This window comes from Gopherus flavomarginatus, chromosome 8, assembly GCF_025201925.1.
Source record: "Gopherus flavomarginatus isolate rGopFla2 chromosome 8, rGopFla2.mat.asm, whole genome shotgun sequence".
NCBI lineage: Eukaryota > Metazoa > Chordata > Testudines > Testudinidae > Gopherus > Gopherus flavomarginatus.
In genome coordinates this window covers 76,782,101-77,070,458 of record NC_066624.1, presented here as the reverse complement: position 1 = coordinate 77,070,458, position 288,358 = coordinate 76,782,101, and the positions used below count along the sequence as shown (strand labels likewise).

The 288,358-nt window shown below is 41.9% G+C and overlaps 3 protein-coding genes across 15 annotated transcripts; all 3 read right to left on the bottom strand.

Moving 5' to 3' along the window:
- Positions 1 to 25,559: 25,559 nt before the first annotated feature.
- On the bottom strand, positions 25,560 to 28,717 carry KCNE4 (potassium voltage-gated channel subfamily E regulatory subunit 4). The gene is made up of 2 exons (XM_050964177.1): positions 28,656 to 28,717; positions 25,560 to 28,196 (listed from the first exon to the last, which is right to left on the bottom strand). Exon 2 carries the CDS (start codon positions 28,168 to 28,170, stop codon positions 27,673 to 27,675), a length of 498 nt encoding a protein of 165 aa, XP_050820134.1. The 5' UTR covers positions 28,171 to 28,196; positions 28,656 to 28,717; the 3' UTR covers positions 25,560 to 27,672.
- Positions 28,718 to 91,535: 62,818 nt separating this feature from the next.
- Positions 91,536 to 205,157, bottom strand: ACSL3 (acyl-CoA synthetase long chain family member 3). Of its 10 annotated transcripts, none has more exons than XM_050964032.1 (17): positions 205,062 to 205,121; positions 189,610 to 189,727; positions 171,326 to 171,430; positions 162,958 to 163,383; positions 149,051 to 149,228; positions 140,410 to 140,519; positions 130,808 to 130,946; positions 124,870 to 125,020; positions 123,578 to 123,701; positions 123,199 to 123,270; positions 122,043 to 122,182; positions 118,319 to 118,491; positions 107,592 to 107,666; positions 105,955 to 106,146; positions 103,322 to 103,436; positions 98,428 to 98,585; positions 91,536 to 95,864 (listed from the first exon to the last, which is right to left on the bottom strand). In XM_050964032.1, exons 4-17 carry the CDS (start codon positions 163,306 to 163,308, stop codon positions 95,704 to 95,706), a joined length of 2,139 nt encoding a protein of 712 aa, XP_050819989.1. In that variant the 5' UTR covers positions 163,309 to 163,383; positions 171,326 to 171,430; positions 189,610 to 189,727; positions 205,062 to 205,121; the 3' UTR covers positions 91,536 to 95,703. The 10 variants fall into 10 exon arrangements, 8 of the variants coding, with proteins under 8 accessions (XP_050819989.1, XP_050819990.1, XP_050819988.1 ...); XM_050964033.1 differs by having other exon boundaries at positions 205,009 to 205,075; XM_050964031.1 differs by lacking the exon at positions 205,062 to 205,121 and adding an exon at positions 204,896 to 205,046.
- Positions 205,158 to 222,570: 17,413 nt separating this feature from the next.
- MOGAT1 (monoacylglycerol O-acyltransferase 1) lies at positions 222,571 to 287,609 on the bottom strand. Of its 4 annotated transcripts, none has more exons than XR_007775783.1 (7): positions 287,328 to 287,609; positions 273,729 to 273,907; positions 273,057 to 273,261; positions 268,072 to 268,246; positions 264,931 to 265,130; positions 261,751 to 262,131; positions 222,571 to 223,041 (listed from the first exon to the last, which is right to left on the bottom strand). XR_007775783.1 is itself a non-coding variant. In XM_050964114.1 (7 exons), exons 1-6 carry the CDS (start codon positions 287,419 to 287,421, stop codon positions 261,783 to 261,785), a joined length of 882 nt encoding a protein of 293 aa, XP_050820071.1. In that variant the 5' UTR covers positions 287,422 to 287,609; the 3' UTR covers positions 222,571 to 223,041; positions 261,751 to 261,782. The 4 variants fall into 4 exon arrangements, 3 of the variants coding, with proteins under 3 accessions (XP_050820071.1, XP_050820068.1, XP_050820069.1); XM_050964114.1 differs by having other exon boundaries at positions 261,751 to 261,811; XM_050964111.1 differs by lacking the exon at positions 222,571 to 223,041 and having other exon boundaries at positions 260,695 to 262,131.
- Positions 287,610 to 288,358: the final 749 nt, after the last annotated feature.

Here is a 288,358-nt window from a genome sequence, read left to right as displayed (position 1 = left end):
AGCCATTACAACAGTGGTGGGCAACCTGCGGCCCATCAAGGTAATCTGCTGGCAGGCTGCCAGATTGTTCAATTACATTTGCACGGCCACCTGCAGCTCCCAGTGGCTGCGGTTCGCCATTCCCAGCCAATGGAAGCTGCGGGAAGTGGTAGCCAGGCCTGTGCCGCTTCCTGCAGCTCCCATTGGCTCGGAACGGCAAACCACGGCTGCTAGGATTTGCGGGCAGCCATGCAAATGTAAATAAATGGTCTGGCGGCCTGCCAACTGATTACCTTGACAGGTCGTGAGCCGAAGGTTGCCCACCACTGCATTACAGCCGTGGAAGCAGAAGTAATAAATTGCTAGAAGCTTCTAGAATCTGGGATTTTAACCTCTATTTCCAGATGAGATCTGACTACAAATTGACATATCACCTAGCAACATTCTAGGCTCTCTCCCTTCTTTTATTCTCAACTGCTTTCTTGATTTTTTTCCCTTTGTGTGCTGGTTTATAGCTATAGTAAAAGTTAACATCCACTATTGCAGAAGTTTACAATACAATGGAATTACAGCTTTGAACACACCCTGGACATCCCTCTTACAGGATAGTTCAGAATCACCCACAAAGTTCCACAGTTTGAGGGCAGTGCCAGGGTCTCTGGGATGTCTGCACAGAAGGCGTTGCTGCCTGCATGCTGGAGGGCAGCCCGTGTGTGGATGCATGCTGTGCAACGACCATCTTTTCAGTAGTGCTCAACTCCTCCCTTTGTGACATTTATGGTCACATTTTTAGACAGTGAATGTTCAAAATTACAAGCTCTTTTGAAAGTCTGGAAAGTTATTCTGGTATCTACAGGAGAACAAAAGCTCTCTTTATATATATATTTATATATAAAAATCTAGCCCTAATTGTGATGCTAAGCACATCTGAAAGTTCTAGTCATAGCAGCAATTTTTTTTCTTCAATGGAAAGGTATCTGGGACCATGTTTGCATATCTGGGTGCTTTGCAAATCCAGAGAATTTATGGTAATCCTTGCTCTTCATTTTTTAAATTTTTATTTAAGTCACTTCAATGATTTGTTATTTCAGAAGACAATGAAATTGTCTCGATTAAATATTCTTCATAATTTAAATTTTTAGGACTGGATAGCATTCCTCTTGGTGAAGACTATACCTCACAAGGAATCTTGGTTCCAGAGTGTTTAAAATTTCTTGTCAAAGGGGCACAAAAAAATTGAGACAAGAGTGAGGAGTTGCCAAAAGGATGGTTTAAGCTTATTTGCTGTATCAATTCATCTTTCCAAACCACCATGAAAAGTTCAAAAAAGTAAAAACACAAGTTTAAATAAAGCTCCTGTTAAAACTGAACCTCTAACAGAATTATCAATAGTATGACTCCCACATCACCTGAACATAGTTTATCTGTAGCCTAATCCTTTGACCTGAAGGAGCCTTGGGTATTCTATATAGAAATTGAATATTCCATACCATGTGTCAAACAATACTTTTTGACTAATGACTGAGATAGCTGCATTAATGTACCTAATAGAATGTTTTCCAGATACAATCAGGTGCTGTCCATGGGGAGGTTTGGGTGCATGTCCCATATTGACTACTCTCTTTCCATATCATAACAGTATGTGTTTCTGAGGAGGAGAAGATTAAGATAAGAATGGTCATTTGTGGCTTACATAGGAACAGTGTAGCTGGTCTCACCCATTTATAATTTTCTTATAACCCATATCATACCCAGTCTCTTATCAAAATTAATCTCATTAAAGTCGCCTTCTTGATTTAGTTTACTAGCTTGTTACTCTTCCAAGCTTCTCTTGAGTGAGTGGGAAAATCTAGCATGCTTTTTTTTAATACATCTGTAAGTTACATTTTGTGTTATTAGTGGGGAATATTTGTTATCTAAAGCCAGCATGCAAGTGTAGTCAGTGTATTTTCCAGACTACTGCTCTAGAAACTAGAATTAGGAAGGTGGTGTGATAGGAATTAAAATTCTATAACTTAATTAACTATCTTCTCCCATTGAGTTTGAGAGTTTCCTCTAGTAAAAGTTACTGTAATTATTCCCTTTCCTTTGTTTATAAAAGGAGGAATCCTTGACCTGCAAGTAGAGCGGATGTGTGACCTAGGATTAAGTCAGCAACTGAAAGGAATATCACATTTATAATGCAAAGCCAGTTTATTATGTACTTTCCCTTCATTAGCAAAGCTTATCCTGTTTCACAGCTGTTAAAATTCAATGGACGGGTATTAATCTGTTTTCAGCCAACATTCATATCCAATATCATACACCTCATGAGCTTAGGGTGACCAGACAGCAAATGTGACAAATTGGGACGGGGATGGAGGGTAATAGGAGCATATATAAGAAAAAGACCTGAAAATCAGGACTGTCCCTATACAGTCGTGACATCTGGTCACCCTACATGAGCTGATACTAGAGCCCAGGGCCTCCTATTGCAGGAAGAACACAAACTCCTGCTATTTGAGCTAAAGATATTTGGAGACTATAGATATATACCTAAAGTTACTGTGTAATACAGCCTGATCTGATGAATTTTGTGCCATTTTAATATCTGCTTAACTGGTCCAGTTTGTTTTTATGCAAGATAAAAGTCTGTTGCTGCATACAATAGAAACAAAATGGTTCTAGTTTAGCCACATAAAGATAACTTCCAGCATGTTAACTACGGGGAGTTGGGTTGTTTGTTTAAATTGAACTCTACTTTTTGTTGGCTCCAATTCAATTTCCCATTTTCTCTGGCGCAGGCTTTTGTCTAAATCTTAGGCCTCCCAAGCATACAGACTCAATGTTTTAATGGGAGACCTCAAAAGGAAACCACAGCATGATGCAAAAAGGAAGCAGTTCACAGACATTTCTCACACCTACCCCCCGCCAGCCTCCATTATAGGAGGTGGAACTAACAGCTATGCCTCCTAACAGGCCACAGCAGCTGCTACCTCTTCTCAACTCAGGTCATTGTCTTCCTTTTGCAGCCAATGAAGAAGCTGGTCATCATCCTTTCATTATCCACAGCAGAACACCTTCAACAGGTGAGACTGAAGAAGCCCCATATCAGAATCTCTTGTATCTCAGTAGTTAGAGCACTCAGCAAAGGATACTCCTCTGCTCAAATCCCCCACCACCCTCACCCAGCAGAGAGGGGGGGGCTTGAACGAGAGTATCTCACACCCTATCTGAGTTCTCTAACACTAGCTTAAAAGTTTGAAGTTGGGCACCACCAACTTTTGAATGGGATCCAGCTAGTAGGCAGCTGCTGAGCACACCTACCAGAAAGAGCCTCACATGCAAGTCAGGTGGGCAAAAGCCAATCTTCCCCAGTTCCTGGATTGATCTGGGGCTTAGGTGGGAGATAGGCACTGGACACCTAAAGCGTGGCAGCAGACATGCCCCAAAGACAGAAACATAGATGACGAGGGAACTTTTACCCTGAAAACTTGGGCTCCTGCACTCACTTGGTGCCTAAGGTGTTCAACAGGAGTTCTGTAGATCACAGTGGAGCCGAAATGGGGACTTAAATGCCTAAGTGGATTTGTGGATCTTGGTCATAAACCCAACACTTTCCTTCCAACAAGTTCTGGGGACCTCTCCCCCACCACACACACACTTTCCCTTCCACCCAGGAGTCTTGGTCTCAATTCATAAGCATACTCTGTACTTTCGTGAGCATGGGCTCAGGTGTGAGAGCCCTGACTCTTTAATCAAGATTTGAGTTTGGGATTCAATGTGAATATTCTACCTGGGACTAGTGATAAACTTGACATTCTGGCTAAATTCCAGGTTGGGTATCTGACCCCCTCCAGTCCCCTCCTCCCCCTCTCTCACCATGGGATGTGGTATTTCTTCATCTCCAGTTCTGAACTGTCAGCAGTGTTACTATTAAACAGCTGCCATGTCCCACCCTATGGACAACTGCTAGAATAATCCCTGTGTACATAGAATTATGCAAAACTCTTTGGGCATTCTTGGGGATTAAAGATTCTAGAGTTTTAAGGTGCTAGGTTATTAGCTAACTGGCCCCCTGTTATTGAGGAAGAGTTAAAAATCTTGTAGATGCAGTAACTAAAGAGCATTTGAAAACAAAAACTACATATAGGTTATACTAGATATTTCTGGCATAACTGAGTGAGACAAATGTTCTGATGGCCAAAAAAATAAATATGCCCTTTAATCTACATGAAAATGAGCAAAACTGTGTATCCTATGATGAGCTTTTCACCTTTTCCTGAAATTGTCCAAGAGCCAGAGCCCAACAGCTGCACTTTTTCTGGGAACTTTTTCTACACTGCTCCATCCCATATACCTTGGCTCTCAGCTGCCTTAAACAAAAACAAAAAACACAGAAGAAAACAAAAAGAAAGTCACATCCGTCAGAACTCTCAAGAGTGCTCCAATAAAGGATGGGGTCCATTCATGTAACAGGTCAACCTCCAAACCAGAGATTAAATTTATGAAACCAGGCTCTAATTGAAAATAAATGTCAGCCCAAACTGCCTCTGAACAGGAAAGGCAGGGGATAGACGTGAAGGTCAGATGATTGAATCTGTTTTATGAGCTGCATTTTTGCGAACAGAAAAAGCTCGTATAAGGTCCCCATTTCTCCAAGCTTTTGGGGTGATCTGATCAATGACATCCAAAAAGTTCTAAAGAATGATAATCATTCTGTGGTTACACTATTATGGGCCAACTAAGAACTAGACACAGCTTATCTGGCACCCTGCCTCCCTCCAACTCGCACCTGCTCCCACTTGTTTATCTGAGCAGTCTGTCTGGCTGTTAAGCATTATCACAAAATAAGTGCTAAAACCTAAATCAAGTGTTCCACTATCAGCCTCTATTCATGGGCACTCACATGCACTTCAATAGCCTACCATTCCAAAGACAAACGTAAGGGTATGGCCAGTATTGTTCAAGACCAGTACTGCTAGTCATGGTTACTTTTCAAACTGGGAGGAAACTATCCCTGCAAGTAACGTAAGAAATGATCTGGATTATCTTCAGGGATGACATTCTTCTGAAGTAAAAGTCACAAAATGTCTGACAGAGTTGCCCTTTTCATAAGTCACTGAAGTATTAAAACTGCGTTTCACCCTTGAGACTAGAGGAAGAGATCATATCATCTGCAGACAATGCAAGACAGAAGGGCACCTAATCAGAGCTTCATAAATAGCATTAAGGTAAAGTTGAAAATAATCTCAGTCAGTGGAAGAATCTTACTTTTGATTAACACTGCTCTTAAAAAAAAAACAACAAAAAACAAAACCCACCCTTCTAAGCTTCCTAATTCTATCCTTCATGAATAGCCTAGAGGGACATTAACAAGCTGCTGTACAACGGTATCAAACATTTAAAAGAAGCTGAAAGGTATTTGTTCAAAGTATTAGCCTGAACAGAAAAACTGCTTTTTCAGATATTAGAGGAAGTGATTTATTTAAAGTCACTGACTTGCCTAAGGTAAGATCCTCCTTTGACAAGCCCAGTGCATCTCCCTTTGGACTTCTAAACTACGAAACAAGCATTATCAGTAAAATAGGACTTGACAAGCTTAACAACTGCAACATAATTGGAACTTGGGACACATAATTAAGCAATAAGGTCCAACATGCCAAGCTTCGCTGGGGAATAATAATATACTTCAAGTAGTATTAAAAGGTATGAGGCTGACAGCTGATGCCCTTTAACCACTTAATTCCCTAGAAGGCCACAGTTTATATTATCTTTAATGAAATGGGACAGACTTATTATAAAAGAAATAGTCACAGCCATTATTATGTTGTGCCTTATTGACATGCTTGTGACAGTGAAATCCCTTCAGAAGCCTTCATTTGAATTTTAATTCTAGTTCATTTTTTGTTGCAGAGTCTGTTTAAACTCTCATGGGAGTCAATAGAAAAATCACCCTCTGACTTCAATGACACTGGATCAGGGCCCAAATCAGTATTATATATAAGGCTAATTAGATATATATAAAACCAGTATTTTCAGGGTGAAAGTTGGTAGACGTGGTCTCAGTCTGAAATTCTGATTTGGTCAGATTTTGTTTCTAGGAAAACGCTGTTGGAATTTAGTAGGCTCTTTAGTGCCCAACTAAAAAGCTAACTCCATTTTAGAAATTTAAAAGCCAAACACTTATTTCCCCCACTTCTCCTTTTGTATTGTTTTATGTACATCCCCAAGAACTAGGGAAGAACTATTCCCATTTTATAGATGGAAACTGAGCCACAGGTTACATCAAATGACTTATCCAAGGTCACACTGAGCTTGTGACTGAACTGGGAGTTGAATTGAGGTTTCCTGAAACTCACTCCATTGCCTTATGCACCAGCCCATTTCCAAATTAGCTATGCAATAATTGCATGAATTGCAATACTCATCAATCTCACTGCCCATTTTATCAGCCTGCCTCCTCAAGAGCCAGAAAGAATATTCCAGTTGTCACTCCAATATAGGAACAAATCTGCATTCCAGTAGGACTCCTGCACAAACATTGGAATATTCTCATGAGAGAGAGTACTCTAGACCTCTAAGGGAAACCACTGGAAATTCCATATGCAGAGGTCTTACAAAATTAGGGGCAAATTGTTTTAATATGTCACACAAGAAGTTTTCAGCTGAAAGTGAGAGTCATTCACTGATAATCCACAGAAACACTTTCTTGCTCTTTCCACTGTACCTTAAATTAGTGGTGGGGAAAAATCATTACAGCTTTTACATTTATTTTGCTGAGTGTCCAAACCAGAACACGCCATCCTTGTAGTCCAGAACAGGATAGCTACTGACAACACTGAATGTGATATTGAGGTATAATGAATCTGCAGTAACATTTGCAGCCTTTAATTATGTATTAAGCAATTCACAGCCTTCATGTGGTGGCAGTAACTTTCTATTTTTACATCTTTCTGATGTGCGTACCTGTTTATAGAGCCTTTGGAGTTTGTGGTGTCTAGTTTGGTGTAATTAACAGCCAACCACCCATGATGGCAGTGCGCATAGGCAGACTAAACAGTTGCTTAAGGCGCTGAGCAGCTTGAGGGGGTCCAGATTTAGCATTACCCCTAAAATATCATTCATCTTATTTAATATGGAATTTTTTGAACAAGTGTATGAATATGTGTTATGTTGGTATGCTTTTGTTTGTGGGAAGAATGCAATTAATATTTTTAGAGTGTGAATGAGGGGTAAGAGGGGCCGCAAATCTTCCTACTTAGTGACCTCAATGGGCTAGCACTGCCTCTGCCAACATCTGAAACCCACCCACTCTAATGCTGCACTAGGAGCTTTCCAACAAACTTTATTCATCCACTTCCATTCAGAATGTAACATGAACAATAGTTCATGTACCCCAGGGTAGCAGCATCAAGGCAAAACACTGCACTACAGGAATTTGTAGGGACACTATAGTAAAATAGCCAAATTCTGCCATCAAATTTATCAATATTATTTAGCACCTAGGAGCCCCAATGTGCTGGGTGCTGCACAAGTGTATCCCCTATGCTTCCACATTGGCTTTAGCCAAGTTGCATGGATGTAAGTGAGGGCAGTACTGGCTCCATGAGCCTGACCCCTGTTGCTGAGCATCCATAAGGCCAAAGGAAGCGTTCAGTATCCTTTAAGAACAGACCCAATAAGTGTAATCTTAGGATAAATACATTTTAAAAGCCTTGCTTCATCCTGGAGCCAAGTTGCCCTTTTCAGCTAGCCTGAGGCTGCAGGGGGCACCAGATATCTGCTCCTAAACAGGACCTTGGTGGGGGTGTGACATTCCCCTCTGATGTTATCCGGACCGGTGATGTGCTAGGTCACTCCAATTCTTGACTCTGGGAGCCAGCCTTACCCGGCTCTGCTGTGAGAACCCCCACTCCTGGGCTGTTCACACAGTGTCTGGGGGTGACTCACTCGAGAGTCCAACAGAGTCTTTGTTGTTAAAATCATAGAATTGGAGGTCAGGAGGTCATCTAGTCCAATCCCCTGCTCAAAGCAGCACCAACACCAACTAAATCATCCCAGCCAGGGCTTTGTCAAGCCAGGCCTTAAAAACCTCTGAGGATAGAGATTCCACCACCTTCCTAGGTAACCCATTCCAGTGCTTCACCACCCTCCTAGTGAAATAATGTTTCCTAATATCCAACCTAGACCTCCCCCACTGCAACTTGAGACTATTGCTTCTTGTTCTGTCATCTGCCACCACTGAGAATTGCCTAGCTCCATTCTCTTTGGAACCCCCCGTCAGGTAGTTGAAGGCTGCTATCAAATCCCCCCCTCACTCTTCTCCTGCAGACTAAATAACCCCAGTTCCCTCAGTCTCTTGTCATAAGTCATGTGCCCAGACCCCTAATCATTTTCATTGCCCTCTGCTGGACTTTCTCCAATTTGTCCACATCCTTTCTGTAGTGGGGGGCCAAAAACTGATGCAATACTCCAGGTGCGGCCTCACCAGTGCCGAATAGAGGGGAATAATCACTTCCCTTGATCTGCTGGCAATGCTCCTACTAATACAGGCCAATATGCTGTTGGCCTTCTTGACAACAAGAGCACACTGCTGACTCATATCCAGCTTCTTGTCCACTGTAATCCCCACATCCTTTTCTGCAGAATTGCTGCTTAGCCAGTTCCCAGCCTGTAGCAGTGCATGGGATTTTTCCTTCCTAAGTGCAGGACTCTGCACTTGTCCTTGTTGAACCTCAGATTTCCTTTGGCCCTGTCAAGGTATTTTTCCCACTTTGAACTTTAGCATCCAAAAGTGGGGACCTGCATGGACCCTTCTAAGCTTAATTCCTAGCTTAGATCTGATAGCGCTGCCACCAGCCAAAATATAGTGTTTGACACATTTTCTGTTCCCCCAAAACCTTCCCTGGAGAACCCAAGACCCAAACCCCTTGGGTCTTAAAACAAGCAGAAATAAACCATCCCCCCTCCTTTCCCCCTCCCAGACTTTCCCCTCTCTGGGTACCCTGAGAGGCTACACTGATCCAAACTCCTTGGATCTTAAAACAGAGAGGAATTGACCTTCCCTCCCCCTCCTTTCCTCCCACCAATCCCTGGTGAGTTCAGACCCAATCCCCTTGGGTCTTAGACAAGGGGAAAAATCAATCAGGTTCTTAAAAAGAAAAGCTTTTAATTAAAGAAAGAAAAAGTAAAAATTATCTCTGTAAAATCAGGATGGAAAATGTTTACAGGGTATTCAGCTCACATAGACTAGAGGGACTTCCCCCCCCCAGCCTGAGATTCAAGTTACAGCAAACAGAGGTAAAAATCCTTCCAGCAAAATACACATTCACAAGTTAAGAAAACAAACATAAGACTAATCCGCCTTTTCTAGCTAGTACTTACTATTATGAACATGAGAGACTGTTTCAGAAAGATTGGAGAAACCTGGGGTGCACGTCTGGTCCCTCTTAGCCCCAAGAGCGAACAACGAACAAAACAAATAACACAAACAAAGACTTCCCTCCACCAAGATTTGAAAGTATCTTGTCCCCCCATTGGTCCTCTGGTCAGGTGTCAGCCAGGTTCACTGAGCTTCTTAACCCTCTACAGGTAAAAGAGACATTAACCCTTAACTATCTGTTTATAACAGGTCCAGTCCTCCAGTTTGTCTAGGTCACTCTTCTGGACCCTGTCTCTACCCTCCAGCGTATCTACCTTGTTGCCTAGGCCCGTGTCCTTTGTTCCTGTGAGGCTGGGCTTGTCCCATACATGCCCTGATGAAGTGTGAATGGCCCCTCTGCATCTGGAGAGTTTTTGCCTGGGCTTGCTTTGAGCCATGAGGATACATTTTCAGCCTCATAACTACATACATGAAATTATAACCTATAACATTACTGTAACAATTACTATAGCATTGCTATACCACCAATGCTCAGTACATCATGAGCCTTCTGAAAACACCTGACAAACTTTGCATTAGATACCATACAATCATTTTACAAGGATGAACACGGGGGTGCTGGGTGTTCCCCCAAGGTACAGAGCATCACAGGGGAGCTACCTCCATTATCCTACTATTCTGGGTGCAGACATGAAGAGCCAGAAAGTGTAGTATTCCAGCTTTTTCTTTTCTCTACATATGTTGTCATCTCTCAAACATTTCCTGGAAGTAAAGTTCCTACACATAAGCATACTATAATATATGTATAATACAGTCATTCTCTGGGGAAGCCATCGATCCTACATACCTACAGTATGGTCTTTCTGTTGAAAAACCAACATGAGGCCAGCCTTAGACCCTAAAGGACCCAGTGCCTTTTGTAAGTTTGATTCAGTCTTTTAGTGATGTTCCTGAACTTCACTAGTCTGAAGTAAGTCTACTGGGACACAACTTCCTGGCTCACTATGCAGACTACTGCAAGTTCTTCCTCCCTCGAGTCATTCAGTTACTCAATATGACTAACACTTGCTGATGCCAAAGGAAATGAGGTACATATTAAACATGAAATACTTCCATGTAATACCCCAAAGTTCTAAACTGTTTTATGCTAATTTAAAGTACAACATAACTATAGTATGATGAGTAGAACAAGAGTAAAAGATTAGATTTCTGGAGAGCCCTAAATGGATGAGGAACCCAAGACTCAGCAATACAGGCAAATAGAGCCTTAGCATTACTCTGGCTTCTCAGCATGTTTCGTAAAGGTTTGTTTCACACAGCTCTGCTTGCCTGCCCCATCACTTTGCTAGTCAACTAGTATTGTTCAGATTTATCTGTTGCATAAAGCAGGACAGAAAGCTGAGTTCCTCCATTTTCTTATAGAAGCTGAATCTACAAGTGGACCCAAGATAAAAATCTTGATTCCCAATTTCAAACTGCTCTGCACTGGTCCTAGGTTTTGGTGCTGGCCATTATGAAGATAAAAATCAGCTGTCAAATTCAGATCTAGGTCCAAAATCTGAACTCATTGTCCCACCTGAAGTTGGAGATACTAGATCAGGAGCTTTGGTTTAGGCTTTTTTCTAACTGCCACACATTCTACAAATGCCAAACTTGTTTTAAAACATTTAAGTACATAAATCAAACACTTTCCACAGGAGACATCAATATTTCCTGCTCCAAAACACCACACCGTTTCCTTACAGTAAGTGGCTAATGTTACTGCAGGGTGATTGACAAGTTTGTTGCTTCTGAATATGAGTTGGTATATTAGCCCTGTACACCACAAATAAGTACTGTAATGCAGTGATTCTCAACCAGAGTACACATATTCCTGGGGGTACGCAGAGGTCTTCCAAGGAGTACATCAACTCATCTAGATATTTGCCCAGTTTTACAACAGGTACATAAAAAGTGCTATCGAAGTCAGTACAAACTAAAATTCATACAGACAATGACTTGATTATACTGCTCTATGTACTTACTTTTCAACGTATAGTATAATATCTAGATTCCAATTGATTTGTTTTATAATGATATGGTAAAAATGAGAAAGTAGGCAATTTTTCAGTAACAGTGTGCTGTGACACTTTTGTATTTTTAGGTCTGATTTTGTAAGCAAGTTGTTTTTAAGTGAGGTGTAACTTGGGGGTATGCAAGACAAATCAGACTCCTGAAAGGGGTGCAGTAGGCTGGAAAGGTTGAGAGCCACTGCTGCGTATGTGTGCACACCCATCCTTCCCTGTCCCTTTCTTGGATGGGATCAGAACTGCTCAACTGTGTGTCAGACTCTATAGTGTCATGAGTTTAAGAGCAGCAAAGAGTCCTGTGGCATCAGCTGCATCCGACGAAGTGGGTATTCACCCACGAAAGCTCATGCTCCAATACGTCTGTTAGTCTATAAGGTGCCACAGGACTCCTTGCTCTTTTTACAGATCCAGACTAACACGACTAGCCCTCTGATACATGAGTTTAAGAGAGATTCCTCCTTAGCTTAGGGGGTAAGTACCTGTGTTTTTTAGATCAGGAATATTTTGCTAGTTGCTCTGAAGATCTGAGTAGCCATGGTGTGCAACAGTGACATCTGTGAAGTTTCTAGGTAGTGATGGCTCTATTGAAATGACATTGAGCAAAAGAGAGCAAACAGGGAATATATTTTCAAGGATCTTTGGGGGCAGGATGCAGCCCCTCCAACATGGAAGCACATAGCCATTAATGTTAGAAATATAAATGAGAATATTTGGCAAGAAAAATTGGGTTAAGGAGGGTATGATGGGAGCTGTGAAACATATATCAACCCATCTGTCACCCTGCCAGATAAGATGCCAGCTCTTCCCGAGGTTTTAGGCCTCACCCAAGCACTGACAAATTCATTGCGGGAAACCAGTCTGTTCCATCTGTGTGTTAGTATGGGTGAGATGAATATTGAACCTATAACAATGAGTTTATGACATGCTTGTAAATTGCTACATTCATTTCTCATTTATAATTTCCTGTATCACCTGCTATAAGGTAAGTTTTTGCTTTGTAATAGTAAGAAAAAAAGAATGTTTGCTTTGAAACGGTGAACCCAGTCTGAAGGGATTGTCTCCTGCCCATCAAGAAGGTTTATCAAAACTAAATGGGCCACCACAATACAAATACTTTGTTAGTTGTCCCCTTGCACCCGCAAGGAGGCTACCTGCAAAAGGGCTGGTCCCAACAGCTTGAATTCTGGAAGAAGGAAATAAATATAGCTGACAAGAAATTCTCATCTCTTTTGCTGTTTGGACCCTCACAGGGCTGGAGCTACAAAACTGAAGCCGAGATCCCCAGGGTGAGCCTGGCTTAGCCCTAAAAAGACATTCAGAGCTGGCAGATTTCTACATCTGTCACCTTTTAAAACCAAAAACTAACTCATTTGTGTATATGTAGACTTGCATGCTTTAATCTTGATATAACTCCTTTGTTTTCGTAGTTAATAAATCCTTAGATAGTTTACTATAGGATTGGCTGTAAGTGCTGGCTTTGGCATGAGATCAAAGATTCAAATTGACATGAGGAAAGTGACTGGTCCTTTGGGACTCAAAATAACCTGAATAGTTTGTGATCTTTGATGGATAGCAACCATCTATCAGTAAGTCCAGCTTGCCTGAGTGGCAAATTAGACTAGAATGCCCACAGGGACTGAGACACTCCATGGTAAGACTGTTACTGCTTCAGGAGTTCATATTTGTTACTGGGTCAGTGAAATCCAATTATAGACCATATCACCAATTTGGGGTCTCTGCTCTGCTTCCTCACAGCCTACCCAGAGTTTGACACCCACGATCATGAACCTCTCTGAATAGCACGACACCATCTTTGTGAATCTGCACTATCTGGAGTATAAATGAAATGAGCCCCACTCTGATTTCAGATAGATTTTGCTAAGCAAACTATTCACAAACAGTTACAAAGAACTGCAGTGGAGGGCAGATTTTGGGGAAGGAGGATGGAACTCCAGTTCAGACTTTTGTGCAAGTGTAATGTCTCATCATTTGACCAGCTGAGTGAGGAGTCCCACTCTAATATGCAAATAGTGCCTACGCATAGAGTTGGTGAGAAACCAGAATTTCTGTTCTGTGGGAATTTCTCACATTTGTTTTTGATCTGCACTGGAACACGATGAAGTTTCCCAGAGAATAAAAAAGTTGATTTGTGACCATCCAAAACATTCAAACAATGAAATGTTTCATTTCGATGATGAAAAAACAATGTAATGTTAACTAATTAATATATTAGAGTCAAAATACAATTAATGGAAATAAAGGCAAAATTAAATGACTTTACCCCATTGAAATGGTGTTCAGCATTGTTTAAACTTGTTTGTTTCATTTCTGGGATTCCTTGTGTCTACCCTGCCTCTTCCAATCAAAAGTCTTGTTGAAATTAGCATGTTCTTGGTACATCTTTTTATTTTGACAGAGCTGTAGTTTTGGACTGAAAACTGTTGACTGAAAATTTTTTGGCCAGCTCCACCTATATGGAAGATAAGCTCTGCTACTCCACCTAGTGGAAAGAGCTCAGAGCAACCCAGCTCTTGTAATGAAGAAGCGACGGGACAAGGTTCTAGGTCCTGTGTATTTGGATGACTCCATTAACTTTTAATTCTATTTTATATAAAAACACCACTGAAATGTATCTGCTTCCAGGGAGGAAATAGCAACCAACTGGCAAACAGCACATTGCACAGAAGTGTGAGGAAAGGAATATTTTGCAGAGGACATCAGGACAGTCATTGAGATGGGGATCCTTAATGTATATTCAGGACTCTTTAAAAAAAATAAAAACAAACAAACACTTAAATCAAGGGATCTGATTCCTAAACAAGCTAAGTGTGAAACAGCTGAGCACTTGATTTTCAGCTGACTTTAATTAAATATACTAATCCAGCAGTTGCATAGGCAAATTGTTATCTAAGGCCATTTGCACATGCAGTTATAAGGTTTAAGCAGTCAGGGACAGCAACTGTATATTGTATGCTTACCTTGATTAAAAATCATGCCCATGGCATCTATGAAATAATGGTTTCCATACAGAAGTACCAGGGATGCCTTTTGCTTAGTTTTTGTGGAGACGGTCAGGAGCACCAATGAAAAGACCCTTGAAAATCTGATGGGTTCTAAAAAACGACATCTGTCTACTCACATAACAATCTTTCTCCAAGCTCCCCTGAAGGCTTTGCAGCCCTGCACAGCCATTAACATGAGCTAGTGCCTAAATGGAACAATTAGCCCCTCTCTTAGGATGATCAGTTACAGTCACATGCCCCGACCCCCAGATTTGCTGTGCTGAGCATGCTCAGTAACATCTGTCGAAGCCACTGCCCTCACTCTGCTGTCACTCCCCACCCCGCATCAGCAGCTATGGGTCATCTTTGGGTTATTCTCAGGATTTCTGAAGCAGCAATCTCTAGAGAGAAGCATGAGGAAGTCCGTAGGAATGAGTTGCCTATGGCCCTGCACAGACGGAGCAGATGTGTAGAAATGAATCATTTTCCAGAGAATCATGATCAAATTGGATCACGAGGGATATCTGATTCCAAAAGAAATGTCTCTGATTGCCACTAGTGTGTTCCCAATGATGTTTGAGGAACATACAGAGCTAGTATGGAAATCAAAAGCCAGCTAGTATGCAAGAGCATACTTTAATCTAAATTACATCATATGGAATCCAATTTATTTCCAATGTAAATAATGAATGACTCCTGCCACCCCACATTACGCATGTTCCACAAGCTTTGGCTTTAATGGGAAAGAGATAAGGCTCCACATTCAGGGAATGCATGCAGCTCAGTATTCAAACTTTAAAACTGAGGGGCCACATGCTGTTTCCAAAACACTTTTTTGCATGCTTCCTTTATGGGTCTCCTGATGACAACCTAAATCCTGACTGTTCTTCAGCAAGCCATTAATCTCCCAGATAGCAACTTCCTTGAATTCCATGTAGCAATAAAGAATAAGAGTACTTTCAGAGTCTAATGTGAAAAGAGGCCAGAGGAGAGGGGCGCAGAGAGGGGGCCTTAATTTTTAAGAGATGTCCTCCTGGCATCTAACTCCCTAGGCCCTAGTGCTGTCTGCATAGTCATCCTATTTAAGGTCTGATCCTGTTCTCACTGAAGTCTATTGGGGCCATTGATTTCAGGGGGGAATGAGATCAGCCCCTATAAAGTCAGGCTTAGTAGAGAAGAAAGGGTAGATTATCTGAAGCATCCAGTTTCCACTGAGCTCAGCAGCAAAGAGGGAAAGAGCAGCAAACATTTTAAGAACGGAATCTAGAGTTCACGGAAGAACTAAGTCAACAGCCTTGGAAACTGAAGCTCAGCCTCCACAGAACAAACAACACAGGCAGTGGATGAGAACTCTTCCCCGCTGATGGGATTCGTCACTTATCCGATGAGACCACATTTAGGCATGAGAGTCACTCGCCCCCTTCTGTCCTGGACCTCTCCGCTGAGGCTATGTCTTCACTACCCACCGTATCGATATATCGATACATCGATATATCGATCTCCGAACGCGCTTATATCGATTCCAGAACTCCACCAACCCCAACGGAGTTGCAGAGTCGACATGGGGAGCCACGGACATCGACCCCGCGCCGTGAGGACAGTGAGTAATTCGATCTTAGATACTTCAATTTCAGCTACGTTATTCACATAGCTGAAATTGCGTATCTGAGATCGATGTTCCCCCATAGTGTAGACCAGCCCTGAGCCTGCAAACAAGGGCATCTGCTGTGCTGCAGACACTACCTGTCTAACAAAGGCTGCGCTTAGATCACTGACCCTGTCACATAAATCACCAAAGAACTCTAGATGGTAACTACTACTAGCCTGGTTTTGCAGATGAACTGGTGGCCTGTAGTGGAATTACAATTCAGAATCTCACATTGTGACAGTAAGTTTACCAAGCCCCTGAGCCATCCAGCCTCTTATAAAATTGATGTTAGCCGTATATCAGCGTGATCTTTACCCAATAGGTATGTAAGCACCTTCATAACTATTCAAAAGAGGGAATAGCAGTAAGTAATTGAAATGCCAAAGGAATGGGAGGCATTTATGTTCACAGCAGATTGAAATGTCCTAAAACTATACTCTCCATATTGGTAAAGAGATAAGGAGAGGCCTGACACTGAATTCCTAGCCCTACCGCTCAGGAGAAGTTAGACACCTCAAGAACACACAAAAGGAGAGACATTCCCTCACTGTACCTTTACTAGTTGAAATTAGTTAAGTTCTCAATAGAAATACCTGAGGGAAAATCAAGAATATATGGAGGGGAAGCCTCCAGCAGTTTCACCTATGCTCTACCCCTACACACACCCATCTCACAAGCATTCCTTATAATGGGACACTTGTAATCCCAAAGTTCCACATCAATGTAATGCCCTGGGTAGGGGTTACTCCCCAGCTTGGGCACTCCCGCCTGGCCAGGCATGATACAACAGCCTCTTTGACTTTGGTGTTCCTTATCCACAGTCCTGCCAAGCCTGCGGTAGTTTTCCCCTTTTCACGATTCATCCCTCTGGCCAGGTTGCTTATAGTCCCAACACATTTTGGGATAATAAAAAGAGTCTCACAAAATAGAAGCTTAGTGACCTTATCTGAGGCCTACAACCTCATCCTGGATTCAAAAGCTCTTCTCCTCCCATGTCCTCACACCAAGTGCACTTTTACATCTTCTTCCTTGAGAAACAGTAGGTGAACACACACACTCTCTCTACTCTGGGTTCAAGCCCAGGGGTACTGTATTAAGCAGCTAAGTTCTGCTTCTTCAAACACACTGCTGTTTCCCCAAACCACTTCCTACCTTCATCTGCAACCAGATACTTCCACAGATCAACTCCTTCCGGTGCTTTCTCTCAGGAAGTTCTAGCTCCTTGGGCCACTTCTTATCAGTCTGTGGCTGATAGAGATGTAAGGGACTGTTGTCCTCTTCCTAAAACACAGTGAGGGGTGGGTTTTTTTGTTTTTTTGGTTGTTTTTTTTTTTTGGTGGGCTAACTCCCAGTGCCAAAAGAAAGGGGAAGAGTTGATGGGAAATCAGGACCCTGAGACTGACAATCCCCAGGAACAATGGGGAGAAGCCAATGCTCCAGATTGCCTGTTTGACAATCTATGAGCTGGAATTGCCAGGGTCAGACACAGTGGGGCTGAGCTAAGGAGAAAGCAGGGGCCCAAGCTGAGCTGGGGAACTGCTGTGCCAGATCCAGAGGGGCCAGAAAAGCAGCCCAGGGAGCAGATCCTGTTCTGGGAGCAGAGCTGCAGCCACAGAGCCAGAGACACAACCAGAGCCAGAGCCAGAGAGAGCAGACCCTGTGCTGGGAGAGGTCTGCAGCACAGAGCCAGAGGGGCCAGAGAAGCAGCCCAAGGGCTGGAGGCAGAGCAGCAGCAGCAGCAGTGCTGAGGCAGAATGGAGCCGGGGCTAGAACAGGAGCTAGGACTGGAGCTGGAGAAGTCTGGAGCCGGGTACAGTGAGCAACTGGCGCCAGCCAAAGGGGGACCCTGGGCAAAGGGCCCAATACAGAAAGACACCCCCAGCCAAGGGTCCTTGCAACTCAGACTGGGAGGGGGATCTTAACTCGATGGGGGGCTGACATTGGGAAGAAGGATCCCACCACCCAAAGCCCAGAAGTGTGTGGCCACCACCAGAGCAAGTGTCCAACCTACAGCATCCCTGCAGCACAGCCAGGGCCTGAGAAGGAGGCCTGGGACTTACAAGGAACAAACTGTGAACTGCCCTCACATTCCAGAGACACTGTTTGTAACGTTCCCTGCCACAGAGCAGCGTGATATGTTTTCCTTTAACCTTTCCCATTTTTCCTTATTCTTTTTAAAATTAATTGCTGATTAAATAAATTGTATTTGCTTTAAATTGTATGTAATGATCAGTGGGTCAGGGAAGCGTCCAGTGCAGAGAGAGTACCCCAGTGTGGGGACATCCTAGCCCCTGTCCTAGGTGATCACAGCAAGGTTAGGGGTTGAGCCCCCCAGGAATCCTGGACCCAGCCTTGTTGGTGTTACAAGGACTCTGCCAGACAGGAGAGTGAAAAGAGAGTCCTCAAGGGCAGGGAGGCCTCTGGGTAAAGGAAGTGGGAGCAAGGACTCAGATCCTTCTGCTAGCCCATTTCACCAGGGTAGTGCAGAAGCCAGGAAAGTTTCCCCGCAATAGCAGGCCCATTCCCCTGCTCACACAGAGGCTTTTAAGGTTCCCTGGCAGCACACAGCTCCTCACAGGCTATGTCCTCAACAGATACCCAGAAGGCTTTTTCCTAAATGCCTTTCCCTAGCAGCTCCTCTTCTTAGGAGCACCTCAATTTAGTAGCATCTGAGCTCTGGTAGCTTTCTGTCAAGTCCAGGTGCTCGTTAGCTGCTAACCAGCCACAGAGGCAGTTAAATACATCTAAGTGGGCCAAGAAGGAGTCAATCTCCTTCAAGAAGCCTGTCATGAATAGGCTGGGCCCTAACTGCCCTTAAAGAGGCCAGCCACCCTATGATCTGTCCCTTCACTTTTATTGTTAAAAATGATTTACATGAGAAATACAGAACCATGCAGATGAGGCTATAAAAAGACTCTTTTGCAATAATGGAAGGAATTCCTCAGCATTTTCAGTTTCCTCCGTTAATAATTTGTGTCCCTCTTATTTTGGGTCTTTGTCAAACACCGTGTCCCACCTTTGGGCCTTCACAAGACCAGGGGTATGGGTGCATACACACAATCAAAAGAGTAAGACAAAGAATAGGGTAGGTCAGAGTACAAATCAGGCCGTTATCCATCTAAGTGCCACGTATGTGTAACCCACACACGTTCTGGCTGTGGTGTTCTGTCCCATCTGGTGGCACCAAGACCACTTAAAGACAGAGAAAATGAGTCTGCTCTGCAGCCTTAGCTAACAGCCAGTTGGCTTTTAGTTCATGGTAGAGGCTCATGCACTAAGCTCTGGAGGCCCCAGGTGCGATCCTGACCGGGGAGTGTCGGTGTTATATATACACCTACAATTCATTGGCAAATGCAAAAATTTGAGCACAAGCAATATGCCCACAAACCAGGAAGCTGGGCCAAGGCCTAAAGCATCACTATTACTTGCTAATACAGTACAGTGGCCCTCAATGACAGTTAACTGCCACCAACCAAGTTTTCCTCTTGTAAAGACTCACAGCAAATACAGAGCCCACCTCTTCAACCTGAGTTACATTCATTCCACCCACAACTTGCTAAATCCAGGTAACATTTCATAGAGAGACTCAATCCTCAGTAATTCTACTGGGCTAAGAACAGTTAATAATAAAATGTGGAACAAGTGCCTCAGAGCAATATTGTTGCTGTTTCTTCAGTGGAAAAACATTATTAATGTTCCTTAAGAAAATAGCGCTTCAGTGACTATAACTTATGTGCCATGATTATATATCACCCACGTGTCACACTGGAGCTGCAGAGAAAACGTTACTCCTGCTGATCAAACCTAACAGCTGCATGACAGATTTCTTGGTATTGCTCAATTTAGAATCCTATGTATGTAGCAATGGCTCAGACAGTAACATATAGGAAGACAAAGCAGGGCGATTCACAAACCTTGCACAGGAACATCATGTAATGGTGTATGTGTAGAATCACATGGGGAGCATTGCAGCAAGCAGGGATGCTCACTCACCTTCCCCTACCGTTGCTGCCAAAGACTTCTTTGCTGATTGTTACAGGAGCAGCAAAGTTCTAACCCTGCTAATAGGCTGGATTGTAATTTATCAGCATCATTAGACTATAGCTGCCGCTGTGATAGAAAAATGGCAAAGGGTCACTTTATAGTGTTATGTATCTATATGGAAAATGCCTACAATGATGCCCTGTTAAGGTCTTAAGAGAAAGACTATAATAATCAGTGCAGCCAGCACCTCTACCATAACAAGTATTACAGGCCATTTTGGGGGGCTGTGTGGCTAATATTCTAGAATAATATTTGTCTAAATATTTATAGGGCTTCATTCACCATAGTATCTGAGCACCTCCAATGGATTTAAAAATAGAATAATAACAACAGTTGCTTTCTGATTTGTCCTTCCCAGACTGGAGGAAGCCTGGCTTGATAGGTTTACAGTTTTGTGTGTTGAGTGAGCGTGGTGTGTAGGCAAGGGATAGAGCACCTCTTTGTGGGAAAGCAATGTGAAGCAATGAGATTTGCATTTAGTTCTGAGAAGAGTGAACTCTGTGGTCATTCTGACATCGTGCAGGAGTCAATTCAAGAGCTTCTTGTGAAAGTTCTGTCTCCCACACTCACACCTCTTTCTATTGATTGGCACTTTCATTGTTTCAGTGGAATATCGCTGCCATGGGAAGGGAAGATTCTAGGACCAGTCCCATGGGAGATTTTGAATGTCACAACCCATCTTAAACAGAGCCCTGTGATCAATGGTGAGCTGAAGTGATGTGTTCATGTGCAGTAGTGTTGTTAAGCAGTTGAGTTTGAACCAGTTGGAGGTTTTTCAGAATGTGTGATTTCTTTCCTAGACATAGGGAGTGTCACTCTATTTATCTTAGGTAATCCTCTGGCAGAATTACTGTATTATCTGAGCACCTCACACTCTTAAATGTTTTTATTCTCATAACACCTCTCTGAAATAGTGAAGTGCCATTACCCTATTCTACACATGGGGAAGGGAAGCATGGAGGGTAAGTGACTTTCCCAAGGTCCCACAGGAAGCCTGTAGCAGAGCATAGAATTGAACCTGGGTCTGCTAAATTCTAGTCCCTGCTCTTTCCCACGTCCTCCAGCAGAGGCCCCACATCTCTGTTGGCTGGGGAGTCCCTCCTCTCTCTTACAGCATATGAGCTGATGTCACCAGGAGTCAAGTTCTCAGCGGACCCCCCTGTACTCCATTACAGAGGAACAGACTCCCCGTGCACCAGGTTGAAACACTTTTTGGCCTGGTAGCTCTTCGGTCCAGATAAATGAGCATTTCTGTGGCACTGCAACCCCATGTGCCAAGTTGCAGCACCACTCATTAAAATTTGACCCAGCTGCCCCTCAATGGCATTGCAACTGCATAGCTGAGGCAATACTCCAGCCTGCTCTGGTAGCAGCTATACTGATTTAGTGAGGGACCACTGCTTAAAAGTGGTCACATCATGTCCCCTTCCCCCTCCAATATGGCAGCCTATGTAGGGTGACCGGATGTCCAAATTTTATAGGGACAGTCCCGATTTTGGGGTCTTTTTCTTATACAGGATCCTATTACCCCCCACCTCCTGTCTCAATTTTTCACACTTGCTGTCTAGTCACCCTAAGCCTATGGGTCTTTGAGCAAATACAAAAAACTTTGGGAGGTATTTGCAAACCTTAGACCACCCTAATTGGCTAAAACACCAAGGGTACGTCTAGACTACCCGCCATATCGGCGGGTAGCGATCGATTTCTTGGAGATCGATATATCGCGTCTCATCTAGAAGCGATATATCGATCCCCGAATGTGCTCCCGGCGATACCGGTACTCCAGCAATGCGAAGGGCGGTAGCGGAGTCGACAAGGGGAGCCGTGGACTTTGATCCCGCGCCGTGAGGATGAGAGGTAAATCGATCTAAGAGACTTTGAGTTCTGCTACGCTATTCACATAGCTGAAGTTGCATATCTTAGATCGATCCCTCGCCCTCCGCCCCCCCCGTAGTGTAGACCAGCCCCAAGAAAAAGGGTGAGTTTGCTCAGTGCTTAATTTGTAATGAAAGAGGTGCTGGGGCTCAAGCAATTTTTTTACTGTGATAACTGACATGGCAAGTCCAGAAGTGCTGGGGCTCAGCCCCGGCACAAATTAAGCACTGATCTGGCTATTATTTCTGGCCCAAGTGTATGTGAAGATGGAAAAAAATAGCAAAAATAATTTATCAAATGTGTCCATAGGTAAAATACACTCCGTGATTAAACAACCAATGGTTTGGTCAGCTCTAGTCATTCTTCTGGCTCTCCAGTCCAAGAATTTGCATTTCTTACTCGGCATAATGTGGATCCAGACTAAAAACACTGCTTCTCTGAGAAAGAAAAGAGCTTTCAGATGAAACCACAGCATCTAAATAGTTTAGCCAATACATGTCTGAGCAAGAAATAACGTAGGGCCACTGTATGGCCCAGCTGTGCTATCGTTTTATTCCATGATACTGGGCAAATTGCTGAGATGTCCTGTGCCTCATTTTGCCGAGCTATGATAACACTGACTTACCTCAGAGCAGCGCTTCCTTCATATTTATAAATGCTCTGAGATTCTTGGGTGAAATATTCTATATAAAGACAAAGTATTATTGTACTTTATCTTGACTGAAAGCATCAGTGAGGATGCCTCTGTTACACTCTTAAGAGAACTATATATTTGAGGCCTGTGTATCAAATATTCAGGAATAATGTATTTATGCAGGCACTTATGTGGTTGCCATCATGGTCGCATCTGAGCACTATGTGTTTAACAATAGAAATAACATTCAGAGTCTCTCCTAATCTCTGTTTCCATCCTTCCCAGCCTGTAGCAGAATGGACTTGATTAATTTATAGCTTTATCCTCATATCCCCCCTGGCAATTGGAAGCAGGAAGCTTCCGCAGAGCTGGACTCCTGATGTGCAGGGAGCATATGGGGCCTGTGCAGATTGCAAACATCCTGTGTCCCAGTGCAGTAGACCTACAGCAGCACTGCTCCAGGCAGGGTTCTCTATGTTGGCAGAGACACCGGCAGGATTTCCTCCTTAATTATTACCTAGATTGTATCTGTTGCAGATGAGAGAATTACCTATATGGGGTGAGTATAGCCAATTCTTTGGCCTTAGGTCCCAACATCTGTCAAGGAGCATTACAAATCCACATGCTGAACTTGCTACTGTATTTTATTCAACAGGTGATCCCTGAGCTAGTTTATGAATAAAAACCACACATTGTTCCCTATAGCTAATCCAGCAAATAGATGACATACAGTGCTGCCATGAAATGTGTGCCTAATTAATATGTTCATTTCAGAGAGGAGCATGCAAATAACTGGTGTGTTGGGCTAGAACCTTCTACATTTGGTCAGATTATAAGCCATTTATCATTATCTTCCAGCTCAGGCATATTAGCCATGAATCTGACCTAATTCGCTTGTGGAAAATATCCACACCATTGAGGAGTATAACTAAATCAGTATTTTTTCCTCTAGCTGCCTGTGGACTTTAAAAACTAACTAAACTGAGAAAATATTCTCTCTTTAGTTCACAGTTTGTAAAGAGCTTCCTTTATTTTGAACCAATAATGAATGGTAGCCTTAAGGTCACCAAGCAGTCTGTGAAACATCTTTTCTTTCTGTGTCATTGCCAATTAACTTTTTAAGCTAGATGCTTGTTTGTTAGCTTTTTCCTCGGCAAATCTAAGTATTAATTTAAACAAAGACCAAAAGCAAAGGAAGTAGATACATGTAAAACTATAGAGTATATTTTCCCCCTAGTTCTGCACAGTACCAGGATAGGCTAGATGTCTATCAGGTCTTTGTCAAGGCGGTCATATTATCCTTCACACTTATTAGCTGGCTTCAGTATAAGCAGATCCCAGATATCTTTATATCTCATTTTCATTTTTCAATGTATTGTACTGCAATTTAAGCCCAGAAACAATCTAAACTTTTGTTGCCAAAGTTGAGCTGTATTTTTTTTTCCTTTCTTTTTTCTTTCTTTCTTATCTCCAGGGCTGTCAGAAGTCATTCATCAGGTTCACTGATGTGGCCACAGAATAGTGAGAACCAGACACTGCAATATGGTTCAGTATGGAAGCTGGAACTTTATTTAACTCGTACCTAACAGGGGAAACCTCGCCAAACTCCCCAGTTCCAGTGCAACTTTCAGCAGATACCAATGGCCCCGATGCACTATTAGCCTGAGGGTAAGTGTGATGGCCAGTTCTGATCTATTCCCTCAAGCCTGCCAAAGGACCCTGACTTGACTCCAGAGTCCTGACCAGCTTCCCTCCTCCAAGCTGGAGGAGAAATGAGATGAGGAGAGCCACAAGCTGCACGGGACAGATGCAAATGCCCTCACTATGCCATGTGAATGTGCAACACCAATGCCCAGGCAACCCACTGGTTTACCAGGACCTCAGTCAGATCCTTCCTAACCCCCCACCATCACAGTGGAGGCTGCCAAAGTTGTGACAATTTTAATGTAAACCTCCCAAACCAGACCTACATGATGTTGAGTGGAAGGGGAAAAAACCCACACTGCAGTTTGCTGCTTTTTGCCAAATGATAAAAATCCCTTCCAGCCCCCCAAACTGTCGATGAACCAAGCCCCCCTCACAGTGTCCCCTGAGCCCCAGCAAATAGATGAAGGATGGGGCTGAAACAGGGAAGCCCACAATATCTATGCCACTGAGGTGGAAGACTGTATGAACACTTCCTCTCTGTTCACTAATACCACACAGGAGCCCAGCACCTCCCCCGACGGCAGTAGCTGTGAATGGGACAGGTCCAGAGGCTCAGCCCATATGCAACCTGTGATGCTTCCCTCCCCCTGTGTCAGACACCACAAGGAAGGTACAGAGGGGAAAAAGAGAAGAAGCAGTCCCCAGAGGCTGAAGGTGAAGGGACGGAGCTATGAAGGGAGTGTTTCCACTGCTTCCAGCCCCACCATAGCTAATGGAGTGAGCAATTTCATAACATGCTTAGCTCATAGTAGTTTACTGGCTGCATTTACAGTATAGAAACCTGTAACTCTGCCTTTACCAGCAGGCATCACAGTGAAAACACAGTCATTTCTAGGGGTTTTGTAAGATAAACATGTGTGGTGCTATCTCAAAGGGCCAAACTGTGCCAACCTTCTTCACCTGGAGTAGTACCTTACTCTACGAGTAGCCCATCTGGTTTCAGTGGAGCTACTTAGAGAGTAAGGTCCTGTTGAAGGTGAGTGACACAATCAGGTCCTAAATCATTAGTGAAGTTATCTTAATTTGAAGTGAACATTCCAACTACAGTACAAATTATTGCTGAAAAATATGGAATAGCTGTTGGTGTTTAATATTCCTGTTTAAAATAGCAAGCAAATCTCGGTCATTAAAATCAAAAAGTAATTTAGTCTGAACGGTAAGATATAGTAGAAAAGCATTTAAAACCAAAATTGCATATTAGTTTGGAGATATTTGATACAGTAATAATAATAAATAATACAAATTTCCATTTAGATGTGTAGTATCTGTGGATCTGAAAGCTCTTTGCAAAAGGTAGGTACAGAATTCCTATCCCATTTTGTGTGGGGGGTGGGTGCTTCAGAGGTGCAGACAGAATGAGTTGTTCAAGACAATATCAGAGTCAGAAAAAGAACCTAGAATGCCTGATTCCCAGTTCTGTGTTCAGTCCACTATCTCCTTCCACACACGGAGATATCGGAACTCAGTTAAACAAGAAGCTAAGGAAAGGACCCATTACTGGACATCTGTTTGGAGTAGTGAACAAACATTATTCCCAGGAAAGGTGTTTCTTTATTTAAATAAAAATTAGTGCCAGTAAAAACAATAAACTATAAATATATAAGACAATTATATACAACTCAGTATATACACCATTTTTACAGCTACAAATACATTTATACTAAAATAAAAGGATGGAGGAGAAAGCAATGGAAAATGTGACAACTCACGTCAGTCTCAGTTGGAAAGTTTCAGGATTCAAGTGATTCCAGGCAAAGTGCCAAACTTAATTTGGCTTCTTACAAACTTAAACAGCCCCCTTTGGAGTAAATCTATCAAAAGCTTTATATGGTCTGATCTAAAGCTCACTGAAGTCAATGGAAAGAAAATCACTGACTTCAAGAGGTTTTGGATCAGGCCCCTAGTGACCAATAGAGCTTTTTCCAACCACAAATATCCCCTGCTGTGTAAGAAGGCAGAAGTTATATGTCTGTATAGCCTCTCCCATTATATTAACCCTTCAAAGTGAAAACAGAGCTCCCACTGCTAAACAGCAGGAGTATAGAGGGCTTTTGCCTCAGTTAATTTCTGCTGTTGTGTTCATGTTTTTCAAACTGTCTCTCAAGCTCTAATGCCAATGGATAAATCACAGAGCTATTTTAACTCAGGAAGTATGTAGGGACATTTTATAAGCATATTCCTGTGCAGTGCTTTAAGATTTCAGTTCTTTGCTGTTCTGCGTAAGAACTAAACTATGCATAATGTTATAATAAAATTTCATGCATGATTGAAGTAATCATACTTTGATACAATATTAACCTTTGCTTATTTAGAAAAAATGAAATAATTTAGTAGCTAATGCATTTGTAAAACCACACTGCCATTTGCTGAGGAAAAGTGTTACAACAGTGGTTTAAAAAAATTACTGATCACAATATAGAAATGCATGTGCCACATGCAAGCCAATAGTGAAAGAAAAAGGAACAGACAAAAAATGCAACCTGATGTTTATCTACATTGGTTTCAGTGGAAGGGTCAAATTCTCTGATGGTGTAAATGGGCACAACTTCCTAGACTTCAATGGAGAATTTCGCCCTGAATGCTTAGGGTAAAATCCTGGTCCCCTTGAAGTCAAATGGGAGTATAGCCATTGACTTCAGTTCGGCCAAGGTTTCACCCTTAATAGATAAAATTCTGCTCTGAGTTATACCCATGAAAGACCATTTATTTCAATTCAGTGCAACAGAGCAGAGCTAGCATTTCTAGCTCTTACAGTTTGTAGCAAAGATCTTTTAATGTGTTTTGCACTGAAAGATCTCTGACTTTTGCAATCAAATTTATATTGCTAAATGCACATTTCTAATTGGTCATGTGAAGTGTCAGGCATCTTCAAGTAAAACTGCAGTGATCTGTGGCTTGCCAGAAGGAAACACAGTAAAAATACTTCTAGTAGATCACATATCTCTGAGAATGGACATTAACAACGATGATTCAAAACTAGTCACTTACACTTGGATAACTACTCTCAACATTTCCCAGACATTTGCAGAATTTTGAAATATGCAGAGGATATATCAGTAATAGTTACCTACTGAGAAAAATATTCTCCATATTCTTAGCACTTACAGTAAAAAAACAGCAGTCAATTTTCTAATTAGTTTAAAAAAAACTAATTTTTAAGTTTCACTTTGATGTTTGTGTATTTGATTCCTCATCTTGCCGGCTTTCAAGAACATATTAGGCTCTGGAGCACAGCTACCTGTTGAGAGTTCATTAAGCAGGAAAGTAAAACTGCAAGATCTTAACATTAGTTCCACTCACTCTTTTGCTAGCTGGTGGGGCTGCTTTTCAAAGGCCCGCAAGGGCAAGGGCTAGGAATTTTGGTGGATGTTTTCTGAAGACCCTTCACTGCTCTCATTGAGAAGGGCTTCTGATGCTTCCCCCAGCTCAGCATCCAGCACTTCCTCTTGAATGGTGAAGTGAATATCAGGTGAGGAAGACTCCGAACTCACACTGCTTCCCTCCATGGAGCAGACAGCACATGACAAAGATGGTACCATACTCTCTTGCAGCACATTTAGCATCATGGGGATCTGGACGGACCTCAGTCCTGACACGGTTGGCCGAGGTTTCATGGCTTCTCCCCAACACCTTTCTTCATCTTTGTAGAGCAGAAGCAAATTGGATTTCTTTTCTTTCCTCTTGGATTTCATGTAGCCCAGCATTATTCCCATTAAGAAGATCCCATAGAAAGACATGACAATCAGAATGTAAAAGTACTCATTGCCGCTGCTGTTGTTCTTCTCCGGAGTCTGAGGTTCAGCAGTCAACATGGTTTGGGTCATGTTTGTATGATCCATCTTCAACATCAAAACACTTTTGCCAGAATTTAAGCCTAGAAGAGAACATGTGTGTTAGTATCAAAACTCCAGATCAGATATTTGAAAACAAGCCCCTATAGACATTCATGAATTGAAAACCCAGGCTGTTCTTTGTCACTCACAGTGTGATCTTTTAAAAGCTGGGAGAACCGAACAGACTGCAGTTTGCATAGTCTACAGTGTTTGGGCAATAACTAATCTTTTAATCTAATGAAATATCATTCAAATACAGAGAGTATTATACAGAGAGTACACAATATTAAATTATAATAAATACAACTTTAAAATATAACAAAACCCAAGTATGAACATTTAGTATTATGAGTAAAAGTGGAAAATACTCTACCAGTCACATTTATGTAACTGAAACTGGCAATTTTGCTGGTTGCCAGTGTTTTAATAGCAAAAACAAAGCTAGAAGTGTTATTGCATTGAATGGTGTGGGAGAAAGAAAAGGGACGTGAGCCACTTACGTGACTATGCAAATAATTCCTTACTTCACAAAGCTCAAGAGATCCTTCCTCTGCCAAATGCTGGGTATTCTGAAAACTTTGCTCTGCTGCATTCAGAATATATAGTCTCTCAAGAAATGTGTCATCACGTGTCCTGGAGCCCAAGTTTATAATAGTTTTGGGTTGGAGTCAACAGATGAACTCGAAGGTTTGCAGTTCAACCCACTGAACTCTTGACAGCTGTGAAAAGAAAAAGGATTGGGAATTCAGAGTTACTTTTTCTTAACCAGCACAGCACCAGATCTTTCAGGTTGCAAATCTGTTCCCTCTCCACCCAAAATACTAAATTTGAACACCGAAAGCTGTTTACGTAACAAAAACTCCACTAATTATAAACTCCCCTTTGTCATAAAATACAGAAAAATACATTCATGGTTTTATAGTACACTGTGGATAAGGTCTGCTGCAGCCAGGTGCAATGTTACTGCTTTCCCTGAAGTCTGTTGGGGGCCAGATTCTCTGGTGCCCTGAACCTAGTATAGTTATTTAAACCCTGACAAATGGAGAGCAAAATGCTTCCACATTGGAATGGTGGTGGCATCCATCTACTTTGCTCTAACTTTGCACAAAGAGCAGGGAAATGAAGAATCAGGACTTAGATCCTGAATGAACCTTTCTCGGTAAAACACTCTTGTGTATAAATGGTAGTTTTCAGTAGGATCAGTAAGCTAATAATACTTAGTATTACAGCGTCATGTTCACTCTGAAGCAGAGATTTAGTGATAGGCCCTCTGCACTATTGAAACCGATGGCTAGGCTGCCATTATAGATTGCTTCTGTTGCTCTGCATGAAAATCAGGGTGCATCAAGGTCTCTGTGCCAGTCCCTGATAGCCCAGCATGGAGGACAGCACAGGGAGCAGACTAGTGAGTGAGTCCACAGAACCTACAATTGTACTGATCAATTGAACCTAACTACTATCTCCTATAAGTGGCACAAGGGGCCTGTGACTATTATGCCACCAGAGGCTTCAGTACATGCTGCAGGAGGCAGGAGGCCCTTGCTGCATCTTGGACTTTCACCTCTGCATGGCCCCCACTCCCACACAAAGCTTGATTAGCCAGGCCCCGTGCATATTATGTGAATGTCTCCTATAGTGGATCACTTCAAGGATGTTTATGTAACAGGATGCTTCCGTTCCAGACAATATTTTACCACGGTTGTGGAATTTCCCCATTGAAGGTTCTGAACTTTTGCACAGTAAATTGTGGCTTCCTTCAACAGGCTCCAAATGCTTTACAGCATCATGTCCTCTCAGCATCCCTATGCTATATTGGTTTATATTATTATACCCATTTTATAAGTGGATAAGCCAAAGTACAGAGAAGGAAAGTGATTTTTAAAGAAATTCTTAAGTCCAAGCGACACAGAACACAAGCCCTATCCATTTTCTACTTTGATGTGTTTCCTTTTTCTATAAGGCCCATAGATAGAAAGACTAAACGAGCAGGAAGGATTCCCTTCCCTGTCCCTTGAAACTGAGGATCTGCTCTCTAGGATGTTGATTTTATTCTCTCCTCACACATTCCCATATGATAGCTCAGGAGATGTTGATGTTGGACTAATGTCTATTGGAATTTCTTGTGACAAAATCTGTCTGCAGCACCCTCTTGCCAAGTCTGCATTTTTTCTCCCTGTTCCCTACAGATTACTGAGCAGAAAGCACTAACATAAGAGTGGGCTTAAATGCCTATCATAGAATATCAGGGTTGGAAGGGACCTCAGGAAGTCATCTAGTCCAACCCCCTGCTCAAAGCAGGACCAACCCCATGTCACTGCAGGACTCCCATTTGTCTGGTTACCTTTGAGAATTTTCTTTGATATTCCTGTCAGCTTCATATCACAGCCACCTCCCTCCCAGCCAAGAAGGCTAGATGATATCCTGCCCCAATAAGCCTCCCACCTGGCTGTGGGAATTTAGAATTCAACACATTAAAGCCCGTGGGTTATATTTTTTCCCTCAGATAAGCATGCAAGACTTCCATGGACTTGGACAGAAGACACAAAGATGCAACCAAGGTTAACATTTGGCCCAGTGCAATGCATCCTAGCAGGGTAAAATCTCCTCCCCATGCCCAAGTGGGCTTTGTGCAGGGAACCAACTGGTAGTTGGGGGTAGAGGGGCACAGAGACAGGGAGAAGGGCAGCTCTTCAGATCCTCTGCAGTCACTGTTCCAGCTCCTGAACTGAAACAGGGACATGTGAGAACCCCCAGTGCAGAGAACTGTATCTACCTACATACTTTTAGCCTCTTATTCCACCTAAACTATCATGGTCCCATACTGTCCAGTCCCTGATCTTCCCCCATCACACACTAGCAGACATGGCATGGAGTCATATGCAGAAGGTAGAACTCCCTTTTGCACCTGCTCCGTAGCCTCTCATTCCCCATGTGGTGAAATGGTATGTAAAATAATACCGAATTAAATTGCTGCAGCCAGTCAGAGCACAAGAAAGCTGTGCAGGTACCACAGCCCAAACAGTTATGTAATTCCTTGAATTTTGACTGAGAGGGGAATGGATGCGCATAATGAGTGAATGGGTATTTCTCAAAAAACATTGTAACCATGGTTACTAAGACTGGCTGCTGCCCACAGAATTCCCCCATCTGTTACACTATGTGGCCCCACATTAAATACACTTGAATTTCAAAAGAACCATTTTTGCTAGAAGAGGAGACACTAACCCCTTTTGAAACGGTAAAGAGGAGGGGTAGAGGGACACTGAGGTGAGGCTGGGTAACAGGGTGACATGCTAGAGATGACATCAGATGTTAGATGGCCAAGTTGCTTCTGGGCTTGTGGATGAGAGTTCTGAGGACAATAGTCAACTACAGCAGTAGATTTTATAGCAAAAAAAATTATAGATTTTATAGAGTGCAGGGGTAAGAGGATGGAGAACACCTTCCAGTTGAGTGATGGCAAGTTTAGGGTGCTTTCCTCAGTCTTTACACAGTAATAATTTAATCCTTGTCTTTGTGTTATCAGCTCAGAAACAGGAAATACCTCCAAGTTATTTGTTGAATATAGAATCCAAAATTGCACCAACATCAGTGGGAGTTGGGTCTGAGTATGGGGCTTGTCCTAAAGAGGTATTACATCATACTGTTTAATTAGCAACTGTCACTAGAGCTGGCTGAACACTTTCTGCCTGAATTTATCTTTCCCATCAAATCAGCAGTGTACACCACACTGACCAGTGGGAAATGAGGGTGCTCAGTATACAGCGTCATGTCAGATTTGATTTGGAAAAAAACTGGAATGGATCATTTTCATAAGGTTGACAGGGGACATTTAGTTTGTGTTTCAAAATGACTTCATTTCAATATTTTTATTCCATAAAATTTAAATCAGAATGAAACTTTTTGATAAATCAAAAACATTTTTTCCAGAATTTCATTTTGAGGGAAATTTCAATTTTTTTTTGTTCCATTTCAAAACAGAAAAAAATTGCAAAAATTACAGAATTTCCTGTGGAAACAACAGCTCTGGTTTCTGCACAGCTTTAGTTATTATCCATCTTCACTCATCTTTGTCATGAGGAGAATCTTACTCCCAGCATGAGCTATAAAAATTAGTTTATGAACAGTCCGCTGTTGCCCCTCCTATTTCCATCCCCCGGAGGTTTCCAGGGCTACCAAAGGAGAAGAGAGGAATGGCCAGCCAATCAAGAAAAATTATAACATTGAAAAGGTCACCTCTCCTCTCCTGGATTGCCTTTAGTAGCTAGTCCGGAAAAGGCACTCACATCTTAATGAGTCTTTTGTGACAAAAGTAACATGAATGGAAGCAGGGCTGGCTCCAGGCACCAGCGAAGAAAGGGACAGTAGTCCATCAGTTGTTGGGGCAGCACGCTCAGGTCTGCAGCGGCACTTCAGCAGTGGGTCCTTCACTCCTTCTTCCTCTTCAACAGCACTTCAGCAGCCACTTAATCGGGTTTTCCTTTTTCTTTCTTCGCCGCTTGGGGCAGTAAAAAAGCTGGAGCCGGCCCTGAATGGAAGTGGCATATCTTTAAGAATAACAACAAGACTTTGTTCTTCTTTAAACACCCTTCATCCAGGGACTCAAATATTCATTAAGGCTCACAGCATCCCCATGGGTAGGTATCTATCTGATGACAAAGACGGCAAGGCCCAGGGGATGATAGAACATGAACCCACACTCAAAATAAAGGTTAGGAGAGAGGAGAAAGGGAAATGGCACAGACAGAATCCATTATCAGTACAACGTGAGCTGCAGCAAGCAGTTTCCCCCAGAGAGCCAGACAAGTTGCTGCAGGCTGAAGTGGAAAATACAGGCTTAACCCTTTGGGGACCACTGTGTTCCCAGTGCTGAATTTGTGTGTCGGTTTCTATCTAGTAAGTCAGAAAGACTGCTGTTACATAATTACCCGGGCTTGATTACATGAGCTGCTGAAGCACCCTCAACTCCCATTAGTCCATATGGCATATTTACAAAGTTCTCTAATGGTTTTCTTCTCTGAAGCAATCATTTTAAAATTGATATGAAAGAAAGGGAAGAGAGTCGGGGGAGTATTGTGAGAAGTGGAACTTTAATGGGGATGGCAGGTCAGATATCTACAGCTGAAAGAGGAAATGGGAGACCTTTCATTCTTCAAATATTTACTAAATTGTGGCTCAGAACATTTGGATACTACAACTGAGAAGGGAGAGTAAAGGATAATTAGTATCTTGGGTTTACATATATGATTTCATTTAAGCTAAAATTGGTGATCGTGAGGTATCTGAAACCTGAAAGAAGCAAGCAAAAAGAGCATTGATGTCTGACTGATTGTTCCTTTTAAAAAAGACCTGCCACATTAACATGTGTGCTGACATTTGGGCCCATCATGAAAGCATAAGCCTGTCTAAAGGTATGATCCAGATCACTGAAGTCAATTTCCATTCACTTCAATGGGCTTTGAATCCGATCCAAAGCAAATGTCAGAGCAGAAGTGATGGATATTATAATAATAGCTGCCAAACTCTCAAAGTTGCCATTAGGACATGATGCAATAAAGCATTCAGGAATCCTTTCCTGAAAAGACACTGACTGCTGCATAAAAGTGCAAAACCATTATTAACCTGCCACATATAACATCAGAGCACCTCTCACATTGCTCTGTGTTTCGATGTAACTTTCCCTCTCTCTCTCATCATACCATATAAATGTATAACTTTTTCCTTACATGCACACCTTCCCCGCCTCCTTTTCTGGAGCAAAATAATCACCTGCTCCTACAGCAAAATTCACAATGCTGCACACATACCCATTGGCAAGAAGTGACTTCCTTTCCAGTTAATAGCTGCTAAAGGCAAACATTACAAGCCCAGTGTTTATAGCACCAATGGATAAAAAGCAGCATTAATACTGATCTGACGAAACAACTGAAATGTTCATATAATATACAGTGAACTCTCCGTTCTCTAAGTCAAAATATATTTTTAAAAATCAGGAGAGTCTTCCAGTGTTCTGTCTTAAAAAAAACGAAAAATAACTACATTAAGAATGTCTCTATATTATAGTATGCACAGTATGCGAGGCACTTGACAAATATATATAAAAGACACGACTGCTGCCCTGAATACCTTCCAATCTATGTACAGAATATTCAGACCTAAAGATAGGAAGGGAGGCAACACAGTCCAGTTTGACAGAGGAGTAGAGTATGACATATGTCCTGTGTTTCCACATTGGGTTTGTTTTTTGGTTTGTTACTTAATTAAAATAAAATTACAGTTAATTTTCAAAATGGTGTTTAGAACTACCTGCCACTGTTCCAGAATCACCATGGGGTGAATGGAACTCTAGTTTCTTTGGCTTTGTCTTTACAAGGAAAATTAGGATTTATCATTCTTAACTGGTGGTAGCTAATATGAAGTCAGTACAATTTTTACCACTGTGTCCTCTAATACCGCTCAGGGTAGTTCTAGTCAACCTGGTGGTTAAAAAAGCAGTGGCTTTCTACACATGGTAGGGTACTTGTGAAAAGTTGTCCAAATGAGTCTGGTGTAGACATGGCCATGTTAATGATATTATATTAACTTCCCAGCAGGAAGCAGAGACTTTTGAGGTAGATTAGGTTCCTGAACTTAGGTGTTTGACTTAACAGCAGTATTTTAGAAAGAAAGAAAGAAATGAAAAAATCTGGGTTTTTTTCTGGAAAAAATGTGATTTAAAAAAAAAAATCAATGGCTCTACTATATATATATGTGTGTGTGCAATAGAAAGTGCTACAGATACCATTGTAGGTTTGACTATGCTTATAAATGTTGATTTAATAGCATAGCACCTACTGTTTATTGTTATTTTTCTGCACATAAAGAATTTAAGATGGCTGCTATCCTCCTTTAGTTCTAGAGATGGACTTTTTCTGTCTCAAATTCATGCAGAAAAACAAAATATAAGTTTCTGATCTTTTAGTAACAGGAATCTAGTACAAATATTTACTTCCATCAGTATAAAGAAGTCTTATGATGGGACATGCACGTGTCCTGTGAAGCTTTCCTGATTCTAACATTCTCAGAATCAGCATCGTAATGTGACACTGGGGAAGGCTTCTTTCTCAACAGGTCGTGGATAAAGAGATTGAGTTTTCAGGAATCCCCTTAAGCATAAAAGATGCTTATCCAAATAAATGACTGAAACAAAGGCCTTGTCTACATTAATGAGGTAAATCAATCTAAATTACGTAAATTATGTAACTTATTTCGACGTAGCTTAGATCACTTGAAGTGATGTAGACACCACACTATGATGATGGAAGATGGTCTCCCATTGATATAGCTTCTGCCTCTCATTGAGGTGTAGTATTGAAGTTGATGGGAGAGCGCTCTCCTATCAACTTATCGCGTCTTCACCAGACCCATTAAATCGACGTCACTGCATCAATCGCAATAGCGCCAATTTAGCCTATAGAGAAGAAGACAAGCCCTCAGGCTGAGTTTAGCTTACAACTCGACTTTGTCGTCTTCAAACAAAACAACTTTCTGTTAGCTCATTTCTTGTTCTGCAGTCATCATTCATTTACAAATCTGATTGCACTTATCGCTTCTGCTTTTCACTTCTGCTAGCTCAGTGGAAGCCAAGCATGGTTATTTGGTGTTTTTTTTAGAAATAACATTTATAACAAAGACAGAAGAAAAGTGGATTGATGCACTTTATAAGGCTATATTACACACAAGCCATGAAATGATATGTTAAGGACTGGGGATCCAGTGGCTTTAGAACTGCCTTTTATTGATAAAGGTAGAAGGGAATTCTCGTGGCCTATAATACTTCAAAAAAGATTTTAAAAAATAGACAGGAAATTAATCACTGGGGAAATCAAATACCCTGAAGTCAAAGAGACAGCTGTTGCTTAGTTTTAACTAAAGCCAGCCAACTCAGTTACTGTTTCTTGTAACATGAAAACTGTAAAGAAGCTAATGTTTTAGACCAGGGTTTCTCAAACAGGGGTTGCCGCTTGTGTAGGGAAAGCCCCTGGTGGGCCAGGCCAGTTTGTTTACCTGCCCCATCCGCAGGTCCAGCTGATTGCGGCTCCCACTGGCTGCGGCTCGCCACTCCAGGACAAGGGGGCTGCTGGAAGCGGCCCAGGCCGAGGGATGTACTGGCTGCTGCTTCCAGCAGTTCCCATTGGCCACAATTGGCTGGATCTGTGGACGGGGCAGGTAAACAAACCGGCCCGGCCTGCCAGGGGCTTTCCCTACACAAGCGGCGACCTCTGTTTGAGAAACCCTGTTTTATATCAATTAGTGCCAGGGCAGCCCGGGGGGGGGGGGGCAAGTGGAGCAATTTGCCCCAGGCCCTGGGCCCCATAGGGGCTGCCATGAGAGTTTTTTGGGGCCCCTGGAGCAGGGTTCTTCACTCGCTCTGGGGGCCCCGGAAAACTCTAGCGGGGCCTAGGCCCCCGGAGCTTCTTCCACTCAGGGTCTTCAGTGGCAATTCAGCAGCGGGGGGTCCTTCCGCTCTGGGACCTGCCACCGAAGTGCCCCAAAGACCCACAGCGGGGCGTCCTTCCGCCCCGGGACCCGCTACCAAAGTGCCGGGTCTTTGGCAGCAATTCAGCAGTGGGGAGCCCCCTCTGCCGAAGACCCCAGGCTCCCTGAATCCTCTGGGCGGCCCTGATTAGTGCAGTGCTGACTTACTCCTATTGAATTAAATGGGAATTTAGGGTGTGTAAAGAATACAGCATAAGGCCCACTGTATGTTTTCTTCATAGAACGAAGAAGCATTCTGCCTAGTTATCTGCCTTTCTGGAATCTAAAATACCTAACAACATATAGGAAATATTTGCTGTTACTAACACTGATTAATAATAATAATAATAATATTGGTGGAAGCAATATTGGACAGGTTGGACAAAGTTAAAATTAACCACTCTAATAAGGGCATCGTGGTGCCTTCACCAAGGTTGAACCAGCATAATCTCTTTCCAGGACACCAGCAAGCAACTGTGCCTAGCTAACAGCTCAACAGGAACATCATCCTGACCTTCTTCTCCCCCCCACTGAACCAAGCCGTGAGAGGAATCTTCAGTCCGCTCTCCCAGAAAATGGTGCTCAGTAAGGGACGGATAGGATAAATTGTGCTTTCTCAGTTCCACCCACAAAATCCCACTGGTTCATTGAGGGAGCATAGCCATACATGAACAAGCTGCATTATCTTTTCTTTTTTTCAATCCTGGATAAAATGGTTTACAAAGTAAAAAGCTATTCAAATTGTTTCACAGCTATCTCAGCGTAGCATCCCAGGTCGCTATGACCTTAATAGCGTAACATATGTCATTTTCACACGGATAACAGATGTTGAACTATATCTTCAACATACAAAGCGCTCGGGCTTTCCTTCAACATCAGGCGGACACATCACATGCATTTGTAACATCTCCTCCAAGATTTTTTTCTTGAGATAGTCACACTATTGCAGCTGCTGCAAGGAAAATGCCATACTTCATTAATGTTTGAACTACACTCTGATAGCCTCTATCTTTGAATGATTATAAATGCAGACCAGCATTCTGCAGTCCTTTTTGTATTGTGTTCCCTTTAAAGCCCAGATGTTAAAATGGTGGCATTTATTATTCTCCAGTTTTGTAGCTCAGGTGATTGAGTCTAAGGACTGTATTAATTTTTGGCATAAAAATATCCTCAGAATTGCTCTTTGTACCATTATCCCGAAAGTCTGCATTAACACCAATAGCAGGAGAACTGAAGACCACAGAAAGGAGGATGTGGGTGAGTAAATTCAGGTGTGTAGGAGAGAGGGCATATATAAGTGTATGAATTAGGCCCATTTGCAAGGTGACATAGTCTTTTTTATTTTAATTCTGCATGCCAATGAAAAGGGACTTAAATAGTAAATTCCTGATTCCAAGGCTGAAATTTTGGCCCCATTGAACTTAATGGGAGTTTTGCCATGGGCCCAGGATTTCCCATCAGGTCCATGGACAGCAAGAGGAGTTTAGTAACTAGAATGCACAGTGGGTCCTAAAAATGGGCTCTGATCAACTCATGAGTTTGACCTCACAAAGCTCTAATGAAACAGTCCAATGAGTCCATTCACTTCTAGTCAATGTGGCTGTGACACAGGGCAGCTGCTCTTTATGGGGAATTAGGGCCCAATCTGGCTGTGACTGCCTTATGAAGGCCCCACCTGGGGGTAATTTACTGCCCCAAGTGGCTCATTAATAAACAAACACCTGGACCTAAAAAGCTTCACCAAGTTCAGTTAGAGGTATCTCTGAAGAGAGACAGGAGATTTCTGAGGGAGGGAGTTCCTAAGAGAAACCTGAGCCAGAGAGCTATGCAAGAAGCCTAGAAGGTAAGCTCCCTAAGGAACCTACTAGGACAGGGAACCTGTAAGAAGAGAAAATAAGAGTCTCCTAGATAGGGGGCTGCAGCCAGCAGACATCCAAGAGGGCTTGGTCTCAGCCAGGAGTCCACCAGACGTTGGCCAGAAGCCTGGCCTGGCAAGGGTCACCCACTGTCCATGGAGAAGAGTTGCAGTGGATGGCCTTCCAGAGAAACGATATTATTCCAGTAGGGGCAAGAGGCCTGTAGACGGGTTCTGCCGGGGCTCGACCCTCCCTGAGGGGGAGGGGAGCCACACCGGCCTCACTGTCATCCCTGCAATTACAGTCAACTCTGGCCCTTTCGGCAGGTCAGAGCAGTGGCAAAGTCAAAAGGGGCCCAGCCCTCGGTTCGGGCGGGGCACCAAACACAGTTACAAGCAGCTCTGGCCCTTTGGAGCAAGGCAGAGCAGTGGCAAAGTCAAAAGGGGCCCAGCCCTTGGTTCGGGCGGGGCACCAAACACAGTTACAGTTAGCTGTGGCCCTTTGGAGCAGGGCAGAGCTCTTGGCACTAGGCTGGGAAGAGGAGGAGTCTGCTACCCGGGTGCGGGTGGCAGGGGGAACGCAGGCCCACCCACTCCTCTGCGTTCCAGCCCGGGGCCCTGGTAGCAGCCGTCACCGCTACCAGTGGTCAGTGGGGATCCTGACCGAAACACACTGACATCGGCAAGGTTAGCTCTGCAGCCTGACTGGAGTCTGGCTCCCCCAGGCTACTTCCTAGCTCCCCCTCTACTCCTACCTGGTGCGGGGCCTCTGTTCCGGGGACGTCCAGGACCATCGGTTCCTCCCAATCCGGGCTGGGCAGCAGGTCCAGTAAGGTTTCAGGGAATGCGGGCCAAGCCTGGTCTGGGGGCTCCTCGGGGCCGTAGTAGGGGCGAGGCAGCTCGGGCAGCTCCTGGTTTCGGCCTCTGGCTCGGGCAGCCTCCCAGTTACGGGCATCAGCGGACACATCTGCTCCTGCCAGTGGCAGACCTGCAACTGAAGTCTGGGGCCCGGCTTTTATTCTTCCGGGTCGCCCCCTGACCCTCTGAGGGGCGGGACTTCCACTCAGCGGCCCCGCCCCCGTGGATGACTGACGGGGCTCGACCTTCCCTGAGGGGGAGAGGAGCCACACTGCCTCGCTACAAGGCCTAACACCAGAGGCAGAGACTGGTACCAAAAGAACCCTGGAGGAAGAGCCTGGGTAGTGGTGAACACTGGACTCAGGCAGAGGACACGGACTGAGAATGACCAAATTGCCCCACTGGGATGTAAGTTATATGTTCTGTGTTGACTGTTTGAACTTATTGATACCCTCTGCGAGGGGGGAAAAAATCTAGTAAAGGCTCATCCACAACACTATAATCGCATGCTGGATCAGCCTGGAATCGTGACAGGTTGCAAGAGTGTAAATGAACAGAGATTTTGTCACTACATGCAAAATACAGGTCAGAAGACACCACCACCCCCAGTGACAGACAGACTCTTTTACCCAGACCCTGAATCACCACAACCCCAGACAGTCTCCATTGTAGAAGTCCATTGGAGTTCCAGGATCAAGTTAAGTCTACTGACCTCCATCAGAACTGCTGAGCAGGGGTGGCAGGGCAAACATTTCTTTCCAGTAAGGTGGGTGAGTTTCTCCCTCTGAAAAGCTGATAACCGGTAGCAGAATTTCAAAATAAAGGCCTTGACTACTCTAGAAAATTGTAATAGCAAAGTGCAACTGACACAACTATTTCGACAGCGAGTTCAAGCTTGTTTGCTTCCCCTGGCACACTATAGTTTGCACAGAGTTAATTTGTATGGGCAAAAGCACGTTGCATGGTGGGTAGGCATCCCACTGTCCTCCGCACTATCTTCAAACCCTCCATTATGGAAAACTGTCACCCAGTATTGTATCCCCTCTTCCCCCAAAAATGTGAGTTATGCTGATTACATTAAAAAAATGTAGACCAGATCTATGCAAGTAGGTGAATAGAAAATTAACTAAGATTTGTAAAAATTAATATTTCATAATGCTGTAAGAGAAAGTAAAACCCAGTCTGAAAGATAATACAAAATCTGAATCTCTGCTAGCAGCAGGAAGGTTTCTCTGAGTGACACATAGCCTTCCCAGGTTCCTATTTCTCAGGCACAGATATTCACACTGAAGCATTTGGTGAGAAATAATCACTCCTTGTATATTTTAATAATAATATTGTTAACCCAATGGAATCATTATTTTCCCCATTTTAGTCTTAAATTGTATCTGTTAGCTAAAGACATGCAATTAGCCACCCAATGTAAACAAGGCACAGCTGATATACAGAAATGTGTGTGGTCTTTTTTGCTTTACATGCTAGAAGTGAGTTCTTATTTCACAACCAGCAAAAAGAATTCAATGAAAGGAAGTGATGCAAGAACAGAGGATTCTGCAGTTTCGCAAGAGTCTCTTGAAGTGAAACACATCTGGGGAAGGATATTTTTATTCGACTGGAAATATTAGAGAATAATATCCCCAGAGATATGTGTTAGAGGTGAACAAAGATACATGTTAGAGGTGAACAAAGACTAGTAACATACTCAATTCATATTCACTTGTATTATAAAGAGAATTTTGATATGTCCCCAATGTTCATGAATATTCCTGTGTCCCATTTCATGAATATTTGAATGCTCAAGCTTCAAATCAACTGCTAGTGAATAGAAAACATTAAATGCAGGGTTTCTCAAACAGGGGTCACCACTTGTGTAGGGAAAGCCCCTGGCGGGCCAGGCCAGTTTGTTTACCTGCCCCGTCTGCAGGTCCGGCCGCGAATCACCATTCCAGGCCAATGGGGGCTGCTGGAAGCGGCGCAGGCCGAGGAACATACTGGCCACCACTTCCAGCAGCGAACCGTGGCCACTGGGAGCCACGATCGGCCAGACCTGCAGACGGGGCAGGTAAACAAACTGGCCTGTTCCACATGGGGCGACCCCTGTTTGAGAAACCCTGATTAAATATAAGTGTTAATACTTTCTGACAAAATTTTGAACTGTATATTTAACTGTAAAATCAACAGTTCAGGTGTTCATTACTTACATAAATCATCCAATCAGGGAACAAACAATACTAATGTTATGTAATTGTCCAACACAGCATGACAAACTCTTTGCTAGCATGCTACTGATCAGGAATCAATTTGCCGATTTCTTCAGCAGCCATTCTAAAGAAAGTGCCATGCTTGAAAGTATTCTATCTGTTTTCAGACAGTTGATGAACAGAAGAAAAGGTCACATTTGGATATTTCTTATTAATTGCAAGTTATTCATTCAGCTCCCATACATACTACTCACGCTTGCAGGGATGAAAACCACAAGAAAGTACACTCACGTAATAAATGAATTTACTCGCCATTCCTTTCAAGCTACCCACTCTTTTCATTCTGTCCAAATTACTCATCCATGTCCTTCTCTTCTAATGTCTTTTTGATAATTAACCTCACATTACCCAAAATGCTGCTGCTAGAACCATGTCTCACCTGTCACATTAATCATTTCACCCTCCCTCTGAGTCATTTCAGTAGCTCTCTGTTGGGCTATCATGTTAATAGATTTTAAGGGCACAAGAGACCATTAGCATCATCTTGTCTGACCTCCTACACAATAGCAGGCCATAGAACCTACCTTATCCACTGATACTTGTACTAAGCCCACAACTTCTCGTTAAAAAAACAAAACAAAACAAATCTCATGGCTGTGCTTTCAAGACTTTACATCATGCAGTCCTAGCTTCCATCTCTGACCTTGTCACCTTCTATGTGCCCATTACCCCCCTCAGTATCTTAATACCTTGCCCATCTCCCCCTCTCAGAAATATCTCTGGGTTTTCTTCCATGTTACCTCTTATGTTTGGAATGCCCATCACAGACGCGGTTTCTAAAGTGCCTTCTTTACCCCCTTCAAGTTTTGTCTAAAAAAAATAACCACCTTCTTGCCTATGAAAAGGACAGGGCTAAATTATTTTTTAAAAAAATAGAGGTCACGATGTATATATCTCATTGAGCAACCACATGATCTTATTCCTTGTCCTTCTCTTCCCTTGCACCTTTCTCACATTTCTGGTTCTGACCCTCATTCATTGTGTCATATCAAATCAAGGTAATGTGTTTTTCTGGGCAGGGACCATGTCTTTGTTTGGTGAGATAGTTACCATATTTCTGGGCACTCAGTAATATGGTATCATGCACTTGTGACTGTCTCCCACACCCTCCATCCCTAAGCCATTTAGTTGTGATTCTTTCTAAGACTGCAAACAGCTGACTTTTAAAAGAGAAAGCTGCCCAAAAAATACGTCCTCCTTTCCCCAAAATATGGAATTTCCCTACCACTTTTCCCTGAGAGTTATTAACCTAATAGATTTTAGCTTTTTACCCTCGGCACTTTTGGCACTTGAGCTGGTGAAATAAAACATTCCAAGAATGTTTAACAGGAATAGAGTGCTCTTGTTTTTAACTCTCCACAGACTCCCAAATGGCTGAGTTATTCTTTATCAGACTTTTCACAAACTTTCACTCTCAAACAGAGACCAAGGCATCTATTTTAAAAGGTTCTCATTGCAGGTAAATCTGTGCATCCTCACAGCATACCATTGACAGGTACATCTTCCAGGACCAGATCCTCAGGCTGGAAAATTTCCACCCAAAATAATCACCATTTGAGAAAATTGTGACCATCTGAAAACAGGAGCTTAGAATGGAAACTTGTACACAAACCTAATTACTATTTAACAGTCATTATTGCTCTAGACATAATAATCTTAGCTTTAGCATTTTCTACATGTGTGTGCAAGAAAGAGTGGTTCACTTTGATTAAAAAGTCTTTACAATTAAACCTTAGGAAGCCACTGAACAGAACAATATGCCTAAAATTAAATTGACCACACAGGATTTTTCTCCAACCCAAGAACCAACAAGTTAGAACTAGGCAAATTCCCATCAGTGTTTTGAGTAAGCATTGATATAAAGTAGTCTTTTAAATATGAAAATTAATTAAAAAGCAGAAATTATGCAGGCAGCCACTGCAAAATTGGACAACAGACTATCAGCTGTTTATTTATCAGAATATCAGCTGTTTATTTATCAGAATAAAAATAAAATACAGCACAACTTATCAGGTGTGAAGTTATTCAACAACAGAACACATCTGAAGTTACTTAGGATATACGGTATATTTTGAATAATAGCTGCCAGAAATACTGTGATAAACAAATCTTTTGTTATAGAACCTATAGAATTCTGGCTAAAAAGAACTTTGCTAAATCAAGAACCAGATTTTCTCCTATATCCACTCCTCCTTATAGGAGGTAATTTGTATTAAGTAGAAGAAAGGCCCACCCATTCCAGAGGGAATCCATTACTATATGGCTCAATCAATTTCTTTGTTCCCAAGTGCTCAGGTGTGAAGTCTCATGGTGCCTCTAACTAATTTCTCCCCGTTGGCCTGAGCATCTATGTGGGCCTCTGAAAGAATCTGGTCAGAGAGGTGGCTCAGCAGGGGAGGGTGCCTAGGGGATGGAGCAGCCCCATGCCCCCTGGGGGTAGGACCCTGGGTGGGGAGGGGCGGGGGGCAGATGAAGAGGGTGCTAAGCACCTGCCTGGGGGACTGCTGTGGAGCTTGCAGGTTCGGGGCATGAACAGGCTGGAACTCACTTCCCACCTTCCACTCCAGAGCTTAGCTGAGGGGTGGAGAGGCTACTCTGTGTCAGCGCTGTGCGGGGCTTTGGTACATTCAGTGCTTGGCTCCTCCTGGCCAGCACCCTGGGCTGGAGGGTCTTGGGCTCTCCTGAAATGCCAGCCCAGCCAGAGGCAATGAGAGAAGGAAGGAGCCTGCTGGCCAGGCTGTTGGTGAGCCGAGTGCTCCAACCAGGGGCTGGTTCTCCACACCAGGCTGGAAGTGTGACGCGCTCCTGCTGGGTGGAATATGGAGGAGCAGTGGGGCTGGGAGGAAAGTGGGGTCTGAAGGGACAAAGCTGGAAGAGGACAGCAAGAGGGGGAGCACGTAAATGGCTGATGGCTGGGCAGCAGAGGTGACACATAACCGACTGGCACCTGCCGGAAACGAGATGGAGGGTGGGATCCTGCTGGTTGAGAGCTGCCATGTAGCAGAGGCGGCACTGACCGACCAACAGGAGGAGCAGCTGGCCCTGGGCACTGCGGCTTTGCCCCACCACCAAAAGACAGTTACCTTTTCCATAACTGGTGTTCTTCGAGATGTGTTGCTCATATCTATTCCACAACAGGTGTGCATGCTCGCCACATGCACTGGTGCTGGAAGTTTTTCCCCTAGCAGAAACCATAGGGGAGCACCCCAGTGACCCCGAGTGGCATCTCTATGGCACAGTATAAGAGGCACTGTGCTCTCCCACCACCCTCAGTTCCTTCTTGCCAGACAACTCCAACAGAGAGGAAGGAGTGCAAGATGTGGAATAGACATGAGCAACACATCTCGAAGAACAGCAATTATGGAAAAGATAACTGTCTTTTCTTCTTCGAGTGATTGCTCATGTGCATTCCACAATAGATGATTCCAACCTATATCTTTTGGAGGTGGGTAGGAGTTCACAAACTCTGGGGACAAAGCACAGCCCTGCCAAACCTGGCATCTTCCCTGGTCCGGGAGACGATTGCATAATGTGAGGTGAATGTGTGAACTGAAGACCACGTGGCAGCCCTACAAATGTCCTGAATGGGGACATGGGCTAAAAATGCAGCTGACAAGACTTGTGCCCTAGTTGAGTGTGCCCTCACAATTGATGGCGGAGGGATTCCTGCCAGGTCATAACAGGTACGGGTGCACAAGCTGATCCAGTTGGGCGATCCAGTGGAGATTGACCGACCCCCTCATGTGTTCAGCCAAAGTGATGAACAGCTGCGAAGACTTTCTGAATGGCTTAGTCCACTCCAAGTAAAAGGCCAGAGCCCATTTCACATCCAGCGTGTGGAGGGAGTGCTCCTCACTGGACACATGGGTCTTGGGGCAGAGGACTGGCAGGAAAGTGTCCTGACCCATGTGGTAGGCGGAGACCACCTTTGGGAGGAATGAATGATGTGGGCGCAGCTGGACCTTATCCTTATGGAACACCATGTGTGGGGGCTCAGAAGTCAAGGCCCTGAGTTCCAAGACCCACCTTGCCGACACGAGAGGTGCGACCAGAAGCATGTAGCTAGCAGCTCAAAGGGAGAACCCTTCAACTGGACCAGCACCTAGTTCAGATCCTACTGCAGGACTGGGGGCCTACCGTACAAGAAGAGATGATCCAATCCCTTAAGGAATCGGCCAGTCATAGTATGGGAGAATACCGTGTGCCCCTGCACCAGCGAGTGGCAGGCCAATAAGGCCGCCAAGTGCACCTTGATGGATGAGGGCACCAGGCCTTGCGCTCTAAGGTGAAGGAGATTGTCTAAAATGAGCTGGATTGGGAAAATGCCCCGCTCAGCCGCCTATCAGGAAAACCGAGACCACTTAGCCAAATAAGTACGATGCACGGAGGGTCGCTTACTTTCCAAGAGGATGCACTGAAACCTTCCAAGCATGTCCTTTCCTCAGCCTAACCACTGAACAGCCATGCCGTGTGGTGGAGTGCCTCTAGCTTGGCGTGGAGGAGGCAGCCATTTTCCTGGGAGAGCAGGTCTAGGTGGAATGGAAACGGCCACGGCAGAGCAACTGCCAGGCTTGTGAGGGTCCCGTACCAATGTTGCCTGGGCCATGCTGGGGCAATCAGGAGGACCCAGGCCCTGTCTGTCCTTATGTTTTCCAGGACCTTGCCAATCAGCAGGATCGTGGGGAAGGCATAGAGAAGCTGGCCTGACCAGGATAGGAGGAAGGCATCGGAGATGGCACCCATTCCCAGCCCTCTCCTTCCGGAGCAGAACTGGGGACACCAGCTGTTCTGCTGAGTTGTGAACAGGTCCACCTGGGAAGTTCCCCACTCTTGGAAAAGTCTATGCACCACCTCTGGGTGTAGAGACCACTCGTGTTGAGAGGAGAAGTCTCAGTTCAGGCAATCCACCCATGAGTTTCGGGCACCCAGTAGGTGGTAGGCCTGTAGGCAAATGTTGTGGGCTATACAGAAGTCCCACAGCCTGGCAGAGGGCAAAGGAGTGGGCCCCACCTTGTCTGTTGATGTAAAACATCAAGGCCGTGTTTTCCGTGAGAACCCTGATGACTCTGCCCTCCAGGTGCGAGCGGAAGACCACGCACGCCAGCCAGACCGCCCTTGACGTTTATATACAGGGCAAGGTCCAGCGCAGACCTCAGACTTTGGGTCTGAACGTCCCCCACATGAGCTCCTCACCCCAGGCCAATTCGTCAGACATCTGCTCCACCGACGGGAGCATGCCCCTGAACGGGACCCCGCGGAGAATGTTCCCCAAGGATGACCACCATTGTAAGGAGGTGATCACTGGCTCGGGCACAGTGAGGACTTTTTCCATCTTGTCTCTGGCCTGGGAGAACACCGAGGCCAACCAGAGCTGTAGAGACCTCATCCTGACTCTGGCATGGCGAACCACATATGTTCATGCTGACATGTGACCCCAGAGCTGGAGACATGCTCTGGCTGTCATCCTAGGAAACTTTGCGACTGTATCGATGAGCACTTTCAGGGTCTCGAATCTGTCCAGTCGAAGTGAGGCCCTGTCCGATGTTGCATCCAGGACTGCCTCGTTAGTCCCAGTACAGCACATAGAGTTTAATGTGGACTTTCTGTCATTCACTAACAGGCCCAGGATTGCCTGTGTGAACAGGAGGAGCACCATGAGATCCCCAACCTGCGACTGGGAGCTTTCCTGGACCAACTAGTCATCCAGATAGGGGAAGATCTGGACCCCACGACATCTGAGGTAGGCCGCCACCATAGACATGCACTTTGTAAATACCCTGGGAGCAGTGGACAGGCCAAATGGGAGGACCGTAAATTGGTAGTTCTCCTGCCCAACCATGAAATGGAGGAAAAGTCTGTGCCCTTTGAATATATGAATGTGGAAGTACGCGTCCTGCAGATTGAGGGCGGCGTACCAGTCCCCGGGATCCAGGGAGGGGATGATGGAGTCCAGATAGACAATGTGGAACTTGAGCTTTGCCATGTACTGGTTCAGGCCTCGCAGGTCCAGGATGGGCTTGAGCCCCCCTTTGGCCTTCGGGATAAGGAAACAGTGGGAGTAGAAACCTTTGTGTCTGAACTCTGTTGGCACCATTTCCACTGCTCCTAGGCCAAGGAGCCATCCCACCTCCTGCTTGAGCAGGGCCTTGTGAGGGGGTCCCTCAGGAAGGATGGAGGCGGAGGGAGGTTGGGTGGAGTAGAGGTAAACTGGAGGGTGTAGCCCCGGGAGACAGGGTTGAGGATCCATCGGTCTGAGGTCAGCTGCAACCACTCCAGGAGAAAAGCACACAACCAGTTGGAGAAGGGAAGCTTTACTGTGGGTGGATCCCTGGTGTGAACTGGTAGATCGCCCCTGGGCATCCCGTCAAAGCTGACGTTTCCTCGCATGTTTACCCTTGGAGGACCCAGGCTGGGGGGCAGACCAGGACTGCCTCTGTGGGCATTTCTTATAGTCCCATGACTTTTTATAAGGGGGCTCGTATTTACAGTGAGTGGCCTGGGTGGGAGCCTGCTGCAGCTTAAACTTAGGTCTAGCCAGAGCCAGAACATAGAGGCCAAGAGTCTTAAGTGTAGTGCGAGAATCTTTCAGACCGTGCAACTTCATGTCCGTCTGTTCAACAAACAGGGCCTTGCCATCAAATGGGAGGTCCTGCAAGGAGTTCTGCACCTCGCTGGACAGCCCAGACAGCAGGAGCCACGATGCCCTCCTCATGGACACCACGGAGGCCATGGACCATGTAGCTGTCTCTGCAGCATCCGATGCTGCCTGCCATGTTGCCCTGGCAGCTGCTGTACCCTCCTCCACCAGAGCTTTGAACTCCTTCCTATCATACTCCTGGAGGGAGTCCTCGAATTTGGGTAGAGAGCCCCATAAATTGAACTCATACTGACCCAGGAGAGCCTGATGGTTTGCCACCCTTAATTGGAAACTCAAGGATGAATAAACCATTCTCCCAAATAAATCCAGCCTCCTTGAGTCTTTATTTTTCGGAGTATGGGATGGTTTGCCCTGCCGCTCCCTGTGGTTGATGGACTCAACCACCAGGGATTTGGGGGCAGGGGAATATACAGGTATTCATGCCCCTTGGCAGAAACAAAGTACTTCTGTTCAGTTCTCTTAGAGATGGGGGGCAAGGAAGATGGGGTTTGCCACAAGGCGTTCAAAATGTTTGCCACCCCTTTATGGCATGGGAGAGCCACCCTACTCAGTGCTGAGGTGGACAGGACATTGAAGAGGGAGTCCGAGTGTTTCTCCACCTCCTCAGCCTGAAGGTTGAGGCTCGATGCCACTCTTTTCAATAGTTCCTGGAGAGCTTTAGAGTCCTCCTGCGGGTCAGAGGGAGGAGGGGCCATTATCACCTCATCAGGGGAGGGTGAGGATGCAGGCATGGTACTCTGCGTACCTACCACTACCAGGGGTCCCACCACTTGGTCACCCTCTGGGCACTGAACCAAAGATGCACATCCCACCGACTCCTTCCTAGGAGGCTGGGAAAGAGAGGCTGATGGCCGTTCCGAGGCTCCTGCCAGTGAGCAAGCCCCCACTGGGAGCTGCATCAGAGACCAAGAGCCCATTGATACCACGGTGCCATCCTAGGAGCCTGGTGTCACTACACCTGCTGTGGCACCGGCAGAGCAGGCTGCTCAGCCTCATTGGCCTGTCCCATCAATCTACAGCTATGAAGGGAGGCCTGGCTGGCCGGAGACCTGTCACTGTCCCTGGACCGGGGGGAGCAGCAGCGGTGGGACCGGTGCCAACCACGAGACCGTGATCCCGACGTGGAGAAACAGTACTGCTTGTAGCAGCTGCTTTGCAATTGGCTCAAGTGGGCGGATCTGCGATGGCGAGGTGCTGGCGATCAATGCCCAGGACGGCAGGAGTGGTACTGTGGCGGGGACCTGGAGCGACACAATGAACGGTAATGGCGTCAACCTTCGTATCACAACTGGCTATGGTAACCCCTCGGAGACGAGGACCTCCGGTGCATCTGTCTCGGTCTCGACAGGGCCCACTCCTCTAGGTGGAACAGTGCCTGGAGCCCCTGTTGGTCGGAACCCAGCCAGACAACCTGGCAGGGATCGACGGTGCCCAGTGTGAACTACGAATGGGGCAGTCACTGAGCGGTGAATGGCATTGTGAACATTCCCTTGACCATGAACAGTACCGAGCAGGGGGTGACTGCTGAGATCCCAGCAGTGGTTTGCCTGTGGACCAGGGAGCCAACGTCCACTGATGTCAATGGTAAAATGTCCCTTGAGTTGAGCAAGGATCAGGCCTTTAGTCAGCTAGCTACTCATTTTTCTTCTGTGTCACTAATGTGTGCACACAGTGGAGGATATATGTTGGCTCTGCAATGCAGGAAAAAAATAAAGTAAAGTAAGCAGATGAGACACTGAATTTACCCAGGAAGCAGATCTTTTGATTAAGAGGGTGCCATTTTACTTAGTCTTTTTTTTTAAATGTAGAACTGCATCCACAGAGTTATAAACATGGGTAAGTTATACTGGTATAACATGGAAATGTATACTGATATCATTACACCAGTATAGCCACCCTCCCCACTCCCCCAGCAACCCGTATAGACACTCTTATTCCAATATACCAGTGGCTTTTTTGGTGTAGCTTAAACTTCATTACCAAGTGACATAAAGCTAACTGAAAAAAGGCTTTTATAGTGGAATAAGGCTACATCTACACTACTAGCTAGGGGTGTGATTCCTAGGTTGCCTTGGAGTTTCCATATGGAGAGTTATAATACCAGTATAACTATACTAATATAACTGTATTGGTATAACTGTGTTGGTCAAACTTCCCTGTGTAAATAAGCCCTCAGGTCCATTTCTCTTCCCAAGCCCAAACAGATTTAAAGATTTCACACAATAGAAAGGTGTTGTAGGTGCAGTTTCAAAGTTGAAAAGATCACACTGCACTTCCCTGGCATCCCAACAGAAATCTGACAGCAAGCAACCTAAAAAAGAAATGCAATCTAGGTAACAGTCACAATAGTGATTCATCCTTTTAGATTTGCCCATGAATGGTTTCTTTGGTTCATCAAATGTAGGAAAATAATTTACCTGAAGGTGTACTGAGGACAGTATCCTGCCATCATGCACCCTTAGCAATATGTCCAATTTCTCTTAATACTGTGCAGATAACCTAAGGTCAAATCTTGCTCAACTTATGCACAAGAACAGTCCACTAAAATCTTCTGAGTAAGGCAAGCAGAGTTTGGTCACTAATTGTCTTTTCATCTGCCCCTTCCCTGCATTTAAGAAGCAAAAGATTTTAAAACCATCACTCTCTTTGAAGAGTTTAGATGCAGACTGTACCATAGTCCTTATAAAACAGTAATAATTGTATTGGACTAAGCTGTCATATCCCTAACAATGGCCAGTTTGGACCTTGCTAATTGCCTGTTGTCATAGTTACCTGCAATGCATGGAAACAAATGCTGCTATGTAAAATAAATTTGTCAGGGAACAGAGGACATCTGGATGTTACTGCATAAAGATATCACATTCAGGGTGCTGGATGACATTCTAATTAATAAAGAAATCAGTTGCAATCCCTCTCATCCAGCTAATGCATGGCTATGAAAGAATTGCCATGAAATTAAGATTAAAGATGTGTTTTGCATGGGCTGTGCCAAAAAAAAAAAAAAAGACAGAGGTTCTTCTTAAGTAAATATGAATTACAGAGAATAATTCTTTCAAAATATATAAAAAAGAAGTTTATGTAGGATTTATATATAAATAACATATAGTAATTTCCTGCTTTGAATTAGTGTAAACGAAAAGAGAATCAGGCCCCATGTGTCTAGGATACACAGTACTGCTTTCCCAAAGAGGAAGACGAGAAGCTTCACAGAAGGAAGTTACAATGCAAGGGGAGCCACATTGATGAAGCAGTGAAATTGTCTTGAAATTCCCAGTGCTTTCGGCAAATGTCAGATGATGCAGTGGGAAACGAGATGCTGTGGTCAGCAGACTAATGCTCAGTCATCTATTCCTGAAATCAACAATGTGCCTGAGTCTGTATTGGCAGAAAAGCATATGGCCATTGAAATTAGTGGGATTTTTGTCTGCCTATGGATTAGAACTGAAGTAATTCACAAATACGCCTAATAAACCCCAGAATTGCCAACTCTTGTGATTTAATTGGGAGCCATATGATATTGGGGAGCTGATCTTTGGCTGATGTAAATTGACATAGAGCTCTGACAATCTACACCAGCAAAGCCTCATCCCCTTGTTATTTTGTTTTCTTTTCCTTGAAGTCCCAGCTGCTGGCATCCGGTTATGCCATGAGAACCTCAGCTTTCATTTAAAACAAAAACCACTTCGTTTCTAGCCCTCATGAGTGTGGGGAAAATTTGAAAACATGACCCCAAAGTGCTCCAACATGAGATGTCAAATAAAAAGACCCCCCAACAATATTCATTTTTAAATCTCAACTTTTAGAGCCCTGACTCACAATTTCTGAATGTTTGCGGTTGGCAATAACGCCAAACAATCCCGCTTGGGCTTCCTTTCCTCCTCCCGAGTATTCAGTAAGCTTTATTTTTCATTTGAATCCCTCCTTATTCCCTGAACAGAGCCTTTACATTTGTCAGCCACATTTCCCTTGTGTTTCAGGAAATGACCAAAGCTTTAGGCAAGGGCAGAGGAATCAGTCATTCTAGGAAAAGTTGGGAGCAGAGGCTTTTCTTTAGCTGACTGGGAAAAGTTTACCAGAGCTGTGGCCAACACGAATGACGGCATGGCCTGAAGTACAGTGCAGCTGGCTGTGCTGTGACACAAAGCAGCATGTGATGTACACTGAACAGACCAGAGAAAGTTGGAAATTCCAGCCCGATACTACTGCATTACTTTGCCTGACTGGAACTGTCAAACTTTTATGTTTTCTCTATTTTTCATAAAGGGTGCACTGAAAGTGTTTGTTCTGCTGCTGCTTACCCATCTGTTAACCCTCTTAGGTAGAGATCAGCAGCACTGATCTGAAAGTCTGAGCCAAGAACAAGGGCCATTAGCATTCAGATAATTTACACTTATATAGAACTTCTATTCAAAGGCCCTTGAGGTGCTCCATGAACATTAATGAATTAGCCCCTACACCCATATGATGCAAGTATTATTAATACTTTTCTATACAGTATTGTTTTTTGGCCAATATAAAGACACTGAACACATTTTAAAGTAACTAAAACAGGATTGGGATGGAAATATTTACAAGTATTACTGTAAGGACTCTGCGTCAGTTCCTCATCACAGGAGGTAGCTTGGGAACAAACATGAGAAAATAAATGAAAAAAAAGCTTAAACAACTCTTGGAGCATTTAAGGCAATGCTCAAATTGAACTCTGTAACTGAAGGGTGAGGCTGTCTGTCCCCCCTCTGAAGTAAGGATGCATTAAGGTTAGACATCTGGATCATTTTTATTAAGAATTTGACCTAGTTTTTTTATCTGGAAGATTCTTCCTCTCTTGTGTCCAAAAGGAAAAAGAAGGAGGTGAGAACTATTGTTCATATCATCAGAACATACAGCTTCTTTGCTCTTAGTCTGAGCTGGTTCAACAATACAAAAACCCGAGAATTTACAAATAGAACCACATCTGTTGCTCATGAATGTTTGTATGACTGTTGTTTGATTCTTGAAAATGGTCACAAGGCACAGACACTTAGCACAGCTGGTTATTCCTCTTACAATTCTAGTCAGAAATGTGTTAATCTTCTGTTTTAAAAGAAAGCCTTGTACAAGAAGCAAAAACACTATAACTCAATTGAGAGGGCAAATCAAACCCTGTGGATGGCAAATGGCAAATTGTGGTAGATATGTTGACAGTGAATCACATGCAAACAACTTATTGGCTAAAATTTGTTCATATCAGTCAGCAAACATTTGTGAAAGCCAAATTCACCTCTAGTAATTAGGATCAGTTACCATATAATCCATGAAAAGAAGATTAAAAACACAAACAATTTGACTAGCTCTCTTTTCAATAGAGCATGTGGTTTGGATGGCAAGCATATGTGAAATACTAACAGTGTCTCAATACCTATCATCAAAAATTTACTGGCTCAGACACAAAAATTTACCCATCAACCCTGATAATCAAATGAGGGGGAGAAGAGGGGAAAAGAGTGCCCAAATGTCATTTCCACTAAGGGTGCTTCATATTTTTCTGTTAGGCCCCTTCACATTGTGAGGTGGCCACAACATAAATGAGAATCAAGTCTTCAGTTTGTGCTCACCTGGCTAAAAAAAAGTTACCCCAAGCAAGTGGAATTTAGCAAGAACATATGAACAGGTTCATTTAGACTGAGCCTGACCCTCTGCCTTCTTACTCCAGGTTTACAGCCAGAGGTAACACGTAACTGTTGATAGATGGAGGGCACCTGACCACCCCATGCAGCACCTATTGGTGCAGGAACCTTCCAGCCCCCTCTCCCTGTGTTAGGGCAGCCAATCCTGCTGGTTCCTGGGAGGCTGGGCCCGCACATGCGGGAAGCACATGCCACCAGGCCAGCCCCTGCCCTGGAACTCACAGGAACAAAGTTTCTCCCCATGGCCTCCATGCCCTTGCCGACACCTAAGTGGAGGTAGGGGTGCAGGCAATGCCCCTAACGAGCGCTAAGCACCAGGGCCAATGGGAGGGGGAAGCTGGTATAAATTACCAGGGCCTGGTGGTCCAGAAAGGGGCCCAGAGCCTGGCTTCCCCAGCTTTTTGGCTCTGTTTAGCCAGTCCACCCTTCCTGGGGGGCCCGAAAAAAAATTTTCACCAGGGCCCAAACCCACTGTTGGCAGCCCTGCTAAGCACAGGGAACCTGCTCCTGGCACCTCCCCGACTGACTCCCTGCCCCGCACCTGTCCAGGGCTGCAGCTGCGCTCTCCCCGCCCCGCCAGGGTTCCCTGCTATGCGGGCTGTTGCTGCCTCCCCAGTCATTCTCTCACAGGCAGCCCTGCGCTGCACAGAGACAGAGACCTGGAGCAACCACCCTCACCTAGCAGGAGAATTGGCTCCATCCCCCTCCCCCGAGAGACAGCTCGTGCTTGCCAATAGTGTGGGGGGTTCAGAGTGAGGGCACTCAGCTTCAGCAGTGTTATTGAGCATGCTCAGTACAAGCCAAGCAGCAAAACTGGGGGGACATGTGACCCCAAATTCCCCCCCATGCATCACCTCTGCCACACACCCCCGCTCCCAACCCAGGCCTGGATGCTGGGGAGAGGGGCCGAGCGAGCTGGAAATGTATCTGGATGGGAGTGGTGCAGTGTGAGGACAGAGTCCCCCTGTCCCCCGGCAAGCTAAGAAAACAAGCCCAGGAGCAGCCCACAGGGCTGTGGTGAAGGGCCTGGAGCTGGCAGGGGAGCAGCAATGGACACATCAGGCTCACGTGGCATGTCACACAGAGCCCAGCCATGGGTTCTTTGTGGGGCCCCAGGGTCAGTTCACTGTGAGCCCTGCAAGGGCAGCTTGGTGCTCGCAGAACTCTTGGGGGGAGAGTGCAGGACCTCCCAAGCATTGCTTCTGTTTACAGCAGTGTAACTCTATACACTTCAACACATTTACTCTGGGATTTCTAGTGTCTCCTATGCAAAAACAGAAAAAGAATCAGAAAAAGATTGTGCGTACAATCTCCTTTTTCTCCTCATATGTTCTGTTTGCATCAAGTGCAATTATTCAATATAGATGTTAAAAAATAGAAAAAATATATTTAAAAATAATTAGGTGACATCTCTGCGTGTAGTAGCCTTTACTGCTTAAGTCTCTGTAACTCTTATAACCCGAAATCCTCCAGGAGCTGGTCTCCCTTTTTTAGCATTCAGTTAATTGTAACAAATTCAGTTCTCAAGAATGATATTTTTATTGGGGGGGGGGTAAAGAGGGGTGTGTTAAATATACAGAGTGAACAAGCAATTTGCTAGACTTCCAGTGCCCTTAACCTTTCCATTCACCATCATGATTATTGTCATTCATCCTTGGAGTCCTATATATTTCCTGTGTGGAGGCACCAGCAGTTAAGAATGACAGCATCATACTAATTTATACGGCCCAGCTAGCTGCTTACTGAATATTTAGTGTAGCAGACAAAAGTGTTTAACAACTTTTGCACAAAAAAGGCTATACAGCCATATTTAAAAAACACACACTCTATTCTATGCTGAAGTGTTCTTAGAGGTCCTCTGGGCATGATTTACTAAAACCATGGGATTTCTAAAAGCCTTATTTAATGGACTACTTGAATTCATGACAATATTTGGTGTATAGACTTTTAAAACAAAGATGAATACAAAGCTTTCCTATAAATATGTACCCTATGGTTTAGGATCCAAAATTGTGTGTTTGTGCATGTGTGTATACATGCAGAGACACTAATGAATAAGCAGTTAATTATAAAAAATACCTGCCCCCTAATGGCACCACAGTGCATAGACCTATAGACTCTCCAAAAGAACAAAGAAGAGAGCCTAAATGTGTCTGGAACAGACATGAAATGGACTTTTTCAATTCATAAGAATTTCTAAAAAATTTCATTTTTTTTTTTGGAACTGCCACTAAACTGAAAACACAGATTAGTTGCCCAGCTGAAATGAGCATAACTTTTTGCATGGGCTTTCTGATATGAATACTTGTGATTATGATTTTTAAATTTGATTTCCACAAATATTCAGCAATATCCATATACAATTCACTGTTTTGGCAAACATTCCTGCCAGTAAACTTGTTCACTACCATATTTATGGAAAACCAACACAAAAAAAGGTTCAGACACAACAAAGCAAACTTGTTGAAAAATTCAGTGACATGTTCATGAATAAAATTTCCAGTGATCACCCAGCTCAATTACCCCAATTCAGCCAGATGACGCTTACAAATAGTAAATTTCAGAAACAAAAATAATTATCCATCCACCAGCTAAGAGAAACTTCAAACTTTTCTCTAGTGAAGGAACCAGCAAAGAGGATGATCCAGTGGTTAGGAAAGTAGCCAGGGAGCTGGGTTCAAATCACTGTCTTCATTACAGACTTCCACCATGTCACTTTGGTGATATCACTTAAGGCTTGGCTTCAATGGAGCTATGCTAATTTGCACCAGCTGAGGATCTGCCCCATCTGTAACAGTAGGGATACTAGTACTTCCTTACTTTCTCAGGGGTGTTATGAGGATAAATACATTAAAGATTGTGAGATGTTTAGTAATTATGGTGGTGATGGGGATGGGGGGACATAGAAGCACTTAGGATAGATGATAAAGCTGCTGCAGTAAATGATGAAAATCAGAAGGGGAAAAATCTCATGGCTTTGTGATCTAGTTCTGAACATGACTGTTTGGATGTGCATGTGCAACTAGCCAGAGACCAGTTTAGTACAAATAGAAGGTGAAAGCAGGACAGGCTGTGTATACAAACACTATAGATTGCTGGTGTTCTTGAAGGTAAAACAAATCAGAACAGGTTAGAGATAAATATTTAGCCATGACGCATGGAAGTGGGTTGAATCAAGTAACCAAATTCCAGACATCACAATGAATTACTCCTTGGAGACTGTAAGCCCATGTTGGGTTGTTGATTTTTACTGGACACACTGTGGTATGTACTCAACCAACTGAGACTAAAATCAAGACCAAAACAAAAAAGAGGAAGGAGCATGACCCCTTCAAATAACATTTTAAGTGTGTCTAAAATACATGCACACAGAGGGCTAAATTCAGGGTATTTGCGACTGAAGTCCCAAGTGATCATCCTTAAAAATGCTTCTGATAAGAAAAAAATAATAGGAGATCTTTAAACTAAACAGAAATGAGGAGTACCTACTCATATCTGCCTCCTAGGACTGGAAATTTACTATGGAAAATAATCTCCCTTAAAAAAAATGCTCAAGCTACAGGGCACAAAGATGCTCAGATTGTGACCTAAGCTTTTCAAACAACTTCCATTTGAAATGGTCACATGCACCACTACGGGAAATCAATAGAGGTGATATGCTTCTAAACCAACAAGGCTTGAGATCATTACCCTGGGAAATATAAATCAAGTTAATCATTTTAACCTCAGAAAGATTTAGTTATTGATTTTCTTTCCTCTAATAAAACATTGTTTACTTCCCTGGGGAATTAACTTTACGATAGTCTTCATGATGCTAATTTTCTGATCTTCCTGACATCAAATATTTACTGGGAATGTTATTTACTCAGGCAGCTGGTATTTATTATTGTGAAGGAGCTGGCCGGTTACAGCTCAGAATTACAACCATCTCAAGGTTCCAGAAGTGACGTTTTGTGTCGTCATGGAAAACTCATTTGTGAGGCTTGTTAGGACAATGTGTGTATCTAACCTACAAAATTAGGTTGACTTAATAGAAGTCGATTTTTTAGAAATGGATTTGATACATTCATACATTTGATACAGTCAATTGTGTGTGACCCACTAAGCGCATTAAGTCGAGGGAGTGCATCCACAGTACCAAGGCTAGTGTCGACTTTTGGAGCGTTGCACTGTGGTAGCTATCCCACAGTTCCTTCAGTCTCCGCTGCTCATTGAAATTCTGGGTTGAGCTCCCAAAGCCCGATGGGGCAAAAACATTGTCAAGGGTGGTTCTGGATACATGTTGTCAGGCCCCCCACCCCCCAGTGAGAACAACAGCTGAGAATTGTTTCGCACCTTTTTTCCACGTAGACACCATACCATGGCAAGCATGGAGCTCGCTCAGAACGCCACGGCAGTTATGAGCACTGTAAACACCACTCGCAATATCCCACAGCATATGCAGCACCAGAACCTGCAAAACCAGGCGAGGAGGCTACGGCAGCGTGATGATGAAAGTGATGAAGACATGGACGCAGACTTCTCTCAAAGCATGGCCCCTGGCAATTTGGACATCATGGTGGTAATGGGGGAGGTTCACGCCCTGGAACGCCAATTCTGGGCCTGGGAAACAAGCAGAGACTGGTGGGACCGCATAGTATTGCAGGTCTGGGATGATTCCCAGTGGCTGCGAAATTTTCGCATGCGTAAGGGCACTTTCATAGAACTTTGTGACTTGCTTTCCCCTGTCCTGAATACCAAGATGAGAGCATCCTTCACAGTTCACAAGCGAGTGACGATAGACCTCTGGAAGCTTGCCATATGCCAGACAGCTACCGGTCAGCCAGGAATCAATTTGGAGTGGGCAAATCTACTGTGGGGGCTGCTGTGATCCAAGTAGCCAACATGATCACTGAGCTGCTGCTATCAAGGATAGTGACTTCAGGAAATGTGCAGGTCATAGTGGATGGCTTTGATGCAATGGGATTCCCTAACTATGGTGGGGCGATAGACGGAATGCATATTCCTATCTTTGGACTGGAGCACCAAGGCAGCCAGTACATAAACCGAAAGGGGTACTTTTCAATGGTGCTGCAAGCTCTAGTGGATCACAAGGGACGTTTCACCAACATCAACGTGGGATGGCCGGGAAAGGTACATGACGCTTATATCTTTAGGAATTCTGGTCTGTGTGAATGGCTGCAGCAAGGGACTTACTTTCCAGACCAGAAAATAACCGTTAGGGATGTTGAAATGCCTATAGTTATCCTTGGGGACCCAGCCTACCCCTTAATGCCATGGCTCAGGAAGCCATACACAGACACCCCGGACAGTAGTCAGGAGCTGTTCAACTATAGGCTGAGCAAGTTCAGAATGGTGGTAGAATGTGCCTTTGGACATTTAAAAGCGCATTGATGCAGTTTACTGACTCGGTTAGACCTCAGTGAAACCAATGTTCCCATTGTTATTACTGCTTGCTGTGCGCTCCATAATATCTGTGAGAGTAAGTGGGAGATGTTTATGGCGGAGTGGGAGGTTGAGGCAAATTCCTGGCTGCTGATTATGTGCAGCCAAACAGGGCGGTTAGAAGAGCACAGCAGGGCCTGCTGCGCATCAAAGAAGCTTTGAAAACCAGTTTCATGACTGGCCAGGCTACGGTGTGAAAGTTCTGTTTGTTTCCCCTTGATGAAAACCCACCCCCTTGGTTCACTCTACTTCCCTGTAAGCCAACCACCCTCCCCTTCCCCCTTTGATCACCGCTTGCAGAGGCAATAAAGTCATTGTTGTTTCAAATTCATGCATTCTTTACTACTTACACAAATGGAGGGATAACTGCCAAGGTAGCCCAGGAGAGGTGGGGGAGGAGGGAAACACCTGGTGGGGTGGTGGAGGAGGGGAGGAGGGAAGGATAAGGGCACACTGCACTTTAGAACTTATTGAATGCCAGCCTTTTCTTGCTTGGGCAGTCCTTTGGCGTGGAGTAGTTGGGTTTCTGGAGGGCCCTCCCCCATGTTCTTGGGTGTCTGGGTGAGGAGGCTATGGAACTTGGGGAGGAGGGTGGTTCATTACACAGGGGCTGCACAGGGGCGGTTTGTGCTCCTGCTGCCTTTCCTGCACCTCAACCATACGCCGGAGAATATCAGTTTGATCTTCTAGTAGCCTCAGCATTGCATCCTGCCTCCTCTCATCACGCTGACGCCACCTATCATCTTGCTCCTGCCACATGTCCTTGTGTTCATTTTGTGATTTCCTGCACTCTGATGGTGTCTGTCTCCACGCATTCTGCTGAGCTCTTTCAGTGTGGGAGGAAGGCATGAGCTCAGAGAACATTTCATCGCTAGTGTGTTTTTTTCACCTTCTAATCTTCGCTAGCCTCTGGGATGGAGATAATACGGGGAGCATTGAAACATTTGCAGCTGCGGGAGGAAAAAAAGGGAGAGTAGTATTTAAAAAGGCATTTTAGAGAACAATGGGTAGACTCTTTCACAGTGAACCAAGCTGTTAACATTACATGGTTTCAAACAGCAGTGCCCTCATTTCCCATACCAAGCACCTGTTGGGTTGGCCATTTAAAAGGAGGGGCTGCAGTTTTCGGGTTAACGTGTAGCACAAACCCAACTACCCTCCCCCACACACACAGACCTTATTCTCTGCGATGATCGCTTCACCCCTCCCCCCACCATGTGGCTAACAGAGGGGAACATTTCTGTTCAGCCACAGGCAAACAGCCCAGCAGGAATGGGCACCTCTGAATGTCCCCTTAATAAAATTCCCCTATTTCAACCAGGTGACCATGAATTATATCACTCTCCTGAGGATAACACAGAGAGATAAAGAACGAATGTTGCTTGAATGCCAGCAAACACTGGGACCATACGCTGCCATGCTTTGTTATGCAATGATTCCAGACTACGTGCTGCTGGCCTGGAGTGGTAAAGAGTCCTACCATGGAGAATGGAATAAGGCTGCCCTGCCCAGAAACCTTTTGCAAAGGCTTTGGGAGTACATCTAAGAGAGCTTCATTGAGATGTCCATGGAGGATATACACTCCATCCCCATACACGTTAACAGACTTTTCCAGTAGCTGTACTGACTGCAAATGCATCCCAAGTCTTCAGGGCAAATTAATCATTAAACACACTTTCTTTTAAACCATGTACAATATTTACAAAGGTTCACTCACCAGAGCTCCCTTATTTGCCTTCAAGGTCTGGGAGCCCGCTTTGGATGGGTTGGGAGAGTACTGGGTCCAGGATGATAAACAGTTCCTGGCTGTGGGGGAAAACATTTTCTCTGCTTGCTTGCTGTGTGTCATCTTCAATGTCCTCCTCATCATCTTCATCATCCCCAAAATCCACATCCCTGTTGTGTGAGAATCCACTGATGGAGTCCAGGCACAGGGGTGGGATAGTTGTAGGGGCACCCCCTAAAATGGCATGCAGCTCATCATAGAAGTGGCATGTCTGGGGCTCTGACCAAGAGCAGCCGTTTGCCTCTCCGGTTCTTTGGTACGCTTGCCTCAACTCCTTAAGTTTCACACGGCACTGCTGTGGGTCCCTGTTATAACCTCTGTCCTTCATGACCTTGGAGATTTTTTCAAATATTTGGGCATTTCATCTTTTGGAACGGAGTTCTGATGGCACGGATTCGTCTCCCCAAACAGCAATAAGATCCAGTACCACCCATTTGGTCCATGCTGGAGCTCTTTTGCGATTCTGGGACTGCATGGTTACCTGTGCTGATCAGCTCGCCACGCTGGCCAAACAGGAAATGAAATTCAAAAGTTCGTGGGGCTTTTCCTGTCTACCTGGCCAGTGCATCTGAGTTGAGAGTGCTGTCCAGAGCGGTCACAATGGAGCACTCTGGGATAGCTCCCGAAGGCCAATACCGTCGAATTGCGTCCACACTACCACAAATTCGACCCATCAAGGTTAATTTCAGCGCTAATCCCCTTGTCGGGGAGGAGTACCAAAATCGATTTTAAGAGTCCTTTAAGTCGATAAAAATGGCTTCGTCGTGTGAACGGGTGCAGGGTTAAATCGATCTAACGCTGCTAAATTCAACCTAAACTTGTAGTGTAGACCAGGGCAATGAGTACAGATTAAGGAATGGGAGGGACCAACAGATGTAAAGAGGGACTTGAAGAGAATTCAGCTGGAAAGCAGATATGTAAGGGATGGCTGTGTGGTACTGGACCTTACTATTCCTTGATTTACTGCCTTCAATACTATTTTCCCCTATGTTTCCTGAAGATACATTTACTCTCCTCCTTCCCTCAACCCATTTCTAGGAACACTGGGAACAAAACTATGTCCATATTTTTCATTTGTGTGTAAAGATATTTTGGAGTGTTGTGTTTTTATTTAGCAAATAATGATGTAAGTAAACATTAATTTTTATTTTACTTGTAGGTCTAGATATCTATTTAAAAGAAAAGAGAACATTGAAGCCAAATTCACCATTGGCTCCAAATGGTGCAAACCCATTGACTACAATAAAAGTTGCGCCTATTTTCATCAGCAATAAGCTTGCCGGATTGGCTGTAAAATAAATCAATGCAGAAGAGAACAGAGAGAAGTAAATAGACTGTGGCTGGCTTAGATAACCTGTCACTAGCTACAAGGTGCACAAACAAATGGCCAAATTACACACTAGGTGAGGTGTGTACAACTAATGTTGACTTGTGACTAAGGACTAAGGACAGAGCGTAAAGCTAATTTAAGATGAGGCCAGCTGGGATGAGAGAGAGAGAGAACAGATTATAATGCTGCAGAGTGAGAAGAAGAGGAAGGAATCCCATCGATAATGGAAAAGCAAGGGAACAGCTTGAGTAATGCAAAGGAGGCTTTAAAACAGAGTTTGATAAATTCATGAAAAGAATTATGTGAGGGGGTTACCTGTGATAGTGGGGGACTGGACTCCATGACCCAGGAGCTCCCTTCCACTCCTATATTCTTATGGTCGTGCCCCTGCAGCCAATGGTAGATATCATGGACTTCATGCACTGCTTCCATCCCATGGATTTTCCTGCACAGTGAATGAGATCCTCATGACAAGAGGGAAAATTATACTCATTTGATATCTTATGGACTTTAAAGTCTATTGCCTTTTATCAATTTTAAGGAACATTGTTAATGGACATCGCCTTGAAGATTTTGAAATATTAATTATGCTTCTGAGAATGACACATACTTGGTATCCACCAGTATTAGACTGATTTAATCTGGATTTTGTTTTGTTTTTTTGATAAATTGAAATCATAAGCATAAGTAATTAATTTTGTATTAACTATTGTTAGTTTTTAATCTTTATGTAGCACATAGAGTGTCAAGTAGAACAGTGGATGAAATTCACTCTAGTGCAGAAAACCTTCACAAAATCTGTACTCCACTTAAGTCTCCCTTAATGCATAAAAAAGTAGGTTGAGTAGGACCTTCTTATGCAGCTAGTGTTACTGAAGTCAATTGGACTATTCACACAGTAGCTCACTAATCGGCATGTGTATGTGTGGCAGAATTCGATACTAAATAAACATAGTAATAATTGTAATGGAAAATTATTAAAAAGATTACAAAGTATTTATAGATAGAACGTACTGTACTATGTGCCTCTGAGTGCTATTCTTCCAAAGTTAGAGAGATTAACCAAACACAGTTTATAAATCATTCAGATGTTGAGAAATATCAGATGGTCTGAAGGCATTTGGTCAGATTATTAACGATTAAGCCTGGTTGTTTGTCACTGCAAACAGTGGCCAAAAAAATGCAAAAAATCAAAATTTTAGTTGAAGAATAAAAAGGATAATGGCTTGGTAACCAATACAGTTATGAACATTAAGTTGTTCTTTGTGAGGAATTATGACAAAAATCAAGGCATAGATTTTCAAAAGGGGTTAGGCTGAATGGCAGCCGGGGGCCTAGTCTCCTTTGAAAGAGCCCCAACCCAAATAAATATCCTTCATTTTACAAAGAATATTGTTTAAACCATAGACTAACATGTAAATAATAATGTCAAGGCTTTTAAAAGCCCATACTCAGCTACACTAGACCACTATAGAGGCAAATTTGTGATGACAAAGAACATGTCACTTCTTATGGGAAAAAAATTCTCAAGTTACGGTTTTTGTCAAGGAAATTATGTCATGATAAACGTATATTCTCATTAATGTTGGATCAGCCTGAATAAGTTTGGATGCTCAGTTCAGTTAAGTACTCCAAAGTTGAGATGCTTCTCCAAATCTCTTGAACAGGTGATGTTGATCTGAAAAATCTTACACCAACAGACAATCTTGTGAGATTTTCAACCTGCTTCAGGTTTGACGAGAAAAACTTCAAAACCAGAAATACTTCCTTATGGTATTTTATTGCTTAGGCATTCACAATTCCAATCTCTAGCAAAATTTGGAACTGCAGTAGGTGCAAAAATGAAAAAAGTAATAGAGGAAAGGGAAATTATCAAACTTTTTTGAACCTTAAAAAGATTTTCTTCCAATCTGGTAAGTTGAGGAGATTGAGGCAATTGCCTATTCTTATGATTATGTAGCCGTTCAAAAAGGACATAAGTTCTTGGTTTTCCTATTTAAAACTGTAACTGGAAACTTTAGAATATCTCACTTTGTGGTCTACAACATATTTTTCATGTTCTGGATGTATTTAATCACCAGAGGAACCTGAAAACCATAGCTGGCTGGAATATTACAAGTACAGGAAAATTCCTGCATAATAAGGCTATGCTAAGAAGTCCTGGAGCTTTTTTGGAAAAGTGCAGAGAGGTTAAACAAGATGAAAATAATTAAAATCAGAATTATGAAAACATAGGAGCAGGAGCTCTCAGTATCCCAGATTGGTTTAGGACTTTAAACATGATCCAAGCTCCATATAAAAGAGAAAAAAAATATGCTGCTGGCATAAGAAGGTGCAGCTGCCTTGATGTCACATTTATGTCAGCTGCAAATTCAGCCCAAGGCATATGATTGGCTCCAACATCCGTCATGACTTGAGGTGTGGCTTTTGTGAGAGCTTTGAGGCTGGAGCACACTCACACACACAGCTGGAGAGAAATATATAATTACAGAGATTTGCATGACAGGTATATGACTCTAGAGCACCCACAACATCCCCGAAGTCTGTGAGCCTGAGTGAGCATGGCAGATCAGGTCATCCCTCTCAAGAATTACACAGCACAGACGTAAGCCAGTCTTCTGCAGCTGTGCCAGATACTGTGCTATGAACTCAGGCAAACATAGAAACTAGCAGTAGTATCCAAGAAAGTTGTTCTCTCTCTCTGCAGCTGTTGACCTGCAGCATAGGACCAAAGAACTGTGTGATAGTTTCTATTCAACATTTCTTCAAATTATATCAAAAAGGCATTCCTCTGGAAATGAGTATAGGACTTTCTCTATTTCATTTCATTCTCCTTGGCATTGCAAAGGGTTTTTCCTTTCTTCATCCTCTGCAAAATAAGCTGACAAGAAGAACCTCTGTGTTAAAAAAATCTCGAAGCAATTATTTCCATGGTGTATGTCCCCCTCATTTGTCATATGGACGATAGGACCTGATTCAAAGGTCACTGGAGACACTAAAAAGATTTCTGTTACCTTCCATGGGCTTTGGATCAGACCCACAGTCATTTGTTTTGCAATGAACAGCTTCTCTTTGTAAATTAATACATGATGCAAGGCTGGCAGGAACCTCTAAGGTCCTGAACACCACCAACTAAGAGCTGCAGGTTCTCAACATGTTTCTGATTAAGTCCCACACAGTTCCTAGGCACGGTGGTGGAAAATGGGGGTGAGTGGTATGTATCGTCCTTTCAGACTGACTACGAATGAAAACTGCTACAAGATATGGCCTGACCCTGTAACGTGCTGACCATGCACTTCTCTTTTTGACTTGAGAGGAAGGATGAGATGCTCAGTACCTCATGGGCACAGGCCCAAAGTATATCTTAGAAAAGCAAGAAACAGGAATATCAGAACAATCTACTATCCTGATAAAATTCATTCTATTTAACATCAGAGAGAACTGTGTTTCTCTTTTCTTAAAGCATGATCCACCAGGGGCTCAAGGGGCCACCCTCCACAGGTTGACCCACCTGTGATGCCCCAATTTTCACCACTGTCATGTAATTAGGATATGTTTTGTACAAAGTATGCCTTGTGAGGTATGATTCTAAAAGTCTTGATGTGCTAGACTTTAATATCTCATTGGATTGTGTGTGCTATCATCATATGTGAAGTTACGAAGTTTGGCTATGTATGTGTTACTGTAACATATTTGTAAGGTTGAAAACACCCATAAGCAGCCTTTCAGGTACAACAGTAAAAAGGCCAAATAATATTAATGGATTTTTGAGGAAATGCACACAAGGACAAGGATTACCCCAGGAACTATGTACAATAGAAACCTCTCAGAGATAGCATTGCACAATGGGAACTGTTTGACCTAGGTCACAGCAAAAGAGCTTTCCAATAGGTGGGAAGAAGATATAAAAAGGGGGGGACAATGACATCATGATGGTACCTCACTCTCCCTACAACAATACACCTGGAAACACCTGAGGAATAAAGACTGAACAGGTGGGAAGTGATGGTCCCAAGCTAAGGGATTGCCTGTGTATGAAAATTGGGAAACCCAAGCTGCAAAACCAAGGCAGCTTGTGCCTTAAGAATCTGCCAGCCTGTTTATCACTCAGGGTGAGAATTTGCTAATTTATATCCTACCTATCTGGTGTTAAGCTCAGTTTTGTTTATTTATGAAGGTAATCTGCTTTGATCTGTTTTCAGTCACTTATAATCACTTAAAATCAATCCTTTTGCAGTTAATAAACGTTTTATATTTTAATCCAAATCAGTGTGCATTTGACTGAGATGTCTGGGGGAAATCTCTGCTGGTTACTACAAGAGTGTACGGTCCTCTTTATGCTGAAGGAGAGGTGGACTCGGTGTTAAATGCATATACTGGCCAGATTTGACCAGGGCAGGGTGGTACTGCTCTTGGGTCCTAGGCTGGGAAGCTGGGTTTGTCCCTACCTGTTTGAATGCTGGTGAAAATGCGAATTTGAAGGGCTTTGTAACTCATCACAGCAGCACAGTGTGAGAGGGAGCCCAGGCTGGTGGGTCAGAGGGCTCAATGGCACCCCAGTTCCAGGTGGCACCCTGAGGGGAACCTGTCACACCACCCCTTCCACAAAATGGCAGCAAAATCACATGGGCACTAAGACCCAGATGAGAATGAGTGAAGCTTCTCCTCTCTCTCCTTTTCTTCTCCTGCTGCCAATGCACTATCCCTGCTCAATCTGCAATCTGGCCCTACACAGCTCTTCATCCTTCCCTTTTAAGCCCCATCTCCACTTACACAGCAGAAGGCACATGCTCCATAGCATCTTCAAACACCACTTACCCCACAGATAAACACTGTGCAGGTGGGGCAGGAGGGAGGAAGCCCTATTCCCACCACCTTCTTCATCAGCCCCCCTATTTGGCTTCTCTCTCTTCTCCTTCTTCCCGCCTCCCATTCAGCACATAGTAACTCCTACCTAGCAGCCAAAGCCAGCTGTTGTTTCTTTCTATTACACAGAATCTGAGGTTAAAAATAAGAAACCATGGCTGGGTTTGGGGTGCTGGATGGGAAAAAGTTGAGAACTCCTGAAAGAGAGGGCTGGACCTCCTGAATACGACGAGTCCTTGTGACATCTACAACTGATTAGTTAGTGCAATGTAGTCTATACAATATCTGTTGACTGGATTCCTCAGTAGAAGCCTGTCTAGCTATAAAACTCCACACTTATCAGGAGTTTACATCTACGGAATACACTCAGCTCCATCAGAACAGCATAATCAGAGCTGAGGAGTTTGCAGCCTGTTCCATTTTTGGGAAAAAGCGCTACAAAGAGACCAAACTGCTAAATCATCTGGAATATATCAGAGTCTGTTTCTGCAAGCTTCTCAAGACACGTGATTCATGTAAGAGTCTGTGCGGTTGTTTGACTCACACTTGCTCTCACATCAGATAAGCGCATTTTCTTTGACCTACTTACGCTACTTACTGAAAGTGCTACTGATGGATAAAGGAACAAAAAAATTATATAAGAGAAAGAAGGAGGTTTGTGTGGGAATTTGACTGGAAGTAAAATGATCCTACATACACATTGTACATCACAGAAAGATGAACCTACGTATGTATGTAGATAAAGAATACACAGAAGACAGACAAAGATAGACTGGGCACTGGGGTATTTGCTTACTGTAGATCATCATTTGAGTTCTCCTGCAGTACATTTGAAGGTTAGTCTGCAAATAAATTCTTGACTAGTATTGTTCTTGCTTTTTGAGGTTTTTTACACTGTAATCAATGCTATCTTTATTAGGGCAGCAATACACAATGGGAAGCCAGCTAATGAAGATCATTAAATATTGTAAATTATAAAACTGGTTTTTGAAGGAGATGCACTGCACAGATCTTTAATATATTCAAAACGGTGCTTTTCCTTCTTAGACTGAGTACAACGAATACTATTAGAATAACTGCTGAATGCCAGAGTTCAATAGATCAAGTTAGAGAGTGATACAGGTAGATGGCCCTCTAGCTGCTGGACATTTATCTGTCTGACTTTTTGCAAAATACCATATCAAATGTAAAAGATGATCTGTAGCTTACAACTAAGATTCTTGAAGCTGTCTATGGGATTTGGCTGCTCCAGTCCCATAATGGGAATTGAGCTGCCAAATCTCTGAAGCAGCTCAGCACTGAAATGCTCAGTCTAGGGGCATGGCCCAGACCGCAAAAAAGATGGTGGCTTAATCTTATTTCATGCAAAAGTGGTGGTGGGGACGAAGGGACTCAGTACAAGTGAAGAACATGCAGGAAGCTAAGAAAATGGAGGCACATAGAGAGCTGGCACCTCCCAGGGCCCACAGAGCAGCCTCGGGGTCAGAAAATCCAGCAACAAACTCCAACAGTCTGCGCTATCAGCCAAGAGTGGCTCTTCAAGCCTGCAAACAATTAACTGAAACCTCACTATAGCCTAGAAGGACAGTAGGGGAGTGCCATGAGATACAAAACCCATTCAGAATGCACGACTGTGGCAGAGGAAGTGGGGTGGCAACCATTTTGAGAGAGGCTAGACAAGCAGGGAAGAAGTGCGATGGTGGCCATGTGGAGAGGGGAGCAATAAGCAAGGAGGAAGCGACCGCACAGCATTCCAGACTAAAAAAAAAAAAATCAACAACACAAGCTAGATGCCTGGAAAAGGAAGAAAATCTTCCAATATAAAGATCTTTTCCCTCAAAAACTAAGACAGCACCCGGAAAAAGGGCAGTACATTCTGCAGCAGACAACCTAGAGAGGCAGAAAGAGAATCACCAGTAATGAAGCATAGGGCTACACTCAAGCTAGGGGTGTGATTCCCAGCTTGTGTACAGTTACTCACACTAGCTCTCTTCTGCCCTAGTATGCTAAAAGTAGTAGTGCAGCTACAGTAGCACAGGCAGTGGCAACACAGGCTAGTCACACCACGTACATATCCACTGGGCTTGTATTTGAGGCAGCTAGCCTGTGCTACCATGGCATCACTACTACTTTAGCATGGTAGCTCAGATGAAAGCTAATGCTAGTATGTGTACACAGGCTGGGAATCACACTCCCAGATTATAGTGCAGGTATAGCCTACGGCTGACCAAGAAGGTTTTTGATAAAGTAGAGAGACCGTCACTAAAAACAGGGGTATCAGAGCTGGGTTTCGGAGGCAGCATGAAGACTTGGATAAATATATTATATAACTCTCCCTTCGTTAGGATAGAGGTTAAAGAATTTCATCTACAAAGAGTAAACAGACAAGGCTGTCCTTATCCCTCTTAGAATCATAGAAATCATAGAAAAGTTGGACTGGAAGGGATTGTGATAGATCATCTAGTCAATCCCCTGAAGTATTATCTAAACCATCCCTGACAGGTGATTGTCTAATGGTACCTGCCCTTAAAAACCTCCAGTGACGGAGATTCCACAACCTCCTTAGGTAGCTTTTTCCTGTGCTTAAATACCCTTACAGTTAGAAAGTTTTTCCTAATGTCTAACCTAAATAACCCTCGCTGTAATTTAAGTCCATTACTTCTTGTTCTGTTCTCAGTGAGTAAGGAGAATAATTTATCACCCTTCTCTTTATAACAACCTTTTATGTGTTTGAAAACTGTTATGTCATCCTCTAGTCTTCTTTTCTCCAGACTAAACAAACCCAATTTTTTCAATCTTTCCTTGTAGGTCATGTTTCCTAGAACTTCAGTGATTTTTCTTGCTATCCTCTGGGCTATATCCAATCTGTCCACATCTTTCCAGAAGTGTGGTGCCCAGAACTGGCTGCAGTACTGCAGTTGAGGTCTTATCAGCACTGAGTAGAGTGGAAGAATTACTTCTCTAATGTCTAGCTTACAACATTCCTGCTAATATATCTCAGAATGATTTTTTTTTGCTACAGTATTATATTGTTAACTCATATTTCATTTGTGGTCCACTATTACCCCCAGATCCTTTTCTGAAATACTCCTTCCTAAGCAGGCATTTCTCATTTTATATTTGTGCAATTGATTATACCATCTTAAGTGTAGTGTATGGGATTAGGCTGCTCCAGTCCCACAGCCAAAGTTCAATGCATTTGTCCCTACTAAGTTTCATCCTATTTATTTCAGACCATTTCTCCAGATCATTTTAAATTCTAATCCTGTTCCCCACAGCACTTGCAGCCCCTCCCAGCTTAGTATTATCCACAAACTTTGTAAGTATATTCTCTATGCCATTATCCAAATGATTTATGAAAATATTGGACCCAAGACAGATCTCTGTGGGACCTCACTCGATATGCCTTGCAGCTTGATTGTAAACCATGGACAAGTACTCTCTGAATATGCTTTTCCAATCAGTTGTGCACTCACCTTATAGTAAATTCATCTAGACTATATTTCCCTAGTTTGTTTATTAGGTCATGAAAGACTGTCAAAAGCCTTACTAAAGTTGAGATATATCACATCTACTGCCTCCCCCATCCACAGGACTTGTTACCCTGTCAAAGAAGGATATTAGGTTGGTTTGTCATGATTTGTTCTTCAAAAATCCATGTTGACTGTTGCTTATCACCTTATTTTCTTCTAGGTGCTTACAGACTGATTGATTATTTGCTCCATTATCTCTCTGAGTACCAAAGTTAAACTGACTGGTCTATAATTCTCTGGGTTGTCTTTATTCCCCTTTTTATAGATAGTTACTACATTTACCCTTTTCCAGTCCTCTGGGATTTCTCCCGTCCTCCACAAGTTCTCAAAGATAATCACTAATGGAGCCTAGATACTTCAGTTAGTTCAATTCCTTAAGGAACTTAGGATGTATTTCATCAGGCCCTGCTGACCTGAAGACATCCAGCTCGTCTAAGTAATTCTTAACTTGTTCTTTTCCTATTTTAGCCTCAGACCCTACCGAAGTTACACTGATGTTCACTATGTTAGTTGTCCAATTGTTAACTTTTCTGATGAAAACTAAAACAAAAAAGGCATTTAATCCTTCTGCCATCTTTACATTTTCTGTTATTGTCTTTCCCCTTCCCTCATTGAGTAAGGAGCCTACCCTGTCATTGGTCTTCCTCTTGCTTCTAATGTATTTGTAAATAGTTTTCTTGTTGCCTTTATGCCTCTAGCTAGTTTAATTTAATCTTGTGCCTTGGCCTTTCTTATTTTGTCTCTACATGCTTGTGTTGGTTGTTTAGATTCATCCTTTGTAATTTGACCTAGTTTCCATTTTTTGTAGGACTCTTCCTTGAGTTTCAAGTAATTGAAAATCTCCTAGGTAAGCCAAGGTGCTGTTTTACTATACTTCCTATCTTCCCTACGCATTGGGATAGTTTGCTCTTGTGCCCTTAATAACATCTCTTTAAAAGAATGCCAACTCTCCTGAATTTTTTCACTTAGACTTACTTCCCACAGGATCTTAAAGTCTGTCTTCTTGAAGTACGTTTTTATTCTGCTGATTTCCCTTCTATCATACCTTAGAATCGCGAGCCTTATCATTTTATGATAATTATCACCCAACCTGCTTTCCACCTTCAAATACTCAACTAGTTCTGCTTGTTTGTCAGTATTAAGTCTAGAATAGTCTTTCCCCTAGTTGCTTTCTCCACCTCTGCATTAAAAAAATGGTCTCCAATGCATTCAAAGAACTTGCTGGGTAATCTGTACCCTGAAATATTATTTTCCCCCAGCAGATATCTGGGTAACTGAAGTCCCCAATCACCACCAAGTCCTATGCATTGGATGATTTTGTTAGTTGTTTTAAAAAACCTCATTCACCTTTTCTTCCTGATTAGGTAGTCTACAGTAAACCCCTACTGTGACATCACACTTGTTTTTTACCCCTTTTATCCTTACTCAGAGACTTTCAACAAGTCTGCCTTCCCCTTCTATCTCCATCTCAGTTCAACTATATATATATCTTTGATACACAAAGCAACACCTCCTCCCCATTTCCTTGCCTGTATTCCCTGAACAAGCTGTACCCTTCTATACCAATATTCCAGACATGTCAATTATCCCACCAAGTTTTGGCAATGCCAATTATGTCATAATTATGATTATTCACTAGTATATATAATATATGTTCCTCTTCATGTTGGTTCCCCATACTTCTTGCATTAGTATACAGACATACATGATGTTCATTAGATTTCCCCTGTATATTCCCTCTTATCTTTCTTTTGTCCCTGCTTTGATTGCCCATGTTGCACCCAGATTCCAGCCCTTCACCCTTCTCCTTGTTTTGGACTTACCTGCAGGTTTCTGTTTCCTGCCCCCGTCAAACTAATTTAAAGTCCATGAGGTTAACCAGTCTGTATTCAAAGATACTCTTCCCCTTCCTGGATAGGTGCACCCCATCTCTGCTCAGCAGTCCTTCTTCTTGAACAGCATCTTATGATCAAGAAAACTGAGGCCCACCTTGTGACACTAACCATGCACTCACCTCCAGATGTGCCTGTCTCTTTGCACCTACATCTCTCTGAAATCAGTGCCGCTAACATTCAGACTAGCTAGAGCCACATGCCTGTCCCACACACAAATTATATCTGCCACGGGAAGGAATAATCTGCATGAGACATTGGGCAGAAGACCAGAAAATACATTTGTTAAAATGTGCTGACCACAGGCCAGATCCTCAGCGGGTGTAAATTGGTATCTTTACCTCAAAGTGAATAGACCCGTGTTGGTTTACAGCAGCTGAGGACTTTACCCAAACCTCTTGAAATAATGTGCTGTCCCAATCCTCACTTCCTAAATCTGGCTGTGCAGGACCTGGCGAGGGTAGGTGGGAAGAGAGGCATGTGCGCATGAGCGAGAAAGAGTGTATGTGTGCACATGCTCAGCTGGTTTAATTACACTGCTCTACAGCCAAAATGCTTCTGAAATAAATGTAGTCCAACTTTACTAATTCTGGGTCACTGAGAACGAAAATGATGCTTAAAATTGTTGATTGGCTCTAGTTTTCAAGATAAGCTATTGAGTCAGTATATACGACCCTTGACTTGGGAATGGCGGAGGATAGGTGAGTTATAAAGGAAAGGGATCTCAATTTAAACCAGAAATGACTAAAATACATCTTTGACTAGATCTATGAATAAATCTATGACTGGGTTTGGACAGTACTTGCTTTTTAGGCAAAACAATGAATGATGCAGTCTGAAGCTGTTATTCCGTCATACATGATATGAATTGCATCATGTTATTCCTAGAAGTCATGGATGATGCAATCACAACGAAGCTTACATCACTCTGCTGAACAAATTGCCCTATATCAGCTCTAGAAATCATACAGTGTCGTGCTCTCTTCTTTGTCAGTGTTTGATTTTGCAAAGGGACACATTTCTGTTTAGCCAAAGTGAGCAGAGATGCCTCGTACTTGTGTGAACAGTGCAGATAATTTCTGCTATGTTTGTGGTGAAGTGACTTTTGCATTACAAAAGCGCAGTATAACCACTATGGTTAAGAAAGTCTATCACCTTTATTTTGGCTGCAAAATTGGAGATCAGGACAAGAGGTGGGCCCCACACATATGCTGCAACACTTGTGCAACAAATCTTCACCAGTGGTTGAACAGGAAAAGGAAATCTATGCCTTTTGCAGTGCCAATGATTTGGAGAGAGCCAACAGATCATACCATCAATTGTTACTTCTGCATGGTGCCTCCAGTTGGGAAAGGTGTGTCAAAGAAGAAAAAGTGGACTGTGCATTATCCAAACATTCCATCAGCTATACGCCCAGTACCCCATGGAGAAGGACTGCCGGTTCCTGAGGCACCAGAATCACTCTCACTTGAGTCAGACGAGGAAGAGGAAGAGGATGAAACTTCTGGTCCTGAACCATCAATGTCACAGAACCCACATTTTCTCCCATCCTCCTCCTCTGAACCACACCACCTAACACAAGGTGAACTGAATGACCTTGTCAGGGATTTGGAACTACCCAAGAGTAAGGCAGAGCTGTTGGGCTCCAGACTACAGCAGTGGAATCTCCTGGCAGGCTATCAGGGCAAATGGAGCCCCTCAATGCTTGAAAACTATTGCTGGACAGTGACAAGGGATGCTCCATTTAATGAATACAAGAGACAAGCCAAGAAGCGCCGAGTAGACACTGAATAGGACTAAACTATGTACATAATAGTTTTTTGCCTTTTGTTTCATAATCAATTTTATTTATATAACCCTTTTGCTGATTTTTGAAGTGTTACATAAACAGGACAGGTGAAATATTATCATGTAAAGCAACCATAAACACATGAAAAGACCTAGGTTTACAATTTATGATTAAAACTCTACTATCAACACAATATACATAGACATAAAATGCAAAAGATTAAATATCTTAGAAACAGTAGCCAATCAGTTGTTTTAATTGTCATATTTGAATTCAGCACATCAAAATACATAATAAATAGCACATTTTATCTCTGAAGCAGACGACTTCTCAAAAATTGTAGACCAGTGTTATTAGTTGCAAATAATTTATTGGCCTGTTTTGGCGCTTTTGTTTCAGTTCATGAATGATTCAAGAACAGGTTGGGATTTGTAATAATTTGTTCAATAACTTTACTTGCTAGATGAACCTTGTATGAAAATTGAGGAGGTGGCTTTCCCAACTGGCCAAGAGCTCTGTGGATGTGAATACACTCACATCTATTTAGGCACACTGACCTTCCTGATGCTTTTGTTGTGCATGAACTCTCACTCATCTGACCAGTACAGAACTGAAAAGGGAAGTGAATGGCAACAGCATGAAGCACCAAGTTTTATTCACTCTAACAGTGGCGAACACGGGTGGGATTTCAGAGGGGCCCAAAGGAGTTAGACATCCAATTCCCATTGACTTTCAATAGGTGCTGGGCACCTAATTCCCTTAGGCCCCTTTGAAAATCCCAGAATATACAGCATGCATTCAGCCTACATCAGCTAATAAAAACTATGCTCCCTCCATAACTTTCTACTAGTTATACTGAAGTCTTATAGTTTATACACTTATGCAGCTAGATAGAGCTGAACATTTGCGAAGAAAGTACACCTCCCTTGACCCGAATAACTAGGGGTTGATCCAAAAAGCTTTGGATAACTAGGTGTTTGCATAAAAAGAAGCATTTAACTAACCAGGCTACACATAGATTCAGATAACTAGAATTTTCGAATAAAGGGAATTTGGATAACTGGAATTATACTGTACATAGTATCTGTCAAAAATAAGATGAGCCTGAACCAATGCAATTGATCTCAGCTCCCCTGACCTTTGGGAAAGTTTTCCTCCTGAGGGAATTCTGTACCAAAATATTAAAAATTATGTGCACAATATCTTAAAATTCTGCAAAATTCTGCATCTTTTATTTGTCAAAATAACACAATATAATCACCCCAGTTTAAATTATTTTTGGTCATTTATTTCAAAATATCTGGCAGCAAGTATGTTTGTAACAACACAGACAACAAAAATTCAGGAAATATTTTTTGAGAAATAGATTCCTTACTAGGCACATAAATACAAAACTCTCAGTAATAATTTATTTAAACTACTAAATAGAACCACATTTTCCCCACACCTCAGAAGCAGTGAAAAGGCTTAGGGGAGTCAGGGGTAAGGGAGTTGCTGAGGAAAAGGAAAGTCATTGCTCAGAAAGATCCTGGGTGTGAATTTGGAGGGTTGTTGGATATGAGTGAGAAAAGTATGGAGCAAGTTGGTTTTTTTTGGCAGGGATGAGGGGAAGGATTGTTAGGGAGCTTCCCCCATGCAGACCCTGGCTGATCCCTAACCTGACCTATTCAGTCAGGTACATCTGCCCCATCCACATGTGTCCCTCCACCCCCACTCAGACACCCACTCCCCCATGGCCCTGCACCCCTCCCCCATCTCCATGTATCTCTGTGGCCCCACTCAGCCACCCCTCATCTCTGTGACCCTGCACCTCCCTCCCCCAATGGTCCTGTGCCTCCACTCCCATTCAACCCCTGCCCCCGTCTGTCCTCCCGCACTAGCCTTTGTGTCCCCCTGTCTAACCCCCTAGCAGCCCCACGTTGTACGTCGGCCCTGTCTCCTGACCTGGCCCGACAGGCACTGTAAAGAAGGCAGGTTCTTTCTAATGAATGCTAATGGGAAGGGGGTAGGTTTGGAAGATAGAATTTAAAAATAACAAGCTACAAATCACTTAGAAAAGTTAGATGCCGGTAAGTCACCAGGGCCTGATGAAATGCATCCTAGAATACTCAAGGAGCTAATAGAGGAGGTATCTGAATCTCTAGCTATTATCTTTGGAAAATCATGGGAGACAGGAGAGATTCCACGAGACTGGAAAAGGGCAAATATAGTGCCCATCTATAAAAGGGGAAATAAAAACAACCCAGGAAACTACAGACCAGTTAGTTTAACTTCTGTGCCAGGGAAGATAATGGAGCAAGTAATTAAGGAAATCATCTGCAAACACTTGGAAGGTGGTAAGGTGATAGGGAATAGCCAGCATGGATTTGTAAACAACAAGTCATGTCAAACCAATCTGATAGCTTTCTTTGATAGGATAACGAGCAGGAGCGGCACCAAGGTTTTTGCCGCCCTAGGGGGCAGCGCCTCTGAGCATTCAGCGGTAGCGGTCCTTCCACTCCACGTCTTTGGGGCACTTTGGTGGCGCGTCTCAGAGCGAGTGAAGGACCCACCACTGAATTTCCGTGAAAGATCCAGAGCAGAAGGACCCCCCCGGCGCCAAATTTCCGTTGAGGTCACCCCTCAAATCCTGCCGCCCTCGTCGAATGCCTAGGGTTGCCTAGTGGAAGCTCCGGTCCTGATAACGAGTCTTGTGGATAAGGGAGAAGCGGTGGATGTGATATACCTAGACTTTAGTAAGACATTTGATATGGGCTCACATGATATTCTGATCAATAAACTAGGCAAATACAACTTAGATGGGGCTACTATAAGGTGGGTGCATAATTGGCTGGATAACCGTACTCAGAGAGTAGTTATTAATGGTTCCCAATCCTGCTGGAAAGGTATAACAAGTGGGGTTCCGTAGTGGTCTGTTTTGGGACCAGCTCTGTTAAATATCTTCATCAACAACTTAGATATTGGCATAGAAAGTACGCTTATTAAGTTTGCAGATGATACCAAACTGGGAGGAATTGCAACTGCTTTGGAGGACAGGGTCATAATTCAAAATGTTCTGGACAAATTGGAGAAATGGTCTGAGGTAAACTGGATGAAGTTTAATAAAGACAAATGCAAAGTGCTCCACTTAAAAAGGAACAATCGATTTCACATATATAGAATGGGAAGAGACAGCCTAGGAAGGAGTACGGCAGAAAGAGATCAGGGGTTATAGTGGACCACAAGCTAAATAGAAGACAACAGTGTGATGCTGTTGAAAAAAAGCAAACATGATTCTGGGATGCATTAACAGGTGTATTGTGAGCAAGACACAAGAAGTCATTCTTCCACTCTACTCTGCACTGGTTAGGCCTCAACTGGAATATTGTGTCCAGTTCTGGGCACCGCATTTCAAGAAAGATGTGGAGAAATTGGAAAAAGTCCAGAGAAGAGCAACAAGAATGATTAAAGGTCTAGAGAACATACCTATGAAGGAAAGCTGAAAGAATTGGGTTTGTTTAGTATGAAAAAGAGAAGACTGAGAGGGGACATGATAGCAGTTTTCAGGTATCTAAAAGGGTGTCATAAGGAGGAGGGAGAAAACTTGTTCATCTTAGCTGCTAAGGATAGAATAAGAAGTAATGGGCTTAAACTGCAGCAAAGGAGGTTTAGGCTGACTTTAGGAAAAAGTTCCTAAGTGTCAGGGTGGTTAAACACTGGAATAAATTGCCTAGGGAGGTTGCAGAATCTCCATCTCTGGAGATATTTAACAGTAGATTAGATAAATGTCTATCAGGGATGGTCTAGACAGTATTTGGTCCTGCTATGAGGGCAGGGAACTGGACTCAATGACCTCTCGAGGTCCCTTCCAGCCCTACAATCTATGAATCTTCCCTAGCTGGCCCAGAGCTGCTGCTCTGTTTTATCACCACAGCCCCAACTGGTGGGCAAAATGTGGAACTGCAGCAACTTTCTGGCAGAAGTTTTTCTGCCCCAAAAATAAAAACGTGTGGCTCATTAATTATATGTGCACGTCCAGTAGTGCAGAATTCCCGCAGGAGTAAAAGTTTGGATCTGAACTTTGTAGTTCAGGTCCAGTTTTGCAACAAAACCCATATTAATTAACATACAGTATATTCTTTGATGTGCTTTCATCTAAGACTCTTGGGTGGTTTTGGAATACAGCTGGATTTTATGTGCAATTATTGTAATAGGCAGAGATATTCTCCTTTGCAGATACTTAATATTCAATTTTTATATTTCAGAATTGTTACTTTCTCCTCAACCTATGTATCTTTAAGAGTCAAATGACAGAAACTGTGTGAAAGCCTAAAGAGATCTAAGAGAAGTTTTTATATATCTTTTACTTTCAGAGGGGTGGACATGACTATCTAATAGGCCTCTTCCAAAGATAAGCTATATTTATAAAATGATAGTAGCTATTATATGGAATTGGAGCTGCTCAAAAAATTTTCATCAAAATGTATAAAGACGGAAAATGACTTTTTGATTAAATGAAAATTTTAGCCAAAAAAAGATCTGTTTTCATCAAAAAATTAAGAATTATGGTGAAAAGGGTTCCAAAGAAAAATGTGGACATTAAAAAAAATTAATCCAAATTTTTTCCATGGGAAAAAAAAATAATGTTTGGTCAGTTTAATAATTTCTATTTATTGCTGCTGTCCTCACTCTCCCCCTAACTGTTACCCACTCTTTTTGATATCTGCTTTTTACCTTCTGCATTTCTCATAGCAGCATACATTATTAATCATCTTATCTTGATTCATTCACTTGGCTTGAAAAACTTATATTTGAGGATTATTTTTAGGGCCTAGAGATTAAAGTGGGGGCATATGGCTTTTTTCTTGCTGTTCTTGGCAGCACTTCATGGCCTAGCAGGCTGGAATAGACCTTCCCCCCTCCCATGCAATGTGCATGGAGTTCTTCCACTGGCTGTAGTTGTGTTGCTGGTGGTGGGTGTATGTTCATGGTGAAAGAACTTTATCAGTCTTTCTGAGGAAACTGTGATGCTTTCTTTTCAGCTGTACATCATCATACCCACCTTCTGAACTTGACTATAATAGGCTGATAAGTGCAAGGGTATGCACAAATAATTACAGTAGAACCTCAGTGTTATGAACACCAGAGTTATGAACTGACTAGTCAACCATACACGTCCTCTGGAGCCAGAAGTACACAATTGGGCAGCAGAGACAAAAAAAAAAAAAAAAAATACCAACCCACAATGTAAATACAGTACAGTACTGTGTTAAATGTCAACTGCTAAAAAATAAAGGGAATGTTTTAAAACAGATGTGACAAGGTAAGGAAACTGTGTCCGTGCTTGTTTCATTTAAATTAAGAAGGCTAAAAGCAGCATGTTTCTTCTGCACAGTAAAGTTTCCAAGCTGTAATAAGTCAATGTTCAGTTGTAAACTTTTGAAAGAACAACCAAAATGTTTTGTTCAGTTACAAACATTGCAGTTATGGACCATTTCCATTCCCAAGGTGTTCGTAACTCGGAGGTCCTACTGTACCATTATCACAGGAGTGCTTAGACACCCCAAATGAGATCAGAACCCTGTTGTGCTAGGTGTGGCCCTGCTCCAAATTGCTGACCATCTGAATAGACTAGACAGACAAAGGAAGTATTATCTGCATTTTACAGTGTGATCAAGTGACTTGTCCAATGTCCCACAGGGAGCCTGAGCAGAGCTGGAACCAGGGGGATATACCATGGGGCTGGGTTGGGGGCAGTTCTGACTCCCGGAAGGGGTGGGGATGAGGGGGGTCAGAGCCAGCCCCAGCCCGCCCTGTACCTGTAAGTGCCCTCCCCTTCCCCGCTGGGATAGCAGCGGCAGCTGGGGGCTCTGGCAGTGGCAGCTGGGGGCTCTGGCAGCAGTTTAAAGGGCCCAGGACTCAGCAGCTGCTATGGCCCCTGCCCATTAAATAGTCGCTAAAGCCCGCTGGAGCCCTGGGGTAGCAGCAGCAGCTGGAGACTCCAGCAGCAATTTAAAAAGCCGGGGCTGTAGAGGCAGCAGGAGTCCTGGGCTCTTTAAATAGCCCCCAGAGCCCTGCTGCTAGTCCAGGGCTCTGGGGGCTATTTAAAGGGCTCAGGACTCCTGTGCTTCTACTGCCCCGGCCCTTTAAATAGCCCCCGGAGCCCTGGGGAAGCGGCAGCAGGGCTCCGGCGGCTATTTAAAGGGCCCAGGGCAGTGGAGGCAGCAAGAGCCCCAGCTCTTTAAATAACCCCTAGAGCCCCATGCTATTCCAGGGCTCCGGCAGCCGGGCTCTGGCTGCAGTTTAAAGGGCCCAGGGCTCTAGCCACTGCTGGGAACCCCAGGCCCTTTAAATTGCCATCTGGCAAAGCTGGGACACCCTGGTACAGCGCACTGGCTCTTGCTAGTATGCTGTACTGGGGTGTACCAGCTTACTTTCACCTCTGGCTGGAACTGAACTCAGATCTCCTGAATCCCAGTGCAATGTCTTAAGTATAAAATCATTCTGCCTAATATTTAGTATTTATAGCACATTTTGCATCTTCAAAGTGCTGAAGAAACTAATGAAACTGACAAACCCTCCTGATGCCCTGTGAAATATGTAGGTAGCAGCCTCATTTTAGAGCAGAGGAAACCAAGGCATTGAAGTGAAGTGACATGCCCAAGGTCATAGATCAAGTCCCTGAAAGAACAGGGATGATCACTCAGGACCTTCCTGATTCACAACCCTAAGCTCATTTCCTTTGATCATGTTGCTTCCCAGTAAAAACTGATCCCATGTTCTTTCCATAACATGTGGTCATTTTAAAACTAACTATATATTATGGAGACATACTAGAGCTTCTATAGTTAAAGCTGAACTGAGCGTCCCACTTAAAGCAGGAATAAAAGCCCTTTTAAAAATCAACAGATGAGTGAATTTAAGCTGCAGATTTTACACAGAAGCTGCTCCCAGCCTTGTTGAATTTTTATATATTCTCTGTTTGTAGATAGATAAAATTTTGCAGTTTTGCTAAAGGAAGCATTTGAAAATGCTTTTTTGGACGTTTGGGTCATGGCGTCTCATCATTTTTTCAAATCCTTCTAGTTAAAGAACCGTAGCACCTAGAAACCACTGGCTGCATGCTCACACAGTACACTTATGCAATGAAATGCTGGTGTGACTTATCTAAATGAAACTTCGTCAACGCTATTCCCCTCATTCATCACAACATTAAGTAGCTCCCTGCCAAGAGCTACCAATGGAGTTCTACTCAGTCATCCACTTCTTGTTTCTGATCTGCACTCACCAGCAAGATTCAGTGCAGAACCCCTGGGAGCCCAGCTGGAGGACTTTGCAGAAAGGAGCAATGGCTGTCTTGAGGGCAGAGGGTAAATTAACAGTAACAGGACCATAGAGTTGGAATGCCAAAATTGTGGGAACAGATAAGAGCAGATATAAGGTGGGTCTGGTTGTCGGGAGGGTGATGTAAAATCCTGCTCCTTAGCTCTGGGGAACATGCTTCCTACTCTTGTTCTGCCAAATAGCCTTTGGTTTGTCAAACAGGATTATCCCAGCTGATGAACTACATATCGCTCCCCAGAGAGGGATCTGAGATTTCTTTCAGTATCCAGCACTGAGATTGCTTATCATATTTGTTTCAAGAGCAAGTCTCTTTCTTTTGTCATAGTTGGAAGAAGCACATATGGGTGGACTTGTACATGAAGCTGTTTTATAAACCAAGCTATCAGCCCTACTGCTCCAAAAGTTTCTCCCTTCTGGTAACTTATTTTTTAGTTCTTTAGCTGGCAAGCCCCAGTCTGAAAAGCCAAAGGAGGTCAGGGAGATTGTGTCTGCTGGATGTGAGGGGAAGCACTTCCCTCAGACCCAGCAAAAAGAGACCAGCAGCTTAACATCAGCTCTGCTCAACTTTTCCCCTCCCTTTCTCTATCCAAAATCCCATTGTCTCCTGGGCAGTTCCTTCTTCCCCTTTGCGATGTAGTGCTCTCACTTCTCGTAAGCGTCTCCTGCCGTCTGGGTGTGAGCCTGCACTCTTTCCTTTCTCAGCTTCTGGTGCCCTCTGTTGACTGTTGCCCTCATCAGGTGGATCTTTGGTGGCCCAGACCTCCAGCCAAGTCACACGCAATCAAATGTATGAAGAAACCATGGGTAACAAAGTCCAACAACTGGTGCTTTCCAGGGTCTTCAGCGCCATCTCTGGGCCTGTTTAAATTCTAGCCCCTCTCTTGGGTTTTTCGTACTGAGCCTTATCCCTTTCTTTGGCTTCGGCCACTTCCCCATTGGCCAGTGGGGAGATCCAGGCCCACCCATTACTCCAGGTCCCAACTCAGGGACTCTATAAAAAGCAGATGCATTTGCTTCACTTTATAGTTGCAGCTGCTGCCAGTGGTTTCCCCAGGAATTGAAATTACGAGGGGTGTTCGAATTTACAGAGGGGGTGTCAGGACCAATGAGATATGAATAAAAAGATATGAATAAAGTAAATGTTTTGTTAGGATTATGCAAATCTAACATAAGAATAATGCAAGTTACACCAAAACACATAACAGGTCTAGATTTCTAAAAAAATATACATTTTTAAAAAAGTATTTAATTTAAATTGACTTTTGAAAAGTAAGCCATCATGGGGTAAGAGGGCAGTCCTCTCATGGATCAGTAACTGGTTAAAAGATGGGAAACAAAGGGTAGGAATAAATTATAGGCATTCAGAACGGAGAGAGATAAATAGTGGTATCCTTGAGGGGTCAGTACTGGGACCAGTACTGTTCAACATATTCATCTGGAAAAATGGGTAAACAGTGAGGTGGCAAAATTTGCACATGATACAGAACTATTCAAGATAGTTAAGTCACAGGCAGACTGCGAAGAGCTACAAAGGGATCTCACAAAACTGGGTGACTGGGCAACAAAATGGCAAATGAAATTCAATGTTGATAAATGCAAAGTAATGCACATTGGAAAGCAATCTCAACTATACATACAAAATGATGGCAACTGAATTAGCTGTTAACACTCGTGAAAGAGATCTTGGAGTCATTGTGGATAGTTCTCTGAGAACATCCACTCAATGCGCAGCAGCAGCAGTCACAAAAGCAAACAATCATTGGGAATCATTAAGAAAGGGATAGATAATAAGACAGAAAATATCATATTGCCTCTATATAAATCCATGGTACGCCCACACCTTGAATAGTGTGTGCAGATCTGGTCACCCATCCTAAAAAATATATATTGGAATTGGAAAAGGTACAGAGATGAGCAACTAAAATGATCAGGGGTATGAAACAGGAGGAGAGATTAAAATGACTGGGAATTTTCAGCTTAGAAAAGAGATGACTAATGGGGATATGATAGAGGGCTACAAAATCTTGACTGGTGCGAAGAAAGTGAATAAGGAAATTTTATTTAATCCTTCACATAACACAAGAACTAGCAGTCACTCAATGAAATTAATAGGCAGCAGGTTTTAAAAAAACAAAAGGAAGTACTTCTTCACACAATATAAAGTCAACCCAGGGAACTCTTTGCCAGAGGATGCTGTGAAGACCAAAACTATAACAGGATTATAAAAAGAACTAGATAAATTCCTGGAGAATAGGTCCATCTGTGGCTATTAGCCAAGATGGGGACAGATGCAACACCATGCTCTGAGTGTCCCTAGCCTGTTTGCCAGAAGCTGGGAATGGGCAACAGGGAATGGTCACTTGATGATTACCTGTTCTGTTCATTCCCTCTGGGACACCTGGCCTTGACCACTTTTGTAAGACAGGGTACTGGGCTATATGGACCATTGGTCTGACCCACTATGACCATTCTTATGTAAAAATTAATTATAATAAAAATGTTTAGTATAGAAACTCCCCAACATAATGACCGCCCAAGATAGCAACAATGTGAGATAACAACCTTGGCAAATAATGCATTTTAAAAATCTTGGCCTACTAGGAAACATATTTATATAAGTTTCCATTCCCAGTCACAAATCTAGTATTCTGGAGCAAAGTGACTAAAATATAGTCCAACAAACAAATGTTTATTTAACTTTTCCCTCTCCCGCACCCCACTCACCAGTGTTGTCCTTGGTCAGTGGAGAATACACTCAGAGTTCAGAGGTGCTTTCACGTGAGTATACCTTGCAGGTGGGGGACAAGAAGGCACCTTGCTCGTTCCTCCAGCTGCTCACTGTTTGCTCTGGCCACGGCTGTTCGTTGTGCCACCGTTCACTCCGCTGCTCTGTTGCCAATGGCCCTGCGCAGTCACCTTCTGGTGCCACCTGCCCCTGTGACCTCTGCGATTTGGTCTCTTGAGGTTCCACCAGCTCTCAGTGATTTCAGCTGAGCTCTCATTGTGGGAACCCCCTCGCTGCTAGTGCTGTCTGGGCTGTCTCTTTCACAAAAATGCTGTCCCACAGGAACACTGTCCCCACAACAGGACTAAGCACTTAGACCTGATGGTCAGTTATTTCAGCTGCAGTGGTCCCTTAACAGAACAAAAGACTATCTATGGAGCCTAATCAGCTCTGTCTTTAAACAGTGGAGAGCAACAGATCCCCACCCTCTCTCTTGATGCCTTCAAATCATCACAGGCTAAATACAGTTCTACTGCCCATTACTCACAATAAGAACAACATTTCATCCCCCCCTTGCACCGACATTCAAGTGGTTTGTAACCCAACCCCAGCCAAAATCTATCACTTGGACAACACAGCTCTGTTTGCTCGATACCTAGGTAGATTAGGTGTGAATGTAAATATAATCTGTCCCCACAGCCCCAGCTCATCACTAGCTGTCAGGGAGAGCTCATTTAGACTTTGCTTACAAATCATCATTTGATATTATTAGGTTGGCCAACATCATGAATGCACTGACATCAAAAAAAACAACAGCTGTATAAGGAAGCAAGGAAGCTAGTCTATGTTCATACTTTTCAAATCAAGTATACTTTTTCAGATACACATATTTTATCATACACTGTATAAACTTTTAAGTGTGTATTAATGTTTCAGTTTAAATTCAGATTTCCAAACAGTCACTAAATTGGTATGTAACTAGCTCACAAAACTAGGGGGGGTGTTGGGGAAATTCAGGGTGTGTGCGCACCCCCCCGGGCGGAGTCTAGGGAAATCACTGGCTGCTGCATTCCCTGGACTCCTTCCCACTTGGTCCCATCACCTTCTTGGATTCACTATCTGTGCAGGGTCAATCCCAGGCCTCCTTGCCTGGAGAGTTTCTCAGTCTCCGTCCTGATTTCTCAGTGTCTTCTCTCAGGCCTCTGTCTGTAGAGCTTTACAGTCCTATCCCTGCTTGAGCAAGGTCTCTCCTGAGCCTCTTCACTTGTGGAGTTTCACAGCCTTACAATCCTCCTTCCCCCTTCTGGTCCCAGCCAGCAATTGACCTGCTCAGACCCTGTTGCTCCTTTTAACTTGACCTGCTGAGCTCTGATTGGCTGCTTTCTTGTAGCCTTTGTAGGCAGATCTGGAGGACCTACCTTCACTGCTCCTTTTCCTGGGGCAAGGCTGGCAGGACTGCAAAGCCTCCAGCAGGCAGGGGCGGTTCTACATATTCTGCCGCCCTAAGCACTGCAGGCAGGCTGCCTTCGGTGGCTTGCCTGCTGGAGTTCCCCATCCCGCGGATTCGGAGGCATGCCGGCGGGAGGTCCGCCGAAACCGCAGGACCAGCAGACCCTCCGCAGGCATGCCACCAAAGGCAACCTGCCTGCCACCCTCCTGGCGACTGGCAGAGTGCCCCCCATGGCTTGCAGCCCCAGGCATGCACTTGGTGTGCTGGTGCCTGGAGCTGCCCCTGCCAGCAGGGGGCCTCAAAGGGCCTGGTACACACCCTCATGCCCTTTCAGACTTCTCTGTGCCTGGAAGAGGAAAGCTGAAGATCTAGAGCTGCCTAAGGATAGTCTTTTCCTGCCCTCTCCCCTACCTCCTGCTCCTGGAGCACTGTCTCACAGTAGCACAGCAGGACACCAAAACTTGAATGCACTTTAGTGAGGTACACTTGAGTGCTCTGACTCTAAAGGAAGCCCAGGACCTTCGTCAGAAAGAGAAGATGCTTGAACAGCTAAGCTGGAGCCATCTACAATATTGCTGTTCTCACCCAGCCCCATGCAACATTCAGATCTAGAGCAATTGGCATGAAAGTTTCCTCTCATGAGGGAGGCCACGTGGAGAGAGAGACAAAGAATTCTAGCAAAGATGTAGAGTTTGCAGGAGAATCCCAAGAATATCAGTCTGTACAGGAAATTCTTGAAGAAACCTCTTATTTTACTTCCTTTAGCTACTCCAGGAGCTGATCTAAGCTACTGAAGACAATGGGAGTGTCTTTCCACTGAACTCAGTAGGCTTTGGGATGGGAAGGACAGAGGAGACATTTGTGCCTTAGTCCAGTGAATCCCTCTGCTCTGTCTCTGAATACATTGAAACCTGAAGTCTATTGACTATGAAAAGTTTAGCTGGGCAAATAAAATTTGTTAAACTAAAATTGAAAGGTTTTAGGCATTTTTTGATTCCAACAATTTTCAATCTGACTCTGACCTCAGGGAGTGGGATCATTATTTGAGAGTATTTTCCAAATCATTTGGACCAATCATTTTCCAGACTTTAGATGATCCCTGAACTATTCCCAATACATGATAGAATAAATTCTCTTTCCAATCTTCTCCTTTTCCAATTTTTTCTTATGAGAAATTATTGACCAAGGTGATGTACCATCTACTGGTCATGTATTGTACGTTCTGCTTAAGAAGTTTCCTTCTCATCCATGAGTGATTTAGACTGCAACATTCAAGTCACTACGAAAAATCACAGATGTTATTTCACACACATCAAAACAGTAGAGCAAAGAAAAGAATGACGACGGAAGACACTGAGGCTACAGAAGAAGAGGAATATTTGCTTTGTCAGCACTGGTGTAATAACTCGCTGAATTTGTGCGCTCCAGTAAGTTTCCATATTTATTTTATTGTTCTATGGCCTAAATAGGTCCTTCATATGGGCTATGTGATTACTGATATTGCAAGTATAGTATCAGTTTATTTTTAAAATGCTTGTTTGATGCCCCTATCATTCCACACGCACAGCTGGCCTTGGGTAATTGTTAGATGTCTGCAATTCAAAGCAGGCTCATAAAAGCTCAGTGGCATTTATGTGGGCCTCTTGTTCCTATGGCTGACCCAAAGCCAGATTTGATTGTCAGCTAAAGCGAGGCACCCATTTTCACAGTGGCCAGTGTAAACGATATAAAGACACACTCAACTCAAACTTGAAAGTGTGTCAGGTTGACTCCAGCATCTGGGACACAACATCAGAGCGAGATATTTGCAGATCTGTCATGTTGCCCTTAACTGCTTTGCAGCAAGGCACATTAACACTTTATGTGAAAACCATGAACCGTGCAATGGTCTTGTCTATTCCACGTGTAACTGTGTTTGCGGTTCTCATATTGGTCTGACCTTGTATATATGTGTTTGTTTGATGAATCCTAGTACATCAACATTGACGTGAGACACCATCATTATCGCAGTATCAGTACAGTGTTGATAATCTTTGACTATTAGAAAGCTGTTCTTACCACTCTGATCTCTTCTTTTTACATTTGTTTGTTTCAGTACACATAACGGTGCTGGAGTTTATATTTCATTTTAACTATTTTGTCGGTTTAAAGAAAAATGCACTTATTAAATTGTAGGATAGTCCAGAAAATAAATCTATTTTCTGTTGTGTATATGCACAGGATCCCTTAGATTCACCAATTAGGCTTAAGAGTAGTTTTTCTGGACTCAGATATAATGTATAGGAGGAGTCCTAAGTGTTGATTATAAAGCAGAAAAATCTGCAAAACGATTACATAGAATCAATATGCTGTGATATAATTGTATGTGTGACATAACCAGACTGATTTTCATCTGAGGGATTTATAGCACACTAATGAGCATAGCAGGCTGTGGCCCTGAGCCAGCTTCACCTAACTGATCCTTTAAAACACCCTCATAGGCTCTACTCAAACAGGCAACAAAGGCTGTCAAATAAACAAACCTCAAATCAGAACCTTCACACCAAACTTCTTTCCACCATGGAAACTCTGCTGGGATGCAGTTTCCAGTCTTCCTGCACAACTTGGGAGATAGCTCCAAAGGAAAGGTCCAAACTCAGTACTAGAAGAGGTCAGCAGGCAGGCAAGCAGTCCTTCTCCTGCTAGGGACTTGCCAAGTACAAAGGAAATAGCACATGATATGCTGCTCTCCCCTTCCCAGAATCTGCCATAGTGGCTGAGACCACTTCCTTTTCCAACCATGCAGGGTCCTAGAACCCTGGCTCCAGCCCAAGCATCTGCACTGCAATTAAACAGTCCCTTAGCCCAAGCCAGCTGACACAGGCCAGCAGCGGGTTTTTAATTGCAATGCAGACATACCCTAAGATTCCACTCTCTGGTCTGCATTTCAACCAGTTATACACTGAACATGTCTAATGCTTTCAAAACAGCTAATGAACTGTGTTAAGTCTGGATTCACGTAAGCATAGGAAAGCTATGTTCACACTGCATCTGGGAAGGTGCTTTCCAGCTCTGGTAGACAGACACTAAAACAGCAGTGAAGTCAGGGGCAACACAGGTGGCGGCTTGGCCTTAGCCACCTGAGTAGGTACTTAAGGGGTTTTGGTGGGTTTGTTGTACTCACATGGCTAGCCCAAGCTGCAGCCAGTACTACCTTCAGTGACACAGTGATTTAGCAGAGCCAGCACAGCTCCCTGCCCGTGCTGGAAAGCACGACTCCAGCTGCTAAGTAGATGTACCCTAAGGATATGTCTACAGAGTTTTAAAGCTTGCAGCAGCAAGTCTCTAAGCCCAGGTCTACAGATTTGGGCTTGTGCTACAGTGCTAAAAACGGCTGTGTAGACATTGCAGTTTGGGCCGGAGCTCAGGCTCTGAAGCCCATCCCTCAACCTGGGCTTCAGAGTTCGAGAGCCAGCTTGAGACCAAACGGCTACACAGATATATTTAGCACTGCCGCACAAGCCCAACTGTAGAGCTGGTCTCCGAGACTCACTGCTGCAGGTTTTTAAATACAATGCAGACAACTTGAGATGCTTCATAGTTGCATAGCTGTACCCTGGTTTTGTTTTGCAGTCTATTACTATGTAGTTCTAGTAATTGCATTTTTTCTCTCACTACACACACACACACACACACACCTGCCTATCACAGGTTGTCAGAATTTCCTTTATTTATCCTAATAAATCTGCATTTTTCCATCTTTGGTTCATTATTTTAAGCCATTTGGGTTTTGCCCCTTACCTTTTGTTAGTGTAGATCACTGGAATGTGGACTTCCAGTTTTATGTGCTCAACTCATCCATTATTCTTGTATCCATTTTTCTAAACACATTTGTCACTGCCTCCTGGCGGTTTCCTTAATATAACACCCATATGAAAATTAAGCTTTCCATAAGATTACTTAATATTTTATTCCTTCTTAGTACCCAGAGTTAGATTAGCTCCTATAATATTTTACAGTCCTTCACTTCATTTATTGAATTTATTATACAAATAACATCCTGCAGAGAGTTTAGCTGCTGCAGGGCCTTAGGAAAAATCAATTAAAGTCAAATTATTAAGACTTAGTTTAAACTAGGGGTAGGCAACCTATGGCACGTGTGCCAAAGGCGGCACGTGATCTGATTTTCAGTGGCACTCACACTGCCTGGGTCCTGGCCACTGGTTGAGTGGGGCTCTGCATTTTAATTTAATTTTAAATGAAGTTTCTTAAGTATTTTAAAAACCTTATTTACTTTACATACAACAATAGTTTAGTTATATATTATAGACTTATAGAAAGAGACCTTCTAAAAACATTAAAATGCATTACTGGCACGCAAAACCTTAAATCAAAGTGAATAAATGAAGACTTGGCATGCCACTTCTGAAAGGTTGCCAACCCCTGGTTTAAACTAAAAAAAAGTTTCCAGCTTTAGAAATAACATCTTTGAAGGTTTTGAATACAAGTGTGTACCAGGAGGAGTCTGGTGTCCTCTCACACATGGATGGATAAATGGGCTGTCTGTTCAGCAGGAAGGGCTTAGCATCCAGCCAGCGACAATTCTGTCCCACCAGGTCCATGGAGGCTAAAAACCTACTGTGAGAGTGGGTGCATTTCAATATGAAGAATAATAGAACTACAGCTTTACAGCAAGAAGATACTACTGTGATTAATACAGAAATATAAGGCTAGTGGACTCACCCCCAAGTTTAAAAGTAGACAGATCACATGGTTGACATGCTGGCCCTCAGCCTGAACCTTTGCCACGTAATCAATATAAATGGGACAGTATCTGAGATTGACTCAAATCTTTGAAACTGATTTCAAGATTACTAGCGTTCCTTTACGAGACTCCAGCCCTCCAACACAATGGGTACCATAACATGGTCTAAAAGAGGTCAAACTAATCATTGCAACCAAGGTTGGAATACTGGAAATCTACATATCACATAAAAATTGCAAGCACAGTGTTATAATACTAAATATCAGCATCACACGACACTACAAGCATTGTTATAGAAATAAGCTTGCGTGGTCTGAATGTAATAGAAAATAAAAATGTAAGCAGGAAAGGAAAGAATTATTAGAGGGAGACAGGAATCATATAGTCTGTCACACACTTGTGTAAAAAGGTTTCCAACAAAGGAGAAAAATTCAGAGCATGGCCCCTTTGAAAATAGCAACAGCCTCAATGGTCTTAATTCATTAACATTTTTAAAAGTGGCAAGAACATAGTTTAAATGTGAAGGGTTAGATAGGTCCTCAGCTGATGGATATGTATATTGTTCCATCAGGTCAATGGAGTGACCCTCATTTACACCTGCTATGGTTGTGGTCCAGAGTGATTTTCTGTTGGGGGGGAAAAACCAACACCCTGAAAAGGTGAAGAACAGGAAGTGCAAGGCTTAATTTGTGAAACTCAATTTTACCTTTCTTTATTTTTGAAACAATGTCCAATTACAAATAAATAATTCATACAATATCAATCAGTTATGATATACACTTTTCAGGCAGTTCATATTAACAACCAAACCAAGATGACATTGAAAATGAGTTTGCATTAAATAACCAATTATAGTAATATACAACTGGTGATTCAATTACATTTTCAGACTGGTCTAAAGTGTACAAACTTAAAGAGGGATCTCTCCTCTTACTAGTATGGAAGACACAGATGTATACAATTTTCTTACAAGCTCAAACAAATGAATACACCACATTTATAAAAAAAATGCTGCAACACAAGGTCTAAGTGGAGTTCTAATACAGAATAAAAGCTTGCGAATTTCAGCAGCATAAATATAAAAGTTTACTGCCATGGATGCTTATCCCCTGTGGCAGTTTCTGCCTAAATTTACAAACTTTGTAGGATGTTTTTATGTAGAGTTTCAATTCCATACATTTATCTTCATCCTATTTATAAAATTGATAGCACGTATCTATGTGCTATATTTTTAGTTTCAATTGCGCACAGCTTTTAACTTCAACTTCAGCAAAATGTTTTACTGCTGAGAAGACACTGCTTCCCCTTGAGGTACAGTCAATTTTTCTGTAAACTGCAATAACAACAGTATCAGTAAACTTGCCAGGTCTTTTCTGACCTCTAATTTTTAATTTCCGAACCACATCCAAAAAACCTTAGTTTATTCCCTGTAAAGAACACTGGTGACATCTGGATTGAAGTGACAGTCTAAAGTCTTGAAGCATTTCAGAAAATACCAGAAGGTGTGTGCCAATTATTCCTCTTCCAGTCCTGGTTCTTACTAGGTCAGTTAGTCCTCTTTTATAATGCAACTCAAAATTCATTGCTATGTACATTTTCACGTGAGGATTAGTAGCTAATGATCACTACTATCCCACTGATTCAGAATTTTAGGCATTTTAAATTGTCTCAAGATGCTTCTTTTCCAGAGCCAAATTTTAGGGCCAGAATAGACTCTCAGCTGCAGTTCCCACTCCATATTCTTATTATGAGAATCCTGAAAATGTGGAGACTAAATCCATTCCATCAAGTTGCTAGATATTTTTCACATAATTGGTGTCTGGTGTCACATAGCCCGTTACCATTAGGGTTCCCGTGAACTGCCTCCCAATTGAATTGTTCCTCTGCTGAGCAGTTAGCATGGCCCATGATCACAAGATGAAAGGATGGTGGCAGCTCAAGCACCCAAGAGGTATCATTACTCGATGTATTACAATCACAAGGGACACATCCATTTTAATTTCAGTTATGATATGGGCTCCTTTTGTGGCCCTGGTCATTTAACGTAACTTTTCTGCCTTAGAGCCTGCTCTTCAGAAGATCTGAGAACCCACAACAAGTGACTTCAACAGGAGTTGCAAATATTCAGAACCTCATAGAATCAGGCCATTTGTTCCCCCATATTACAGACAAGATAATACTACTTACCAAAAAATGTTTTTTAGGCCCACCCAAAAATTCAAAGGCTTTTTTCTCTTTAAAATTGTTCTAGTGGTTTATTTTCACTTACAGGAAACAAAAGCTTTATCTTTTACAAAACCAATCTGATCTCAACAAAAACTGGAACTATTTGTCTACATCAACTTAGAAGTACATCAGAAAAGAAAATTGGATTGAAAAACAGATGCAGAGTTAGATTACAGCCCAATCTTCTGGCAGAGCTGGAAGGAAAGTGAAGACTTATTTCCAAACTAATGTTAAAACATCTGTTCATTACGGTGATTTATCCAAAGTGCATTTAAGAACTTAACAGTATACTTTAAAATACTATTTCTTTCAGAATTCTTCTTCTGGATTAATCAAATTTAGAATTTTATTAATATACTACAGAGTACAACCAGTGGTCTTGAGATTCTGGACATATTTTGTTAGCCATATTTTGGATTACTTTTGTTTTAGGATCACAAAAAACACATTTGCAATCTCGAGTGAAGTATATCGTTTGCTTCAAATGCAGGCTCTATTTATGAACCTTACTGCTTCTTGATGCCATTTGACAGAGTGCAAATCCATATTTTATAAAACATTTTTCTATACCTAACAGGATGATACTTTTCTTTTGAACTTGACAGCTCATGTGCTCCCATTCTTCAATCAATCACTTTCCTACGTTTAGTCTTATCTGTATATATCTATAATGTGTTTATAACTTCCTTAACATTCAGATGATGTATAGCCTGGATTACATATGTATGATGTATAGCCTCACTACCTCATTTCTGATACAAATGTGATTTTGAACCCCTTTAATTCTGACAATTCCATTTGACTAAATACACCAAACCTCACCAAAAGGTGCAGAGAGTTCTCCAGCACCAACAATAGTGCAAACCCATTGCAATTCAGTAACAGCTATTAAAAATACAGCTCACTCTTCCGTTATTTAAGTGACTGAAACTAGGTATGATACATTCAGCTTTCACCAGCACAAGGAACCTACTTGACTTTGGTCTCCTATACAACTGCACAGAGTGTCAATTTTCATATACTTCAGAATTAATTTTTTTCATCAGAGTTTGTGTGAAACCTTCTCCAAAAACTCCCAAGTTAAAGCTTTACCAATGCTAACTGCAGAAAAGGGTGGTTTTAAGTACTGCATGTCTTTTGTACAGCCAATGCTCTGTTATCAAACTATTGCATCAAGCAAGCACAAAGACCTGACTTTTTACATTGTAACTACATAAACCATATGAGGAAAGATATTTCAGCAAATTAAAGCCCTTTTAATATCTGGTCCATCACAAAATTTTCCTCTAAATTAATATATTAAAAAACTAATAATAAAATACATATCTGAAACCAATCTAGAGGCTCCCACTTTAGACCTAGCTAGCACCCAGAACTCTCAAAATGAAAGCTTCACAGGACTATTTATAATCAACTAACTCAAGAATTTGGTTGCAACAATTAAACAACCAAGCAGGTAAAATAAATATGACTCTTAACTGACAATACTTCAGAGAATTTGCCTTCAAAGAAAGAAAAAATATAAACAAAAGAACGTGAAATTATTAATTTAGGGGGAGATTTTCAAAGGCACAAATGGGAGTTAGGTGCCCAATTCCAACTGGTACCTAACTGGACATTTAGGCCTTTAAGAAATTTCCCTCCAAAAGATTTGGGCTGCAGCTAGGTTTGAACATGACTATTATCAATGATTTACAAGCAACAAAACAGAAAACCTGAATTGTGTATGTAAGGCTGATGAGAAAAGAGATGATTTTTGTTGAAGTCCCGGCAAACTTTCTAAATTCATTTTACTTAACACTTAAAAGTTCTCACAAGTTTTAAACAATATAACTTCTGTACAAAATGACCTGAAGATATTATAAATGTGAATTTCAATATTAGACAGATTATTCACGGGTGTAGTTTTTGGTGTGTTAAATAGCATCTTTTGCATTAATAAAGCCTCAAACAACACATTCTCCAGGGCTGTCTACTTATATACAGTGCTGTGCCATGCTCACCTTTCTTTTTTAGGTAAAAAATAAACTATTTAAGATCAACCATCAGGCACATATTTCAGGTGTATTTCAGAAGTCAGAATGTCAGACTTTTTCTTTCTTAAATTTACAAAGAACAATTGCACAGCAACAAATAATCTGGTCTTCCGTCCAACAGTGATTTGAGTTATAAGCATTTTCAGATTACATAATTTCACATCAATCACTTTTTATATTTAAATATTTATATAAAAAGGCCCCCAGAATAACCATTTCTTACATAGCCAAGTTATCTGCCTATACATCCAAACTTTAAACAGTTGCAAACAGAACATTATACAGGATTTATAAATCATATTTAAAAACTTGAGGGTTCAAAATCACAGTTTCCCCAAAGAACTCAGGAAAATCTACATATTGACAGGGTAACAGAGAATATTGGAAAGAAGGAGACAGACACAAGTTTGCTGCCTTAACATTTTACTAATCCTGACAGGTAAAGAGGTTGATGTTATCAGAAGTAACAGTTTAAGCTGAAAATGAGGAATGGTGTTTTTGTGTGTTGGTCTCAAGTACAGAGACATGAGATTCAAGTATTTCCTATTTGATCTGAGCTCACTGTAGCAAAGAAGGGCAGGAAAAAAATTATTTTGTTTTTCCATACATTCGATCAATGTCCACCTGGTAGTGCGATGTGAGCTCTCTGCGTTTTAATTTGAAGGCATCTGTCACCAGACCAGTCTCAGGAGTCCAAGGATCAGGGCTTAAATGAATTTTCAATGGTATTTCAAATTTCTCCAGATAAGCTGCAATAATAAAAAAATACAGGTATGAGAAAGATTTCAAACATAGACTAAGGGGCTAAATCATGCTTTCACACAGAAAAGACAAGGCTAAGGGGATAAAAGTACTCCTCAAACTTTAGTTTGCGAGATCTTGAAAGCATGTGGAGTCACATGATCTCTAGACAATTATATTCCATCACCATGGAATGTGCCCAATGTGCTTGGGCTTTTGTGCTGCTCACTGGCTTTGCAAATGCATGTACATACATACAGCAGAATGGCTCACTCAAGATCTATGCTGCCAGGCCTATTTTCTGACCCCGGCCCTCTGAATGTAGTAGGAGGCATGGAATTGAATTTATTTAGGCTCAAAATAGTGCTACTTTCTGCTGTTTATTTCTGATGATATTTCTAGAAAGTTGCTGGGAGAACATGTTGAGTACAGTAGCTGATTCCCTTTGTCATAGTATAATTCCCCACTCTGAACCTTAGCGTCCAAAAGATGGGGTACCAGCATGAATTCCTCTAAGCTCAATTACCAGCTTAGTACTTGTAGCGCTGCCATCAGCCAGGAATTCCAGTGCCTGGTACACTCTGGTCCCCCCAAAACCTTGCCCGGGGACTCCCAAGACCCAGACCCTCTAGATCTTAACACAAGGAAAGTAAACCCTTTCCCTCACCGTTGCCTCTCCCAGAGTCCCTGAGCAGAAATGCTGGTCCTTGTGAATGCTTTGCTACAGTGACAAATAGTCTAGGAATTTTCCTCGTTGGTTTCATTCTTTGCACACAGAACGCTAAAACCCATCTGACATCAAGGGAATGAAATCTCCTTTCCTCATTAGAAGCATGAGTTTTAGTGAAGAATACAGCAAGTGAAGAGACTGTTTCACATGAAAAACTCAGAAATTATCTTGGGGGTGATTTTTGGGTGAAGGCAAAGGGAAACCTCCTTATGAAACATAGTGCTCCCAGTTCACTCACCCTGCTGGCTGCTGTGGTGACAAGAAACACGACCTTCACAGAAAAAGGAGACATCAGGCATATGGCAATGATTCAAAGGGTGGCCCAGTAAGTATCGACAGTACAAACATAGGCACAGACTTCTAGTTTTCTCCAGGGATGCTTCACCTCCGCTCCATTCTGAGGCCCCACCCACACTCTGCTCCTTTCCCCAATGCCCTGCCCTTGCTCCACCCCTCTCCAAGGCCCCTGCCTGCCTGCTGCTTACTGCCCTCCCACAAGCCCCTCCGTGAGCTGCCAAACACCTGTTTGGCAGGGTCACTGAACAGCTGTTTGGTGGCACTCCCAACTAGCTCATCAAGAGCACTGCCAAACAGCTGATTGGTGCTGAGCACTGGCTATTGTTTTTTCCGTGGGTCCTCCAGCCTCGCAGCACCCATAAAATCACTGCTTATGGGTACAAACCTGAGGTCCTACTGCAATGTTGGCATTGCTACTGGAGGGAAGGTCCTAGTGAGACTCTTCAGAAATCTGACTATTGTCAGATGACTAAAAATGGATTAGCTCTCTACTGGAGAATAGAAGACATTCATTGCAGTTAGCTAATGAAAAGTCCTGACATCTTGAGAGTAGTTTAAAATAGCAGGAATGCCTGCTTTTTCTGAGGATAACTGGCCCTGTTGCATCCACGTAGAGAAACACCTCCATTCTGCTAAATACCATTTTCTGGTGGAGTCTTTTCTGCTGTGATTGAGAATAGTCTGAATGGTCTTTGATCATGGCTACTCACAGACTGAGGGCAAGGTACATAGGGTTCCCTCTGACCTGGATCAGACTTGTGTCTCATGACCTTCTCTGTGAGGCCCTTCCTCAGTTGGAGCTCTCGTCTCTCACAGGTCCGAGAGGAAAGGAGCAGCAGATGCTGCACTTAGAGTAGATATCATACTCCACAAGACAGTAAGGACAGTAAGTACTGCTGACCATTGCTAACCAAGATGCAGGAAGGGGGCAGGAGATATAGTTCTTCAATACTCGGAACTCTGGGAATAGTCATGGTTCCTAAGGTGGGGACAAACTCAACTACACTAACTAGACTATAAAATACTAAAAATGTTGCAACTATATACAGTTATATATATCGGTTATGAAAGATAAAGATAGCTTCAGACACAAAAGATTCCGACTGAGGCCACATGTCCGTAAGAAGGAACTGGAAAAGCATCTGTCCTTACCACTCTTTATACAGTCATTATTGGGTATAAGGGGAGCAACTGTGCAGGTGCAGACCAAGAGACATTACTTACTAGAAATATCCAGTCTCAGACACAGGAAGCACATATGTACCCATGTGTGGAAATCACACAGAGACCAGCACTCTAAGAATATTTATGTAGACTGTGTCCCCCACCCCTCCCACACACAAAAAGCATCCTCCAGTTAAAGTCAAGTTTTGCAGAAAACACAAACACTTCATTATAGGCAGATTCTATTTTGGACACAAATTACACATAATAAAACATCTTTTATAAATTGATATGCATATTTTGTTTCTACTGTTTTATGTTTTACACTTTTACAATATATTAAGCTCCACAAAGCAAATACAAATTACCTGACTGCTCACCTGAGCTAGCAGCTTCAGCTACTACCTTCAGTACCTCATTTTGCATTTCAGAACTGGTACAGATCTCTTCCCAGGTTCCTTTAAATCCTTTCTTCCGAGCTAGCTCTGTAAGCTCCTTTTGATTTGGCACAACAAATGCAATGACATACGACTGGAAACTGAGAAGTATAAAATGTACTTTAGTATGAATTTTGTAGAGTTAACAATTACGTCATTTAAAAATAATATTAAAGTTTAATTTTTTTCTACTTAATATATATTGATTTTTAACTTTTGTTCATCTAGAATCTCACAGAATAAGTACATGGAATTGTACCTCTGCCCTTTTCTAAATAAGCAGAAGTTTGTATTACTGAATATAGTTACTTATGCCATAACAGACCCATGTAAGTAAGTATGATACTGGCAGAAAATACACAACTTAGATATTAAATACATAGTAAACTCTAAGTATAATGTCAAATTAGCCATTTGTAACTGTAATTTCCTTATGATGAGATAATTTGGATTGCCTATTTACATAATGAATAAAAATAAGGCATATCGGGTTCAAATAATTCATTGAGGGGCAAATCGTAACCTGTCCTTTACAGATATGGAAAGTCCTCCTGCAAAGGAATCAGTGCAGTTCTGCTATACTAAGGTGAGGGGAGGAAGGGCTCAGCATTTGCAGGATGTGCACACCTCATGCACAAGGAGGATACCAATTCTAGTAGGTCTCGTCTGCACCTGTCACACTAGAGTATGTGGGGGCTGAATCCCTCCCTCGATAGATCCACTACCCACTGTTCCCTGGGGAGGTAGAGTATAACAGCAAAGAGGTAATTGACAGGGGTATTTCTTGTTGATGCTCCAAGGACTGGTGGACCATTAAAGCAGGTTTACAGACATAAATGCAGGCTGGTCTACAAGTGTCCTTGACACAAAGATCTTTTGGAACTCAATATTATTTGAAATTAATGGGGAAATGACTGTTTGCCCCCAGGAGCACCATGGACATTAATGGTGTGAAGTTTTGTCTAGTTATTCTGGGAGACCAAAACTTATCTCTTGGTGCCCTGGCTAATGAAGCCATATACAGGCCGCTTGGACAGAAGGAAGGAACATTTTAATTATTGCCTAAGTAGTTGTACTATGGTAGTTGATTGTGCATTTGGTCATCTGACAGGCAGATGGCACAGTTTATGTAACAGATTGGAAGCAGCGGGGGAATAAAGGTCCACTTTAATTGCTTGTTGTGTTTTACACAATATTTGTATGAGCAAGGGGGAAAGCCTTATAGGTGGGTGGGAGACTGAGGTGAGGAGATTTGCTCAGAGGTTCGAGCAACCAGTAAGGCATCCTACACAGAACACAAACACCAGGGGATTGCTGTTAGGGATGCCTACTGTTTGTATTATGAGTCACATGCCTGAACACGTTAGCCAGTGGCGTCTGTGTTCGGATGCAAACATTACGAGCGCTGTGGGTGGCTGAAGTTGAATGGTCCCTATATGCTTTTGTAAAAACCGATGAATTATTTCAGGTTTATTTAAAGGATTTTCTGTGTTAAATGCATTGATGACTCATAATGGATGTATTATGTATAAATAGTTTTATTATGAAAAAACAATAAAAACACCAAATACAAACCTTTTAATGGAACAAACGGGAAAAAATTGTATTTGGAACCCCATTTAACTAACCAATCTTCTTAAATAACCAACTGCATAAAACCCTTTAACAAGTGCAACAGTCAGAAATTTCAAATGCAACAATTTGGAGGAGGGATGCAGAAAGTTAAAGGCAAGTATACACCTTGCCCCTGGCTCTTCTCATCCACGTAGGTTCTCAGGTTGAGTGCCTGGGCTCAAAATTCTCAGAGGCATTGTAGGGCTCAAAAGAATTGGACTCCCAAGTGCAAGTGTCTCAGTGCCTCGAGGTTGGATTTGAGAGGTGAATGGGAACTGCTGGAAGCATTGCTCTGGGGATGCAGAGGTTAGGAGTTAGTGCTGTCCAGGGTCTGAAGAACATGACTAGGTCCCAAATTATGGGACTGCAGGGCCTGCTGGCTTAGCAGAAGCATGTTTTTCCAAGAGGATGTTCTGTCTCAGGATAGCATCCATGAGTTGCCTCTGAATCTCTCTGCCTTTTTCCATGCTTTCCTTCATCATGGTGATGTGGTCCTTGGCCACAGCCATACTTTCACTGGTCACTGCGACGCTGTCCTTGCCCACTGCCACAATCTCTGAGGCAGCTGCACTTCTTTCTCCCTCCCTCATATACAGTCTCCAGCTCTCAGCCAGCCTGGTTTTCCTCTGTGTTTCTGCCATGAGTTCTGTAAACACCTTGTCTTGAGTCTTCTTTTTTTCTCCCCTTCAGATTGACCAGTCTGTCAGCAATACACAGCTGGTCCTTGATGATCTGGCTATTGCAGGGGCTGTGGGAGGAAGGGGGGGAAAAAGAACAGTTGCTTATTGTTCATACCTCAGACAAATCATGACCGTTTTTTCTGCTATGTATATGTGACTTTACCTCCCTCAGACTTTTGCCATTCAGGGGGAACCTCAGAGATGGTAAGTGGTCTGCATGTACAGAGGAATCTGGTGCATTTGGATTTCAATCTACTGTATCTGCTTTCATGCTGCTAGGGGTGATGCGGTTGGAGCTATGATCCAGGTTTGGTTTTGCAGTTTTGTTTGTGCCCTGGAGGTGCTTCTATGGTATTGGAGGTGTAAAGGAGGGACTATGGAGGGCAAACTGGACAGTAATTCCCTCCACATCCCCTTTAAGATGTCCTCACTCTCTATTACATTATGCTGATGTGGCTGACTAGGAGGCAGAGAATGGTCTTATTCAAAAAGGCAAAGGACAGTATCTTGCTGGTCAGTTATTCACCAGGATGGTCCCCCCAAAAGCACTGTAGGAGTAGAAGGCGCTGACAAGCTATACTGGGAGGCATGGGCGTGTGGCTATTCCCTGTAATATGCAAAACAAAAATCAAGCTATTTCGCAATCTAAAGGTTTGCTATATCTCCCCTGCAGACATGGAGAAGGTGCAGAGAAGAACAGGGTCCTTCAATGATCATCAGTTACAATGTGTTTTACAGGACATTTGTACCTTAGAAGGGTGCAGTATTGTTCATGCCTTGACTGGGCAGGCAATGTGCACTTATACTTCACATAAACTACGAAAACTAACCAAATTTCTTTTATCAATCAGCTGTTAATTTTGCACAAATGAATGCTTTTGTTATTGAAATCTGCTATGGAAGGGGGTGCATCAGAGGAGAAAGAGGGACTGACTGCAATTGCACTATCCTGGCTGGATTTTGCAGCTGTAACAAACAAGATGGGGGAAAGGGGATGGGGGTTTCTAGCTCATATCTGCCAACAATAATAATAAATAATTAATTATAAACATAGATACTTACGTGCTGAAGTTCCCTGTACGGGATACAACTCTTCAGGCCTGGCCTGGGTTTGTGTCTCGGATTCTGGCTCAGCCAATGCAGGGCACGAACAAGGGTCTGTTGTAGCAGGGCATGACTGGGGCTGTTTTCCAGCAGGCCATAGTCAGGTTCCCGAGTCACAGGCTCTCAGGGGGCAGCTCCCCTTCGGCATCCTCCTGCTCATCCGTTGATGGGTCTAGTCAGTCGTCCTCAGTGCAGGCAACATTCTCAGAATAATGCCTGGAATAGGTTGTACTACAAATTGGGCAGAATACTGTCTAGTTCATCAAAAATGGAGAGGTCATACGCCCCCTGCCAGACTGTCTCCTTTTATCTCTCATTTCAATGTTTCTCCTGAGCTTTTGGCTTCTTATCTGGCACTTAGCGGTGTCCTAGTCACAACCCCTCTCAGACATATGCTTTGCAATGTCCACAGAAAGGTCCTTATGCCTGTGGCTAGCCACAAGAGTTTTCTGAACTGACACTTCTCCCCCAGTGGGATGAGATCCAGGGTCTCAACATGGCTCCAAACAGTTGTACGAAGCATGCTGTGGGGCTTCTCGTGTGCTAGCATGTTTGTATCACCAGAAGAATGATATTCTGGAATATAGGAGCAACTGGCCAAAATCTGGCTCTGCTCCACCCTTTAAAGAGGGGAAGGATCATCCTGGAAACTCAACACCAGGACAGGGAGGACACACAAGTAAATGAACAGGTCAGTAATGGTTGACCTGAAAAGCACTGTGGGATAGCCACTGGAAGCACACAAAAAGGTGGACAGCAACTGTAAGCACACAAACAAAAGACCAAACTAATTCAATTAGGAGCAAACCTAATCTACTTGCAGGAGGATTCCAGAGTTCCCAGGAAATGTGGAGTAAAGAATGCAGTGACGAGTTGCATCATGCATACACAGGAATTTTCAAACCAGATTAACTGGATTTGATTCAGTTTAAAAACCCAATGTAGTCAAGCCCTCAGTGAGTTGCAACAACTTAGTAGTTCAAGAGAGGTTTTCCACTGCTGCCCCAATGTCTAATGGTGGATGGGTCAGGTGGGTTCTCCCTTCACTCTTGCAGAGATTCTCAATGTATTCAGTCACTTGCAGCAGATATATGAAACCAGATTTGGCTACCAATGTATTAATTTGGTCATGAACAAATACTTGTACATCAATAAGAGATAGCTAACGCTTAATCTTTTCATGTTTTAGACATGGTTATACCTGGAGCTGAGTGCAAAATTTCAAACACAAAAAAAACAAAACAACAACAACAACAAAAAGAAGGTGCCCTTGAAAAACTTCTACAGTTAAAAATTTGTGCTGGTTTATATTTCATATCAAATCTCTTTCAAATGGGCAAAAAACTTGCAAGTCGGCAAAAATGTTTTATGTGCAACTACTGTAGTTTAAATATTAGAAAACATTGACTCCAAAGTCTTGGAAACATCAGCTCTCTTACCTGCTTGCATATGCACAAATATTATCTACCAGTGGCAGATTCTTCAAAGCTGCCTCAACTTTGCCAAGAGAGACGTATTCTCCAGCCTGGAGTTTTACAAGATCTTTCTTACGATCTATGGATAAAGGGAAAAATTAAATAAATGTTATTTGCAAAATGAAAACACCAAGGGCTTGCTTATACCTATTGCTGAAATCTAAGTGTATAAGGGCAACAGACATATTTCTGTGTGTTTTAAATTGGATAAATTTATGGCCAAGTTCCAGTTTTTGGCACTGCACAGATTTACAAAAAGCAATCTGCACAGATTATCAGATGTGTCCTTCTACCAACTGTGATCCATATTTTAAACTGCACAAAAACCTTTCCCCAAAGAAATATGTTTATGTTTACTATATGTTTTATTCCAACTGGACCTTCTAGTTATATGGTATCCTTATCAGATATAACAATATCTATCAGCAGTGTAAGCGAATATAACTAGACCATAATTAGAATTAAGTGAAAAACAGTGTTTGGCTGAAAGAGAAGGTTACTCATTCTGTGCAGTAACTGAGGTCTTTGAGATGGTTGTCCCTGTGGGTGCTCCACTTTAGGTGAATCTGTGCCCCTGCGCTTGTAATTGGAGATTTTTAGTAGCAGTGCCTGGTTGGGTCACACATGCGCTGTCCCTATTCCACCTCTGGCAGTTACATAGTGCTGTGCGACCAACCCCCTCCTTGGTTCCCTCCCTACCACAGATTCTCTAGCAGGAAAACTTCAAAGCAGAGGGAAGAGAGAAAAGGTAGTGGAGTCCTGGTACCTCAGAGGTGTACGGTCTCAGTGTGGTCGTTACTGATGGGGTCTGATAGGTTGGAGAGCATTTCTTTTTGACAAATTCCCGAGGAGGGCAGGTCGGAGCCCGTTTCTTTGTCACCTTTTTGGCAAAGTGGTCCTTCCTCTGAGAGGGTAGCAGGGTTGGGGAATGGTGTCCGGGGGCAGGGGCGGGCGGGGAGGAGTCCATGATCCCTGAATGGATGCCAAGTGCAGAGAATTCTCCTCATGACACCGAGATTGAGGACCGGCAAGTGAGGCAACATTTAAAACCTGGGGAGCCGGGCATGCCCCGTGGAATAGGGTTTCTCCTGTGAGGAAGGGTAACTATATTATACTAAGGGGTATCCTAATAACTTAGGAATTTAAGTTTTAGTTAAAAGAATTTTTTTTAAGAATAAAAGGGGAAAAGATAGTAATTAGGGTAGTAAACTAAACTAACTAACTAGTATTCTAAAGTAAAGCCAGGCTAAAGATAAATCTCAGAGATGCTACCAAATGCTCTGTCTCAAGCCGAGGGAGGTAGAGAAGGACCTGGGGGGGGGGGGGTGTCTCACATAGCACTATGTAACCGCCAGGAGCAGAACAGGACAGGGACAATGCATGTGCAATCCAACCAGGCACTGCTACTAAAAATCTCTGATTACAAACACAGGGGTGTATATTCACCTCAAGTGGAGCACCCACAGGGACACTCTTCAAAGAACTATATGTTTCAAGCTGCTTGGCTTCTATACATATGACCAGAAACATATGCAGGGAATGCACATTTTGTTGTATTTTATTATTTATTCTTGTAATTTATATTTTAACAGTTCATCTATTGCTCAAGGCACAATAATTAGAGACACATTTCTTGGGTCTGCCTGAGGTCTCATTAATACAGGACCCAAGTGGGGAGGATGGTAAAGTGCCCCCCCAATCCTGTGTGTGGTAAGGGGTTGATTCAGTACAAGTGATTGGTACAAATGAGAACAACTTGAAGGCTGTTCTATCTTGCACCAGCTGTAATGGCTTCCAAGGGGCTGCTGGAGCAGACAGAAATTGCCAAGTACAATGGCACTTTGGCCAAACCCGCTTTCCCTGATCATACCATAACATGTTCTCTGGGGCAGCCAAGTAAGCTAGTTTTGCAGCTACTGCAAAGGGACCTAGGACTTGGCCCATACCACAAAACAAATGAAGTCAATAGCAACAGTCCTCATTTTACTCTTAAACAAGTGCTCTGATTTTCAAGATTACTGAGCACCCAGATGCTCCCACTAACTTCGCTGGATGTGCTTCACATTCATGAAAGTCATGCCACTATTTGGGAGCCTAAATATGCCCTTAGGAGCCTAACTTTAGGCACATGTTTAAACAAAGTGTTGCCTGCATGTCCAATTAATACCAAGACAAAGAAACACACCATAGAATTACTGACAGCATAATACCAATACAACATCCCCCACCCACATTCCTCATCAAAAAACAACAAAACACAAACAAAAATCTCTAAAACTTAATACAATAGTTTAAATAGCTCATATATCTTGATTTAGGAAAGTAGAGTCCTCTGTTGATGCACTCAATATCACAGCTAAATCTACATTAATATTCTAAAAGAGGGAGAACAGTTGTAGTTTAAAATATGAACTGGAGCTTAAGGTTGAGGGATAAACATATTCCTTGAATACATGGAACAACATAAGCCCAAATGCCAAGTAGTCCAGCACTTGAGAATTGTAGGTAACAACACTGTACAGCAGTTCAAGTATGTTGTTTACCTGAACTGTGTCAATTGATATAAGTAAATTAATCAAATTCCTTAGGTAACTCACCAATTATTTTTAGACATCCATCCGCATGGAACTCCCCAATGTCTCCAGTATGGAGCCACCTCTGTCCATTCTCATCCACCGTGAAATCTTTTTTGGTTCGTTCTTCGTTTTTGTAGTAGCCCACGGTCACATTTTGGCCTCCAATAAGAATCTCACCTCTAGGATATGGTTTATCAGTATTATAATATCCACCTGAAAACAGATAATTATTTTCTAAATATGATGTTGATTTAAAAAAACTGAAGTTAAACAAAAAAACCCTACAAAATAGAAACTATTCCAAGCAAATATATACAGTTTTCAATGGATTCAATGTGTTTGGTTTTTTATTCAAATTAGGTTTTATAGAGCAGATCATTAGTTTAGATTAGAATCATTACTTTCGGAGATATCTTTTTTTACAATAAATTTCTGAATAATTTAACTAGAGTATAAGTGTATCCAAAACACTTTTAGCATCTAGTTAGAGAGGTAGGTAGGCATTGTTCATTAATAGTGAAATTCCTAAGTGTGCAGAGGGCCAACTCAAGGCATATGTATCACTCAGCCCCATTCAGGGGACTTAAGTTAGACATAAGTCTTACACTGGCCCACAACAAAAGGTGAATTTCATTCAGTGTTGTGAGAAAAAAGCTCAAACAGCTCCACCATCCAAATCAGAAGAGACTGTGAAGGGAGGCAAAGGACTGAAAGAGGTACTTTAAACATCTAATTAGACCCATTAGATTGGGCATCTAACTTAATAGGCTTCCATTTCACTGGCCATTGCTTGCTTTCTTTCTCTTTCTTTCTTATTACATTAATGCTAGTAAACTGCACTATGCCTTTTGTGAAATTTTCTAACATCTACCGAGAAGAGAAAATATGCACTTTTAGTTTAGCTTGAACTGTAGTAAATCCAATACCCCTAGTTTGGCACATTCAGAGCATTGTCTCTCTCATGCCAGTGTGTTGACATTAAATAATGCGCACACACAAACACACAAGATATATGTTCATGTATCATGTGACTAACAAAAAGAAAAATAGTATAGTAGATTATTATTATTTATATCATCCTATTGCCTAGGAGTTCCAGTCATGGACCAGCATCTCATTGTGGTAGGCACTGTACAAACACAAGCTGTAAATCAGAACTGTTCAAAAATATTGTGTGTGCGCTAATAACCAAATCTATAAATATTCATGAAACTTTACATCAGCTTAGGAGCTGATTTTTTAAAAATCAAACTTGTGTGCAACAAGATAAAAAACAAACAATTATTGAAACACAGTAGGTTTCCTTTCATCCTGAAACAACAAAAATAGACTAATTCCATTGTTTTAATATACTAACCGTCACCTATTTAAGCAAATATCAATAATTGTCTATTGTCTATATTTAAATTATTTAAACATTCTTATTTATTTCCTCTTCAGTAAATAACAAATGCACTGTACTTCTTGAAGAAGATTTTTTCTCAATCCTGCTTGAGCAAGCTCTGTAAGTGAGCTTGGTTGCAGCTCACTGATCCTGTGCCACCCAGGGAACAGCTTTAACTTACATGGTGGAGGATCGGGCATAGTGCAGCCAAGTAAATAAATACTGACAAAGTTCTTACATGCATTTGAGTCTCATTACATAAGAATTTTCTTACCTTCTTCCCAGTTCATTAATTTGATTTCACAGCAAACCAAAGGAGCCCCTACTCTCCCTGTAGTGTAGTCCCAAACTAAAATTAAAAATAAATTAATTTTCAATTAAAAATGTGCAAGTAGTCATTAGAAATAAATTTTATTTATCAAAACTGAACAACACAGCTTTCAAAATGTGCAATTAACATAAAAGCATACTGATTAGGACCTTGGTCCTACAATGGGGGAGCAAGGTGGAAAGCTCAAATTAAGTCAATATGGCTCTGGGTAGTCACAGCAGTCCACCCTCATGAATCACATTACAGGACCAGGACCTACACCTGTAAATGGATGCTTGTGTGCCTGCTGATTAAGTCAACAATAAATAAAAAAATTTCACAATAATTTATCAATATTGAATTTATTTTCTGAATTACCTTTGAACAGACATGAGATCCCAAGATGGGAATCCCCACTGCCAAATGATGCTCTCTACCATGTAGTTCCCACTTGCGATCTCCAGAGAAAATGTCTGTTCTGGCTGTCTGCCAAAGCACTGTGCACTCCAGGAAGGTGCACTACTTGAGCAGGTGATCTGGTTGCAAATGCAGGAGTTCCAGAGATTGACTGCTTCTGTGCAAAGAGGGGTGAACTTTGCTCCCCCTTGTTTGTTGATATACACCTCTACCCCGATAGAACGCTGTCCTCAGGAGCCAAAAATTCTTACTGCGTTATAGGGGAAACTATGTTATATCGAACTTGCTTTGATCTGCTGGAGTGCTGCTTTACCACGTTATATCCAAATTCATGTTATATTGGGTTGCGTTATTTGGAGTAGAGGTGTAATAATCTCTTGTCATGTTATCCAATAGGACTTGAACATGCAAGGTCTGAATAAAAAGTAGGAATCACTTGCAGGCTTTGTGCACTGCACACAGCTCCAGAAAGTTTATGTGCAGCTGGGATTTTTGTTGGGTCCAGGTACCCTGTCCAACATGTTTGCACAGATGGGAGGGATATGTAAGGGAGGGGTCTGTAGTCAATCTTTCTGAGGGAAAGGGAAGCCTCATGTACAGTTTTCCTTTCTTCACATCGAGAGAGAGAACACAGAACTCTCAGGGTGTGAGGGGGGGAGAGCAAGATCAGTTTGTCTGGACTGTGTTTGTTTAGCACTGTCCATAATCAAGCCTGTAGACATCGAAGTCCAAGTCTCACGAAGAGTGTTATACATACACAAGTTGGGAGAGGTTCAAACTGTTGTCTGAGGGCTCAGTCAAAGCTGAGTGATTATGTCCTTTATAGCTTGGAATCTATACCTGGGTAGGTATGCTTTAGCTCTGATTGAATCTAGGGTTGCTCCAATAAAGTCTATAATTTGTGTGGAAGCTAAAATGTACTTCTTTATGTTTACTTGGAGTCCTGAGGAGTGTAGGAATCTGAGCAGAATCAGAGCTGTCATCCAGAATTTATATGGTGTTCCCATGAACAAGCTGTTGACACTGCTCTGCGATGGCCACCATTTTAAGTAGTTGATCACCTGCACTGGAACCCTCAGCTAAACTTTCATGAGTTCCAGGGAGTGGATGCATATTTTTTAAACCTAGAGCCTAGAATGCACATGATATGTGATTGCATCCATGGAGTGATCCCTATGCACAATACTAGGAGGCCTAGCAGTTGAAGGCTCAATGCAATAGCATGCTTTTTGAAGTTCCAAAACCACCCAAGGAGGTTTTGTATTTTCTGGAACCTCTTAAAGATAGACACCTTGATAGCAAAAATATATCTATGTCCCTTCCCAAGTGAGTTATTTGGGGGAACAGAATCAAGCTTTTCTTGATATTGATAATAAAACCATGTACCTGAAGGAGATTCAAGGTCAGGGATGTCTATGGGCTATTGTTGGGGATAAGAGCTCTGATTAATGTCATCCAAGAAGGAATATAGGTGGATTCCTTGTGACCTGAGTCTGAATATGATTACCACCATCATCACTGTAAAGACAAAGGGGGCTGCAGACAAAAAGAGTTCCAACACCTGGCTAAAAAACTGGCCTGGAGGTTTGGGGGACTAGAGGGAGGGGGAAGAAACAGGGGCTGAGAGGGAGATAACTGCTCTCCACTACCCTAAATCTGACCAAAAAAACCCTTTGGTATATGTGAAAGCAGGAGCTGTAAAAATTGCTGGCCACACCATTGCAACATAGGCAGAGAACCTGGAAGCAAGCAGTGGCTGAAGGAGCATGACCAGATCATGTGGCTCCAAAACTCTGATCTGCCTGCATAGCTTGCAGAGAGGGAAGAGTAGCCCAGATGTTAAGACTTGTGGGAGATGCTGGGTAGCCGAAAAGAAGACTTTTATACTGATGTGTAGTGCTGTCAATATTAAAAAAGTCTTTTTACATCTTGCCTGTTTTATGGTACCAGTGAATTTTGAACTGATGCTCAGGGCAAGATACAACAGCATTGGCAATTCTGAATCTGTTTAGATAGAAATGTCCTCCAGGGCAGTGTATCTAACACCTGACACTGGACAATGAACCAGGCTTCTGTCCCTTTGCGGCGCTGGTGGTACCAATTCCTTTTCTCTTACTGTCAGTACTGACAGCATAGGAAGCATCCGTGTAGGACTGAGGACGGCCCCACCCCTTTGGCTAAGGATGGTTTTGAGAGAGATACTCTTGCCTCTCAGTGACTTGAAACTGATTCCATGCTCCTGGTGCGCTTCTGACACTTTTATACTGGGGCACAGAATCTCACCCGACTTAAAGGGTGCTGTAGAGAAGGTCATCTATTTGGAAGGTGAGCTTGAGTGACATTTCTCACATTTCTTGTGAGGAAGTTCTCTCTCTTACCCTCCTCGGGTCTCTGCTTGGCAGGATAGTTAGCTCTGCTCAGATTATCCTTGAATTCAGAGACCACCATGCTCAGAGGGACACTTCTTGGTGCTGCTGCCTGATGTACTGGATGGGGGAAGGGCAGCAGTGGTGGTGGGGGTGACACGCCAGAATCAGACCGGGGCCTCATCACGTGAACCCTTTGTAACTTTTTAAGCCTGTACGCACGGACTTGACAAGTTTGTCTGGGAACAGTCCAGGGAATATGAGCTTCTCTGAAGCAACAACACAAGTCATGGATGTCGCTAGCTGGGAAAGCCCACAGACAAGACATAAAGATCTTGAATCCTGGCATCCTGGACATACTAGGCAGCCGCAGAGGCGGTTTCCAGTGGGGTAGAGAGGCAAAGCCCTAAAGACTACTAAACTACTGCCACTAACTCAAAACTATCTAAAAATATGTTTTAAAACTACGTACAACTAACTAAAAATTCTGAAGAATGCTAACTAACACTGCAGACAGATACTGAAGAAGTTCAGTCTCAGAACACAGGCAGTAGAAAGGAATTGGCAAGATGGTCGGTCTATGACACCTCTTCTCCCTCCAGCTTGGAGTATAAGGAGGATAGAGGCACATGAGTGGACAAATGGATATTGCTAGCAAGCTTCTTCCAGTTTCAGGCACGCGTCGCACACGTGCACATCAAGTAGAGTACACATAGGGACCATCACTCAAAGAACAATTTACTGCAGGGGCCTCAGTATATGGGTAACTGGGTAAAATGTAATGGTCTATGATATACAGGTCAGACTAGAGGATATGCTGGTCCCTTCTGGCCTTAAATTTTATGTAACGCTTTTTTGGAATGACCAGCATAACTCAAAAACAACTTTGCCACTCATGAGTAATGTAGACATTCCAACAGTATGCCAATGAAGTCTTTACACCACATCATTGTGTGTTCCCTGTTCATTAAGTACACGCATACTATATATAAAGCAGCATAGCCTATTAAATAAGCCTTTCACACAACTGTAGTATGAATGTCAGTTCATTCATAGTAACAAATTTTATAAGTTTTAGCTTTTTTGAAAAAAGAGGAGATTACTCACCTTGTGCATTAACTGATGTTCTTCGAGATGAGTGTCCCTGTGGGTGCTCCACTCTAGGTGTCGGTGCGCCCCTGCGCCTTTGATCGGAGATTTCTGTAGCAGTACTCGTAGCGGCCATGCATGCTCAGAGCCTGGCCCCCGCTCTCAGTATACCTCTAGTGAGCATGTGCAGCCGGTTCCCTCAGTTCCTTCTCTACAACGGAGGCTACCCCAACTCCGAAGTAGAGAGGAGGAGGGTGGGTAGCGGAGCACCCACAGGGACACTCATCTCGAAGAATGTCAGTTACTGCACAAGGTGAGTAACCTCCTCTTCTTCTTCGAGAGATGTCCCTGTGGGTGCTCCACTCTAGGTGACTTCGAAGCAATGTATCTCAAGAAGGTAGGGACTTCGGGTCTGGCAGGAATGCAGTAGATAATACTGCCCTGCCTAATCGAGTGTCAGAGAGAGGGCCCTGAGTAAGGGCATAGTGTTTGACAAATGTGTGCTTGGAGGACCAAGTGGCTGCTCTACAAATGTCAGACAATGGTACTTTACGTAAGAAGGCTACAGAGGTAGATACAGATCTGGTGGAATGTGTTCTGATCAATGCTGGAGGTGTAACATTTTTTACCTGATAGCAGAGTCGTATGCAATCAGAGATCCAGTTCGAAAGTCTCTGGGTAGAGACAGCCATGCCTTTGGAGCGCTCCACGATGGAGACAAAGTCTAGGAGAGTTTCTGAAGGGTTTGGTTCTGTCCATATAGAAGGATAAGGCCCTGCGCACATCAAGTGTGTGCACTGTGGCTTCGAAGGAGTTTGCATGTGGTTTCGGAAAGAAAGTTGGTAGATGTATTGGTTCATTGATGTGAAATGAAGTGTGAACTTTTGGAAGGAATTTTGGGTGTAGGCGTAGAGTAACTTTGTCCTCGAAGAAGAGCGTATATGGTGGATCTGCCATAAGGGCTGCTACCTTGCCTGCCCGTCTGGCGGAGGTGATGGCTACCAAAAAGGCTGTTTTCATGGAGAGGTGCAAGAGGGAGCAGGTGGCTAAGGGCTCAAAGGGTTGATGAGTTAAATAGGACAATACTAGGTGAAGATCCCATGGAGGAGTAGGTGGCTTAATGTCTGGCTATAGGGTTTGGAGTCCCTTCAGGAAACGCTTGATGATGGGATGAGTGAAGACCGAGGTATTGTCAACTGTACCATGAAAGGCTGTGATGGCAGCTAAGTGGACTCTGATGGAGCTGAAGGAAAGGTCGCACTGCTTAATGTCCAACTGATAGTCGAGTATGCAGGGAAGAGGTGCCGAGGTAGGAGACAGTTGTTTAGTTGAGCACCGTTTTGTGAATCGTTTCCGCTTTCGGAGATAGGTGGTATGGGTGGATTGTGTTCTGCTGTGTAGAAGTACCCTCTGAACTTGGTCGGAACAGTCTAGTTCTCGTTGGGAGAACCATGCACGTACCAGGCTTGCTTTGAGATGAAGCATGGAGAGATTGGGGTGAAGAAGCTGGCCATGTTGCTGTGATAAGAGGTTCGGGATGAGAAGCAGGGAGATCGGTGGTTGAACTGACATTCTGGTGAGGAAAGGGAACCATGGTTGTCTCAGCCATGAAGGTGCGATCAAAGATCTCGCTGGCAAGATCCATTCGTATCTTTATGAGGACCCTGTTGAGCAATGGTATTGGGGGAAATGCATAAGCTAAGTCCTGGTGCCATGAGATCATGAATGCGTCTCCAAGGGAGTGTTTGCCCAGTCCCGCCCTGGAGCAGAAATTGAGGCATTTTGTGTTTTTCGCGATTGCGAAGAGATCTATGGTTGAGTGACCACAAGTTCGAAATATGTTGTAAATGATTCCCTTGTCTTATCTCCCATTCGTGCTCCGAAGTGAAACATCTGCTTAACTCATCGGCAGTGGTGTTCATCACACCTGGGAGATAAGCAGCTGATATGCGGATGTGGTTCGCAAGGCACCAATTCCAGAGTTTTATGGCCTCTGAGCAAAGAGAGTGGGAACGAGCCTCTCCTTGTCTGTTTATGTAGAACATGCAGGCAATGTTGTCTGTCATTATGCGTACATGCTGATTCTTGATTAGTGGAAGGAAGCAGCGGCAAAGCATTCCATATAGCTCGAAGTTCTAGAACGTTTATGTGCAGGGAGGTCTCGGAATGAGACCATAGCCCATGGACTGTTTGGTGAGAGATGTGGGCACCTCCAACCAGTGAGGGATGCATCGGTTGCCATCATCAGAGTTGGGGGGGTCTGGAGGAAGGGGAGTCCAGAGCAGAGGTTGTAGGGGACTGTCCACCATATGAGAGAGTCTTTGACTCGGTAAGGTATGGCCAATTGTTTGTTTAGTGAGTGCACGTTTGGTTTATAAACCGTGGCCAGCCAAGCTTGGAAGCATCTCATGTGGAGACGTGCGTTCTGGACCACGAAAATGCACGAGGACATGTTCCCTAGTAGCTGGAGGCAGTCTCGGGCAGTGACCCGGGGGCTGTTGCGAAGTCTTGTAGCCAGCAGTTTTATGGTATTGAATCGGTAGAGTGGGAGAGATGCCAGTCCGGTTGTGGAGTCGAGGCTCGCGCCTATAAACTCCAGGTGCTGGATAGGACTTAATGTGGATTTGCTTTTGTTTATTTGCTGGCCCAGGGATTGGAAGCACTCAATGGTGATTTGTGTGAAGCGGAGGGCCTCGTCGAATGTGGAGGCCTTCAGGAGGCAATCGTCGAGGTAAGGGAATATTATGACTCCTTTTTTCCTGAGGTAGGCAGTGACTACCGCTAGGAGCTTGGAGAAAACTCGAGGGGCAGTGGAAAGGCCAAATGATAGAACTCTGTATTGGAAATGTGTTGAGCCGAGGGTAAAACGAAGAAAACGTCTGCGGGCCGGGTGGATAGTGACATCAAAGTAGGCGTCTTGTAGGTCGAGGGCTGAAAACCAATCGCCCTGCTCCAGGGCTGGAATTATGGTGGTGAGAGTAACCATCTTGAACTTTTGCTTTTTGACAAATTTGTTGAGCCTCCTGAGGTCGAGGATCGGTCGCCATCCTCCAGTTTTCTTTTCTGTTAAGAAATAAGGGGAGTAGAACCCTTTTCCCTTGTGGCATTTGGGCACAAGTTCTATAGCACCCAGGTGAAGATGATGTACTTCTTGCTGGACGTGTGGCTCATGAGAGGTGTCCCTAAAGAGGGACAGGGAGGGTGGGTGGGTGGGAGGTAAGGAGAGGAAGGGGATAGAATACCCAGTTGTGATGACCTCTAGAACCCACTTGTCGGTGGTAATATTCTGCCATTGGTGCAAAAATGGCTGTAGGCAGTGTCCAAAGATAGTTGTAGGCAGTGCATACGTTGAAGTTGGGACGATGTTTACAAGAGCCTCGACCAAAGGTTCAAATCTGCTTATTAGTTGGAGGAAGTTGGGGCATCCCGGAAGAATTGGGGCGGCGTCGCTGGTATCTGGATCTCTGGCGTTGGTGTTGTTGTTGTTGATCCTGAGATCTTGGGAAATGCGGAGGTTTTTTGCCTTCCTCTGCAGCGTGGGGCATGGGTCACTTGCTGGTGGATTCTCTGCAGCTTGAGGTCTTCAAACCACAATTTGAAGACTTCAATAACTCGGACATAGGTTAGGGGTTTGTTATAGAAGTGGATGGGTAGGGTTCTGTGGCCTGCTTTGTGCAGGAGGTCAGACTAGATAATCATATTGGTCCCTTCTGACCCTAAAGTCTATGAGTCTATGGGGAGTAGCGTGGACAGTGGTAAGGTTGATATCTCTACTGTCACCTTCTGGTTGTAGGGGTTTGGATGCCTAAGGATCAAAGAGTTGCCCTTGAGTCCTTCATTGAGTGGAGCACCTCATTAGTGATGGAAGCAAAGAGTTTATCACCATCAAAAGGGAGATCCTCTATGGTGCTCTGAACCTTGCAAGGAAAGAGGGAAGAGGAGAGCCATGAACCTCAGCGCATGACCACCGCCGCAGCGGTGGATTTTGCTGCGGTATTGGCTGAATCCACAGCTGCTTGAAGAGCCGTGCGTGATATGATTTGGCCCTTGGAAACTAAAGCTGTGAATTGCTGTTTTTTTTGATCTGGAATGTCTTCAATAAGGTCCATGAACTTGTTATCATTTCTGTGGTCATACTTTGCAAGAACTGCAGTATAATTGGCAATTCAAAATTGTAAGGTTGAAGAGGCATACACTATGCGAGCAAGGAGGTAAGTGTTTGCTTTCCTTGTTGGCTGTGGCGGAGTGGAAATATTGTTGTTTGTTCCTTTGATTGGCTGCGTCCACTACCAAGGAGTTTGGCGCAGGATGTGAGAAAAGGAATTTGGGGCCCTTAGAGGGAATGAAGTATTTAAGGTCCGCTTGTTTGCAGGTAGGCTGGCTTGTGGCTGGAGCCTGCCAGATGGACTTAGCAGGTTCCAGAAGGGCTGCATTAATTGGTAATGCCAGTCTGGATGAAGAAGAGGGTTGCAGGATGTCCGTTAACTCATGCTGTTGGTCCGGTACTTCCTCTAGATTGAGTCTAAGCTCACTGGCAACCCTTTTAAAGAGACCCTGGAATTTCAAAAAATCGTCTGAGGGCAGTAGAGGGGAGGGAAGTAAAGCTTCTTCAGGCATTGCTTCAGTTGGTACTTCAGTTAGTACTGGGTCAGGAGCAGGAGTTAATTGATCCTGAGAATGGCAGGGTGCCGCCAAGTGAGTCATATGATTTGGATATTCGCGTCTCGTCAGATTGGAATAGCGGGTGTGCTGCCGAGGGAAAGATGCCCATGGGGCCCAATACTGCCATGGTGGTGGAAAAGGCATAGGTGGTGCCATCCAGGGGTTAACACACCAGGAAGTAGGGTCTTGAGGGTGGTCTGAGACAATTTTCCTGTGCCCGCGGGTGACAGGACTCCGAGGGTGGAATTCTGATTGTATTGAAACATCACCCTGTAGTTCAGACTCCTCCTCACTGGAGGAAGGCTGTTCGGACCCTGAATCATTCGTAAAGGAGAAGCAGTCTTTAAGGAAGGGCGATTGCAACGTAAGTGACACTAAGAGGTCACTTGACTGGGTAAACGGCAGCGCTGAGGCAGCTGAAGGTGAAGGCTGATAGAATTGCTGTGAGGAAACCCAGGCTTGCACTAGAGTTCTAAGTCTTGGCTCCGGGCCAAGTAGCGCTGTTAATGCCGGTGCCGTAGTTGGTGCCGCGCTATTAATAGCAGGCTGCGGTGCCTCGGGGGGGCCTGATTTGTCGGCATCGCGATAGGTGCCATAATTGAGGCAGGCAACTGAAAGCCTGTTGCCTCAGCACCGGAGCCTCGCACTGCTGCCGAAAGCACAGGCGGGTTTAACACGGTGCCGGAGGAGCCCGGCGCGTCGAAAGTGCTCAGGCGGGGGAGCACCGGTAAGGAGACTGTGGATCTGACCGGAGAAGGTTAGTGTCTAAGGGCTTCTTTTGAATTTGACAGGTGTCCTCGTTTTGCTGCTTTCTTCTGCTTTTTAGAAGTGGGAGAGCTGTGTCGGTGAGCGGAAGCAGAGTCCACGCCAGGGTCTGAGGCAGACCCTAGGGATTTTTGAAGTAAAATAAAAGTTTAAGTTTTATCTCCCTGTCCTTTCTCACTCTGGAGCTTAGTTTAGTGCAGTGAGCACATTTTTGGGGAACATGGGGCTCCCCCAAACATTTTATGCACTGTGAATGTCCATCGGAGAGAGGGATAGCGTCCTTATAGGAGGAGCAGCGCTTAAAGCCTGTGGAGCCAGGCATATTTGAAGCGGCTGAGAGAACAAATTTTTTATTTTTTATTTTTTTTCACAATAGAAAAAAGGTAGGTAACATTAATAACTAACTAACAAGAAACTGTCTAACTACAAGTTATTTTAAGATGAGGAAAGGAATTCTTTAAGGAGTCTGCTGAGCTCCATCTCAAGCCAGGGACGGTAGAGAAGGAACTGAGGGAACCGGCCGTGCATGCTCATTAGAGGTATACTCAGAGCGGGGGCCAGGCTCTGAGCATGCGTGGCCGCTACGAGTACTGCTGCAGAAATCTCCGATCAAAGGCGCAGGGGCGCACCGACACCTAGAGTGGAGCACCCACAGGGACATCTCTCAAAGAAGAACTAGCCTTCGTAGTGCACACTTTCTATATTCTTCAAGAATATATGTTAAGGCTTTTTTAACCAGCACTCACTGTAACTTAAGGTATTTCAAGAATCCCGTTGTCAAGTACAGTATATACTGACGGTTCAAGTGAGTTATCTACTGTACGTAATATATATTTTTAAGTTTTAAGTAGATCTGTTTTTTTCCTATCCAAGTCAATACTATTGGCTTGATTCAAATCTCAGAAACACTGGATGAGTTACTGCAGATCTTGAAAAAAATGTGACTGCACATTCACAGCAATGTGCATTCACATATTTGACTTATATATTTAAACTTAATTACTATATGTTCTCTATCCAAAAGTAGAAAATCAAATTCTGGAGCATGTGCACACCCAAGAAAGACTCCAGGTCATTGGTGAGTGCATTATTTCCATCATAATGCTGGCCTCCCTGCTCTGCGGGCTTCTTGGAACAAATTCAGTTCAGCTAGTATACACAAACATTTCCAAAATTCAGTTCAGACCATTTCACCTTTATTTGCTACAATAAGAACATCAATTTATATATTCCTATGTTTTAGCACAAAATCTCCAGATTATGCCTTCTAAAATTAAATTACCCTCAGTATTTACTCACTTGCCAGTTTGTGGACATGAACCTAAATGAATACTCTGCTGAAGTTTATACAAACACAGATCACTGCATCCATTTGGACATGCCAATACTAACCTTCAGTGATTGTTCCAGCCCCAGCTGACTCAGTTAGTCCATATCCCTGTCCCACAGGGCAACAGAAACAGATGTTCATAAATCTCTGAGTTGCAGCAGAAAGTGGAGCTCCTCCACAAAGTAGGGTGCGAATTTTACCACCTAGCAGCATTCGTACTTTCCGGAAAATAAGGCTAAAAATGCAAAGTTAAGAAAAGAGAATGTTTTTGTTGCTAAAAAATAGAAGACCAAGGGAATTATCTTGTTTTGCATGGGCATCAAAAACTTCCACTAACTTCAGAGATTTTTAGATGTGCAGGAAATGCAGGATTAGATCCACAAACAGTACACTTAAAATTTAAAGTTTTTCAAAACAATGTTTATGTAGAAAGTTTTCAGGTTTTACTTTGACTTATCCTGCAGAGTAAAATGCAAAAGTCTTTTGAATATTCTTTACTGAGACAGCAAAGTTCTAATGTCTATTTGCCCACATTATTGAAAAGGAAAACAAACTGCAGAAATCTGTTTAATTATACTGTATCTTTTAGTCTCATCCAGGTCTGAAATCATTTAAATCCTACAAGTGACTTGAGCTTGGAGATAAGTTGTATGATTTAAGCACTCTTGCAGAGTTAAATCTGAATTATCCATATATCTTGTGTATGTAAAAGGCTCAGAAAACATTAGCAGTAGTGTGTAAATATTTGTATGTTCGTTTTAATTGAGGTTTACAAGAGGATTTGAATTAGCTTGATGTGACTATCTTTTCGTCTGCATTTGTGAGTGACTACTTTTCCCCCCGCATCTTGATGGCCCTGATCCCATCAGAACTTATCACAGAAATGTAGGGCTGGAAGGGACCTCAACAAGTCATTAAGTCCAGTCCCCTGCACTGTGGCAGGACCAAGTAAACCTAGACCATGCCTGACAGGTGTTTCTCAGTATGTTTTTTAAAACATCTAGTCATGGGGATTCCACAACCTCCCTTGGAAGCCTATTTCAGAGCTTAACTACCCTTAGAGTTGAAAAGCTTTTCCCAATATCTAACCCAATGTTTCCCAAACTGGGAACGCCGCTTATGTAGGGAAAGCCTCTGGTCGGCCGGTCCAGTTTGTTTACCTGCCGCGTCCGCAGGTCCGGCCAATCGCGGCTACAGGCCAATGGGAGCTGCTGGAAGTGGCGGCCAGTATGCCCCTCAGTCTGCACCGCTTCCAGCAGCTCCCATTGGCCTGGAGCAGCGAACTGCAGCCAGTGGGAGCCATGATCGGCCGAACCTACGGACAGGGCAGGTAAACCAACTGGCCTGGCCCGCCAAGGGCTTTCCCTTCACAAGCGGTGTCCCAAATTTGGGAAACACTGATCTAACCTATGTCTCCCTTGTTGCAGGTTAAACTCATTGTCCTACCTTCAGTGGACAGAGAGAACAATTGATCACAGTCCTCTTTACAACAGCTCTTAACATAACTGAAAACTTATCAGGTCGCCTTTCAGTCTTCTTTTCTCAAGACTAAACGTCCAATTTTTTAAATCTTTTCCCGTATGTGAAGTTTTCTAAACCTTTTACCATTTTTGCTGATTTCCTCTGGACTCTCCAATTTAACCACCTCTTTCTTAAAGAGTAGTGCCCAGAACTGGACATAGTACTTCAGCTAAGGCCTTTCTTACATCATTACTGTTACTACATCCCAGAATGACAACAGCCTTTTTTGCACCTGCATCACATTATTGACTCATATTCCATTTGTGAACCATTATAACCCCCTGATCCTTTTCAGAAGTACTATGACCTAGCCAATTATTCCCTGTTTTGTAGTTGCACATTTGATTTTTCTTTCCTAAGTGAAATACTTTCCACTAAGGCCATTTTGAATTCTTATGCTGTCCTAGCAACTCCTTCCAGTTTGGTGTCATCTGAACATTTTATAAACATACTCTCCACTCCATTATCTAAGACATTAATGAAATTATTGAACAGTACTGAATCCAGGACTGACTTCTGCAAGACCCCATTAAATATGTCCCCCCAGGTTGATGATGAACCATTTATTACTACTCTTTGAGTGTGGTCTTTCAACTGGTTCTGCACCTACTTTATAGTCATTTAGACCACATTTCCCTACTGTGCTTTTGAGAACGTCATGTGGGATTGTGTCAGAAGCCTTATTAAAACAAATCACAATATATCACATCTACTGCTTCCTCAATATCCACTAGGCCAGAACCCTGTCAAAGTAGGAAATTGGGTAGGTCTGGTATGATTTGTTCTTGACAAATCCATAATGGCTATTAGGTGCTTACAAGCTGATTGTTTAATAATTGGTTCTAGTATCTTTCTAGGTATCAAAATTAGTCTGCCTGCTCTATAATTCCTCAAATCTTTTCTGTTCCTCTTTTTAAAGACAAGTACTATATTTGCTCTTCTCCATCCTTCTGAGACCTCCCCCATTCTTCAGGAGTTCTCAAAAATAATTGCTAACAGTTCAAAGATTGCTTCAGCTAGTTCCTTAGGTACCCTAGAATGAATTTCATCAAGTCCTACCAACCTGAACACATCTAACTTACCTAAATGTTCTTTAACCTTTTCTTTCCTTTTTCTGACTTGCATTCCTTCCCCCTTGTTCTTAACATTAATAATGTTAAGTATCTGGTCACCATTAACATTTTTAGTGGAAAACTGAAGCAAAATAGGCATTGTACACCTTAGCTTTCTTGATGTCTTCAGTTATTGGCTCTCTTTCCCCACTAAATAGAGGACCTATACTTTCCTTCATCTTTCTCTTGTTTCTAATGTTTTTAAAGAACAACTTCTTACTGCCTTTTATATTCCTTGCAAGGTGTAACTCATTTCATGCCTTAGCCTTTCTACTTTTGTTCCTATATGCTTTTGCTATTCTTTTGAGTTTCCTTGGGAGTTTGTATATGTTTCTACTTTTTGTAGGATTTCTTTTTGCTTTTCAGGTTATTAAAGAGCTCCTCATGTAGCCATATGGGCCTCTTACTGTTCTTTGTATATTTTCTTACTTTTGGGATACTTTGCAGTTATGCTTTTAATACTGTCTCGTTGAGAGACTGCTGCCCTCAACTCTTTTTTCCCTTAGATCTTCTTCCCATGACCTTACGTAAAGCTGACAGACCCCGGTTGTCAGTGGGCGGGATTGAACGAGGAACTTCTGGAGCTTAGTTCATGAGTCTCTACCACATGGGCTAAAAGCCAAGTGGCTGTTGGCTAAGGCTGTAGAGCAGACTCGATTTCTCTCTCTCTAGGTGGTCTCGGTGCCACTAGATAGGACAGAACACCACACCCAAGTGTGTGGGTTACACTTACAGACCAGTTTTATGATAAGGTTCACATTATGTTAAAAATGAAAATATGATAAATCTTGCTAGTTTACAGAAATAGATTTTTCCCTCCAGGTATGTATAAAACCCCTGATTAAAAGCTAAAAGGAGCAACACAATACCTTGAATAGGAAAATATATCTAAGCTTGCACATTACTGAAAGAAAAATAATTAACTTAATAAGTATATTATATTTATATTAATAAAGCTGAAGTAATCTCATCTGAACTACTGACTCATCATGTGACTTTAGGCAAGTCAATGGACTTACTTGTGCCCCAATCAAATAGTAAGCTTTAAAACTAAACAAAAGTATGACTTCACTGAAGACCAGATATTGCACATATAGCAACATTTTGATGAAAGTTTAAAAAGATCCCAATAAAAATAGAATTGAAAATCTACCTGTCACAAAGTGGCGTAGTATAGCCTTTTGAAATCTGTTCCATTTTGTAATTGTAGGCCAATATAAACAGATTCCTTTGGAAACTGGACATTTCATTCACTTTATTCATGACATTTTTGTAGATCCGATCCATGATTTCCTAGTTACATTAAAGGATTAAATACAGATAAGCAAGTTAATAGCAATACTAAATTTAGTGCAGTAAGTTACATGAGACAAAGAAATGCTAGTACATTTCAAGGCACAAATCCTTGCATATTGCTCCCACTTCTACAGGATACCTGTAATTTGGACAGAATCTCTAGGATGGACCAAGGTGAAAGAGCAGCAGTAAAATGAACTCCCAGTCTGAGCAGGTGCATGTGCAATCCTAATTTACCTGCTGCCTGCAGCGTAAGTGCTACATAGCTGGAAGCCTAGACATCTCCTAACCAGCATCTTATGCTGCACTGGCTATGGTGTGCAAGCTGACATGTTTGTTAACTCTCAGTGTTCTTAAATGCTATGGAGTTTACTTCTTCTGTTTATCCAAGGATGTGGACCCTCCCAGATCCTTTTCCTATAAAACCTAATTACTGCTAAATACCACCTTTCAAATGTTTCGTAAGTAATATACCTCAAGGTGCAAAGCATACCCACTACATTCTTTGCCCACAAAAGGCCTAACTAGCTTGTACATTTTTCCCTTTAAATCAACAAATGAATGAACGTTTATGCCAAAGCCAATTTTCCACATTCTTTTTACATGATGCTGGCAGACTCATTGCTCTATAAGGAACATTTCTTAATAGGAGACAATAGTATAGCACACTGGTGACCAATAGAATAAAATGCCTTCTACAGAGCATACTTAGCTAATTTTACTTAAATTGTATTTATACTACCTACTATTAGCAACAGTGTGATAAAAGTTGAAATGCCAAGATGTGTAATTTCTGCAGCTGGTTTCACATTTTCAAATAGTGTTAGTTATCCAGTATGTAAGAATGTTCACACCATGTAAATATTTATATAATTTTTTTTAATACAGAGTACATTATGTAAACTATCAAAGCTAAAGGTCTTCTGATCCTTGTAATTTACAGTAACTATCAAGATATTATTCCTCTTTGTCATGAATGATGAAATATCTTTAAAAGAAAGCATTAAACTTACCGGTACAGATGCCATTAGCGTAGGTCTGAGGATAGTAACATCTCCTTTGCTTCCTTTCTTTATTTTAGAGGACTAAATAGGGAGGAAAATAAAGTTAAATGGAGGATTTGTGCAAGGTTTTAATATGTAAACAGACAGGTTACAGTTTATTTAATTAGAAAATTAATTAGTGATGTCAGTTTATAGATCCTTCACCTTAAAAACTGCTTAGAAACTAGTCTAATGTATTGATATGTAACAAAAAATATACCTATTTATATTTTGGTATACAATGATTTTCTTACTGCTTTCCTATTAAAAATTTTTAAACAGCTATTAAGATATCCATCAAAAGTTGATCTTTTATTGTTATGGTATGACATATACAAAACTTATGTACCTGATCAGCTAACGTCTGGGGCGATGAGTAGCCAATACGGCATCCATGAGACAGACAAACAAGTTCAGCACTTAATTCCAGAACATGAGCAAGAGGCAAATATCCAATATAAATGTCTTTTTCCCTGAAAAGTTTTAAAAAGATACATTCATATTATACTTTTTAGTGTCTTCAGGACAATCATTTAAAGCCAAACTGTATTTACAGCCTCCAAAGAACCAGAAAAGGTTAAAGAATGTATGTGCGCCTGAGACCCAACCAAAGTATTCTTGACCATGTGTGTGTGGTTTCAAAAGTTGTGAAATGTTCACTTTAATTTTAGGGGCACTGAGGAAAGAATGTTATTTACTTATCAGGGAACAAAAGATTCAAAAAGTGATCACTTATAATTAAGACCACAAAGACTTCTCCAGAGGGAAAAGTCTATGCTATACCTACTAGAGGTGCAACATAGAATTTACAGCTAGAGGGGAAAAGAGGAGAAGGGGGCTTTACCCTGCCTTTGTGCTCTCCTGATTCTGGAGTGCTCAGGGCTTCAACAATCCCAAAAAATAATTTAGATAGCTCTAAGGGACTAACTTACATCAGCTTCCACAGACTGCCCTTTGAGCCGTAGTGCTTCCCAGAATCTCTGCAGCACTCCATGATACAACTCTGACCCTCATATGCCTCTCCTGCCCTGGCTTGCTATTTAGATTTTTGCTAGTCATTTGGATTTTTTAAAAAAATAAATAAATAAAAATAAGTCCCTCTATTCAGAATATTCCCAGTAAATGCTTTAACTTACATTTCAGTGAGATGTCATTCTCTTAACTTAAAGTTAAGATCTACCACATAGTAAATGGACAAATAATCAACAGCACTTTGAAAAACTTGGAGAAAATAGTTGTATGCATGCTTGTGGTCAACAACTTCGCTGCTGATACAATGAAACTCTCCACATTAAGGGGAAAGATCATCCATGTGGGACCTACAACTTACTTGGGGGTCAGTCCAAGACTGTGGAATGAACTCCCAATGGAACTAAAGACCACCACAAACCTCATCAATTTCTATTCCAAGCGCAAGTCCCCATTCTTTGACCTTGCCATCCCTAACACAAGTATGTGAAAAACACCAACATGACAGATGTTAGTCAGAATAATAATGCACTACTGGAAAATGCTCAAGATACTATGGTACTAATGAATGCAGTATAACACTTTATATAGAATAACTAGTTACACAACAATTAATCTATGATTGCATGCAATTACAAGCCATTTTTAATTAAAATTTCTATTGGTACATACCCCAAATGAGGAATTCTTTCAGCCATCCCAGTTATACCAGCAATAAGGTTGCAATGAGAAATCATGACTCCTTTTGGAAGTCCTGTAGATCCACTTGTATACATGATTACTGCAATATCTGAGGGTACAGGCCTGGCCTGCTGTTTGCTTACTGTAATTTTTATTAAAAAAAATTATGCACAATGTATAGAAAGCATATAAAATTTAATATCTTAAATACTAAAACATATTATAGTGATTATTCTGATAAGGAACTAGACATTACTACTTCTGCGACAATTTACATTCAGTGGGCCAAACTGTGGCCAATCCCAGACACCTTCACAGGGAGAAAGAAAATTTAAAGTGCCCCCTAACTTCTCTGCATCATCTATGAATACTGTGTAGCTACAATAGGGTAAAAATCAGACTTTGCGAGTTTACTACATCTCAACTACACACCAGAGGAGTAGCCCTCAGTGTTTCTCCTGATTTGTGACCAATTTTTAGGAAGTCCTTATTACAAGCATAAGACCGTTTAATGAAGCTTGTAAACTATAACCATAAAAAAGTGTCATGTGTCTCTGATGGTTCTTGCTTTCATGTCACTTCTTTGTTTCTCCAGAAACCTGGAAAGTGGTGTGCTATGCACGTTCATATCGCCTGGCAGATACACCATCACCAACAAAAAGTCAAGGTCAGTCCTTTTGGCAGTCACACCTTTGTGAGGAGCTGCTCAGTGTAAATCTGTGGTGGAAGGAGTTCACCACTCATCATAAGCTCTGCTCCGCCCGGAAGCGGGTAGAAAGAATGGGGAACGAACAAAGTTTTTGTTCCCACCCTCAATGTGCTGGACAGCACAGCTGCACTGGCCTGGAGGAGATGTCTGCTGCATCAGATATAGGGAAGGCTATATTCCCACCAGAGCAGGGTGAGGAACCCAGGAGTGTGACTGAATCAGTCTGCTTCTGTGTGCTCCTGGGGCATAGCAACACACTGCCCCATACACAGGGCTCAGGAAAGCCAAAATTGAGACAATGTCAGTTCTCAAAACCATGTTCTGTTCACCTACTATAACTTCTATGAAGATGGTGTAATTCATTTGAAATAAGTAATCCACACTAAACCGTAGGAATTTAGGCCCTAATCCTGCAATTTATTTCCTGTAAATTAACTTTTTGCTTGAGTAGTCTGTTGACTTCAATGCATTAAGTTAAACACATGCATAAGTGTTTGTAGAATTAGGGCCACTATTTGTATATAAAATTATATTTGCTATATTTGTAAGTTTACTAGTATTGGGCAGACTAATTCATCTTTTGTTTATTCTTCTGCCCTTGCATACTGTCCGGAGTTCTGTTTTATAGGCAGAGTTGGTAACAGTAAGTCACTTTCCATTATAAGACCCTATTTTCAGTTGCTTATAACTTTACCAAATGCTCCATGCCAGGTATCTAATGGAGGTTGACTATATTTTTAATGTTTATGAAAAAACGGTTCAACTGTTTCTAAGAATGAGATGATGGAAAATACACAGTTTTGCACATGTTAAAAAAAAGTCTTACAACCATTTCGTAGAGCAGCTCAGTGCCTATATATCTTGGAGCAGGAATCTGAAATATGGGTGAGCAATCTCCCTGGTGTCAGAGGTATATCTTTTTCTGCCACCATGAAAAAACTTGTGCCATTTCTAAGCTACTGTTAGAATCTGGCAATTAACATCTCAGAAGATCCCATCTATGCAGAACAGGGCTATACCTGTAACTGCTCATTCTGGCAGCCAGGGCCATTGTGGTGTTAGGCACAGGGATAAAGCAGGGACACATGCTCTCAATGCTCCTACTGCTGACATACAAGCAAAAGAGGAAACTGCCTGACTGGAATGAAGAGTAGCTAGGAGCAGGTGTGACAGAAATATCTGTTGGGTGAGCAAAGGGGAAAACAGAGACTGAGTAGCTAGGGAAAGAAGGCCCTGTAATCAGTAGCTATCACTCCCTTCCAGAACCTGGAATAGAACCCGGGATTTCAGAGTCAATATATTCTTCTGCTGCACAGCAAATGGCTACAAAACAAATTGGCAAAGCGTGTCTCTCATCACTCTCTAGGGATTACTCCACACTATCCATTAATCCATTAGCTGAATGGGTAGAGGTCCGTACTGTAGATCAAAAGGCACTAACCCTGCTGATGACCCATATGGAGGGTCAATATTGTCCCCACATGATAGAATTTCTGTGGGGGTTTTTAGAGTTTTTTTTTAAACCTAAGAAATTACATTAAAAAAATAAATACTGCATTTAAATAATGCTAAGATTGCAAAGTCAAACACTCAAAAGTTAGGAAATAGCAGTATTAAGGTTGCCGACACAACCATATCTCAGTCCCCTTGCATGTATGCATTATGACACACTCTTTAATTATCTAATTACACAATATTTTTTCTACAGAACTTGTGTCTTATTCAGTGCCCAGGATAGATGTTGCTCAGGGAATAAATCAGGGTTCTGTAGTAAATGAGACAGCCCTCTGCAGGACCCTGACTTATCTGCTCGAGAGGCTGCAAAGTGCGTAGTGAACAATGCAAGGGATTGCAGGGAGAAAAGGGATATTCTTGTGATTCAGGCAGCTGAACGGCTCCTTGGAGAACTGAATACTATCCCTGACTGTCACACATTCCTATGTATTTAGCAAGTCACTTAGACCAGATTTTTAAAGATATTTAGGGGTCACTATTGCAATGCCTAACTGATTAAGGAGCCTAAAGGTCATTTTCAAAAGGGACTAAAACTGTCACTGGGATTTTGTAAAAAGCAACAAAGAGTCCTGTGGCACCTTATAGACTAACAGACGTATTGGAGCATAAGCTTTCGTAGATATTCACCCACGAAAGCTTATGCTCCAATACGTCTGTTAGTCTATAAGATGCCACAGGACTCTTTGTTGCTTTTTACAGATCCAGACTAACAGGGCTACCCCTCGGATACTGGGATTTTGGTTTCCTAGTGCCTAAATCTGGTTTGAAAATGAGATTTAGATTCCTAAATCTGTTTAAGTGTTGCAATGTTGAGCATAGCAATACCTACATACCTTTAAAAATCTGGACCTTAAACCAAAACTTTTCACAAGTGCCCACTAACTGTGTGTTCCTTATTTTATGGATGCTCCACTTGGAACACACAGGTTCAGATTTGCAAGAGTACTGAACACTTAAAACTGCAACTGTAATCTACGCAAGGCTGTGCACTGAACATATGAACTGCTATACAAACGCTAAGCACTCTAAAAAACCAAAATCAGGCCTTAAGCATCTCCAATTAGACACCCAAAATTAGCATGTACTTTTGACAATCGTGGTCTTAATCTCTACAAAACCTTAGTGTTATTAAGGAAAGCCCATTTATGTTTTTAAATGCTCAAATATTATTACAGTGATGAGTACTACAGAAAAGCCCATGAGGAAAATTATAATTCTCTATTCAGAGAAGGGTTTGCATTGTGTGTAGTAAATATGGAATGGAGCACTGAGGAGTATAAAAAGAAGTATTGCATAACTACCCAATCTGTGAATATTGTCCATCATGGGCAGTAAATAAAACAGGGTCCAATGGCAAAAAGAAGGTGTTCATGTAATTAAAGAGCATATCATAATGCATACGACCAAAGGGGTTGAATTAAGGTTGCACAAAGAAAATGCCATAATTAGGGTTCCAACTTCTGAAAGCTTTACTTTGCAACGTTATCATTCTTTTAATGGAGTTTTTTGTATGCAATATTAAACAGAATAAAGCAAGGTAAAACATAAGGCCTTTTATTTAGTAAAGTAGAACCACAGAGTTATGAACACCAGAGTTACAAACTGACCAGTCAACCACACCCCTCATTGACCAGAAGTACACAATCAGGCAGCAGCAGCAGAGACAAAATGAAAAAAGCAAATACTGTACAGTATTGTGTTAACTGTAAACAACTAAAAAAAATAAAGGGAAAGTTAACAAAAAGATTTGACAAGGTAAGGAAACTGTTTCTGTATTTGTTTCATTTAAATTAAGATGGTTAAAAGCAGCATTTTTCTTCTGCAGAGTAAAGTTTCAAAGCCGTATTAAGTCAATGTTCAGTTTCTAAACTTTTGAAAGAATAACCATAACATTACAAACATTTCAGAGTATTCCCAAGGTGTTTTTAACTCTGAGGTTCTATTGTGCTTTGAACAACAATATTCAACTGATTCAATATGAAGTATAGCTATATTAAGTTCTGCTGGTAGAGGGCTTAAAATTTTAATAGCACATAGAGCTAGCTAATCAAAAAGGAACACAATCTCTCCTTAAATGGAGAAATTAAGCACCTGTAATACTGGGAACAAAACTGCCCAAAATATTATTCCCACATAATCAACAGCAGATGTACTAATCACACACCACTCCTCCTAAAACATATTCCATCTAACATTCACATGACCTAATGATTAAAAGGATTCTGCAACACAAATAAAAAACCTCACACAACACTCAGAATGGGGTGGGGAGGGATTCAGAGGAACTCAATGCATGACATCTGACGAAATCAGATTAACCAACTTTTTAGCACTAAAAGTGAGAATTTTCTGCTACTTAGTGAGATGCATTAAAACATTTAATATCAGGGAAATTCAGATTTCTGAAGTCGTTAAAGAAATTAAAATTAGAATTCAAGAAATTGGCACAATATATTTTGATACCTTCTAAAACAGAGGTGGGCAAACTACAGCCTGCAGAACCATCCTGCCTGGCCCTTGAGCTCCTGGCCTGGGAGGCTAGCCCCCGGCTCCTCCCCTGCTGTCTCCCCTCCCCCGCAGCCACACGGGCAGCGCTCTGGGCAGTGGAGCTGTGTGCTCCTGCAGGGCAGTGCAGCAGCGTGTCTAGCGCCAGCCAGGTGGCGCAGCTGCCAGACATGCTGCTCTGAGCAGCATGGTAAGGGGGCCAGGGCCAGGGGGTTGGATAAGGGGCAAAGGATCCCAGGGGGCAGTCAGGGGACAGGGAGCAGGGGGCAGTTGGATGGGGCGGAGGTTCTGAGAGGGGGTGGAGGCCAAGGGACAGAGAACGGGAGTTGGATAACTGTGGGAGTCCTGAGGGGCCTGTCAGGGGGTGGGGGTGTGGATAGGGATTGGGGCAGTCAGGGGACAGCGAACAGGAGGGTTGGATATGGGGTAGGGTCCCGGGGGGGCGTTGGGGTGGGGTTCCCAGGAGGGGACGGTTAGGGGACAAGGAGTGAGGGGGGGTTGGATGGGTCAGGGGTTGTGAGGGGTGGGGGCGTACAGGGGGTGGGGGCCAAGCTGTTTGGAGAAGCACCGCCTTCCCTACCCAGCCCTCCATACAGTTCTGCAACCCCAATGTGGCCCACGGGCCAAAAAGTTTGCCCATCTCTGTTCTAAAATACAGTAAAAATAATTTAAACAAAGTTGTAATGGCTCTAGATTTAAAATAGATTTTACATGTTACTTCAAGTGTGTATTTATGTCCAAATTTAGTAATATACCAAAGGGTAAATAAAATAGACTATATTTACACTGTATGGTCTCAAAATACCTTGAATGCTACAAATTAATGCATGATTCTTCATAAATGTTGGAAAAATGACCATACTACAAAGTATTGTTCAATTGATATGAAATTTAAGGACAGGAAAAAAAACAGCTTTAATGCAAGTCTTTCCACCCTGCTTTTTTGAAACACCCAATATGTCAAAAAACATGCCATGTGGTCAATAAATAAATAAATAAATAAAATGTGAAAATTTGTATATTTCTGTGTTTTTTAAATTAAAACTTTTCAATAATAAGTTGAATCAAAAAGCAATTTGTTAGATATATAATTTATACATAAATTATTTAACAAGATTTTCAGCAGTAAAGAGCTATAATCTTCCTCTCCTGGAAGTTGGACTATAGTTTCTCCAATTGAAATATTTTAAAAGTACATACCATTATCTGCCTTGGCCCCCATTGCTTGCACGGAAGCCATAGTGTGAACAATGATACCCTTCGGGAATTCTGACCATGTTGTTGGTTTGCCATCCACAGTAATAATATGCCTCAATAGTGGAACCTGAGAAACAATTTCCTGTGGAAAATGGATACATATGTTTCATTTTGCACAGAAAGCTAGTGCAAAAGTTTGTGCCAGGAAAGAAACAAAATATTTTTACTGCACGTTACAATATTAATGATGTAAACGACTAAATTGTAATAAAGTCAGTCTTTGGGTAAAAACTGCAGCTTCCCACAGTCAGATTTCTGGGACATTAGGGTTAATCTAAGCTTTTCTTTAAACATAAAATTAAGGCCAAAATTTTCACAACCATCCACTAATTTTGGGTGCCTTCATTTGTGTGTGCTTTTGTTGAAACTAGAAGTCTGATTTTCCGATGTGCTGGCCACCTGCCACTCCCACCGAATACTGATGAAAAGGATCACTCTGTAAATTCATATGTAACACTGAGCTCAGAATGGATGACTCAGTTTGTCTTCTCTGCTATTTCTTGTAATGCAGTGTTTCCCAAACTTGGGACGCTGCTTGTTTAGGGAAAGCCCCTGGCTTACGTTCCTCGGCCTACGCTACTTACAGCAGCTCCCATTGACGTGAAGCAGCGAATAGCGGCCAGCAGGAGCTGCAATCAGCTGGACCTGCGGACACAGTAGGTAAACAATCCAGCCCAGCCCGCCACAGGCTTTCCCTACACAAGCTGCGTCCCAAGTTTGGGAAACACTGTTGTAATGCAATGTTTAGTATGGTATTTAAAATATGCTCTGCAGCAAATAGAAATCTAGCAAAATGAATAGTCAAATAGCCTTTATTACTAAAAGAAAAATCTAAGTTTTAGTGCAACTAAGAATACTTACCATAATTCTAAGGATCCAAGACAAAATGTAAAATGCTGATCAGAGAAAAGTCTAACACACATGCGCACATAAACACTCCATTCATTCTAGTTTTAATTTGTTCAGGACAAATTCTTGTAACTATCCAAAAGGAAATTTAAAAATACAGTTTAGGGATTCCTGACTCTAAATGGAACACCACAATTTTTGGCTTAAAAAAAAAAAAAAGTGTTACGCCAGCTCAGGGGTCTAATGGCTACACAATGTGCTACTAAGTGTGCAATGCAAATTAGAAGTCCCTTCTTCATATCTTCTGAGTCAGTAAGGTCTCGGAACACTGAATATTCTGCATTCAGCTTCTGGAGAAAAATGTAATTTAAAGACCAATCCAATAGTCCTAATGACTAACAAACTCTTAGGTATATATTAAGAACCAGTCTTGATAACACAATCAAGGGTTGGATTCATTTCTGAGTGGGAGGAATTAACTATTTCACAAATAGCTTTCACTAAGCCTCTGAAAAATGCTTTCCTTTTTAATTTTATCCAAACCTCTTTGTGGAAATAGTTACAAAAATACAGTAGTTAGTTATACTACTTTAGAATTTATAAAAAGGTAGTTACATTTCTGCATATATGCATTAGACAGTTTCTGGAACTTAAATTATTTAAGATTTCAAACTGAATCCATGCATTAACGACAAAACACTCTGACTTTTGTTTATGTAAAACTGATTCCATGCTGAGTGTGGCCATTTTTAAGCTGGGGAAAATTTTCTCATCAAATTTACTTATTTTTCCAGCTACCATGCTAAATTTAACATATTCTTATTTGTAATTAAAAAGGATGCTATTAGACTTGAGCGGTTTAACCTTTAAGCTATTTTAATAAAAATGCTTAAGTTGATCTCCCATTTCTAAAAATGACACTGACTCAAACACAAGGGCTGCCACGTTGCACAATCCATTGTCTGCTGGGAAAACAATAATGAACTAGGAGTGCTGAATTTTGTCACATTTATTATTGCATTTGTACTTTATGCATTATTCTGCTCTGCCATTTGCTTCATTTCTGATCACTCAGGATACTAAAAGTACATAACGATGATCCTAGAATGCTCTACACAACACAAATAGGTCTAACCTTACCTGCCTCGTTTTCTGCTAAAGGTGACAGATTCAAGACTAACTCTTTTACTTTCTTCGGCATTGTTTTCACAAGCCAAATGTGAGCATTTTTCTGCACCAATCCAGCTCTTTTGTATTGAGGTATTTTAGTTACCAAGCTCAGTAAGGTTAAATAAGATATTAAAAATGCCTGCACCTTGTCTACATAATAGCATCCTCAATTTGTAGGACCAGGATAGCTGCACCAGTGCAAGTAAAATTATTATTAATACTCCCAGTGTAGTGGCACTATCCCATCCAAATTCTTCTGAAACCATCAACTTAGGATCTGAATGCCTCAACACTAGTAAGAGTGTTAAATCATTGGGGTAACACTTTCTTATGTCTTGTTAGGTTACTTTAGATGTTAGTAGATAGATAAATTAACATGCTTTCTTGCTTACTTATATAACTTATGAGTCTGATTCTGCACTGCACTGCTTTGCAAAAGGGTAATGGGCTTATAAAGTATGTGTAAACCCCTAACAAATCAGACTGGTAGCTTTTTACACCTCAACCCTGCAACATACAGTAGGTGGGCAGATTCCTGCTATCTGTAAGAGGAGGTTACTTACCCTGTGCAGTAACTGATGTTCTTTGAGATGAGTGTCCCGGTGGGTGCTCCGCTCCAGGTGTTGGTGCATCCTTGCGCCATCTCTCGGAGATTTTTACAGCAGCATTCGCGCAGAGCCTGTCCCCGCACTCTCAGTGTACCTTAATAGTACGCGTGCGCGACCGGTCTCCTCAGTTCCTTCTCTACAATGGAGGCTACTGCAACTCCGATGTAGAGGGAAAGAGGGTGGGTAGTGGAGCACCCACAGGGACATTCAGCTTGAAGAACACAAGTTACTGCACAGGTGAATAACCTCCTCTTCAAGAGAGAGATGTCCTTGTGGGTGCTCCACTCCAGGTGACTTAAAAGCAGTGTATCTCAAGGAGGTAGGGACTTCAGATTTGGTAGGAATGCAGTAGATAATACAGATCTGCTTAATCGTGTATCAGAGCGAGGGCCTTGAGCAAGGGCATAACACTCAACAAATTTGTGTTCAGAAGTCCAAGTGGTTGCTTTACAGATGTCAGCCAGAGGAACTTTGCATAGAAAAGCCACAGGGGGTAGCCACAGATCTAGTGGAGTGATTTCTGATGCCGGCTGGAGGCGTAACTTTCTTTATCTCATAGCACAGTCGGATACACTCAGAAATGCAGTTTGAAAGTCTCTGGGTAGAAATAAGTGTCCCTTTGGAGTGCTTTGCAATGGAGACAAAGAGTCTAGAAGAGTTTCTAAAGGGTTTGGTTTTAGCCAAACTGAAGGACAAAGTCCTGAGTACATCTAACGTATGCATTGTGGATTCAAGAGAGTTTGCATGTGGTTTGGGAAAGAAGGTTGGTAAGTGTTTTGGCTCATTGATGTGGAATGACGAATGCACCTTTGGAAGAAATTTGGGGTGTAGTTTGAGGGTAACCTTGTCCTTAAAAAATAGCGTGTACCGTGGGGGTCCTCCATGAGAGCTGCTATTTCTCCTGCACATCTGGTGGAGGTGATTGCCACTAAGAATGCTATTTTCATGGAGAGGTGTAAGAGGGTGCAGGCGGCTAGGAGCTCGAATAGTTATTGAGTTAAGTAGGGTAATACTAAGTGAAGGTCCCATGGAGGGGTAGGAGGTTTAATGTCCAGGTATAGGGACTCAAGCCCTTTGAGAAAACGCTTGGTGATTGGATGAGCAAAAACAGGGGTATGGTCAATCTTGTCATGAAAAGTTCTAATAGCAGCTAAGTGGACTTTGATGGAGCTGAAAGAAAGACCAGATTGCTTAAGGTCTAATAGGTAGTCAAGTATGGGTGGAAGAGCTGCAGAAGTAGGAGGAAGTTGTTTAGTTGAACACCATTGTGTGAATCGCTTCCACTTTCAGAGATAAGTGATGTGAGTAGATTGTGTTCTGCTATGTAGGAGCACTCTTTGAACCTGCTCAGAGCATGCTAGTTTGTTCTGGTAGAACCATGTAGGACTCAAGCTTTGAGGTGGAGCATGGACAGGCTGGGGTGAAGAAATCGGCCATGTTGCTGTGATACAAGGTTCGGAGTGAGGGGTAACGAAATCGGTGGGCAAAGTGACATTCTGGTGAGGAACAGAAACCACAGTTGTCTGGGCCACGACGGGGCAATCAGAATTATTGTGGCATGATCTGTTCATATCTTTCTCAGAGCTCTGTGAAGAACCAGTATTGGGAGAAAAACATATATTAAGTGTTGAGCCCATGAGAACGCATCTCCTAGGGAATGTTTGCCCAATCCCACTCTGGAGCAAAATTTGGGACATTTCTTGTTCTTCACAGTCACAAAGAGGTTCAGGGTTGGATAGCCTCAAACACGGAATATATTGCGTATGATCGTGCCATTTAGCTCCCACTTGTGATCCCAGGAGAAACGTCTCCTTAGTTCGTCCACAGTGGCATTCAGGGCTCCAGGAAGACAGGCGGCTGATATATAGTTGTTGTTCAAAAGGCACCAATTCCAGAGCTTCATGGCTTCTGTGCAAAGTGAGTAAGATCGAGCCCCTCCCTGCCTGTTGACAAAGAACACACGTGATGTTGTCTGTCATTATCCAAAACATGTTGGCTCTGAAAAAACGGGAGGAAGTGACAGCAGGCATTGTGTACGGCTCACAGTTCTAGGACGTTTATGCATAGGGAGGCTTCGGTGGAAGACCATAGGCCTTGGGGGCTGTGGTGGGACATGTGCGCTCCCCATCCTTTGAGGGATGCATCAGTAGTCATTATGAGTGATGAGGAGTCCTGGAGAAGAGAGACTCCTGAGCAGATGTTGGGAGGAATGTCCACCATAGGAGGGAGTCTTTGACTCTGAAAGATATGGATAGAGGCTTGTTTAGAGCGTGTATGTTTGGTCTGTAAACTGTGGCCAACCAAGCTTGAAAGCACCTCATGTATAGGTATGCATTTTTTACCAAGAAAGTACACGAGGTCATGTGGCCTAACAGTTGCAGGCAGTCTCATGCAGTGACCTGGGGACTGTTGTGGAGTTTTGTAACCAAGAGTTTTATGGTGTTGAAATGGTCGAGCAGGAGAGATGCTATTCCTGTTTGGGAATCGAGGTGCGCTCCTATGAACTCCAGTTGTTGGGTAGGAGATCAGGTGGATTTGTTTTTATTTGCAGTCCAAGGAAAAGGAAGCAAGCGATGACGGTAAGCTGCGTGGATCCAAGAGCTTTGCTGAACGTTGAGGGCTTGAGGAGACAATCATCGAGGTAAGGAAATATTATAATCCTGCTTCCTGAGCTGGGCAGCAACCACGGCTAGGAGTTTGGAGAAAATTCAGAGGAGCAGTAGATAGGCCAAAGGGCAACACTCTGTATTGAAAATGTGTCAAATCGAGGGCTGGGTGAATAGTCACATGAAAATAAGCGTCTTGTAGGTCAAGAGCTGAAAACCAATTGCCCTGCTCCAGCACTGGGATTATGGTGGTTAGGGTAACCATTTTGAACTTTTGCTTTTTGATAAATTTGTTTAGCTGCCTGATGTCAAGGATTGGTTAGCATCCCCCGGTTTTCTTTTCTGTTAAGAAGTAATGGAAATATGAAATACAACTCTGAGGGCCTACTGTAATTATGCAAAGTGTGGGCCATTAATGGTGGTTTGGAATCTAGATGGCTCCCATCAACCAGGACAATTGACTGCAGATGGGTCTGTTTTACCTGTGAGTCTTCCTGTATACGTGCGTGCCAGCAAATGGGTAATGAAGTCTTACAGTGACATGTGATCATGTCACCTGAACTGGAATCCATCTTTAACCAGGTGTTTTTCCATTGGGGGGGGGGGAAGAACCCAGAGGGACAAAGGATTCCCACCTTATGCAAAAGATATATAAGTGGATGGATCAGAGAAAAGGGGGCAGCCATCATGAGAAATCCTCCAGCTACCACCTGAGTTGGAACAAAGGCTGTACCAGGGGAAAGAATTGTGCCCAGACTAGGAAGGTGTCCAGTCCGTGAAAGAAACTTATTGAAACATCTCTGAGGATGAGATTCTGTATTCAGCTTTATTACTGTATTAGGCTTAGATGTGCATGTTTTATTTTATTTTACTTGGTAATTCACTTTGTTCTGTCTGTCACTACTTGGAACCACTTAAATCCTACTTTCTGTTTTTAATAAAAATCACTTTTTACTTATTAATTAATCCGGAGTATGTATTAATACCAGGGGGTGGGGAGTGGGAAGGGCTGTGCATATCTCTTTATCAGCGTTATAGAGGGTGAACAATTTATGAGTTTACTCTGTATAAGCTTTATACAGGGTATAACAGATTCATTTGGGGTTTGGACCCCACTGGGAGTTGGGCATCTGAGTGTTAAAGACAGGAACACTTCTTGTAAGTTGCTTTCAGTTAAGTCTGCAGCTTTGGGGCACGTGGTTCAGATCCTGAGTCTGTGTTGGAGCAGACTGGCATGTCTGGCTCAACAAGACAGGATGCTGGAGTCCCAGGCTGGCAGGGAAAGCAGGGGCAGAAGCAGTCTTGGCACATCAGTTGGCAGTTTCCAAGGGGGTTTCTGCGACCCAACCTGTCACAGGGAGAATGGGCATAGGCAGTGTCCAAAAATAGAGGAAGGTGGTGTAAGCACTGAAGTGGGAATATTGTTTTCTATACCCTCGACCAAAGCTTGAAATTTGCTTATTGGTCGTAGGGGGTTGAAACACTGCTGAGGAGTTGCGACGGTGGTATTGGTATCTGGATCTCTGGCGCTGCTGTTGTTGCTGTTGCTCGTGAGACCTATGGAATTGCTGGGTGTATGTGGGGTAGCGTGGTCGCTGGTAAGGCTGGTATCTATATTGTCACCTTCTGGTCATAGGGGTTTGAATTTCTAGAGATCGGAGAGTTGCCCTGGAGTCCTTCATGGAATGGAGTACGTCATTTGTGGTGGAGGTGAATAGTTTGTCACTGTCAAAGGGATCTTCAATGGTACTCTGGACCTCTCGGGGAAAGGAAGAGGACAAGAGACATGACCCTTGGCGCATCACAACTGGCAGTGGACCGTGGCGCAGTATTGGTCACATCAAAGGCAGCTTGAAGAGCAGTGCAGGAGAAAATTTGTCCCTCAGGAACTGTGGCTGTAAATTGTTGTGTCTTTTATTCTGGAATGTGATCAATAAAATCCATGAATTTACTGTAATTTTTGTCATCGTACTTTGCTAGAACGGCTGTATAATTAGAAATGCGAAACTGCAATGTGGAAGAAGCGTATACCTTGTGTCCGAGCAGATCTAATCGCTTACTGTCCCTGTCAGAAGAGGTGGAGCAGGGAAACTGGTGTTTGGTTACCTGCATCTACTACCAGCGAGTTTGGTGCTGGGTGAGTAAAAAGGAATTCTGAGCCCTTGGAAGGAATAAAGTACTTTCGGCCTGGTCTCTTACAGGTAGGCAGGCTTGCTGTCAGGGTTTGCCAAATGGCTTTGGCAGGTTCTAAAAGGGCTGTGTTGATAAGTAATGCAATTCTAGAAGGAGAAGAGGGCTGCAGGATGTCAGTTAGCTCATGCTGCTGTTCAGGAACTTCCTCCAGGTTAATTCGTAGCTCAATGGCAACTCTTTTAAACAGGTCTTGAAATTTTAAGAAGTCATCCAAAGATGTCGGAGGAGGAGGAAGCAATGCTTCATCAGGCAGAACAACCGGTTCTACCGGTTTAGAGGCAGGCCATGTTTGCTCTTGCGGTTGTGACAGGGCTGCCTGGTGTCTGGAGTCAGTGGCAGGGTCGTCAGCTGCTGGTATTTACGTCTCACGCCTAGCTACACTGGTATAACGAGTGTGGTGCCGAGTATAAGGAGCCCATGGAGCCCAATATTGCCACTGTGGTGGGAAGGGCATGGGTGGTGCCATCCAGGGATTCATGAACAATGGGGCAGGACCCTCAGAGTAGGACAAGGCAGCTTTCCTATGACCTCTCTTGACTGGGGTCTATGGACAGGAGATCTGATAAGGTGAAAATTCTCCCTGCAGCCCAGGTTCCTCATCACTGGAGGAAAACTGGGCAGATCTTGCCTGAGAGTCCGGAGAGAAATCAGTGTTAAGTAAGGGTGATTGCAAGATAGGTTACACCAGGAGATTCCTTGAGTGCGTGAACTGCGGTGCCACAGTGCCTCTGTGAGGGGAGGGCTGACCGAGAGGAATTTGTTGTGAGGAGGGATTCCTCTGCATGGATGTCCTGAGTGTTCTGTTACTACTGGCTAGCTCAAAGGCTGATGGTGCCAGGAGAGTGAGAGGAGCCTGAGGTGGGTCAGGCAGGCTAGTATGCATCGACACCACTTCCATTGCAGTGCCGAACGGTGCCTTGTGAGAGGCAGGCAACTGAAAGCCTGAAGCCTCGGCACCAGAGGTTAGCACGACCACCGTAGTTGCAGGCAGGTTTTGCGTGGCACTGGAGGAGCCCAACACGACAAAGGTACTCAGCCAGGGGAGCGGGGGGAGGGAACAAGTACCCAGAGAAGGCTTGTCCCTGCAAATACCCATTGCGGGTGAGAGACTGAAGTTTTTTTGAAGTTTTCTTTTGTCTCTTTGAAGCAGGGGGGCTGCGGTGTACAGTAGAATCAGAGCTCAGGTCTGAGGCTGGTTCGAGAGATTTTTGCAGCAGAAGCAGTTTTAGCCGCAGCTCCCTGTCTTTGTGTGCCCTGATTTCAACTTGCTGCAGTGGGCACATTTTTGGGGCATGTGGGACTCCCCCAAACATTTAATACATTTAGAGTGGCCATCTGAAAGAGGGATGGCGTCATTACAGTTAAAGCAGCGCTTAAAACCTGGAGAGCCAGGCATGTTGGAAGCGGCAGCGCTGACAGGAAAAAAAAAAAGAAGTTTTTTGTTTTTGTTTTTTTTTGCTTTAAAGAGAAGAGACGAGACAGGAAAAGGGTACCTAACTATTACAGGTAAGCTAAACTAAGAGGGAAAAAAGTTGAACAAGGGAGAGAAGAAATTCTCTAATGAGTCTGCTGAGCTCCATCTCAAGCTAGGGACAGTAGAGAAGGAACTGAGGAGACCGGTCACGCACGCGTACTATTAAGGTACACTCAGAGCTGGGAGGCAGACTCTGCGAGTGCGCAACTGGTAGGAGTACTGCTGTAAAAATCGCTGAGCAAAGGCGCAGGGACGCACGAACCCCTGGAGTGGAGCACCCAAAGAGACATCTCTGGAAGAAGCAGCAGCCCTTCTAGTTTCAATGGGGTTGTGTATGGGCTCACCATTCCACCCATGCATTGTACATTAAAAAGATTAAAGCCTTACTTGGTAATGGTATAGATAACTGCACAAGAATCATGGAGTGTAAAATCACGCCCTACATTTTGCTTTAGAAAATGTTTGATGTTTCTTTTCTCTTATATTGTGAAAAAAGAAACAAATCTGTAATACGTTACATACATGCATTATGAAAGACAAATAAATCAATAAATTGGGCCATCTACATCAGCCTTTAGTCTCCAAAAACACCAGATCACATACACTACAACAGATTTATTCAAAAAGAAAAGGCATATTCCTTACCTTCAATTTTGTTTGCATCAGTTCTTTACTAGTAATGATGGTTGTCACCTCACTTTCATTTAGTCCATGTACTATTGCTGGGCCTCCTAATGTAGCATACAGTGTAACAACTGTGGGGAAAAATAAACTTGATGAATCCTTTATTCAAGATATTTCAAAGGTCTTCAAAGAGAAAAAAAAAGGGGCCTCAGATTAACCAACTCTGGCAAGGGAATCAGAACCCACGTTGCCAGCTAAGGTAACGGCCAAGAAGATATGTAGTCTTACAACAAAGTATGTTATATGCATTTAAAAGAAGTGAATGCAAGTTTTAGTTTGCTTATGAGAGAATCGAGAACAAATGTTGCTTACATGAGTATTTGTAATTAAACAAGCAATAACTGAATATTCCAAAAATCATACCAGCCTGTGCAACCCTCTCTTGACTTGCTCCTCAATCTTCCTGGCTTTTATCATTCTAAATTCAATCTGTTCTTAATTTTTAACATTTTACACTGTACTTCATCTTTCTCCATAGAAGAAGACTAAGTTTAATTGATCAATTCTTGTTCCAAAAAATCATACATTCCATTATTAGACTTTTTGAACTGGTGACTGATCAGAAGCTATTTGTAAGTTGTAATTAATACAAGGTTGAACTTATCTTAGTTTAAGAATGGGTCCAGAATTTCCCTTCAAACTATTTTGACAAACAGCACTTATAATTTCTGTCAAATATAGAGATTTTCTCTGTGTATGGCTGGTATAGGTGAAAAAAAATTGCACCTGGGAGGCTCTGAATGTAGGTTTTGAACCTCTTGCACCAGGTAATAAAACTTATGCACACTTGACCAGTTTATGACACTGACACCAACGCTCATTTTTCAATTTAACTTTAAAGGTGCATATTGATTGTCTATGAGGTACAAAATCCTGATTCTCCTGGATACAATTTTACACAGATGGATAGAAGAATTTGGGGAATTTTTTTGCATTCCTCTGAAGCAACAGGAAATCTCTCCTACCAGAGAGCATAGCCATATTAGATACACAAGGAGTGTGATTCTGTATGGCAAATCCTACTTATCTAGTCAGGTATACATCAAGTCAGTCAGTCTATCTCTATATATATACATACACCTCTACCTCAATATAACGCTGGCTTCAGGAGCTAAAAAATCTTACCGCGTTATATTGAACTTGCTTTGATCCACCAGAGTGCACAGCCCCCTTACCCCCGGAGTACTGCTTTACTACGTTATATCCAAATTTGTGTTATATTGGGTCAAGTTATAATGAGGTAGAGGTGTATATATATATATAAAGCTCTATCACATGATGTACTCCTAATGATTCCCATTACTACTATCCATGTACATGATCTATAGCTAAACATCTGAAAACAATTAAATGGAAACAAGCATGATTCACAGTCTTTAAACCCACACTTTGTGTGAGTTTGCCCCAAATCAGTTCCAGCTGTAATGAGGAAATAGAAGTCTGAGTGGGAGGATCAGCACTGGTTGCAATTATACAAATGGTATAGTAAATTCATATACTGATATTATTACTATTAAACAAGACTCTACACTGATTTTTAATTACATTCAGCATTCAGTTAAATTATAATATGCATAACTGTAGTCTTCAGAGGTATTAGTAGTTAAAAGGTAAAAGTTTTCTCATTCGCTAAATGCCAGATTCAAGTATTATTTTATTTAAATTAACTCACCGCAGATTTGTGTCTTTCAAATAGGGCTCACTGAACAGAGTATAAAAATTTGCATAAACATCATTGCTTTTACTTATAAATTACATAAGTAAATAAATGTTTAATATTGAAAGTCTAATTCAGTTTCTGCTAATGAAGTGGAAAAAATATATTTTTTTTTATTTCCTGATTTGCATGCTGTAGAATATATAGCATGTGACACTTTATAAAAAGTAATTATTTGATATGTTTGTTCTTCGAAACTGCAACTACAACTTTTCCCTAAATTTCCTAACCTTCCTCTATATGAAAAAAATAGGATCAGTTATCTTTTTTATTTTTGCTGTGTTTAGTAGATGACATTAAAAACTACAGATCTGAATGACTACTGCTGGTCTTTTCAAACATCGATTCCAATTCTGCAATCAGATCTGCATTATGCAGATTCTTGTGCTTCTGTGGTAGACCCAATGAAGTCAAAAGGACTCTCTAGTTTCATATGTGGCGATCCAACAGCATGATCAGAGAAGAATTGTTTTTTCATATGGTAGGAAGAACGCTAATAAAAGAATGCACGAAACACCAATCCTGGAGGAGGAAGGAGGGAGGGGAAGGTGGGTATTTTTGAATGTGTATGAGCAAAACAATATACTATTTTTTGTCCTTGTGTAGTGGGGCAACTACCCCACTCTGGCATGGATGGGGTTCAAGCAAGCCAGAGAGGCTGCACAGAGCCCCCGCCAACCCTGAAAGGGCTTATTAGAAGCCAATCAAGTAGAGGCTTGAAAGCCAGTCAGGGCCAGGCTGGGCCCTACAAGAAGGCTGCAGGGCAGAGAGGAGCGCAGTCTCTCTCTGGAGGGCAAAGGGATAAGAACTGGCTCTTTGAGAAGCACCTAAAACAGAGCAGAGTTGGGCAGGGTCAGCAGAGGCTGGGAGAGCTCTAGACTGATGACTGCCAGACTGGGACCCTGACACAAAGGGGGAGAGAAGATGCTGGGGCTACAGGGAAGTGACCCAGGAAAGTAGGCAGAAGAGGAGAGTTGGAGAAGGACAGTAAGTTGCAGTCACTAGAGAGTCCCTAGGTTGGGGGCCAGAGTAGCTCATGAGTAGGAAACCTCAGAAATTACTTCATACTTACAATTTGGGTAGGAAGAGAACAGAAGAGGAGAAAGGGTGGAAAGAACCAGTCAGAGAGAAAGAAAAAAAAAATCTACAGTATAACTCTAAAAGCAAAGCTAACTTTACTTTTCCAAAATGGAATACCAACTGAAGAGTGAAGAGAGTTTAGTGCAGTTCACCTCTTCAACAAGTTGCAAGATCACTAATTCTTTTCACCTTTGGCACAATCATTCACTTATTTACAATGACAAGTTCAAGCACAGAAGGTTTGCGCCATTATCAGAATCAGATATTTTTAAGTATCAGAGGGGTAGCCATTGTCAATCTGGATCTGTAAAAAGCAACAAAGAGTCCTCTGGCACCGTATAGACTAACAGATATATTGGGGCATAAGCTTTCGTGGGCGAATATCCACTTTGTCATACACAAGCTTATGATCCAATACATCTGTTAGTCTATAAGGTACCACAGGACTCTTATTTATTTTTAAATTTCACTTGGGCTTTTATCTGGATTTAGTTTGCTGAAAAACCCATTACAATTTAATTACATTATTATATTATTGCATTAGCTTTATTTTAGTAGAATTAGTTCCCAATACCACCAAAGAAAAAGTCTCAGCCTATCAGTGGAAAATGCCAAAACAGCCAGTTTCTTTTAATCAAAAAAGTTAATCGTTGACCTTTATTTTTTTCTTGTTAAAAAAGTCTATCATAGTTTAGAACTGTTGCAGGGCAAATGCACATGCACATTGTTTTCTTTAATTTGGTGGGAGAAAAGTACACAAGAGTGCCTCTAGTTCCCACGAGCTCTCTCCACTTAGTCCAGTGACCCCTGTTATACAAACAACTTAGCAAAAATTAAGTTTCCCCAAGCCAGCTAGCGTACTGAAACTCCACAGTACTTGGAGAGAAAAGTATAATCTCTTGAATAATAATTTGTATAATTATTCACCTACAAAGCAAACAAGTGAAAAACAAATTAGTTATGTGAGAGAGCTGACTAGGCTGAGAGGTTTATATAGTTTACAAGATGCTGCACTGACATCATACAGAAAGAAAAAGTGAGCTATGACAGCTGCTAACCACTGTCACCAATGCTGATCTGCAAAGTCATCGCTTCTCAGCAAAGAAAGATACCTAACACTTTCTGAGGCACACCCGAGACTGCATTACATATACAATATTAAGTCTGACATTTAACTTCTATTTGTATATTTGCTTTTGGTATAGTCAGAAAACAAAAACAAACTTTCAAGCACTAAATTTCTCAGCTAATGATATAGGGTGAAATCCTCACTCCACTGAGGTCAATGGGAATTTTTTTCATTGATTTCCATGAGACTAAGATTTCACACATATTAAAATTAGACTCATTCACTCCCTACTATGTGTCAAACAGATTTTTTTTAAAAAGTATATTTTTCACTAAAAAGACTTCTGTGAGGGAGTCAAATCCATCCTAAAAGAAAAACCCAGAGACACCCAACCTCAGATTATCAGTGTATTAGGAGGCTATTAGGGAAAATGCAATACATGACCTTATGTTTTTGTGGTATTACTTAACTCTGACTCAGGTCTTTCAGTTGTTCCCAGTGGTTGGGTAAGAGGTTTTGTGCATGAAAAGATTTTGAAAGAGGGAAAAAGTTCAATGCAACTGCTACATTATCAATTTAAACTAGTTGTGTAAATCACTCTATCACATACACACAACTTCTTTGAAACTTTAAACAATTTACAGATCTTGAAATAAAAGATAAGTATAAAAAATTGAATATGTAGGATTTTTCTAATTATCAAATCATCTTAATTTTGTGCAACTCATGAAATATATAAAATACACCAAAATATAGAAGTAAATCCATAAAAACAATGTATCCATCATCAGACTGTCAGTGAGTATAAAGCTTGCGTTCATTAGCCTATTTTGTTCATACTGTGCCATAAAAGATATTAAATTTTACATTCCAAGTGCATGGCACAGTACTGAAAGAATAAGTCTTCCTTTCCATATCTGCAAATTGGGAAAATACTAATTCTTGTATGTATAATTTAGCAGCGGCACAATAAGTGAATCATTTACCATATTGCTAAAGTTAGTTAAAATATAATTCATTCTGTTCTAAGTGACTACGTGAACAGTGCATGATAATATCATCTGCCAACAAAAAAGTCAGCCAAGTTCACACAAGATCACATACTGCTTAGACACTAAATAATATGTCAGACAGTGAGCTGAAGCACGTCTCAATGAGAGAATTTAAAACATTAAGCCAAATAAAATAATTCCACACACCACTCTACACTAGGGATCAGCAACCTTTGGCATGTGGAACGCCAAGGTAAGCACCCTGCCCGGCCGGGTTGGTTTGTTTACCTGCCATATTCGTGAGTTCAGCCAATCGCAGCTCCCACTGACCGCAGATCGCCGCTCCAGGCCAATGGGGGCTGCGGGAAGCGGCGGCCAGCACATCCTCAGCCAGCGCTGCTTCCCGCAGCTCCAATTGGCCTGGAGCGGCGATCTGCGGCCAGTGGGAGCCACAATTGGCTGAATGTGCAGATGCAGCAAGTAAAAAAACCGGCCCAGCCCACCAGGGTGCTTACCCTGGCGGGCCGCATGCCAAAAGGTTGCCGATCCCTGCGCTACACCATCCACTGGGACATTTCACTATGTTAGAATTTTTTAAAGACTTTTTAAAATTTGTAAATCTATTTCATTTCCAAGGACAAAATAAATGAACTGTGCATGTGTATCTTATTCCCTTGGGTGTTCATTCAGAAAATAATGGATTCAACAGAAGTGAAGGAATATGGATCTGCACAGGTAACATAATCAGAGGTCTCCAGTTAGAGGTGAGTAACCCTATTCATTGGAGAATTGCCTGTGCAGATCCCTATCCTTGGGAGATTACCTAACAATAGGCATATTTATTGTTATCTAGCAACAGGGATATTTAAAGATTACACGATTGCTTCCCTAGACAGTGTAGACTCAAACCTTAAAAGCAAAAGAATACTGCATAAAAATATCAGATAAGTCAACTGAATTGCCCAATTTTAGCTAATATTGTTATAATTTGTATTATAATAGTGCCTAGAGATCTTAACTGAGATCAAGGCCCCATTGTGTTAGGCACTGTACAGATATTTAGGGATGAAGGGACTGTGTCTCAAAGAGATTACAATCCAAACATTAAAGACTGGGGATGGGATGGCACAAAGAGGGATAAGCAATTTATCCAGGGTCACAAAGCAGTTCAATGGTCGCACCAACAAACCATGTTTCCCAAGTTACAGTCCAATGCAGTGACCTATCCACTGGACCATGTTGTTTCTCCTTCTGTACACCCAGGTTGAAAATTCTCTACTATTTCAAAAGAATTGGGCTTGGTTGAGGCCTTTTGACTCTCCACTAATACCTGCTGCATCTCCAATAAAGAACTGCTTTCTATTTCTACTGAGGAAACATGTTTCAATCTTCTGGACGCAAGATTTGACCCCATTTCCAAGACCAAGATATTGGAAAGGTTATAGATGATATGGAGGGTTTTGTTTTCATAAGACAACAAGTCTGTGAACTATATTTGCTATTTCAACTGTGGAGCTGTGAAAAAGTCACATGGATTCTTTCTTGCTTTTATCTTCCTGATAACACTGAGGAGTAGAAGCATAAAAGGGATGACACAGGAAATTCTGACACAAGAATCTAGAGAATTGAAGAGAGCGTTGTGTCCAATGGAAAAATAAATCTATTTGGGGGATCCCCCGTTTCTGAAATATGGACTTGATTATAGCATCTTTCAGAGACCACAGTCTCTGATGAGCATGAGTCAGGTGATCTGCTAGGATGCTTTCTTTGCCTAGCAGATGGAGAGATGTGTATGGCCCTCCACTGCCCTTTATTCCAATAAAATGAGTCTGGCCTCTTCCTGCTAAATGAACAGTTGGACTCAGGTGAGCCACCAGCCAAATCTGGATGTATCTGTTACATGTACAGCTCAGGTAGGAAGAGAAAATGGTGCTCCCTGACAAGAGCTGTCCAGAAAAGTCCATCATGGCAGGGAATCTACAATACCTTGCTGTGTGTTCAGTAGAGCCTGAATTTCATCCTGCTGGGGCCAGCAAAACATACTTAACCACCTACACAGATTTCACAATGAAAAAAGTGTGTTCTTGAGTTCTTACGATGTCTAATCTCTTCTGGATGAGGTCTCCCGAATGAAAGATTCTGAGTCCAGGATTACACCTTCACTCAAGAGGCTCACCTTGTAACAATTGTTGCAGTGAAACAGGCAACAGAACAGGAACAACATCATTATGGAGGAATATTGTGAAAAGACAAAAAGGAGACGTAGGTGCTGTTTATAATAGTGCCTTAGAAAGTCTCCTCTTGCACGTCAAATAAAACAGTGTACTTACAATTGCCCTTAAAAAATGCATACATCCTAACAAATGTTACCACACGCCTTCAAATGAAGCTAACCACTACTAGCAGGACACCATAAGTAACTAACAGACATCCTTAAAGAATTAAGAAAACAAATTTAAATACAGTGCCATAAAGCCTACATTATCACTATATTAAATGTGAAATGTAAGCAATGAGGCTGCAGTGACTCATGACAGCTCCTGACATTGCCTTGACTCTGAAATGGTTGGTCTCTGGTGTAGAGTTTTGGTGCCACCACAGACCTTCTGCAAATCCTATAGTATAGTGCGTACAGATCTCCAAACAGAATCAACATTTGTAATATTTCTTCTTATTTAGTTTCTCTTTTGTTTTCACTTAGATAGATCTTTCAAATTCTGCTTTTACTGGAGTGTGTGAAAAATTCATCTCAAGAAATGGCTAGACCAATATGATCACTTGAGGCAGGGCAGCCATTTCTTCGACGGATTGAGGAAAAGTGGTGGATGGAAATGAAAGAGACCAGTGGGAATATAAATGCAGCAGGAGACGAAAAGATGAAGAAACTTGAGAATTAAGACAGATAAATGAGGTTTAGGAGACCTACATGGCCAACCAAAATGGGTTCCTGAACAAACACTATTAGTCCTAACTAGAACAATGTAGCTAATTAAAGTGCATGTGATTTAAATCTAGTTAACTTTACTTACACCAGGAAACTTAATCTGACAGGTCAATTCATGACAGTGAAGTGCTGGATAAGAGATAAGGTTGAAAGAAAATTAGGTAATCTCAGATACACTGATATATAGTTTTGGTCTGATAGGATTTATGTTCATTTTATTATAATTCAAATCAAATTTATAACAATGAAAAAGTCAGCTTATAATGCAAAATATAGCAAGTGTCCAATCTGAAATCTAAAACCATATAAAGTGTAGGTATACATCTGACTCACTTAATTCAATTAATTCTTACAGAGTTTTTTTAATATATTTATTTTATTGTGAAGGAACTACAGGAACCTGCATTGATTCAACAGCAAAAAAATTGAAGATTGTTTCTCCTCATAGCTCATCTCTTACAGAGAAGCAGGGTACAAACTGGTCTGAGGAAGATATACTTATTTAACTTTTATATATTTACTGAGACTTGACTACAATTGTGGATCCAGGCTTGATAGAACATACACAAGTTTCTGCATCTAGAAGTTTGTAATGTAACACACCAGAACAGAATCTGACAGACTTAGTTTAGCATCATAGCTATATTTCATTTGAGATTAAAATATTTTATTTTATAGAATATGTAAAAATAATAAACTTCTAATACATAAAGTGATCTCAAAATCAATTTGAATTTTCAGATTGTGTTATGAGACCAAAAGGCATTAAAAACATAGGGTCAATGAAGAAAAGTACTTACGTTGGTAATTGCACATAAAGCAGGCCTGTGCAACAATCATCCACTCTGCTCTAGTCTCACAGAAGATGGCAATGTTAGTCTTCGATTGCTGCCCCAATACTGCTAAGCCATTTCCAAAATTAGTAGCTTTAACATAGACTTCATCATATGAGAGCCAAGCGTATTTTCCAAGGATGACCTAATAAAGCAATATAAATTTATATAAGTGTAATTTAGAAAAGGGTAGGCCCCCAGGCTTTAGTGAAGATCCTTATTATGCCTTAACCCATGTGACAATATGAACGAGGTAAGCCTAAAAATATAATTATCAAAGTCTGCCAAAGGATACCATTCTTGAATTAAAACAAATTATAGCATTGTGGAAGTTCCACGTTTTGTCCCTCAAAGTTCAAGTTAAATGGCTTGGTAAACAGAAACTATGTGATTGTTGAGCGCATAGAAATTGGCTGTAGGGTGGATGTGGCATACTGTGGACCACAACCCCATGTACAAGAAGCACAACATAGATGTAGTTCAAAATGCTAGGACATCCTCTCCTCCTCTACTGTCCCTCCCAAAACATTTCCCTACTACCACCCCAGAGAACTGGCACACAGTTCTGTTCCACAATTTACAAAGACTGTGACATCTGCTAATAGGTATCACAGTTTTTGTTTCTGCTTCCCCACTTGGGAAGCATGGTATGTCTACCGCACTTGGGGTCTTCTGAGGCCATGCTAAGCACCACAGTAATTAACCCTTACGTATTTAAGATTTTAAAAAGTTTATTCCATGTTAAGAAAAGGATAAAAGCTTCACAGTAAAAAATGTTTTCAAATATTCTTTTTGCTTTACTGGTTTCCTACCAATTCATCCATCTGCCAACCCACCCTTCCCAGCACCTCAGCAGCCTATCTTCAGGGCTTCTGGGAAATCTAGGCTCCCCAGTTCCATAGCATCCATTTGGCTGAGAAGCCTGGGCTCCCCAGCCTTGGCCTAGGAAACCTGGCTTACTGCAGAGCCACAGAGCCTAGGAGCTCAGAAAGCTGACTGAAATGGACATGATGGTTGTCAGTTTCATGACTATCCACCATTAAATAGCAGCTGTGAAACTGACCTAACTCTAGTTAACTTCATTTAGAGGCTGCTTTTCGACAAAGCTGCGAGCAATAGTAGAGGCAGGTACTGGGGTTATTCATAAAGAAAGAACAACCTCAACAAAAAATGGGCAGCCAAGGAATCAGGAGCCTGGTAGCTCTAGCTCCCAAACTCCCAGCAGATCACCTGACTGGTTGCCACAAAGCCAGGGAGCCCAGGAGCCTATAAATTTTATTTCATTTTGGAAACACTAAAATATTCCGGCTGCCTCTGTGTCTTTTAAACAAAATATTACGCATTTAGCTGATCTGTAAAAATTTCAAATTTTTGGATTTTCATTCTGTTTTGGGATGAAAAAATTTCCAAAAGACTCAGCATTCTTTGCAGACCTGGAGATCAGTTTCATTCCCAGGCCTAGGTATAAAGTTGCCTGGAGCAATGAGCAGCAGGACTCATTTAGGATCATCAGCACTAAACTTTTCTCTCATCCTATTATACTAAAGGCTCCAAGCAGGGGCCTACTGCCATGTAATATTTATCGCTATCTCCTTGTGTGATTTACACCATCCACTCAAACTTAACACACTTGCCAATATAATTTGCAGAAATACATGCGAAGGTCAAAACAACAAATTATTAGATGACTGGAAAGGGATCTTTTAAATAAGCAATGGAATTTCAACTTAAGCCCTTCAACACAGATGTTTGTTTACATGTTATATTTAAAGTTTAAATTAATTTGGTGTACAACATCTGAACAAGGGGAGTCCTGCTTCAGCAGATCTTATGATGCAAACTAAATCAGTGCTTTCCTCCACCAGAGGTTAGCCATGATACAGGTGTGTTTGGGGAGTTGGGACGAGCTTTTATTAACAAACGAAATTTTACCTCTATTAGCTATCTCAGGAAGCAGTGAAGATGCAGCAGCATACACCTCAGCGCACGTTGTACAAGCCCACATGGAACACTGGGTAACAGCACATGCTGTTGTGGCTTCACAAATCGTACCTCAGCTAGTTAGATCAAAGCTAGCTTAGGTACATATACATGAACTGAAACCACATCACCTGATTGCCATGCAGATATATCCTTAATCTCCCTGCACATACACATATGAAGAACTCATTTTCCTTCTCCCAAACCCCACAGTCCCCTGCATCTTGTTTGTTTCTCTTTCCATGAAATGCCAATGTCCTGCCACCATCTATATACTGCTTCCTCCTGCCTTCCCAAGCACACATTTTTCTGAGGATGTGAATCAAAAGACTCATCTCCCCCGTCCAGGCTCCCAAACAGTGTGGCAGAAGACAGCTGGGGTGTGTGTGTGTGAGAGACAGGAAGGGAGAGCAAGGAGAATTAGATTCTCAGTAGCACAGAGGCTGCTTGCTCCAGGATGGGAAGCGTGATCCCAGTGGTTCCTACCTGCTCCTTGACCTGATCCTGGGTGCTGCAGCAGCCCCTCCAGCCCCTTCTGATCCCATTCTCATCTCCGTGTATTTATGTAGAGGCAGAACCAACAAAATATTTCCACTGCCCTTCCGATTTTGCCACCCCTGCCTCCAAGTACCCTAATTCCAAATAGCTTTCCCTTCCAATCACCTGACCTCATGTTCACACTCCTACCTAAACTGCCACACTTCATCAGATTAAGTTAGAAGATCAATTTATAAGAGGTTGTTCTTTAACCACTTGGAGACAACTCTTTATATTTTTTCTAGCACTATGACCCTCCTATTCCCCTCCCCAATACATCCATATATATATATATATATATATACACACACATATACATATATATATATATAAATACACACACACACACACACACCAGTTAACACTACTCAGATTACTAAAGCCATTTTTCCTCCTCAAGGCATACAAAAAATATTGTATAGATATTTATCTATCAAAACAGTATTTTGGAATTTTAAAAAAAAATTTTAGAATTTCCCTTGCACTGCTTCAGTATTTTTTTTAAATGGGGTAGGGTAGAATGATACTTTCTTCCTCATCATTTACCTTGATGGTTCAGAAAAAAAAATAAGTAATTGGAAATCCATATTTCAGAACCTTTGTAAGGTAATGCCTATAATGGATTTTTAAAATTATGATGGGTTAGTTTGCATTTTAATTTAGTCATTGTTAAGAAAAGGGTTTTCTGTTTTTTAAAACAAATTTACAATAACTTTGGTTCTTAATCCACAGAGAGTACAACAACAACAAAGTGTGAATGTTTACAGAGGTACTTTCCAGTGTACAGCACTTAGCACCAAACTTAATAATCAGTTTACTATATAAAGATCCCAATCCTTCAAACACTTACGTACATGCTTAACTTTACACACTTCAGTAGGCCCTATGGGGACTACTCATATATGTAAAATTAAGTGTGCACACAGGTTGTGTTAGGCTCTAGGAGGTCAAAAGTAATAGAAGAATCTCTCTTTTATCCGATATTTATATCCAAACATTGCCAGAAATACTAGGTACTGAGGCAGTGTTTAAAGGTCTCCTGAAGAAGCAGTCAATCTTAAGAGTGGAAAACAAAAAATAAATACTGCCCTCTAGTGCATCTCATTTTTTCATTTATCTAAACAGCAAAATAATTGCTAAAATTATACTGATTATGAAAGTTAATATACATGTTAATACTTTTAGTTAAACAGAAAAAATGTCATATACAAATAATATCTGGAAATGTTTTATGACATTAGAGAATAACCATTTAGTGGTTCTTGGACAAATCTCTTTCACACATTTGTCCATTCAGTGTTGTTGTAGCCAGGCTGGTCCCAGGATATTAGAGACACAAAGTGGGTGAGGTAACAGCTTTTATTGGACCAACTTCTGTTGGTGAGGGAGACAAGCTTTCAAGCTACAGAGAGCTATTATTCAGGTCTGGAAAGGGTACCAACAGAAACTGGTCCAATAAAAGTTATTACCTCACACACCTTGCCTCTCTACATATTTGTCCAGACATTTAACATATTAGGAGTGGGATTTTTTAAAAAGTGCTCAGCCTTGGAACAACTCCACTCTCACTAAAGTCAACTGGGCTAAGCCAAGTCTGAGCACTTTTGAAAATATCATCCTACAGATATTAGAGTAGTATATTTTCCAACATAATTATTTTATTTTAAAAAAATAAAAAATAAATAAAAAACTCAAGTAAACAAAACCAACTCTTGCTTCCCCACATTCATTGCTACAAATCCAAATGCGGTTTTTTATATATACACTCTCAGATAGAAGCACCACGCATATATCCAAAACATAGGAACTGCCATACTGGATCAGACCTATAGTCCATCTCATTCTCATCCAATGTCTTGTTTCTGACAGTAGTCAGTATCAGATACTTCAGAGGAAAGGTTTAAGAAACCCCACAACAGGCACATGCAGGCTAATCTGCCCTCCACATTAGGTCTTTTCCTAATAATTAGAGATCAGTTTAAATCCTGAAGAATGAGGTTTAATCTCTCTTCCAAAAATTATGTTAGCATGAACTATTACAACTTCAGATATTTTTGTTATTCATACAAATCTCCAATCTTTCTTTGAATCATGCTAAGGTTTTGGCCTCAATAACACCATGTGGCAGTGAGTTCTACAGTCCCACATTGTGTGAAAATTGTATTTCCCTTTTACTAGCAGTTTTTAATTTCCCATTTTTTAATTTCAATGCATGTCCCTCTGTTTGTGTTATGAGATGGAGAGAACAGAAGCTCCTGAGCTACCTTTTCTATATTATACATTATTTTATATACTTCTACCATGTCACCTCTCATTAGTCTTCCAATTCCAATCTTTTTACTTTTTTCATATGAGAGTTTTTCCATTACCCTAATCAGTCTCGTCGCCTTTTTATGAACAGCCAAACAGTTTCTAATTCTGGAATATCCTTTTTGAGACATGCTGACCAATACCATGTGCAATATTTTAGATAAGGCAACTGCCACTGATTATAATGGAATTAAAATATTTTCTGTATTATTCTCCATCTCATTCTTTATGCATCCTAACATCTAGTTCACTTTCATGAACACAGCTTCACAATTTCATTATAGATGACAATTTCCTAACTCAAAAAGTTTTGCAGACAACACAGGGAAATTCTTTTTCAGACCTTGTCTTAACTGATAAAGAGGAACTGATCACAGAACTAAAAATTAATGATAGCTTAGGTACACCTAATCATGACAATCACATTTACAATGCGCAAGCAGAATAACATTCAGACCAGTAATACATATACTTGTTGCTTTAATAGCACCACTATCACCAAGCTGAAAACAAATTTGAGCCAAATCAGCTGAGAGAAAGAATTTAATCAGAAAAATGTGAATAATAATTGGGAACCATTTAACAAAGCCTCAACAGATGCCCAAAAAGCCACAAAATCGAGAAAGAACAAAGTTCAAGTTAAAAAACAACCTGGTTTAGAGGGAAGTGAAAATAGCTATAAAAATAAATGATATATAACAAATGATAGTAATGAATATAAATCAGAAATAAGGAACTACAGAAAATAGTTAAGGGAAGCAAAGGGATATAAGGAGAAATCTAGGACCAGCAGAGTTAAGGACAACAAGGAACTTTTAAAATATATTAGGAACAAAAAGAATCCTGACAATGGTATTGGTCTATTACTACATGGAAATGGCAGAATTATCAATAATAATGCTAAAAGGCAGAAGTATTCAAGAATTATTTCTGTTCTGTGTTTGGGGGAAAAAACAGATGAGACAGTCTCACTATATGGTGATAACACTCTTTCCATTTGAATGGTATCTCAGGATGATGTTAAATAGCAACTACTTAGGTAAACATTTTTAAATCAGTATGTCCAGACAACTTGCATCTAAGAGTTTTACAAGAGCTGGCTGAGGATTTTGTTGGATCGTTAATTATGAGTTTCAATTAGTCTTGGAACACTGGATAAATTCCAGAAGACTGGACAAAAGCTAATGTTGTGCCAATTTTTAAAAAAGGGAAAACAGGATGACCTATGTAATTATTGGCCTGTCAGCCTGACATCAATCCTGGGCAAGATAATGGTGTGGCTGATATGAGACTTGATTATTAAAGGAGGGTAGTGTAATTAATATAAATCAATATGGGTTTATGGAACATAGACCCTGTCAAACTATCTTTTTTTAAAATGAGATTACAAATCTGGTTAATAAATGTAATTGTGTTGATATAATACACTAAGACTTCTGTAAGGCGTTTTACTTGATACCACACAACATTTTAAATTGTTAAAATTAAAATTAAAAAACTAGAATGATATAAAATTAACATATATTAAATGGATTAAAAAACTGGCTAACCAATAGGTCTCAAAAGTCAACTGTAAATGGAAATCGTCACTGAGTGGGTGTGTATCCAGTGGGGTCCCACAGGGATCAGTTCCTGGTCTTATGCTATTTAACATTTTTAACAATTATCTGGGAGAAAACACAAAATCCGTCACTGATAACGTTTGCAGAAGACTCAAAAATTGGGGTAGTAGTGAACAATGAAGAGGACACATTACTGATTCAGAGTAATCTGGATTGCTTGGCAACCTGGAAGCCACTAAACAATATGAGTTTTAATATGGCTAAATGTAAATGCATACAACTAGGAACAAAGAATGCAGGCCATACTTACAGGATGGGAAACTATCCTGGGAGGCAGTGACTCTAAAAAAGATTTTGGGGTTGTGATGCATAATGAGTTGAACATGAGCCCCAGAGTGACGATATGGCCAAAAGAACTAATGCGATCCTGGGATGCACCACCAAGGGAATCTCGAGTAGGAGAAGAGAGGTTATTTTATGCCTGAATTTGGCACTGGTACAACTGCCACCGGAATACTGTGTCCAGTTCTGGTGCCCACAATTCAAGAAGGATGTTGATAAATTGGAGGGGTTTGCAGAAAAGCCACAAAAATGAATAGAAGTATTAGAAAACATGCCTTATAGATCAGACTCAAAGACCTCAATCTATTTAGTTTAACAAAGAGAAAGTTAAGGGGTAACTTGATAACAGTATATAAGTATCTACATGGGGAAAAATACTTAATAATGGGCTCTTTAATTTAGCAGGGAAAGGTATAATAAGATCCAATGACTGGTAGCTGAAGCTAGGTAAATTCAGATTGGAAATAAGGAGTAAATTTATAACTGTCAGAATAATTAACCATGGAACAATTTACCAAGGGTCACAGTGGATTCTCCATCACTGGCGATCTTTAAAGCAAGATTGGATATTTTTCTAAAAGGTAGGGTCCAGGAATTATTTTGGGGAAGTTTGATGGCTGATTTTATATAGGTGGTGAGAATAAATGATCAAAATGGTTCCTTCTGGCCTTGGAATCTATGAATGGTAACATGTAAATTGCTTTCATGACTGCAGCTGCACAGTGGGCTAAGGTCTTAGTTGAACCCTCCAAAATAACACCCAGATTCCTTTTCTGAGTTGATATAGTTAATTTAGCACCTTGTAAGATGTATGAGTTGTTTGATTTTTTCCCTCTCCAATGTGTGCCTTACTTTGCATGTTGAACTTTATTTGCCATTGTGCTGCCCAATCATCTAGCCTAGTTAGATTCCTCTGCAGTTCCTCAAAGCCCTCTCTGAACTTGTCAAATCTAAATAACTTTGCATCATCTTCAAATACTCCTATCCCACTACTCGTCTCCCTTCCCAAATCATTAACATATTAAACTCTGGACCAGTACAGAACTTTGAAGCACTCTACTAACCTATTGCCATGATGAAAACTGACCATTTACTTAAACTCTTGGCTTTCTATTTCCTAGCCAATTTTTGATCCATGACAATACTTAGCCTTTTACTCATGACAACTTAGCTTCTTTAGTAACCTCTTGTGCAGGATTTTGTCAAAGACCTTTTGGAAATCTAAATAAATTATGTCAACCAGGTCTCCTTAATCTACTAAGTAATTGATATGTTCAGAGATACTAGAAAATACATAAATATAAAACATCTGTTTTCAGTTATATTAGTAATACTAAGCTCTTGTATAGCCCTTTTCATCTGCAGATCTCCAAGCAATTTTAAAGATGGGGAAATTGAGGCACAAAGGTGAATTAAGAGATTTTCACAAACTTGAAAATCATCTAACCACTATAAAAAGGGCCACATCATATTTATATTAGTATTAAAACACAAATGTATACATATAAAACCCATGTGCATATTTCCTCTTAACTTTAAATACACAAGGGCCAGATCCTCAGATGGTGTAAACAGTCATAATGTCATTATGTATCTGGCTTACAGTTTTGAGAAAGACTGAATTCTACTGACTAACAACATGAACAGCCAGTGATACAATAAAGTTACAAGTGTTTTGGCAGAGTTTTTTTGTGTGTGGCTTTTGAAAGCTAGAGCAAAACAGCAACTTCATGGCAATTCTCAAAAAGAGACTTTAAGCCTTTTAATAAATATGGCCCTGATCTTGAGCAAATGCCTCTACACAAATAGAGTCCCTTCATCTGTGCAGAGTTCCACTTAGGCCAACAGGTCTGCCTGTAAAAAGTCTGTGGCAGGGCTGGCACCTAGATGAACAGAGGTTGAAAGACGCAAGCAAGAACCCTGTTTACAAACAATAAGTTAATTTGCATTTCTCTGATTTTAAAAGGTAGAATGCTGCTTTCAAATTGTTTATTAAAAAAAAATTCCTTCCGTCTTCACAATCATTTATTGCCAATGTTAAAACAATTTTATCTGAAGCCAGTTCTTTCTTCAAAAAACGTGCACGCACACACACACTACCAACATACAAAAAAACTTGAATTACTTGTTAAAATAAACACTTATGGAGTTATACCTATGAAACCCCAAACTAAAGGCTAGTGTGGTTACACCTGTAACTGATGGCAAAATCTGGGCTGCAATGGCTTTATTGACTATGCATGAAAAGGAAATAATTTAGTTTGACTTTCAGAATCCAGGTTATTTGCAGCAGTAGAAACTGAAAAAACACTGTTCTCTTGTAAGCTGGGCAAATTTCATATGGAAGCCAGTGACCCACAAACATGGAGCACCTCTAGGATTTTTCTACATTCTCTTTCTAGGCTATGAGATCATTTCAAACCCAAGTCACCCCTAGAGAGTGCCTAGAGCACAAACTGCAGGTCTGCCAGACAGGACCACTGACAGGTACTATTTCCCATAACTGTATGTATATAGTGACCTATTTGTTCTTTTGTGTGAAGTGAATTTTCAAAAAAAGGCACTCAGAATTTGCCAAGCTCTATTCTCACTGAAGTCAAGGGGATTTTTATCATTAACAGATAACAGATTTTTATCAGCAGAGCCTGACCAACATTGGGTGGGTTTGAAGATTCCCACCGTTACATTTTTATTTCAAATCTTGCAATAAATTCTCTTCTGTTTGTTTTTCTTTAATTTAGAGAGACTAAACCAGTAGGCAAATAATAGAGGATTTAGTCTATTACTATTGCTTTTGAAGCATGTGACTCAATATTAGATCAACCAGATGGACTGGCCTCACAAACTTAGAACACGATCCTGTATCTACGTCTAGTCCTGGAAGGTCTTTGAGATAATGGGCCTTAAAATCACAACATTTTTAAATCTACAAAAGCTACGTTCATCTTCTTAATATTTTTGATTTTCTGAAGACCGACTCCTAGTAACTAAGGGAGCCTGTGTCTGGAGGAGGATGGAAACAAATGTATCCCAATATAACTTTTTTAAATTCTCTAATACATTTGTAAAACAGTATTTCCGTGGTATAAATACATTAAACGGGTGTTTTGAGGTATAAAAGTTTGTCAGCACTTGTTTTAGATGGTTCGCATAGTTCTCTTTACCACTGATGAGCAGTGAGGCCATTCGATATTGATAAAACCTTTATATTTTTACATGCCATCACATATTCCCCCATGTCTTTTCTGCGCTAATGGAACATTTAAGATCTATGAAAAATAAATTTATGGGGTGAAATCCTTGCTCCGTTAAAATCAACATGAGTTTTGTGATTAAGTTCAACGAGGCCAGAATTTTATGCCTTGTTTATAATCTCATAAATATGTGGTCCAATTTACAGTTTAGAGCTAACCGTCATATTTTGTTCCACTTCAGATTTGTCAATTTATTTTTTTCAAACACAAAAGCATACAAGATGAAGAAAACCAATCCTAAATGTCCTTTTCACAACTTAAATTCACTGAATCTTTCCAATTAAATTAGGCTTCCAGCTAAGTTTTCAACTATTTTCAAGATTATCACATACTGGCTTTTTGAAAAAAATCCTTCCAGGAGAAGGGAAAAAGCTTGCCAGTTCCCTTGTCGATGTTTAAAAGGTATTTTCATCAGGAAAGAAAAAACACCTGTCACTACAGAAGGAACTGGAAAACTGAATACAGATCCAGTACTGTTAAACGCAAAAAAAAGAAAGAGAAAAATTATATTTTTTCTAACTGCATTCATTTGTAGTAGTCTTGGGTATTGTTCTCAGCTACACAATATACAAATCTTTCAAACAAATGTGATTTTCTGTTTAGTATCCCTTTACACTCAGTTTAATAATCAGTATTTGCATGTGCTATCAGTGACATCAGTCCACTTCACAATAAACAGCAAATTAATATTAGGTCTGATTTTCAGAGATGTTGAGCACTTGCAGTTCCTAGTGACTTCAAATGGAATCGTGGCTACTCAGTGCTTCTGAAAATCAGAAGCATAACTTTTTACTTTTTAAAGACGATCTAACTCAACTTACTGACATCTGCACAAGCAAAATGCCTCTTCAGGGAGAGAGCATAGCCCAGTAGACAGGGCTCTTGACTGGCTTTCAGGAGACCTAGATTCTATGCCTAGATCTGCCACTGACTTACTGAGTGACCCCAAAGCAAGTCATTTCTCACCAGTCTGTACTCAGCTTCCCAACTGGCAATAATAATTACTATCCTTTGTAAGTAATTTATGTGATGTACTCATCAATCTTACATAAAAGTTACAAATTATTACGTAAATATTCAAAAGCTTACTCTGAACAGTGACAAGCTGTCTTTACAAAGAGAACTAGATGATATAGAATGATTTTAAATAGGAAAACTAGCAAAAAGACCACTGAGAATTAGTAGTTATTCAACTAAAGTAGTGATAGGTTCTAGGGCAGAGGTTCTCAAACTGGGGGTCAGGACCCCTCAGAGGGTTGCAAGGTTATTACATGGGGGTGGGGGGCCACAAGTTGTCAGCCTCCACCCCAAACTCTGCTTTGCCTCCAGCATTTATAATGGTATTAAATATATTTAATTGTGTTTTTCATCTATAAGAGGAGTCGCACTCAGAGGCTTGGTATGTGAATGGGGTCACAAGTACAAAAGTTTGAGAATTACTGTTGTAGGGGATAGGCTTTCTGACTTTAGATCAATTAGTTGAAAAATAAGGCTTCTATAAAGACATTACATCTAGATTTGTTGTAGTATGTCTGGCAGATGCATGTTAGTCTTCAAACAATTTTCAGAATCTGTTCTTTACAGCAGAGTTGCAGAGAATTACAGTAGAATCTATGGGAAGTTTTACTATTGACTTCAGAGACAATAATTAGGCCTAAGTCCCATTTCAAAAAATGTACGAGCCAAATCCTGCTGTCCTTCCTGGTGAAACTCATTGTCAAAACTCTCACTGATTTAAACAGGAGTCTTACTAGAAAAATGTGCAAAGTACCTTGTAAAACTTTTACAGTCTGATTTGTTTGCTAAACATTTTATACCACATTTTAAAGAAAAGACAGCATTTCTTAACATAAAATGAAAATGCTAAGAAATTCTAAAAACAAAGAATCTTATCCATCAGTGCCACCTCATGGACCAAAGCAGCACAGCATCAAGTATGGCAATCTTATCATAAAGAACTGTTGTCTCAAGTTTAGTTAAAATTTCCTGATTGAAAATTTAGAGAGAAAAACAAATAAGTAGGTCAATTTCTACACATTTTTCAGCTTTCCGCTACTTCCAGACACTTACTTGCATAACAGAATAGTCTAAAGCTTCCTGATGCTTAAACTTTATGGCATTAATTATGCTTAGAAAACAAACCCAGAAAGACTACTTGTGGCCAAAATGTTAATCTGTACTCAGAAGCAGGCCCAGTTTGTATGAAACATTAACTTGCTCTTGTGCTTACTTTACAGCCCAACAAAGTTGGGAACTGTGCATCAAGATAGATTATATGTACACACTCCTTATGAAAGCAAATGTTTCTGTACAGTATTTCCCTTTTACCAGGACATTATCTCCAGAGCTGGGGAAAAGGTTCCCCATCGGTTAGAGCTCCTCTGTAAGACAATTTAAAACCAAACTAATATATGCTAACAAGAAGTGGTGTGCACAGTCTTCATTTATTCACTCTAATTTAAGGTTTTGCGTGCCAGTAATACATTTTAACATTTTTAGGTCTCTTTCTATAAATCTATAATATATAACTAAACTACTGTGGTATATAAAGTAAACAAGGTTTTTAAAATGTTTAAGAAGCTTCATTTAAAATTAAATTAAAATGCAGAGCCCCCCAGACTGGTGGCCAGGACCCAGGCAGTGAGAGTGCCACTGAAAATCAACTCGCATGCTGCCTTTGGCATGCATGCCGTATGTTGCCTACCCCTGGTTTATAGATACACCTATGTATACACACACGTTACTACAGGGTATTTTAACAATGTTTCATGCTTTTATAAATAAAACACCACATGTGCATTGTTAAAAAAATCCCTGTTAACATTCAAAGTAAAGCACGTTCCCCACCAAAAGAGATTATCATCACCAAAATTAATCTTTTTATTGGACAATAGCAGCCCTTTCTACCCTTCCTGGAAGTCCTAAAGAGCACAATACTGCCATCTACGGGTTCCTGATCAGCACACACTTGATTGAGGATACCACATCTGCCACGAACTGCATTGAAGCATGCAGATTTCATGTACATATATGCAAGTCCTGATAATACCATCTCAAAATTATGTTATTAGAGAGTTTAAATAATGTGAAATAATGGAGCAAATATTGACTTATCCTCTAAAAAGTGGCATGCTTCCTAGGAGCTCACAAAAAGCAAGAGTCAATCATCATTAATGGAGGCCTGAATTTACAAAACTACAGAAAAGGCTACTGTACTGAAACAATCCCTTTATAGTATTTGAGTCGTTCAAAATGTACTATTGGAATGATTTACATTTTTTTTTTAAATATGTAGTTCACCTTTAAAGGTGACTACACCAAAAACCAAACAAACTAGACCTTGCAATTATGATCTGTGATGCCAGATTGGAAGTCCTTATGCAAACAAAACTCCCATTAAAATCTCGCATGTTTGGTGCATAACTGGACCCCTCATTTACAATTTAGTTTATTAGAAAGGCGCATACTAGTTCATTTTTTCACATATGTCTATGAAAGTTTAGAGAAACATGAGTTAAATTTTTCAGTGACTAAAAATATCACAATACAAAACTTAAACCGATTTCCTCCTCCATCTCTAGATTTTCAACAAGCAGTACATTCCCCAAAAATCAGAGAACAATTTTGCACAGTAATTGCACCATCACTTTTTCCAGTTTCACTGGAACCATAAATGAGGATATCTAAAGAATGCAAAAAGAGATGTTTAGGTTTGTCTTAAACAGCGATTAATGAAAGAGGGAATTATAACCTTTGCCATCGCTACTTAATCTCAGAAAGAAACCTAGTTTTTCAGTCTGTATCACTCTAGTTAGAACTGCTGCAATGGAGAGTAGTCTTTACTGGTTAAAAAAAAAATTAGTTAAAGGCAGACAACAAAATTACTTACCTTTTTAAAAATTTTTCCAGAGGGCTGGATTTCATCTTCCTCTTTTAGGACTTCACGTGTTCCTAAGAGTTTTTTGTCCTTAAATTTAGTTTTAGCATACTTGAAAACTTTGTCAAGTGTGTCACATCCAGGATATAAAACTGAAGCTAAGCAATGCAAACTGTTAACAGACCTGTATGGACTACCAGGTTTGTTTTTCACAGGTTTGGCTTTAATTTGTTTTGATTTTGCTACAGTCTGCCTTGAGCCAGATAGTATGTACCATGGAATGTATGTTATAAATGAGTATACCAATATTATCAAGTGTATTAACTGCAGAAGAACAGGATTGATAGTATGCTTTAGCTTCATTTTGTCTACTTGTGAAAGTTGTAGATCACACAGGAGTTTGACAAATTTGTTGATTACATGTAGATCAGGGAAGATCTGAAAGAGAAAGAAAATGTCTGTTTGCAGTGCTATTAAAAAAGTATGTATCTCCCATTTTGTGATTAAGAGTTAACAAAGTAATTAGGTCGATTTATGCATTTAAGAGTTTAGGGTAAAATCCTAGTTCCTTTGTACAAAGATCAAGCATCACACAAGGGACCAGCATAGGAATGGGGATAATAATTCTTCTCTTCCAATCTATGACTTGCAGTGTTTATTTTGATTACTCTGGCAATTATGCAGAAATCCAGGAACACCCAAAATCTACAATGACTTACTAAACAATCTTATTTTTCAATATAATATCTTGATTTAATCAAATTTCCAGGTCCAATTTTCAAACAGATGCACCCACAAAAACTGAAGACATGCTACCCTACACACGAGAATATCATAAGATTCTGTGCATAGATGTTAAACTGCAATCTTTAACTCCTTCACCTTTGAACTATCAACCTACTTAAGAGCCTGTGAAAAAAATAGTCACACCCATTGCTCCTCACACAGTCATCAGTAAAGCCATCAAATTAGTATGTTGGTCAAGTCCCTATACAACCCTACACATTACCTTGAATTGGGCTATTGCAGAGCTTTATTCCAAGGTACACAGGAAACTATGCAATTCCTCTGTATGGCACAGTTCATGCAGTGGAACTATATTGCTTCCTCTACATGAGAGCATTACATGGCCTAAAGGATTTCATCCTTGGTACTTGTATGCAAAGAGTGCATTTTTACTATAAACACAACCATCTGTAATGACACTTAATGACATGGAACCATGACAGAGGAATTAAGGTTCTAACCATATCATTATGGACAAAATTAAATACTGCTCTTGTTGAAGTCAATGGTGCCTAAATTTCAATCAATGAAATCCCCATGGTGCCTAAATCTTTGCAAAGGGTACACATATAACTTCCAAGAGCATGTGACACTTGTACACCTAGCTCATGCCAGAACTCCAGCATGATCTTCAAAGTAGGCATTGCCCTGGCTATCTCTACAGTGGGGCCCGATTCGGTAGGAGTTTTTGGAAGCTACCTACTGGATCAGGCCTCTCAAAAAATGGTTGTGTCTTTACTACGTTTAGCCCAGTTGTTAAAGCATTCACCCAGGATGTGGAAGACCAGGGCTCAAATCCCTCCCTCCTCCCTGATGTGGAGTAGGGCCTTCAGCTGGGTACCCAACATCAACACCCTACCCCCTGGATCATTCTCACTATCTGGTCCAAGGGCTATTTTATTATTCATACAAAGTAGAACAGCTTCAAACAGGAGACAAAGAGAGAGACACCCCATAGCACTGTAGTTAGGGCATTCACCTGCAATGTAGGATACCCAGATAAAAGTCCCTGCCCCACATCAGGCAGAAGAACACATATCCTGAGTGAGTGCCTCAACTTCTGGGCTAAAGGTCATAGGGAGGCCAACACCTCTTCAGTTTTTTGCAAGAAAAGGCTTAGGAACCTAACTCCAGGAGAAAGTTCAGAGCTGTGAATCCCAAGTGGAAATGACACCCATGGGCTTGTCCACATGGTTTTTTAGTCCACACTAGAGGAATGTAAATATTAGTCCGCACTAGTATGTCACATACTAACTAGCCCATATTCAACCTGCTGATGTGCACTAGAAGTTCACTAGTGCATGTTAATATAGTCCTATTTCAAACAATATTATATTAACACACCAAAGAACTTTTAGTGCTCAGCAGTAGAGTCCAGCCAAGTCAGTTAGTGCATGACATGCTAGCATGGAATAAATTTACACCCCTGTGGTGCAGACTAAAGTCCTGTATAAACAAGCACTCAGTCCCTTTGAGGGACAGGACTCAGAACCCACTCCTCTTCTCAGGATTTCCTATTGGCTAGTTTAGACAGCTGACTGTTTAGCTTGCCGTTTTTTGTACATCACCTACTTGAGCACCTAACTCTAACCCTGCATTGTATAGAGAGCCTGGGCACCTAACATAGGACTGTGGATTCCACTATGTGGCAGAGTGCCGAAACATTAGACATTGCAACACTGAACCTAAATCCCCTTTGCGAAGCTAGCCCTAAGATTTCTGCAGCGTTGTTTTGGAGGGCTGATTAATCATAAAGAAACAAAAAAATAAGTGTGCAAATATAGAGATGTATTTATTTTACATAGATAAGATAATTCTCTCTCAATAATGTTTATAACTCAATCTCCAAAGGTGGTGAGGGTGCCACAGAAGAGGTAGTCCAAGTCAGGACATGTCAGCTTTCTTTGCTAATTGATCAATGTGCTCATTTATGTTTTGAAAACCTAATGAAAAACTTTATTCTTCTAGCACAAGTTATCCATTATCTTATGGAATTAACAAGATTAAATTATGCAGGAGTAGATTCCTTCACTAGCAAAGTGGAGGAACTTGTATGTTGATGACGCCAAGAAAAGACAGTTACGTTTTCCGTAACTGCTGTACTTCAAGATGTGTTGCTCAAGTCCAATCCATATTAGGTGTGTGCGCACGCTCGCCACATGTACCGGTGCAAGAAGTTTTTCCCTCAGCAGTATCCACAGGGGACTAGCTCTGACGCCATCTGACATCGTGCCCACATGGCACGGTATAAGGGGCACCGCTGGCTCCCCCCACCCTCAGTTCCTTCTTGCCAGAAACACCAACAATGGGGAAGAAGGGCGTGTCATGGATTGGACATGAGCAACACATCTTGAAGAACACTGTTACAGAAAAGGTAACTGTCTTTTCTTCGAGTGCGTGCTCATGTCCATTCCATATTAGGTGACACCAAAACACTACCCCTAGAGGAGGCCAACACAGGAGTTCACAGATGTGTAGATTGCAACATAGCTCTGCTGAACCCAGCATCGTCCCTGGCTTGCTGAGTGATGGCACAATGCACAGTAAATGTGTGAAGAGAGGACCACGTTGCAGCTCTACAGATGTCCTGTGCACCAGGAAGGCTGCCGAAGATGCCTGAGCTCTCGTCAAGTGAGCTCTGACAATTAGAGGCTGTGGAATCCCCAATAGATCATAACAGGTCCTTATGCATGAGGTGATCCAATTGGAAATCCTCTGCAAGAACACCGGATGACCTTTCTTCCTATCAACTGTAGTGATGAAGAAATGGGTTGATTTACGGAAAGGCTTGGTACATTCTAAGTAAAAAAAACCATGGCTGGATGTCCAGAGTGCGAAGATGACTCTCTTCAGTGGTCTTGTGCAGTTTAGGACAGAACACCAGAAGGAAGATGTCCTGGTTCATATGGAAGGTGGAGACTACTTTTGACAGGAAGGCCAGATAGGCCGCAACTGAACCTTATCTTTGTAGAAGACCGTATACGGTGGTTATGAGATCAAGGCTTTAATTTCCAAGACCCGTCTCACCAATGTCACTGCCACCAGGAACATGACCTTCCATGACAGATGGGAAAGGGAGCAGGACTCCAGCAGTTCAAAGTGCGAGCCAACGAGCCTAGAAAGGACCAAGTTAAGATCCCACTGGGGGAAGAAAGCCCATACCTGTGGGAAGAGTCTCTCCAGCCCTCTCAAGAATCTGATCGTCATGTCATGGGAGAACACAGTCTGTTCTTGGATCGGTGGCTGAAAAGCGGAGATGGCCGCAAGATGCACTCTAATGGAAGAATGTCCCAGGCCCTGGTTCCTCAAATGGAGCAGGTAGTTCAGGACACTCTATATGAAGGAGCAAGAGGGAGAGAGCTGCCCCATTCAGACGCCCAGCAGGAATACGTCAACAACTTTGCCAGGTAAGCAGTCTAATTGAGGGTCCCTACTTTCCAGAAGGACCTGTTGGACTCCTTCTGAACAGGTCTGCTCCTCCGGGTTTAGCCACACGGCATCTATGCCAAGAACTGAGGTTGGGGTGTAAGAGCTAACAGTGGTCCTGCGACAGCAGGTCCAGTCGGTTGAGCAGGGTCCAGGGAGGGGCCGCTGACAGGATTATGAGCATGCCCAACCAATGCTCGCAATGCCATGCCAGGGTGATCATGAAAATCTGCTCCCATCTCTCTTTATCTTTGCCAGTGCCCTACTGATGAGTGGAATTGGAAGGAACACATACATCAGGCTCCATGACCACCACAGGAGGAAGGCATCGGAGACCTTGCTCAGACTCTGTTGGGAACAAAACCAGTGGCATTTCCTGTTCTGTCTGGTAGCGAACAGGTCCACTTGGGGAGTTTCCCACCTTTGGAAGATCAAGCAGGCTACTTCTGTATGGCGTTACCACTCATGACGAGAGGAGAAGTCCTTGCTGAGCTGATCTGCCAGCATATTAAGTAATCATCAAGTGATCCATCCCCTGTTGCTCATTCCCAGCTTCTGGCAAACAAAGGCTAGGGACACCATTCCTGCCCATTCTGGCTAATAGCCATTGATGGACAGTGATTCTTGAGCAAATGGTCATATTTATAGGTAAAGCAAACAGATATTTATGTTTTTTCCCACTGGAAAAATATCTGAACTGTTATCTCCAACCCAGGGACCACTCATGTGGGTATATTATTGAGCCAGCTCCCCTTTTTGCCAGGTTAATGGCAATTAAGAAGACCTTACAGAACACAATCCAATCTCAGAACTGATGGACTGTCAGCAAGAGGAGATATGCGCCTATTCTTTCCTGATAATTTATTCACAATGTGATGGTCTAACTGTTCATTTGAATCAAAACCGGTTTGTGGGATACCAAGACTCTGAAAGACGCTTAGTGCACACAGCACTGTCCACTATCTTCAAACAAGCATGTAAGAATATTTTTCAGGCGACCTCAAATGCTTGTAGGTTCTTTATTAATGATAATGGTGTAGGAGAAGGAAAGAATCCAGCTTTACTGTGAAGAAGCCAAGTTGAGTTTCTAGGGGTAGCAATTACAAAAAAAAAAACAAACATCTTTTTATGTATAGACTCAGCAATTCTTATATGAATATGATTCTTATCTCAATGCAGCCAACCACAGAGGCATACATAGTTGTTTTCACAGAAAAATCACTTTCTCTCCTCTCTACAAAAAATACTTTTATATTGACATTTTAAAAAATGAATAAAATATCATTTTCATTAAGATACAAATGTTTGTAGATTAATTTGTTCTATATAACAGACTAATTTTTTAATATGAACTACATGATAGTGACTGTAACATCAGATATTCCTGAAATTCAAAGTAGGAAAATGTAACTAAATAGTGAGCAGTTGCTGAATATAAAGGCCAAATGCAAGTCAGACTGTCTCATTTTGTGTAGGACTGGTTCCAAACATTTGGCTTTGGAGTAACAAGAAGCCATATTGGTCCTGGAGTGGTAGAACTGTTTCTGGAATCAGATCCTGTATTAAGTATGAGATGCAAGATAGCTCAACAGCATCAGTTAAAATCTTTGAGGAAAAGATGCTACTAATCAATGCAAGAACACTGCAGAAAAGTTAAAGAGATAAGTCTGTTTATGTGCACATGCACACACAATCACTAAACAGCTGTACATGATACTTTTTGTTGGAGTAGTACTGAAATGTGAGAGAGAGAAGACAAGAAATCCTCTCTGTTCTCTCCCTCAGTTCTCCAAGTCAATGCAAGTCAGGCATATTTATTCTGGATCTTGGGGAAATGTGACTGGCAGTTTCCAGCGCTGATCCTTCCTTCTTAGACTATAATCTGTGATTTGACCTGGTGATGTACTTACCATGCTAATACTATTCTACTCTTTACTTTCAAAAGTAAACTTTTGTGATGAAAGAAAGAAATCCTTACAAAAATGTGTTTACTAACTGATCTGCTTATCTTGGCTCGAGTGATCATGAGCTAATTCAGTTCAAACTAAATGGAAGGATAAATAAAAATAGATCTGTGACTAGGGTTTTTTATTTCAAAAGGGTTAATTAAAAAATTAAGGAAATTAGTTAGGGAAGTGGATCAGACTGAAGAACTTGTGGATCCAAAGGCGGAGGAGGCCTGGATTTACTTCAAGTCAAAGTTGCAAAAACTATCAGAAGCCTGTATCCCAAAAAAGGGGGCAAAACTCATAGGTAGGAGTTGCAGACCAAGCTGGATGAGCAAGCATCTCAGAGACGTGATTAAGAAAAAGCAGAAAGCTTACAAGGAGTGGAAGATGGCAGGGATCAGCAAGGAAAGCTACCTTATTGAAGTTAGAACATATAGGGATAAAGTGAGAAAGGCTAAAAGCCATGTAGAGTTGGACCTTGCAAAGAGAATTAAACCCAATAGTAAAAGTTTCTATAGCCATATAAATAAGAAGAAAACAAAGAAGTAGGACTGCTAAACATTGAGGATGGAGTGGAGGTTAAGGATAATTTAGGCATGGCTCAATATCTAAACAAACAAAGGCTAATGAGCTTAGGGATAATGGTAGGATGACAAATGGGAATCAGGATATGGAGGTTGATATTACCACATCCGAGGTAGAAGCCAAACTCAAACAGCTTAATGGGACTAAATTGGGGAGCTCAGATAATCTTCGTCCAAGAATATTAAAAGAACTGGCACATGAAATTGCAAGCCCATTAGCAAGAATTTTTAATGAATCTATAAACTCGGGGGTTGTACTGTATGACTAGAGAATTGCTAACACAGTTCCTATTTTTAAGAAAGCAAAAAAAAAAGTGACCCAGGTAACTAAAGGCCTTTTAGTTTGATATCTGTAGTATGCAAGGCCTTCGGAAAAATTTTGAAGGAGAAAGTAGTTAAGGACATTAAGGTCAATGGTAATTGGGACAAAACACAACATGGTTTTACAAAAGGTAGATCGTGCCAAACCAATCTGATCTCCTTCTTTGAGAAGGTAAACTGGGGACGCACCACTTGGAAGTAACAGAGGAGGAGAAGGACCTCGGAGTATTGGTTGATCACAGGATGACTATAAACTACCAATGCGATATGGCTGTGAAAAACACTAATGCAGTCTTGAGATGCATCAGGTAAGGTATTTCCAGTAGAGAGAAGGAGGTGTTAGTACCATTATACAAGGCACTGGTGAGACCTCATCTGGAATATTGTGTTCAGTTCTGGTCTCCCATGTTTGAGCAGGATGAATTCAAACTGGAACAGGTACAGAAAAGGGCTACTAGGATGATCCGAGGAATGGAAAACCTGTCTTATAAAAAGACATTCAAAGAGTTTGGCATGTTTAGTCTAACCAAAAGGAGGCTGAGGGGAGATATGATTGCTCTCTATAATTATATCAGAGAGATAAATACCAGGGAGGGAGAGGAATTATTTAAACCCAGTACAAATGCAGACAGAAGAACAAATGGACATAAACTGGCCATCAGGAAGTTTAGATTTGAAATTAGAGGAAGGTTTCTAACCATCAGAGGAGTGAAGTTCTGGAACAGCCCTCCAAGGGTAGCAGGGGAGGCAAAAGACATATCTGGCTTCAAGACTAAGCTTGATACATTTATGGAAGGGATGGTATGATGGGATAGCCTAATTTTGGCAATTAACTGATCTTTGACTATTAGTGGTAAATATGCCCAATTGCCTGTGATGGGACACTAGATAGGGTGGGATCTGATTTACTACAGAGAATTCTTTCCTGGTTGTCTGGCTGGTGAGTCTTGCCCACATGCTCAGGGGTTAGCTGATCAACATATTTGAGGTTGGGAAGGAATCTTCTTCCAGGACAGATTGGCAGAGGCCCTGGGGGCTTTTCACTTTCCTCTGCAGCATTGGGCATGAGTCACTTGCTGGAGGATTCTCTGCACCTTGAAGTCTTTAAGCCACAAGTTGAGGACTTCAATAGCTCAGACATTGGTCAGGGTTTGTTACAGGAGTGGGCGGGTAAGAATCTGTGGCCTGCGTTGTGCAGGAGGTCAGACTAGAAGATCATAATGGTCCCTTCTGACCTTAAAGTCTGTGAGTCTATTAATCTTGTGACAATTACAGTAGAATAAATGCACACTGTGTCAAAAAAAAAAAAGAAACCTTATGCAACTTTTCATCATGGCAGGTAAAGATGTGAAAGCCACTGCTGGATGCTTCCGTCTCAGCTTATCCCACAGGAGCGGCCACTGGCAAGTGTGGTGAAATCTACAGAAGAAAAATCCCAATTAAATAAGGAAATTATAAAAGTATAATATACTTTAACTGTTGTACTTTCACCCAAATCACTTATGTAGCTTAAGATGTGTAATTTTCCAAGCAATTATATATGTTACATAACAATAGCAATTGAGAAATCAGATTTTTTTCAAAATTTAGCAAGATGATTTACTAGTAGAAGTCGTACCTTGGTAAAAACAAAAGTATTAAAAATACCATATTAGTCTTGTTTGACTCAATACGCTAATTGCCAGATGCGATAACACAATGGCAATACAAAATGAAATGTACAATTGCTCTGTGTGGTAATAAGAGACCAAGGAAATCCTAGATTACAATCAATTCTACAGAGAGACTTGAAGAATCATGAAGATAGTGATGCTTTTCTCAAGAATTTGACTGAATTTGAAATTTAAAAAAAAAAAAAAAAAAAAGTAAAGTCACATGGACTGCTGACTCCAAACCAAGAACTACTTTTCTCCGCTTAACAAGTTACAAGTGTCATTGAACTTATTTTTTAAAATAGTTTAAGACACTTACGCTGAAAGTTTATTCTATTTTTACTATAACTCAGATTCTTCCCAGTTCTAATGTTTCTCTACTCTAGCACGTTTTGGTGAGTCTGTTGGGGGATGATAATGCCACAGGGACAAGATGGTTCAACTGAGTTGCAAATTATAGGCAATGAACTCTCAAAGACTCACTCTTGGTGTTAGTTTGCATGGTGCCTATTGCAATAGGATCCCAATGCTTCATGCAGGTTCTTAGGTGGAATCACCACAGAAATAATGATGAATGTTGGTTGTTTTTAAACATAACCTTGGGGGGGGGGGGGAGTGGAAATCAAGGATGAATGATAACAAAAGAGTTGAGCACTCACTAAGAAAATTATGAGGGAATTCTGAATTCATTTGGAGTGAATAATACACTTCTATGGGAAAATAAGTTTCATTCAACTGTTTTAAAGAACTAGAACAATGAAATCCCAGCAGTTGTTACTTGAATCTTTTTTTGTCACCAAAAAGTAGCGAAGTAGCAAGAGCCTTAGACAGTAAAATTTGTATCCCCTCCTCTTCAGTACTTCATTCTGAGCAATTTTAAAGAAAATCCTGTGGCGGACTCCTTTTGCTGGTACAACTTACACTAGTTCCCCAAACAAAATAAACAATACCAGCAAAAGGAGTTTTGCAAGTATAAGTGTCTACATCGTAGTTTTTGTGAGCATAGCTATGTTGAGGAAGAGAGGGGAATCTCACCCATAACTGACATAGCTCCGCCGGCAAAACTTTTTAAGTGTAGATTAGGCCCAAGAAACATGGAGATTTTTCACCATTGTCCTGCATCTAGTGTAGTTGTTCAGACAGGACATAGTGAGAGAGAAACACCACTAGGCTGACTTGGAAGCATTTTACCTTACACCCACTTTACCCTGGGGTAAAATGGATACAGAACAATGACGAAGTGTGTGTAATTACTGAAGACATTGCCTACCACACACACATTACATCAACAGTTAGAAATTCTGCAATTTCACATTGACAGACTAAAATCAAAAGGGGTTCTCCTCTCTTCCTTTTAAGCAGGATAAACCTTTTTAAATGCATTTTAAAAAAAAACAACAAATATTTGAAGGAACATGTTTTCAAAATCAGGACATCAAGTACATTTCACAGGTGTGCGTGTAAAAAAAAAGGTATACTTCTAATATGATTTGACTACAAATGTAAAGTATTCACTTCATCCATGCTATGTTTCTTCACTCTTCAAGAAACCTGCCCAACAAAATCTGAGTTCATAAAAATGAGGAAGTAATGTAATAAAAATACTCATAGTTCATGGTCACCTACAAAGTCATGAGAGTCAAGAGATTTGAAATATTAACCATATGCATGCAGATTATTGCCTCACTGGCTCCTTGACAATCAAAATTAGCTTTTTTATATTCCCCCTCAAATCTTTTATTTCACCCCATCTTTTAGAATTATATATATCATTGCATTTCAGTCTACGGAAACTAAGGAAATATTTCCAGCTACTGCTAAGGAAGAGTTTGGAACATAATAAATGCATAAATACTGTTTCAGTAAACATGAAGTTTTTATTTATTATCCCTTGAGGTAAATATTGATCCTTGCTTTAAAACTTTAAATTTGTAATTAATTTAGTCAGCAAATGTAGACATTTTCCCTGTTTGTGAATCATCTGTAACAGTATTTACAGATTAGTTCATTATCCATATCTGTGGAAATAATTATTTTGTACAAAAGAATTTCAGCTTATGGGTGGCTTACTGTTTGCTGAAAGTACTCAATGTTCTAGATGGATCACTGGTTACTTAACTCGCATAGTTTTGTTTCTGTATCCTTATTAGATGACCTAACACAAACCCACAGAAAGATTTCAAGACGGCCACACAGTACAATTTTGGTCCCAATATACATTTACATGAATATTCATAATGCTTTCAAATTCAGTGAACCTTGTGAATAAAAATTAATTTGCTTTTTATGAACGTTCACATAAAACAAAGAAAAGGAGTTGAGAATACAGGTTTTATTTAAAAGAGCATTTGAATACTTTGATTTAGTCACCTAGATCTATTTTTAAATAATTAACCAAGGTACCCAAGTCAACATAACACTTGTAATACACAAATTTAAATGTAAAAAAGTTTGTCTCTACTAGTTTTCACTTTCATTTTCACTACCCCTTTTTAAAGTAGTGACCTATTGCAGCATTTCATTCTACTATTTTTCAGCAGAAATCCCCCATTCTAGCTGCTAGCCAAAATATTTCTTAGTTGATTTCCAGCAACTATTACCAAGAGGTGATGAAGTGATAGACAAGATATACTATTTAAGTCATGATTTATATTAGAAACACCATATTTAATTTATGATTACTTTGATAATTCACTCAAATCTGTTTTACTTAAGCCTGATTACTAAATTCACATATTAAGAGTAACCACATTAAGAAGTTTCAGCACCATATTTTAATACTTGGAAACTATTATTTTAAGTGGACAGACACTTGAAAAAATTGAGTTTGACATTTTGAGATGATTGCAGTCACCTGTCAGTAGCTTACGGTTTTTTTTGTTTTTTGTGGGTTGTGAGGGGGGGAGCAAACTGCATTGGGTATACTTTTCCAGTGTTTTAAGGTATAACCAACATAACATTTGCTAATGCAATTCTTAAACAACCAACCAACCAACCAATTTCAATTAACATGCAGTGAAATTTACTGTTTTACTGAACTTTTCAAAATCTGTTAGTCTAATTCCTGGTTTTAAATTTCTCTTTTGGGATTTAAAATATATTCTTGCTTAGCTCACAGTTTGTCTTTACGGTAAAAATCTCATACACTCTCTATTTTCCAGTCTCTACACACAAGGAGGAAACAGATACAAAAGTGACTATCAGGCTACATTTCACCAGGGTAATTGCTCTAAATACAATGAGGTAAAAAGGGGCCTCTAGTATGATGGATGTCCTAAGGAAAGAATCTTTTTGTCAAAATAACCAGGTCTGGACTGATGCCCAGTCTTGAAATATGAACTAGAACTGTTTTTAAATGTTTTCTTATTTTAAAAAAAACCTAGCAAAGTCAAAACATTTCACTGAGACACACAGCAAACTCTTCTCCCCAGGAAATGGAAGGAAGTATTTAGTCACTGTCCTTAAACGATGGCCGGGGCACAGGGTCCGTTTTCCCGAATTCTGCCGCAAGCACAGCCTTAGAGAAGTGAAAGGAAATTGAAGGCAAGGAGCAGAGCAGACCTCCGAACTAGAAGACGGCAGCGGTCGTCAAACCACGCTTCTCTTCAACGCTAGAGGGGGTAACTGAACCCCGGCCCCCCTTTTCCCACCGTTCCCCAACGATCTTTTACCCTGCAATCGCTTAAAAGGTCTCTGTGCGCCTCAGCCACTGACCTTACCTGCGGCCCTCTCCCGAGGAGCCCCCTCGCGTTCCTGCACACACCCCGCGAAGCCTGGCAGGCAGCTCCTACAACTGCCATTCAAGTAATGGAGATCGGGGTTAAAAGCGGCTCTGAGCCGGGCAGCGTCTCCGTAGCAACGGAAAATCTGCTTTGTGACGCGTTCACACGCGCCCGCTTCCCTCCTGTCCCTGGCCCCCACCCCACCCCACCTGTGACCCAGACAAAGGCAGCTGGTCTTTCTTACACGTTGCTGCAAGTTGCGCTGGTGCTAAGGTCTATCCAATTCTCTTCAGACCCATCACGTTCCCCAGGAGTCCTAGCGCTCGCGCCCCCACCCCCCCGCGGTCCCATCCCCTCAATCATTTCCGTGTAAGTTCTAGAATGCTGTCAACTCCCAGATCCTTTATGTACAGGAACCCCGATTTCTCTCTCTCCTCTTCGGCTTGTGCTCTGCGCAGTGCCTCCATTAACAAATTACAAATAGATTCAGTGATTTCAGAACCCGATGAGGGTAATAAATGCCTCACTGAAACACAGAACAAACTCTTCACGGCCTCAATAAAACATTAAACATCGCTTTAAAATGAATTCCCCAACTGAGTGCGTTTGGGACAAATCTGCTGTTTACAGTCTTGATGCTTCTATCAGCGTTGCAACATACCCTACGCTATCATCAAGCTTAGGAAGACTGCCAAAGTCACTTCCAATCAACAACAAATGCTTTAAACAATTCTACCTGACCATACATAGGTTATTAAAATTTATTAAAACCTTTCAGTAAGGAGAGTTCGCTCTGAAGGGCAGGAAAGCCTGAGAAAGTGATCTGCAGTCAAGAAGCTACCTGGCTTTCACAATCCCTGCCAACTCCATCACCTGGCCTTCACAATGGAAATATTTCTCTGCACCCTCCTCCACCCCTACTTTCTCATTGTAAGATCTGAACTAAATACATGGTTAGAAGACTTTCCACCCCTCCCCAGCACCGTGTGCATGTGTGTGAAATTATTAGTTTACATTGGAAAAGGTACATACAAATGACAAAGTTACTACGCACTTCAAACTTGGTTTTCCTAAAGACATTAAAATAAGTCTTGCACAGATATTCTGCTAGTTGAGGACATTTACAGAACAATTATATTTGTTCATTTTGATGCAAGATTAATGTCTGTACCTGCATTTGTATTTCAGTAATCAACTATAATTTTCTTAATATTAACATTTTAAAAAACCCACTAAAAAGTACTTCTCATGATCCCTATTTTCATTATTCAGCCCAATCAACTGCTGCAGATGCCAATGAATCCATATCTAACTCCAGCACGTCATACAGAGAGAGGCAATGAAAGAGTGGGACTGGTAGGATCATCACGGGAATACCAGAAACGAGCACCAAAACTAGCACCAAAAAAAAAATATAAATAAATCTGAGTATTAAGTCTTTATCAGAGCTTTTAACATATTTCTGCATGAAAGTAAAGTGCAGATCCTCTAACCAAGGAAACAGAACAATTTGTTCAGCAACAAAACAGCCATTCAATCAACATTTCTAAGTTTCAAGGCTTCATTCTCTGGTTTTTTATGAATGTATTGATTACAAGAAAATAACATGGTTTTACGTGACCAGAAAACGCAGCCTGGCAGTTTGACTTTTACTCACACTCCAGTGATTAAGTTTTGGAACTTTCATGTATGCCAGGTGCACCAGAAAATTTCTCACTATTGTGTAAGCTCTTGTGTAGAAAGGGCATAGACATTTTTTACTATCAGAAGAACTACTAGACACAATAATAGAAACAAATGCATCCATAGGGACATATAAACTCCCATACTGGATCAGATCCCAAGTCCATCCAGTCATTTGTGTCTAACAGTCATCTATTCCATATGATTCAGTGAATAATAACTAGCTCTTACATAGCACTTTTCTTCAATAGATCTCAAGTGCTTCACAATTTTTAATGGGTTTAATCCTCATAACACCCAGTAAGATATGCAAGTATTACTAATCCTATATTATAGATGGGGAACTGATGCGTTGGGAAGCTACGTAATTTGACCAAGGTCACAACGGAAGTTTGTGGCAAAACAGGGAACTGAACTAAGGTCACCTAACTGGTAGGCTAATGGTCTAACCAATGGACTATCTTTCCTCTGATATAAGAACCATGCAGCAGGTAATTGTGGGATAACATGGTCTCTATATAGGCTCTTATCCTAATTTCTAATCACTAGAGACTGGCTTAAGCCCGAAAACATAAAGTGTTTCTTCCAAAATGTTACCAAGTATCCAAAGTTATATCATCAATATATGTGTCCAATCTCTTATTAAATATTCCTTAGTTTTTGGCCTCAACTTCCTGTAGCAATGAGTTCAATGTGCTAATGACCTGTGAAAAAGTATTTTCTTTTACCAGATCTAAATTTGCTATCTTTAAATTTAATTAAATGGCCCCTGGGTGTTGTGTTATGAGATAGGGAGAACAGAAGCCCTGGATCTACTTTCTCTATATTATTTTATTTACTTTTATCATGTTCCACTCTGGTTGGTCTCCTTGAACTTACGCCATAAAAAACAAGTGAGAGATTTCCTATGTGTACAAACAACATCATTCGATCAATTTGTTCAGCTGAACCTGTGTCGACCTCCAAGTGTAGACAAGAACAAATCCATGGTCAGCTCAAATTTCGTTAAACTGACTGCTGACAAAAAATCCCTATTGAAATAGTGCTATTTCAAAGCATCAACAAGGGCTTAGAACAGTCTGCAAGAAGAAAGATCTTGTGGTTATGGTACTGGACTGGAACTCCAAAGATCTAGATTCAATTCCAGCTCTGGCACATTCTGCACATGTGTAACCCTGGGCAAGTCACTAAGATCCAGGATTTTTAAAGGTATTTAGGTGTTGCTACGCTCAGCATTGCAAGGTTTAAGTGACTAAGACTGCTAAGTTGCACTTCCAAAAGTGACAAAAGGGCCTGATCCTTTAGGGAGTCCTATTGACCTCAATGGGTTTTGAATGGGGCTTTATCTAAAATAAAGCTAATATTTCTCTACTTCAGCAGCGGTATTTTGAGGATAAGTGTATTAGTACTTGTAAGGTGTTCAGATATTACAATGTATGGGGCTATATAAGTAGAGAGAAAGCCATCTAGGATAAGCAAGGAGTTAACTTGCTGAAAAACAAGGGTAGACCTCCAAATTGTGTCAAAAGGCCTTTCAACATTTGACATATGCTACAACATTTTAGGGCAAGGTGCAAGTTTTATTTCTGAATTTTTTGGATAATTAATAGGATGAGTTAAGCTAGCCAACAAACTTAAGAGTAAGTAGCTTGCTTCTATTTTTACTCTGCATCGCTTTCCTCCATCCTGGTTTTCATCTACTAATGTTTTTGTTTCCCTGTGCATTTCCTGCTTGACCACTTCCCCTACTTATGCCCCCTCCTCTTTCTGCTGGGTCACCTTCCTTTTTCTCCTGTCTGCTCCTCCCTCCAATTACCTCTTACCCTCTGACTGCAAAATGAAGCACTGCTTCCCTCTCTAGTTACAGTATCACAACAGCTTTACTTCCCAAACACTGACAGCAGAAAGCAGACTCTTAACCTTTGTAATTAAATGCTGTTGATCTGCCACTACTTTTTATAGCTGCCTGGGCAGAGATGAGGCAAAGAGCCTAAACCTCTGGCAAAGGCCTCAGTTCCAATTATATTCATACCATAATTACCAGCAGCGTGTCAGGACTGGTAGTAGCAGTGCTTTAAGCACTTCTTTCTCCAAAGACATTTTTATAGCATGTTTGTAAGAAATACATGAACCCAGCTATACCATTACTACAATACTGGTATTTTTTCTTAGTGCAATTGCACTTTGGACCCATCTACATTGCAAAAAATTTCACTAGTATAGGCAGGACTCCAGAGACAAAAAGATTTCAGATAGCACATCAATGAAATAAATGGAAGCAATTCACATTTCTAACAGGCAAATACTGCTCCTTCCTTTAGGGCAGTGCAGCCCCTTGTACCATGTCAGTGAAGTTCAATTGTACAGTATAGGAAACAGAGAAGGATTTGGGCAACCCATGCATGGAAATCTTATCCTCTGTGCACTGCACAGCCCAGCTCCATGGAGTAAACCTCCATATTGCAGTGTAGCAGAAAACGTGGATCTATAAATCTACTATCCATGGGGTAGGGGGGAGGAAACCTGAAGAGCTACTGGAGAATAGCTCCCCTTGTAAATACTCTTATTCTGCAATAAGAGTGTCTGTGTTTAGCTTATTCCACTCTGGAAGCAAGGCTGATAAAAATAGATGATTTTAAAAAGGGGGGGGCAGGGGATTTTTTAAATTTAAATTAAACAGTTTTGTTTGTTTTTAAATAAATCTATTTAAAATTACATTTAAAATTGACAATCTACATTAAGGTCTAAACATATTTAAATCATTTAAATTAATATGTTAAGCAGTACATGTTTGCTGCCAAAGTTTTAAAGAAAATCAAACCACTGAACTGGTGGATGGGACTGAACCAGAGTTTGCTGAAGTGCTAATGTAACCTACACACCTCCTGGGTGTTGTGTTCTGTTCCATCTAATGGCACCAAGACCACTTATAGAGAAAGAGAGAAATAAAATGAGCCTGCCCTACAGGCAGTTCGCTTTTAGCTCATGTGGTAGAAGCTCATGCACCAATCTCCAGAAGTCCCCAGTTCAATCCTGCCCACCAATGACCAGGGCCTGTTGGTGTTACAAGTGGGTCTTGTCTGGGATTTCAACTGGGAAGTCTCTGAAGCTCGGGATGCACTTCCTCAGTTAGGGGGAGTATGTAATCCCTACACGTTCTGGGTCTGGTGTACTGTCTGATCTAGTGGCACTGAGACCACTTAGAGAGAGAGCAATTAATGAGTGTGCTCTATAGCCTTAGCTAACAGCCAGTTGGCTTTTAGTTCATGATAGAGGCTCATGCACTAAGCTCCAGAGGTCCCAGGTTCAATCCCACCCACCGACTGGGGGGGTCTCTCGGCATTACACTAAATCAGCTTTTGACAATAGTAATGTGTTCTCCAGGTACAGAGAGAATATAATTTTCTTCATTTCAGTTTATTCAACTAGCTCAGTTCAACGATTGGTTCATTGAAATTTAAGAAACCAATTGGGAGCAGAAAAAGCAGGAGCGCTCGTTTTCTTCTTCCACTAGTGAGAGCCAACATGATGTACAGTACTAGTTCTAAATCCTTGAGGGATATAGTGACCAAAAGCAACCATCTCAATTCACTAGCTACAAAGTCATACTTCTTTTGTTTAATAGACCAATTAGTTTTAAATGCAAAACATGTTTTGGTAAACTTTTTTTCCTCTTATGCATCCCGCACATTTAGTTAATTTAAAAAAAATAAAATAAAAGCCTGGTTTTGTTAATTCTTAATTGAATTTGACTTTCCACCCAGACAGAGTTTAATGAAAACAATAAGCAAAAAAATTAATCTAGTAAATATAATAAAAAATGTAGACATTAAGAATCTAAATAAATCCAAGTTAAGCTATATAACTGCTTAAATAAATGAAAAAAGATATAGCGTATCCTCCTGGTTAACAAAAAGGAACAACAAATTTAGTGTAAAGGCTACATTTAGTTATAAATGTAGCCTTTACAATGTTTTAATGGTTACCAACCAACAAGAATCAATCTTTCTTCAGGAAAATAGCTAAAAAGGAAACCAGATTGCTGACACTTAAAATTAAAAAGGTTGTAGAGCAGTTTTTAAACTAAGGGCTGGGGGAAGGCTGACATGTGCGGAAGAGCACGTGGTTCAGACAGAAGCATCCCTAAGGGGAGGATCTATTAATGGAGATTCTCTATGCCCTAGTAAGGAGGAAGGGATGGAAAATGATAAAATACAGGTATAATCTGATCTGAAACAGTCAAATGGGAGAGAGTCCCATTCGATTACATCATGTAATGGCAGACAGCTAAAAAGGGACAAGTTTTTAAAGGGCTTATATACCAATGCTATAAATCTAAATAATAAGATGATTGAACTAGAGTGCCTCATATTAAATGAGGATATTGATATAATAGGCACCACAGAAATTTGATGGAATGAGGATAATCAATGGGATACAGTAATACCAGGGAACAAAATATATCGGAAGGACAGAACAGGTCATGCTGGTGGGGGAGTGACACTATATATGAAGGAAACGCATAGAATCAAATGAAGTAAAAATCTTAAATGAACCAAACTGTACCACAGAATCTCTATGGATAGTAATTCCATGCTCTAATAAGAATATAGCAGTAGGGATACATTACTGACCACCTGACCAGGATGGTGATAGTGACTGTGAAATGCACAGGGAGATTGAAGAGGCTATTAAAATAAAAAAACCTCAGTAATAATGGGGGATTTCAACTATCCCCATGTTGACTGGGTACATATCACCTCAGGACGGGATGCAAAGATAAAGTTTCTTGATATCTTAAATGACTGCTTCTTGGAGCAGCTGGACCTGGAACAAACAAGAGGAGAGGCAATTCTTGATTTAGTCCTGAATGGAGCACAGTATCTGGTCCAAGAAGTTAATATAGCTGGATCATTTGGTAAAAGTGACCATAATATAATTAAATTTAACATCCCTGTGGCAGGGAAAACACCACAGCAGCCCAACACTGTAGCCTTTAATTTCAGAAAGGCGAAGTACATAAAACGAGGAGGGTAGTTAAAAAGAGATTAAAAGTGCCAAAAGTGAAATCTCATGTAAGATGCATGGAAACTTTTTAAAGACACCATAATAGAGGCTCAACTTAAATGTATACCACAAATTAAAAAACATAATAAGAGAACTAAAAAAGTGCCACCATGGCTAAACAAAGTAAAAGAAGCAGTGAGAGGCAAAAAGGCATCCTTTAAAAAGTGGAAGTTAAATCCTAGTGAGGGAAACAGAAAGGAGCAGAAACTCTGGCAAATGAAGTGTAAAAACATAACTGGGAAGGCCAAAAAAGAATTTGAAGAACTAGCCAAAGACTCAAAAAGTAATAGCAAAAAAAATGTTTAAGTACATCAGAAGCAGGAAGCCTGCTAAACAATCAGTAGGGCCACTGGACAATCAAGATGCTAAAGGAGCATTCAAGGATGATAAGGCCATTGCAGAGAAACTAAATGAATTCTCTGCAATGGTCTTCATGGTGGAGGACGTGAGGGAGATTCCCAAACCTGAGCCATTCTTTTTAGGTGACAAATCTGAGGAACTGTCCTAGATTGAGGTGTCAGAGGAGGGAGGTTTTGGAAAAAATTGATAAATTAAAAAGACAACAGGACCGGATGGTATTCACCCAAGAGTTCTGAAGGAACTCAAATATGAAACTGCAGAACTACTAACTGTAGTCTGTAACCTATCATTTAAATCAACTTCTGTACCAAATGACTGGAAGATAGCTAACATGACGCCAATTTTTTAAAAAGGTTCCAGAGGTGATCCCTACAATTACAGGGCGGTAAACCTGGCAAACTGGTTGAAACTACAGTAAAGAACAATATTGTCAGACATATAGTTGACCATAATTTGTTGGGGAAGAGTCAACATGGTTTTAGTAAAGAGAAATCATGCCTCACCAATCTACTAGAATTCTTTGAGGGGCTCAAACAAACACGTGGACAAGGACAATCCAGTAGATATAGTGTAGTTAGATTTTCAGAAAGTCTTTGAGAAGGTCCCTCATCAAAGGCTCTTAAGCAAAGTAAGCTGTCATGGAATAAGATGGAAGGTCCTCTCATGGATTAGTAACTGGTTAAAAGACAGAAAAGAAAAGGTAGATCTAAATGGTTAGTTTTCAGAAAAGAGAGAGGTAAAAGTGGTATTCCACAGGGGTCTGTACTGGGACCAAGCCTATTCAACATATTCATAAATGATCTGGGAAAAGGGGTAAATAGTTAGATGGCAAATTTTGCAGATGATACAAAACTACTCAACATAGTTAAAGCCCAGGCAGACTGTGAAGAGCTACAAAAGGATCTCTCAAAACTGGGTGACTGGGCAACAAAATGGCAGATGAAATTTAATGTTGATAAATGCAAAGTAATGTACACTGGAAAACATAATCCTAACTATACATATAAAATGATGGGGACTAAATTAGCTGTTACCACTCAAGAAAGAGATCTTGGCGTTATTGTGGATAGTTTTCTGAAAACTCAATGTGCAGGGGCAGTCAAAAAAGCAAACAGAATGTTGGGAATCATTAAGAAAGGGATAGATAGTGGGACAGAAAATATCATGCTGCCTCTATATAAATCCATGGTACGCCCACATCTTGACTATTGAGTGCAGATGTGGTTGCCCAATCTCAAAAAAAGGTATATTGGAATTGGAAAGGGTTCAGAAAAGGGCAACAAAAATGATTAGGGGTATGAAACGGCTTACATATGAATAAGACTGGGACTTTTCAGCATGGAAAAGAGACCACTATGGGGGGATATGATTGAGGTCTATAAAATCATGACTGGCATAGACAAAGTAAATAAGGAATTGCTATTTACCCCTTCTCATAATATAAGAACTAGGGGTCACCAAATGAAATTAATAGGCAGCAGGTTTAAAAACAAAGTATTTCTTCATACAATGCACAGTCAACCTGTGGAACTCTTTGCCAGAGAATGTTGTGAAGGCCAAGACTATAACAGGATTCAAAAAAGAACTAGATAAATTCATAGGGGATAGGTCCATCAGTGGCTATTAGCCAGGATGGACAGGGATGGTTTCCCTAGCCTCAGTTTGCCAGAAGCTGGGAATGAGCGACAGGAAATGAATCACTTGATGATTATCTGTTCTGTTAATTCCTTCTGGGGCACCTGGCATTGGCCACTGTCGGAAGACAGGATACTGGGCTAGATGGACCTTTGTTCTGACCCAGTATGGCCATTCTTATGTTAAAAGTACAATTTCAAAACATAATTCAATTTGATGATTTAAAGTAAAGTTTCCTGCTTGGTGATTTAAATCACTTTGATTTATATCAATCCACCCTGTTGGGAAGTGGGATTAAACTAAACCACACAAAAGGCACCCTTAGTGCACTGTAAGGTCTGGTCTACACTACAGATAGGTCGACGCAAGGCAACTTACGTCGACCTAACTATGGAAGTGTCTATACTTAAATTTTGCTCCCGCTCACATAACTGCCCTGCTATGCCGACTTAATACTCTACCTCCAAGAGCAGCGTAGAGTCAAGGTCGACATAGTTAGTACAATTCAAAGAAGCGCTCCTGGTAAGGACGAGCACTACTGACAAAAGGAGCAAAGTGTAGACGCACACAAGCGGCACTAATTTACTGAAGCAGTAATTTAATTTTGTAGTATACGCATGGCCTTTGAGTTAGTGTGGAATAACTATTGCGTTTTAAATTCACACCCTAATTTCTTTTGCAAAAGCTTTCCCATGTAGACAAGTCTTATTTCTCTTTCTCTCTCTCTCTCCACACACACACACAGCAAAAGTGGTGGAGGTTACTTTACCTAGAAGGCTGAAACAACAACCGCAAAATGTCCCCATCCCACTACAGTAACTCCCCAGTGCAGAGTCAAGTTACTTAGGCCTAGTCTACACTGGGGAGGGAATGTCGATGTAAGATATGCAACTTCAGCTACAAGAATACCATAGCTGAAGTCAATGTATCTTATTCTGACTTACCTCTCATCCTCATGGCGCGGGATCAATGGCCGCGGCTTCCCCGTCGACTCCGCTACGCCGCTCGCTCTGGTGGAGTTCTGGAGTCAATGGAGAACGCATTCGGGGATCGATATATCGCGTCTCAACAAGACGCGATATATCGATCCCCAATAAATCCATCACTACCCGCCGATACGGCGGGTAGTCTAGACATACCCTTTGACTGTGCACTTAAACAGCATTCACTCACTCACCCATCAAGTGGAAGCACAGATCAGATCAAACTGTGTTCAGCAACATTTCAGAAATGACAGTTAGACCGGCACCTGTTACTGACAGCCACTGACTGCAATATGTAAATATCTTAAGGTAGGCAAAGATTCTGTAAGCCAACTAAGGCTACATCTACACTGCAACCTTGGATGTAATATTTAGTTCATGTAGACATATCCGCACTAGCTTTAATCTAGCTAGCTTGCTCAAAATAGCAGTAAGGACACGACAGCATAGAAGGCAGCCCCGTAGATGCATACTTACATTGCTAGATCACATTGAAACCTATGCCACTACATCCTCAGTGCTTTTCTTTACCAAACTAACTAGATTAAAGGTACCATAGATAAGTATGCACAATCTGAAAATTATACTCTGCAGTATGGTCTACACTGCAACCAATCGTACATTTGGAAGGTTTTTCTCCAAACTAAAAAGGCTAGAAACCTTTGATCATTTAAAAAAAAAGTTTAATTTTGCAGAAATTGGTAAACAAGCTCCCTAATACTGAGCTCTTATATAGTGATTTTCAGCAGTAGATTTCAAAGTGTTTTACTAAGGAGGTCAGTACCATTATCCCCATTTTACAGACAGGGGGTGTGACCTGCCCAAGGTCACCCAGCAATGGCATAGCCAGGAACAGAACCCAGGTCTCCCAAGTCCTATGCCAAAGTAGGCCATACTACCTCTTAGACAAGGAAAACGTATTATTCACTGTTATTAGGTAAGTGGGTTTATCAAGCCTTACTAATTCATGCCCCCCACACTTCCTATTAAAAATAGTTATTAAAACACTTTGAACAAAAGAGAAAATAGTATTTACAGGTAACTCTGAAAAGTACAAAAAAGTAAAACAAAATTCAACAGGATAACAGACTCATGAAAGTCACAAAATTCTAGCAGGTTTAATGATCTATACCTTGAAGGCATGGGGAACATGTTTTATTACTTGGGCTAAAGTTGTATATCAATATTGAGATGCTAAGTTTGATATGCAAATTTAAATCCTGAAAAACAGATTCATGGTCAACATGAAACACCATTTTGAGTCAGAGGGAACCTCGCTATTTGAGAAATTATTGGTTACACTGTATGTTATTTCTCTTTTCTTTTTTTTTCTGGTAATATCTCAGAATTCTAACTCCCAATGTCCTTGACATACAGAAGGTCAAGGTACATTGTGGTACTGAAATACTAACACATATAATACAGTGCACAAAGTCTCTACTATTGCATAAATAAAGTGAGGTGGCAGGAAAGTACTTTATGATATAATATCAGAATATGGATGTGTACAGTATTAGGAGATTATGAATCATTGTGATTAATGAAACATATGGAAGCAAATTAAAACTAGAAGACACTCCCTTCCCCCCAAAAATTAAAAAATAAAATAAAATAGGAAAGAGTTCTGGGAGAAAGCCACCCCAGGGCTTTGAGCCACACTGTAGAGGGAAAGACAACTAAAGAATGAATACATCCTCTCTGAAAACTATGAAGATAAGAATTATGGAGATTTTATTATCATCATCATATTCTAGGAGTCTCCTTATAAGTATTTCCACTGGGTGGCAGATTCTGCTTTCACATGAACTGAGAGGGGGAAAACAATTGTTTAAAGAACTTTTCTGTCATACAACTTAGGCCTTGTCTACAGCACAAAGTTGCAGCGCTGGTGAGGGGGTTACAGCGCTGCAACTTAGGAGGTGTACACATCTGCAGGGCATTACCAGCGCTGCAACTCCCAGTTTGCAGCGCTGGCCGTACACCCGGTCGAACCTCGGGTGTAGAGGATCCAGCGCTGGTGATCCAGCGCTGGTCATCAGGTGTAGACACTCACCAGCGTTTTTCTTGACCTCCGTGGAATAAGCAGGTATCCCAGCATACCTGAGGAAGCCTCTCTGGTAATCAAGCAGGTCTCCTTCCCCGCGGTTTGCTCTTGTGTTCCCCGAACCCCCCCGTAAGCAGGTCTCCTTCCCCGCGGTGTGCTCTCGCGTTCCCCAAACCCCCCCGCAAGCAGGTCTCCTTCCCCGCGGTGTGCTCTCGCGTTCCCCGAACCCCCCCGCAAGCAGGTCTCCTTCCCCGCGGTTTGCTCTCGCGTTCCCCAAACCCCCCTGCAAACCGCGGGGAAGGAGACCTGCTTGCGGGGGGGGTTCGGGGAACACCGGAGCAAACCACGGGGAAGGAGACCTGCTTGCGGGGGGGTTCGGGGAACACCGGAGCAAACCGCGGGGAAGGAGACCTGCTTGCAGGGGAGTTCGGGGAACGCGGGAGCACACCGCGGGAAAGGAGACCTGCTTGCGGGGGGGTTCGGGGAACGCGAGAGCACACCGCGGGGAAGGAGACCTGCTTCCCCGCGGTGTGCTCTCGCGTTCCCCGAACCCCCCCCGCAAGCAGGTCTCCTTCCCTGCGGTTTGCTCTCGCGTTCCCCGAACCCCCCTGCAAGCTGCCCAACAGCGCTGCAGTGTGGCCACATCTAACACCACTTGCAGCGCTGGTTGCTGTAAGTGTGGCCACTCTGCAGCGCTGGCCCTATACAGCTGTACTAATACAGCTGTAACAACCAGCGCTGCAAAATTGTAGATGTAGACATACCCTTATTATTTGATCAGTTCTCCAAACTCTCTCTCCCATTTTTTCTAGAAGTCCCAGGATAAAGGAAGCAGTCCTTTAGGGAGATTTGAAAACATATGGTCAAGATAGTGAGATGGGAACAAACAAACAAACAATGTGGGTGAAGGGAATGGGTCAATACAGAAATTGATTTAAAATTTATCAGCAAAACATTTACTTAAGTCTTGAAAAGCAAAGATTAGAAGACTGAAAAAAATTCAGCAACATATATTAGTCCTGAAGGATCTGAAAGGATGGATACACAGCTTATTAAAATCTTGGGTGCAGCTTTGAGGGGTTTGTTCTTTTTTCAGTGCACATATTTAAATATTACAAACTTTCTTTAAATGCATTTAAAGAGAATTTCTACTTATTTTAGACAAATTATGATTCATTTTTAAGAATAAAAACTATTTAATTACTGTCTTCTTTAAATTATGTATTTTTAAAAATAGCCCACTCACCCACTTCAAAATCTTGCACTCCCAAGCGTGCCAATGAGTTTGGGAAATCTGTAGATCTTGCCATCCACTTTGTAACATTTTTTAACACAGCAAGAAATAGAAGTTTCAGGTATTTTCATTGCACATATTTAAAAAAAAAAAACCAACTAATTTTAAAATTTTTGCTCTGGCAGGTTTAATCATACGTAAGGCTGCAAGTCTGTCACGGAGGTCACGGATTCTGTGACTTTCGTAACGGCTGGTGCTGTCTCAGGCTGCCAGAAGCAGCAGTTTGGGTGTGTGGGAGGGGGCTCAGGGCTAGGGGCAGGAGAGCAGGGGGGCCACTTACTTCGGGGCAGGGGGCTCCCCAGCTCCCACTGGCATAGCGCCCGAGCAGCTCCTACACGGTAGAGGGGGGTCTCTGCGCTGCACACTACCCACCCCCACAGCTCCCATTGGCTGCAGTTCCTAGCCAATGGGAGCTGCGGTAGCCAGCACTTGTGGTAAGAGCAGTGAAGCCCCTGCCCTGGGTCCTGCCTCAGCCACCTAAGGGCTGTAGGGACACAGAACCAGGTAGGAAGCCCTTGACAGCCCCACCAACTCCCTCTCCCCCAGCACCACCAGGGGTCCGGGGCCGTGCACCACAGCCCAGCCCCCTCTCCCCCAGTATCAGCAGTGGTCCCAGGCCACACACACCCCCAGCACCTCCAGATTCCACCCCACCCTCCTGCAGGAGCACCCATGGCCCCCTGCCCAAGTTTTAGTCAGGGCAGGTATTTTTAGTAAAAGTCATGGACAGGTCACGGGCCCATGAATTTTTGTTTACAGCCTGTGACCCGTCCACGATTTTTACTAAAAATATCTGTGACTAAAACGTAGCCTTAATCATACATTACCTAAGAACCCTATAAGAATGAGCAGCAGCAACTGCAAAGAAACCAAGCTGGATGGATAAAGTGCTATAACGTACTTCAGATAAGACATCAAGGATATTTTCCATAAGGTTTGCAGAGAACAGCCTCACCAGGATCCATATAGGAATAACAATGACAAGATGAATGACCAACTGAGGAGGAATTTCACAACCAGTTTTGAAAGGAATTAGGACATCCATAGCACTATCATCCCCATTTTGTTGAAAATCTCATCTGAAGGAATCGAAGATGTGAGCTGGGAGTTCTCTCATGAGAAACATGGAAGATTGCCACAAGGCACTCCTCAACCCACCTAGTGGTCCGGCTGGGTGGAATGGAAAAATTCTTCCTTCTCATTGAGTCAGGTAGCCAAGAGGACACTTTCACCCCTTCACAAGAACTAGAGAAGTAGTATTCAGGTAGTTTTTCTCCTAAAAGGTAAACAGAAATAATTTGTGGCGTCATAACCCTAGCAAGACTGGGGAGCTGAGTCTTATCCAGACACATGAAAATGCAACATTCTTGTGCGCTTGTGATAATCTGTGTTATCTGGTGCTACAGATTACAATCTGCTCACAAAGTCTGTTTTCTCCAATTTACATCAGTATCTGTATTACACTGCAGTCATTTATGAAGACTAACCTCTACAGTAACCAATACCAGTCCTCCACAATTAACGTCTGAGTAACTTATTTTTAGAAAAATATTTTTCAAATCTGTCCTCTATACTAGCTCTCATTTAGCACTAACAATATATAAATTAGCTGTATCAGAATGCACCAAAAATGACGTCCCTGTCCCCCTGAAAATAGAAAAATTGGTAATTTTTCAGAGCCTTATACATTATACCTCTGAAGTTCCTTGGCTGATTTGCTTCAATCTTAAAAAAATGCATTTTTGGAATGATGCATAGCATTTGAATTTGCATGCCAAAATATGTTTTTGTTTATAATAACCTTAATATACTGTAAGCATAGTAAAGTGTTACAAGTAGGGTTTAGGCCAGAATATTTTCTAACAGACTTAACTGTGGAATCATAATTGTTACTTACAACCCCATCACTCAGGGCCAATCTCTAGCACATGGCGCACACGCACACCAGAAGTAGAATACATGCAAATAACACATCTCAAACTCCACATACTAAACTATTAATTAGGAATTTCACAAGAGCTCCTAAGGCAAGGCTGGGGACTTCTCTAGCATAATTGTAGATCTACAACCACATTCTCAACCCTGTTCTCAGCACTGGCAGTGTCAGCATTTCCATCAGGCTGGTCCAAAAGGCCCCAGTTCCCAAGCTGGACTCTCTGGAAGGTCCCCTCAAGACTGTCACATTAACCAGTTTCAACTGCCCCAATACACTAAGCCCTAGCGACTGAGCTCATTCTTTATTCTGAAACAGTGCAAAAAGGAGCAGCAGCTCAGATTCTAGTCTGGAGGGCTCTTCCACAGAAAGGCAGTTTACATGGTAATGTTAAAATAGTCCTCGTCTGCTCTGGAATTCTACAGATGACCAAAGGAGGAGGCAAGGGGGGTAACAGGAACAAACCTTTTAAAATAGTTTTAGACCTTCTTATACTTCATGAAAAAGCAAAAAAAAAAAAAAAAAAAAAATTGTCCCCACTATCCCTTTGCAGACCACACATGCATGTCTGGAAAGGGCCAATCAAAGAAGATAATGCTTATTGTCTATAACTGCTGGTGGTGGGAGAAGGAAAGAATGAGAAGTGTCCCACTATTTTTAAAAGATAATATAAATGGAATACAATGTTGTTCACTAACAAGATAACAGGAAGGTGAGGTTTCTTGCAGAATGAAGGAACTCAGTTCTTCTATAAAGTAAAAATATTCACCTTAGAACAAAGTGTCTGTTAACATAACATTAAGAGTAAAACATTAAAGTCAGGAAACAAAATGTAAGGTTCTTAAAGATGCATTGCTTTGGCTGTGCTAACACTTCCTATTTATTTTACGAGATATAGTTAATGTTTAAAAAAGTACAATGAGATCCAACATTTGGAAACTGAAGTAGACAATTCAGATTAGAAATATGGCACACATGTTTAACAGTGAGAATAATTAACCACTGATGCTGTGAATACTCTGTCCCTTGACATCTTTAAATCAAGACTGGAAATCTTCTTAAAAGATATGCTATTGTTCAAACATAAGTTATGGGCCAGATGCAAACATTGGACATGGTTCTTTGGCCTGCAATAAGCAGGAGATTAGATCATCATAATGCCTCATTTGGACTTAAAAAAAAAAAACTATGAATCTATTAAGCTAGAATGTTAAATATATATAATGTTCAACATGTAATATTGTTTAATTTTTATAAGGTTTTCATAAGAAAGAAAACCCCAATCTAACTTCATTCAGGACCAATATGTAAGGTTATAAATAAAATATCTACTTCAAGTCTGTCCATAGCTCTCTTAGAGTCCTCGGTATTGTTGGATCCACAATAGCTATGGATGCAAAACAAAAATAGGTCTCTCCTACTCCTTATTAGTATGCTGCTCCATCCTGTCACACTCCGATCTGACCATGGTGATCTATAATGAAAGCTAGCTGTGAATTTTTTGACAAACCAGTTTGTCAAAAATGCAGAATCACCAAAACCAAAGCTTTTCACAGGAACTGATCAGTTTTGAAAAAACTTCAGTCAATAAGTTTTCTTACATCCAGGATCAAATTTCTGGTAAAAAAAAAAAAAGAGTCGCTCAACCCCCACCCTGGCCTCCAGAATAGCCAATGGCCCAGTGGTTAGGGCACTTACATGGATATGGGAAACCCAGATTCAAATCCCTCTGAATCAGTCAGAGCAAGGACTTGACCCTGGGTCTCCCACATCCCACTTGATTGCCCTAATCACCATTGGGCTGTTATTCCATAGAAGGGAAATGAGGTGGGGAAGCCTCTCTGTGGTTTTTCATAACAAAAATGTCAAAAAGTGAAACCTTCATCCCAATTCAGAACAGGAAAATTTTGAAATGTCAAACATTTTTGCATGATGGAAAAACCATTTCCCACCCAGCTCTGTTTGTTACCTCAACTTGACTATTGCATCCTTAGATATGTTGTGTTTAAATTACTCAACTTAAAAAGGCTCTAGCCAATACCAAAGAAAGCAGCCACCTACTTAGCAAGGAATCTGAAATCATATCAGACTAATATTCCACCCCCTGTCATTTAATGGTTCCTTGTTGAACAGCACATATTCAGTGTTTCAGCTCTGCTCTTAAAAGTCTTCCACGATAAGGATCCAAGCTTTAACAGACAACCTCAATTTCCATGAACATGATTGTCTTCCGCAGTTGCACTCACTCGAACAGTTCTCAAACTGGGGGTCAGGACCCTTCAGGGGTTCGCGAGGTTATTACAAGGCAGGGGGTGCGAGCTATTAGCCTCCACCCCAAACCCCACTTTGCTGCCAGCATTTATAATGGTGTTAAATATATAAACAAGTGCTTTTAATTTATTAGGTGGGGTCGCACTCAGAGACTTGCTATGTGGAAGGGGTCACCAGTAAAATAGGTTGAGAACCACTGTACTAGAACAATGAAACATTAACTCACAAGAGAGAAACTAGTAAGGGCTGAAGACAGAACTTTCAAGGTAGCAGGCCCACAAACATGGAACTCACTTCCAGAACACAGACTGATCACAAGATATCACTGCCTTCAAAACAAAGCTTCTCTCTGCAACACACATACCCCAATTCAATTTTCCAAATATTTTCTCCCTCAGAATAGCAAGCGAGGCAGTGTGGTCTAATGGACTGGGCACTGATCCAGGAGTCAAGAGAAATGGGTCCTATATCCAGCTCTGATGCTAACCTGTTGTGTTTTCATGAGCAAGTCACTTGGCTGCTCCTCATCTATTTCCCCTTCTGAAGATATGCATTACTCCTTTAAGGAACAGAGTGGAGCCTACAGCTAAGTAAAGCCTGGGGTGTAATCAAGGAGGCCCTGCCCCAAACTAGGGCTGGGTTACATAAACAGGAAGAGGGAAGGAAAGGACATGCAAGCTGCAGTGTATTCTCTCCATCTCTAGACAAGCGTAATCAGAGTATGTCTACACAAGGATAAACGATCAACAGCACAGCTGCAGCTGACCTAGGTCAGCTGACTTGGGCTCATGGGACTTGCGCTGTGGGGCTAAAAATTGCTGTATAGACCATTTGGGCTCAGGCTGGAGCCTGTGCTCTGGGACCCTCAATTCTCAGAGGATCGGTCGTGGATTTTTTATCCCTGTGTACTTACCCTTGAGGTATGTCTACACTATAAACTTAAGTGGACCTATGTTTTCTGTCAGTGTCGCACGTCCTCACCAGGAGCACTTCCATCGATTTAAGAGGGGCAGTGTGCGGTGTTAAGAGCCAGGACTTTCAGCTCCGCGTGCAGCTCCCCACCGGAAGCCTGACTTGCCCCCACACACACTTTGGCTCCCCGCTGGGAACGGGGCAGCCAACCAGACTCTGGGAATGGAGCTCCCAGCCAGGCACAGCTGTGCTCCCGGGTGGGAGCAGGGAGCCAAGAGCCAGGGGGAGAGGGGCAGCCGGACTCCTGGCAGCGAATTCCACACCCAGAGCCTAGTCAGCTGCAATGCTCCCAGCGAGGAGCAGGGAACTGAGAGCCCAGGCGGCAGCCCAACTGGGAGGAGGGAGCCTGAGACGGGAGCCTGCATGGCAGCCCAGCTTGGAGTGGAGACCAGGTAGTAGCCTGGGTGGGAGCCAGCTTTTTTGTCAATTTCACGGCTCCTATTTGATAAGAATGACAGCCAATAGATGTAAGTAATGCAGTGTCTACCCTGCATTGCTCTAACTACACAGGCATAAGTCCCATACCTCTTGTGGAGGGGAAATTATTATGTCAGTGTAGTAGGGCACTTACATTGGCAGGAGCAAGGCTGTAGTGTGTACACTCACATAATTACGTCAATATAAGGCCTCAGAGATTTGGTGCTACAGATGTTAAGTTTGGGTCCTGATGTGGGGACCTTATGAACCATCTACTGTAATTCTTCCTGTCCTGAAGCCTCATTAAAAAGGGAATATGCTATTTTGTTAATGTGTATTGACTTCTCCTTGCCCATATTATTAAACTGAACATATTGCTGCCAATTATGGGAAATTAAAATGGTGCACACCTGTCAGGGTGGATAAAAATCGTACTTTTTTTATTTAAATCAGATTATTTTGATAAAATGCTTTTTGAGGAAAAAACCTATCTAAAGATCGTTTTAATTAAGATGCGTTATAGCTCAAAGATATCTCATCATGGAATAGGGATTATAAATTCTAATTCTATAGTATGAGACAATATATTCATTTAATGCTTAAGAAAAGTTTTGTAAAAGAGTCCCAATAGTTCATGGATTAGGGACCCAATCTTATGGGGCTCCAGGGGCTTCTGTATAGATTATTTAGGTTAATATTTCTATCTACCCAATGGGAAGTGTTCAGTCTAGAAGATACCATCAAAGATGCTTAGTTTTGCAGTTCTCAAACTGTGGATTTGTGTCTCCAGAGATAACGTGCTTGTTAACAGCAAAAATGTTTTAACACAAATAAAAAATAAATAAATAAATAAATAAATAAATAGATAGATGTGAGAAATAACAGACCTCAACCCTATTGTCCCTCTTCAAATTTGTGTGCACAGAGTCAATCCCTTACCTCTCTCTAGAAGTGCAAAGTTTCAAAAAGTTCAATGAACAGAAGATTGTTGGGGGTAGAATAGATCTTGACAAGGAGAAGAGGTCCGGACAAAAATGTGAGAAGGGAGGGACAGGCAGTAAAAACAAAAGTGAAACTACTTGAGCAGCATATTCCAGAAGTCTTGAGGTCTTTCTGAGTGTAGCCTTCATTGATTTGAGATCTACCATACCATTCTCTCACTAGAAGGGGAAACCTACAATGGCAGCAGGTCATAAAAGAGACCCAGTTTGGGAATATTTTAATGAAGTTCCTCTACCTGTGGGTAAGACAGGCATGTGTGCAAAGAGTGCAACAAAGAAATGCAAGGCCTGGTTGCCCGAATGAAACATCATGAGAAGTGTCCTTCTCAGGAGGAAGCTGCATTGAAGATGATGAAAGTGCAGGATCTTCAAGTTGGTAAACTTTTTTTTATTTCATACCTCTTTCTTAAGGACTGCCTGTCTTCCTTCTGGACTATTCTTCAATTCTCAAGTTTGAGCAAAAAAAATAGTTGTTACTATCATTTTAGATGCAGTTGTAATAAAAAATAAATAGCTGAAATAGGCAGATCTTCCTTTTACAATTTCACCTTTAAAGTAGTACTGACTGTCAGTGAATGCAATGAGTAATACTAAATGAGCAATACTAAATGAGCGGTATGGTAATAATAATTAAATACTATACTTGTTCATAAGCCGAATATTTTTGGTAAAAATGTGATGCATCAAAGAGCGGGGGTCGGCTTATAAACGGGTCTCCACCAAAATCTGACGATTTTAAACTCTATAGAATCATTGAATTGAATATCTAATACATTGTCATTTTGTTTACCTGGAGCGTCTGCAGGCATGGAGCCCCTCAGTTCCCAGTGTCTGCACTTTGCACTGGGAGCTGAGGGACTCTATGCCTGCCGACACTCCAGGTAAACAAAACTTCCAGGCCCACTAGCGGTTTACCCTAACGGGCCAGGAGCCAAAGTCTGCCAATCCCTGAAATATAGGGTCGGCTTATTAAAAGGTCATACAGTTTTTGCTATTTTTACCTAATCATCTTGGGGGGTCAGCTTAAAATGAACGGGCTAATGAATGAGTATATATGGTAACTGCTTTGACTTATTTTGTTTAGGAGAATCCATCCTCAACATACAGGATTCTGAAGACTATCAACCTTCAAGATCACCATAATTTTCTACAGTTTCAGAATTATCTGCCAGTGATAATGTTTCTGCCACATCACCTATACCACATAGCCACAGTATATCACCTGTAGCAAAAAGAAAAAAAAACCTCCATCATCCAGAAACACCATAGATAAGTTTGTGATAAGAATCAGCAGATTACAAAAAGAGGTAATTGATGAAAAAACTGCCCAGGTTGTTTATGCAACAAACTCTCCCTTCCATATGACTGAGAACCCACACTTCATTAACATGGTTCAGTCAATAAGACCAGGATATAGTCCACCCAACAGAGCAGATGTCGCAAGCAAATTGCTGGATAAAGTGTATGAAAGAGAAATTGAGCAGCGTGCAAAAGGTCTAGACTCTAGAGGGTAAAATTGTTAACCTGAGTCTTGATAGGTGGAGCAATGTCCACAATGATCCTGTTGTATATGCTTGTGTACAAAAGAAGAAAGGAATGTCTTCCTTACAGAAACAATTTATATATCAGGAAATGCACACACAGCAGAATACTTACAAGAAGTAGCAGTAAAAGCTAAAACAAACTGAAAAAAAAAATCAAATGTCTAGTATGCAGCTTGGTCACAGACGATGCTGCAAATATATCCAAGATGAGAAGATGTTATTTAGAAGAGAGTCCCAAGCTAATAACATATGGGTGCAGTGCTCATTCCAGAAATAAAAGCTAATGTTGCTGAAATTGCAAAATACTTCTGTAACAACCACTTCGCAGCAGCTTCTCCAAAAAAAGGGGGAAGAACCAAGCTAACTCTTCCACAAGACGTGTGATAGAACTCAGCAGCAGACTGTTTTGAACACTATATCAAGAACTAGCCTAATCTGATGACAGTTCATGAACAAAATCGTGAAAAAATAGATGGCACTGTCACAGCCAAAGTTCTCAACGCTGCGTGTAAGAGAAATGTTGACCACGTCGAGTACCCTGAAGCCTATTTCTGCAGCCTTGAACAAAATGCAGGGAAATAGCTGTTTGATTCCTGATCCTGTTGAAATTTGGAAGGAACGGAGTGAGATCTTAAAAAGAGAACTATACAATGACAGAGTTAAATTACAAGCATTAAAAAAAATGAATGAGACAAGCACTATTGCCAGCTCATTTTCTTGCAATGATTCTCAATACTCAGTACCAGGGTCAAACCTTAACTGCTGAAGAAGAGGAGTCAGCTATGACATGGAAAGCCAGCAACCATCCCTCCATAATGCCAACTATAATAAACTTCAGAGCTAAGAGTGAACCATTCAAGAAATATATGTTTTCTAATGATGTTTTAAAGAAAGTCACACCAGTGAACTGGTGGAAGTCAATTAAGCACTTGGATTCAGAGACTGTTGAAGTGATAATCTCACTTTTAACAGAAGTAGCTTCCTCTGGCAGTGTCGAAAGAATATTTTCTTCCTTTGGACTAATTCATTCCAAATTGAGAAATCGTTTGGGACCTGAAAAAGCAGGAAATCATGTTTTTCTTTTCCAGATTATGAAAGGTAGAGATATGAAAATGAAGGTGAAGATAACTGAGTTAGCTGCAGAAGCCAATATTTTAAGTTTCTCATATTGACCTGGCTGACATAAGTCGAATTAATTTTTGTTTTGTTTTTGTTTTTTTTAAATATTTCATTTAACTATTTTAGTTAAAAACAATTTTAACAAAAACAAACCTGATTTTCAAAAAACTTGAATGTTTAACTAAATTCAAAAATTCATATACTTGTTTTGTTAAAATATTATATGTTTGCTGTTGAAGAAAAAAATCCAGAATACTAACATTGTTGTTTTAGTTAAATAAAACAATTTAAATGTCTGTCTGGTGATGTTCTCCTCCTAATACAGCATGGCAAGAAAATCCTCCAAATATTAATGATTAACCTGTTGAATTGGAGATAGTTCATCTCCCAGTGACTTCATAAATATCTGCTTCAATTACCACTGGTAAATGAAATAACCAGTCATTCATTTTCTGATATAGCTGAAAAACTAATCTGAAAAGTTTTCAAAATAAATCATTTAAAAAATGCATAGTGTGTACCCTCTAAAAATGAAACCTACATCTATCTCTGAGTTGTGGAGAATATGTATTAAGGTTATAACCACCAATAAGAATGCACTTTTTGTAGAAATCCATGATTAAATTGAGTTTTCTTGACTAGTGACTTAAATCATGATTTAAATCCATTTGATTTAAATCAAATCCACCCTGACACCTGCAGCACCACACCAAGGACTGCCCACACCTTTACCCCTCCATACTTGTTGTCTACCATGTCTATTTAGATGGTAAGCTCTTTGGGACAGGGATTGTCTTACCTTTTTTTTTTTGGTAGTGCTTAGCCCAACAATGCACTGTTCTCAGTTGTGGTCTCTAGGCACTACTGCAATACAACTACAGAAAAACATGGTTAAATTTAAGTGAAACAAGCAGCAATTAACTACAATCATTTTCTAGACGCTGTTTGAAGCTGTATAAATTGTAAATTCAGAATTCATCAATTCATTGTGATGACCTCCTGTGCCTCTTCATGCAAAGGAGTCAGTTTGTCCCACAACAAGATATTTTACTGAACTATTACAGCTTGGTAATTAACTATGTTCATATGGAGGATAGCTGAGGAGCATGACTTCGTCCCCTACATATCTTGCACTTTGTCTCTTCCTTCTATGGGACTAAGCAAGGGAAATCAGCCTAACTTGACCTACTATGGGCTGCAGATTCAGTACAAAAACCAGGAACAGGATATGTATAAAAGTACTTTAATCCTTTTTTTAGAGCATTGGGTAAAAATGGTCAGCACTTTTGGAAGGTGGACTGAAGGCTAGTTTCAAAATATATTTGTTGAGAGAGTGGCTTTCCCTTTCTCAATTGCTTGAACTGGACAATGTTGAAAAGTCAGTGAGATTTTTCAAACCCCAACAATTTCAGGTTCAAAGTTGCCAAGTCTCTCTAACTCTGTGACTACACTTGCAGCTGTACAGCACTGGGAGTTACAGCTGTCTTCGTACAGCTGTGTAGGGAAAGCGCTGCAGTGTGGCCACACTGACAGCTACCAGCGCTGCAGTGTGGCCACATTTGCAGCGCTGTTGGGAGTGGCTGAACAGGCATTCTGATACCTCCGAATACCTCCGGAGGCCAATTACAGCGCTTTTGGTGGCCACACTGGCGGAGCAGCGCTGCATCACCAGCACTGCAATCGTTATACCCCAGGCAGAGCAGGAGTACAGCCAGTGCTGCAGCCAGGGAGATGCAGCGCTGTATGTGCCTTGCAAGTGTGGACGGTGAGTAAGTTGCAGAGCTGTACACCCACCACCAGCGCTGCAACTCTCCAGTGTAGCCAAGCCCTAAGAGACCTTGTATTTTTCAAGGAATTTGGTATGTATGCATCTTTGAAGGAGGCACTGACTTGCACAGTTGTGGTTTTGCTTGCTTTTAACCAACCAACCAGGACGGATGCAGATCCATGTCACTGATTGTGACTCTAGACATTTTTCAGAGCTCTTGAGCTTCAGCATGTGTGACGGAGCCAAATACAGCCAGAAGTAATAGGGTGAATAGCACAGTCTAGTAATGGAGTCATTAAGATTAAGCTCAAGTTGGCATTCTATGGCTCTCTGTGAGGCTAAAACAGATCCTAAGTATTACCCCTCTAAGTCATAGCAAGCACTCATACACTGATCCATTAAGTACACCTTTACCCTGCTATAACATGACTCGATATAACACGGGTTCACATATGGCACGGTAGCAGCAGGGCTCACCAGCGATTTAAAGGGCCTGGGGCTCTGGCTGCTGCAGGGAGCCCCGGGCCCTTTAAATCACCACTGGAGCCCTGTCACCACTACCCTGAGGCTGAAGCAATGGGGCTCCGCCTGTGATTTAAAGGGCCTGGGGCTCCCCGCAGCAGGAGCCCCGGGCTCTTTAAATCACCTCTGCAGCCCTGCCACTCCTACCCTGATATAACAGCATTTCACCTATAACGTGGCAGGAATTTTTGGCTCCCCACAACCACGTTATATCAGGGTAGAGGTGTATATAGTACCTTCACATAAGTGGCAAGACTTGAGGCCCTGGAGCTTAACTTCAATCATTCCTACAGGCACAAAATCATGGCAGAACAACCAAGGCTCAGTGAAGTTACCAAAAAAGTAACCATCTGGGCCAAGCATCTCAACTGCACTAATTACCCTAAAATGAACTGGAAAACAAAAGAGCAGTTTACTACCCACCCACCCCCTCCCAAGAAGAGGGACCTACAGGAGCAGCAACAGACAATAGTGAGTACTTGCTTACATCGCCAGAAACAATAAGAAGGAATTACGTAGCAGTTGGTGCTGTAGCTCCTTCTAAACCCCAAGGTACTGGATGTGAGGATAAATGCAGGGTGTGCATGCAGCTCCAGTGAAAACCACCATCCAAAAAGTTTTAAACCGATGTTTAGATTATCAGCTACCATACTGTTTTAGGGGTCTATGCACCATGGCCAGAACACACATTCTAGAACCTAACACTCTTTAATGAGGATGTAACACTGCCAATTAAAAAAACTAATTGAGGGGAAAGCCTATATTAAACTAAAACAGATCTATAGTTTCCACAGCTACCATGCCCATCAAGTTAAAGAAGATGTCAGAGCATGCAGAAACTCAAACTTTGTCACAACTTTCAGATTTTTGTAGTGTTGTCTGCAACTGCAGAGACTGATTTTAAGGCCCCAGTCCTATACTACTAACTGTGTGAGTGAACCCCGTGTTCATGCAAAGCCCCTTTTGACTCTCACTGAAGCCTCTCAGTGCATGATCGAAGAGTGAAAAAAGTTCAGACCAATAAATCAAATTGTTAAAAGCAAACCAAAAGCTCCATTTTCTAAGTCTGGAAGTGTAGCACCACCTTTATGGAATTATCTGAAACCGTATTTTAGCTATTTCAATCTGGTATATTCCCCATCATCTATACATTTTTCAATTTTATAAAAGAGCTACCTCACAGAATTTAATTAGTATTGAATTAAGTAACAGATGACCACTAGAAATACAGTAATATGCAATTTTAAAGTGCTGATGAAAAATCATTTTTAGTACATTTTATGGGTGTCACATAGTTTTACTTAGAAAGGCACAACAAGACTGGAGAATATCTACAAATTTCCTTTCCCTTACCTAAAGGTAAAGAACTAGCAAAATTGAAAATTTTACACATCTAACTTACTTAAACTTTTTGTTTTCTATATTTTTTCAATTTGGACAATGTAAATAGACTATCTGGTTTCTCTTTTTAGACACTGCCAAGTGAGTTTCACTTCCTTGTTCTCATGCACTAGTACAATGCTGCAATGTTTACATTAGCCACTGGTTGGGAATATTTATTTGTTAAAAAATTACACTGGAATGCGAAATCATATAGTTAGGTGTTTTGAGTTTGTTTTGTTTTCATCATTGTTGTTTTAAATACAATCTAAATGCTGGACCAAATTATGGGCCTGTCTCTTTCAAGTCCCTGAATCTCTCTTCTCCAGTCAATTGCTCTCCTTCTCCTACCCCGCAAAAACAGAAAAAACAAGATGTATCATCAGACAGGGCATATTCAGGACAGAAGAAAACCTTCTACTTCATGTCTGTCTTTTTATGTGTCATTAACACCAAACACTTTCCTTGAAATAAGCTACATTATATTTACCACTCCCACTGTGTAGGGAGACACAGCACCAGTAAAATCACCCCTGAAATCCTCTCAGCCTAGACAAAAAAAAAAAAAAGTCTACTCACCTCAAATACAGGTTTCAAAAGAACAACTAGAGCACCACAATAGACATGATTGAGCATCCCCATCCCTTCTCACTACTTCTACTTCAAGGCTTCTGTGTGTAATTAGAAGTTTTAAAAAAAAATTCTCAGGGATTGTCTACACTTACGGTGCAGCTGCGCTGCTGTAGCACCTCAAGAAGACACTACCTACACTGAGGGTATGTCTACACTACTCGCCGGATAGCGATCAGTTTATCAGGGATCGATATATCACGTCTCATCTGTCGACTCCGGAACTCCACCAGGGCGAGCGGCGGTAGCAGAGTCGACAGAGGGAGCCGCAGCCGTCGATCCTGCGCCGTGAGGACGGGACATAAGTCGAAATAAGATACTTCGACTTCAGCTACACTATTCATGTAGCTGAGGCTGCGTATCTCACATCGACTCCGCCCCCTAGTGTAGACCAGGCCTGAGAGAAGAGCTCATAAGTACTCCACCTCCCTGAAAAGCAATAGCTATGTCAACAGGAGAAGCCCTCCCACTAACATAGTGCTGTCTACACTGAGGGTTAGGTCAGTATAACTGCATTGCTCAGGGGGTGTGGATTTCCACATCCCTGAGTGAAGCAGATATACCTACAGAAACTGGTAGTGTAGATCAGTGGTTCTCAACCACAAGTACATATACCCCTGGGGGTACACAGAGGTCTTCCAGGAGGTACATCAACTCATCTAGATATTTGCCTAGTTTTACAACAGGCTACATAAAAAGTACTAGCGAAATCAGTACAAATGAAAATTTCATACAGACAAGGGCTTGTTTATACTGCTCTATATACTATATATCAAAATAAGTACAATATTTATATTCTAATTTATTTATTATATGGTAAAAATGAGAAAGTAAGCAATTTTTCAATACCAGTGTAGGTAAGTAGTTTTCTGTTTGTGGTGAAACTTCTGAGTTTCACCGCAAAAAGTCACTGGCAAGTGTAGACACTCCCTCGTTTTTTTCAAGTGTAGACATGCCCTTAGTCTTCACCAGTGGCTCTCAACCTTTCCCGACTACTGTATCCATTTCAGGAGTCTGATTTGTCTTGTGTACCCACAAGTTTCACCTCACTTAAAAACCAGTTGCTTACAAGATCAGACAAAAAAAGTGAGAACAGAAACCAGTGCTTTTCTTTTACCGATTCCTTATCACCGGTGAAATTGCCAAAGGAAAAACTCTGCAAGTGCAGACACAGTCCAAGTCTCACTCTTGCAACACCATTTCAGCGCCACTGGGCTTGACCATGTTGGGAGACCTCCTGTATCTGGGATTGAGACTTACTCTGAGGCTAAGGGTATTTCTACACTATAGCACTGCACCTGTGCCGCTGTAGCACAGATACTTCCTACATCAACAGGAGGAGTATTTTTGTCCATGTCCATCTCTCTAAAAGGCAGTAACTAGGTCAACAGAAGAATTCCCCTGCTGATCTAGCTGCATCTACAGCTGTGGTTAGGTCAATTTAACTATGTTGCACAGGGCACAAAGTTTTTCACAGCCCTGAGTGCTGCAGCTGTCAATCCAATTTTTAGGTGTAAACAAGGCCTAAGTTATTGTCCCTTTAAAGAGTCACACATGTCATTAGACCAATTCCATGTGGGAAGCAGTGTCTGTAGCTTCATTTCCTAAGACTGTTATTTTGCACTGGAGGATCAGGGAAGGAAACTGAAGGGATACTTTGGAACTTACAGCAAGCAGCTCCTAAGGCAAAAGGAAGCCATTCATGAGGGATAACTCAGGGATGAATAACTCAGTGGTTTGAGCATTAGCCTGTTAAACTCAGGCTTTGAGTTCCATCCTTGAGGGGGCCACTTAGGGATCTGGGGCAAAAAAAATCAGTCCTTGGTCCTGCTAGTGAAGGCAGGGGGCTGGACTCAATTTTTGAGGTCCCTTCCAGTTCTAGGAGACAGGTATATCTCCAATTATTATTATTTATTATTATGATCCCAGCTCCCTAACTCATTCCCAAATTCCTATTTACTTGCCCTTCACTGAAGCTGTAGCCCAATTTTAACAACTTCCCACATTCAACCATCCTCAACATCCCCATCCAGCCATTTCTCTTTCCCGCCATCAACCCCACACCTTACCCACACATGGGCCACACGCACTTCTCCTCCCAGCCCATCCTCACTCCCCTCCCCCTTGAGCCCTCCCACAGCCACCCACCAACCCTTTCCTACAACTACCAACCTCATTCCCCACTTCTTTGAGCCCCAGCTAACCTAAAGCCTCAACCAGCCCCCAATCCACCCTCCTCACCTACAGCAACCTCACTCAACTCCCCACCCCACTGATCTCCCACATCCGCCAAACACCCCCCTGCAGCCCCCTCCGCATCCACCATCCTCGCTCTCCTCTCCCTGGAGCTCTACCACACCTGCCAATCTCAGCCCCAGTACCCCCCAACCACCCCCCCCCAAATCTAACTCTCCAGCTCCTGGAGCCCCCCCTCCCCCAGCACTGTCGCCACAAGGCCCCTCCCACCAACTCATCCCTGTCTCCCCCACACACACCACCTGGAGCCCTCACGCATACACCCACACCCAGTATTGTCACCCCCCACAATAAGTCCCCTCCCACCAACTCACCCCTGCCCCCCCGCTTGAAGCCCCCACGCACACACTCACACCCAGCATCGTCGCCTCCCCAATTCACCCGTCTCCACCCGACCTGGAGCCCCCACACACACATACACACACACCCAGCATCGTTGCCCCCCCAAAACAAGTCCCCTCCCACCAACTCACCCCTGTCTCCCCCCCCACCGCCTGGAGCCCCCACGCACACACCCACACCCAGCATCGTCGCCCCCCCCCCAACAAGTCCCCTCCCACCAACTCACCCCTGTCTCTCCCCGCTAGCGCAAATGCACCCAAGCAAAACAGCAGCTCCCGGCCGCTCTCACCGCGCCTTGCCGGATCCGGTGTCCAGGCCGCGACGCAGGGGTCCAGCCTAGGGTCTGTGCCCACAATGGCAGCCGGCTGCCTTCGCTACCCACCCCCCCGCAGCCCCGCGTACCGGCACCGCGGAGCCAGTCCAGACCCCGCTTAGCTCCCCCTCACCGCACGCACCTCGCACCAGCCAACGCAGTTGCGGAGCATCCTTATTCCACATTCATGAGCGGCGCTCAGTGATTGGCCGGAGCGGGGTGGCGCGCGAGGGGCCGGCTCTGTAACGTTGTAAACGGCTGCCACGCAGAGGAGGGGAGCGCGCGAGCTGCACAGGGGTTACTACAGGGCGTTCGCTGCCGGGGTCAGGCTCTACAGTGCGCAGGGCAGCGCTCCACAGTCGGGGCGGGGGCTGGAACGAGGAAATAGGATGTAGCGGGGCTGGGAGTGCGAGTAACTGATTTTCACTGACAACGTGCTACAAGTAACAGTCACCATGCAGTAATTTATTATGCAAATGATGTTAACTGTGTCATGTATTAGGCAAATATGTTACTGCACATTGTGTAAATAATTACCTAAAGAACTATTGCCTTGCAGTCAGCCTCCCTCATTTAATACTGCAATATAAACATTATTTATTTCCAGATTTAAAAATTTTATTAAGATTTTTTTTTTTAAAAAAAGTGAACGGTACAGAGTTAAAGCCTAGTTATCTGGTTATCAGGGAATAACGTACAGAGGATCAAGAGGTGCAAAATTTGGTTTAAGATCAGATGGCATAAGGAATACATAATCTGCAATATTCCCAATTGGGGGTAAAAGGTTAACAAGTCAAAGTACAGATGTTGAGATATGAGGTATGTTGTTCATATAATGGCTATGTTCAGGTGTAGAGTATAATGAGTGGGTCCGATGATGAGGATGCATTGACTCTCATTTGGTGAGATTTAACGTTCAGTGAGTTTATAGTTCCAGTTCATGTGGTCCAACAGATAACGTCTCTTGTTCCCTTTCTTGTAGTCGATGCAGGATGTTGCTCCAGCTCATGCCTCCTGATATTGTTGGCAGCCAATGATGTGTTCAATGTAGATGTCTTTAGATCATCGGATGGTGTCTGAAACCATGAGGCGCCGCGTGAGCCTTGTGTAGCATCGCCGATCCCGCAGGTCCACAGCACATGCTCATTGCAGGAGTCCCAGGTGCCCAGGGCTCCGACGATCAGAGGGTCCATCTGCACCTCGTAGCCCTTCGTTCTCAGGGAGCCAGGCAGGGTAGCATAATTTTCCAGTTTACATACTAGTATAATCCCAAATCAGTTTGTAAACCCATATGCTAACTGCTGTAAAAACCTCCAAGTATACAAACAGTTAAACTGTGTCATTTTAGCTAATTTAAGGAAGGAGCAACATTTTAAATTAGGGAGATTCATTTTGTGTTTACAGATGCTGTGCTATTTGAAAATAAGTATCAGTGCAACAAGGTTGCAATCAGAAGAACACAAAATGAAGCAGAATGCTTTTTTTAACTTCTACGGCATGCATACACTATAATACGAACATCTTATTTCAAAATACTTACTTAAAAGCGGTAAGTGTGGAGAGATAGAGAGAGAATCACTTCATCTTAGGACACTTTCTCCATTTTTTTTGGTTGCTCCTATTAATTTTTAGCCGGGCACAGTCCACGCCAAACAGCTGAAATGATCCTAGTACCCTGATCTAGTATTCCTGTCTTCTCAGAGTACAAGGACTCTTTAATCTTAGATGATCTGAGAGGAATGTTCCTGTTCTCTCCTGTGACTTATAGGCGCCAGAAAGACTCATAACTTGGCTTGGTCTGCCTACTTCATGATTTCCTTCTTCTGACATATGTGATTTGTGGAGGTGTCCTTGTAATTATATGAATCTCCTTCAGAAAGGGAGAAAAATACTGCAAGATGGAAATAGTATAGGGGAGATTTGTGAGCTATAAGCAGCATGAAGGATCACAGGCCAATACAGGTGATAGCAGCAATATAGATAATATCACAATATTAGATTAAAATTCAAGAGTTCTATTCTCATGGGGATAAGAAAAAGGAACAATAAAAAGCTGTGTGCCTGGAAATGGAAGAACCAGTCACCCTCTTGTCCAAAGGAAGGAAAAAAAATTAATCATTTCAGAAGGAGGGAGTTGAAGTGACATTCCGCTAAGGGATTCACTTGTTTCAACAACTCACTCACTCACTCATGCCCGTCACCCCAATCGGGGTATGGGCCACCAACAACAGATCTCCAGAGTCCTCTATCCTGCACATGCCAAATTAAAGACAATAGATAGGATGTGAATACAAAGGAGAGAATTCAGAGTTGTGATGAACTCTCTGGTTTGAACTCCTGGTCTTTTAAATTTCACTTCAATAAGGCAAAGGACAGTTCCAGGATGAATCAACAATAGCTATTTTATGTAAACAAGACAAGACTTCACAGGGTTCAGACTGCAATCAGCAAGGGAGAGTGTCTCCTGCATTATTATAGTTGGTGTGTGGATGACAGAATGAATCCCAATATTCTTGTGCTTACCTATGAGTGTTCTGTAAGCAATGCTATAACAGAAGAATAGCCACGCTGGGTCAGACCAATGGTCCACCTAGCCTAGGATCCTGTCCTCCGACTAGTGTTGCCAACCCTCCCGGTTTTGCCGTGAGTTTCCCAGAATTGGGCTTTATCTCCCAGAGGCTACTGAAATCAAACTGGGAGATTTTAGGCCACTAAAAGTCCGGCAGCACAGCAGTGCTAAGGCAGGCTTCCTGCCTGCCCTGGCCCAGCGCTGCTTCCAGAAGCAGCCAACACATCCCTGCAGCCCCTGGGGAGGTGGGGGACAGCAGGTCTCAGTGCACTGCCCCTGCCCCTGCCCCAAGTGTGACTCTGCAGCTCCCATTGGCTGGGAACTGCGGCCAATGGGAGCTGCTGGGGTGGTGCTTGTAGGCAGGGCAGCGCACGGAGCCCCCTGTCCCTCCCCAGGGGCTGCAGGGAAGTGCCGGCCACTTCCAGGAGTGGCATGGGGCCAGAGCAGGCATGGAGCCACCATGCCACCGACCAGGAGCCAACTGAGGTAAGTGCCGACCAGCCAGAGCCCTCACCCCCTTCCACTCCCCAACCTCTTGCTCCAACCCTAATCCCCCTCCCAGAGCCAAAGGGTAGGGCAAGGGTGTTTGGGTTCGTGTGATTAGACAGTTTGCAAGCCTACTTCTGCCAGGTGCTTCAGAGAGAATGAACAGAACAAGTACTCATTGTGTGATCCCTCCTCTGTCGTTCAGTCCCAGCTTCTGGCAGTCAGAGACTCAGGATGCCCAGAGCATGGGGTTGCATCCCTGACCATCTTGGTTAATTGATGCCATTGATGGTCCTATCCACCATGAATTTATCAAATTCTTTTTCAACCCTGTTATAGATTTGACCTTCACAATATCCCCTGGCAATGAGTTCCACAGATTGAGTAGGCATTGTGTAAAGATGCACTACGCTGAGTGAGAGACTCTGTTCCAAAGACTCGTAGGACTCCTAACTTGGAATTAGAAATGGCCCTGACCCAACCCCCTGGATTTTAAAACTACTATTTCCTTAGGAAAGAGAGAGTGAATTTTTTACTCCAAATCTGGATCTCATTCTAAAGTTTGTTTCTTGTCCACATCTTTATAAAAGGCTGAACTAACTTGCGGGATCTAAACTTGCCTCAACTTTGAAATCCAAACGCAAACTTTGTGTCATAGACCCATCTCCACTCTAAATGGAAACTCCTCAGGACAATGCATTTATTAATTTTTCCTCATACAATATGGCAATATCAGGATTTCTAAAGATTACCTCTCCAGAAAAGCAAGTCTGAGAAACTTTAGTAATTTAGGGCCCGATTTCCAGATATGCTGAGTACTCAAAGCTCTCATTGGCTTTATTTGGACTCCATTCAACAGAATTTTGTGTGCATGCACAAACTGTACTAAGCAATCTCTGCTTTCTGTAGAATTGAAGGGAGTGAGATAGCAAAACTAGCCAAAGTTCCACTCTACACAACTGCAATACTCTGATCAATTTGCACTCCTAACACAGAATCCAGAGACTCAGAATAGATACTATAGTTGGGTATAGATTGCTTTCAGAACAGTGATCAGAGAATCCAACCCAGACCAAATCTTCTCATGTGCAGGACCTCATGCCTGGCAGGCATCCATTATGAAGCAGCCTTTACATCCCACAAAGGCTGTCCAGCACACTGAGGCTGAAAACTTAGTAAGATTCAAAAAGGAACTACACATCAATAATACCTAGACTTAGTTAATGTTAAATTTTAGGATACTCATACTTCAGGGTTTAAACCAATCTCTAACTAACAGGGATTAAAAGGACACCTAATGTAGGAGTTAGATTATCTCAGATCTGCCTAATGTGAGGTTTCTTGCACTGTCCTGTGAAGCATTTGATGTTGGTCACTGTTGGAGACAGATTACTGAACAAGATGGACTACAATCAATGCATTCTGGCAATTGCTATGTTCCTAACTCAGTCCAACATTTGATCAGAAAGATTACCTGGTACAAACTGTGCATGCACACAAAATTTCAGACATCTGTATTAAAAAAAAATCTGCAGTGTGTTTGAAATGGATTTCTATAGGAACTTAAATTAACTCCCCCTGCAGCTCAGGAACCTCTTTGGAAGTTCATGATACTTTTATGGAGAATGGGCAAAGTTCTGCAGCCAAAAAAGCACTAGATCTCTTTGGGTACATCTTCACAGTGATAAAAAAAAAAAAAACAGTGGTTGGCCTGGATCAGCTGCTTCAGCCTCTGAGGCTCAGGATGCAGGGTTAAAAATCACTGTGTAGACATTCAGGCCCGAGCCCGAACATCTACACAGCAGTTTTTGAGCTCCACAGGCCAAGACCTGGGAGGCTGAGAGAGGTGACCCGCTCTAGCTACAGCCACGCTGTAGGCCTTTTATCTCTGTGTCGACATACCCTGTGTTGTTTTAAGGCAATTATTCTTATGGCTAAAATGCACTGCCTGCTTATTTTAACAATCCCATCACTAAGCAGCCTAAAAGATTGATACATGAAATCTGGAAGAGACCTTTGTTCAGTTCCTTGGGTTATACAAAGTAATCAGCTCAAGAAAGGGAAAATGTTAACTGTGATTTCACTCTCCACATGACTTTTTATGTAAGAGTTTTATACTGTTGTCCATTACTGTAGTGTCTGAACACCTTCCATGTAGCAAGATCCCTAGTGGACTTCATGGAGTCTGCCACTTCTCATTGTATGGGGTTTGAACTTTGCTTGGAGTAGCTTCTCTTTTCTTTAGTGAGGAGGACAGTAGAATAAAAAGCATGTTCAAAATGTGAGTGTCACTTGTGGCGGCACCACTTCCTCTAAAAAAGAAAGGCTTTGCAGTGTTTCCTAACGATGGTAAGACTCTGAGCTGACCTGATCTCCTCTGGAAGTTATTGATTGCTTTGCAAATTAGGACCCAGGCCTTACATGGGCATCACACGCTGATTGGAAGACAGCGGAAGGACTTGAGCACAGGCCTGATGTGTTCACGGGGACTTGAGTTAAGCGGAAGGTGAACAGCCACTTTCTGTACCAGCTGAAGCCAGTGCGTCATCTTCACAGTCACCTTCAAATACAATGCAGCCTGGAGATGAGAAATGCATGACCAGGTCCTCATCTAGGATGAAGGGTTCAAACCCACGTGTCAGCCTGTCGGTCCACTGCTTGATTACACAGAGTTTAAGGATTGGAGAGGTAAATGGGGAGTTTTTAGGTTTCTCAGGACAAAGGCCAGGGGCAGCTCCAAGCCCCAGCATGCCAAGCGCGTGCTTGGGGCGACAAGCCACGGGGGGCGCTCTGCCAGCGCCGCGAGGGCGGCAGGCAAGCTGCCCTCCACAGCTTGTCTGCAGAGGGTCCACTGGTCCCGCAGCTTCAGCGGACCTCCCGCAGGCAAGCCGCGGAAGGCAGCCTGCCTGCCGTGCTTGGGGCGGCAAAATTCCTAGAGCCGCCCCTGACAAAGGCAGTTGGGCTTCCCTTTGCTAAAACATCAGAAATGTTCCTAACTTGGAAAGCATCCTGCAGACTGTGCAGATCTGCCCAGAGAATCAGAGACAGTAACCAGCTTCCCCTCTCTCTGCTGCACCAAGTGGCAACTGAGCTCTGGGCCTTAGAATGGAAGTGTTCATTTTATACCATATGTGTTATCAGACCCTAATGATTAGTCAGCTTGTTACTTTGCTGTCTGAGGGATTACATTAAGAAGTGTGAAGACTTATAATGGATTTAGACAAACTATTTCCTTTTATGTACAGCTCATACTATCAGTCCATTTAGATTAAATATGGACTATATGGACCATGAAATCTTGGATTAAGATTTATTGAAAGATGCTGCTATAGACTTGTGGAATTTTTTTTCACATTCATAGGAAGTGTATCAGCTGTTAATACTACCACAAGAGGCAAACTTATTTCCATGTACAGCTAGATGAAATAGTTACTTAGAATATTTGTGATTCATTTCCCTGGCATCAATGATTTCAAGTACCAGGAGGTGGGAGTTTCTCTATATAAATGAGAACAAAATTGGGATTATATTGTATCATGAAAAGATTACTATATATACTGATACCTAAATTATTGTTCCTTTGTGATGTCAATTTTTCTTTTTCATCATTGGAAAATATTAATATAAAGGGGAAAATACCTGGTATTTTGGTCAGAACTAAAGTTTTTGTTAAGTTTTAAATGTGTTGAATAACCTTGGACATTTTCACTGTATGATATAATGGTTCTATGCTGAATATTCATAAGGAAACCAACATAAAAAACTGGGAATTTGTTATATTTGTAGTAAACAGAATTACTAATATTTAAAATAATTGATAATCTTATTTATACTTAAAAATCTCAGATGTACAAGAGATATGTACTACTACTTTGAGGAAACTCTGAAACTTACCTTTCTTCACAAACTTAGCAAGAAAACAATGAGAGATGATCAGAGCTGGATGACAAACTAAGTATTAGCACAATATTATTATAAACCAAAGATGAACATGATCTTGCAAATGAAGAGAGTGAGTGCAGCTCTTATATTATTCTTGAGTATTCAGGCAATCAAGGGATATTTGTGAAAATGTTCATAAATCCCAAAAGTTGCATAAATTTTAGCACAAATATTCATCTATTGGAAAATTTGTTTTAGAAGAGCATTTTTCACTATTCTTATTTCCTGTTATAAAAAGTTTCAGCCATCCAGTCGAGGAGCAAAAACAATGCCTTGTGACTTGAGTGACCAACCACAGAACATGAATAATGAATAGCTAATAGCTCGTGAATATTCTTAGATTGAAAATTATCCTGAGTACTTACAAACAACAAATACGTTTAAAGAAAGTCAGGATCAGTAAGCAAACAACTCACTCTCCAGAAAAAGGGACAATATAACAAATACTATTTGTTACAAATAATTTGGCCAGCTCTACATTAATACACTGTACACACAAAAAGTAAAACCAGGAGCCGCATTATGAAACCAGGAGCCACATTATGAAACAGACTCTGTGAATGGGAGAATACACATGAGGAGCTCTCAACTAATTCATTATGAGCAGAGTCTGCTATATCTTGATATAGAGAGAGTTCTACAGTTAGAACTAAATAGAAATCCAAACATCAGGGCTGCTCATATATGAGCCCTTAAGTAAAAATCCAATGAGGGACATAGTTAAACAAAATTAAGTACTTTAAGAAAGTAAATAATAACTAAAATTGCAATTGGCAGAAGGCATGTAGAGCATGGTGATGATATCATTTGAAATAACAGACAACTAAGAATGGGCTGGGTTGAGTAGGGCTAAGCTTCAAGCCTGGATAGGATTTTTAATAACCCTGAAAACTTCTGAAGGGAAAATGACTGCTATTAGCAATCTTACTATATGACTCACTGGATAACTGGACAATACAAATGTTGGAGCATTGCTCATATAATGTCTCATAGCACCACAACAAAAAAAGCTTAAAAAAATGTAACACATACTAAGTAAACATTTTAAAAGCAGAGGTGTCAGATTTCTTGAGATTCAAAAGCATCAGCTTTCTCAAATGTCTACACATACATACACAATCAGACTCCTATGAAGTTTTCATTTAAACAATCACCCTATTATAAAATCCCATTCTTATGCAAGGGGTCCATTTCCAATAATGTTCTAATAATTTGGCATTTTAAATTTTGCATGTCCTTTTGCAAATTTTAGGGGGCAAAGCTAATACTGAGTGTGTGGTATAAATCAATTGGGATGAAAGAGAATGAAGAATTATGGCAGCAGGGACAAGCTGAATTCCTGAACTTCTTCATTTCCAGGAATGTTGTTATTTAAAGGGAGAGAGAGGTTGTTTGTTTAAGTATAGAATTTTTTATAAAGGAAGTAATACAGTTTGTTAGCTGGTCAACAGTGAAATATAAATTCAACTACTTTGCTTGCTTGTTTGTTTGGGAAAGAAGTTTTTTGTCTGCAAATAAACGAACGAATGAATGAATCTCCAAGTATGATTTAGAGAAAATGAAACATTCTGGCAATATGCCCAAACCAATTCAGTATTTACTATAATATTTAGTAATACTTTCCACATATTCTAACATAGGACTCAGGCTAATCACACCCTTTTATTTTTGACAGAGAAAGACATCATGAGATTTGTGATAAGGTGATCAATGGCTAAGTGCAGAATTTAATAATCACTTGGCACCAAAAAGGAAGAGTTCAGTTTTGATAATGTTTAAGTACTTAAAAGTTCTTTAGGTTCCTTAAATTCATCTCATAGTCTCTAATACCACAGATATATTGCCAGACTAATGCAAATAAATCAGAATGCCATCTGTATAACAATAGTATGTATAGTATACTAGTATAACCCAAAGAGACTGAAATATCTACCCAATGGAAGTATATATATTCTAAATAGGTTGGGGACTACAATAAAAACCTGAAAAGCACAACATGGAATGTTGCCATATTATCAGAAATTTTGTCACCAAAGGAAATGGGAGGTGGCATTAAAAATAGGATGTAAAACTGTTCGGAACATTTTGCATGAAAGCCTCAAATAGCTATTAAACCAATCCAACTTTATAGTTTGGTCGATACCATCAAAAGCAAAAGAAGAATCAAAGGCATCAAACATGAACATTGACCAGTGTCTGCACAGAGAAGGCAATAGTGACAGTCTCTGGACAAAGACGTTTCTGTTGTATGCCCATCCTGAAAATCTGACTAAAATTTGTCAGATAGAAGATGCCTTTGTGTGATGGGGTAGGGGATGAAGTCCTGAATGAATGGTGTGTGTTATCGTCTGTCTGACATAGTGCCAACTGGCCTGCTTTAGAGAAGGAAAGTGTCCCATTGATGGGATTGAGGGTAACTGGTCCTGAGTTCATCACATGCCAGAGAATTCTAGTTAGGTCTATTAGATAGCTGTTGATTTGCCATTTATATATTGGAGAATGAGGCAGAGTTGGAGACATACCTTCCCCCAGAACACACCTAAACCCACCTATTCCTAGAGAAAAAGGTACAAAGCACCGCTTTGCATGATACAAAAAAGAAAGGGGTCACCTGATGAAATTAATAGGCAGCACATTTAATGCAAACAAGAAGTACTTCTTCGCACAATTAACCTCTGGAACTCATTGCCATGGGGTGTTGTGTTGGCCAGAATTACAACTGGGTTCAAAAAAGAAGTAGATAAGTTCATGGAGGAGGTCCATCAATGGTTATTAGCCAAGATGTTCAGGGATGCAATCCCATGCTCGGAGTGACACTAAACCTCTGACTGCCAGAAGCTGATAGAGGAAGACAGGTTGATCTCTCCAAAATTGTCCTGTCCTGTACACTCCCCCTGAAGCTCTGGTACTGGCCACTGGTCTGACCCAATATGGCAGTTTTATGTTTTTATGTTCCTGGGCAACCTTGTTCTTTGCTGGACTTTTGACCAGATAAAAATGGCAAGGTATGGTAATAGTATTATATACAGAGACGGAGACATAATTGTGTTTGTTATGTACAAAAAAGTTGGTTATAACTAACCAAGAAAACCTTTCCCGCCATAGTAAAGTGAAAGCTGATTGAGCTTTCAATGTTTTGTTATGGGTTTTTATTTACCTAACTACTCTGAGGTGTTTTCCTAAAATAAAAATAGTTTATATGACTTAAATCTGGAATCAAACAATCCTTACCAAGACTTTCCAAAGTAGAAGCCTAAAGCTGATCTCCTAAATAAATAGGTTATTTTTCAACAGTGTAAATCACCGTGACACACTGGGTCCTCAGCACTTCTGAAAATCACACCAGTTAATCAGGTATCAAGGTATGAATTTAACTCTTTTGGAAAACTTGGCCTCTGTATCTTACAGCTTTATGCAGACAACCTACAGTTGTGATATATCTGCTTCATTCCAACTTGTAATAGAAAGAAAAGTCAATTGTAAACCTGTAATAAACCACAGTTCTCAGGAAACTCTTTTTCAAGTGAGGCGTCAACACTACGTTTAGGAAACTCCTTCAGACATTTACATCTAACAGGTTAGTTAAGACTCCTCCTCAGACTTAAATTATACTAGGTGTGATACTCATGAGCACAAAGAAAATTTAGGACCTGAAGCCAAGTCAACAAGCTATGTCACAGTAAAGGGGATAAATGAATGCATTTCCTCTCTAGAGAGAAGGAGAAGTGGCTAACAATATAGACACTTTGGAAGTGACAAGCTCTAACCCAGATCTCAGATATAAAGCTGTATTATCAGATATAAAAGAGTGGAAACCATTTACAGTGAATTAGGACATTGTGAAAATGAGTATATAGTGAAGTAGAATGAAAGTCTTGAAATTTTTCAAAGCATCAGAATGTGCAAATTGTAGTTCTGATGAACCTCTGATTATGGTGAAGATGTTCCTGGAAAATAATATGACTTCCCTGTCATGATTCAGCTGTGTTCTCTGTTTTGTGATGGAGATCGTTTTCAAGTCCCAGCCTGATTTTTAGCCCTTTATAACTTTGACTATTAAAAAAAAATTGGTTTGGCTTGAAAATTGCCAGTTTTCTGTGAAGGCTAAAATGGATTTTCCTATAAAGTTGGGGAAAATGGTAGAAGTCCTGAACTAGCAGGTCACTAAAAATATACTCAGATTTGAAATATTGGCTTTAATTATTTGGTATGGAAAAGAATCAACATAAAACTAGAAATTGGTATAATACTTGTTTTTTTGGCTGTGCCAGGTGCAGATAGAGAGAAATTAATGATTTTGGAACAAAACTTCCAATATATTAGAACAGCCTCTGTAGTTCATGTATAGAAAGTACAAAGTGACGCCCTCCTTCCCATGCATAAACCTCCCTTTTCTATACGTGTAAGCAAGTTATTATTCCTAAATTTCACTCTTCCACCTTTCTCATCTAATTTCCTAACTCCCAAATCCTCAGGCTGAACAACAATAATTTCCCACTTCACTGGACAGCACAACTAGTAACACCCAAAAGCCTGGAATGCCTGCCATGAAAATGCTTTAAGAAGTATGTCATAAATCCTGTTCCACAGGTTGGGTTTTTATAAGACTTGAACTGAATAACTAAAAATATGGGAAAGGGAGAGAGCCACACAAGTATTTTATAACCAATTTCTTCTTGTCTCTCTCCTCCTCTCTCCTTGTCAGGCAGGAGGCTGACACAGAAATGACACTTAGGCACCAGACTTAATCCATTCGCAAATATCAGATTTTGAATAATGATCCCCACTATTGGCAACAGATAAACCAAAAAAGTTAACCATTTCCTTGCTTTTATTGGACTACATGCAACTTCTTATTTTTAAGTTTTTTTAATATTTAAATAAATGTGTTGCCTTTGTATGAGACCTGAAGTCCTCTATCAACAGCACCAGCACAGGCACTTGAAGCTTTCTTCCACCCCATCTGCATCATAGTTGGGACCTGATCCAAAGCCCATTAAAGTCAATTGAAAGACTTCAGTAGGATTTGGACCTGCCTTTGTAGAGGGATTATCTCTAAAAATTAGAGGGCAATTCAGTTTCATGCTCATTTATGGTTTCTCTATGGAAACAGCTTTACATGTGATATACATTTTAACAAATTTCATAGGTGGCCTGTTCCAGCTCCCACTGAAGTCAATAGAAAAATTCCCACTGGAGTTCAGTTAGAGCTGGATCATACTCTAAAAGCTCTTTCAGTTAGGCACTGAGATCTTGTACTGTTTTTCATTTGATTAATTTAATCTAGACTTACTGTGAGAAAGCCCAACAGCTCAACCACAAGATATGCAGGCACCCAGTGCAACTGATTTTAAAATAGCCCTTCCTAGAGAGGTGGAAACCACATAGTGCCAGAGCAACTCACAGTGCAAGTATACAACAGTTGTCTTTTAACATACCTGATATGTCAGATTATTCTACATAGTTTGGCTTATGTAAAGTTGCTGAAGGGAAAGATTCCCATTATCAGAGGTATTAATATAAACTTTTTGACTGGCTCACAAATCATTATGGTTATAAAACTTGAAATTTCATAACAGTTTAAATCCTCAAGGGGTGTCTGTCTGGTTCTCTCTCGTGCGCTCTCTCAAAAAAAGTATGTAATGGAAAATACCAGAGGAAATAATTATGAAGGGTATGATCTAAAGCCCATTCAAGATAAAGGCAGTCTAATTTAGGGGGGAAATTCACCTCCTTATCAGTTTCTTTCTTACTTTATAGATTTCCAGTACTTGGGATACTTGTAAAGCATCCCCAGAAGAAGTAGGAAGTGACTATGATCAAGACTATTATAGCCACACATGCTGCTTTCCAGAGAAGAGCTATGCTGGAGGTTAAACTGTGTGTCAGCTCCCTGCCGCACCACTCTATCTTGCTTACCAGTAAATTGCTCAAGGCTCTCCCAACCCAGACATAGCCCAGCAGGTAACAATCAGTAAGCTACAGCCCCAAAGCTTCTTAGAGATGTTTCTCTGCAATGCACAGCCCCTACAACTGTGCATTCACAGAAGATATTAAATTTGCTGTTCTGTTAAAAAGTCAGTACATAACAGTTTATTATTTTAACTAGGTTAACCACACCCTCCCCTTCAAACACAGTGCTGAATTTGTTTACAGTAAAAGTTAAACAAGTGTATTAACAAAAGAACATGGATTAAGTGGCACCAAATAAAACAGATAAAGGTAGAAATGGTTACAGGCATAAGCGAAAACACATCTATAAGAATCTAAAACTTAATCTAGCAAGATATAGTTTTTGTTTAAGATGGTTTCTCTCACCTACAGTCCCCTTTCCAGCTTTTTACTGGCCAGCCTGACCAGGACCCAACACAGAGATCAAATCGCTTGGTTTCTTTATCTCCTTAAGGTGAAGGAGCAAGATAGAGTCTTTCTCTGTTCATTATATTCCCAAAGGGAATCTGTTTTGCAAGTCAGAAATGAGTCCTAAGGATTCAGTCTCCTGTGTCTCTTTGAGGCGCATGAGCTATGTTAATTCTCAGTCTCTTGAGTTCTGGCTCAGGACAACCTCTGCTGGTTTAGCTTGAGAACTTTGCTTGCAGCTAATATGTAAAGTGAGGTAAACCCACATTCCTTTGTTTAGGACAGACCTGTTCATCACCTTTATCTGGGCTAGGCTGTCTTGTCTTAAACATGTTCTAGTAACTTCATACAGAAGAAATTCATAACTTAACATATGTCAACTTGTGCATTTTACAATTATATTAATAACCAGAGAGTTATTAAGCTTTCATATGGTATTTCACAAGGCATATGTTGTACAAATATTATTGCAGTAGTGTGTAGGGAGAGAATACCGGGGTGCCTTAGGTCACAGATACCAAATACTCTACACATTTTGAATAAATAAAGCATTTGTGATAAAGTCCTTTGCCTTTACCTTTGCCACTTTTAATCTAGCATTTTTAACATAAGAACAGCCATACTGGGTCAGATCAATGGTCCATCTAGCCCAGTGTCCTGTCTTCTGACAGTGGCCAATGCCAGGTGCTTCAGAGGGAATGAACAGAACAGGTAATCAAGTGATCCATCTGCTGTCGCCCATTACCAACTTCTGGGAAACAGAGGCTAGGACAGTCAGAGCATGGTGGTGCATTCCTGCCCATACTGGTTAATAGCCATCCTCCATGGACTTATCTAGTTCTTTTTTTCCCCACACACATCAGTTCTATGTTCTACAGTTTCAGAGCAAGAATCAGGCGCCGTTGGTAGACGCATCCCGATAATTCATTTATTCGAGATTGGACTATGAAAACATTCACTAAATTGATTTTGAATATGGGACTAAATCCTACAACTTAAATCTAGTTTCACATTTGAAGCAACAAACAAATCATTTTAATCACTCATCCCATATCACTGGCTTGTTACAAAAGAAACAAGTTTACAAAGAACATTTGGATGCCCTTTAGACTAAAGTGATGGAAAAGCTTGTGTAAAGAATACAAATAATTGTATGTTCTGAGATAATGCTTTTCTCTGTGGCTGTCAATGTCTTTTATGAAGGAGGATAGTTATAATGATCCCCTTTCTCTAGATGGAAAACGAAAAGCTAATATTCTTTTCCCCAAGATCCCACAGTGAATCTGTGGAAGAACTGAGAACGGGACCCAGGCCTCTGGTCCTGACTGCGCCTTCATAGACCATGCTGACGACTACTATATTGCCTGCAGCTACTTTACAATGGGCAAGAGCTTGTTGCTTTATTCCCTTTAAGTACCTTTGTACATCAAACCACTGAAAGCACTATTATTTTAGGGATATACTGGGTAAGCAGTAGCAAAATAGTAAGCAGACTGTGTACATGAATTTTGGCAGTGGATGTGACTAATAAGTTAACAATTTCGTTGCTTTTATTGGTTTGCAGATTAACGTTAGATGCATACACACAATAGGATAAATTTAATACTGTTAGTCTGTCTTCCAACAACCTCTTTTGCACACTGATAGAATTTCAGTACTGCTCAAATGTGAGATTATATTGCCCTGTAGTGGTTATATAATACAGACAATACAAGCCTTACTACTGTGACAAGCATGAATGACTCCCATGTTACTCCTAGCTAACGTTAATAGGACTGACATTTATGTACTGACTGGAGGATATATCCACTTGGAAAGCTGAAAACCTGTATCAGAAACATCATAGACAATCGAATATTGCAGGAGTCGGCAACCTTTCAGAAGTGGTGTGCCAAGTCTTCTTTTATTCACTCTAATTTAAGGTTTCGCATGCTGGTAATACATTTTAATGTTTTTAGAAGGTCTATAATATATAACTAAACTATTGTTGTATGTATAGTAAATAAGGTTTTTAAAACGTTTAAGAAGCTTCATTTAAAATTAAATTAAAATGCAGAGCCCCCTACACAGGCGGCCAGGACCCGTGCAGTGTAAGTGCCACTGAAAATCAGATCGCATGCCACCTTCGACACCCATGCCATAGGTTGCCTACCACTGGAATATTGCATTGCTAGTAACTAGGATTTTTCTCAGCCTGATAAATGAGTAACTTCAATTCAATGACTTCTCAGAGCATCTCAATGTAATATTAAAGCGAGGATCTTAAGTTAAAAACTTGCGAGAGAGTATAACGTTGAATCAAGTACTAGCACATTTAAATAGACTTCAAAATTGTACCATTCTATTTAATATTATAAGATATGTCAGAGAACACTGCAAAATATAGAACTGAATGCTTATGGTACCAAGACAAATAGGAAATATATGGACAAAATAGAGAATCTAGATTCAAACACAAGACTCATAAAAGGCCTTTTTTGTTTAACCTGCAGTAAAATGTGCAGAGAGCACTTTTGTATGATCATTATATGCTGACATTATCACCCAATATTTGAGAAAAGGCATTAAAATTGAAGGCAGTTGTGATTTAAATGATAAAGGTGTTGCAACATTCTGTGTTTAGATACAGCATGGCTTGGTCTGACCCAGTATGGCTGTTCTTATGTGTATAACATCCCCCTTGTAACTCTGTGTATAAATATCTTAATGTTCACAACTTTAAAAGTTTCATTACTGTTTTCATAGACTTCTTCACTAAGCATCCACACTGCCAACAGCTGCTGAGATAAAGACTCAAATTTTGGGGAGTCATGTTGATGTAGCATACCACCCCACCCTCTCTGAGGCTGCCTTCAGTTCTCCAGAATCTAAAAAACAAAACCAAAAAAACCACATCCACAGATCTTTGGCTGTTATGGCTGCAAAAAAAATTTTGAAAATTTGAGCCAAGTGTAACCAATACAGCAATTTGCCTGAGTTTACAGAGAGTCTGAAACAATAGTTCTGAGATATGAAATGCCTGTTCATTTCAGTGGATACCATCTCAGATGCTAATGATGAAACTTTAAGTATCAACATTGCTAACAATTTCAGTGATCATCAAAATATGAAGAAAGGTGGAAAAGTATCATATTATGAAGATCTACACAGTTTATTCTAACTATAGTTTACCACCAGTTATTTTTAATCCTAGTCATGAAGAAACCAGTGTAGTACAGGGGGAATACACAATCATATTTTGAACAGCTATACAGTCAACAGAGAGCACAGTCTTACTTTGTTGTCCCAAATGGATGCAGTTTATGTATGTTATGGTTAGAAGAGTACCATTACTCCCTGGTCCAAATTCAACTCCTGGCTGAGTTTACAAGCACATGTGATGAGTAAATTCCCTTTTTCTCAAAATATTTAAGAACAGACAAGAATGACATTAATATACAAATTCTTTTAGGTTTATGTATTTCTTCACCCAGCTGTTTCACAGCCTACTTCACTGGAAGTAACAATTAATTAAACAGATGGCACTTAAACCATGAAAATAGCAGTTATTTTAGAATGATAGAAACTCCAACTTACAATCTTATTTTTTCAAAGACAGGCTTTGATGAGCTATGCTTTACCCAAATGTTTGTAGAATAGCTTTCATCATGGTACAGGTTAACTCCTGTCACCATTTCATGTTAGTAAAAATAATATCTGGCATTTACATATAGCATCTTTCATCTTTAAGGATCCTAAAGGCCTGATCCTGCAAGGTGCTGAGTTTCCTCAAGTGTCACTGAAGGGCACCTCTCACAATGTTGCCAGCTCACATGATTTTATCTTGAGTCTTGTGAGAATAGGTGTTTTTCCTAAAGCACCAGCTTCGGAGCCAGGTGAGTATGAGATACTTTCTTTAAATCTGAAAACAGAGATTAAGTTGTTGCGGCGAAAAGCTCAAAAACAAATCTTACAGAAACCAGAAAACATATTTTAAAAATCCAAAATTTCATCTTCTTGGGCTTGACTCACGACTTTTTGAATGTTTGGGGTTGGTTATGCTGTTCTCAGGAGGCAATCTTTATTTACAGGGCCAGGGAGTTCAAACACACTTAAAATTCAGTCATTCCAGTCATGGCAGCTGTGGAACAACACATACCAACATTACACAACAGCCTAGGAGAGGAAGTGAAGAATACTATAGCCCAATGAAAACGTAGGAATAGTATCACTTCAATTGACAATTTGAAAAAGGAAGGACTGTATTTCATACAAACTGTCCTTTAAAAACATATGCACAAAACACATGCCAGGAGAGAGAGGCCAATGAATGAATAGGCATGAGGATGAAACTGTGATTATGGCACATGAGAGTAACATGTAGTTATATTCCAAGAACTGGACACACCTAGGAAATTCAGTATTCAGGAGTTGGTAAAGTACATCTTCTTCCCTTAAGTCATCGGCTTGCATCACATTTCAGCTGGAAGAAAACATGGCTGTAAGATGCTTCTTCCTCCTCAATGAGTCTCTGTAATAGCTTAGTGAATGGAGGATGGTTGAGTGATAATTTAGTTACTTAACTCTTGATGTAGAATAAATTCAAATGCCAAGAACACTAGCTGGTCTGAAGGGTATCAATCAGTAGAAAGGGGCCTATTTAGATTGTAAGCTTCTACTTAGTTTGCAAGCTTGTTGTGGCAGAGAAGATCATCTTTTTGTTCTCCATTTGTACAGCACTTAGCCTTGTGGGGGCCTGGTCCATGACTAGGGCTCTTAGGCAGTCCTGCAATACACATAATAATGTTATTTTATCTTACAGCTGTTAGGCTTGATTTTAGTCTCACTTACAGCAGTTTTACATCAATGTGACTCCATTGACCTCATTGGATTTACTCTTAACTTACACAAGTGTGAATGAACTGAAAATCAGGACCCCTACCTTTACTCTGGATTTCTTTACAGTCTGGAATGATAGTTGCACACCATCTTGCCTGGAATGTTGTCACTATACACTTCTGTTCTTCCCAGACATGTGTCACTGATGTCACTCTACTATTTTCCAGCAACAGCAAGGGACTAGAAAAGAGAGCCAAGCCTGCTTGCCCTATTCTCCTTCTTCCTCGCACCAGCAGCACAAGCTGCCCAAGGACACAGGATTTCTGGCAGCCCCAGCATCCAGTGACAGATCAAGACTAAACGGGGCCTGGATCCAATCCAGCTATAGGATCCACTACACACACACAAACATGCCCATGGAGGTCCTGACTTCTGCCCATCAAAGCTGTTTCCTGTTCCTCCAGCATTCTCAGATGGTGGGCCCACCCTTGGACCCATACTTTGTGTGTGTACAGACCCCTCTTTTAGCTCAAGGCCCAGATTCACAATTCCTGTCTTCTTCCACTCCAGCCAGCACCTCCATTTCACCTACCAGCAAGACTTTTGCTGCCTACTGTACTCTTTTCTGCTCACCTTGCATCACATCCCTTCTGTCCCGTACTCCTTCCATTCAGTTTCTCCCTCTCCATCTCCCTCTCCTCTTTAACTCACATGAATTCTATTACTTCTCTCCTCCCAGCATTTTCTCTACACATTTCAACCATTGCAAAACACATTATGACAATCATAAACAACTTTATGAAATGTGGGAGGATCTGGATGCTTTTGTAATTTAACCACAGCATCCATTTGACCTTACTGGTGTAACCCTTATTCTCTTTCCCCTCCTTCTTCCCTTTGTTAATCTGTATCACTTGTATTATGTGTGACCTGGACCTTGATCCTGCAAATAGATGTGCCAATGCAGTTAAAATGGGAATAAAGGTTCATGCCTATATATCTATTTGCAGGAGAGTAGCCTTAGATTGTAAACTCTTTCTGGCCAGGGGAAATATCTTTATACATCTGTAAGGCCTCATGCACACTTGTGGTACTGTAAAACTAAAACAAGCTTTCACTAATACATATTGACTCATCGTCTTCATCAGTCATGTCATGTATCTTTATACATCTGTGACACAGATGCCCATTAGTGGTTCCCTGCTCTGTGTCAGCACCTCTTATCAGACCTGGCATATTCAGTGCACTCCGACACACTGTTGTCATGACATATACCCAAAAGGTGGCATGTAATATATCATTGGAAAACTAATGACCCACTAAGTTAGAATAAACTGTGTAGATCTTCATTAAGATTCTGACATGATGTATGCATGGTCAGTTCACAAAGGACTATTTTGAAATATGCTGCAAATATGTTTTTAAAATGCATTTGTCAAACAGTGCCTAAGCCACACCTGTTCCAAACAAGGGAATGTAGTTCTGCCTGCTTGAATGGGTTTCCAGTGTAAATTAGGCAAGATGTGATCAAAGACAAATTAAAACACATTTACATACAAGGCAAACAAAGCCATAAGGAGAGCACATAGGGAAAGAACACTACCTAGTAATCTTGATGGTGATTGCAGACAGTACCCATGGGAAACCTTCCTGCCTCTTGAAGCAGGGTCAGGGAATTTGGGGAAGATGTAAACAGAGAGAAAAAGCCATTTTGGCATCCTTCACCTGAAGAGACAAAGGAACCAAGCACTGAGATCTGCAGAGGGTCCTGGCCAGAAAGTCTGGTGAGCCATGCTGGAAAAGAGACTTGGTTGAAAACACTTCTTTGCAGAAGAGAGTTTAATTTGTTAGATCAGGGTTTAGTCTAAGAAATATATTTTTACTTTTGTTTGCTTCTAATCCTTTCTATCTTAATTCCTTATACTTGGTGTCACTTAATCCTATGTCCTTTTGTTAAATAAACTTGTTTCACTTTTAATATAAACCAGTTCAGTGCACTGATTGAAGGGAAGGGTGTATTAACCCCAGTTAAGCCAACAAACTGTAATGTGTTGTCTCTTTAAAGGAGCAACAAACTGACTATAATCTGAGTGGGTTCCAGAAGAGGGCTGGACACTGCTCGCAGACAATTTCAGGACTGGGTGGGTGCTGGGGTCATGCTGCAAACAGTAACTGGGTGGTGAAAGCCAGGGTGTGACCTGCATGTTTGTAGGCAAGCTGTTGGTGTCCAGGCTATGAGTCGTATTAGCATGGCATTTAAGGCACCCAAAGATGCAAGGCAGATGGCAACACAATCTCTCACTGGTCTGGGTTGAAGCAAAGCATCGCAACATAAACACTTACGATGGTGTCAAATTAATAATTCCCTTTTCCTGTCACACACACCACTTCCTTCTATTTTTACTTGAACTGTGGGTTGAAATGTCCCAAGAAGGCTATAAGAACTAGCCATGCATCTGCTGAACTGGAGAGGAAGCCTGCATGTGCAGGAAGTGTGATGCTTTTAAAAATACCGCAGTGCCCCATTTGTTTCATACTCATGTTCATCAATACTAATTATAATAATAACTCTCATTCATAACAGGCTTAATTATCAAGTCTAAATAACTATATCTTCTTCCCTTTAACCCTGTTATTCAATTCTCCCCTGCTTGGGCGACAGATTGCTAGGGCTGAAATTAGAAGGAAGAAGGGTTACCAACTGATGCTAGCTCTTTAACTCTTGTTGGCTCAGAACAGCTCTTGCTGTTGGTTTTTGTTCATTCATTCAGTGGATGGTTGAGAGGATGGGATAATAGGCCTTTGATTTGTTCACAGAAATAAGTTCCTGGCTTTCTGAGACTTGTAGCCAGCACTGGCAGAAGAATATTTTTCTTTGGGGGTCTTGCTGTTCACAGAGTGAAGGTATTGCTGCCCCCAAAGATAGAAATTCAGAAGTTATATTTAAACAGAGAACTATTAGATGAGGCCAAAGGGTGTCATACTCAACATTTCCCTTCTCCTGCAAGTTCCACTATAAATGACACATACTAACTACAGGCTAAATTCTGTAGTTCTTAATCAATCAAAACTCCCATTATCTTCAGTAGTTTTGCCTAATAAAAAAATTCAGAATGTGGGACTGTTTCAAGACCTAAATATCAAATCCTGAGGGAGTAAGAAGTTCATTTTCAGACATTGTTCTGTTTATTATAATGATCAACATTTTTACCGAGGATGGATGACTCACCCCATTCTCTGTATCATCTGCCTGGGACTACTTCTCCAAGTAAGTACTCACCAGTATGAGTAAGAGCTCTACAATCTTCCCCATCTACATTAATTCTCCACCTACACACACACACACACACACACACACACACTATTTAAATCAGAGTAAGTTTCACTGGTCATCATTTCCATCATTGCAGCATGTCTATACAGACACAGCGTAACTAAAACAGTGACTACAAACCCAGTGTCGATAAGGCCTGAGGTACATAAATAGACTGTAAAAATGTTATTGTACATAAGACCAAGAAGTTTACATATTGCATTTACTATGGGATCAAATCCCAAAGTCCTTACATTTTTCTCATCCCTAATTCAAGAAAACTTCCACTGAAGTCAGCAGGCCAAATGCTACACTCAGCTACACCAATGTAGGTTTATATTGTAAGTACAGGTAGGGCTGTACATCTCTGACCTCTGCTGAAATATAGAACCATAATTTGAAGCTGGGCTTTCCTTTTTACAGAGCTGAATTAAAACACCATGGGTGAAGTCATCTCCCCAGTGAAATCAATAAGAGCTTTGCTAATAACTTCAATGAGGCCAGGATTTCACCCCAGATCCAGACACCTCCATACTTGACGAAGTTCAGATCCAGGGCTGACACACCTTTCTGAATGTAAGAGATCTTATTTACATCCAGGATAGAACTGTTCAGCTTCATTGTAGCTTTATGGTCCGGAATCTAAAATTGCTGTTTCATAAGATTTTGTAGAATTAAGATTGTCTATAAATTGGTGGTTTTGGATCACAGGGGTTCATGCAAACTTTATTCTCAGTCTTTGATTTGAGTGGAATGATCCCCAAGAAATCAAAAAGATCAAGGAGTATTTGTGGCACCTTAGAGACTAACAAATTTATTTGGGCATAAGCTTTCATGGGCTAAAACCCACTTCACCAGATGCATGCAGTGGAAAATATAGCAGAAAGACATATATATATATATATGGAGAACATGAAAAAATGGGGGTTGCCATACCAATTCTAATGAGACTAATTAATTAAGTATTATCAGCAGGATGGCCCATTTCAAACAATTGACAAGAAGATGTGAGTAACAGTAGGGTGAAAATTAGCATGGGGAAATAGTTTTTAGTTTGTGTAATGACCCATCCACCTGAAACTGCTGCCATTCACCTGGTTTGCAAAACAACTCACATATTCAACTAGCCATGAAGCTAGGATCCAGATCTGCACTTTCACAAAGCTCAAAGGGTTGGATGGGGAGTTCCAATTCAGCCTCATCTTGAATTCTTTCTGCAAAACCATTCATTTGTCCAAATGTGCTTGGAGCCAGGTTCATGAACTTTTTGAGGAACTTGGACTGAATTTCAAGTTTGTAATGAAACCCCAAACCAGGGGAGTTTCAAGTAGTTTTGTGTTTCATAGTGAAGTTTCACCCAGCTCCACTCGTTATTTAAGTAGAGGTACCCTTGGGACACTAGTACATTCATTCATATTAAAAAGATGCAACTAAGCCAAGATCAATGATAGTTGTTTCCACACCTTTGGCTGATTAATTTTTAATCTTAGAAATAAAACAATTTATTATTACTAATTCAGACTTGAAGATAAATATTTTCCTGCTGCACTCAGATTATTTTAAGGTATTACTTTCAAGCAATAAACTGGGTGGAATCAAGGTATCTTATAAAAACTCATTAATCAAAAGCTCTAAAATTGGTTTGAGAACAGAAACTAGATCAAGATTCCATTCTTTATCATATATCAGTTGGACTATTCACATGCATATAAAGTTGCAAAAGTCTTTGCAGGCTCAGGAGCTTAATTATATCCCCCATATATGATCATTTTCAGCTGTAGATCACTACCAAAATGTAAAGAGACAGCTGAAAACCTCATTTCAAGCATGAAGAGAGCCCAGAAATATGCTCCAACTTTTGTGGCTTTTTAAATTTTTTAAATGTGTTAAAAGAGGAAAGTTGAAAAATCGTGCCATAGACTAAAATATAATGTTATATCCAATCCTATGCATGCTATTTTAACATTACCATTCCAGAGTCTGACATCTCAAAATGCTGCATTTCTAGAGAACCCACAACTGGCGCGTAGGCCTTGTCTACACTACTGGGCTAAGTAGACCTAAGTTACGCTACTCCAGCTATGTGAATAACATAGCTAGAGTCAACTTAGCTTAGGCTGACTTACTGTGGTGTCTACACTGCACTGAGTCAATGGGAGAGCATCTTACTTACCTTACTTCTCTCATTCTGGTGGAGTACCGGAGTTGACCAGAGAGCGCTCTGCAGTTGATTTCACTAGACCTGCTAAATCAATTACCATTGCATCGATCACAGCAGCGTCCATCCCTGGTAAGTGTAGACATGGCCATATTTTCCTCCCTGAGTTTTAATTAAAAGCCCTCTAAACTCACAATACCAAGGAGAAAATAACAGTGTTGGAATTTTGCTGGGATTGAGCCATGCTACTTTAAAAACACACCTTTATACCTTTTATGCTTTCATGATAGAAGGCAAGATTAAATTATATGGAGCTCTCCACAGGTTCTAGCAACTGAGTTACAAGTCTAGACAATAGCAAGTATGCAGTTTTCACTTGGACTCTGCACTGCAGTTTAAAGGAGCCAGAAAAAAATCATATATACAGTTAGAACTAGTGAGAAAATAAGCATGTAATGTCTTGCAGCAGGTGGCGATGGGGTGGAGCACACTAACTATGTCAGGGGCAGGGTTACATTGTACTCCAAACAATTTTCATTTTTAATGTAATAGATTAAAAACACAGCTGTCCAGCTGCTTTCCACTCTTACAACACCAGGCATTGATTTCAATGGCTTGGCCATTCCATCCAAATGTTCATTCTGATGCATGATTTCTAAAGGGGAGATAACACTGGGGACCGTTAGGTGCTCAGATTCATAGATTCCAAGGCCAGCAGGGACCATTGTGATCATCTAATCTGATCACCTGTATAACACAGGCCATAGAACTTCCCCACATAATTCCTAATGCTTATCTTTTAGAGAAACATACAATCTTGATTTAAAAATTGTCACTGATGAAGAATCCACCACGACCTTTTGTAAATTGCTCCAACGGTTAATTACCCTCACCGTCAAAAATGTACACCTTATTTCTAGTCTGGATATGTCTAGTTTCAACTTCCAGCCATTGGCTCATGTTGTTACCATGTTACCTTTTTCTGCTAGATTGAAGAGTCCATTATTAAATGTGTTCCCCATGTAGACACTTATAGACGTAATCAAGTCAATCCTTAACCTACTCTTTGTTAAGATAAATAGCTTGAGTTCTTTTAGTCCATTATTATAAGTCATGTTTTGAAATCCTTTAATCATTCTTGTGGCTCCTCTCTGAACTATCCAGTTTATTAATAACTTTCTTGAACTGTGAGCACGAGAACTGGACACAGTATTGCAACAGCAGTTGCACCAAGGCCAAATACAGAGGTAAAATAATCTCTCTACTCCTACATGAGATTCCCCTGTTTATGCTTCCAAGGATTATGTTAGCTCTTTTGGCCACATTGTCACACTGGGAGCTCATATTCAGCTGATTATCCACTCTGACCCCCAAATCTTTTCACAGTCACTGCTTCCCAGGATAGGGTCCTCCAGTCTGTAAGTATGGCTTGCAGTTTTTGTTCCTAGGTGAGTACATTTATGCATGGCCATATTAAAATATATTTTGTTTGCTTTCACCCAGTGTAGAAAGCGAACCATATTGCACTGAATCAGTGACCTGTCCTCTTCATTATTTACCACTCCCCCAATTTGTGTGTCCTCTGCAAAGTTTATCAGTGATGAATTTTATGTTTTCTTCCGGGTCATTGATAAAAATATGAAAAAGTGTAGGGCCAAGAACCAATCCCTACAGGACTGCACTGGAAACACACCCACTTGATGACCGTTCTCCATTTACAATATGTTGAGACCTCTCAGTTAGCCAGTTTTTAATCCATTTAATGTATACCAAGTTCATTCTATATCATTCTAGTTTTTTAATCAAAATGTTGTGTGGTATTAAGTCAAACACCTTACAGAAGTGCAAGTATATTATGTCCACTATCACACTATCATCCTTATCAGCCACATTTGTAATCTCCTTCAGAAAAGATATTAAGTTAGTTAGACAGGATCTATTGTCCTTAAGCTCATGTCGATTTGCATTAATTATATTACCCTCCTATAATTCTTTATTAATTGAGTCCCATGTCAACCGCTCCATTTTCTTGTCTGGGATTGATGTCAAGCTGACAGGCCTATAATTATCCAGGTCATCCCATTTACCCTTTTTAAAAATTGGCACAACAATAGCTTTCTTCCAAGCTTCTGGAACTTATCCAGAGCTCCAAGACTTATTGAAAGTCAACATTAACAGTCAAACAAGCTCCTTGGGTTGGTCTTTTAAAACTCTTGGATGCAAGTTATCTGGACCTGCTGATTTAAAAACAAGTTAATGGGAGCATGTGATGGCAACATCGCACCCGTATACTGGAAAACAAGCAAGGGGGCGATTGGGTGGGGTGGGGTGAAGAGTTGTACCTGTGTGTGCACTTCAGAAGGATACATTTTAAAGGTTTATTGAACTATAAGAGGAAAGGAAAAGAACCCCTTTGATATCCATTTCACCAAGGAACACCCTTGGTGGAGTCGGGGAGATTCATTAATGATTCAACTTAAAATCAGCAAGCTCTGCAAAGGACTTTGAGGGTGAGAAACAAAAGAGTGTAGCCCCATGGTCCCCAAACTTTTCACGTCATACCCCCATGCCCCAGGAGCCACAATCGGGAGCCAAGAGTCAGGAGCCAGGACCCCTCCTGGGAGGGGTGTGGACAGGGTTAAGGGGCCCAAGGCTGGGGTCAGATCCACAGCAAGCCAGGAGTCAGGGGCTGAGGCTAGGGCCCCAGCTGGAGATGGGTGTGGGGCCAGGAGTGGGGCTGGGGCCACGTTATGATTGGGGGCCAAGGCTGGGGGTGGTACTGGGCCTGGGAGCAGAGCCACGATCAGGGCCATCAGCCAAGGCCATGTCCAGGTGCAGAGCCAAGACCAGAGGTTGAGCTGAGGCCAACAGTGGAGCTTGAACCAGGAGCTGGGGCCAGAACAGAGTTGGGACCAAAGCGGGACTCTCTCCCTGTTCTCTAGATGAGGATCAGCAGCTGCACTGCCAGCAGAACAGGAATTTTGAAAGAGGTAGCAGGCACAACGAAAAATCACTGCATCTTTTGGAGTGGGTTCTTTATCTTAGCAGTAGCACAAACTGAAATCATGCATGCTTGGAAAGTTCAGTTTGTATTTGTAAGCAGAATGGTTGGGCTCATTTCAGAAAGTGTTAGCAAGGTCTTGTGATCCACAGCATCATTGCAAGCTGGAGTCAATACCATTGCAAATCATAGTTATCTGATGTAGTTGTGTTATTTATGTGGCAAAAAATACAGTAGAACATTATCAGCAAATTTAAAGGAAAATATGGATAGATAATGTCCACACTGTTGTCAGACACTGTCCTTAATTATACAGCACAATTTTGATCTGCAAAATTCTACACAGTTAAGATACTAAGGTCTACAGCACAACCAATAATGCTCTACTTCTAATGAAGAAATAGAAAGGATATAGATGCCATTGACAGAATATAATAATGCTTAGGGTTTGTCAACACTTAGTGGCTGCTGTAGCACTTCAGTGTAGATGCTACCCACGCAACAGAAGGGGTTCTCCCATGGGTGTGGGTACTCCACTTCCCCGAGAGGCTATAACCAACAGGCTTAGTACTATCTATTCTGGGGGTTAGGTCTCTATAGTTGTGTTTCTCAGGTGTGTGGAGTTTTCACAACCCTGAGAGATGTAGCTATGCCAATGTATGTTCCTAGTGTAGACTAGCCCTTAGTATTTATGTAGTGCTATACAATCATCATTCACAGCACCCCTGTGAAGTACCGCAGTACAGTACTCTGACTACATCTTCACTGTTGGGCACCTAGATCCATATTTAGGCACGTAAAGTAGCCAGTTTTTCAAAGCTGCTGAGCACCTACTACTCCTAGTTGCTTCAGCATCTCAACCAGGGAGCAAACTGCAATTTAAACAGCATGTTTGATTGCTAGGCTACCAAGGGGCAGTACCTCCAATTGTAAAGACTCAATATGGAGTAAACAAACTCTAGTTTCAGATTATAGATTAGGCCCTGTGCCTTCAATATACCTGTAAAACATTTAGTACGTTTTGAGTGCTACATAAGTGTCTGAACCTGATAAAGAGAATACTAATTTTTGACTGGGTGCAGTTGGTCAATTTCTCTCTTGTTATGTGGGCGTGATGTTTTAATTTCATCTGAGTTTTCTTCTACTCCTCTTCCCACCACACCTCCCCCTTTCTGTATACATTCCTTGCATCACACTGTAAAGGACAGGCTGTTGTTCCAAGTGTGAAAAGTTACTAAAGTGCTTATGCACGTTAATTACTGTGCCTGTTTAATCTCACATAGTGCAGATTAGTACTGTCACATACTGTTCCAAGAGTAATTCATGGAGCAGGCAGATGTGCTATCATTCAGTCCTTTTAATTAGAGAAACCTCTGCGTTAAAGAGCAGCAGAGTTGCTTAGCTTGAAGTTAGAGAATGCTGAATGATACCACAAATGGAAATGCATCAAATTGAGCTACAAATCAGTATGTGGTGCATGAATACAAAAGGTAGGTCAAAATATTAAGATTGGAATAGAAATAGACAAACAGGAAATTGTACAGGCAGGTTTTGGACTCAAGTTGGGACTAGAAAACATAATGAACCATGATTCAGTTTTACTGGTTGAAAACTTTTTTTCAAGACTCCACAGGTAGAAACAGAACAGTCATACAGATGCTGCCCATTGATCCAAGGAATTGCACAGCTACAGAAGGCAACATGACAGTCATCTCATCAGTTTCATACTGAACCCTAAAATATGTATTTATCCAACTGGATACACATTGTTGCATTTATTTATCCTTTCTAATGGCAAAAACAAGTCACTAAACAAAACAGAGGGGGAAAAAATCAATATCAGCTTTAAATCTGAATTCTTTAGCTTTTGTCAATTTGAGTTACTAGCATAAGTCTATTTAAATATAATGAAACCACCCCGACAGGTAAAACTCCCATTGACATTTTTCTATATATAGGACCTATTCATTCGTAACCTTTTTCTAAACAAAATGTGCCAAATGCATAACTGTACTTTACCAATGAGCTACAGTATTTTAGGACTTCTAAAAAGTAACTTTTCTGCTTTTGAAGTGCAAACAGTTCTACTATTTTATTGCTCTTAAATGGCAGCTGGAACAGTATTTCACCTCATAATATCTGTAACCCACTGCTATAGAGATGGACATCTTACAAATCATGCAATAATAATTCCCAGTTCTTCTCCTCTAATCTCCTGTTACTTAACAATAACTAAGCAGATATTTTCCTCATCAGCAAATGTTTATGGTCAGGTTATAAACCACTACTAATTCAGAGTCTATAGCCAATAAGTTGATAAAACTTTGTTTTAAAAAGTTAATAGTAACAGTATATAATAATATTATTAGCAAATAATGCTAGTTTGGGGCCTTATTAGGTGTGAACAGAAACATAGGATAATACAATGTATGTATTGTTTTTAATTTAAATGTGTAATTCCTTTCCCAGGCTATATATATTATAGTTGTAGTTAGTGGAGCTGCATTCTTTTAGGATAACAAAAATATAAAGAAGGATAAGAAAAGTAATGGTATCATCTACATTTGAGGCAGAGGGAGCCTGGTTTTGGAAACAGCTATACAGTAATTCCTCACTTAACGTTGTAGTTATGTTCCTCAAAAATGCAACTTTAAGTGAAACAATGTTAAACGAATCCAATTTTTCCATAAGATTTAATGTAAATGTGGGGGTTAGGTTCCTAGGAAATTTGTTGAGGGCAGACAAAAGGCATTATATACTGTTCAGGACTGTACTGTACTGTGGTGGGGAGGTGCCCCTGGCTTACCCGTGGGGTTCCGGGTGGGGGTGTGGGGTCAGGGAGGGAGTTAGGCTGTGGGAGGGTGCTCAGGGTGGAGGTGCAGGGTCAGGGAGGGAGTTAGGCTGTGGGAGGGTGCTCAGGGTGGAGGTGCAGGGTCGGGGAGGGAGTTAAGGTGTAGGAGGGTGCTCAGGGTGGAGGTGCAGGGTCGGGGAGGGAGTTAAGGTGTAGGAGGGTGCTCAGGGTGGGAGTGCGGGGTTGGGGAGAGAGTTAGAGTGCAGTTAGAGTTAGATGCTCAGGGATGTGGGAGGAGGCTCAGGGCTGGGGCATTCAGGAGGTGCAGAGCACTTACCTGGGGCAGTTCCTGTTTGGTGCAGGGGGTGTGCAGGTGGCTCTATGCAGCGTGGCACCACCCCTGTGGCCGCGATTCTGGGAGCTGCCCACCGCACCCCCCAGCAGGCAGGCCCACCTGTAACGCAGGGGCTTTAGGGGCTGCAGGGCCCTGGGCTAAGGGGCCCCTGGGGCCCTGGCCTGCAGCTCTAAAGCCCCTTTCGGAATGAGGCCCTGTGACATGGGCTGGAGAACTCAGGAGCAGTGGGGGCAGCCAGCGGACAGAGAGAAGCGGCACTTTCCCCTTCAAAGCGCTGCTTTCCCCTTCAAAGCACTGCTTCTCTCCAGCTGGCTTTGAAGGGGGAAGCGCTGCTTCTCTCCGGCCTCTGGCTGTACGGCTGGCCCTGCTCCTCCTGAGTCCTCTGGCCTGTGCTCATAGGGCCACATTTCAAAAGGGGCTTTAGCCTGCAGGCCAGGGCCCGAGGGCCCCCTTAGCCCAGGGCTCTGCAGCCCCTAAAGCCCCTGCATTCTGGGTGGCCCTGCCTGCAGGGGTGGGGGGGGAGCTTCTCCTCTCACTCGCTTCCTCCCTCCCAGAAAGTCCTAAGCATCGCCAAACAGCTGTTTGGCAGTGGGGGAAGCACTGGGAGGGAAGGAGGAATGGAGGGAGGGGGAGGAGGCAAAGAGAAACTTGCGCAATGCTCCCTTGTAAAGTCAGCCAGATGACATTATAAGGGAGTAGTGCACAACTTTAAATGAGTATGTTCCCTAATGGAGCAGCGACGTAACTTCGAAGCAACGTTAAGTGGGAGGATGTTAAATGAGGAGTTACTGTACCAAGTACCAGAACATGTTCAGTGCACCAGCTAATCTCTCTGTGTTTGTACTTATATTGCCCTCCAGTGACTGGCTGTCAGAGGATGTAAGCCTTAATGCAGAGATGCTAAGAGAGATTCTCTTTTCGCGTGTTATAAAGACCAGTGTTGGTGCTGCTTACAGTTTTGAATTCTCTAACCTAGGGATGCCTTGTCTGGAGCATTGCTCTGGGAGTCAGGTGTCCTGAATTTTATTCTTGATTATGCCAGCACATTTGGGCAAGATATTAAACACCCCTGTTCCACAGCTGAAGGTGATCTGTAAAGAAAAAAAGGCTTCTGCCTTATATATTTAATGTATTTGTTGTTGTTCTTTACAAGCATAAAGAAGGGATGGACTCTGTTATGGGGTGTGGTTTTGGTCCTCTCTATAAATTGGAAGGAGGTGGGGGTTTCCGCTTGGTTTTTACATTAGAAGTTCAGGTGATCTTTACCCTGGAGAACCAGGGCTATTACGACATCCCAAGCAGCGGCGTATTATCACCTAGGCCAACAAGGCCTAGGCCTAGGGTAGCAAATTTGCAGGGACGGCAAATTTGCTCATGTCTCCTCCCCAACTCCACCCCTTCCCCAAATCCCTGGCCCGCCTCCTCCCCCAGGCGCACCGCACTTCCCTCCTTCCACCTCTCTCCCAGGCTTGCCGCACGAAAGCACTAGGAGGGAGGGAGGGAGAAGTGAGTAGCAGCATGCTCGGAGGAGGCAGAGGAGAGGTGAGCTGGGGCCCACGGAATAACCCAGGGAGAGGGGGCGGGAACCGCTCCTCACCCCAGCTCACCTCCGCTCCACCGCTGCCATCCCCCAAGCGCCACAGGTCCCCTTCTCCCCCTTCCCTCCCAGGCTTGCCACGTGAAAGCACTGGGAGGGAGGGAGAAGTGAGTAGTAGTGCACTCAGAGGATAGCAGAGGTGACCTGGGGCTGGCGGGCGTGGGGAGTAACTCTTTGAGGGGGCAGGGAATCGCTCCCTGCCCCAGCTCACCATCACTCCACCTCCGCCATCCCCCCAGTGTGCCACAACTCCCCTTCTCCCCTCTCCCTCCCTGGCTTGTCGCGGGGGAGCGGAGGTGAGCTGGCCTGGGGGGGGAGGGGTGGCAATTTTTTGAGGGCCTAGGGGCGGCAAATTTGTTAATTTGCCATTGATCCCAAGAGGTAAGACTATAAATGCAGAACAAATAGCTGGAAATTTTTAGTCTCAGTGTCAGAATGCTTTGCATTTTTTTGGGTAGGGGGAGAGATTAACATCTATTGAACTTCAATGCCTAACTGACAGAGTGAAGAAAAATCTCTCTCAAAGGTTCAGCACTCTGCCCCTTAAAGCTCCCAGTACACACCTCCAGAGACTCCCAGGAAAATCTCCAGCTAGACCAAGGAAAACCAAATTTGACACTTCTAATGTAACATCTGCTCAAAAGAGTCCATTTGTGCAGTACTCCCACTCTTTTGGACCTAGTGAGAGTGGCAGAACTTACCAAGCTTTTGGGGGGCATGGGGAGTTAACTGGGGTAGAGCACAAGCCTGTCATTGACATGCCACAACACCCTTCCGCTATAATAGGGCTTTCCTTCCCACTGCAAATGGGTTCCCTTTCCTCTGAGAACTTTTCAGTCAGTTACTTCCTGGTTACACTCATTGCAGGAGCTGCATTTCAATGGTGTCTGTCCCAGCTCGTCTGCATATGTTCAAACTGAATTTTAATACTGCTGCTCCATGAAGAGTGTGTAAAGAACCTGAAATACTTGTTCATTATGTTTAAGCTGAATATTTCCCATGACCCTACAGGCATCAATGTAGTGTATTTCTGTTGTGCAACCATATAATGAGATAAGTTATTATAGTATAGAAGGAGGGAAAGTTGACCCTGTTAAAAGTGTGTTAACTAACTGAATTGCTTAACTTTTCTCAGTCAATATGAGAAGTTTAAACTACGTTTGTTGTATTCAATAATAAAAGAAGTGTGTATGTCATTGAGAGTTAAAAATAACATTGATTTTATTGCAACTCCCCCCACAAACAAAACTACCATTATCATCTGGGAATTTACTGGAACATCCCTTTCTCTTCCGTCTATCTTTAAGGGCTAGTCTGTATTAGAAAAGTTACACCAGTATGACTAGGCTGGTTAAGAGTGTGATTTTTTTTTCTGATATAGTTTACTAGTATTAACACCAGTATGGATGCAGCTATACTTGGATAGCTTTTCATTTTCCAAATCAGAATAACATTCCTTGCTAAGCACGTTTACTTTTATAGATATAACTGCTTCCACACTAAGGAGATTTTGCTGTTTTAACTATGCCAGTAGTGTAAACAAGTCCTAAATTCTTAGAAGCAGAGAGTATCATTCTTGTTTTGTGCTGTATAGTGCTGAGTACTTTGTCAGCATTAAACCAATGTATAATATCTGCACCATCAGTGTGCATGGTGTTTGAGAGAAAATGAGAACTACAGCTCAGATGCTCAGCTGATGTATAGCTATACAACTGCATTTACCGTAATCTGCTAATTTACACCATTGGAAGTGCTGGTCCGTTTTTTATATTTAGCTCTGCTCTAAATAAATGTATTATCCAGAGGGTGCTCAGCTATTGCTTACCTATTCCCCTTTCCCCAGGGCTACAGATTCTCTTCAAAGATCAGAGGTAGGAGATGTGTGATAGTGTGGAGGTCACACTAGCATACCCCCCGTGGCCAAGCAGGGCACTGCAGATAACTCCCTGACTCAGTTTCCCCTCACTCAGGGTATAGATGAGTCTAGGCTGATCTTTCTAGTATTAAAGAGCACCCTATTTGGAGGGTCTCATTTATCTAATGGATAGCAGGATAAAAAGGAAAACATAAACAAAAGCTTCAGTCAGCTACTCCACTGGAAATGCTCCGGCCTGGGTTAATTAGACCTATTTCTTCTACCTCTAGGCCCAGAGCACTCTCCGGCTCAATTCCCTGCCTGGATCTAGGGTTTCTGTAGAGCACTCTGCCAGACACCAGTTGTCTCCCGACAGCACATCACTCTTTGCTGAGTCAGTCTCTAGTAACTCTGCAGAAAGTCCCACAACCAGTTCATTCTCCGGGGCAGCTCCAGTACCTTGCCTAGAAGCACAATCTCCCTGGGCCTGTTCTTTCTCTCTCTGCTGGGTGTAGCTTCCCAGCCAGCTTCTTTACATTAATTAGTTGTCTATGTCTATTTGCTCAGAAGCCTCCTCTTCTCCCAGGATAGACTTTCTGAACTCTCATAAGCCTATTTAGGCTCATGTGCTCTTTATCTAATTAACTGCTGCCCAACTACTTAGCCACCTAACTATCCACAGGTGGATCTGGATTGGCTCGTACTGCTTACCAGAGCGTGTCACAAGTAGGCTGGTACTGAAGCCCTCAGGGGCTAGCCCCTCCTCAACCCCATTGCCAAAGTAGAAGGAAGAGTTTAATGATGTGGAGGGCACAAGAAAAGAGCAGCAAGATATGATCTTGCCCTATTAGATCATGTTGCTCTGGACCACTGTGGAGCTAATACCACCTGGGATTAGTGGGAAGTGGTGGATAGATACTCAGAAATCAGCTTGCTAGAACACAGCAGTTGTACAAAAGCAGCAGTCATGCTATCTGCAGTTTGCAAGTCTAAAAAGTCACAGCAAGGCAGGGCATGGCTCTGCCTTCATAGGTAGTGGCTCAGAAGATGCTGGAAGTGGTGCCCAGAACAGCTGGTTAGGGACACAATTGGCAGGCAACCACCTGCTACTCTGCCTTTATTATAGGAAGCACTAGAAAGAGGGGCTTGGAGGCCAAGAGGGATACTTCATGATCATTCTGAGGGTTCACTAAATAGATGTAGCAGCATCTCTCATACCCTAGAAAGTTTATAGATTAAAAGGACAATATGGGGATTAGGACAGTTTAGAGGAATTAAAGGGGGAGTGGTGAGGCCTAAGAGGTAAAAAGTAAAAGATAAAAGGTAAAAGAGTAGGGACAGAGAGAATGGAGAGTAAATCCTGCCCAATCAACAAATAAGGTTCTAGTAGATGGTGCTGATGAATATGCAGCATCCTTTGTAAGTTATCTAGAACCAAAACAAGTTGTTATACACTGCAAATGGCTTCTAGTGTTGCTTATCAATTAGATCCCACAACAGCAAATGTATTTCTTCAGACTGATAGTGTTAAGGTCTCCCTTTCCAGAAGGAAATTGGCTATAAAGCATTATAAAGAGAGGAAGTTTCCAACCAAAAGAAAAAGCAACTAAGTTAAGGTGGTAGAAGGAAATATACTGGAAGCAGGGAGGGCTGTTCACTAGAGGAGGAACAGCTTCCCCTATAGAGGAGTTAAGATTCAAAACATGAGGAGGGTTAAGGAGTCAGAGTTTACTTACTGAGCTTTACAAGCTGCACTGAGTCTGTCCCGTGGCCCCTTTAAGCAGAGCAGCATCACAGGCCATCCTTCCCTGTCATCCAGTCTGTCCCACCTCGCTTTGTTTCCTATTTCTTCAGGCTCTAAGTATGAAGACATGCACCTAGAATGCAGCAAAGAACTTTCATGACTGTCTGCAAAAGTAGCCTCTGAGTATGGATACCTCCATTTCCAGGGGTAGATTTTCAAGTACTCATTGCTCTCTCAATTGATGTCAGATTTTCAGATACTCTCAGCACCTGGAAGCTCCCATGGTGATGACAGTTGGTGCCTAAGTGCTTTTTTGAGAATCTGATTTTGGAATGGGAGTTGAGCACTTTTGAAAAATCTGGCTCCAGAACCTGGTCCTGAGTTCTTCGGAAAATCTAGTCTATACATTGTAATTTTCCTAAATTCTGAGCACCCAAAGTAGCCATGGAGTTCAGTTGGAGTCTTTGATGGCTCTCTTTCAAAACATCTGGACCTTAATCTTTCTGCCTCTGCTTTATCATGTGTCAAATTATCTCACAGGGGATTTAAGGATGAGTTGGTATGAAAAGTGTTATGTAAATGCTAAATTCATGCTCTTTAAAGGAGGTATGAGTAGCTACCAAAACAAATGAATACTTTACATATTTTTTCCTTTCCTTCCTCTTCCTCTTCCTCTTAAGTGATTTCAACATAAACTAAATTTTGTAAAAATAAATACAAGCTTGATCAAAGTTCAGATTTCATATGCAAATTTAACAAGTGAAATGGTCACATGGTCTAGTGGAGCGAGCAGACCAAGTTAGGGGACCTGGGTTCTAGTTCCATCTCTACCACTCACTTGCTGTGGCAATGGGCAAGGCACTTTACTTTTCTGTGCCTTTGATCCCCCATCTGTAAAAAGAAGTTCTGAAGAAGGTAGAGTGACCAGGCAGCAAGTGTGAAAAATTGGGATGGGGGTGGGAGGTAATAGGAGCCTATATAAGAGAAAGACCCAAAAATTGGGACTGTCCCTATAAAATCAGGGCATCTGGTCAGCCTAGGAGAAGACTACAAACGGGAAAGTGCTTTGGCCCAGCTCTTCTAAGGTATTGAGCCTCCTAACTGGAAGTTAGGAGCCTCAATACCTTGGAGGATCTGGACCTTTGGGGATCTATGGATAAGAAGCACTGTATAAGCGTTAGATTAAAATTTAATGATATTTCAGAAAGGAAAGTTTAAATGGAAACAATGAGAGATTCTTAATAGAGGCTGTGGTGTAATATAACATTCTGCCCTGTTCAGCAGCTCTAATATACTCCACATTTTTAAAAGGTTCTAGCTGTGAGATTCTTTTAAAGGTTACATGCTCGGGGGAAAAAATTCCAGGGGTGAACTGTTATCATACAAAGTTTAGTTACTCCAGATGAACCCAAGATCTTTAGGTTTTAGGTAGTGAAATATGCTTACAAAATATTCATATTGACTTGATTGGCAAAAGAATTCCTATTTAAATCTCCCAATCTCCACCCTCAATCCACTCTCTGGCAGGTAACACTTGTAATACTACTTTGCTTGTACTTCATGAAATAAACAGAATCAAGGCCAGAGCTTGTGACAGCAATAGGAGATCCCAGCCTCTCCTGATATTTAATAGGTACTGTAGCCGTGTCGCAACACAAATTGGACTTCATATGAGATTTAGGGCCCCCTAAATCTATAGTATCCAAAGGCTTTTTACTACCATAATCCAGCCCTGAAGTAAATTGCACTCAGTGTGTTCTGCCTTAGATATGTACACACATGCATGTGACTCACATTGGCAGCCGGCACTGAGGGTGTTTTACATATATCACAAAGACAAGATTATACATCACTATCTGTGGCAATGAGAAAAAGAGAACAGGCTTAATAGTGAACACCCAGGCACTCTTTGTATACTAGGTTATAGAAAAGCTAAAGCAAACAGAAGCTGCTGCGGGTTTTTACACTGCCAGAGACATAACTCACTGAAATAAAGAAAGGACTCCCTGTTCTCTTAGCCTCAGCAGTGTGTAGGACAAAAACAAGGTTCATGAACCCTCACAAAGTTAAGGCCATGCTATTTGTTAAAGGTAGAGATGACATTTTTGATTGATGATGCGGTGTTGGTGACTATGGGTGTTTGCATATCCTGTCATGGGAACTTCTCTTCTGTTGCATATCATAATATAATGGCCACAGTCTCCTATTGACACAGTATTAGAGTTGACTGTTGAAGTTTACACAGGATGTCATGTACCTAGGGTTATCAATCCTCCAGGATTATCCTGGAGTCTCCAAGAATTAAAGATTATCATGTGTTGAAACCTCCAGGAATATGTCCAACCAAAATTGGCAACCTTATATGTACCCGCAAACAGGATTTCATTGACTTACCCCAGTGGTCCCCAAACTTTTTACCTTGTGCCCTCCATTGCCCCTGTCTGTGCTCCCTCTGGGGGGTGGGAATATGTACATGGGTAAGAGGGCCCAGCCTGGGGCCACAGCTCGGGTGGGGGGGGCAGAGCCTTGGCCGGGGGCCAAGGCCGGCAGACGGGGCCCTGGGTGTGGGGCCAGCCGCTGAGACCAGGAGCAGAACTGGATGGTGCTCGCTCTCTGCTCCACATAGGGGCTGGGCCAGGTCCCAGCTGTGCCCCCCAAAAAAATTTCCCCTGCCCTCTCCTGTGGGAGATGCCTCATAGTTTGGGACCTTACCTTGAGGCTTCAAGAAAATGGTACCAGAGGATGAGAAAATAAATATCATTATACAGACATAGCCCCACAATTTCCAGTTCTCTTCTCTCAAAGTCTATTGAATCAGTTAGCAGCAATGATAAGAAATGAAAGTTGAATGAGAGATGCCATCTAGTGGAATTGGAGGGGCAATGAAAGAAGGCAAATTTTGTCCCAGTATTTGCACAGAATAATGCCCTTATGTGATACTAACCAAGGTCCCCTTGCTCATTTACAGTTGTGTGTGCTAACCCAGTTCTCTCTTTCACATCCTTTGCCAATTATACAATGTGTTTAGTCACAACGTGTCACTCCAATCCTCCCTCCCTTTCAGCTGCAAACACCTGCTATTCCTAATCATTCATGTAGAATGTGACATGCTCAAGGTGCACACACACAATAATCATTTAATGCGGCTACTGTCCAAAACCTAAAAACTTTTCAAGACCCAGTCTCACAGGGCCTGAATCTGATCTCACTTCCTCCTACGTAGCTCCCTTGGCTTCAGTGAAGCTACTGCTAGTTTACATCAGTGTTAATGAATCAGATCAAGCCCCCAGTATTCAGGGTCATGCTGAAATCAACAGGAATTTGAGAACTAAATATAGTGAGTAACAGTTTGAAAACAAGCCACGTACCATAGTTTCCCCAGTCAGTCTGCAGTACTGTTTTAGCAGCTTTATCACTCTGAGGTGTTCATAATCATATGTATACGATATAACAAGTAAGATAGTATAGTAGGAGAACAAGCCATGCTTCATAGCTTCCCCAGGCAGCTCCAACATTCTCCCATTCAACCCCCAATCTCCTCCTTTACACACCTCTGTTCTTTTTCTAGCTGCCTACATACTTGAAGTTGATCCCTTAGTGCCTCAGTCCACTTTTTACTTACCTTGCTGATTCTGTCCTTTCATTTCCCACTTTGTCATTGTCTTGGGACTCTCAGAGGTGTGACAGTGGTATGTACAAATATATCTGAGCTACCTTTGGTCTAGTTAGCTCAAGTAAAAATAGCAGTAAAGCCATAGTAGGTGGGTGGCAGCACAGGCTATATTAGCCCACCTCGGGTCCTGCGTATGTATTTGAGTGGCCACACTGCTGTTGTTACTCAAACCAGCTTAGACATGTCTGTGCATGCTGCAGTCACACCCCTGGTTGCAGACATACCCTCAGTTGTGCACAATGTAGTATATTTTTACTATATAAACATATCTTGACATCAGTGGGACTCTCCAAACAAATGCTGTCCTATGTAGTATGCTAATAATTATATACTCTCTCTTTCCTGACTGCTGTTGGATGTTCCATCTGGGTCCTCCATTTGCTCTGGGCCTCTCTCAAACAATCTCCTGCTACATAACAATGAATATGTAGAATATAGATACAGGAACTTCATTAAAACTTGGATTGTAACAACGTGAACAAATTCCAACTTGGGTAACTAAATTCAGTTAACCTAGTATTTTGATCAATCTAGTTTTCTTCTTCAGTGCTTGACCTAAACTGTTTAGTGTAACTATTAAATACATGCTGCATTTTACCCTAGAGATGGATGCATTTCAGTCGTGAAAGAAATATTCCCAGTGTATTAGTGTGACCAACCACCAAGGCATATACACTAAGCTCTAGAGGTCCCCGATTTGATCCTGCCCGCCAACAACTGGGGTATTGGTGTTGGTGTTACATTAGCTTATAAAGCACTTTGGAGATTTTTCAGGAAGAAAGGTGACACATAAATGTAAGCTATTGCAAAACCTGTACGTGTATCATTTCTTAAGGTTTTTTTTTTAAATCAAATCCACTTCTTGTAGAGCTTTTCTAATAGTTTTACAAGCTTTTTTGTAACCTGAGGTATCTCAGTCTTTTTGTGAATCTAGACTACTGCTCTAGACTGAAAAAGGACACTAAAATGGCATACAGAGGTTCTCTGTTCATTGTCATTTAATGGCTCCTGATCAGTTTTGCTCAATTTATTATTAAAAAGATTCATAGATTCATAGACTCTAGGACTGGAAAGGACCTCGAGAGGTCATCAAGTCCAGTCCCCTGCCCTCATGGCAGGACTAAATACTGTCTAGACCATACCTGATAGACATTTATCTAACCTACTCTTAAATAACTCCAGAGATGGAGATTCCACAACCTCCCTAGGCAATTTATTCCAGTGTTTAACCACCCTGACACTTAGGAACTTTTTCCTAATGTCCAACCTAAATCTCCCTTGCTGCAGTTTAAGCCCATTGCTTCTTGTTCTATCCTTAGAGGCTAAGGTGAACAAGTTTTCTCCCTCCTCCTGATGACACTCTTTTAGATACCTGAAAACTGCTATCATGTCCCCTCTCAGTCTTCTCTTTTCCAAACTAAATAAACCCAATTCTTTCAGCCTTCCTTCATAGGTCGTGTTCTCAAGACCTTTAATCATTCCTGTTGCTTTTCTCTGGACCCTCTCCAGTTTCTCCACATCTTTCTTGAAATGCGGTGCCCAGAACTGGACACAATACTCCAGTTGAGGCCTAACCAGCGCAGAGTAGAGTGGAAGAATGACTTCTCGTGTCTTGTTTACAATACACCTGTTAATGCATCCCAGAATCACGTTTGCTTTTTTTCAACAGCATCACACTGTTCACTCATATTTAGCTTGTGGTCCACTATGACCCCTAGATCTCTTTCTGCAATACTCCTTCCTAGACAGTCTCTTCCCATTCTGTATGTGTGAAACTGATTGCTCCTTCCTAAGTGGAGCACTTTGCATTTATCTTTATTGAACTTCATCCGGTTTACCTCAGATCATTTCTCCAATTTGTCCAGATCATTTTGAATTTTGACCCTGTCCTCCAAAGCAGTTGCAATCCCTCCTAGTTTGATATCGTCTGCAAACTTAATAAGCGTACTTTCTATGCCAACATCTAAGTTGTTGATGAAGATATTGAACAGAGCCGGTCCCAAAACAGACCCCTGCGGAACCCCACTTGTTATACTTTTCCAGCAGGATTGGGAGCCATTAATAACTACTCTCTGAGTACGGTTATCCAGCCAGTCATGCACCCACCTTATAGTAGCCCCATCTAAATTGTATTTGCCTAGTTTATCGATAAGGATATCATGCGAGACTGTATCAAATGCCTTACTAAAGTCTAGGTATATCACATCCACCGCTTCTCCCTTATCCACAAGATTCGTTATCCTATCAAAGAAAGCTATCAGATTGGTTTGACACGATTTGTTCTTTACAAATCCATGCTGGCTATTCCCTATTACCTTACCACCTTCCAACTGTTTGCAGATGATTTATTTAATTACTTACTCCATTATCTTCCCTGGCACAGAAGTTAAACTAACTGATCTGTAGTTTCCTGGGTTGTTTTTATTTCCCTTTTTATAGATAGGCACTATATTTGCCCTTTTCCAGTCTTCTGGAATCTCTCCCGTCTCCCATGACTTTCCAAAGATAATAGCTAGAGGCTCAGATACCTCCTCTATTAATTCCTTGAGTATTCTAGGATGCATTTCATCAGGCCCTGGTGACTTGCAGGCATCTAACTTTTCTAAGTGATTTTTAACTTGCTCTTTTTTTATTTTATCTTCTAAACCTACCCTCTTCCCGTAAGCATTCACTATACTAGACATTCCTTCAGACTTCTCAGTGAAGACTGAAACAAAGAAGCCATTAAGCATCTCTGCCAAAAGATGTTTCTTTTAGCTGTCAGGACAGCTAACTCAATCTGGAAACAGAAAGTCAAGATAGATTCTTTCTGTTTCATGCATCAACACTACCTGGCAAGCCAAATTAGGCCTTCAGTTGTAGCTGTGTAACCCACCCCTACTCCCTTCAAACCATGCTCTCAATTATACCTGTGCAACCTATTATTTTTTCATGGGGTCATAACAACCGATGATGTAACAGCGCTGCAATTTAATTGCTAACTTGCTAGCCACTCTGTTAATGTGCAATGAGGAATTAAATCCAGCTCCCTCTGTCTTTACTGTGATGGATCTCAAGCGCTAATAGAAGTAAAAAATAGTTTAACTCTACTTCAATAGCTGTTAGGATTTTGAATACATGCACGGAGCCGATCCATTGAGTAAAATGCTGTAAACTTGTACGTAGCTACTTTTCAGAAGAGAATGTCACATTAAAATTATTCCTCAGTAGTCTAGTGAGAAAATGGCAGGGATAAAATTATATGATGGTACCATTGCATTTGATAATATGACATTTGGAACAGATTACATTTTTCATATTCTCCACTGAAATACAAAGGCGCTTAAAGGAACACACACAATATTTCAGTCCCTATGATTTAAAGTAGTTTCATTTCACTTAACATTCTTCTGCTGATAGGTGGAGAATGTCCATGTTTAGTGCTAGAGTGGGATCCATTTTGTAATACTTAAGGCTAGAATCAGATCCAAATAGAAATTTTCCAAGTTCAGATCCAGTGTTTGATTCAGGGCCATTATCATTGTAGTACTGTGCTTTACAACATCCATATAAATAATTTTTGAACTCTGGCTAAGAATGAAGACTGCATTGCATCTTCCCTGTTACATATCCAACCAAGGAGGAAGAAGGCTGGACAAACATCTCTGGATAAATCTGAGCAGAGAGAGGTCTCAAAGGGACTGGGTCAAGAGAATGGTATGCAGAACACTGAAAGAGGGTGTCTAGAAACAGTAAAAGTTAAAACACTGCCTGCCTTTCCCACTCTTTGAAAATCACCAAAGACCCTTGATTGGAACGTATGCTCAATGATTTCATCAGGAGATGCAGGAAATTCCATTTGGATCAAGTAATCACTGGAAAACATGAAAATTATTCTACAAAAGAGTTTTGCCAAAGAGCTCTAGCAGAGAACAGTCACTCGCGGAGTTTAGTGAATTAAACAGAAAACTCATCTCATGCTCTATAAGTAGGAGTGTTAGCAACATATGGAAGATAAAATTTTCCTTTGAAAAGGATAGTTGGAGGATACTTTCATGTGAGACCCAAGGATCTCTTGATGCCAGCTGGCAGAGGATATATGAGAGTTACAGGTATCCCCTAGGTCTGGTATCTACATACTAGTCCACCAAAGACTGACGCATAAGGTCTCTGTTGAAAGTCTGTGTCACACTGATCATCAAAACCTTTGGGAAATATATGTGTGGATAATATGTAAGGAGATATGTATATAGGAGATCATGTTTTTAACTTGAAGCTAAAAAACAGATCACCCAGAGGTAACATGCCTCAAACAGGTTCCACCAGGCAGGAGGTGGGAGACACTTTTATCTTCCTGGCTGACCAATGGAAACATTTTGCATACTGACTCAAATGCTAATGAAGAAATTGCAGGAACTTCAGGAGCAGAAATTAAGACTAAGAAGTGACCAGGGAGGGAGGGAGCCCTGTTTGCAGATAAAGAACAAAAGACTGGTCTAATATATCTCGGGCTGCAGAGCGATGCTTGGGCATCCTTCGTCTAGGAACACAATCTGCCAGCAGGCTGAGCAGTACCTTATTTAACAAGAGGGCATCTTGTTAGTTGACTTTAGGTTCTAGAATGTGTGTTATGATTTTGTTTTATAGAGAACCATTTGTTTCCATTTATCCTACTTGTTTCTTCTCAAATCTCTAGTCTTTGTTAAAACAAACTTATTCTTGTTTCCACTACAAACATATCCATGTGCTTTGTGTTAAGCGGAGCTGTGATCCTGAGGTGAAACTGATAAGCTGGTAGTACTGTTCCTTTGGGAACAGCGGACCTGTGAATTCTGAGGGTGTCCAGTGGACCAGGAGCCAGACACACCAGAGGGACACTCAGAGGACTTGGTGTATATCTATGGCTAACCTGCAAAGGGACAGTGGAGCCTGCTAAGAGGAGAGCACCCTCCCTTCTTGCATGGAAGGTGTCAGCCATTAAAAAGCAGACAGCAACAATTCTGGACAGAAACTGAAGAATAGTGTCTATTGCAACCCCTAGTATGAAACTGATGCAGCATTCTACTTCAGCTTGGTGCAGAGAAAGGTGAATTTTGGCCTAAAAATATCTTCATTGACATTATTCACTTCTAGACATGTTATTGAATGTATGCTATTTTTTTAAACAGGATGCTTGCACTGGGAACACTATGGAAGACAGAAAATTAAGTGGTCTGTAGCAGCTATGGTCATTTCTGCAGTGAAGCTACTTTCCCTTCCATTGCCATCGGACTGAGCACAACAGAAACGTCAGCAGAGGAAATGATTCAGCTAGCATATGGTTATCTGTCCTAGAGAACCTTCTCAAAGGCTTTGAAATCAGTCGCTTGTACGAGACATGTTACTCAAGTGTTGAATAGCCCCAGTCATTTGACTTATTTACTATGGATACTTTTGGCTTAATTTCATTTTGAAACTTGATATGCAAGTTGTCTGACTCATGCTACTTAGTAAGTCGTGCAAATACTCATTCAAATTTCAACATAAAATTTCAGCAGCTAACATCATTCCTTTATCTTAATGCCACACATACAAGAGAGTCCTTAGTAGTGAGTACCCAGTAAAGAAATAATTCTGTTCTCTGTAGTAATACATGTGCTAAGAGAGCATGTACCCAGCTAGCAGATACATAGTCTTGACCAGATCAATAACAATGGACTAAATCTTGGCCCTGTGATTTGTGTCTGCTGGAGCCTGGATGGAGCTGTGTGGCTGAGTTGGGCTCCATGACCATAGAGTGCTGTCTGTATTTTGTGAAGTATGTAGATACCCCCATTTCAGGGTTACAGCATAGTGGCTCTGCACTTCTCACTCCCTGCTCCCAAGTGCCTGACTGCACCTGCTGAACCTTTGGGAAGTACATCGAGAAGGACAGGACCTACCTGGCTCTGCAGACTAAGGCAGCTCTCTGCAACTGACCGTCTGACAGTCCACCCTGCAGGACCATAAAGTGGCTGCCTTACCCCTTAAAGTGTGGAATACTGGGAGAAGCACAAAGCCCATTCAGCTAAAGAACACATCACACCAGCAGCTGGGTTACAGAGGGGCAGGCAGGCATGCAAAGATACATGCCACAACAGGTAACAAGAAGGGAAAGAGGAGACCAATTGGGAAACTTGAGGACATGGCTCCTGCCCTTCCCTCACCCCTGAAACAAACAGCAGAGACCCCTGCTGTCAAAAGAGAAGGGCAAGATATTCAGAAGGCTACCAGGAGGGTGCTGAGAACTCATCTACATGTGTTGGCTGCTCAAGGGGTTCTATATTCTCCTTTCTGCACAGTTGCTGCACTGCCCTGAGTACTCTGTGCACTAGACCCTAGTGGTTCAGGATTCACTGCGTCATTGCTGAGCTTGGTTCTGCTGGTGCAAAGGGTTACTGCATCTCTTGCTCTTGTTATACCAGGGGCCAGGTTTTGACCCCTCAGTAATACTCACACCTTATACCAAGCTGTCCATTTTCAAAGCACTGTATAAAATTAGTCAGTCTATAGATATTGAAATGACCGTGTGGAAAATTTGCTTTCTGTTCAATATAGTTGAACAGCTTTGATATGAGATTTTGCATGATACAGAGTCCCTCAAACAGATAATTAGTAATATTCTTCTTCCTGTGGAAAGGTAAACTTTGCAGATAAAAAGATCAACATTAAAACAATCAGTTTCCTATATGAAGCAGCAAAAAAGTGTGACCTAAAGAACACAAACAAATAAATATTCATTTTTAATTTTCAGTTATAAATGAAAGGACGTGTAAATGGAAAGAGAGAGAATTCACCCTACCTAGCATTTTCCCATTATTTTGTTATGTTCCTTTTATTCATTGGAGAAACAGTTCTGTGCTAACAAGGAAACTGGAGAAAAAACAGTCTCAAGCTTGTATAAAGACAGCAACAAGCCCCTGGCACTTAACATATTCTCAGATATTAACTTCTACAATAACTTTTTTTTTTTTAAATCAATATTGTATGTTTTTCAAAGCCTCGTAGATGTCACACGTCCATCATATCTGGTTTTGACTATTGAACTTCCCCAAAATGTTGTTGTGCTTGTGAAAGATGTCAGATGTAAACCAGCGAGCCTGAAGTCCTCCATTTATCTACACCGTGGGAAATGGCAGCGTAAGCTTCCCTTGTCTAGAACACGTCCCTCTAGGAGTGAGAGAGTAGTTTGGTCTCCATTCAGCCTTTGACTTATTTACTGAGACTGGCAACACCACTGTCTGGTACTGCCCAGGTATTGCCTCTTGTGATACAAATAGGTGTCTAGCAAGAGGTGAATTAAGGCTACCAATGAGTGGCTGCCTACTTAATAAAATGGTGTAATATTTATTTACCCACCACAGAGGATTAACGTTTTTACAGCACTTTGACAGTATAAGACACCAGTCACCCTCACTTCCCCATTTTTCTCTACTTCCCTCATTCATATATACTGCTTACTTTGTATTTATATAGAACCAAGACATGATGTTGATCCACTGTTGTTAAAGCTGAGTGTTTGGTACTGTAATACCGCTGTTGTTTTCATCCATCCAAATAGAATGACTCAGTATTTCAAATTGACATTTGAAGGCATTTGTTATTGTTGGGGGGTTTTTTTAGTTTTATCAAATCTTTCCTTTCTTAATGTGCATTTCAGCTTGCTGTATAGTCCAATAAAAAGAATACTGAAAAAGACAAAACACCCAAATCTTAAGCGGACCCTGAGCTTGGGAAATGTCTACACATGAATCTGGTAGAATGGTTGCCGCTATAAAGAGCTTGTAATTGATATTACAGTAAAGCAGCAGTCCGAGAGAGACATGAATTTCAGTCTCTTTCTTCTCCCTTATCAGTAGTAAAGAGTATGATTACAAAAGGTCTTATCCAAACCTGTGTCAAATCCTGCTGCTTCCCCCCTTCCACAGCTATACAAAATTTCCCACCTGATGCTTTGTAATGACTCTCCCTTTCAAGCACTGGTTTATTAACATAGAACAGTTCAAACGATTTCCCAGCCCACTTCTCCAGATTCAATAGTTCATTAGGTGCTTCCTGGGTTCTGCAGGCCATTGCACTCCTCTAAGGGGTTTTGTTCTTGAGTCTGGCTACAGATTGCTCCAGCCATGGAGCTTATATGTATGACTCCTTCCTTCTTTGCCTCTGGATCCCCTGCAGGAGCCTCACTTCAGGTCTTTCTCACTCCTCAGGCCACCTGTCTAGATCCTAATGTGCCTGTAGGGCAACTCGCACACCCTCACGTGCTTCTTTGTCTCTTCCAGAACTCAGCAGGCTTGGTTCTGTCATATCGGATAACCATTTGACTCACTCTTTTTCCCTGGGGAGGTGGGCTAAACCAGGCACAGGTGACAGCGAGATAACATTTAAATTCAGCTAAACACAAGCCTACTTTTGTACAAAAACAAGTATTTCCCCACATCTCCCACCCAGAGCCATAAATTATAAAAGAAACAATATAGGGGCAACTGAAATTCATATCTCAATTTCCATGACACACATGATGGGTTAAGAAATAAAATCCAGTAGGGGGAAGAAGGATCAAAGCTTACATTCAAAAGTTTTTGCAGCTTCTGTTAGGTGAACTAAGACGTTATGACCACCATCCACAAGGGAATAATGGGCATTAGCAACCCGAGCGAGTAGAGAAACTGCAGATTTTGCAGTACTTACTTCCAGGGTATAAAGGAAGGCAGGCTGTCCCCTTTATAGGAAATAGCCTTCTCAGTTTCAATGAGACTACTTGTGCAAGTAAGGGTTTGGCTACACTGGAGAGTTGCAGCGCTGGTGGTGGGTTTACAGCACTGCAACTTACTCATCGTCCACACTTGCAAGTTACAATCAGCGCTGCATCTCCCTGGATGCAGTGTTGGCTGTACTCCAGCTCTGCCTGGGGTATAATGATTGCAGCGCTGGTGATGCAGCGCTGCTCCGCCAGTGTGGCCACCAAAAGCGCTGTAATTGGCCTCCAAATATCCCAGAATGCCTGTTCAGCCACTCCCAACAGCGCTGCAAATGCTGCAAACGTGGCCACACTGCAGCGCTGGTAGCTGTCAGTGTGGCCACACTGCAGCGCTTTCCCTACACAGCTGTACGAAGACAGCTGTAACTCCCAGCGCTGTACAGCTGCAAGTGTAGCCATACCCTAAGGCAAGCAGGATTTGTCTGCTAGAGTCAAATCCCCATTGCATTCACCTGGAATACATTTCAGCTGCTAGCCCTGCAGGGTTGTTAGCAGAAGCTGTCAGTGAGTGGGGACTTTTATTCCAGCTCTGGAGTCTATTCTTAGGGTATGTCTACATCTACAATTTTGCAGCGCTGGTTGTTACAGCTGTATTAGTACAGCTGTATAGGGCCAGGGCTGCAGAGTGGCCACACTTACAGCAACCAGCGCTGCAAGTGGTGTTAGATGTGGCCACACTGCAGGGCTGTTGGGCGGCTTCAAGGGGGGTTCGGGGAACGCGAGAGCAAACCGCGGGAAAGCAGGTCTCCTTCCCCGGTTTGCTCCAGTGTTCCCCGAACCCCCGAGCAAGCAGGTCTCCTTTCCCGCGGTTTGCTCTCGCGTTCCCCGAACCCCCGAGCAAGCAGATCTCCTTCCCCGCGGTTTGCTCTCGCGTTCCCCGAACTCCCCTGCAAACGGCGGGGAAGGAGACCTGCTTGCTCAGGGGTGCGGGGAAGGAGACCTGCTTGCACGGGGGTTCGGGGAACGCGAGAGCAAACCGGGGAAGGAGACCTGCTTCCCCGCGGTTTGCTCTCGCGTTCCCCGAACCCCCGAGCAAGCAGATCTCCTTCCCCGCGGTTTGCTCTCGCGTTCCCCGAAGCCCTGAGCAAGCAGATCTCCTTCCCCGCAGTTTGCTCTCGCGTTCCCCGAACCCCCCTGCAAACCGCTGGGAAGGAGACCCGCTTGGGGGGGGGATTCGGAGAACACCGGAGCAAACCGCGGGGAAGGATACCTGCTTGATTACCAGAGAGGCTTCCTCAGGTATGCTGGGATACCTGCTTATTCCACGGAGGTCAAGAAAAGCGCTGGTAAGTGTCTACACTTGATTACCAGCGCTGGATCACCAGTGCTGGATCCTGTACACCCGAGACAAAACGGGAGTACGGCCAGTGCTGCAAACAGGGAGTTGCAGCGCTGGTGATGCCCTGCAGTTGTGTACACCTCCTAAGTTGCAGCGCTGTAACCCCCTCACCAGCGCTGCAACTTTGTGATGTAGACAAGCCCTTAGAGAGAGTGGGACTGATGCCACCTGTTTGGACCAGTATGTTATGCAGGATAACTGTCCTGGCAATCTGCAGTCCACTCATGCATGCTGAAGCAGGCTGGGCATGTTCAGGGGTGCATAAGAACTGAGCAGTACGCACACCTGTTTGGAATATGGAGGCATCTTACTCCTTCAAAGAAAGACCAGTTTGTTCATTGGAAGTGGTAAACAAGTGGCTTAGGACCTAGGGATTCAAAACTTTCCACAGTGCTGTATTGTATTTGGCTGGGTGCAGAAGAACAAGTGTGGAGATAAGAAAAAATGAGGTGTGTCAGGCAGATCTGAAAACTCCAGCCTGCTAAGGTGTAAAAGGAAATAGTGCTAGCATAAGAACTGTGGATAAGCTAATAAGGACCAGAGAGGGAAAGGGAGAGGAATCAGAACTGCAGACACCCATTAATGGAGCAGAATCCTTGGGGAATGACACCACAAAACCATGCACAAACCAATTTTTTTTCCTTCATACACCAAAATCAATGCTTTCTCCCTACTCTTCTCACTTATTGATTTGCGGATCACTAATTTTCTTATTTGGCCTCCTCCTCTTCCTTTTTTGTACCAAACCTGCAGCAAACTAACAAGGAAATAGCAAAACTCCCCTTGACTTCAACGATGGTAGAATTGATGCCTGGATTTATTTTACAACCCTGCACTTAGAGTGACTGTTCTGACAGCTAGCTTGGCTGGCTGAGGGGCAACAGGGCTGCCCATGCCAGGATTACAGGGCTGTTGTACTGACTCAGAATGGCAACAGGCATTGCTTACATGCTATAAGGTAACTTGCAGATTATTTTTAAGAGACTCACATTCTGTTTACAAATAGCTTGGGGGAAATTTGGCACAAATTAAGTGGAACGTGTGTTAATCAATTGTAGATAGAACAGGATCTGCACAGTTCATGTGGCTGTCAGTGAACAGCACTTGATAGGATTGATTTTATTTACTCCTCTCTCCCTTCTTGTTTTGTAATTAATGGAAATACCCTGCTGCCCAACTGCAGTAACCCGATTCCTACTTAGTCTGATTGTGCAGCTCCCACCAGCTCTGTTGTGCAGAGTCCAAGGTTAACCTTCTGATTTAAGTGGGAGGTGAATCTGTCTCTTATACCATGCTGATCAGATATACCCAATGGAACCAGTACTTATGTGTCATTGAATCATAGAAGATTAGGATTGGAAGAGACCTCAGGAGGTCATCTAGTCCAACTCCCTGCTCAAAGCAGGACCAACCCCAGATAAATCACCCCAGCCAAGGCTTTGTCAAGCTGGGCCTTAAAAACCTCAAATGATGGAGATTCAACCACCTTCCTAGATAACCCATTCCAGTACTTTACCGCCCTCCTAGTGAAATAGTTTTTCCTAATATCCAACCTAGACCTCCCTAATTGCTCCTTGTTCTGTCATCTGCCACCAACTGAGAACAGCCAAGCTCCATCCTCTTTGGAATCCCCCTTCAGGTACTTGAAGGCTGCTGTCAAATCCCCCCCGTCACTCTTCTTTTCTGCAGACTAAATAACCCCAGTTCCCACAGCCTCTTGTCATAAATCATGTGCCCCAGCCCCCTAATCATTTTCATTGCCCTCCACTGGACTCTCTCCAATTCGTCCACATCCTTTCTGTAGTGGGGGGCCCAAAATTGGACACAATACTCCAGATGTGGCCTCACCAGTGCCAAATACACTGCACTGAGTTCGTTTATAGTAAAAATAAAACAAGTTTATTAACAATAGGACATAGGTTAGGTGATGCCAAGTAAAAAGAATAATGTTAGAAAGGGTTACAAGCAAAAAAAAGTGAAAATGCTTCTAAAAGCCTAAAACAATCTAGCAAGATACTGGCTTTGTTCAAGATGGTTTCTCACCTATATTCAGGTCCCAGACTTCAAACCTCCCTTGGTTGAAGGACCCACCTTTCTCAGCTCACAAGAGCTCTTTTCCCTTGTGTCTGTCTAGTGATGGATGCCAAAAGATGGCTTCTGTCCATGCTTATATCTTCCAAAGTTCAGTGACTGTTTCAAGAGGCAGGATGACCTCCTGTTGTTCTTCTCTTCCTGTGGGCTTCCCATCCCCCGGTATGTAAATGGAGCGTCCATTGTTCTGAGTCCACCATGCTTATTTTGCATAGGAGACGGGTATATAGCTGCCTTTGCTGCTCCTGTCTGGGAGAGAACCTGTTTCTCCCTGTTCAGCCACAGGCAGTAAAACATAAATATCATTAAATATCCATATTTCCTCATATAGTGTGAATACACACACTTCAGAATTATATTAATCACCAGTGTGTCATTAGCTTTCAGAAAAGACCTCACTCTACACACTTTTATAATACAGTAATATGGCATACAATCATTCGATTCAATTGCCTAGCACATGAGGTTTAGCCCCTGACTTTATAGTCCAGTAAACCTTTGCAATATAGTCTTCTGAAGTTTACCCCTCAAAGTAAAGATTATTTAAGCTGTGAGGAAGATTACATGGAATCTGGTAGTGAAAGACGCTCTATGCTCTTCCTTCCCCTACCTGTGGTTGCTGAAATGAAAACTGTTCTGTTTCTTGCCATCTCCTCCCCCTGCTCTCTTGATGATCCTGTTTACTGCTTATATCCTTTGTTTATGATAAACATGTCTAACAACTCCTCCGACATACTTGGTTTACACACACTTTTGTCATAATTCCAGCATATATTCGTAACTCTGACTACCCACCACCTACATACACCTCTACCCCAATATAACGTGGTTGTGGGGAGCCAAAAATCCCTACCGTGTTATAGGTGAAACGCTGTTATATCGGGGTAGCGGTGGCAGGGTTGCAGCGGTGATTTAAAGGGCCCGGGGCTCCCTGCAGCAGCTGGAGCCCCACAGCTACCACGCTATATGCGAACCTGTGTTATGTCGGGTCGCGTTATAGCGGGGTAGAGGTGTACATCAGAGAAGGATATTAATGAACAGAGAATTATGAGTTGTCAAATGATACTTCACAAGGCATATTCTGTAAACAGATTATTACAATAGTGTATATGGTGTGAATACAGGGGTGCTTAGTGTCACAGAATTATACTGGATTCTATTAACTAATTGCAGTCGGTTTGATGCTGGGTGCTTCTGTATTTGTAGTCCCCCATGACAACATGTGTCTTGAAAAGATTTTCTCTCTTTTCCTCCTACTGTTTTAACCCCCACATGAATCACAGACACATTCTGGGAGGGATAGCTCAGTGGTTTGAGCACTGGCCTGCTAAACCCAGGGACAGGTTGTTGTTAGTTCAATTCTTGAGGGGGCCATTTGGGAACTGGGGTAAAAATCTGGCTGGGGATTGGTCCTACTTTGAGCAGAAGGTTGGACTAGATGACCTCCCAAGGTCCCATCCAACCCTATTTTTTTTTAAAAAAAATTCCTTTTGCTGAGACTCCTTTCTGAGCCTGTCAAGCCGCTGCTTAATTGTCCAGTGATACGATGCATTCCCTACTTTTGCCCACTCCAACAGCATTGCCTCCAGAGCATATCCGATGGCAGATAGTCCCGGAAGCAGAAGCCTTGGACTGGAAATCAAACTCAGGACTCATGCACAGCTGGTCAGAGCTCATGAATGAGGTCACTAATTTATGTTGCAGTTGACATCAACAAGTCAGAGAACTATTTGCATTGAGGCAAACTCTTCTCAACAAAACTGCAAACAAAGACTTTCCTCCATGTACATATAGAAAGCATTTACAAATATTACATATATATATATATATATATATATATATATATATATATAAACTTTCTTAAACATCAAAAATATTAATATAATTCTCTCCACCAAACATCATTATTTTTGGGACCCAAGCATTAGGGTACCTGAGAGTTAGGCCAAGATTTTCAGTAATTGGTGCCAAAAGTAAGGCTTCAAGTATACAGACACCAAATATGTGGCCTGATTTGTGGGGAAAATATCTCTTCAATCTGATTAAACTCCAACATTGTGCTCACGATGATTAGACACTTACAAAACCACAAGACATCGAGATATTACAGCATTCAGATCATGCCCAACCCCAACTTTTTTGCTGTCTCATTAGTACTTTTTTTTCTATACCACCACCACAGAGACCTAAAAATCAGACTAATTCTGCAGTATATAGAAGCCTGCAGGCTTACATTTTATTAGGAAGAAATTCATGCATCCATGTAGTGCTAACCTTTTTTTCTGAAGGATGAATACAACATATAGCATGCGTACCTGATGCTCCTGGAGGGTGATAGCAGAACCAGAGACTCAAAGACTTTATCCTTCAGAGTCCAGTTTTATAGGAATTTATCCCTATGTCAGTCCATGAGAGTTGCTTCATTCCGCTGCTGTTAAATCAATCAGCAGGTGGCTGGCTCCATGTTGTCAGATGTTTGTTTTTTCTTCCTTTGAGGCGGTGGGGTAGATTCCAGTTTGCCCTCCGGGGGTCATTTGGTTGATCCCACTTGACACCTTCTTCGGCCGACACTGAATTTTTCAGGCTGGTAACTCCCTAACCATTCATTCATTATTTAAACTAGGCATTCATTCACATACATTCTCTTTCTTAATCCCATCTAGTTCACTGTCTTTTTACCTTTCAGGGTGTTACCAATTTATGTGAGACTCCCTGTCTTTTATCATTCAAAAATAAAGTGAGATGAAAACTTACAGAGGGTGGGAGTTTCTATCTACTGTTTTGGCTCATAGCGGCTGTTACAAAGTAAAGTAGCGACTACAAAGTGTCACTTAGAGAATGGGCACTTAGAGTCAATTAACGTTTAACAAGTTTTATACAAAGTATTTCTTTGAGCAGGCTTCACACAGACACAGCTGGTGGCTTGCAGGTTAGAGGCTAAATCTCGGGAATCATATTTATTTCTAATATAAACCTTTAGTTATAAAGTATTAATTAACAGTAAATCATTTCTAACAATAAATCATTTTTAACAATAAATTATTTTTCATATAAACCATGTCTAATATAAACCTTCTTTAATATCCCTGCAATGATAAAAAAAGATTTTCATAAAATTTTGATGATGCAAGTTGGGAAAGACTCACTAGATTATCCCATTTTCCTTCCAGTTCAGGCCTTTCGTGGGGTCAGGATTTTTCTTTCAAAATATAATTAGTACAAGTCATCCCCATTTTGCTCAGCACACTGTTCCAAAAGGTCACTTCTGGTGAGAGTTATGTCCCTATAGTTAAGGCATTATACTTTGATAGTAAGACACATGACTAATGTAGGAGTTTTACTGTTTATAACTCAATTTCAAGGCTACCTACCCAGCATTTCTTTTAACTCCCAGAGCCCAGTTGTCAGTTCTGGTTGAGCACTGTTTGGTGCAGGGAATGTGTGCGCGTACAGGGGGAAAGGGATCTCTTTCTCTCCAGCTCTCCCGACCATCAGTTGATTCCTTGATCCACAGTCAGCCCCATCCAACTGATCCTCTGCTCCCCTCATCGACCCTTCCTCCCAGGTTCCCCCAGCAAATTCATCTTCTACCTTCCCCCCTTCCTCCCCAACAGCAAACAGATCCCCTTCTCCACTCTCTAAAAATTCATCCTCGCTCCATCCCCAAAATTAATGCTGCACCACCAACCCTAGCAAATTGATCCTGTATTCCAGGCTCTCCCCAAGATAGAGAAGGAGAGGCAGTTTTCATCAGTTTCCTTCTGCCTCCCATAAATTGGCTGCCATTGCTCTGTAAATTGGAGAAACATCCTGTGCTGGGCATTCTCCTCTCTCATTGGGTACAAACAGAGCCAATGGAGCAACTTTCCTTGAGCACTGCCCAGCAAGAAAGCAGGTAGGTAGCAACTAGAGTAGATCAGCCAGACCCTCCCTTCCCTCCTTGCTCCGAATCCAGGTAATGGCAGGCACCCAGTGGAGTCACATATTGAGCAACTGCAGCAGTGGAGAGAAAGAGCAACTTTTCAGCATGATCACCATTCACACAGAACCAACGGCAGGGGAGGAGAAAGTGGCAACCCTTATTGCCTCCCTGTCTAATGGGCCTGCCACTTTATATGGAGAAACTGAGGCACGGGGCAGTTAAGTGGCTTACTCAGTCAAACAGCAAGTCAGCAGCAGGAATAACATTTCAGGATCTGACTCCTGGTCCCTTGCTCTAGTTGCTGGACTCCAATCTTTTTCATCACCCAAAATAAGTATAAACCAATATGTTCTCTCAGTTATGTTTCAGAATTGTACTGAGCAAAATGGGGGCAGTTTTCCTTCTCTTAAAGATGCCTGACCCTGACCTAAGAGTTTGGTATTCATTTGTAACAGTCACAGCCTAGTCATGCCAAAATTATTATGATTCCTACAGGTCTCCTTGGTAAAGTAGCTCCCAAACAAACAGCTGTTTACAGCATGGTGACTGCCTGTTCCTATAAAGTTATTGTATTTTAGAAACCGATGACCCAAATTTCAACCTTTACTAAAACTTACTGTTATTTCTCTCCCATCATGCAACATATGCATGTACATGTACACACACATACACACACCCAATACTAAAACCCCACAAAGCCCTATCAGCCCTTCAAACTGAGGGTTGAATCTGTTAAATATCTTACAGTCTGGGTGAACCACTTTAGGTAGGGCCCAATGATAGGGTGACCATATTTTCCAAAAAGGAAAATAGGGACACCTCTGGGCCAGCCCAAGCCACACCCCACCCCTCCCACGCGGGGCTGCCCCTGGCCACCCTGCTGCCCACCCGTAACCCCCTCTCCCAGTCTGAGCCCCTCTGCTGCCCCCCCTGCCCCGATCCTATCGCTGCCCGCTCACCCACAGGGGCTGGTGGTCTAAGCCCCCACCCCCTCTCATCTCCCTGCACACGGGGTGGGGTGGGCTGGCCAGCCCAAGCCACTCTCCTTAGCTCTCCCTCCAGCACAGGGCTGGCATTGCCACTCAGCCTTCCTCCCGTACCCCACTAGGGGTCCCATGTGCAGAGGGGTCGGCAGTGAGGTGAAATGCTGCTTGCAGCCTGCTCCCCCCACTAGGGGGCAAGTAGAGCCCCTCTATTCAGGAGATTAGAGATCTTCCCGCCAGCGCTGAGCAGGGACCCCCATCCCCACAGGCTGCCCCAAGTGCCAGGCAGAGAGCAGGGGTAGGTGCACAGAGAAGGGGGAACATGCCCTGCCCCGGCTATTCACCTGTGCAAGGCGGGAGCTGATGGCAGCACAGCGGGGTTGCTTCCCGGGAGGCACGGGGCATGGCAGGAACCCAGGCTGCTCCTTTCTGGGCATGCTCTCACTGTCCATCCCCGGCACTGCTGCTGGAGGAGGCAGGCAGGGACACTCTGGTGCTGGCACGCGCTGGGGAGAGTAAAGGGGGGGGCACAGCCACTTGCTGCCTCCCACTGCCGACTCTGTGCTGAGATCCCAGAAAATATGGGACAATTTGCCCATATTTAACAAAAGTCAAGATACCTGTAAGAAGGCTTAAATACAGGATTGTCCAGTTAAAAACGAGACAACTGGTCACCCTACCCATTTAGGACAACAACCTCAAACTATCCGTGGTTTTGCATATTCAGGTTCTGTTCTTGATGGCCAGGAGCACTATACACACAGCTTCATTTCTGCTGAAGATTAAGATGCATTTTTCTTGGTATTCAGAGAACAACTCAATGTCATACTGAATACAAGTTTTGTAAATCCCCTAACCTTAAATTACACACTCCTTGAGTAAAAGATAGGAATAAAGTTGCTGCAATCAATGGTCTTGTCTGCACTAACACTTTTCCCACTGTTGATCTAGCACCAGTGCAGCTCCACCTTCTGAAACTAGAGCTGGACCACATGATGGTAAAGACACCTGTGTTCTGTCTACACTAGCATTCTCACCAGCAGAGCTGCTAAGCAAAGAGTGAGAAAAGTACTTACATTTTTCAGTGCTGATGAAGCCAAAGGGACACTCACACAGATAGGTTTGCAGGATCAGATGCTAAATGAAGAAGGATTTTCCATGACTAAGAAGATAGGAAGGAATTCTACTAATTTAATCTATCACATGCACACATTTTTCTTATAGAAGAGTGGTTGCAAATTGAGAAATGTCTTGTTTCATCACAAGGCCACTGTCTTATATCTGGACATCCTGACTTTGCAGTTATTTAAAGATGAGCGATTCATGGTCTGGTATCCCATATTTTTCTTTGTGGTCTTCAAATAATTTACTTAGTACTCGCAGGTATGTTTGATGCAACTGCTCAATCTCTTCAAGAGTAGGATTCAAATTCTGTTGTACAGTGATAGGTTTCCCCACTGCAAACAAAATAGCAATGACATTAGCTACACTGACATCTATTTGCTGCAGATAAAAGTACTCTTCTGTATTGGCCAGATGCTTAGTTTTGTTGTTTTATAGATGTTGGATGAAATACTGGCTCTATTGAAGTAACCAGGAAAACTCTTTGATTTCAATGAGGCCAGAATTTCACCTAGTATTAAATCAGCAAGCAGGAAGTCTTGATTTAAATTGATCTTAATCTTGTTTTGCATTTGTACTTTTTAGTTATTTTCCCAAGAAAAGCTGATTTTCAATGGTTGGGAACCACTGAGACATGCTAACTTGCAAATAAATATAGCGTTTGCACTAAATTTGGTGCTTCTTTTTGCTAACCATGAAGATACACATTTATTTATATAGCTTAACCTACAATTGTTCAGATTCTTAACTTTAAATTTTTTATTCTTAGAAAATGATGAATTATTCATTTCTGATTTACTAGATGGATCATTTTTTACTTATGATTTGAGTTAAGCTCTATTTGGATGAAAATTCAAATTCAATTAAAAATGCACAAAACCATCATTTTAAAGTTGTTTTTTACTAATTGAATAAAACTAATCAAATGTGCTGGACACACACAAAAAAAAGTTCATCTAAACATATTTTGCATTTAAAACTAATTAAACAGAAGAAGTATTACCTGTAGTTAGTGAATTGAACTGATTGTTTTGGCTCACTATATCCTTCAGGATTTTAGAACTAGTAGATTTCATCATCTCACACCTAGTTTTTATTCATACATTAGAAGAGAAAAACAAGTTTCCTGATTTTTAAACTCTCAATTGGTTGGGCTTTTTTAACTTTGAATGAACTAGTCATTGCACTAAACAAGTAGATTATAGTCTTCATTTCAGTTTATTTTCTCTCATCAGCAGAAGAGGATACTGCTGTCCTAAGATAGTTTAGCACTTGAACAAACTCTGGTTCCAGGTGATTAGTCAGTGACTTCCGCCAGCGCAGTAGTCTGATTTTCTTTAAAATCTGGCAGCAAACATACTGCTTCCCCCCACCCTTCATTTAAATGAATAGATTACAGTAAGTTTTGGTCTCAACATGGGTTGTCATAACTACAAGTTTAAAAATAAACCTATTTAAAATTAAGAACATAAACCTCTGTTTTATTTAAATAAACAAGTCCCCTTTTTTTAAATGAATCAATCCCCTCCCACCCCCACCCCCTATATGGGCAGACAGAACAGGACACAGGGAAATACAGACTGACTTGTACAATGGAATTCAGTCTTTATTCCAGAGGTAGGCAACCTATGGCATACATGCCAAAGGCAGCATGCAAGCTGATTTTCAGTAGCGCTCTCACTGCCCAGGTCCTGGCCACCGGTCTGGGGAGGTCTGCATTTTAATTTAATTTTAAATGAAACTTCTTAAACATTTTAAAAAACCTTATTTACTTTACATACAACAATAGTTTAGTTATATATTATAGACTTATAGAAAGGGACCTTCTACAAACATTAAAATGTATTACTGACACGCGAAACCTTAACTTAGAGTGAATAAATGAAGACTTGACACACCACTTCTGAAAGGTTGCCGACCCCTGCTTTATTCCAACACCCTAGAAAATGGCTTTACCTGATAAATATCTAAGTTTCCAACCATTGCCTTTGGGTAGCTTGCAACATGACCATGATTTAAGGGTGGGATTTTTCAAAAGCATTCAGCATTGGCTTAATTCCACTGAAGTTCATAGCAGTTCAACACTCTTTGATGAGAGAAGAGTTGGGCCAATTTTGAAAAAAATCCCCCAAAATTTGATCTGTCAACACCTTATATAGGTTTCAATTAACCATTAAATCATCTGTCCATTAAAAACTCTTTTTAAAAGAAAGAGACTAATTCTATGGAGCTAGAAATCCTGCATGCCACATGCATCCTGCAAATGTGGAAGAACCTGAAGATTCAAAGAACAGAGATGCAGAACAGAGATTGCAGGGGCTGGAGGAGGCATGTACCCTGCCCTGGGGCTGTGCTGTGTGCTGGCTTCTGTGTTTTACTGTGGATGGGGTGGGGGCCTGTGGATCTAGCTGCCAAACTTGCCCAGGGAGAGGGATGAGGGGCTAAATATCTTCTGATGAAACTGCATGGCTATGGAGATGCTCCACTGCTCTTCAATGGATTGGAACATCTCCCTGACTTCCTTAGGAATTCCTGAGCACTCAGCCGTCTCAGGTGGGCTGCATTGAGGAAAGGATTTGGGCAGAGACTGAAGTGAAGGGGAGTACAAACAGCAGAGGGAAGTCCCCCTTTCCTCATTTTGGTTTGTGTAACCAGTGCTCCCCCACACCCCACCCCACCCCGTGGCTGATGCAGTCAAAGTTCCCGCTCCTGTTTCAATGTATTGTAATCACTTATTGTGGCCCAGTTGGCATAAATCAGGGTGACATCATCGAGAGGCGTCGCTGCCGAAATGCCGCAGAAATTCGGCGGCATTTCGGCGGGTGCTCCACTGGTACCACGGTCCTTCGTCTGGCGCCTGCCAGACGAAAAGGTTGGGGACCACTGGCATAAATTATTTATAAAGACTTTTTCCTTTATCTCCTCCCCCGGCCAACAGAACAGAAAAGAACAGGATAAAGACATTAGGAAAGACAAACATTTATTTCAAACCCCACTGGCTCGTGTTTAGATGCACAGCAGCCAGTTCTGTCTGGCAGAGCAGATTCGTAAAGGAACACCATTACTGAATTTAACTACAAATAACACATTTTAAACATTCCCGTAAGAATGACAGAAGCCACTAAGGGACTTACCAACAGTGTGAATAGGTTTCCTGTAAGGCATCAAGCCAAAACTGTACTGAAATATTCCTCTAGCATGAAACAGAGGTAAAGTAAACCCCACTATCTTCCTCAGTCTCTCCTGTAAAGTTCTGAGCCACGATCCTTTGGGGTTTGCAACTTGCTTAAACAGTTCATTTTCACCAAACGAGAATACTGGAACCAAGTGAGCCCTGTAAATTAACAATCACACAGGGCACTCAATGAAGCATGACTTGCAACTCACATCTACAGCATGGAGTCACATTAATCAATGCAGGTAATTTTCTCAATGCTTATAAAATTCGTCAGTATTTGCATTATGCATTCAACTCTTCACTGAAATGCAGGTGAAATGCTTCTTTGTGCAGCTGGAAGGGGGCACAATATTTATTAAAAACAAAAACCAGGCATCTTCTGCCTTCTGCGCAGTGTTCACACAGTAGCAAACCTAAGTGAAGGTTTCCAATAAAGACAGAGGAATCCCTTTTTTCTGATTTTATGGCAGCTGCTAAAATCTTATTCATGACAAACAGCTGTTGGGCCTAAGCCATCACAGTTTCACTGAGTTTTCTGTAGTTCCATAGCACCTTCTATCTTATAGGTGACATTCAATGGGGGTTGGGTGTCTAACTCCATATAGTGCCTGTGAAAATCCCAGTGTTGCTCTTATAACACTAGCAGCTGAATCCTGTTTGCAGGAGTTGCTCTAGTAGTCTATTTCAGTTTAGAACTCAGCCTCTTCGCATCATAAGGAGTTCTTGTTCTTCTCAGTGGGGATCTGTGGCTTGGAAGGAGTTATATAGCACCTGCAAAAACTCTCCAAATTCCACCCCATTCTAAGCATCGGAATTGCAATGGTTCTGTTGTCGTCAGGGTGAAAGGGGAAACCTTTATTGAAAGCCCTGGCTACTACAGCTGAGGTGTCAGTCTGGTAAACTTATGTGGCTGTTAGAAAGCATGGGGAACCAATACAATACTATTGTATAGAATTAAAATAAAGAGTTATCTTAAGTGTTCTCTCCAGAAGTTTAACAGCTTCCAGTTTTCTTGCACTAAAATCCTAGGCAATCGCTATGTTTCCTAAGCATTTTCATCTTACTCCATGTTTGACAATCTGTCTCTATGGTGCATGGCTGTTAAAATGGTAGTATTGCAGCAAGGTTACTCAAGGTGAAGAGTACTTGGAATGCGTCAGCTGGATATGCTAATAAGAGTAATGAAAATTAATCCTCCTGAAGCAAGGATGCAGCTGTTTGGTCCGTACAATGGATAGTCATGAGTTGCTTGCATGAAACGAAGATAAATAGTTATGTGGCTTTTTAGACTCTGGGATTCATAAGAAATACCATTCCCTACCCCACTTCCCCTTGCCCCTCGAATGGTGTCTGCCTGGCCTAAAATTGTGTGGCAGGTTTCTCAACAATGACAGTTCCGCATCATACAGCTGCCACTGAAAGAAACATCTGAAGACTCTGTAAGCAGAGTGGATGTATAGGCTGCCAAGTTTTTGTTAGACCATTAATGATGATGAACAGGAAACCCTTGTGGTGCAATGGCATTTCTCTACATGCCCTGTGAATCTATTAGCTTTCATTTTCATCTGAAAGACTTCCTATAGAGGGCTGATACACTGAAATAAATAACATGGAGTTTTGGTTGTGAAACTCAGAAGAAACTAGTTTATCCTCTACTTGTGCTGTGTCATTATGATTTTTCTATTTGTATTCAACGTTTGTATGATCTTGAATCAACTGTCCTTGCCAGTAGACCCATTGGAGTGAATGGAACTACTGAAGTGCTTAAGGGACTTGATTCATCTCCCACTGAAATAAGTGGAAAAAGATTCCCTTTGATCTCCATAGCAGTTGGACAATGAGAGCTGGATTTGTCTTCTTATCTATAGTCCTGTGTGTCAGTTAAATAGTGGTACATTTTGTGAGCTGCTTTGGCCAACTCACCATTGTGAATGAGAACACAGAGCCACACTGTATCACACAGAGCTGCTATTGGTTTAAATGAGAGCTTCATATAGGAGTAGGACGGGTTCTCAAATTTTATTGCACAGCAACCCCTTTCTGACAACAAAAATTACTACATGATCCCAGGAGAGGGGACCAAAGCCTGAGCCCTGCCACCCTCGGGGGGAAGGGGGCAAAGCCCGAGCCCCACTACCCCAGACTGGGGGGGGAGGAACCAAAAACAAAGCAGGCAGGGGCCCATAACCTGAGTCCCGACACCCAGGGCCAAAGCCCAGGGGCTTCAGCTTTGGCCCCAGGTAGTGGGGCTCGAGTTTCAGTTTCAGCTCTGGACCCCAGCAAGTCTAAGCCAGCCCTGGCAACCCTATGACCCACTTTGGGATCCCAACCCAGAGTTTGAAAACCACTGGAGCAAGAGGATAGACCTTGGCCTCTATTTTTGATGATTTCTTCTGGTTAAACAAGTTATTAATATTACTACTATACAGACTTATGAAGAAGGCCTGAAATGAATCTGTACGCTTGGCTTTTCCCTCCCCCACTTTGTGGGTCATCTTTAAGTGAAAAGGAGGCCCTTTTTTCCCGGGATTGCTCTGTTTCTCCAAAGCACTTAAATCCATCCCTATTCATCAAACATAATGCTGAATCTGGACCTAATGGTTACCACATCTCTTCCCCTAAAATCATGAGCAAATCAAGTCAAAGAGAAGAAATACTCTTTGAAATCTGTAGTGTTCTGAAGCACAGGAACAGTAGGCTCAGCAGAACTGCTATGAGACAGCTAGTAAATAGTGTGTCTGAATGATTCAGGAACACAATCTAAGGAACTGGAAAATGTTACTATATAGAGAGTTGCACAGTTTATTTGCTGCTGTGGTTTAAAACAAGTCAGTCAAATCACCAGGATGTGCCAATACCTCCACGTACCACTAGATTATTTCTGTAAATGATAAGAAAAGGGATTTCACATCTGTCCCTGTATTATTTCTCTATTCTGTTTTAATCAAGATACATCAGTTCTGGCTCTTATTTTAGACATCTGCATCCCATGTCAATGCACAAATAACCTTCTCAGATTCACACAGTTTCTATGCTGTATTAACACTACAAGAAGTGCAGTTGCAGTCACAGCCAACAGTGCTAATGGAACACCTACCCATATTTCAAAGCCATTTTAATAAAACCTCTCCTCTTGAGGATATTCAGAGTTAAACTTCCAGGATGGGCATCCAAAGACTCTTCTGCTCCTCCAAGCACAATCACTGCAACGTTTCCACCTCTGTCATTGTTCAGCACATGAGACACACTCTTCTTGGAGGCTGACACTACTCCTTAAGGATCAAACGTTTGTAACAGAGGATCAGTAAATCATTTGTATAACACCGAGAAGCTAGAAATAGTTTTAAAATATTTTGAATGGCTAAGGCCCAGGATGGAGTCAAGAGACACAGGATTTGATCCTGGTTCTGTAACAGATTTGTATTTGACAAAGTCCTCTGTGCCTCTTTCCCCTTTGCGCTAAATTCTATTTTCCTGCCATTCTGGAACATTGTGAGATCTTCAGAGGGGAGGGGTCCACACAATGTCAATACAAATTCTTAATAATCAGGCATTTCTCATCTCAATGATTCTAATAATACATTTCCTTCTCAGAAATGCGAGACTACAGAATCATGTGGAGAGAGTTACAATGGAGAGAGTCGACAGGCTGAAGCTAAAGCCATGGCAGGTGGAGGGTTTAACTGGGAAGCAGGCGCATATAAACAATAAGAGAGAGTTTGGGAATGTTTGGGAGTTTGAGCAGGGAGGATATAAGATGTTGCAATCTAAACTGGGACCCATAGTGCCAGAACTGAAGTCAATGGAATGACAATGTAATAAGGACCAGAATCAGCTCACTTAAACTACTTCATTAGCTCTTCCTTGAGGCACCCTGGCCATGCCACCTCCCAAGCCTGTGCTGCCCATCCCATTACTTGGGCTGCACTAACTCTCTATATAACCCCTCCCTGGCAAAAGAGGAGGCCTTGCCTTCTTCTCTGCTGACACAACCAACCCCTCTTCCATGGCTGACTTTCTGCTGCATGGGCCCGTCACAGCAGCTGAAGCTGTGATAGACTTGGACTGAATCTGGCCCTTTGAAGCATGAGAATTATAGAAATTCAAAAGGAAAACATACCTCTGCCTAACTCATCTCCTGCAGGATTCTGCCCCACAGCATTATTTACTAGTACTTTGTGCAATCATGCTATTTTAGAGTCATTTTTTTTAAAGAACAGTCTAGGAATGAAATCCAGCTTGTTCTTCTTTAAAGCTGGCATTGAATGCCTTTGCTTCTGGATTCAAATAAACAAATGGCCCAGACTTGAGCTGCTGTTTCCCATCTTTTCTGCTATTGGGGAAGTTAAAATGTGAGAAAAGTAATGCAATTGTGTTGCTACTCTGGGAGCTATATACTAAGAGAAATATCTTGCTAACAGACACAGAATTAAGTTTAACTAATGTTCCAGGGAGACTTGCAAATATGACTAGAAATAAGTTATCTGAACAAATGTGCTTCAAACACTGATAGGAGAGCTCAATGTACAGATTTTTCTGTATTCTAGCTGCGTCCTCACAGAGTACGCAGCAGTCATTACATTGTTTGAAATGGGGGAAATTCTATGGCCTGTATTATACAGGGGATCAGACAAGATGATCATAATGGTCCCCGGTGGCTCTAAGACCTGTGTGTCTATAAAATCACTCAGACTATTCTATAACACTGGCAGTTTTGGAGCATGTCAAAATTACTTCTCATCGAGAAAGTAAAAGGATTGTCCCTATGGGTCAGAATGGCAAAGCCAGGTGGAAACACTTCTGTATTGACCTATATTTAGATTGTGGGTAACATTCTGTCAGGTCAGATATGCTCAGTTTCCATTATCACCAATTTCTGACCTGTGCAAGTGTAACAAAAATCCCCTGAAAAATTGTATCTTGGTGGAAGGCGATTCCTTTGTGATGTTATATGATTATAATTGGACGTACATTCATATTATGTGGTACTACATATTAAGTGTTTCTCTTCTCACATTTAATAATTAGTTCATTTCATCTGCAGATCTCAGCAAAAAAGCATACAGATAGTCTCATTTTAGCAAAGGGTGAATGGAAGCACAGCAAGGTTGAACCACCAGCCTTAAGTCACACACAGTGAATTAACATCAGAGCAAGGAATAGAACCTAAGTCTCCTGGCTACTGGCACAGCACAGCACCCTGCCCACTAGGCCATTTTGCCTTCCTACTATAACTTCATGAACTTAAATAAAATAACTCCTGATATACATCATGGCAAGAGGAGAAGCAGGGTCATGCTTCCTTCCATTCCTCCCACTTTTACTATTATTTACTATTTGTATTGTGGTAACACCTAGGAGCTCTAGTTATGGACCAAGATCCCATTGCACTAGGTGCCGTGCAGACATGGGGTGGGGGGGGAGATAGTTCCATCCCCCAAAGAGCTTGGGTTTATGGTGTAATTACATATAAAACAAAACAAAAACAGAAAGTGAAGCCCTTCGGACCCAGGTAAGTAATCAAGTCCTCCACTGGAATGATGTTTGTACAGAGCAGGACTATAACGTTTTTGGGACAGGAACCATCTTCAGGCTTGTTCTTCAGCAGCACAGAACATAGTATCACTGCTTAATAAACAATACTGTACTGAACTCCACTTGCCCTATTCTTCCCATGTAACCAGTACTAAGTACTAGGGTAAAACAGCTCATGGGTAAGCATGGGAAAAGAAGAGAGAAATCTTAGTAAATTGTCAGAGAGGAAGGATGGTCCAATAGTTAGCACCTAGCCCAGCACTTGGGCTCAAGTACCTGCTCCATCAGAGACTTCCTGTCTGACATCAGGCAAGTTACTTTAGTCCCTCTCATGCCTCAGTTCCCCATCTGTAAAATGGGGATAACAACACTGCCCTACCTCACAGGAGGATTTTGAGGAGAAATACTAGAACTGACTGGAAAAATTCTGATGAAAATGCGGAGACCGTTTCATTTTGATGAAGTTCCTCTGGAAACCAGGCAGAGTTCTGACAGAAATCTGACTGTATTCTGCCAACCCACCTCCTCAGTAGTCAATGTGGCAGGCTGCTGGGAAATCCACATTTCCAGAGTCCATGGCCCTGGGGCAGCCTGCCCTGGAGCTCCATCCCTTATTGAGGAAAGTTTTGAAATTTTTGGTTTCCATTCTGAATTGGAACAAACCCAAATTTAGAAATAGCGAAATTCTGCGTGAGACAGGTTAGCTTTCCCTAATAAATAAAGCTCTGATAAATACATCAAAAGTTGTGAGGTACTTAGATATTGTAATAATAGGGAGGCCATACAAGTACCTAACATAGATAGTTTCTCCTTCAACTCAAAAATTGATCCCACTATAAATAAAAGCTTTACACTCCCAGCCTGCAATCCGATCCTTGTGGATGGACCCCTAAGCCCTGCCAGAGCGCCACTGATTTCAATGGGCAAAAAGGTCTCCATGCATAGAACAGATTACAAGAATGTGGCCTTGTAACAGGCTGGCTGACCCTTTAAGGGGAATCAGGCCCAGCCTCACCTGTAACAGGTCACCTACCCTCCTAGCTGATCCTGAGCATCCAAGGATCAAATAGCCTGTTCAGTTAGACCTAGCTGGGGAAGAGGGCCAAGGGATGCCTTTATAGAGTGAGAGAGCTCAGATAGTAGGGGAAGTTGCAGAATGGTTTCTGGCTCCTCTGGTAGACCCCAAGGAAGAGTATCTCCCAGGTAGATGGCCTGGAGGAGGGAGACAGGCTGCTACAGTAGGCCCTGAAGCAGGAAGGACAGAGAGGCAAAAGGGAAAAGCCCTTGGGACCTGTAGCCCAGAGTGGGCTGAGGAACGGTTCTTGTGTTTGATGTCTGCCTAAATCGTACGTTTGGAGAATAAAACTGTGTCTGGAAAAAGACTCTAGATGTGGCAGTGAGTTCTTCCTGTGCAGGTGAGACAGGCCTAACTTATCAATGTGCAGAAGGTGCCCAACCCTGCTACACTTATGTATGCAGTCATATTGACCACAATGGGGATTACTTTGCATGAGCAAAGATGACTCAGTTTAGTAAGGGTCTGGATGAGCCAACTGAACCTTGTGTAAGCCAGTGCAACTCATTAAAGTAAATGGACGTGCACCCAGCTTGCAACAGATCTGAATTTGCAGCTATAGGCAACTGGTTAATTCTTTTATGGTCAGCGTCCTGCTCCTACATAATGTGAAATATTATGGTATTCATATATTATGATTTAATTTTTTTGAATACCAGCATCTACTGCCATTATATTTTGAATGACATTTTGCATCTAAGTTTGTCTCTTTATTTACAGACAATGCAAAAATACTAAATAAAAATAGCTCAGTGGTTTGAGCATTGGCCTGCTAAACCCAGGGTTGTGAGCTCAATCCTAGAGGGGGACATTTAGGGATCTGGGGCAAAAATTGGCGAATGGTCCTGCTTTGAGCGGGGGTTAGACTAGATGACCTCCTGCGGCCCTTTCCAATCATGATATTCTATGAAAAGAAATATTATCTATCATGACTGGTGCCTACACAACCTGTAATGACTTCTTGGCTTTCACTAAAATTAAGTTTTAAAAAATTAAAGATGCATTGCTCAATCAAAAATTCTTCTAGCTTAGCTCCCTCATCTAGTATAGTCACCCTTTCACGAAAACAACCTCACTGCATGATAGACTTGCTATGGGCCTGATTCTGCTCCCTTGACAAAGCTCTCATTGACTTCACTGGTACAGAATTGGGCTGCATAACTGGAATTACAATTCCCACATTATAATGTATTAAAATAATTCAGGAATTTCGTTACAAGTCACTTTCAATGATGATTCACTGGTTTATTAAAAGTACAACAAAGCCTTCTGAATTGCTTTTGAAACACTCGTTCACTGTGAACAGATTTTCTACAGGGCCAGTCCTGGTCCTATTGAAGTTAAATGGCAGAACTTTTCATAGACTTCAATAGATACAGGATGAGGCTCTATATCGGAGACTACTTTATACAACTCATTTTAAACATATGCCATATCTGAAGCAGTGGCTAAGAGATCTTGGTTCCACCTACCGGTACTCAAAGCATAATCTCTGAAGAAAGGGCATCCGAACCAGAAGGGCAAGATGTGAAGATATGGAGTAAGACCAGGGAATAATTCTTTAAAACCTGTATATTCTGTGCAAAAGTTTCCAAAGGCTCCAGCAGCAAGAATACCATGAGGGTGAAATCCAAACAGATAGTTTTGGCTTGGATCCAAATCTGACGTTTTTATGAGCTGAAAATAATATAAATGGAGTCTGAGTTTAAAACTATTTTAATCACAGTGGTTCATAAACACAGGAAGAATTTCAAAAGTAGGGAGGCTGCATGTAATAGCGTGTATATCACTGATACTTGATTTCCCTGTTACGAGCATCTTAAGTGATCCTAAGCGAAGTAAGTATAAAGAGCTCAGTTCTGTCTCAGATTAATAGTTCTGTAATCTCTACAATATCTGAGCTTCCATCACGTGGCTCGAAAGGTTCAGCTCAAAAGAACCAGTCCCCAACTATTCTTCCTGTCACTAACTCCAGATTTTCTTCATCTAAGCTTGATTTACAGAAGACAGGTCAAATTCACTCCTGGTATAATTCCACTGACTTTAGCAGGGCTATGCCGGAGATGAATCTGGCCCAAAGCATTCATGATAAAGAGCCACCTTGATCTGCATTTTCACAATTCGGTGTGAAACTTTTTACTCACATGAATTGGAAAGTAATCGGTAAAGTACTTCCAAATAGTCCAGTTTCTGACCCACTTTGATCTTCTCCCTCCAGTTTGGGGGGTCTCCCAATCAAGATAGAGCCACAGTGCATAGAGGACAGGTAGGAACCAGTAGTTTCCCAAAAGCAAGATGATGAAGACTCCCCAGCAACACTGTGCTACAAGAAACAGAAAGAAAACCACAGTGAAGATTATTCATTACTATCTCACTATAGGAAAGAGTCCTTGGACCCAGTTTTGTTTTCATTTATACCTGTGTAAAACCAGAGGAATTCCATAGAAGTTACTTAACGGTAGGGGGAAGGAGGGAGCAAAAGTGAGCAATGACTTCATATATTCTGGTTGGTGAGGAGATGGAGCAGGGCCGACTGAGAGGGAGACATCATGGAGGGAGTGGATAGAGCACTGGGCTGGGACTCAAGAGACTTGAATTCTATTCCCGGCTCTACCACTGACCTGTGGGGTGACCTTTGCAAAGTGCTTTGAGATTTACTGATGAAAAGAGCTAGGTATTGTTACCGAAAAGGAACCTAATTTAATAAGAGTCTACAGTCTTGCCACGAGGAGCAAAAAATCAGACCAAACCAACATTTCTGTGGAATCACAACAGCTGTCCTAACCCAGCTACTTTCAGAATAACAGACACTCAAATTAATGAGAAAGCAATTGTAACATCCTACTATAATTGCCAGAGATAGGAGGCATATTGATACCATTTCCTACTTTACTGAATCATGTGGATTTATAATATGGTATTAGTCGGGATATGTTAGCGTTAGCCCAACTCTTGCAATCTTTACTCAGGAAAAAGTCCCAGTCATGTCTATGGGAATATTTCCTGTGTAGAGCCTGCAGGATTTGTCCCTGTATTAAGCAGCTCTGGGATAACTCTGCTTGTGATGTACAAAGCTGGTTAAAAGGAAATTCGGGGCCATATGCTACCCTCTATTACCTGACACAAAGAGTAGCGAATTGTGGGAGGAATTTAGAGTACCCAACAAGACTTGCACAAAGGGCATTGCTTATAGATATCAGAGGGTAGAAAGAGCTAAACTTGGATTGTAAACTCTTTGGCCAACAACTGTGCCTTTGTATGTGCTTGTATGGTGCCTGGCACCAGGAGGCCCCAATCTTGACTGCAGCCTCTAACCACTACTGTGGTATAAAAGAAAATAAGCATTACCTTGGCTGAACAAGGGTATTTTACAAACCAATTTTTATATTTCATCTTTGAAGAGTAAAATAGTTTGTGGGAACTACATCAACCTGGTTTGAAGCCTGGCACCTTGAAGGAGAGGATTTCACAGCAGATGGTGAATCACTCTAGAGTAAATAGGAAAAGTAGATAACAGTGAGACACGTTGAGCTAATTCAGGTTACCAAATTCAGTGTCTGGTCTGGAACCCCGCTGTGCACAATGATGACACTCACACTGTGGGCAAATCAAAGCTTTAACAATTTTATAAGCATAATTAGTAAGGTCACAAATGCTCCAAACCATATGAAAAGGGCGCAGTAAATATAGACTTAAGCTAATGTTTTGTATCATTCCTTACATGTACTCACACCTTCTCAAGGAGCTCTAGTGGTAAGAGACTAGTGGTCATCCATGAAGTTCCAACCCTGTCCCTTGTACCCCATAGACCTAGCTTAGCATTTCATTTAGCAGAAGGGCAAGAAATCTATGGGCCTATATCCTGTAAGGCAGTGCTTCTCAAAGTTGGGTTACCGCTCATGCAGGGAAAGCCTGTGGCGGCTTGGGCTGGTTCATTTACCTGCCACATCCGCAAGTTCGGCTGATCGTGGCTCCCACTGGCTGCAGTTCGACGCTCCAGGCCAATAGGGGCTGCGGAAAGCGGCGCAGGCCGAGGGATGTGCTAGCCGCCCTTCCCGCAGCCCCCAATGGTCTGGAGTCGTGAACCGCAGCCAGTGGGAGCTGCGAAGGCCAAACCTGCGAACGCAGCACGTAAACAAACTGGCCTGGACCACCAGGGGCTTTCCCTGCATGAGCGGTGGACTGGCTTTGAGAAGCACTGAAGTAAGGCATTATCTTAAGCAGCAGACTTGTTTGGCATGCCATGGACAGAGAAAGATCCCCCATGGATGACTGTCTCTTACCACCTGATCCCCAAGAAAGGGTGTGAGTATATGTAAAGAATGGTACAAAATATTAGCTTATTATATTACTGCTACCTTTTTATGTGGTTTGGAGCATTTGCATCTAATTGTGCTAATAAAAATTACTTAAAGTTTGGCTTTGCCTTCAGTGTGAGTATCATCATTGTGTACTTCGGGGTTCCCACCCAGACACTGACCTTAACCTGAATTCTGTTGTGCCTGATTCTGGACTAGAACCCTCAGTACCCATTTCTTTAGACTTGTAATTAACTGGAAACAAGTAATAATCAATAACCACTAAAGAACTGGGTAACACCCTGGCATGCCAAACAAGTCTGAGAGCCTAGATCTCCCCCTTACATGGTGGTGTGGCCTAATATAGGGTCTAGTGGTTATCATGAATATTCATACAAATGCCACCCCTTTGTCCATATCTAACTTCCTCACCCTAATAATGTCGAGGTGTCTTTATCCTCCTACAGGTTAGTATGTTAATAATTTTAACTTACATACATCAATTCATCCCCAAGGCAAGTTTGTTGTTAAGCATCTGCCAGTATTTCTATCCTAAAGTATCTGTCAAGGCTGATTCCCCACTCTGGCACTTTGAGTAAGAAAGTGGGGGCCCGCAAGGATCTAAAAAATTAATACTTGCCACTCCAGGCTTGTATTAAACTCCCAAGGTTACAGCTTTTCTCTGACCTTGGATGGGAAGATGCTGCCACCACCCAAGTGCAAACACCCCCTTTGGAGAACCCAGAAAGGCGCACTTGGGAATTCCTTCCTGTGGGGTACCCTCAAGCCCTTTCACACACACCCCTCTGGGGAACAGCTGAGAAAGAAAAACAAAGGAAATCAGCTGTTGCCACCAGGGCTTTGGAGCTGTGCTCCGGCTCCGCTCCAGCTCCAGGCAAAAAGCTGCAGCTCCACTGCTCTGGAGCTGCTCTGGGCTCCACTCCGAAGCCCGGCTTGCCACCAGCGATCAAACTTCTTAAGGACACAAAAATTCAATCCTGTTCTTAAAAAGGGTAAATTTTATTAAAAACAAAAAGAAAGAAAATACATTTGGAACTTAGGGTTTTTGCTAGGTTTAAATAAATATATAAATAAAATCACAATTACAAGAATTAAGCATCAAGATAGCTTCTTGAGGTCCAGCTTAAAGGTTACAAGCAAAACAAAAGCACCTGGGGTTAGCGCAGAGGAGTCCACAAGCCATAGAGAAATAAGAGAGAAACCTAATGGCATCTTCCTAGACACTTCCTGATCTACTTACATATCTGGGGTTTCAAATGAGCAGTTTCTAGGTATGATCTGATGATTTTCCATACCTGGCCAAAGCTTTTTATAGCATAGTTCAAGCCTGTCTCTGCTCTGTCCTCTCTCTCTGGAGAACGACAGACAGATAGACAGACAAAGGGAAAGTTTTTTCCCCCAATTTTAAAAAATTCTAGCCCTCCCATTGGCTCCTTTGGTCACGGGCCCACTCCCTTTCTTTTCCCTACGCAGGGAGACTTTTTAACCCTTTACAGGTTCTCTACTTGCTTTACAACTACTAAAAGGGATTTTATAGCTAACTGGCTGGCTGGGTGACCCTCCCTCCAGTTCATTTATCACAATATCCAAGCCTAGTATCAGTGCTGTACTCCTGCAGTTACCTGGTATTGTTTTGTACAAACCCTCCCCCGAAGCACAACGTTCCCTGTTCACCAAAACTCAGGGTTCCTGCTGGGCCACTTTCTTACGCTAAGGCTCAAAGGCCTTAAAGCCTTATGCTAACTGCTTAAGCTAATGCTTTACATGGCATAGATCTATAGGTTTCTTGTGTTACTTATAAGTAAGATGCCTTTAAGCTAGCTCTATGGCTACAGTAAGAACGCTGGAAAACACTGAAGACAATGGAAATGCTCCCTGTGACGGGATCCCTGGGCTGCAGCCTGGGACTATTGGACCACTGTGCCCCCTTAACTCTGCAGTCTGGGCTGTCTCTCACAATGCTTTCCTAGTGACAAGCAGCAAACCCCTCCAGGCGCTGTTATCACTCAGTGCAACAGCATGTGGAGCCCTGCACCCAGCTAGATTGCAGAAATGCTCCAAGAGCCACTCATGAATCACACAGAGAAAAGCACCAGCCGAATCCCCCCAGCTCCCAGCTCAGGAATACACCATCTTGCACTGCTCAAGATGGGCAGTACAAATTTATTAATTGGTTCTCCACTTCATCAATGGGAAGTGGATATACATCAGCTTTTGCAAACTAGAGCAGATTTACCACACACTTTCAGGCAAACTCACTGGTAAAGATAAACAGTAAAACAAATGTATTGAATCCAAAAGATAGATTTTAAGTGATTATAAATGATAGGCAAAAAGTCAGAGTTAGTTACCAAAAGAAAATATAAGCACGCAGTCTAAACTCTCAACACTATTAGACTAGGCAACATCTAGATTAAGCAGTTTTTCTTCACTCCAGTGGATATTGCAGTTCTTAATATACAGATTTGTCCCTTAAACCTGGGCCAGTCTCCTCTGCTGGAGTCTTCAGTGGGTGTCCTTATTGCTTGCAGCATAGGTGGGGGAAGGCGAAAAGGCCCAGCAAGTGGCTACTGTGTTCTGTTTTATACTCTTAGCCCCTGTGCTTGGAGAACACAAGTCCAGGCACATCTAGTGGGCACTGCTGGACAATGGCTGTTGATGGGTTGTTTGACACCCCACCCAGGCATTGGTTACTTTCCTTGTTGTTGTCTCTGAGGGGCTAATATCTGACTTATTCCCAATTTACAGCATGTTTTAGTGATAACCATACAACACAATCTCATAACTTCATATGCACTAAAGATATACATATTTAGATAGAACAGTGACTTTCAGCCAATCATATAACCTTTCCCCTCACACGGCATGCTTTATATGCAATATCACAATTATATATAGATGAGGAATATGGGGGTTACAAGACGCTCCCCCAAGATATAGTATGTCACACTCCCATTGAATTAAGCCCACAGATAGCAACTGTCATCCAGGACAATTCTAAAGCACTTTCTAGAAAGAAAGGCAGCAACTTCTGAGTGAGATGAAGGGGCTATTCAGCACCAGAAACATTATGCAGCAAGGAATTTAGATGCTTTTAGGAAAGGATGTGAACATGTCCTATTCAACATATTCATAAATGATCTGGAAAAAGGAGTAAACAGTGAGGTGGCAAAATTTGCAGATGATACAAAATTACTAAAGATTGTTAAGACCCAGGCAGACTGTGAAGAACTACAAAAGGATCTCTCAAAACTGCGTAACTGGGCAACAAAATGGCAGATGAAATTTAATGCGGATAAATGCAAAGTAATGCATATTGGAAAGCATAATCCCAACTATACATATAAAATGATGGGGTCTAAATTAGCTGTTACCCTCAAGAAAGAGATCTTGGAGTCATTGTGGATAGTTCTCTGAAAACTTCCACTCAGTGTGCAGCAGTAGTCAAAAAGGTGAACAGAAAGCTGGGGATAATTGAGAGATAGATAGATAATAGGACAGAAAATATCATGTTGCTTCTCTATAAATCCATGGTATGCCCACATCTTGAATACCGTGTGCAGATGTGGTTGCCTCATCTCAAAAAAGATATATTGGAATTGGAAAAGGTTCAGAAAAGGGCAACAAAAAGGATTAGGGGGTATGGAACAGCTTCCATATGAGCAGAGACTAATAAAACTGGGACTTTTCAGCTTGGAAAAGAGATGGATAAGGGGAGGTATGATTGAGGTCTACAAATGACTGATGTAGAGAAAATAGATAAGGAAGTGTCGTTTACTACTTCTAATAAGACAAGAACAAGGGGTCACCAAATGAAATTAATAGGCAGCAGGTTTAAAACAAATATAAGGAAGCATTTCTTCACACAATGCACAGTCAACCTGTGGAACTTCGTGCCGAAGGATGTTGTGAAGGCCAAGACCATAACAGGATTCAAAAAAGAACTAGATAAATTCATGCAGGATAGGTCCATCAATGGCTATTAGCCAGGATGGGCAGGAATGGTGTCCCTAGCCTCTGTTTGCCAGAAGCTGGGAATGGGCGACAAGATGATCACTTCATGATTACCTGTTCGGTTCATTCCCTCTGGGGTACCTGTCACTGGCCACTGTCGGAAGACAGGATACTGGGCTAGTTGGACCTTTGGTCTGACCCTGTAGGACCATTCTTATGTTCTTAACTTTGCCGTCTGAAATGACAGGGGAATTTCTAGGTACTGTGATCAGAGTTTGAGTCTGGCTAAGCAACATCGTTCCTTTCACAAAAACGTCATAGGGGTCTTTAATTACCACAAGTGAATGGGATTCCAGCTTTAGGTCTCATCCAAAGGGTGATAAGCAGAAATATTTCCCAGTGTTGTTCCTGAGAGGATTCTTGGCACAGTAATGACCCTGTGCAGTAGCATAAATAGACATGGTAACTTTTCACCTCCTTGGCAAGCTACTCTATGTCAACTATATGAAAGTTAGAGCAATTATGAATATCATCACGTAAGACTATTCAACACTATGCAAAGGATCGCACCCTACAGAGATCAGTACGCTTACTGCTTTGTGTTTTCTAAAGCAGGGTCCAATCCTGCAAGGTGCTGAGCACTTCGAGAGGTACTAAGCACCTCTTCTCCTATCAAAAGCATTAAAGAGTGGGCCATGCCCAGTGGGAGTTGAGAGTGCCTGGTCAGTACCTCTCCTGCTGCACCCTGTGTTGGTATAATGCCTCTTGTACTTACAGTGGGATAGAGCACACAAATACCATCAAACCACACCTGCTACGTTAAATGCACTAATGGTCCATAAAGCAAAGTTAATGTGTAAACTACAATGACTAAGAATTCTAACCAGTAAGTCTCTAAGCACAAAAAGGGCATTTTTCTCCAAGGGCATTGGTTAGAAGGAAGTCAATGAACAAATGACGATGACCTTAGACAATCTCATAAGCACATTCTTGGCGGAAGACAGCTGGCTGTAGGACTTGCCATCTCGATATGTCCGAGTCCAAGTTTGCTGGCCTTCACAGAGTGGTGCAACTGTTTATTTGACCTTGGATATGGAAGGTTTTATTTATGTGGTTAATTGGAATGCTTGGTAAAAGGGAGGATGTGTTACCTAGTGGGTACAATACTCAACTGGGACTCAGGACACTGGAGTTCTATTTCTGGCTCTGCCAGTGGGTTTCTAGGTAGCCTTGAACAAGTCACTTGACTCTCCCTGTGCCTCAGTTTCTCCATCTGTAAAACTTTATAAAGTGCTTTGGGATCTATGGATAGAAAACCCCCACACTATGTAAGAGCTAGGTGTTATTATCATCATCACTATCAGTACTACCCTCTACAAGCAATACTGACTGAGTGGTTGATATTACAGTGTGTGTGTGTGTGTGTGTGTATACATACGTATACACATATAAAGTGCCCAAAGGCTACAGCAATAGGAATGTAATAAATTGTTAAATAACCAAATATCACCGAGAGATCTGGAAGAAGGAAAGCAGGACAGCACAAATAAAACAATGAGGAAGTAAAGGTGACCCAGAAAATTATTAGCCCAATTAGTGGCTCAATAGTAGGTGTAAGACAATTATCCTTGCTTGAATGACAGTTTGTTTAACCTAAGTTGCTCTTCTTTTTACACCACTTTCTACATGGTTTATGAGTGAATAAAGAATTTAAAAGAGAAATGCAAGAATATGAGCAAATGAAATAAGTGAACGGCATTCTATCTAGACACTGGGAAAATGCTGCCATTAAAAAAAAAAAAATCAGGTGCAAATTCTGGTGAGAAATAATTAGAGCACCCTTACCACTTTAGTAACATAGAGATGGGCCCAGGATGCAAAATTCAAAGTGGGAGTTGCCTCTCCGCAAAGCTGGGGCTGTTTGAATCCCAGCTTTCAGGTTTGTCTGTTTTTTTTAAAGAAATGTAATCTAGAAATGAAATGGACATCTCTGCATTAACATCCTAAAGAAGTTTCTTTGTTAAACCCAAGTCCTAGGCACTCAGGCCTGGTCTACAGACAGCTTATGAATTGGTAAAACTATTTCAGTTAGGGCTGTGATTTTTTTGACCAAAATAGTTACATCAGTTCAATGCAGATTTACCAGTATAAATTACCTGATACTGGTGTATCTTATTCACCTACCCTTACCAGAATAAATTATGCCATCGTAAAGCACCTTATACTGGTATAGCTATATACACACTCAGGGTATATCTACTTTACCTGCTGGATGGGCAGGCAGTGATAGATCTATCGAGGATTGATTTGTCGCATCTAGTATAGATGCGATAAAATTGATCCCCGCTCGCTCTGCTGTCGACTCCAGGTAAATTGCCAGGTAAATTGACCTAAGATACACCGACTTCAGCAATGCTATTCGTGTAGCTAAAGTTGCACATCTTAGGTCGACCCCTCCACCCCCCAGTGTAGACCTAGCCTAAGGGAGTTGTACCACTATAACTATACCAGTATAGCAAACATTGTACCACATTACCATGTAGATAAGCCCTCAGATAAAAATGGTTTATAGTGTAGTATAAATGCCTAGATTAAATGCCTAGATTACTGCAAAATTGGTTTCAGAGGTTAACCAAGTACATTTTCCATTGACATAAATACCTGTAGCTAGAAGTACAAAGCTGTAGACTGTATGGCCCTGATTCAGGAAGCACATAAGTACATGCTTACATACCCATCCTGAATACGGATGCCTTCCTGAGTTGCCGCTTAAAAATTGGCAATGTAGGGAGGCAAAGAACAAAATCAATACAAGACAATAAAATGTTGTGAACAGTTGGTGAAAAGGGGATTGTTCTTTGCCTTAGAACATAACATTGTTAGCCGCCTTCTTTGCCAGTTAAGGGAATTATTGTTCCAGCAGCCATAACCAGCTCCTGGGCAAATCTTTCATCACTTTCATCATCCCCTTTTATGGAGGTCAGAGCCACAACACTGGACTCTGTTTCCAGCTAAATCCAATTAGTGTAGTGTAGTTTCATTCTACACTCTACCTGGCTGCCCAAAGCCGAGTCTCACCGCCCCGCGCTGGGGGCCGCTGTGAGCATGCTCTAGGCTTCTGAGGAGAAGGGGGGCAAAGGGGAAAAGGGATGTAGAAGGGGAGGGGTGGGGGCCTTAGGCACAAGGGGAGGGGCCAGGAGCAAGCTTCCCCTAATGGCTGGGTCACCGGCCACTCATGGAATTAGGTAAATTCATGAAGGATAGACCCATCTGTGGCTATTAGCTAAGACTGTCATGGATGCAACCCCATGCTCTAGGTGTCCCTAAACCTCGGACAGCCAGAAGATGGGTCTGGATGACAGGGTATATATAGATCACTTAAATTGCCCTGTTCTGCTCATTCCTTCTGAAGCACCTGGCATTGGCCACTGTCAAAAGACAGGATACTGGGCTAGATGGACCATTGTTCTGACCCAGTATGGCCATTCTTATGTTCTTAATGTCTTTTCTGCTTTAGGATAGACTTTGGCAGCTTAAAATACAGGAAAAGGGAGACAAAGAAACTTGGGTCCAAAATTCTGAAGAGGTTTCACTGGCTTAATTAAATGGGTTAAACTAGTGGTTCTCAAACTTTAGCAACCTGAGGACCCCCATTTTGATTTAAATTTTTTTGCGGACCTCCAACCCCCCTGCTCAGCCTGAAGCCCCAACCCTGCCCCACCTCTTCCCAGCCCCGCTCCACCCTTGCCCCTCCTCTTCCTTGTCTCTTTCTGACCCTCCCCTGAGCATGCCCCATCCTCGCTCCTCCACCTCCCTCACAGCACCTCCTGTGCACTGCGAAACAGCTGTTCCGCGATGTGCAGGAAGCGCTGAGAGGGGGAGGAGTTGATCAATGGGGCCAGTGGCCCCAGACATGATTTGAGAAACCCTGAGTTAAACCATATGGTATTAGCTAGTGTTGGGCATGGACAAACTGCTTTATACAGGAGAGGTCCCGTCACTGCAGGATATCTGGGATGACAAAACCTATCATGTGACCAATAGCATGTTACCCAGTTAAACCTACCAATAAAGTAAAGTACGCCACTTGTTCTAAGCATGGAGGATGATTCATTTTAAAAAGGCATTTTTGAGACATATAGTTCAAGAGCTCTTGAATGATTAGCTCATGGCATATCTATATTTGTTCAGAAAAAAATTATCTACTGGACATTCAGGACAGGAAAGAATGAAGACTGTACTCAACTCTATGCCTCATTGTTGGCCAATCCATTATGAACTGTCTCTCCGCTCTCACACTATCCACCCAACATTTTTAGATGGATTAGAGACATTTGATTAAGATTCAACTCAGATAAGACCAATATGATGCTCCTGGGTAAGGTGAAACATTTTGAGGATAGTTAATAACCTGTGCTTCCATTATGCAGGGAGTATGGACACAAAATGTGGAGGTTACCTTGACAGCTCCCTCAGCATGGAAGCTCTCCCAGCATGGCACATAGTGGTGAACCTCTATTATTGCCACCTCCAATTTATCCAGAATATCAGATTGATTCTTGCTAGCATGGCCCTTTTCACAGGCATGTGTGCATTTGTTATATCCAATTGAGACTACTGAAATAGAAGTCTAACTGGACTTCCCCTAAAATTGATCCATGGGGTGTAGCAGTTGAAGAACACAACTGCCTGCTTGTTCGTAGGATTGCAGCAAGGAAGTTGGTTATACCTCTGCAATCTACACTTGTTTCCAGTCTTAGGTGCTGACTTCCCCTCTGCCTGGTGGGTGCTGGACCCCCCCAAGCCCCACCCCTGCACCGCCTTCACCTCACTCCCATTCCACTCTTTCCCCAAAGTCCCCGCCCCACCCGCCTTTTCCCCACCTCAGCCCTGCCCGCATTCCACCCCTTTCCCCAAAGTGCCCACCCCTGCCCTGCCTCTTCTCTGCCTCCTCCCCTGAGCATGCTGCATCCCCGCTCCTCCCCCTCCTTCCTGGAAAGTCCTAAGCACTGCCAAACAGCAGTTACTTTGCAGGGTAGGAGAGGAGTGGGGATGTGGAGTGCTCAGGGAGGGGGGAGAAAGAGGTGAGGAGAGGGGAGCTTGGCTGCCGGTGGGTGTGAAGCACCCGCTAATTTTTCCCCGTAGGTGCACCCACAGAGTCAGCGCTATGTTTCCAGTATGCCAAAAGGACATGATCTATTGTATCTGTCTTGGAGAGTGACAGATCCTCATTCCATGGCCTTGGACAGAGAAAGGATTGTGGATTCCTCCTACAACTCTAGCAGATTTCCACTGCACATGACATTTATACTTGGGTTGTATGAAGGTTCAGGGATTTGGCCCAACACTATAAAAGATGCACAGACAATGGGCAATTATGCTAATATAGGTGTAAACTGTTCTGTCATAAACAGATAACTAAGGGTTAATGTTCTTTTACCTGTAAAGGGTTAACACAGGGAACCAAACACCTGACCAGAGGACCAATCAGGAAACAAGACTTTTTCAAATCTGGGTGGAGGGAAGTTTTGAGTGTGAGTTCGTTGTTCTTTGTCTTGTGTCTGTGCCCTCTCGGCTCTGAGAGTGATTTTTCTATCTCCTGCCTTTCTAATCTTCTGTTTCCAAGTTGTAAGTACAAGGATAGTAAGACAATAGGTTTATATTGTTTTCTTTTGTATTTACATGTGTGTAGTTGCTGGAATGTGTTAAACTGTATTCTTTTTGGATAAGGCTGTTTATTCATTTTTTTCCTTTAAGCAATTGACCCTGTCTATTGTCATCTTATTACAGAGACTATTTTTAATGTCTTTTTCTTTCTTTTTTTATATAAAGCTTTCTTTTTAAGAGCTGTTGAAGTTTTTCTTTAGTGGGGACTCCAGGGGATTGAGTCTGCAGCTCACCAGGGAATTGGTGGAAGGAAAAAGTCAAGAGGAAAATCTCTTTGTGTTAGATTTACTAAGCCTGACTTTGCATACCCTCTGGGTAAGGGGGAAGAGAGATTAGCTCTCTTGGTACTTGTGTTTCCAGGACTTGAAACAGGGAGGGTAGAATCCCTTTGTTTAGATTCACGGAGCTTGCTTCTGTATATCTCTCCAGGAACCCAGGGAGGGAACACCTGGAGGGGAGGAGGGGGAAGGGAAATGGTTTATTCCCCTTTGTTGTGAGACTCAAGAAATCTGAGTCTTGGGGTCCCCCAGGGAAGGTTTTGGGGAGACCACAGTGAGCTAGGCACTGTATAATTCTTAGCTGGTGGCAGCAAATACCAGGTCCAAGCTGGTAACTAAGCTTGGAGGTTTTCATGCTAATACCCATATTTTGGAGGCTAAGGTCCAGATCTGGGAAAAAATGTTATGACATGTTCAGACCTCAAATACATTTTTAATGTACTCTCCAGTTTACAAATAATTGTAAGGGGCTAAAGGCAAATATGTAAAGGTTAAAAAACAAATAATACGTACACACACACCTGGAAAAAGGGTTAAATTTACATTTTTTCCAAAATCCCTTTGTTTGTAGGTAATTAGACCACACCAAATGTCTATACTGATCCAGAAACAATTTTGGGAATTAAGATAATAATATACTGGCAGGATTTGTAAGGAAGATGTTTTCGTAAAACTCAAACTGTGGGAATACTGAACTCACCCAGTAACACATAGAATTGTGAGGCTTCTCGGTGGAGGCATCAGTGTACTCCATTGATTTCAGCCAAGTTATGCCAATTTATACTATGAGTAAGATTTACTCCTATGGTTAAACATTTAGTGGCAGGACTCCTAACTGAAATATTAGGGGGGAAATCACCATACAGTAACGTTAGTCGGTGGAACTAATTTAGTAAAATAACGAAGTATCAACAACTAGGTTAATTTGAGATAAAAATAAACAAGCACGTGAAAAACATGAGTCCCATCTCCTGAAGCAGCAGGTTAATGACAGAGTAGTCCCTTATCAGTGATGATTTAAGTTTGATTTGCACTGAGATTCACCACAGCAAACTGTCCTATAAAAATAGTTAATAATCAAAGCTACATCAATCATAAAAATCTTTACATCTGAAATTCTGAATTGTTTTTTGTTGTGGGGGTAGCTATTAGTCATCATAAATCTAGCTCGGAGTGGGGAATTTGTTTTAATGGAAAGATACTGTCATTGAGAAATTCATTTGTAACTGTTTTTTAAAAAAAAAATATCCATGCATAACAAAAACACAAGTAACAGAAGGAAAACAGCAACTGCTTTTCAGACAGCACAGAGCCAGCAAAATCAGAAGTGATCTCCTTACTCCTTCTACTCTGAAATGCCCTGTCCATTTGACTGTGAGTAAAATACTAGAGTAAGAAAGCACCGTGGGAATTCACCACGTGGCGACTCAGTCTGAAGGTATCCTGCCTGTTGCTGCTTTTTTACCAAAAAAAAAAAATAATAATTATTTTTCCTCGAAGACGTAAGTAGGAAAAAGGCTGTTACCTAGTAAGAGAAAGGAGAAGAGCCACTGAATCACTGCAGCTGTCTGAATTCTCCTGGCCAGGGGAATGTTGATGGGAGCAAACTCGACCTTCATGCTGTGTCTCTGTCCTGCAAAGGTAAAACCTTTGCTCTTCCCCGGGGAGGTGAATAGCAGCAGACCGAGGAAAGCAAACAACCGACTCCCAGCTCCGATCCCGTCAGGATTAGAACAGGTCCTCAGTGCTCCGGCTGGCCAGCGCTGCCAGCAAGCTGAAGTCCGGGGAGTGAAGGTTCAGCTCCGGGGCGGCCCGCTGCCTTGGGGGGAAACGATCACTGAGCGCAGCCAAAACCTCGGGGACTACGTGTGACTCAGCCAGGCAGCGCAAGAGTGGCAGAGTCAGAGCAGAGCCCGTACTCACCCTACCTTACGGGAGCTCGCTGCCCTCGCCCCGCCCGGCAGAGAGGGGGCAGTCCCGGGCCAAGAGGGCTGCCCGCAGCGCAGGACGGGACAGGCTGCAGTTCAGCGAGGCTGGGGGAACCGCTGGCTGCTGTGCAACACGAGAGCACTTCAGGCCAAGAGCCGAGCCCAGCGGGGAGGGACAGTGCCCGGCCGGGCAGTGACTAGGGCAGATCGGAGAGGAGATGGTTGTGATAAGATCTGCTTTGTCAGTGCAAACAGGAGCCAACAGGTGATCCCTTCCACGTGAAGCTCTACCCCGCACCATAGACTAACTGTGAAAAAGGTGCCTCATGTGAGGGGCCTGGAGCCAACAAATATGAGCAGAGTAAAAACAGCTGAAACAGCATAAGTCTTTCCCCATAGCTTTAAGCAGCCGCCTCAACATGTCTATGGTCACTGAACAGTATTGCCAACCCCAAAGGTTCAAAAATCACAAGTCAATCTCCAAAAAATCATGAGATTGGCCCAAATATGATTTTTTTTTAATTACACTGTAATTTTGGTCTAAGTTTTTTCAACTTCCTCTGTCCACCCTGGTGTGTGTGCATGCAGGCATGTCCAACCCAGGGCGTCTGGGTCCATTACAGTATTA

Coding starts and splice junctions, on each gene's coding strand:
- KCNE4 (XM_050964177.1), bottom strand. CDS start 28,170: ATGTTGAAGATGGATCATACAAACATGACCCAAACCATGTTGACTGCT.
- ACSL3 (XM_050964037.1), bottom strand. CDS start 163,308: ATGAAGCTAAAGCATACTATCAATCCTGTTCTTCTGCAGTTAATACAC. Junction 140,520..149,050: donor CTTTATGTGCAATTACCAAC/GTAAGTACTTTT, acceptor TTTTCCCCACAG/TTGTTACACTGTATGCTACA. Junction 123,702..124,869: donor GAAAGAATTCCTCATTTGGG/GTATGTACCAAT, acceptor AAAACTTTTCAG/GGAAAAAGACATTTATATTG.
- MOGAT1 (XM_050964111.1), bottom strand. CDS start 287,421: ATGAAGGTCGAGTTTGCTCCCATCAACATTCCCCTGGCCAGGAGAATT. Junction 273,908..287,327: donor CTTCTCCTTTCTCTTACTAG/GTAACAGCCTTT, acceptor TGTTTCTTGTAG/CACAGTGTTGCTGGGGAGTC. Junction 273,262..273,728: donor CCGATTACTTTCCAATTCAT/GTGAGTAAAAAG, acceptor TATTATTTTCAG/CTCATAAAAACGTCAGATTT.